The 243,793-nt window shown below is 52.9% G+C and overlaps 3 protein-coding genes across 9 annotated transcripts; all 3 read left to right on the forward strand.

Annotated features, from left to right (window-relative positions):
• The first annotated feature begins 22,716 nt into the window (after nucleotides 1-22,716).
• Nucleotides 22,717-62,969, forward strand: ELMO2 (engulfment and cell motility 2). Of its 4 annotated transcripts, XM_012742974.2 has the most exons (22): nucleotides 22,717-22,798; nucleotides 34,050-34,177; nucleotides 34,481-34,521; nucleotides 35,061-35,133; nucleotides 35,473-35,523; nucleotides 39,075-39,256; nucleotides 40,849-40,948; nucleotides 42,745-42,896; nucleotides 45,292-45,370; nucleotides 47,060-47,095; nucleotides 48,987-49,037; nucleotides 53,566-53,688; nucleotides 54,007-54,141; nucleotides 54,734-54,838; nucleotides 54,934-55,042; nucleotides 55,673-55,809; nucleotides 56,963-57,126; nucleotides 57,223-57,335; nucleotides 57,517-57,624; nucleotides 58,418-58,500; nucleotides 60,066-60,143; nucleotides 61,426-61,760. In XM_012742974.2, the coding sequence occupies exons 2-22, from the start codon at nucleotides 34,100-34,102 to the stop codon at nucleotides 61,624-61,626; spliced, it is 2,199 nt and encodes a 732-aa protein (XP_012598428.1). In that variant the 5' UTR covers nucleotides 22,717-22,798; nucleotides 34,050-34,099; the 3' UTR covers nucleotides 61,627-61,760. The 4 variants fall into 4 exon arrangements, with proteins under 4 accessions (XP_012598428.1, XP_012598429.1, XP_075867013.1 ...); XM_012742975.2 differs by lacking the exon at nucleotides 47,060-47,095 and having other exon boundaries at nucleotides 61,426-62,969; XM_076010898.1 differs by lacking the exons at nucleotides 22,717-22,798; nucleotides 34,050-34,177; nucleotides 34,481-34,521; ... (2 more) ...; nucleotides 40,849-40,948; nucleotides 47,060-47,095 and having other exon boundaries at nucleotides 39,179-39,256.
• Nucleotides 62,970-64,508: 1,539 nt separating this feature from the next.
• SLC35H1 (solute carrier family 35 member H1) lies at nucleotides 64,509-77,214 on the forward strand. Of its 4 annotated transcripts, none has more exons than XM_012742984.2 (10): nucleotides 64,509-64,614; nucleotides 69,232-69,607; nucleotides 70,002-70,152; nucleotides 70,742-70,805; nucleotides 71,501-71,573; nucleotides 72,113-72,281; nucleotides 72,389-72,472; nucleotides 74,869-75,044; nucleotides 76,157-76,286; nucleotides 76,637-77,214. In XM_012742984.2, exons 2-10 carry the CDS (start codon nucleotides 69,488-69,490, stop codon nucleotides 76,765-76,767), a joined length of 1,098 nt encoding a protein of 365 aa, XP_012598438.1. In that variant the 5' UTR covers nucleotides 64,509-64,614; nucleotides 69,232-69,487; the 3' UTR covers nucleotides 76,768-77,214. The 4 variants fall into 4 exon arrangements, with proteins under 4 accessions (XP_012598438.1, XP_075867014.1, XP_075867015.1 ...); XM_076010899.1 differs by lacking the exon at nucleotides 64,509-64,614 and adding an exon at nucleotides 64,819-64,840; XM_076010900.1 differs by lacking the exon at nucleotides 64,509-64,614 and having other exon boundaries at nucleotides 69,475-69,607; nucleotides 70,073-70,152; nucleotides 70,742-70,980.
• Nucleotides 77,215-115,197: 37,983 nt separating this feature from the next.
• Nucleotides 115,198-242,576, forward strand: CDH22 (cadherin 22). Its single transcript, XM_012742986.2, has 12 exons — nucleotides 115,198-115,453; nucleotides 167,957-168,606; nucleotides 177,791-178,085; nucleotides 190,152-190,271; nucleotides 200,031-200,198; nucleotides 203,762-203,955; nucleotides 206,399-206,652; nucleotides 215,512-215,648; nucleotides 226,903-227,024; nucleotides 227,126-227,243; nucleotides 232,660-232,911; nucleotides 235,885-242,576. Exons 2-12 carry the CDS (start codon nucleotides 168,352-168,354, stop codon nucleotides 236,442-236,444), a joined length of 2,475 nt encoding a protein of 824 aa, XP_012598440.2. The 5' UTR covers nucleotides 115,198-115,453; nucleotides 167,957-168,351; the 3' UTR covers nucleotides 236,445-242,576.
• Nucleotides 242,577-243,793: the final 1,217 nt, after the last annotated feature.

Here is a 243,793-nt window from a genome sequence, read left to right on the forward strand (position 1 = left end):
GCACAGGAGTTTGAGATTGCTATGAGCTAGGCTGATGCCACGGCACTCACTCTAGCCTGGGCAACAGAGTGAGACTCTGTCTCAAAAAAAAAAAAAAAAACAACAACAACAAAAAAAGTCAAAATCTTTCACTCAGTTTTCAAACCTGACCGAGTTTTGGGATTTAAACCCGTTTTGGATCCCCAGGAGGACCCTGCAACACCATGGCAGATGACCATATGCTGGGGACGGAGGGACACTCAAACATTTTGGGAACCATTGGCACATGGCCTTGATTGACAATGATACCCAGGGACTCAGAGCATCAGCCTGGCCTCCTCGTTAAATGGGAGCATATGAAGGGCAGGAAGTGAATGGGATCCTGGCCCAAGTCTGACTTACAGTGTGTACACTAGACCATGAGCCAGCCCCGTGGTCATTTCCCCAGTTCTCAGCCGGAACAGACATACTCGCATTCGGTACAGCTCCCACACTGATGCTGTGGCCTGTGGGCTAAGAGCTATCAGAGTGAGGAAGGCAAGGAAGCCTTGAAACAGCTCCCCCTCTGCCCAGCCGAGAGCATAAATCAAAGCAATATTATATCCATCCCAGGAGGAATGTCAGAGATCAGTGCCACCCTTAAAATCCTAGACGACACTGAGGTGGCAGTCTCTTCATATCTTGTTTAATTGGCCAGCCTGGCCTGGCCCCTGCAAAACTCAGACATATCCTGCAGGATACAATGGACTATCACAGCTGGACCAAACAGTAGTGTCAGTGTGGCCACTGTGCCAGGTGCAGTCCCTTTGCTAGAGCAGCTTAGCAAGCCTCAGGTGCTTGGTATGCAGCCTCTCATCTGCCTAATGTGCTCTTTCCCGTCCCTATCAGAAAGCAGGGACAGACACTGGCTGGACATCTGCAGACCATCATACTGGTCCTCTCTATTGATGACATGTGCTAATTGGACTGGATGATGTGGCTAGAATGCAGAGCCTTGGTAAGAAACAGACACTCCAGAGGGCATGAGATGAATACTGCAATGGTGCAGGGCCTGCCAAATAAGTAAAATTGGGGGGGGGGGTTTCCAATGTTCTGAAGCATACTGGAACATTCCCTCCAAAATAAGAGGGAAACTACTACATCTTTCATCTCCTGCCAAAGAGAAGGATGTGCCATGCCTGTAGATTTCTTTGGGTTCTAGAGGTGGCATATTCCAGACATGGGAATATTGCTGTGATTTAAATACCAGGTGAAATGAAAGCGTTGTTTTTTGGAAAGACCCAGAGTGGGAAAGAGCTCTGCAGCAGGTCCCAGCTGCCATGCAAGTGGCCCTCAAGCTGAGGCCATGTGACCTAGCAGGCTCTATGTTAGCCGAGATATCCATGCTTACAAAAGACATTGAGTAGAGTATACGGCAAGTCTCACTGGGAAAAGCACAACTCAGACCCCCAAGGTTCTAGAGTAAGGCTGTGTCACCTGCAGCAGAGAATCACACACCTTTCAGTAAATAGCCTTGTCGTGGCCCATTTGCAGGATGGAGGATGAACACAGCACACAAAAAGGCACACAGACACACACAAAGACGATTACAAGGCACCAGTGCAGAATGCACCAGTTGTTTTATTTATATGCCCCCAAAATCAAAGTTAGTTCCTTGTACATGCCTACCCAGGCATTGCAGCAATGGCCGTAAATTCTGGAACATGTAGCCTAAGGGTACAGATGTCCCTGACTTAAGGTTTCCAGGCAATTGCTTGAGGCGCCAGGCATAGATCACAGACCGAGATTAGCAAAGTTGGGCAAGGCCGCCACAGGGGGCATTTTTTGTCCCCAGTTCCTCTTAGGCCGATTCCCTGCAGCTTTGCATGGCTTAGGTCGCCCCTCCTTCAGGGGTCTTACCTGTCATTGACTAACCAGCCATCTTATGGGGCTAAGCAGCAATCAAAGGAACAATGTGCTTATTGTGTGTCCTCCAGGCCTCCACTTATCTCGGGGCTGGGCAGCTCTTGCCTCCATGCAGAAACTCAGGTCTATTGTTATGCCTCTAGGCAAGCAACGGTGTTTGTCACAAGGGCCTTGTCCAGAACACATTATTTTCAAACACTCTGGGCAGAACATGTACATTACTCACTAAATTTAATTCTTAAACTAGGAAAATATATGTCAGTCCCCTACATAGCCCTGTGTCAGCATTCCCTAGAGAGACAGAACCAATAGAATATATAGAGAGATAGTTATACAAGAGGAGATTTATTGGAGAAATTGGCTCATGCAATTATGGAAGCTGAAAAGCCCCACGACAGGCCACCTGCAAGCTGGAGACCCTGGGATGCTGGTGGCACGGCTCAGTCCAAGTTTGAAAGCCTCAAAACCAGGGAAGCCACGGTGTAATTCTCAATCTGAGGCCCCAGGCCCGAGAACCCTGGGGGTTGCTGGTGTAAGTCTTAGAGTCCACAAGCCAGAGAGCCTGGAGTTCTGATGTCTAAGGACAGGAGCAAAAGAGCATTCCAGCTCCAGGACAGAGAGGAATCACTCTCTGCCTTTTCCATGGTGGGGGTGGGGGACTGGGGAGGAGCTGACTGGGTGGTGCCCGCCCATAGTGAGGGTGGATCTTCCCCTCGCAGTCCACCGACTCACATGCCAATCCTTCTGGAAACAGCCTCACAGGTACACCCAGAAGTCATGCTTTACCAGTTCTCTAGGTATTCCTGAATCCAGTGGAGTCGACACCTAAAATTAACCGTCATGAGCTCCCAAGTCTGCTTGGCTATGGTAGGGGTGGACACCTGACCATGGGAGAGCAAATGGCCACGCAGCCAGAGCTGTCCACGTGAGTGAGACTCTGTCAGATCAAGTCATACGATCAGGTGGGCCCAGCAGCATGCCAGGATGGAAGTGGGACATGGAGGACTGAGCAGAAGGAGGACCAGATGGCACAGGCGAGCTGCAGGAGCAGGTGACCAGAGCCCCGTCGCATCCACCTGTTGCCCTCCCTTGGCTCATACCTATGGCTGCATGGCGTGGGGGGAAGAGTCCCTTGTGAGCAGTCAGCAGAGGAGGAAGAAGCCTGAGCTGGGCATATGGGTCACTTGTCCAATTGTGATGGTGAATGAACAAGTACACCTGTCATGGCCCACACTGAGAATGGCATGGTGACCAGAGAGGGCTCAGAACCTTCAGGAATGCAGGTTGGCTCATACCACCGGGTAAGCCCCCAAGGCCAGCAGGGGTGCTGAGGGTGGGGGAAGCTGGAACAGACAGCAGAGAGTAGAGGTGTTCTGAGCAGCTGCCCTGGCTCTGCACTGCCCACCCTGGGCTCTTGTTACTCGAAGAAAATTCAATTTCTTACACGTGTAAACCACTGTGAATTGGATTTCTGCTACATGCCATTCTGGCTGATACAATATTCCTAACAATAGCACGTGGCTGGGTTTTGTTCTTCAATCCTATTTAGTGGACTTTGGGTTTTAATGGGAGCATTCAGCCCATTTGAGGTTTGTGTAAAAATGGATTTATTTTATTTTATTTCTTCCATTTTAACTTAGGTTCACTCTTTATTTTACTTTATTATGTCTCTCTTTTTCTTGTTTTTGATGGATTGATAACATGGCCACTTATTAGATTTTTTTTCTTGTAGATTTTGGTGTTCTATACTTTTTCATTCCATAACTAGTTATCTTTCCTTTTTCATATTCAGAATAAAATACATAATTGCAATTATATAATATTCCATTCTATGAAAAAATACCATCTATCTCCCCACATCCAGATGACCCCTTTATAATGCTCTCACGTCTTCCTGACCCCAAAAAAGATTTAAACACTTTTATTCTCCATCTTCTTCTGCCCTTTCCCCAAATACTAGGCTGAGAACCTTCAGTACTTCAAGTCTCACGTTACTATTAGGCTTCCCTTAAGATTTCCCGTTTCTCAGAAGTCTATAGATATAATTACATCATCATTTGCCTCCAGGGCTGCAGATGAAAAATCAAATGCAAGTCTTGTTGTTTCTTTGTAAATTACTTATTTTTTCCTCTCTGGAAACTGGTAAGCTTTTGTATTTACACTTGGGATTTCAGCAATTTTTTTCAGGACATGCCTAAAGATGAGTATGATTTTTTTGTATGTTCTGTTGGGGATTCAGTGCGTCCTCCAAATCTACAGATAAAGTCTTTATTGGAAAATGTTCAGGGACTTCCTCCATTATTTGTTCAATTATTGCCCACCTTCCATTTGCTCCATTTTACAAGCTTTCATTACTCCAATAACAATAATTCCAATATTGAATAATACAAATGTACAAGTATTTGGTTGCCTGCCTCCTTCCCTCAAACTGTTTATTTCACCTCAGAACTTCCATCTCTTTGCATTTTTTGATTTGGGTTTTGTTTTGTTTGCATTTGGTATTCTAGGTCAGGTTTCAACAGTGACCATCCTCTCCTTTGATGCATCTCCTGAAATGTGCAGTCTGAAAATGAGATTTTTCTTTAGATCCAGAACATGTGTGTGTGCACGTGTATGCATGCACTCTGTTTGCAGTTTCTGTAGCTCCTTACGTGTTGTTGTCATCCTTTCCAGTTCAGGGTATCCCCTCTCTCCTCTGGTAGGGTTGTAGCTGCTGTTCTCTGGGATATGCCAGGTCTTTCTCTTTCTCACTTCTAGGCCTCCCGGGATGTCTTGGTATTTTCCTTTGTTGGCTCATCAGGGCACAGGCGCAGCTGCTGGGGATCTAGGGAGGGACAGTCTCACGAGTGATGGACGGCCCAGCAGTCTTTGCCTTGCTGGGTGTACAGCACACCCACCAGCAAGCGCCTGGTCCCAGAGGTCTCCCTCTGCCCTCTAGTCTCCTCAGCTGCAAAGGCTGGTGTTTTTCCAGGGAAGAGAGAATTCAGGGTACTTGTTTACCCTCCTCCCCCACCCCCGCCCACACAGCTTTTCATGTGCTGAAGCCATGAGTCCAAAGACTGCTCCTGTGGACAGGTGCAGCCTCTCCCTCAAAAGGTCTTAGGATTTCCACAGGTCAAGTGTTCCCAGACTTGATCTTTCTTCTGAGCCTCACTCCTGTGCTCTGCATCTCTGTCCCTGGACCCCAGAGATGCACTAGGTCTCTCTCTAAACCCCAGAAGATGCCTGGTCCACAAAAGGTCCAGCAGCTGCTTTTAAATAGAAGGATGAGGGCGGCAGCAAGGATATACTCAACAGCCATTCCTTCAGAATTCTCAGGGGCTATTTCACTGTAGCCCAAAAGGCAGAAATACTTTCACAGACCACCATGCAGTAAAACTAGAAATCGCCAACCAAAGAACAGCCAAAGAAACAAAAACCTCACCACCACCAAATCGCCTATAGATATGAATATCAAAACTCACTCTTTTAACTATCGATAGGGTTAGACCAAGTCAACATAGAAATTACAAATTACTTCTAATGAATAACGGTGTGAGCACAAAATGTAAAAATCTATGAGACATGGTCAAAGGAGAATTCAAAGGAAGATACACAGGAACACTTTGGAGATAGTACAAGTGGTTCCAGATCACCACGATATAGCGAATATCACAATAAATGAGTCACACGAATTTGTTTGGTTTCCCCGTGCATATAAAAGCTATGTTTATACCATACTGTGGTCTATTAAGTGTGCAATAATAGCATTATGTCTAAAAAATGTATATGCCATAATTTAAAAAATACTGCTTCTTTCCATGATATTAAATCTTAAAATGCCAGCAGCTATCTGAGCCTTCTTTTAGCTGGGGGAGGGTCTTGCCTCGATGGTGGTGGCTGCTGACTGATCACCATGGTGGTGGCTGAAGGCTGGGGTGGCTATGGCAATTTCTTAAAATAAGATAACCATGAAGTTTGCTACATTGATTGACCCTTCCTTTCATGAAAGATTTCTCTGTAGCATGCAATGCTGTTGGACAGCATTTGACCCACAATAGAACTTTCTTCAAAATTGGGGTCAACCCTCCAAGAAACCTGCTGCCACTTTATCAACTAGGTCTATGTAACATTCTAAATCCTTTGTCGTCATTTCAACAATGCTTGTAACACCTTCACCAGGAATAGACTCCATCTCAAGAAACCACTTTGCTGATCCATAAAAAGCAACTCCTCATCCAAGAAAATTTTATCATGAGATCACAGCAAATTAGTCACATCTTCAGGCTCCACTTCTAATTCTAGTTTTCGTCCTGTTTCCACCACATCTGCAGTGACTTCCTCCACTGAAGTCTTGAAGTCCTGAAAGTCAAAGTCATCCATGAGGTCTGGAATCAACTTCTTCCAAACTCCTGCTAATGCTGCTATTATGACCTCCTGCCATGAATCACCAATGTTCTTAATGGCATCTAGGATGGTGAACCTTTTCCAGAAGGTTTTCAATTTACTTTGCCTGGATCCATCAGAGGAATCATTATCTATGGCAGCTATCGCCTTATGAAATATATTTCTTAAAAAATAAGACTTGAAACTCAAAACTGTTATTTACTCCGTGAGCTGCAATAGATGTTGTGTTGGAAGGCATGAAAATAACATTAATCTTCTCTACGTCCCCATCAGATCTCTTGGGTTACCAGGTGCATTGTCAATGAGCAGTGCTATTTTGTAAGGAATGTTTTTTTCTGAGGAGATCTCAAGAGTGGGCTTAAAATATTTAGAAAACTATACTGTACACAGATGTGCTGTCATCCAGGCTTTGTTGTTTCATTTATAGAGCACAGAATAGATTTAGCATAATTCCTAAGGGCCTAGGACTTGCAGAATAGTCAATGAGCATGACTTCAGCTTAAAGTCCGCAGCCTCACTAGCCCCTAATAAGAGGACCAGCCTGTGCTTTGAAGCTTTGAAGCCAAGCATTGACTTCTCCTCTCTAGCTATGAAAGTACCAGGTGGCATCTTCTTCCAATATAAGGCTGTTTTGTCTACATTGAAAATCTGTTGTTTAGTGTAGCCTCCTTCATCAATTATCTTAGCTAGATCTTCTGGATAACTTGCTGCAGCTTCTACATCTGCACTTGCTGCTTCATCTTGCTCTTTTATTTTATGGAGATGGCTTCTTTCCATGATATTTTAGAAATGGTAGGAACAGGGCGACTTCCGGGGCCCCTGCTCTTGGGGCCCCAGAACCTCGTCCATTTTTTAAAATATAAAAGAAAGAAAGAAAGAAAGAAAGAAAGAAAGAAAGAAAGAAAGAAAGAAAGAAAGAAAGAAAGAAAGAAAGAAAGAAAGAAAGAAAGAAATGGTAGGAACAAATAGCATGACAAAATTAATCCAAAATCCATTTCTTTGAGGAAAAAAATCCCAATACATCAGTTAGGGTTCTGTATGGCAAGGAATAGAAGCTGATCCGGATGATTAAGCAGAAAACTAGCGTATTAAAAACATATTGAGCAACTCATAGTATTGCTGCAAGGGCTGAAAAGTCAGGCCCAGGGTTAAGCAATGCCGTAAACTGTACCCAGTGCTGGCCTGTTGGAGAAACTGCCACTGCTGTCACCACCCCACAATGGCAGGACCTTGACCTTGCAATCTCTCCTGGAACTGCCACCCTCAAAGCTCGTGGTCTGTGCCACCGGGGTCTATGGAAATGGAAACTCCACACAGAACTTGATCCCTCGTGATGCTCACTTCTAGTTCATTCCACAAGAGTCAGATGAGCACCTCTTAACTGTGAGGGAGGCTGGGAATTTGAGGTCTCACTCTCACCCTGGGAGGTAGAACTCAGGTTGCGAATTGCCCCCAATATAAAAGGCCTATTCAGCTGGGCGCTGTGGCTCATGCCCATAATCCTAGCACTCTGGGAGGCCTAGGTGGGAAAATCGCTTGAGCTCAGGAGTTTAAGACCAGCCTGAGCAAGAGTGAGACCCTGGCTCTACTAAAAAATAGAAAAAAAATTAGCCAGGCAACTAAAAATAGAAAAAATTAGCAGGTCGTGGTGGCACATACCTGTAGTCTCAGCTACTCGGGAGGCTGAGGCAGGAGGATCGCTTGAGCCCAGGAGTTTGAGGTTGCTGTGAGCTAGGCTGACACCATAGCACTCTGGCCTTGGCAACATAGCGAGACTGTGTCTCAAAAAAAAAATTAATAATAAAATAAAATAAAAGTCTTATTCAGGCCGGGCGCTGTGGCTCACGCCTGTAATCCTAGCTCTTGGGAGGCCGAGGCGGGCGGATTGCTCAAGGTCAGGAGTTCAAAACCAGCCTGAGCGAGACCCCGTCTCTACTATAAATAGAAAGAAATTAATTGGCCAACTGATATATATATAAAAAAATTAGCCGGGCATGGTGGCGCATGCCTGTAGTCCCAGCTACTCAGGAGGCTGAGGCTGGAGGATCGCTTGAGCCCAGGAGTTTGAGGTTGCTGTGAGCTAGGCTGACGCCAGGGCACTCACTCTAGCCTGGAAAACAAAGCGAGACTCTGTCTCAAAAAAAAAAAAAAAAAAAAGTCTTATTCAAAAGAGGATGGGAAGTGATGAACTAGACAGATGTCTACTATGAGCAATAAAACAGACACACCCCTCATGAGGCAGATAAAGGATAAGTGAAAGAGAACAATGTTTAAGAAATAGTTCTGGCACAACTGATTATCTGGAATAAAGCTGTCCAATAGAACTATAATATAAAGTATGGATGTAATTAAAATTTTTCTGGTAGCACATTAAGAAGTAAAAGGAAATATGTGAAGTTAATTTTAATAACATTTTATTTAATCCAATGCCTCCAAAACATTAACATTTCAACATGTAATCTATGTAAAAGTTATAAATGAGACATTTTACATTATTGCTTATCATGCTAAGTCTTGGGAATCTGGTACGTATTTTAGACTTATAGCCCATTTCAGTTCAGACGGCATCTCAAGTGTTTAACCTGTGGCTACTGTGTTGGACACAGCAGAGATAGAAGAAATAAAACCAGGACTTTGTTTTATGTCATTTAAACAAAAACAGATTCCAGGTGAATCAAAGACTTACATCTAAAAAATAAAACCATTATGATTTTAGTAGAAAGCATAGGATACTATGTCAACTTAGTACTCGATGAGATCTTTCTATCAAATGCAAATCAAATGGCAGATAAAGGGTTAATACCTATATATACAAAGAGCTCTTGCCAATTAGTATCGGAACAAAACTGATCAGAAGCTATCTTAAACAATTCATAGGAGAACACAATCAAATGGCGAACACTTGTAAAAAGATGCTCAGTCTCCCTAGGAGATTAGGGAAATGCAAATTAAACAACAAATGAGATATCACTTTGCTCGCGTCAGACTAGCAAATCGGTTGCATGATAACACCTACGACAGTCTGGGAAGGGATGCTTTTCACCACATCACCAGCAGCTGTGACCTTGTTGGAGAGCAATCTGGCAACATATATCAAAATAAAACAACTCCACATGTTCTTTCACCCGCTAAGCCCACACGTGGCACTCCATCCCATAGAAATAAAAACACTAGAATATATGTGGATGTGGATGTTCACATCGACAGTGCTCATGATTGCAATGGGAGAAAAAATCTTGAAAACAATGTGAATGCTAATAGGTAGAAGAATAGTTGAATAAATTGTGGCTCATTAGTATCATGGCATATTATGTGACCATTAAACAAGAATAACTTAAAGCTCTACCTACTGACTTAAAGGCATTTCCATCTTCCATTTCCGAAAGATACAGAGAAATTTATAAACTATGGTTCTATTTTTATAAGAGATAGGGAGAGAAATCCGCATATATATGTATATATTTAGATATGATTTTATAAGCATGAAGAAAGATATAGAAGGATACAATCACTCTGCTAGCAAGATTACCTGGGAGGAGGAGAGGCAGGTGGTACAAATGGAGAGAAGATGGGGGAAGGGGAGGTTAAGAGAAAAAAACTATTATTTTGGGGAAGGACAATTTTTTAAACGTTATCATGCGTGTTTGAAAAGGGCAAACATTTCTCTCTATATAAATCTATTTGATAAAACTTGTTAATTGTAGTATTCAAATCCTCTATGTTCCTTGCTTGATTTTTTGACTACTTCTATAGATTTCCATAGATATATTAAAGTTCCCCACAAAGCTATGGATTTGTTGTTTTCTCCTTGTAATTCTATCAGTTTCAGTATGAAATTTAGATTTCAATCCTATGTTACTAGGTACAAACAAGCATGAAAATTAAACTTATTGGTAGATTGAACGTTTTATCACTATGAAATATTCTTTTTTTTTTTTTTTCTGAGACAGAGTCTCACTCTGTTGCCCAGGCTAGAGTGCCGTGACGTCAGCCTAGCTCACAGCAACCTCAAACTCCTGGGCTCGAGTGATCCTCCTGCCTCAGCCTCCCGAGTAACTGGGACTACAGGCATGCACCACCATGCCTGGCTATTTTTCTATGTATTTTTAGTTGGCCAATTAATTTCTTTCTATTTTTAGTAGAGACGGTTTCTCGCTCTTGCTCAGGCAGGTTTCAAACTCCTGACCTTGAGCGATCCAGCCACCTTGGCCTTCCAGAGTGCTAGGATTACAGGCGTGAGCCACTGTGCCCAACCTGAAATATTCTTTTTTGTCTTTTCAAATAATAGTGAGTATATTTTGCTTTAAAATCCGTTTTGCCCAATGCTAACATTGCTTGTACCACTTGCTTTCTTTTTCCGGCATTTGCTTGGTATAACTCTTTCCATCTCTGTATTTGCAATCTTTCTGTATTAGCCTGGTTTTGCTGTCTCTTGTACAACAGCATACAGTTTGACATTTTCTTTTTACTCAAGAGTCTCCGTCTTTTAACGTGAATCTAATATATTCACATTTATTATGGTTATTGATACATTTGCACATTTTCTACCAATTTCCCTTGCTGTTCTATATGCTGTTTCCATGTTTCTTTTTCATCCCTGCTTTTTGGTTATTTGATAGCATTCTATTCGTCCCAATTAATTTTTCTTCTAATGACTTGGAAAGCATATGTTTGGCTCCTATTATCTTTATATTTTTGATACACATTATTATTAATCAATATCTAGAGTTAATTAATATCTAATCTTCTCACAAAATAAAGTGAGGCTGTTAGTATGCATTTACTTCTCTCTCCTGTCTCCTTTCCAGACTTCATAACTCTCTATCCCATGTTATCATCTCAGATTTTAGTTCATCATTATAAGGATAGATAGTTATTTAGACTTAAAAATAAACTGTACTGGTCCCCCTGCTCACCTGTGCTTCTTATATGCCACGTTTTATTCCCAGATTCATTTTCTCCTGGCTGGAATATATTTTCTACACCAGTGGTTTCTCAGCCAGAGGTGACACAGCACCCTCTCCCAATGTGGCGTATTTTTGTGCCGTCACCATGAGGAGAGATTCTTCTGGTGTTTAATGGATGATGGCCAAGGACACTAAGCAACCTGCAGTGTGTGGATCAGCCTCTCACAACGAAGACATGCTCCACCCCAAACAGTGATGCCCTGTTGAGAAATGCTATTCTATGTGGACTGTGGCTTATAAAGCTTTTGAATCTGCTCATGTCTTAAAATATCTTTATGATCCTAAAATATCTTTATGATCCCCTCACATTTACTGGATAGTTTGGTTAAAGAATCCTAGATTCACACATTTTTACCAGAATACTTTGAAGATATTATTCTGTTGTCTGATATCCATCATTTTCTTATCTCATTCTGCATAATTTTTTTGGTCCAAAAACACTCAGAGTTACCTCTTTATCTTCAGTGTCCTGAAATTACATCATGATGAACTTACATGTTGGTCTTTTCACATTCTTCCCATACATATTCACTACTTCCTCTCAATAAGAGTATTTCTTAAGTGCTAACAAACTGTCTTAAATTATTGCCTTGTTTAGGAACTCTCCTTCCTCAGTTTTCTTCCCTCTTTCTGTAATTGACATTAAGCAGACAGCAGACCTTTTGCATGTGTCTTTCACATGTCTTAACACTTCGTTCATTCTTTCCACCTATTTAATGTTTTGCACTGCATTCTGGGAGAGCTTGATCTGTTTCATTAATTCAATCCATTTGCTATTTAACGCATCTATTGAGATCTTTATTTCAAGAATCAACTTTTTAATTTGAAAAACTTTTGGATGCTTTAAAAAAAAAAAAAAAAAGGATGCCATCAGCTCTATCATTTGTCCGAGACATACAATGATACTTAATCCCTAGTCTGATTCTATTTGCTCCATGAACTCTATTTCCTCAGGGGTAAGTTCTTCAGCTTGTTGAATTTGATGTCATGGTTTCATGGGTTGGATTTCTCAAGTATTTGGTGACTCTTGGCTATGTTCTTATTTTTAAATTTAAGATTTCCTGCCAGCCCACCTGATTTCCTGCCTGCCCACCCACGCTTTGTCTGCTCACCATGGTCCAACTCCAGGGATAGCGAAGACACAGACTTTTTTTTCTGGATTTGGAGGCTTCTGTTTCTGAACCCACCCACTAAGGGTACAGCTCCTCCTTTCCAGACTCACTGCCACCATCTGGGGGGAGGCACTTATGTCACTTACTGTTTGGGTGAATGGGAAGGGGCTGCTTCTATTAGACCACCCCGGTCTATCACCTGTGCTCCAGGTACCCACCCCCCTAGGCAGGGCCAGGTACTTGGCCTTATTCACTGCTCTCTCTTCAGTGTGCTTGCTTCTCCTTAATCTCATCTTCTATAGTTTCTAAACCACTGGGGGTGTGCCTTCCTGATCTCCCATTTGGTTTCAGAACACACACACACACACACACACACACGCTTTTCTGTTATTTCTAGATATCTGGGGTGGGGCAAGGCTGCTGCCAGCATTCCATCTGCCATCTTGACCCACTCATCCATATGTTAGTACTTTCGTGAGAGAGGAAAAAATCATAATGGCTATCACTTACTGAGACCCTCTTCTGTTTGAGGACAGCTGTGTTCCCGCTGTGAGTTGGTATCCTCACTTCCTTTTCAAAAGAATCTACAACAAAGCCAGGCTGCCGCCCGTGGGGACGGCCGCGGCGGCGGGCAGACCGACCTGGCGTGGAGGGCACGGCGCAGGGGACAGAGCGAGGCTCTGGAGTCAGGCAGACCATTTGCTGGCGGCGGGCCCTGAGCACTGGTTGTGCTGGTGGCAGCAGCACCGGTAATCTTTCAAGTGCCAGGCACGTAGTGAGCATCTGCTATGCCTCAGGTAATAAACTAATTAACTGTAATCCCTCACACATCCTAGAGGATAATTGTTGTCCCTGTTGTACAGATGAGAAAACAGGCCAGAGGGGTGAGCCTCAGCCTTGTCACCTGTTAAACAGGCATGACAATACCTAACACTCGGCTTTGTTGGCAATTAGCATTAACAGACATGATGCTAGGCATGTAATGCATACAAATACCTATTTGCTGAATATGCAAAAGTGAAATAATCTATGTAAAATGCCTGGCACACATATAGTAGGCACTCATTAAGTAGAAGCATATTACCATTATTATCATCACCCTTATTAGTAGTATTCACTGAGATGATGACGTTCAAGGGTTTTACATTCCTGGTTTCAACTATGACTATGTATTAATAAGAGCACCACCACCCCTCCCACCTCCAGATCTATGACACGGACTGACTTATAACTTTGCTAAGGCACGAATTTGAACTGCAAGTTGAAAGGCTGGTGAGTGGGAGTGGAAGTGTGCCCGCATCTGTCTCCCAAAATGGCTTTATGTTTTTATTTAATGTATGAAGCCAGTTAACTCTCAGTACAACCCTGAAAGACAGATGTCATAATCCCAGTTTATAGGATGATAAACCTGAAGAAATGACAAACTATGGTCACAGGGCAGTGGTTTAGGAATCTGGGCCAAGTGGTCGGATGGATGCGATTCTCTCTGATTCCAGAAACAAATTCTTTGAGCCTCAGTTTTCTCTTCTGTAAAATGGACCTCACAGTGCCTTTTTTTGTCAACTCTGTTAGAAGTCTAGTCATCACTCATCCTTCAGTGCCTAGTGCAAATGCATGGTGGCCACCTCCAAGGATTAGAACCATTCAGGCTGAAGTGTCACCACATGCTACCACTTCCTGTGTCCCGTCGCTCCCCACTTTGCAGGGAATCAGCCAGTCGTGTGTGTATCTGCTGCCACCACCAGGTGGCGAGAGACTTAGAAGTCCCTGAAGCAACAATGAGGTGGCTTCCCAACATCTTCGAAATGGGGCTGCCCTCTGATAATTCAATGATTTTAAAAAATGGAATGGAAACAGAGATGTAGAATATCACCTGTGCCTGTTGTTACTGTACTGACTCTCAGCTCCAAACCCACCCTTCTTCCATACTGTGCGTTCTGGTGCTGGAGCTGGGATTCTGCAAACGGCACTTCTTAGTGCAGCTGCCTCCTAGTCTCTGCCGATGGGGGTGCTCCAGGGAGCTACGAGTCTGCAAGAGGAAAAGGACTTGCTCTGTCCATCCTGTTTGCTCTCCGTGGGATTCCTCTGAGCATCACATATCCACCTTGGCAATGGCAGTGTTCTCCTATGACACCAGCTGAGTGCAGTCTGAGGGTTTTTCAACACGTGCAGACCAGTTTCTGAGTCTTAATAATTCCAACATCTTTCCTTTGTTCTTCAGCCCTAGGGGAGGTAGCCACTTTCTGCAGACATGACTCCCACAGAAACTTCAAGTTATTTTGACCCTTTTTCAGGTACCTATTTAACAAGTTTATACCAGTCAGTAATTCTTCATATTGGTGTGCGCCTGTTCAAATAACTGGTGTGGTCTGTCTCCTGACTAGACCCTGACTGACGCATCCCCTTGAAGGGGTTAGAACATGCCCCAGGACAAGATGTGACTATACACCTAAATACAGATGTAAAATCTTCAAAGAAAGAGAGTGCCCTTCCCAAGAGTTGGTCAGCCATAGAAGCATGGACCAGGGAGAGGCAGAAGCATAAATCCCAGCAGGACATCGTCAGCAGTGACAAGAGAACAAACCATCATCGTTTATAGCCTAGATGACTGTAAAGACCTCTGCTGTGTCCTCCAGAAATCTGTACATTGAAACCCAATCAATCCCGAATGTGATTGTAGTAGCAGGTGGGGCCTTTGGGAGGTGGTTAGGTCATGAGGGCTCTGGACTTATGCAAGAGACTCCGGATAGCTCCTTTGCACCTTCTGCCATATGAGGAAAGAGTGAGAAGATGGCCATCTATGAACCAGTAAGGTGGCCCTCACTGGACGCCAAAGCTGATTGCACCTTGATCTTGAACTTTCCAGCCAGTCTATGGTGTTGTGTTATAGCAGCTTGAAAAGACTAAGACAACCTCTATTGGAGAATAAGACTACCATTCAATCTCTGCAACCAGCTGAATTTCTTGTTTCTTTAAGCACAGGAGCACTTTGACAGTAGGCATACTGTGGACGAGCAAAGCAAAGCATTGGTCTTGCATAGGTTTTGAGAATAACTTGTTTGGGGATTAGGAGTGGTTAAGAGAAAGGGTGGACACCAGCTTTAAGAAACATATTCACTGCATGTTTCAATGAATCTGCTGCAGATTGGCTGATTTTCGAAGCATAGACTGTCACTGGTTAGTTTCAGAGAAAGATTTAGTGAGATGAGTTGCCATCATCACCTTAAACCATCAACAGGTTTAAGAGCAATTCTGATGGTTTCTTATTACTAGGGCCATTGAACAATCTGTCTTTTCCTACTAGTGTGGGGGCTTTTTAATATTCACATACTATGTGGACTTCTTGCTTCCATCTTTGAATCCTACTAGCCATTCTCAACACAGCCTGATCACAGCAACCAACCAGAACTTTTTCAAAACACAAATCAGATCATGTCATTCCCCTGTTTGCAATCCTCTAGTGACTTCCCATTAAACAGAGAATAAAACTGAAACTTTTTACAGCAGGACTAACAAGGCTTGTTTTAGCTGGTTTCTCCCTACCCTTCTCTCCTCTTTGCTTCTGTGATCCGACCACCCAGTTCATGATTTTTTTTAACCGTCTCACACATGTGTTCTGTCTACTTGGAAGAACCTTCCCTTCACCCTTTACCTGGAAAAATCCTATTCGTCCATCAGGTCTCAATATAATAATCACTTCCTCAGAGAGGGGTCTCCATGGCTACACTATCCTCCTGCTTTGGTTGCTGGAATCTGGGGAGCCTAGCCCAATCATTCCTCTATAACATTTATCACAGTTTATAATTACATTTATTTGTTTATATGCTGTCTGTCTCCCCAGTGTTGTTATGAATGCCTTGAGGACAGGGGCCATGTTTGTTTTGCTCACTAGCATATAGCCACTGGCTAGCATCCATTGAGTACTCAACAAGTATTTGTGGAAAGAACAGATAAACCATCATGTGTGGAGGTCTTCCTACAAAGACCGGGGCCTCTCCACATGGTCACCTCCCCCAGCCAGCCCCCCACTGCCACCAGGCCTTCTGGCAAGAGTGGGCCTTCATTTCTTCTGTGATGCCTGCACCATTTTTCAAAAAATGGGCAGCTACTCTGGACAAACCAGGCCAGTGCAGTGAAACTCGAGGAGACGTTTACTGGAGTAAAGGAAGCGTAGACCAGTGAAGGCACCCCCAGCACCCCGAGGCTCTGAGCTCCAGGCCCGGCTACAGTTGCAGAGGATGAAGGCCAGGCATGGTGCAACAGAGGGGCCCTGGGTTGGCGAGGCTGTATCGTTCTCCCTGCTGCATCAACCACAAGCCACACTCCTGCACACACACACATGCACATCTGGTCAGGTCACTTTCCCTTTGACTGAATGCTACTTTGAGGTAGATGCAGGACATTTACTCACTTTATCTCACATAACCCCCTCACCAGCCCCATGAGTCAGTTCCTACTATTTCCCCTATTTTACAGGTGAAGATAATGCATTTCAGAGAGGTCAAGCAAATTGCCCCAGGACCCACAGAAAGGACAGCAATATGCAGCCAGCACAGCCATACGGACTGGTAAAAATATGGGAATTCTTCTATATGCATGGTAAGTAGTAGCCACTTGGGACTGCTGAGTGTTGGCCCCATTTCCCCAGCAGCCCTGACCTTTCCCTCCACCTCTAACCCCTTCACCTGCCCACATGCCAGTAACGAAAGGTCTAAGGCCTTGGCCATACTGTGGGGGAGGTGGAGGGCGTGCCTCACCGGTTGCCACATATCTTACATTATTCATCAGGACTGTCTGCTGCTATGGTAAGCCACGGTTTTACTGCTGCACAAGCAGATCCTGGGGCCAAGCCCCGCGCTGGCTGGGGGCTTATCACCTGTTCAGACAGACGCAGTGGGTTCTAAGACCAGTCACCCAGAGGAATCCATAGCCTCCTTGAACTTGCATGCAGAAAAGCAAACTCCCCACCAAGGCCTAGCATGGTTACCATTTTCTAAGAAGTTATTGAGTCACGGCTGACTGGCTGGCTGCTCCGAGCGAAGCTCTTTACAGGAGACTTGCCAGGGGGCGCTCCAGACCGCAAGACTGGCCACGCCGTGGTCCCCAGAGCGCAGACAGGAAAGAAGGTCAGAGTCCGCTCCTTCCAGCCGTGTGAGTTGTGCAACAGATTACTTACACCCCTTGTGCTTCAGCTTCCTCCTGTGAAAAAACGGAAGGAATAACAGCAATTCCTAATTCAGAGGGTTGGAGCGAAGGTTAAATTAGATGCATAAAGTCCCTAGAAGTAAATAAAAGAATGTAAAATCCTTAAAACAACGCCTGCCCCCCACCTCAATGTTATGTTGGTAGGTGATAGCTATTATTTTTATTTACCATGTGTGCTAGAAATGTCTCAAATCTCACTGACTATGCTTCCCCAATGCCTTCTTTTTTGACACCCCCCAATACCTCCCCCCTTCCTTTAGATGTCGGGGTGACCTCCTGCGCCCGCCAGCAGAGGGCGCCAGTCTCCCGCCGGGGCCCACAGGCCGCTGCTCCCCGCCGTCTCCAGCCCCCCGCCCTTCCTCGCCCTTCGCCAGCACAAATACGCGATGACCCCCCAGTTCCTGGAAGAACGATCTTCACAAATTAAGTTTTCGTGAGTTATGTGAACCCCCCGCCCGCAAGGGCTGATGCTAGACTGGCTGTCTGCCTCCTGCCCTTTTCTTCCCGCTTAAAGAACCAAGTCACCATGAATTTTCTTAACGATACTTTATTCGCCTGTTTTAGCCATTTTTCTTGTCTTTCTATCTGAGGCAGGGAGTTGTCTTAAGGGAGACAGCACAGTGTTGCAGAAAGGACAGAGGCCTTGAAATGAGACAGAACTGGGTGTGAATACTGGTTTCACCACTCAGCCATATAACCCTGGGAAACTCCCTGTGCCTCAGTTTCCTCATTTGTAAAATAAGGGTGGTCACAGTATGTGCTTCATAGGAACAGAAGGATCAAATGAGAACTCATGTAAAAACCTTAGCACATAGTCTCGTCTGTATCCAGGCTTCATAAGTGTGAAAAAAGAATGAATTGAAGAATGACATGCCCAGATATGTTGTTTCCACAGGGTAAGATAAAAAGAAAGACATGCACTTTGAAGTCAAACTGACTTGCGTACCACCCAGGCTGTGCAGCCTTAACAAGCTTTTTCACATCTCTAAACCTCAATCTTCCTGATCTGTAAAATGGGCACTCTAGTATACCATAGGAAGTTGACAGTTTTAAGTGTGATAATGTATAAAATAGCCTTCAATATAAATCTTGGCAGATAGTAGACCCACAATAAATGTTAGTTCTATTTCCTTTAGCAGATTAATGCAAGTTTTGATGTTTATGAGCTACCAGATAAAATTCCTTCTGGTGGGGTGGCAGGGATTGTATTTTGATAATAATTGTATGTCAGAAGGGTCATGCTTAACTTATGAGTGTTTAGAAAGATTCAAACATATGTGAAGTTCATGGAGACCTTCCATTTACCCATGATTTATTTTTGTTTATTTAATGATGCAATAAATAAGATATTGACCCCATAATACACTCTAAGTGCCAGGGATACAGCTATGAACAAGACAGTCAACATCCCTTCCATCATGGAGCTTACAACAAATGTGAAAGTCAGAAAACAAAAAGCAATATACTGTGACGTCCAGTGCTAGCAAGAAGATTAGAGCAGGTTAAGGGAACAGAGTGGGGTGGAGGGGCTGGATTATAGGAGATAGAGTGGCCAGGAAAGATTTGTCTAAAGGAAGTATTATAGCATGACCTTAATAAAGTGAAGAAGTAAGCCATGGGATGACCAGGGGAAGAGCATTCCAGGAGAGGGAACACCAAGTGCAAAGGCACGGAGGTTAGAAGGAACTGTGTTCGAAGAATGGGAAATTTGACTGTAAGACTCAAGCGGTGAGCTAGGGGGAGAGTAGAAATAGATTAAGTCAAAGAAGTAAAGTGTCAAATGATTTAAGGTCTTGTAGACCAGCAGTCCCCAACTTTTTTGGCACCAGGGACCAGTTTCATGGAAGACAGTTGTTCCATGGCCCCCCGGGCAGGGAGGTGGGTGAAGGTTTCAGGATGATTCAAGTGCATTACATTTATTGTGCACTTTATTTATTATCACATTGTAATATATAATGAAATAATTATACAACTCACCATAATGCAGAATCTAATGCTGCAGCTGATCTGACAGGAGGCGGAGCTCAGGCAGTGATGCAGGAACAGGGAGCAGCTGTAAATACAGATGAAGCTTCACTTGCTCACCCACTGCTCACCTGCTGTGCAGCCCCAGTTCCTAACAGGCCACAGACCAGTACCAGTCCATGGCCCAGGGTTGGGGACCGCAGTTGTAGAACATGGTAAAGATTTTTGACATTATGCTCCTCACCATTCCAAAGATGTGCCCTATTATAGCACACATGGATGCTGATGAGAAAGACAAAAGCATTGATGTTGCAGGGGATAACTGCAGAAGAAGAGTTTCCGAGGTGAGAGGAAATCTTGGGTACAACTGCAGAGTTTTGCCCTTACACAGGAGCAGGGTGCTGATGGGGTGGATTGGTAGATTTGGAGATGAGAAGATGAGATGATTTTCTCCTTATTCTTTCTGTTTTTCACCTCCAAAGAAATAAGGTCCTCAATTAAAAGTGAAGAGTTGAAGGCAGAAGAGAGAAGATGCAAGATAGCCTCTGGGCAAGTGACAGCGAATTGACAAGGGCAACGGCAGGATTACCCTGCGGTTGCAGAGGACCCACTTGAGCCAGAAAGGTTCTGTATTTTTCTCCAGCCTCTTTCACTAGCTGGGCATAGGTATGGCATGGTGGTGAGTTGGGTTTGAGCAGAGCTGGGACTCTCCAGGTGAATAACTGGAGCGAGAAAGGAGCATGAGAGTTGAGTGTGAACACAAGGGAGTGGTTACAGCGAAGACCAGGGTTCTAAGTTGGGTAAGGAGGGAAGTGAGGCCCCAAAGGGGATGACAGAGTTCACAAGTATGTACGGTCAAGTGGATTAGAGAACTGGGAGGAGTATTTTGATATGTTCCAGTTTCAAATGTGATTTTAGGGGAACTAATTATAGCTAGTTCACTCACACAGTAAATACTTATTGAAAGCCTACTATAATTAAAAAAAATTTTAAATTTACAATTTATTGGGCACTATGTGCCAGGCGCAGTGCTAAGTGTTGTGTATTTACCATAACTCATTCAATTCTCACAACAATCCATTAAGGCTGGTATTGTATTCTCCTCATTGTACAGATGAGGGTACCAAGGCTCAGAGAGAGCTGGTAACTTACCCAGGGACACACAGCTGGTAAGCAGCAGAGAGCTTTATATGATTACAAAGCTGAGGATCTTAACTACTATGCTCTACCATATGTAAGACATTGTGTTGGGTTTGTATAATCATGACATTCAGCTGCAGGTCCTCTTCCTCTTTGATCCCAGCCTGAAAACAGAGTCCCTGATCTCAGTTGCCCAGTAGTAGCAGCTGGGATGTAGGTAGAGTGATCTGGAATTCTTCATTAGTGTCAGTCTTGGTGGAGCAGTCAACCAAGATGCCTGCTTTTCTTAGCTGAAGTATAGACATGTTAACCAGAGCTTGGCCTATTGGACTCTTGCTCAAGGACTTTGATCCAAGAAAGCTCTGATCAAGGAAGTGGAGAAACGCATGGAACTGATTAATTTTGGCTACCTAAGCTCCCAAGCATCTCTGCTCTCCGTCCTTTTCTAAACCTGATTCTCCAACTTCTGTCACCTCTGTGAGTTGGACACTAGCCTGCCAATGAAATCCTTTCCTGATAAAGTTAGCCAGAATTGGTTCCCAAGACTTGCAATCAAAGAACCTGCACTTGCATATTCAAGAAAAAAAAAAAGACCAAATAATTGTAAAGCTAAAGCGAATGATTCATTCCTTGGATAAATGTGCATTATTAAGCAGGGCCAGGACTGGATGAGGCAAGTGAAGCACCCAGGGCACAAAATTTAAGGAGGTTCTCACTCTCGGTGTTGGGTGAGTACAGGGTTGGCTCTAACAAACACCTCCTTTCCCCCCAAGAGTTGGTGACTTAAAGAATAAAGATTATTTCTTTCATATAAAAGCATGAAGTGAGCATCCCAGGTCAGCAGGTAGCTTTCGGCTCCATTGCTCATTTGGCACCTTATATGCTGTGGGTCTGTCTCCCAGCACGTCTTCATCATCACAAGGCCAAGGCTGGGGCCAGCCAGTGAGAAAGTGAAAGAGCAACCTCTGCCAGGGCAGTGGCAGTGTTAGCTCTGACTAAGCCTCAACCTCCCTGAGCATCACTTTACTCACCTGTAAAATAGGACTAATAAAAATCATCTTGATCCCAAGACGTTTTGAGGATCAAACGAAACAACATCTGTAAAACTGCTTCGCAGACTGTGAAGTGCCATGTAAGTGGTAGTCACTATTTAGTCTCTTCGCTGAGTATCCATTTCTTGATCTGTAAAATGGACAATGAAATACCTACCTCCCGGGATTGTTGTCAGGATCTTCTAGACGAATTGATTAAAGGATAAACTTGGGAATCAAGCAGGCGTGGCTTGGCATCTTGTTCTGCCCATCGCCAGTTATAGGGTCTCTGACCCTCTCTGAGCCTCAGTTTCCTCTTCTGTAACAAGGGGATCGGCATACGACCTACATCGCAGGGCTGCTGTGAGCATTAAGAGAAATAGCAGGGGTGAGTCGTTGGCGCGGTGCCCGGCCTTGTTCCGATCCGCAGGTGCAGTGACGAATGCCACCTCCCACGGATCCCTACCAACAGTACAGCTGAGTTGTACCCTTCTGCCTCTGCTCAGCGCCCACGGGCAGCCCTGGGTGCCGGTATAATTAGCTCCATCTCGGTGGTGCCTCTGACACGACTGTCACCTCCCACTCAGTTCCCCAAACCACAGTTATCCCCACTGTTGAGCTGCGTTAAGTGCCCGCTGGGCACAGAAGGGAGTGAAACCAGAGCACAGCTTAGTCCTCACAACCTGATTTGTCACAAGGAGCCAAAGCCTTTTCCTTCACTCTCGGACTGCGGGGGGGGGGGGGGGGGGGGGGGGGGGAAAGTTTGGAGGAAAAAAAAAAAGCTGCCTGTAGGGTCTGCTGGGAAATCACGTTCCTCCAGACCTGAAGCCCGCGGGAAATGGCATCCTGTTTCTTTAAGAGGCCTCTAGTAGGGGGGCGGGGACGGCCGGCGTTTTTCCCTCAACTGGCAGCTGGGCCCGCCCTTTCTTGAGTGACAGATAAACAATCCAATTGAAAAAAGAGAGTTCAACGTGACGGCGAAACGGAGCAATCGAAGCCTGGGCCGGCCTGCGCGGGGCGGGGTCCCAGGAAGGCGGGGCGGGCGGAGGCTGGAGGAGCCGCCGAGGCTAGACCCGGGCGCGGGAGCTGGGCCTAGGTCAGCGCCCTGGTGAGTGAGGGGCGCTCCAGGGGCCGGGGCTCGCCGGGCGGCGGAGAGGGGCCGGGCCCGAGGCACGCAGGGAGGAGAGGCCGGCCCGGGGTTGCGGCCTGCATCTGCCCTGGGGGCTGAGGGACTGGAGAGGGCGGGCCTGGGCTGGACCGCGCCGGCTCGTCCGGCCCTCGAGGGGTCGCGGCCCAGCAGGGTCCGCGGGGCGTGAGGGGAGACCGGGTCCTGGACCCAGAAGGGGCGTCGGGTGGGGGAGGAGGGCGGGCCAGGCGGTGAGGCGCGGGGGCTGGGCCGGGCAGCGGTCGGAGGGAGGAGGAGGTGGGAGGAAGGGGGAGGGAGGGGATGGGAGAGGCTTGGAGGGAGCCGGGGGACCTTCGGGGCGGGGCGGCACGGCTCCAAAGCCCGGGGTCAAGCTTGACCTCGTCCATCGCCGCGCCCCGTGGATCCTGCCGGCGCAGTAGCCGTTCGCTCCCCCGTGCATCTACTTTCTGTCTCGGCCGCTCACCCCTCAGTTCAGGCCTGTCGCTTCCTGCCTGACACTTGCAGTGTCTTAACTGGTCTGCCCACAAGCCCTGGGGCCGCTCTTCTGCCCGCCTCGCACCCTGCCCAGAGAAAGCTTTTCAAAATGCAGATCAGATCTGGACACGCGGGCATGAACCTGGCCGGCTTTCCACTCCTTGCAGGGTCAGCTCTAGATTATCCCCCAGTCCATGGAGGTCCCACCGACCTCTCCCAAGTCTCAGTCCACTAGTCCCACTTGCTCAGTTTTCTCCACACGTTGGCCTCTTTTTGTTCCTTCTACATCCCAGGCTTTTGCCTTCCTCAGTGCCTTTCACTAAGTGTTCTTAGTGTTCTCCCTGGGCTGCTCTTCCTCCCTGGCTAATAAACTTCTCTTCATCCTTAAAATCTTTGCTCTGGTGTCACTTCCACAGGGGAGGCATCCCTGGTTCCTGAGTCCTTGACCAAGTCAGTTCTCCACTTCCATCACCCTGTGTATTAATACCTCTTCACAACACTTGCACAACTGCAGTTTTGCATTTGTTTACGAAAGTATTAATGCCTGTCTATCCATCCCACCAGACAGTAGGATCCACAAGGAAGAAGATAGTGGGTGGCTTTGCCCTTTATTGTGTCTCCAGCATCTTGCACAGGGCCAGACACTACAAATATCTACTAAATAAATGATATTTATTTAGGGGGGGTTGGGTTTGGCAAGAGGAAGGGGATGTGAACTGTGGTCTCTGATGTCCTACCTGTGAAGGAAGGAGACCAACATTTGGAATACTTTCTGTGTGCCAAGCTCTGTGCTAGATGATGTTCAGTAGAAATATAATGTGAGTCATATATGTAATTTAAAATTTTCTAGTAGCCACATTTTTTAAAAGGTGAAATTAATTGTAATATATTTTATTTAACCCCCAAAACATTATTATAACATGTAATCAATATAAAAACCTTACTAATGGGACATTTCACATTTTTTGGTACTAAGTTTTTGAAATCTGGTGTGTATTTTACACTGAGGACAGCCCATCTCACTTCACAGTAGCCACTTTTCAAGTAGCCACATATGGCTAGGGACTGTGGTATGGGGCCATGTAGTGCTAGACACTTTATATACCTGATGGTGTTTAATCTCCTCTAGACTTCTTTTAAGATAACTATTGTTATCTGCTTTTTGCTGATAAAAATAGCGAAGCTCCTTTAAGATGTTACCTGCCAGGGACCATCCTAGAGGTCATGAGCAGAAGAGGCGGGATTAGGACCTCCATCTGTTAAGCTTCAGTCTGGTCTTTCTGTACCTCACTCTTCCTCTAGGAGGTGCCAAGACAGTTTGGGGGTGCAGGAAATGGAGACCAAACTTCTTAAAAACGATGGCAGTGTACGGCACAGTCTAGCATGTCCCAGGCCAAGATAATGTGTCTGGATGTAGCAGTAACATCTGCCGACGTGGCTCAGGAAAAAGCATATTTGATGCTATCAAAGAAAAACCTGCAAGGCAAGTCCTTCTTCGACCCAGTCAACATACCTCAGCCCAGCCTGTGCTAACTCAGCATGGTCCTAGAACCTGGGTAGAAAAACTTAAACACCCTGCAGCATCTCAGAGGTGCTGGGAGTACTGGTCATGGGTTTACAGTCTGGGTTTCAGTTTAACAGTTGCTCACCAAGTGCCTACTGTGAGGCTGGGTGCTGTTCTAGGCCATTTGTGGTGATTGGGGAGTATAAGTCACAGCCTTCATCTTCAGGATACTTATGGTATACTCAGCAAGACAAGACTGGATCACGTAAAATGACTAGATGATGTGATGTGCAACACATCAGTGGCTGTCTTGGCCAAGCTGCGTATGTTATAAAAAATGTTGAATTTGAACTCCACTCCTCTAGGCAGTGTGGTACTTTGCAGTTTGCCCAGTCCCCACATGGAGGGTACTTGGTTTATTTACTTACCTGCCTGGCTACTTAAGGCATTTGAATTTATAACCCCATTAGGCATGCTGATTTAATTTGAGTCACAAGAAAAGATTTGTTGAGCACCTGTTATGTGCCAGACATTGTTGGCTGCTGCTCTGGAACTATCTATAAAAACTTTCCACAGTTCTTCCTCTAGGAAATTGTAATATCAATAATAGTACAACACTAACAAATGCTTTCCCTTTTATATCGACTTTTCTCCCCAAATGCCTTCACATATAATCTCTCATTTTGTAATCAATATACAAAATATATACCTGCTTGACAGGTAGGGCTTTTTATGTTGGGGAAACATGGTTACAGTGTTTTTGTAATTTCTTCAAGTTCACAGTTAGAATTCTGCTATTATGCTTAATGCTTTATTGTCCCACTTAATGTTTACAACGACTTTACAGGACAGGGTTGATTATAATTCCCACTTTACAGAGATGAGAAAATTATTAGATTGAGATCCAGATCCAGGTCTTTCCCACTCTAGAACACAAGCTCCTGTTAAGCTGCGCTGCCTCACTAGAAGATCAAGGTTGGAAGAAACCTCAACGACATCCAGTGCAACCCCCTCATGTAGATCAGGACCTTGGTCCAGAGAGCCTTGTGCTTCCACAGAGCTGTGCTTCAGGGGAAGGACTACGTGAGAAGGGGGGCCAAGGCCTTCTTTTGTCCCAAACTGGTGATGTGGCCTTGCCAGCTTCTCTGGGCCTCAGTTCCCTTTTTTATGTAATGAGAGGGCTTGGCCTGATTTTACACTGAGAACAATGCCATGTTGTTGTGGTCAATGTTGAAGGAGTCAGGCCCACAGCCCAAGATTTCCATCATAACCCAGGACTCTTCACAGAACACTGCACTCCCTTGCTAGCCCAGCTCCGTCTCCCTGGCAGCCACAGTAGTCTCTGGTAGTCTCTTGAGGGCAAACACTTTTCTGAAGTTCATCTGTATTTTCCATCTCAGTTTGTTTCCTCTCATTTTCCAAAACTGAGGCAGATAGTCAGTAAACACTGACCCTTTCTAAATCCATCTCCTCAGTTATTGTAGTTAGGGTTGTGGAATGTTCTAGGCAATTGATAATCCTCTGTCAGGAATTTTTATTCTCTTTTCAAGGCAGTTAGGCCTGGAATCACCCTAGAGAGTACTTTCAATGTAGAATTCTATGGACACAGTTGTGTGCCAGGCACCCTGCTGCAGATGGGTGGAAAGCATGTGGGTGGGGGCGTAGACACAGGCTTCATGAGTCCTTGCCCTCAGGATGCCAACCATCCTTGAGTTGTGGGTCTCCACCACTGCCCATTAAAATCTTCTGAGGGAGCTTTTAAATGGCCTGAGGTGGGCATTGATGATAGGCAACCGAGTTGAGCTCCCAGACCTGAACCACCCTGGGATCTTCTTTGATGGCAGATTCGGATTTGGTAGGTCTGGGTTGGAGGGGCGCTTCCACGTTACTTCTGCAGGCTCCTGGCATGCCGATGCTGCTGGTGTGCAGGTTACACTTTTAGTAGCAGGGAAGAGACTGCACACAGAAAATTGAGTACAAGTGTACAGAGAATTGAGTATGTGCATGAAGGCATGTGTAAAAGACTGGGAGCGCAGATGGGGGTGCAATTAATCTTACCTGAGGTGAGAGGATTAGGAAAGCCACACAGAAGTGTGATTTCCTTAGCTGGCCCCGAAGGTTGAGTAGAAGTTTGACAGCTGGACAAGGAGAAGAGAATAATAGCACAGCGGAAGTACAGACTCAGGAGAGTGGGGTTTTTCAGGGAACAGGTGGTCTGGTGAGAACATAGCATCTGCAAGGGTGAGTCTGAAAGCCAGTTCCACCCAGAAAGCCATGGTAGAATGCTCTACTGAGGAGTTTAAACACTATTCTTTAAGTATAGGAATGCTATAGAAGGTGTCTATGCAGGGTAAAAGGAAACCTAGGCAGTTCTTAGGATAGGAGTTAAGATGAAGAAACCCAAACAGTCACCCTGTCCCCAAACCCTCACTCACCACACTTTTCCTCTATGTAAGATAGTGGCTTTTAGCATGTTTGGGTGTCTGGTGTCCAACACATTTCAACAAAAAGGAATCTCAGTTGCTGTTAGTATGGTGGTCCTTCCCAGGGCTTTGAGCAGTAAATGTAAGAACCTGAATCTCTGCCAACTGAATCCACCCTCTTCTGCACCTCCGAGCCCCATCCTTATTCAGTGGGCTGAACTAAGGGAAGTTGAGTCACTTCTCAGATAAGAAGATCTCAGAGAGGGAAGCCTCTATTGAGATCGTGTTCTTGATTAGAAAGAGAGTGTGACCTGTAGTTACCTTCGTAGTGAGGTTGCATTCTGTTGCAGGAAATCTAAACCAAACTTACCCAGGCATTCCCCACTGAATCAAAAACAAAAGAACAGAACAAAGAGCACATACCATCCTTATCTTAATGGAATGGGGAAAGGGAGGGAAGCTGGAAACCTTCTGGAAATCTTCATCTGAATTCCTTACTAATGGGAGGGGATCATCTTTCACTTCCTTCCTTAAGTTAGGTTCTCCAACCCTGCTGTCAGAATCCAGCTCATGAAGCAGTCACTGCATGGGTGATTGATAAAACTCCATGGGGCCTTTTGTAAGGTACAGATTTTATAAGCTCATCTTCCAGAAGCCACTTAGAGACCAGGCCGCCATTGGAGACACTCATGTTGCTATTTTTCTCTTTTTTAATACCCCAGCTCTGTATTTGAAAAGCTGGGCTTTCATTCTTAGGCCTTATAGTAGAATTATCTTCTTCAGATCATTGTGTGCCTCTCTTGTTTTGTGGCATTTCAAATTTTCCAAATCATCTTTATATCCGTGATGCTTTAAAAGTGGGTGGGAGGAAAAAGGGTGGAGAGGTTTTAATCTGGAAGGGGTCCCCTGGGCCTAGATGAGGAACTATGGCTCCCTTATCCTGGCTGTTTGCTATTGAACTGCAGCACTGCTGAGTGGTGGAGCAAGAGGCTATTTATAACCCTGAGAATTTTGCAATGTTATTGAATTGCTTCGACCTAATTTCCACTTCCTTTTAAAAATGAAAATGAAGAGAGTAAGCAAACACGTGCTAAAAGGGTTCCCTACAAGGAGATCCTTTATCCTGGGAATATTATCTAGAGAATATAATTACTTCTATTCTCCCATCACCTGATATTTCTATAGGGAGAAAAGCAGAGGGATATTTTCCTCTTTCTTTTAACAAGAGTCAGGGGTGCTAAATCTGATTTTTCAGCAAGACTTGTTCTAATGTTAGATACGAAAACAAAGCTTTAAGCAATGGAAATACCATGTAGTTGGCAGATAGTGGGACACAGAGGACCACCAGACAACCTGAACAATTCATGCCAATTCCTGTCTGCTCAGAACCATCCCTGGTTCACGGGAGTGGAAGAAGTTAGAGCTGGTGGATTTAAGCAGACACAGGCACTTACTGAACCTTAACTGTATTTCAGATGTTGTGCTAGGTTATGAGACTACAGGGTTGTACCTGCCCTGGAGGAGGAGCTAAGAAGAGATGTATAATTATATAACTATAATAGAGTAGCTGTAATGGAGTATGACGGGATCCTTATGGTAGTATGAATGGAATGCTGTGGGAACACAGAGGCCCCACCCTATTTAGTTTTGTCAGGGAAAGGTAGAGAAAGCTGAAAATGGTACAGAGAGGAGGTGACATCTGAGCTTGGCTTTGAAGCTTGAATAAGAGCTCTTCTGACAGTCAATGGAAGGAAGAGAGTGTACACTGTATGGAAGAATTGAAAGAACGTGGCCTGCCTCATAGAAATAGCAAGTAGTCCAGGGAAGAATCTGGCTAGATTGTGAAGGACTGAGTACCACACAAGAAAATGTGGACCACCTTTAGATAGTTGGGTACTGTTTTCTGTTACCTTAGTGAGCTCTTGTTATAAAGGTCTCTCAGCTTCATATACACAAGCCCAAAATCTCCACAGAGCATTTGCTATGGGCCAGGTACAGAGCTACTTGCTTTCGCTTGGCTTTCTAACATCAAACAATTGGGATTAAGTTCTGGCTGTGCTATTTACTAGGTATGTGAGATGCTACTTAACTTTTCTGTGCCTCCATTTTCTTATCTGTAAAGTGGGGACAAAAACATACCAGACTGTGTTGCTGTGTGGAGTAAACGAATTAATATATGTAAAGCCCTTAGAATATTGCCTTAGCATTATGTAATTGTTAGCTAATATCATCATTGTTGTCCTCATCATCAAAGTATTATGTAGGGGGAAGAGAACTAACTTTGGAGTCCTAAGGCCTTGAGACGCATTTCTAATTGATTGATTGATTGATCCTCTCCATCTCTGCCTGTCTACCTTCTTTCTTTTGAGAGGGGTATAGAAAAAGGTACATGGAGGACAAGTGTCTCAGTCCATCTGAACTTCAGTTGCCTCACCTGCAAAATGGGAATGTTTTTCAGGGTTCTTATGAGCATCAACTATAATAATGCTATAGAAGTGACTATTCAACTATAAAGAAGCTGTCTATACATTACTATTAGATATAATGTCATTACTACAAAGTCACCATATGACTAGTCTGTTTTAAACAAACTAGACTTACCTGAGTGGGTCTTGCTCTCATTAATTCAGCCATTGTTAATTAAGTGCCTGTTTGATACCATCATCTTATGCCAGTGATGTTATCTGTCCTGACCTCCATTGTAGAGTTCCTCCAGAGCTTGGTGTCAGTTTTGGTACAGGCTTTTTAGTTGCAATGAACAGAAACACAGGATAGCTTAATTTAAAGTAGTTTTATTGACAGGATTCAGGGGAATTTCAGGTACCCCAAGCATAGAAGTATAGCCAGGTAAACTGGAGAGTCATCAAGCAGTGACCTTTTCCATCTCTTTCTGAGATTTTATAGTTTCTGCTCTCAGTTCATCTAAATATTTCTGGATTCTTCCTGCAGAATTGCTTCCTCTGCAAGGTTCCTGTTTTTGCTTCTCCATATCTTTGGTCTGTAAGTAGCTTGCCATGGTACCTACTCTGGGGCTCACTATGACCTTACTGCTCCAGTGCCTCTTCTAGGGCCTAATCCTGGCCCCCTTAGCATCCAACTCTCTTGACTGTGCCTTTCAGTTAAAGAGAAAAAACTGGATTAGTCCAGCTAAACTTGAGTGTCCACTTTGATCCCTTCAGCTATGGCAGAGTTGTGGACAGTGCCATTCAGTACAAATAGTACAAATAGTACAAATAGGCTGACTGGGCTTTGTGGGAAGGGACAGAGTCACTGAGAATGGGGGCTTATTTGTATCTCTTGAATGATCTTGGTGGTTGCAAATCTCCATGCTTTAAAATGGGTGTGAATTTTTGGAACACCTAAGAATCATGCAAGGTTAGCTTTAATAAATAAAGAGACAACCAACCTAGAAAGTGTCACATGCGGTCAAAACAAAGTAATAGCTATAAAGTAATGAGCTTTAGTGTATTTATCTCCAAAGACAGTATTTAGAAAGGAGTTAAAAAATACATGGTTTGCTTTGTTGCCCAATTAGTGAGTGCCGTGGCGTCAGCCTAGATCACAGCAACCTCAAACTCCTGGGCTCAAGCAATCCTACTGCCTCAGCCTCCCAAGTAGCTGGGACTACAGGCATGTGCCACCATGCCTGGCCAATTTTTTCTATATATATATTAGTTGGCCAATTAATTTCTATTTATAGTAGAGACGGGGTCTCGCTCTTGCTCAGAGCTGGTTTCGAACTCCTGACCTCAAGCAATCCGCCCGCCTCGGCCTCCCAAAGTGCTAGGATTACAGGTGTGAGCCACCGCGCCCGGCCTTGGATTTTTTTAAGTTCCACTTAACAATCATGGACTTTTAGACTTAGGAGGCACCTGAGACACTCAACATCTTACAACAGAAGAAAACTGAGATTTGGATTATACATATTGCAGTGTAACTAGGATTGTTTTTATTTATTTTATTATTTTATTTATTTATTTATTTTTCCAGAGTATTACAGGAGTACAGACGCTTTGGTTACATAAATTGCTTTGCACTGTCCAAGTCAGAGCTACAAGCATGACCATCCCTCAGATGGTGCTCACTGCACCTGTTAGGTGCAAGTTTACCTATCCCCTTCTCCCTCCCACCTGCCTGACACCTGATGATTGTGACTTCCATATGTGCGCCTAAGTTTTGATCAGTTAGTACGAATTTAATGGTGAGTACATGTGGTGTTTGTTTTTCCATTCTTGTGATACTTCACTTAGAATGGGCTCCAGCTCCATCTAGGATAATACATGAGGTATTAGTTCACCATTTTTTTATGGCAGAGTAGTACTCCATGGTATACATAGACCACATTTTATTAATCCACTCATGTATTTATGAGTATTTGGGTTATTTCCACATCTTTGCAATTGTGAATTGTGCTGCTATAAACATTCGAATGCAGATGTCTTTTTTATAGAATGTCTTTTTTTCCTTGGAGTAAATACCTAGTAGTGGAATTGCTGGATCAAATGGTAGTTCTACTTTTAGTTCTTTGAGGTATCTCCATATTGCTTTCCACAGAGGTTATACTAGTTTGCAGTCCCGCCAGCAGTGTATGAGTGCTCCTGTCTCTCTGCATCCACGATGGGGCCAGTTTCTTTTCAGAGGTTTGTTGTGTGTCTAGACACAAAAATTACACAGGAAACATTCTGCCTGGAGCTGCAGAAGTTGTGGAAACTTTAGAGGCCATTAGGCCAGCCCACTTCAAGACCTTTGGGTTTGACTTAGTTGCAACGGGTAGAAATTCAGGCTAGCTCAGGGTAGACCACTGGCCAAAGACAGCTCCAGTTTCTGTTCCCTCTTTACTACTTGCTAGGTGGGTGAACTTGGACACTTAATAAAACATGGAGCTTTAGTTTTTTCATCTTCAAATGGATGTGATAATCCTATTCTGCTGGCTTCATGGGGCAGCTGGGAGGACTCAACAAAATAAGTGAAAGCACCTTGAAAACCATGTCTTTTACATTGTCATGTTCTGATATGATTTTTTTTTTCTTTTCTTTTTTTTTTTTTTGAGACAGAGTCTCACTCTGGTGCCCAGGCTAGAGTGCCGTGGCGTCAGCCCAGCTCACAGCAACCTCAAACTCCTGGGCTCAAGCAATCCTTCTGCCTCAGCCTCCTGAGTAGCTGGGACTACAGGCATGCGCCACCATGCCCGGCTAATTTTTTCTGTATATATTAGTTGGCCAATTAATTTATTTTTATTTATAGTAGAGACGGGGTCTCGCTCTTGCTCAGGCTGGTTTTGAATTCCTGACCTTGAGCAGTCCGCCCACTTCGGCCTCCCAGAGTGCTAGGATTACAGGCGTGAGCCACCGGGCCCAACCTGACGTGATATTTTTGACAGTCAACTTCTGGAGCAGCCCACCCTGATTAGGAAATGGTCATGAAAGCTTCCATCTTTCTGAGGCCTATGGTTCTGTAGAGGATGGGAGTTTTACCCCTTTTCACCAAAGAGATTTGTATGTACCAGGCTGTGAGAACTGACATCTGTGTTTGGACTGAAAAATTGATAGCATACATGAATAACAGCTTAGCAACAGCTATGCTGCTATGCCAGGAGAGGCAGGTGGTCCCCATTAGCGAGGCATGGATTGCGGTGAGTGGTTAAACCTGGAGGATGCAGAAAGGTCTTTTTTCATTAAGAGAGAGGCCTCTCCTGAACCTGCAGGCAAGGAATGTAAATATACATTGAAATAATCCATCAGTCGAATGACTTTCCTTTGTCAGACCTTGGAGGGAGAATGCTTTAGCTACTGCTTGGAATACCACTAAGCTATCAAGAGTTGCCTAGGATACCAGTCACATGGGCCCATCTTCCAGACTTGCCCAAAATGATTTATTTTCCTTTATTTTGGAGAGAGGTGGGGGAAGGGGTCAGAGGTATTTGCAAAGCCTTGTTCTCCTATAGAGGAGCCTTTGTTTGAGAATATCTTTGCCTCCCTACTCTTGAGCCCTCAGAAGCACTTGCCCTTGGCAATAGGGACTGAAATAGCATTTCCTGTCCCAGTTCTCTTCCTCGTTTTCTGAACGTCATCCCACACAGAGGAGGCTCGGCATTGTATCCTTTGAGGGGAAAGAAGTGGCAGCAGCAAGTAGAGAGAGGAGGCAAGAGAGTATAGCTAGGCCCTGCTGACACTGGGATCTTCCCACAGAACAGAAGTAGCCTGGCTCCTTCAGCTATCCGCTCAACCATGCAAAGCCTGTCTATTCTTATCTGTCTCAGAGCATATGCTTCTCCCCTCCTGAGGTCTTCAGATGGGAATTTGCAGTGAATATGCACATCTACCACCAAGACCTCTTGACCTTTAAAAGGAAGTGTCACAGTGGCACTTCTTGCTACTGGCTGATCTGTATATGATAGATAGGTTTGTCCTATTTCTACTTGCTGATTTAATCTCAAGAGACAAAAGCCCAAGAAGAGGTTCAGTATGATCTAGAGGAATTCAAACCAAGTATAGTCATCCCTTGGTATACAAGGGGGCTTGGTTCAGGACCCCCATTCATACCAAAATCTGTGCATAGGAAAAGTTGGTCCTCCATGTATGTGGGTTTCACATCCTGCGAATACTGTATTTTTGATCCACTTTTGGTTGAAAAAAAAATCTGTGAGTCAGTGGACCCACACAGTTCAAATGCATGTTGCTTAAGGGTCAACTGTAGTTCCATGTTACTTTAGACAGTATCTGTCTTCAGACTCTCCAAAATATATAGCAAGAAGGAAAAATGAAGGCATACTCTGCAACTTTTTTTCTTTATTCTGATTCTATCTCCCCAGGCAGCTGTGTCTGTGTGTGTGTCTTGGAGAAGTTTGGCCCATTGGGAACGATGCCACCACCATCAGACATTGTCAAAGTGGCCATTGAGTGGCCAGGTGCTAATGCCCAGCTCCTTGAAATCGACCAGGTATGCTGCTGAATTGAGAAGCAGTGATATAAGGAGTGGGGGCTGGGGACTGCATGGCAGGGGATGTCTGGAGGGTTGGGGATCCTTGGCATTGAGAGGAAGAACAAGTAACAGGAAGGCTGAGCTTTGAGCCTGGTCCACCCTAGGGACGGTCAGTCAACATGGTTTGGGAGAGGCTTCCTCTTCAACAAAAGCTATCATGAAAGAAGTCTATTCTCATGCTCCATCTCTTGATCCTGCATGGCAGAACCCTGGCGTGAGCAGGATGTGGTTGCTAGTGAAGATTCTCTCCTTTTCTTTCAGAAACGGCCCCTGGCATCTATCATCAAGGAAGTTTGCGATGGGTAGGTTGAAACAGACCTCATTTTCGACAATGGCAGCTCAGACAGAAGGAGCACTACCAGACTGGAAGGGAATTCTGCGAAGGATTTCCAGTTAGGCAGGACCCCAGTGTGGGGGTCCATTAGTGACCACCTGCTTCTCCTGGGATAGCAGCATAGCTGTTGTTAAGCATGTATGCTATCAGTTTTTCAACCCCAGCCCAGCTCCTGTGGATCACTGTCTTACGAAGGAAATGCAGTTGATAAGGATGCCCCTAAGACCTATAAATGTTAATTTTTTCTTTTTAGTTCAGGAATGTTCTATTTGAGTTCCTGGTGGGATCTGAGGCCACCCTCAATCATATGCAACTCCTTTTATAGTACAAACCTTTACAAAAGGCTGAGCAGGTGATTTTTTTCAACATCTCAACCTAAAGCTTTAGTTTTTTTCTGCTATACTTCAAACAGGCCTTGAGAAACTCTACTGTAAATCATTTATTTACAGCTTCTGGACAGGCTTAGAGGAATGGCCAAACGGGATGTACGGTTTTTCTCTTACACAGGTGGTCGTTGCCAAACCCAGAGTATTACACCCTCCGTTATGCAGACGGTCCCCAGCTCTACATCACTGAACAGGTTGGTACAGGGAGAGGCAAAGTCATGACAGGCCTTGCTTGAAGTGAACCACACAAGTATTTATCTTATTTAATATCTAGGTAGCTTCCATTTGTTGGGTGAAGAGCTGCTTCCTAGGCAGACTGGGGCGTGCCAGTCCTTGTCCTCCTTTAGTGGCTTTTTCCTGAGAGCCCAGGGTGCTCCAAGAGCATCTTAGAAGTCCTTTGCTGAGGGACAAAGAGCCTGACTGAAAAGCCTCAGTTAGAACTACTTTTGAAACGACAAAAGTTCTTCTTCATTGAACTTGCTTATACTATTTTAATATTTTATCTTAGTTGTTTTTTGTTTTTTGCTACCCAGACTCGCAGTGACATTAAGAATGGGACAATCTTACAACTGGCCATCTCTCCGGTAGGTATTTTTCCTTCTTTATTAGTTTATTCATTTAACAAACATATATGAGCACCTACCATGGCCAAGCTGTGTTGTAGAAACTAGGACTATGGAGATGAAAAAGTCAGTCTCGGCTCTCACAGCCTAACTGGGAGTAAAAAAAACAAATACAGGGATCTTGAGAGAAAGTTGCTTAGGGAATTGTGGGAACTCTGAAAGGGACTAACTCAGCCTGGGGATTTCTGGAAAGTCTTCCCAGAAAAGGGGATGCTTAGTTCAGATGTTAAAGGATAAGCAAGAATTAGCCAGAGAAAGAAGAAAATGAAAAGTATTCCAAGCAGAAAAACCCGCATGCGCAAAGGCACAGAGGTGTGCTGTGTTTGGGAAGGCAGGAGTGCTGGGTGGCCGAAGGCCTGTAGCGGTCATTGAGAAGCCAGAGATTAAAGGTTACTGGATTGCCTGCTCGTGAGTTTGAACTTTCTCCAGAAGGAAATTGAAGATGTTGAAAGATTTTAAGCAGAAGGTATATTATGTCTAGATTTAAGTTTTGGAAAGATCACTTTAGTGGCAGTGTGGAAGATGGGCTAAAAGAAGGAAGGTTGATGGTAGGAGGAATTTAAGAGGCTAATGAGCAATGTTAACAGCCCAATGAAGGCAGATGGCCGTAGAGATAAAAGGATGGACATGAAAAGTATTTAGGAGGTGACATCAATGAATATGTGATATGCTGAATGTGAGAGAAAGGGAAAAATTGAGGCTGACCCCCTGATTTCTGCAAGAGCGGGCCTTACAGGTCTCTAAAGAATCAACCAAAGGGCAGAAAGAACACTGGGAGTGTGAAGTGACTTGAGCTGAGAGCAGGGAGCGAGTCAGGATGGAGGGATGTGTGGTCTGTAATTTTTAATGAGCAGAGAGATTTAGTAAACTGAGAATGGAAAATCTGTCTACTGACCTGGGAGGTCAGAGGCCACTGGTTATCTTCACCAAAACAGTTTTGGTGGGCCAGCCACATGGCCAGATTGCAGTGGGTTGAATAGAAGAATGGTAATAAAGTGAGGAACTCGAGTCTATCATGGTATCGAGAAGCTTGGTTTTAAAAAGAAGCACACAGAGAAAGTGGTAATTCAGGAGGGATATGGAGTTAAAAAGATGTGCTTTTTAAAAATAGGTAAAATAGCAATGTGTCTCAAAAATCAGAAAGTTTGATAAAGATACAGTGAAAAGTCTCACCCCACTGCTGCCCCCATGCTCCCAGTCACCCACCTCTCTAACCCTTCACAGTTGTTAACCTCCGCTGCAGTGTTTTAGTGTGTCCTTGAGGATGTGTTAAGATGGCAGAGAGAGGAAGGTTGAAGGTGCAGAGAGAGGAAGGTTGAAGGTAATCACTGAAACAGAACCCTACTGGATCAGGCTGGGATGGACCCAAAGCCCAGGTGGAGGGAATTGTGACTGCTTGGCCCATGAGGAAGACAGTCAACATGGGTGCAGCTTTGGTTACATTTGTAGAGGAAAAGCCAGAAAATTCAGGGTATGATGGCACCTGTTTTCTTGGTGCAGCGAGACTGGCGCATCTGAGAGGAGGGCGGTATGGAGTGATAGCAGCTATCATTTACTGAACACCTGTATTTTGGTAAATACTTTGTGTATATTGTATCATCTAATCCTAACAAACACTCAGTAAGATAAGTACTCTGATAGCCCAATTTTGCAGACAAAGAAACAGAGACTTAGAGAGATTAATTAACTTGCCACTTGTCACACAGCTAAAAAGTGACCAAATCGGCTCTCAAAACCACGAGTGTCTGATGCTAGGCCTGTATGCTTACCAACCTGCTCTTCTGCCGCCCTCTCTTCTCCTGCACTTCTCACCTTAAAGACTTCATACCTCCTAAGCGCTGATAATTTAATATGACAGTCTGGGAGTTAGTCGCTTTTATGGAAGTGCTGAAGCATTTATAGGCCTCTTGCATGGCACAGTTGGCCTTCCCAGAAGCATGTCTCTCTGGAGCGGGAGGCAGCAGCCCAGAAATGCTGTCTCAGGAGTAAAATTGACATTTGGAGTTGGAAGTTTCTAAGTGGGATGCAGACCAGTGCTCTTCAAATTGTTCTATCCTGTGACCTTTTCTCGTGGCGCACATTTCCTCCACCGTAAAGATGGTGGGGGATTTCTGTATCCCAGAGAGCAGTGTGCCGTGAAGGGCCATCTCTGTAATGGGAAAAGGGGAGAGGGCCAGCAGGCCTGACTCCTCTGCCGGCAGCAGGAACTGGGCTCCAGTCACTTGCTTAGTACTGTGAGAAAAGGAAAAGACAACAGGAGTGTTTTTGCTCCTAAGGCTCTTCCTTACAAGCAGAGAACATTAAATTAACACTGAACGTTAACATAGAGGATAATGAAATGGTAAATAGTGAAGTATTGACTATGAAGTTAATAAGTTCAGCAAAAGGAAAGACCAGTGAACACAGAACAGAGATGTTAGACGTGGCTTGCAGAAAAGGAGGCAAGCTTCTTGCTAGGAAAAGTTCATGTGCTGGGTGAAAGTTTTGTCTCCACCAGCTGTCATTTTCATGAAACGATTTTGAAATTAACTATTTCTTTTTTTTTTTTTTTTTTTTTGAGACAGAGTCTCACTTTGTTGCCCAGGCTAGAGTGAGTGCTGTGGCGTCAGCCTAGCTCACAGCAACCTCAAACTCCTGGGCTCAAGCGATCCTCCTGCCTCAGCCTCCTAAGTAACTGGGCCCACATGCATGTGAAACCATGCCTGGCTAATTGTTTATATATATATATATTTTTTTTTTAGTTGGCCAGTTAATTTCTTTCTATTTTAGTAGAGACGGGGTCTCACTCTTGCTCAGGCTGGTTTCGAGCTCCTGACCTCGAGCAATCCGCCTGCCTCGGCCTCCCAGAGTGTTAGGATTATAGGCGTGAGCAACCGCGCCCGGCTGAAATTAAATATTTCTGGCCCTTGATATTTTTAAAGTTTCCCCAGGACTATCACTTGGAGGAACAATGATATGGACTTTGAGAGAAAGTTTTTAAAAAATTGTCAGGTTTATCACATTTTAGGATTAAAAAGGATCTTAAAGGTCATCAGGTTAAATTCTCTACCTAATGCAAAAATCCCTTCTATAGCATCTTTGACAGGTGGTTGTCCAGACTCTCCTTGATTGCTTCCAGTGACAGGGAGCTCAATAACTCAAGAGAAACCTCTTCCACTGTCTGACAGTGATAATTAATAGAAGTTTTTCCTCTATTAAGCCACTGTTTCTCTGTGACTGGCCATAGTTAGTGAGTTTCCCAGATCTCTCTTGTATTCCCTTAGTAGGAATTTTTTTTTAATCCATAGACCAGAGTAGTACAGAAAAGATACTGATAACTTACACATTGGTCGTGGCATACTGGTAACTCCCTGACTGATCCAGTAAACATTTATGTAGCAACTCCTAAGCGGTGTGAAAAACGAGTTCTGCCTCAGGTGTGGATGTCTGCAGAAAGGCCCCTGTGAGCTATCCACAGAGTAGTCACCTGCTGCAAGGAGCAGATGGCACAAAGCTTGTCCCTGGTCTCACAGTCCCGGGCTGCGCGCCAGCTGATGGAGAGGACCCAGTCATCCAGCATGGAGACCCGGCTGGATGCCATGAAAGAGCTGGCCAAGCTCTCCGCTGATGTGACTTTTGCCACTGAGTTCATCAACATGGATGGCATCATTGTGCTGACAAGGCTCGTGGAAAGTGGAACCAAGCTCTTGTCCCAGTGAGTATTACTGAGGTCTTGTCCCAAGGGACTTCAAAGATTTACTGCACTCGGCAGGGCGTCCTAGTCTCATTTCCATTGGGTCCAAATAAGGGATGTATTGAACACCACCTGTATGCAGAGCAGTGTGCCAAGCACTAGAGTCCATACAGAGAGTTCTGATTCACTATCGTGGTCTTAAACCTTGTGCAGTTGGGCTCTCACAAATTAAGTAACAGTATGAAACAGTACTGTGCCAAGTGAGTGGTAAAAATAGAGGATATGGAAGTCAGGAAGAAAGAGGTGAGTCCGTGACAGACCTGCTACTTTATGGAAAATGCTTGGTCTGCTGAGGGTTATGCGCAGACTGCCCACCGTGTCTGTCTCTTCTTAACCTTCCCTGTTCCCTCCCTCTCCAGGCCCCTTCCTTCCCATGCACATACATGCACACGCGCACACCTGCCTTTATGTTCACCACAGGTTACCCCTATTCGCCATCCCCCTGCACATTTGCACAGAGAGGAGGAGATCCAGAACTTGGTGATATATCATGGGCTCTTTATAATACTCCAGAGTTAGGATGAATGTGGTGGGAAGCTATGCCTTGTGATCAGCAGTGAATAAACAGATGCTTGGGTTCTCATCTAAGCCTGTGGAGCTTAAGTTGGCAGAGAGAGAGTCAGAAATCTCTTAGCCGATGGATCAGCTATTAAAAATTTCAGCCAACTTGAGCAACTAATCATAGGTATTTGTTTTAAATGTTGGCCCTTCCAGCTGTAGTGAAGTCCCGAAGCCTTTGGCTGCCATCAGCACTGACCCTGGAGTTCTGCAGTTTTCCAAGAGTGCAGGGTTAGATTGCCCTTAATTTCCTCCTCTTTAACTTGTGGATAATAATACCTACTTTGCAGTATGGTTGTAAGGATTATTGGTAATGAGAATGTATCTGAACATGCTTCATAAATGGGAATATTGTTTGTTAATTCTAGAGTTCTGCACAGATGTATAAAGGATTAAATATATAAGGAAGAGAGACAAAAGAGAGAAAATGTTTTAATCCTTATTCTTGACCAGTCAGGGCTGTGTATATATATCATCATCTTGCCCTCACCACAGCCCTATGAGGTTAATGCCGTGAGACTAACTCGATTTTACAGAGGAAGAAATTGAAGTTTGAAAAGATAAAATTTGCTTGGTTAGTAAAAGGTCGAATAGGAGTTGAACCCATGTCCACACTTGTACTCTCTGCTTCCTTTTGGCCTAAACATTAACATGGGACTTAAGTTCCCTTAGGCTCCTCCAGCATGTGTTGGAGTTTGACAAAGGCCTGATGTCTTCTCAGAACCTGGGAAATAGATAAATGATTCTGTTTCCCTAAGATGAAGCAATATGAAGAAGGAAGGCTAATCATCCAACAGCCTGTTTTTTCAATGACAGATATCTGGGCTGAATCTGTTCTACATCTGGCTAGGTGTGCACACAGGCACTTCCGGTTGCAGCGACTGATTTCCCAAGGGGTGTTCACATTGAAATCCATCCCTTTCATGGCTGCCTTCATATCTGTGTTCCCTGGGTCTGAATCTCTGTATTTTGTGTGTGTGTTGCACATGTCTCAGCTACAGTGAGATGCTGGCATTCACCCTGACTGCCTTCTTAGAGCTCATGGACCATGGCATTGTCTCCTGGGACATGGTTTCAATCACCTTTATTAAGCAGGTGAGGCCTCTAATAATCTGTCTTTCTCTCCTCTCTTGCTTGCCAGTTGTTCTCTGGGATTAAGGGGAAACATGGGCAAGACAGCCATTCTGGGGAGGGTCAGCTCTATTCCCCGGGCCAGATTTTTCTTCCATGAGCTTTGGTCTTCTTGTGGCTCCTGAAAGATTCACGCTTTGTTACACTCTCGGCCCTGCACTGAGGAGGTGGAACTGGGTTCTCAGAACTGAGTATGGTCAAAGTAGAATTGGATTGTCAGTAACACTTGGGATAAAACCAGCCGGTCAACCAGTACTGTCCTTGAGTTTTCTTTCTTTCTTTCTTTCTGTCTTTCTGTCTTTCTGTCTTTTTTTTTTTTTTTTTTTTTTTGAGACAGAGTCTCGCTTTGTTGTCCAGGCTAGAGTGAGTGCCGTGGCGTCAGCCTAGCTCACAGCAACCTCAAACTCCTGGGCTCCAGTGATCCTTCTGCCTCAGGCTCCCAAGTAGCTGGGACTACAGGCATGCGCCACTATGCCCGGCTAATTTTTTATATATATATCAGTTGGCCAATTAATTTCTTTCTATTTATAGTAGAGACGGGGTCTCGCTCTTGCTCAGGCTGGTTTCGAACTCCTGACCTTGAGCAATCCGCCCGCCTCGGCCTCCCAAGAGCTAGGATTACAGGCGTGAGCCACAGCGCCCGGCCTCTTTCTTTCTTTCTTGAGTTTCACTCTGTTGCCCGAGCTAGAGTGCCTTGGCGTCAGCTTAGCTCACAGCAACCTGACACTCTTGCTCAAGCAATCCTTTTGCCTCAGCCTCTCGAGTAGCTGGGACTACAGGCACGTGCCACCATGCCCGGCTAATTTTTTCTATATATTTTTAGTTGGCCAATTAATTTGTTTCTGTTTATAATAAAGATGGGGTCTCGCTCTTGCTCAGGCTGGTTTCAAACTGCTGACCTTGAGCAGTCCACCTGCCTTGGCCTCCCACAGTGCTAGGATTATAAGTGTGAGCTTCCTTGAGTCTTCAGACTGGCTTCCTGAACTCTCCCTTCTCTTTGGATAAAAAATGTGCCCTCCATTTGCAAATCTGCCTTCTGTTTACAAATCTGCAAGGTAGACTGTTTGATTATCAGACTGAACTCAGTAGGTAGGAGGGGACACTTCTGCTTTAGCCCCCCTTTCTTCTGCAAGAGGGGGCAGTGTCAATTCAGAAAATTGAACTAAAACCAATGAATATTATATCTGCTAACCTAGAATTTCACCCCTCATTGGCTTAGGACATTGGGGACATGCCAACACTGGAGATATTTGGGCAAAAGTGAAATTACCATGTGCCAGTAAAATTATAATGGGAATTGAGAAGAGGGATTAGACTAAAAGAATCCTAGGTCTTTTCTGCCTTTCAAACTCTATGATGTTGTCAGTGTGCATAGGGAGAAAGTATATGTTAGAAAAAGAATACATGGAGATAAAATGAGATCCCACTATTGGTAATATCCTTTGCTTTCTATACTCTGCTTTCTCATGCCCTGAACCCTTATTTTGGGGTTAAAAAAAAAGGATTAAGCTTTTAGATTTTGAAGAAACACAGCTGAATGGATACTGTGCTCTGCAATTGAGTTACCCATGCCTAGGGGATTCCTGGCACATTGGCTAGGGTAGCCATAACCCAGATACCACTGTCCGCCTAGCAACAACTGCCCAAATGTGGTCATCATGCCTAAAGGAAAGAGCTTTAAGGGCTAGCATCAGATACCTAAGCTGTCCAGCTTTTTTGGACCCTGAACTTTCTGGCTGATTTACCCTTCTCTGGTGCAGATTGCAGGGTACGTGAGCCAGCCCATGGTGGACGTGTCAATCCTTCAGAGGTCCCTGGCCATCCTGGAGAGCATGGTCTTGAACAGCCAGAGTCTGTACCAGAAGATAGCAGAGGAAATCACCGTGGGCCAGCTCATCTCACACCTCCAGGTGTGAGTAAGAGTCCCTACCCCCTCCCTTCACTTGTCTGTTCTCTTTTCTCCTCTTATTTTGTTTAAGTCTTCCAGTCCTACCTCTGCTTTGCTTATATTCCAAGCTACTGGCCTCTTGTTCATTCATTCATCACCTCTTCCACATTACTGCCAGAATTCCTTTCATAATTGAGACCTGATCATGTCATGCTCCTGCCTAAAATCCTCTGTAACTCCCCTTGCCCCTTCGGCTAAAGTGAAGGTTTTCCCGATCTTCCTATACCACCCTGGTACCAGACAAATTAGATGCTTTCTCCCCTATGGGCCAAATAGTGCTGTCTGTACTACGATAATTATATAAAATACTGTATTTTTATTATCTGTTGCCCATTTTAAACTTTGAATTTCCTGGGAACAGGGACCAACCATTTTTGTATCCCTTGCTTTAAGTAGAAGCTCAATTAGTATTTGCTGAATGAACACTTAACTGAACTAACAATGCACTGTGGAGAATAGTATAATAAGAAGTATTATATAGGGCATGAGTTCAGGATATCAGTTCAAATCCAGGCTCTACCACATACAAGGTCTCTGCCTTTAGCAACTCACCTAGTCTTTTCTGATCTCAATTTCCTCCTCTGTAGATTGGGGTTAATCACCTCACTTCTCAGACTGTGAGGATCAAAGATTAAAAAAACAGTCTAGTAGTAGTAGAGTGGCCAGCACACATTAGATTATTTAATTCAGGATTTTTTTTTTTTTGCTTGTGTTAGTTTTTTAAGAAGCTTATCACATTCTAAAACATTTTACCAGATTAAAAAAAACAGATGACAAATGAACCACTTGGAGTACCATTTCTCTCCTCTCCATTCTTTTTACTTCACTTTCAACTGGTCTATATAATTTAAAGGAACTGGACTTCCCAAAACAAGGGTGGTAATATTGTTGATTCCTTTCTGACTCATGCTCACTTCTGTCATATTGGATATTGCCAGGGTGCTGCCAGAATCCCCTGCCAGTTCCAGGGATTTGAGAGTGGACAGCAGCCCTGTCCTCACAAAACTGTACTCCCACCCTGTTTTTCTCCACTAATCCAAGTAAAAAGAAAGCACAATGATTTCCTTGCAGCTGTAATTTCTTGCTGTCACTTTTAAAGAATTCTTTAGCCACAGCTTTCATATCCAAAGAGCCAACAAGGTTGATTAGAGTGAGAGGGACATGATAAACTCTAGATAGAGTTATGCTTTTCCTGTGACCTCACACCTATCTTTCTGTTGTTCTTTTACAAATTTCTGCACACAGCATTGAACTTCTCTGGTTTTTTTTTTTTTTTTTTTTTACTTTTTGTCTCAGAATTGAGAATGACCCCAGTTGCCTTCCTAAGGATGATAGAGGAACATGGCATTTCTTAAGGGTCACTGGTGAATACTTTAAGTCCACAGCTGTCGCCAGAACTTATGTGCTCTGCTGTTTGGGCTGAGGGACACATAGGCCCTCTATTAGACCAGGGGGCACGTATCCTAGGTGCCCCCTGCCTGACCAGGACCTGAAAGCCCATCTGCCCCTCTGGAAAGAGCCACAGAAGGCACCCACGACATGGCAGGTGGGGACATCTTGTCATGTGCCAGGATTATAAGATTCCAGAGAATGATCGTAGTTATTTTGTTTATTTAAAATAAAGTAAGATAAGTTTGTATTCAAAGACCTAGAAAATACAGAAAAGCATGAAAAGTAAATTATTTTCCCATTATGCCCCCTTCAGACATACCCACTGGTAAACATTAAATTGAATGTCCCTCCAGTACAAAATTGGGATCTTACTATACTATGTGTACCATGATTTTTTCAACTGAATAATATCTTGAACATTGTTCTATGTCAAAGATCCTTCTAAAAGGGTAGTTCTAAACCTTTCTTGCATCCCAGATACCTCTGAAAATCCATTAACAGCTACAAACTCTCACCTCTTTGGAAAAAATATCACATAGTTGACTACATAGAATAATTTCTGTACCATTTCTAGAGTTCACAGATCCTCTAAGTCCATCCCTGAATCCCAGGTTAAGAATCTTTACCCTACAACATGATTTTGAATAATTACTAGGATTCTCATATGTATAAACAGAGTTGCTAAGGTGAACATTTGGATCATTTACCATGCTGTCCTTTTTAAATAGTACTTTAGTGAAACACCTAGTCAATAAATCTTGCACAGCATTCTGATTACTGTCTCAGGATACGTTCCTATTAGCAGAATTGCCAGGTCAAGAGCATGCCCACCGTTAATGCTTTTGAGACTCAGCCTCAGATTACGATTTGATTACAGTCTATTAGTGATTGTTTTAAACCATCTTGAAACATTATCTTGCTGTTCAGTCTTCTAATCTCCCTCTGCCTTCTTTCTCCGTTGACACAGCTCCAACCAGGAAATTCAGACCTACGCCATTGCACTGATTAACGCACTTTTTCTGAAGGCTCCTGAAGACAAGCGACAGGTCTGTGGCTGCCTTTACACACTTTTCATCTGGGCTTTTCTAAGAGAATAATGCTGACCCCACCCACTCTTTGCTGTGTAGAAAGCAGAAATCCAGCCATTTTCCCAAGAGTCCTTTCTCTTAGCCCTCTGTGGCCAGAGCCCAGCAGGGCGGCTTTGCTGGGGAAGACTCAGGAGACAACTACTATGTTTCCCCAAAAATAAGACCTACCCATAAAATAAGCCCTAGCAGGATTTCTAAGCATTTGCGTAATATAAGCCCTACCCTGAAAAAAAGACCAAGTGATGGGCGTGGCTACACAGTGTATCTGTACAACCCATGCATTTTGACGCAAAGCAGTAAAGAAAACGAGCAGTCTTTCTCATCTGCCTCATCGTGACAGCTACTATCCAGAGCTGAACAGAAAGGTGCGGGCAGCCCCACCAACAAGGTTGGCTCCCCCTGTCAGGTCTCGGCCATCCTGTGCGTGCTGCAAGCTGAGGCTTTGAGGGGAAAATAACACATCCCTGAAAATAAGCCCTAGGGTGTCTTCTTGAGGAAAAATAAATATAAGACCCTGTTTTATTTTCGGGGAAACATGGTAGGTGGGGAAACCAGTCGGGTCTTAGGTCAGAGCAGGAGCCTTCAAACTCTTTCCTCTAAAGGGCCAAAGAGTAAATATTCTCTACTTCATGGGCCACATGGTTCATGTGGCAGCTACTCAACCTTGCTGTTGTAGCAGAAGCAGCCTCAGACGATAGGTGAATGAACGAGTATGGCTGTCTCCCAATAAAACCTTATTTACACAAACAGGCAACAAGCCTAATAAGGCCACAGTTTGCTGACTCCTGTGTTAGAGGATCACGAATAAGGAAGAGGAGACCCTGTGGGTACCACTGAGTCCAAGGGGTCCAAAATGAATGGGACTTCGCACTGAGTTTCATAAAGGTCCTCTGTTCCAGATTCTAAACATCCTTCTTCCCCTCTCTGTTAGCTGTATAACATGCAGAGAGCTCTGCCTTTTTGAACCTCAGTTTCCTTACCTATAATGTGGGAACAACATCTGCCCCATTTACCTCACAAGAATGTCATGAGAAAAAGCAAGACCCCTATTTTACCCAGGAGGAAATGGAATCATCTGGGTGGTGGAACAAGCATTGACCTAAGATTTGAGGGGCCTGGGACTAAGTACTTCCCCTGTTGCTGGCTGGACTGGTCGTTTTAACCTCTGGGGGTCTCAGTTTCTCTTTCGGTAAAGTGAAAGGGCTAGATTAAATGATCTCTGAGGACCCTTCCAACACTAACATCCTAGATTTCTCTGAGAAAAACCTTAATGGTTGGGGGGAGGGGGGGAAAGGACATTTATTGAAACCTTAAAATCTGTACCCCCATCATATGCCGAAATAAAAAAAAATAAAAAAAAAATTAAAAAACAAAACAAAACAAAAAAAACCTTAATTGTGTGTACAAAAGTAAGACTTAATTCTGTGTCGATATCATGGGCTCAGTAAGATGACATCCAAGTGGGATCATTTACGGAGCTCTTGGTAGATTTTAGAGGGAAGACCAGGAGCATCTGTGGTTCTGTCTGTCCTTGTCTTTCTGGATGGCTTGGCTCTGTTAATGTCTTCCTTCCCAGTCCTTGTTTGAATGTAAGCTGAAAGCTCATTCCGTCTGCTTCTCTCTGTGCTTTTTGCTTCCTGCCGGCAGGACAAGCACCTTAATCCTCTAGACCTGCCTGTCACTGTAAGTAGCACCACTGTGTGGAGAGGGCCCCGGGCCTTCCAGGTGGGGAGGTCAAAGCTGGGCCAGACTCTCACGGTCTGATCTAGATGTTCAGGGCACGTCAAGACCCAGGGAAAGGTCATGTGTTGTGAATCTCCTTTGTCAGGACTCTTACGGAAGTACTGCAGATTAGAGTCACAAAAAGGATTAAGGGGTAGCTGTCCCGGGGCGTGTGGCCCAAGCTTTCCTTTGTAATTTTCCTTTGCATGGGTCTGTGGTTCAACTAGGGAAGATCAGATTCAGAAACTGCTTGTGACTTTCATCTAGACAATACCACAGATGCGTCGCCATCCAACTTGCCTTAGCAAAAGAGTAAAGGTAAATCCGTGCCTTTTTTGGACTCTTACTAGACTGTAGGACTCTGACAAGGTTAGACAGTTGACAAAAGGGAGTTTGGATGCTCATTTCTTGGTTAGAGGGAGCTTTGGAGAGGTCAGCTTTGCGAGGATGTGAAAGAGGATAAGTGCCTGCCCCCAGCACCACGGAGAAGCTTTTGGTCTAAGACTTTTATATTTGAGCTGTAGACCACTGTCAATTACTCACTTTGTGAGTTGTCCACAGCAAGATTTAATCTCAACCGACCACCTATAGCTACCAGAGAAGTTTCTAGGCCACCTTCCTCCTCTGCCAGCTAGTGTGTGCCCAGGGAATGCAAAATAAAACTTAATGTTCCTGGCAGTGTCAGCCATTTGGAATATAGCTAGAAATCTGGAAGTGAGAGAGAAAGACCTTTTAGCTCCGAGAAAAATGACAGAGCTCATGGATATTACTCCATAGGAGAGGTGTGACAGCTCCCTTAGGCCCATTGATTTAGAATTATCTATAAAATTAAATGAAGGCAGCAGTTTAGAAAGTGAAGTCATACTAATTAACATTAGTAAGAAGTGATGGCTGACATTGGAAGGAGGAGACAGAAGAATTATGAAAAGCTGTCAGAAAAATTAAAAGCATTGTAATCTGGGACCATTTTGTTTAGGGGAAAATAGCTTCACATTTCAATAGCTCCTCAGGGTATTACAGCGTCACAGCACAGAATAATAACTGATGTTCTTTCCGATGAAGCCAAGTCCTTGGCAGTGATTAAATTATAATCTTTGTAGTTGCTTCAGAAATAAAGAAGTGTATATAATATATTTTTAAAATTTACATAAGAATGGTCAAAATAATGGTTCTGAGAGAACCCTTAAAGCTTTGCTCCCTGGAAGATTCATTTATGTAGGATACTTTATTTCCTGGATCTGCTAAATAAATAAAGCATTACTGTCAAAGTCTGAATCAAATAGAATTAAAAAGGTGAATCTATTATGAAAAATTACCCCAAAGCACCCAGCACATTGCTTTCCCTCAGCCAGGCAGAAGTGAAGCACGTACTAACCTAGAGCGTCCGTGCCCCAGCTCATCCACGGGGTGCTGGGGGAAGAGCTGGGGCCAGTGCTTCATTAGAGCCCCTTCCAGCCCTGGTGGCGGGGTCTGTGTAGAACAATGCATGTGGCTTGGAATCCATCACACTGCTCTGTGCTCCACGTGCAATGTCCATTGCCGGCATCCTTGTGACGCAAGTGTCTCTTCCTCAAGCAGTCCACATCTGTCTTTGAAGATGATGCGGTCAATTATGCCATTAAGAAGGGAAAGCCTACTTGAACTAATTTGCACTCAGAAAAGTGAAGAAATTTTTCAGAGTGTAAAATACAACTGATGGTAGATTTTCTTTCATTTACCCACTTTTCATTTGAAAGGAAAAGAATTTAAGAAAGAGAAAAGGCCCCAGAGGTATGATATCACCATCTTCTTGATAGTTGTTACGGGTATGCACCTGCCAGCTTCCCTTATATGTACCTATTTTTCTCCATAGGATATGGCCAATGCATTTGCACAGAAGCACCTTCGGTCTATAATCCTGAATGTAAGTTCCCGGGACACACTGTATTTTGTTACTATTTTGTTGCTGTTAATAGCAATTATTACTATTATTATAGTTATTTTATTATTATTATTAAATTACTTTTATGCTGAGGGCACACAGAGAGAACTTAGCAGTAGGTACCAAACACTTCTTAAGCTGGAAAGCTTTTTCTTGTGATCCCTCTGTGAGCAGAATTGTCTCTAGGAAGTCATCCCACCAGGAACTGCAGTGCCTCCAGGGAGGGACAAGGTCAGTTATACTGCTTGTTGCCCTGCTGCTCCAAAATTTTTATCCAGTGAAAATATGTCAAAATCGGCACAAAAGATGAAAGTAATTTAGCTAATACTGATCATAAATCTGAACTGTGTAGGGTACTGACAGAGATAAATACAGACAGTGTGTTTGCTCTCAAAGACCTTCTGGTCAAGCAGGAAGGACTAGCGATCATAGCACAGTGCGGGCAGTGGTTGTGGTCTGGGAGCAGGGAGCCCTGCCTTGACAGAGAAGGCGTCAGGAAACCTCTGGAGGAATATCTTCAGGTGAGCTGCGCAGGGTAAGCAGGCTTACCGGGAAGAACAGGGATTCCAGGCAGAGGGTGGCTGGAACCTAGGAGTGTGTGATTGGACACAGGGTGGGGCAAGGAGCAGATCTGTGATGAGGCTGGAGAGGTAGAAAACACTGAATCAAGTAAGGCCTTAGTCTAACTCCTAAGGACAACTGAGGGGGTTTAATTAGGATGGTGAAATAACCAGATTTGCACTTGAGAAAGAGCACTCTGAGGGGTGTCTGAGGTGGGGAGAGTAGAGTAGGAGTTGGTGGTAGTGGTGGAGGGTTCTGGAAGGAGGTCTAATTCCCTGTCACCCGGTGGTGATACGGGGTGGAAGAGGGCTGAGGTGGAGCTGGGGAAGAGAGACAAGGATCTAGATTAAAAGGAAGCGATTTTATCAGTTGTTAAAAATGGGAAAACTGGGAGACCACAGTGAAGGGAATAAAATGAGAATCTAGAAGTCAAGTGTAAAAGACTTGATACTGAACGTGGACTTTAGAGTCAGCGAGCCTCCCTGCACTGTCATTTTCCAATCTTTGATCTTGATCAGTTCACTAAACTCCTCTGGGCTTCAATTTGCTCATTTGGATGTGAGGAATAAACGAACTGATGTATATAGAGTGCTCAGCAGGGTGTCTGGCACTTCAGTAAGCACTCTCCTTGTATTGGCAGAACAGGATGCCAAGGTGTTAAATTGAAGAAGTAAGCTCTGAGCACTTGGGAGGTTGAGCAGTCAGCTATGCTCTAAACACACAAGAGTCCACAGACTTCCCCGTGCAGAACTCCTCTCTGCTGGCTGCTTCACCGGTTACATCTGGCTACCAGCCTGGCAGGAGGGGCCCCGAGCAAATGCTAGAACATTGCCTACAAGTAGGGAGGGGAGTACCCAGGTTCCCACGCATGCTATCCACACTCCTGAGCAGCTGTCCCAGGCACTCTCCTCTACACGTGTGGGGGTGAGGGTGCCCTTCTGAGGGAAATTTAATTATGTTTGAGACTTATTATTGACTTAGTGGGGTTAGAAGTTCAACTTAATTTCTGGACAAACCTTGTGAACAAATAAAGATTCCACATAGAAGGTAATTCAGCATCAGGACTCAGGACTTAAATGGTCTGGGAGGAAATGGTGGACGCATGGTCACTGAAGTCCAGGGATTTCACTGAGCCAAGTCAGAGAGCGTAGGCCCCGAGATGCTTGACCTCCAAGTATGACTACATGTAAAAACCCTGAAACTGACGCATCAGACTGGAGCTGTACTTCTTTAAGCCACTGATGGCTATAGTAATTAATGACCTTCCTGCTATGATGTTTCTTAAGTTTGGAAAGGAGATAAAAGTGAACAAAAACCAAGATCACATCAGCTTCTGCTTCTGTGCAAAGCTATTTATAAATTATGCAGGGCAATGAGGAGGAAAGAATAGGGATAGACAGGTAGGGAGAAATCAGGGTGGTGGAGAGAGGGAGCAGGAGAGAAGAAAGGCTCAGAGTGAGGCAGAAGGAAGGGTGTGGAGGGGAAGCAGTGACAAGGAAGAGACCTTGTGCCAGGAGAGAGACAGGGGTGGGTGGGGGGAGATGGAGGGAAGGGAAAGTTCAGGGGAGGCAGGCGCAGAGCAGAGAGCAAGAAAAGAAACTTGGGGAGTTGAGAGGAACCCTGAAACTGAGCAAGGTTGACAGATCTCATGCTTGAGAGACAAGCAGGAGCTGGAGGGCTGGGCACAGTCACCAGCTCAGAGGGAGGGGTGCTGGCTTGAGTGCATTAGCACACGCTGCACTCGAGTTTGGACACACTGCTCTCTGCCCCAAATGGTAGCCATTAGCCATGTGTGGCTCTTGAGCACTTGAAATGAGTCTAGTGTGGCTGGGGAACTGAATTTGTGATTTAATTTCAGTTTAAATTTAAATACACATATGTGGCTTTTGACTACTGTATTGGGCAGTACAGATCTAGAGAAAGAAAGAGACAGAGAAGGGAGAGCTCTGGAGTCATACAACTGGCAAAGAGATCTAGAATAGGGCTGAACAGTGGAAATATAATGCAAGCCCTTTGCATGATTTTTTTTTTTTTTTTTTTTTTTTTTGAGACAGTCTCGCTTTGTTGTCCAGGCTAGAGTGAGTGCCGTGGCGTCAGCCTAGCTCACAGCAACCTCACACTCCTGGGCTCCAGCGATCCTTCTGCCTCAGCCTCCCGAGTAGCTGGGACTACAGGCATGCGCCACCATGCCCGGCTAATTTTTTATATACATATCAGTTGGCCAATTAATTTCTTTCTATTTATAGTAGAGACGGGGTCTCGCTCTTGCTCAGGCTGGTTTTGAACTCCTGACCTTGAGCAATCCGCCCACCTCGGCCTCCCAGAGAGCTAGGATTACAGGCGTGAGCCACCACGCCCGGCCCCTTTGCATGATTTTAAACTCTCTAGTAGCAGCATTAAAAAAATCAAGTTCAATAATATATTTTATTTAACCCAAAATATCCAAAACATTATCATTTCAATATGTAATAATATAAAACATTATTAATGATATATTCAGATTTTCTTTTTTCATACTAAGGCTTCAAGATCCAGTGTGCATTTATGCTCAAAGCACATCTCAGTTTGGACTAACCACATTTCACGGGCCTAGTGGCTACCAAACTGGATTGCGTGGGTCTAAAGAGATTGATCCAGAGCCAGAGGAAGCTCTAGAGTGAGCTGATCTAAAGTTAGAGGAAGCTTTTAAAAAATAGTCTTCTAGAGTTAGCTCTAGAGCAGTGCTATTTGGTAGAACTTTGGGTGCTAATAGAAATGTTCTGTCTCTGCACTATGCAGTGCAGTAGCCACTAGCCACATGTGACTCTTTAGTGCTTAAAATGTGGCTGATGAGTCAGGAAGTAGTATAATCTTGTGAAAAAAAATGTGGCGGATGTGACTGAGGTACCAAATTTTTAACTTTAATTAGTTTTAACTGGTTGAAATGCAAATAACTACATCTGGCTAGTAGCTACCATACTGGACAGCACAGCTCTAGAGACAGAGCTACTGAGTAAGAGAACGTGAAGGACACAAAGGTGGTACATGTGGGAAACTAGGCAGGGGTCTAACTTGGGCAAGAAGGAACCAAGAGTGGCAGGATTCATGATGGTGGGTGAGACAGCGCGGGCGAGAAGTACAAGAGAGCAAGAAGGAAAGCAGGATGTGGTGGGAGTGAGAACAGGACAGCGAGAGACAAGAGCATAACCAAGTGTTGACCAACCAGGACAGATGGAAGATGAGAGAGAATGAGGGGGCCGAAGTAGGGGTGGGCATCAGAGGACAAAAGGGGAGGTGATGAACCGACAGGGGAAGGTAGGGGCACAGAGAATGGGGAGAACAGAGTCAGAGGAGGGAGAGGGACATATGGTGTAGGGGACACAGGGGTTAGGGAGAAGGGAGGGATGGGTGTCGGAGAGGAGTGGGGAAGAGGGCGGTGAGAGGGGAAGAGGGCGGTGTGAGGGGCCGGGTGGGAGAGTTAGATGTTTCTCCTTTGTGTAGGTGTCTCAGTATCATTTAAAGAAAATGACCTTTTCTAAAGCCCCTCCACAGGGCGAAGCCATCCAAAATATTTTATTTTTCTAAGGGAAAAACGACTTTCCCTCCACACACACTACCCATCGTCTTGGGTTTAGCAGTCCTGTGGGGTGGCTGATTGGAGTAGGGCCCAGCTGCCGATGTTCCCTGCCACAGCCTTGGCGGAGTGGCCGGTGCAGCCCTGCTCTTCACCCCACTTCCCCTGCCCAGGGGAGCGCAGAGGAGGGTTGGTGCCATTCAGGCATGCAGTGAATCATCTGCCTGAACCAAGCCTGTTCATGCTTCATCCCTTCTAGAACATGAAGTCCCCTTGTGTGGGAGGAGAGCTCTGTTCCCTGCCTGGCACACTTCCTTTTTCACTAGCACTGATGTTGCTCTTAAGCCAAAGGGACAGTCAGTTCAGTTCCCTGCTCTCTGCCTTTGCTTTTTCTAGCATGTGATCCGAGGGAACCGCCCAATCAAAACTGAGATGGCCCATCAGCTGTATGTCCTTCAAGTCCTGACCTTTAACCTTCTAGAAGAAAGGATGATGACCAAGATGGACCCCAATGACCAGGTAGGTGCTAAGTGGGGCAGAGCTTTCCTGGCTAACATTGTGTGCTATTTTCTCCTGGCTGTGGTATAGTCCCCCTTAGACTACGTGCCAGGCACTGTGCTTGGTCTTTGCAGAAGTGGTTGTATCTGCCCTGGAAAATCTAGCATGATTTGTACCTGTGGAGTGACTCTATATGGGCCAAGGCCATTTCTGTCCTGCTATGGTAGAGGTGATGCCTCCTAAGGTATTGATTGGGCCAGAAAAGCCTGACCTACTGTTCTTTTCCTTTCTTCCCTTAGCTAGCTAATTCACCTGCTGACTGTTTGTTTCACCTTTCAGGCTCAAAGAGACATTATATTTGAACTGAGGAGGATTGCATTTGATGCAGAGTCAGACCCTAGCAATGTCCCTGGGAGTGGGACCGAAAAACGCAAAGCCATGTATACAAAGGACTACAAAATGCTGGGATTTACTGTAAGTACCCCAAAGTGTAGATGGTGGTAGGCCTTCCCCCTGACGGGAAGTCAGAGGGCCGACCCAGATGGAGCCCTGGCAGCCCTTCCTTCTTAATGGTGGCCCTGGAATAGATGGCAGTAAGAAGCTTGAGTGGCCCCAATGCTTGGTTTGCTTTGGTGGTGGCGGGTTTGCGAGTTTATGTGCAGCCTTTGGCCCCATGAAACAAATCCATCTGTAGGAGGGCTAGTGAGGTCAGCTGAGGTGGGTAGAGAGGGGACCTGTTCTCTCACCAAAACAGCTAGGTTCTTTGCAAAGCTACCGTGAATATTTTGTGATGGAGCATGGCTTGTAGATGGGGTTAATTTGGTAAAGTATTTATTGCACACCTCCTCAGTGCCCAGCTGCATGGTAGGCACTAGGATACGCCATGAGCAGCCATGATCCAGTGCTCCGGGGGCTCACAGTCCAGTAGTAGAAATAGGCGTGTGGAAAGAGCTGGGACGGAGGTGGGCACCACATGCTGTGGCTTAAAGAGTAAGGATGAGAGGGCCCCCCCTCATGTCACATCGCACACGGGGATACTACTCAGTCTCAAACTGTGTTTCTCCAGAACCATATCAACCCAGCCATGGACTTCACCCAAACTCCTCCAGGAATGCTGGCCTTGGACAACATGCTGTACTTGGCTAAATTCCACCAGGACACCTACATCCGGGTAAGGGCGGGGGGCTGGCCTTCTCAGTCCTGGTGCCACGTCCCTTGGTTTCCTCCCTCATCTCCCAGATCCTTCCTTTCCTCTTCTCTCCACAGATCGTCTTGGAGAACAGCAGCCGGGAAGACAAACACGAATGCCCCTTTGGCCGCAGTGCCATCGAGCTCACCAAGATGCTTTGTGAAATCCTGCAGGTTGGGGAACTACGTAAGTCTCTGCACTCCCTCTCCTCCTAGTGACACTCGAGATTATAAACAGCCAGTTGTCAGTGGGACTGGACAACCTTGTGTGGGGTTTTTTGGCTTTTTTGAAAAATCACTGCATAAACTGATAATTCACCTTTTTATTTTGTTTTATTTTTGTTAGTTTTGTTTTAAGAGGCAGGGTCTTGCTCTGTGGCCCAGGCTGGAGTGCAGTGGCCTTATCATAGCTCACTGCAGCCTTGAACTCTTGGGCTCAAGCAATCCTCCTGCCTTGGCCTCCCAAAGTGCTAGAATTACAGGAGTGAGCATGGCCCTGATAATTCATCTTATCCTTGTTTATAGGAATCATGGCTGTTGCTTTGAGCTGGCAACTTGAGCTATGTTCAGAAGCTTCCCCACATCTGTGGATAAGGGCTTGCTGAGTCTGTAACAGAGTAGAGAGGGACCAAGAAAAAGCACCCTGGAGAAGAAGGCTAAGGAAGTGGGAGAAAGGCCTAACCCACATTCCTTTTTGCCACAGTCCTTGGTCTGCTTTTGTTCCTCAGCACTGTGGTGCAGAGAATCCAGTTTCTGGACACGAGCTCCCAGGCCCCCGCAGGCAGAGGCTTCACCCTTTCCCTGTTTACTTCCACAGCAAACGAAGGACGCAACGACTACCACCCGATGTTCTTTACCCATGACCGAGCATTTGAAGAGCTCTTTGGAATCTGCATCCAGCTGTTGAACAAGACCTGGAAGGAGATGAGGGCAACAGCAGAGGACTTCAACAAGGTCAGTGTCACTGAGCTGCTCTGAGGCCTGTGGAAGGAGACTGTCACACAGCAGTCTCTTGACAGCTGGCCAGCGCCTAGAGAATCCCTGAGCTGGAAAAGCAGCTCGGTCTGCAGTGCTGAGTCACAGGACTGAGGCATTGGAGAGCTCAGTCCCATCTGGTTGTTACTCCCTTGTAACCTTGAGCAGGTGTCCTTTCCTTTGTACCCTAGGCCCTCATTTGCCCACTGAAGCCAGCACCTGCCCCTCCTGTCCTCCTTAGGGGAAGGAGGGAGCATAGCGAGAGTAGCTGTGGTTGATCGAGCGCTCCCTGTGTGCAGGCGCTGCCGTAGTTCTGCGAACAGGGAATGTTAGGGGGTGGCAGTGGACTGGCAGGGTGTGCACATCATGGGTGCCTAATCGACAGTCGTCCCTCTGTGCTTGCTGAGTACCCAGTCTATGTGGAGCACCGCACCAGGCCCGCAGAAGCTGATAATCTAGGGGTTGAGTGTTTTGAAGTTGATCATCTCATCATAAAAAATTTGGAAAGTATAAAGAAGAAAAAGTCACCTATAATTCCACCACCCAATGACAATCATTTTTGTATCTTCCTCTAGTCGTTTTTCCCTCTGGATTTTTCCTACATTAGTGAGATCATACTGCACATGCAATGTGGTATCCTTTTTTTTTTTTTTTAACAGTTATTGTTTTTGGGGAGCTAACACTTTTTAAACACACCACAGTGTGCCGAGCACTGTGCTTGCCTTCTTTGCAGCATCTCATATTCTTTATGGCAGCACATATCAGAGATGTGTCTTTCTTTCTCTCACTTTAAAGATAAACAGATAGAGGCCTGAGGATATTAAGTGATTTGCTCAAGGAACAGATTAAGGGACAGAGTGAAGATCTGAACCCATTTCTCTCTGACTCCAAAAACCCAGGCTCATTTCCCCACACTGTTGACTAATTGAAATATATGAGAAATAAGGCAAATGTCATTGTCAGTCATTTGATCTGAATAACCACCTGAGAAGGTGTACCTTATCCACCCAGCAGGTGTCCGTGGTGCCTGTCTGCTTAAGACACTGGGGTAGGAGAGAGCTTGGTGCTCCAGAATTGACCTGTCCATTGATCAGAAAAATGGTGTGAGTTGGTTGCCTTTTTTTCCTCTTAGGTTATGCAAGTAGTCCGAGAGCAAATCACCCGAGCTTTGCCCTCCAAACCCAACTCTTTGGATCAGTTCAAGAGCAAACTGCGTAGCCTGAGCTACTCTGAGATTCTGCGACTGCGACAGTCAGAGAGGATGAGTCAGGATGACTTCCAGTCCCCGCCAATTGTGTAAGTCCATCCCAGAGGCAGCCACCAGTTCTGCCTCCCTTGCAGAGTGCCACTGTCCCCATGACCTCCTCTCACCCCGGTGCGTGTGCACTCCAGGGAGCTGAGGGAGAAGATCCAGCCTGAGATCCTCGAGCTGATCAAGCAGCAGCGCCTGAACCGGCTCTGTGAGGGTAGCAGCTTCCGGAAAATTGGGAACCGCCGGAGGCAAGGTGAGAGGAGGTGTGGGGCGGAGGCTGGTCCTGACTGACCACACTTCCTAGTGCCCAGAGGAGCTGCCTGGGTGGCCCTGCAGGGAGCAAGCAGGCCACAGGTGGCCCTTTTGCCCTTTGTGTGCCCTGACCTTTGCCAGTACTGTCCCTGCTCACCTGCTTGGCCTCCCTTGTGTTCCAGAGCGGTTCTGGTATTGCCGCTTGGCACTGAACCACAAGGTCCTGCACTACGGTGACTTGGATGACAACCCTCAAGGGGAGGTGACATTTGAATCCCTTCAGGAGAAAAGTAGGTTCATTTCTCTGCTGATGTGTCATGGTGCCTGGGTCATCTGGAGACCTGGTTCTGGCCCTGCTGTTTCAAACTGATTATCTGGGCTTGTGCTCGTTATCTCTCTGGACCTGTTTCCTTATCTGCCAGAGATCATCTCTTCCTGGCCTGCCTCACAGGGTTGCTGGGAGAATTAATGAGATCACAGCTGTGAGTGTGGTGTGTAGATCATAAGGGGTGGTTCGAGACCAAGTTGAAAGGCAGCAGTTAAGAGCAGAAGCTCTGAAGCCAGACTGGCCGAATTCAAATCCTGACTTTGCCCCAAATTAGTTGTGAATTCTAATTAATTGCGAGATAGTTCTCCCTTCTGCCTTGGTTTCTTCTTCTATAAAAAGGGGATGATGGCCCCACTTCCCTCCTCCTGAGAGGATTGTATGACTGGCATGTTGTGGCTGGCAGGTAGTAAGCATAACTGTCAGCAGCGGCTACTGCTGTTTGCTATAGTGGCATTTTCATCTCCATTATTGTGAAGGGGAAGTGAGATGAGTGTACAAGGCCCCATTCCTTGGGGAGATAAAGTCAAGAGCCCTGAAGTGACCCCCAGTTAGCTTTGACACAGCCTCACCAGGCCATGGTCTACAGGAAGTGACTAGGGAGGAGGGAACAAGTCCAGAGCCACCTTAGACCCTCACCCTGCCTGAGCTGATACAGCCCTTTGAGGCTGTGGGCCCAGGGCCTCCTTCCAGCACTGCCGCAAGCACTGACCAACTTGGGCATGGGCTTCCAGAGACTAATGTCCATCATTTATCAGTTCCTGTTGCAGACATTAAGGCCATTGTCACTGGGAAAGATTGTCCCCACATGAAGGAGAAAAGTGCTCTGAAACAGAACAAGGTAAGTGGAGAGGAGAGTTTGAGTGGCTGCCATAGTGATACCTACAGAGTACATACAATTGGTGCTGGGCTTTTTCAGTGCATGCTTGGTCTCTTTCCCTCTCTTTAAATTATTCCTGAATGTTTTATTAAGAATCTTAAACATACACAGAAATAGATAGAACCCCTGTGTACGCATCACCTACCCTCAGCAACTATGGCAACGTCTGCTTATCTACTCATTCCTCTCCCTATTACTTAGAAGAAAATCCCAAGTGTCGTATCGTAAATATTTAGTGTATATCTCTAAAATATAGGGACTCTTTAACATAATCACAATACCACCATCATGCTTAACAGGAAATAAAAAGTAGTTATTTTAATATTAACTATGACATTGAATTTCTACCAATTGCCTTATAAATATCTATATAAAAATATATAAACATTTATATGTATATACACACACAATCATACCTATCTTGTTTAAACCAGAATCCAAATAAGGTCTACACATTGTGATTAGCCTTTTAAAATACTTAATTCATAAGTTCCCCTCCAACTTTTCCACCTTTTTTTTCTTTGCAGTTTATTAGTTGAAGAAACCAGGTTGCTTGTTTGGTAGTTTCCCAGCGTCTGAATTTTGCTGATTGTCTCCCTGTGGTGTAGTTTAACTTGTTCCTCTGTCCTAGATCTATAAATTGGCAGAGAGATTTGATCCAGTTCAGCTTTGACATCTTTTTGGCAAGACTGTGTCGTAGATGGTGTTATGTTCTATCAAGGGGCACATAACATCTAGCTGGCTCTCTTCTTATGATGTTAGCAGACCGTTGATGCTCAATGCCTCATTCCATTAGTAAACTGAGGTTTGCAAACTAGTGATATTTTAATGTAGACATTCCTTTTCGTTTGTTAGCTGAAGAGAAACTTGCCCTTATCTACTGCTGGTTTCCCAGTGGTACAGTTAATATAAGAAAAGAGGATAAATGCTGATTTTTCCTTTATGTACATACCTTCAAACCAATGGGTTAGTTTCCCAGTATCATTCAGTATGACCAATTTTGTATTTGTTTTGTTTTTTATTTTTATGAACTCAAGGGTTTAAGCAAATTATGTTTGTTTCAGTCCATTAGAGTCACATATTTTGTTGATGCTCAAATTGTCCCATCTTTGTCTGCAATTTTTGTTGTGTTTTTTTAAACTGTTAAGACATTCCTATGCCAATTACAGCTTGATAAAAAGAAGAATCAGTCATCTTGGTAACATAAAATAAAAACTTCTGGGATAACTTACCATGATGAACTCAGACATTCAAGGGTTCTGAGTGTTGAAAACGATCTTTTTCCCCATCTTGAAAGTATCACCACATCTTAGGTGTGACTTGGGTGAGGAGTAGGTAAGTTAAGGTTGTTTATTGCAGGGCCTTGTCTCCAGCCATACTTGTGTGCATGCCTAGGGGCCTGGATGACATCATATCTCAATCACATTTGATAATGATGCCAAGCTACCAGGACTTTGGCCAGGATCTTGGTGTGCAGAGCCCAGGTTGTTCACTGCTCTAAGTAACTGAAACCCTTTCTCCTTCAGGAAGTGCTAGAATTGGCCTTCTCTATCCTGTATGACCCTGATGAGACCTTAAACTTCATTGCACCGAATAAGTATGAGGTGAGCACTATGGCACAGCCTCAGACGGCAGAGTGACTCTCCACCTGGAGGGGAGGTGTGGGCAGAACAGGAATGTCCCAGTCAAGGCAGGTGACCACAGGATATCATGAAGCCTGTGGGATACTGAGGATCTGCCACGTGATGGGCCCTTCAGCCCTGAGCTGGGCTCTCCACACTACTCTTCCAGCAGCAGCCATAGGTTGTCATTAGAAAGACATGGTCCACTAGGGATGACTCATTTGCTTGGGATAAGGAAAATTCTCTCCTTTGCATTTTCTCTGTGGCTACCTACCCCAATTGAACTTGACATATCTTCCTTCCTTGGGGCTCCTGGTCACATGTTATAGTTTATCCAGGCTGGGTTTTGAAGCCAGATGGATCCGGTTCTTCTGACAAGGTGCTTACAGGTCCCTGTGTAGCCCTGGAAGATACTAAATATTAACTGAGTACCTGTAGTTGAGACCCTGTGTGCCCAGTGAGCTCTGAGAGCCATCAGTGGGAACTGGAGGTGGGGCTTCTGGAAGAGAAGACACTTGGGCGGGGCCTGAGCTAGTGGAGTTGCTAGTGGAGTTTTGTTGGAGGAAATGAAGAACAAGCAGGAGGGGAACCAGGTGAGCATAGTCTTGGAACAAAGAAAACAGCAGCAGAGGGTACAGGACTTAGGGACGATGGGTTGAGAACAATTCTCTGTTGTTCCCTCTTAGCACGAGACCCTCCCCATCAGTTTCTTTAGTACTTAGCTTTTAACATTAATTGACTGGGTTTTTTTAAATTTACTGTTTTTTTTTTTTTTTTGAAACAAAAGTGAGATCTCACAGGGATTCTGATTTGTGTCCTGCTTTTTTCACCTAATATATTTATTTCCCCCCTCCCATTTCTAGTTTTGAGGGCAACCTCAGGTGGTTGATACCCCAGTACCCAGATCTCATTTTGCTCTATCATTAATTGCATTTTAGGTCATATTTCTTATTAAGAAATTTTAACGTAACCCCCCTCATAAAAACCAGATCTCTTGAAAAAGCGAATGATCACCTCCTAATTTGTCTTTGTTATTACTCCACATCAATTTTGCCTATACTGAATAGTTCCAAAAGGGACTGTTGGGAGTCCCACCAGAAAGGAGACCTTGTGCATAAAATCTATGCATTTAATATATATATAAATTATACCTTGGTAAACTTGATAAATAAAATGGAATCTGGATTTTAAAAAAAAGAGGGAATTTGGCAGGATCTCCTGATCAGGAGCCACCATGTGACATTTTGCAACTTGGTCCCCACAGTACTGCATCTGGATTGACGGCCTCAGTGCCCTTCTGGGGAAGGACATGTCCAGCGAGCTGACCAAGAGTGACCTGGACACCCTGCTGAGCATGGAGATGAAGCTGCGGCTCCTGGACCTGGAGAACATCCAGATTCCTGAAGCCCCACCGCCAGTCCCCAAGGAGCCCAGTAGCTATGACTTTGTCTATCACTATGGCTGAGCCTGGAACCAGAGACACTGGTACCCAGAAGAAGGGATTTGGGGCCCAGGAGAAACACTCACAGTCTGGTGCCTTGTCTTTTGCTTGTATAAAATCCGTAGTGATTGTGGTGGCCAGTAAATGCCAGCCATTCCTCAAACCCACCTTGGACCACCCAGAGTTTCCTCTTGGTCCCTGTCCACTAAGAGTCATGAAGGCAGGGTGCTCTGCCCTCCCCATCACCGTCAAGCCTGGGATTGGGCCACGAGGAATGAACAGCAGATGCCCTTGCCTTCCAGCCCAAGAAACTGCTTCTTGAAATGGACTTAACAACAGCCAATTACCTTTTCTTCCTAAGCCTGCTCTCTGGTTAGCTGGATTCCCATGTGAGCAAGTGCTGGCCCAGGAAAGGCTACCTGCAGAGGACACATGTGCTGGGCCTGTTGAGAGGCTTGGAGTGACTGACTTGACTGACATAGGATGACATGCCTATGTCTCAGATCTAAGTACAGGCCTTGGGCCTTGGCATAGTGGATACCTTGGGCTTTTGCTTTTGTCTTGTTGATGACAGCTCACTCCAGTCTCATATGGTGCCAGGATGCTGCTGCTACTGAGGTTTGGCTCTAACATCTCTAGTTTCTAGAGCCACCATATCTCTTGCCCTTGCAGATATCAGGGCAGATGGAAATTTCTCCCTACAAGCTCTCAGTCTCTGCTTGACAAGTCAAGGACCTCCAGGCTGAGTCCTGCCCTGTTAGTCTCCAGGAGTGCTGCAGGGAAAGCCCAGCTGAGGCCTGGGCCTAGACTGTGGTAAGGTCACTAGATTCTACTCCCTTCCCCCAACATTTCTATCTTTTCCTTCCTCGGGGAGAAATCTCCCACCTAACCCTCCAGTTTGCTTTCCTTTGGCCTTCCATACCCCAGGAAGTTTGCCTTCCCTTCCTCTCCTTTTTAGTGCTGTGGTTTCTGCCATTGGCCATGATTTCAGGGAACTGGCTGAGGCCACAGCTGTGCCAATGGGGCTTCCCTGGTGCTGCAGCACTTGTAAACCACACACACACAGCCTCTCTCCTTGGATGTACGTTAACACAGTGGCATACAGGACTGGTAGCCTGGCATGGTAGGTACTACCCAATGAAGATTGTACTATATATTTTCTTTACTATAGGCCATACTTATACAGACTTGTATATATATTTATATAAGATCTACCCATACTAGGATGGAATGTTGGGAAAAAATAGAATTTTAGGGGGGGGGGGAAATGTAACACTTCCAGTTGTGAGCCAAGATTGTAACCAGAGAGTAGCCAGGAGCTTCCTGTCAGTAACCATGTTTTCAATAAATACTCTTTCATGTACAAACTGTAGTTCCTATTAGCAGCTGTTTCTATGTACTTCGTCCCTGCCCAAGGGTGAAAAATTCACCTTGGCAAGCCATTTTCAGTGTGTCTGGGAGAGTGGAGAGCTCCAGCTGGAGCCCTTAGCCACCTTCCAAGAGTCTTCCTCCTCATCATTCACCCTCCCTCCGTCACACCCCCCTACACACAGACACACACCTGCTGGTTAAGGATGCTCACAGATTGCTGCACTGGGACAAAGTGTTTTCTGCTTGGCCCTGCTGGGTACAGCAGGGTACGGCATACTGTAAACCCCCATGAACATGTCCTCCCTCTTCTCCCTGCCAGGGACACAGCCAGGGAACAGCTAGAGTACTTGTGCCTTACAAAGAAGACACGGTCTTCACCCTGTGTGTTGCCTGTGCTTAGTGCCCAGCCTTCCAGCTGGTGTTTTAGGCTGTTGCTCCAAACCTTGGCCTTGGTAGCTAGGAGGCTTAAATGAGGGCGGTGGTGAAAATAGATACTTTCTCTTGCCTCTGAGAGAGAAGGGGGTAAAGACAAGCTCTTTCAAAAGGCATAGAAAGTGCATGCAATACAGGCCTCGAGGACTGAATAAAGCCAAGACCTTGGGCAGCGATGGGTACCATTGTAGGTGCTTGGGAAGCACTGAATGAACTAATGCCTGTATGATGCCAGCTGGCGGCAGTGACAGCAGCAGTTTGCACAAAGCACTGCTTACACTCTGGCCTTGAGCCTTCTGTTCAGAGGGGCCAGGAAGCCCAGCTGAATTTTTTGCAAGGATCCACGTTTGCAGGCCATCTTAGTGCCAGAGAGCCCAGGGGGAGGCTGGAGAAGGAAGGCAAACAGCACAAAACTGGGCCCGGATGTGCAACCCTAGCTTGCCCTTGCCTTATGGTCTCTTTGTCCATAAATGCTGCCCCTTTTAATCCATCCTGCAAGATGAAGAAAATCTGAACTCCCTAGCTGGCATTTTGGGGCCACTACAACCTGCCCCTTGACTACTTTAACCACAATCAATCTGGGCTCCAAGCAAGGCTGGATCTTTCTCACCCCCTCCGTTAGGATTCTTCTATTCCTCTACCTGAGGTGCTGTCCCCTTATTCATGCTATTGAAATTGGGATAATTCTTATAAAGTTTCAGGCATACAGAAAATATTTCATGAATATTTATTATTACTTCTGGATCTCTTAAGTCTTAAAGTTTAGTGCTTCTGACATCACTCTCCAGCTGGCTTGAGCTCCCAGAAGAAAAAGCCTATGAGATACTTATCTTCGTGGTTCCTTCCATGGTTGTCCAGCGCTGGACTGGGCATGAGAAAAACGATTCGTCCAGGAAAAAACAACAAGTGACCATTTTTTGGATGCAGAACGCTAGTAGGAACCAGAGCTCCAGAGCAAATCCCTGCTTGAGCAGAGGAGACACAATTACAAAACAGGACTGTGCTCAGCGCCAGCCGGGCTTCCTGGAGGAAGGGAGCCGCGCGAGGTCTCAGCGGAGACCTGGAGAAAGACCCGCCCCGGCCCGGCTCCGCCCCGCCCCGCCCCTCAGTAGCTTCCGGCGGAAGTTGCCTCCCCTCCCATGGCGTGGCGGCTGCGCCGGCCTCGCACTTCCGGCGGGAAAGTCCCTGCCTGGAGCGCCCCAGGTGGAGGTGAGTGGCCTCGCGGCTGGACTCCTGAGCATTCCCTGAGGCCGGGGGCGGGGGGTTGGTGGGGGCTGGAGCCGGGAAGCTGGGTCGCCACCAGGTCTCTGCGCTCTGCGTCGTGGGGCACGCCCGTGCGCCTGCCGCTCCCCAGGCCTGCGTCTCCCGGTCTGTGGGGGGACAGGGGTCTCCAAGCTCCCTCCTGCGGGGCGTGTGCCCCGCACCCGTTCGTCAGGTATTTACTGAGCACCTGCGACGCGCCGGGCCCTGGACCCCAGCGAGAATCTGACGCGGCCCTGCCCTCAGAGGCCGCATCCCGCGGTGGGGGTGGGTCGGGCAGTTAACACGTGAGCAAACAAGGAAACGTCACATGGTGGGAAGCGCCACGAGGATGGTGGGGGGGATAGTTTTCAGCCAAGCTAAGGTATGCGGAAGGATGCTGTAGGCCGAGAGAACAGCAAGTACAAAGGACACAGACTTGATGTGTTAGACAGATAGCGGGAGACCACCGTGGCAGGTGCTGGGGGCAGTGGTAGGCGAATGAGGTGGCAGAGATGGGCAGAGGCTAGATCGTGGGAGAACTTCCTTGTTGGGCTGTGTGGAGGAGTTGGGATTAGCCCTAAAAGGGCATGATGTGCTACTTTGTGTGTTTAAGCCATGTCTCTGGCTGCTTTGTGGATTCCAAGTTGTAGGGAGGAAAGGAAACAGGGAGACCAATTAGGAGACCAGTTGCAGTCAGTAGGTGAAAAGATTATTGTGACTCCGTCTGTGGTGGTGGGAGTGGAGGTGAAGGGAAGTAGATGGTTGAAGAAGTATATTGAAGGAGGAACTGATAGGGCAGGATATGAGGAATGAGGGAAAGATGGTGGTCAAAGATGACTTCATCACTGATTTTTGGGTTTGGCTTAAGTAACTGGCTGTATTTTGGTGATATTTAATAAATGGCTTTGGGTTGGGAGCATGAGGAATAATTAAAAAATCTTAGAACATTTTAAGTTTTAGATATTTTCAGTGGAGCTACCAAATAGGCTGTTAGATATACTAGTTTGGCACTCACAGAGAAGGTTAGGGCTGGTGTGAAGAATTTAGAAACTATTGGCAAGTTGATTCAGTGGGATGAGGTAAGAATTAAGGGTAAGAATTAAGACAGAGAAGAGAAACAAGGGTCCAGGCCTCAGGCACCCGGTTTTTAAAGGTTGAGTTGAAGAGGTGGTGACAGCTAAGACGACCAAGGAATCTAGAAAAGCAGAAGCCAGGAGAGCATGGTGTCGTGCATCTAAGAGAAGGTTGTTCCAAGATGAGGAAGTGGTCAGTTGTATAAGATGAGAACAGAAACCTGACTCTTAAAGGGTCAATGGGGAGGGTGTGGTAACTCATTGGAGCAGGGGAGGCAGGCTGAAGCAAGGACGGGAGGTGAGAGAGTGGGGCTGGCAGTGCAGGGCCCTCTGGGGTAGTTTCACTATCAGGGGACCAGGAGGGGAATAAGCCCCTACCTTGAGCCAACACTTAGTGCTCTACCTGACGCCTCTGACTACCCTTTCCAGGAGACAGATGATTTCATCTTTACAGTCAGACACACTGAATCCAAAGATCAGGTAACTTATGGCAGCGGCACAGTAGTAAGTGGAGGCACCAGGACTTGATCCCAGGTTTCTAACTCCAAAGTCCACACTTAAGCACTAAATTACACTGCCCATGTTACAGTTGAGACTGAGGGGAGCATGTGCTATAGCTATGCACCAGCCTTACCCATCATGCTGTTGCTCTCAGCTAAGCTGCTCCCTGGGGGAAAGTGAGGCAGAATGTGGAATTCTTTTCCTGGCCAAGTGAGATTTCAAAAAGACCATTTATTATTTAAGCCTGGTTTCCCTTATCATAAAATAAGGATGGGGACATTATCAGTTTCATGTCTGTACCTCCAGTGCTAGTCACACGGGGTGCTTAATAAATGCACATTGAGTACGTGGCTAAATGATTTCCAAGGGCCCTTCTGGCTGAGGTTTGGCTTTAATGTTTGTGAATAGCTGACCTTCTGAATGCTGATAAGAAAATGAGTTAACTTTGAAACAGTGCTCCTTGTGGCTAGGGCAGTCATGGGGACTTCATCGAGGTAGGGGACCTGGGCTAGGTCTGCGAAGGAAGGTCAGGAGTTGAACAGTGGAGGGGGGCATTGCAGCGTTGGAGCAGGAACCGCAGCAGAAAGCGCAGGAAGTTGATTCACAGAAGGGTGAACAGACTGCCCTAGCTTGGAAGCCACAGGAAGGACCCATGGGGGGAGAGTGCTAAGAAGAAAACTCTCTTAGTGCCAGCATGCCCTGTGATTACCTGTATAGGGTAGCAGTGGTTCTCAACAGGGAAGAGTTGGGATCCCCAGGTGACATTTGTCAATATCTGGAGACATTCTTGGTTGTCACAGCTTGGGGTGAGGGGATAGGATGCGGCAGGCATCTAGTACATGGAGGCCAGGGATGCTGCTAAACCTTACAGTGCACCGGGCAGATCTTCTGCCCCAAAACAATCATCTGGCCCCAAATATCAGTGACGCCAAGATTGAGGAGCCCTGGTGTAGAGGAAAGAATGTGGGTCTTGAGATCTGTGCCCATGTGCCCCGCTCTCTAGCTATGGGAACAGGAGTCTGACTGCGGGAGTTGCAGGAGAAGCAGAAAGATCCACGTAGGACACTACGCAGTCATTTGGGGAGAGGTTGGTGGCTCCACCATGATAGTAGTGGAGGTTGGGAGATGTGGTCGTATTTGGGCTACTTTTGAAGGTAGAGGTGACAGTGTTTGTTGAATGAATGTGGGCTGAGGGAAAGAGAGGAATCAAGGATGGAGAAGAGGTTTTTTTCCCTAAACAGCTAGGTGTGTGGGGGTGCCGTTTGCTGGAGTGGGAAGTGTGAAGAGGAGCAGGTTCAGATGGAGGGCAGGTGAGGAAAACAGGAGTCAGTTTCCAACACTCTGGGTGTGACATGCCTGATAGTAGACATCCATGGGAAGAGGTCAGGATGGCAGTTGGATATGCTTCTGGGGTTCATGAGGAATCAGCTGGGTATACAGTAGGGACACGTCAGCTTACAGAAGGCATCTCAAGGAGTGAGACTGCATTAGGTCAGGTAGGACAGTGACTTTCAACCCATTGGATTCAACACCCTCTTTTTATTACACATATTTTGTAGCAACTGCCTTTATTATCCTAAAATGACACTTAGAGGTCAGGTGATTCTGGTCTTTTGCCTAGGTAGTATCAAAGTCATGCAGGATGCATGATTCTTAGTCATATGGACTGCCCCTTCATTGTACCTGCTCACTAAATGGCAGGAGCATCCCCCAAAACACCACCATAGGTTTCCACAGCTCCTCTGAAGAGAACTGTGGTCCTAGGGAGACCTTTGGGCAAAGCCTTATGCCAGCTCCCTGTCAACCCTGGAGTACGGGAGATGATAACGCCTGTTCCAGGGTACAGAGCACAATGCAGTCACTCCCCGCAGAAAGGACTGGCGGTGGGGAAGGAGGAGGGTTGTCTGATCAGATGGTTCTAGGAAGGCTTCAAGGAGGTGGCATTTCAACAGAATGGTAACATCTCAAAGAGGGGAAGAGGGGACGCGGCTGCAGCAGGTGTGTAATGCTGGACCCAGTGCCCCTGTAGGCACAGGTGGTCTGCCCAGTCTCCCCGAGCCTGGCATGCTCTGGGCACTCTTAGGGTTGCCTGGATTGGTAGAGAGGCTGGGAGTGGTTTAGTTTCGCAAGACTCTAAGGCAGGCACCCCCTCTGTGGGATAGTTGTTAGAGTTAGGGCAAAACCGGTATTGGTTTCCTAGTCCATTTTTAAGTCGTAAAGTCCAGATCAGTGCCCTGAACATTATGTGCATGCTCTGTCCCTGAGCATTGAACCAAATGGAGAATGTACAATATGCCCAGTGTGCAAAGGCACGTGAACACCTTAGTCCCTGTCTTTGTGGAGCTCATAGCCTCGCAGGGGTCAGACACAGATCAGGCCCTGCACGAGTGCTACGAAGAAGTAGGGGAGCTGCGAGAGCCACCTGTATCTTGTAGGGGACTGATCAGGGGGGATGGGGAGCCCGAGGGAGCGACCCCGAAGCTGACAATGAGGATCAATTAGCAAGGACCGAAGGGTGGGCTTAGCGTTCTTTCAGTTCCTTCAGGCGACAGGAAAGAGCCTGGTGTGTTTGGGGAACTGAGAGGTGGCCGTTGGGGCCAGGGCCCAGAGAGCCTGGAGCTGAGGCTGGAGAAACTGGTAGGGGCCAGGTCAGGGCCTTGAGAGTCCCAGGAGGAGTTTGGGTCCTTATCAGAAAAGTTCTGGAAGTGCCAGAGCGTTTTAAGCAGTGGTCTGACATGAACAGATTTATGTTTTTAAAAGGTCACTTTTAGTGGCAGTTCATGGAGAATAGCTTAAAGTGACAAGAGTGGACATGGCATGGGAATCTGTGAGTGCCTGTGCTGGGTGTGGGCTCCTTGCTGCCCAGGCTGCTCCGACCTGCCCCCTGTGGGCTGGGGACGGCTGGAGGCAGACCCCAGGAGCCTGGAGTCACGTGGCCTTCACTGGCACCTGTGGCTGCGAGGGGCACGTTTCTGTGTGAGCCTCCAGAGCTGAATTTTCTTTTTTGTAGCAGCAGACCTGGAGCCTGTGGGCCTTGCATCCAGTTAACCATGGAAAGGGTCAGCTCAGGCCACCAGCCCCTTAGGTGAGGACTCCGCCTAGGGCTCTGTTGACCATTCTGAATCATGGAGGCGAAGAGAACTCCCCTAGCCAAGAGACGTTCTTGTTGAAAGTCCTGGTCCATCTCAGCGGGCTCTTCCCAGTCTGTCTTCAAGAGAGGTGCCTGCCCCGCTGACCCAGGAGCTAGGGTGTGGCAGCTTCCACGGATGGGGAGGTGGGCCCTGGACGTGGCCTTTGTGTGGAAGGCGGTGTTGACTCTGGGGCTGGTCCTTCTCTACTACTGCTTCTCCATCGGCATCACCTTCTACAACAAATGGCTGACAAAGGTAACTGGAGGCCTTGCCGGTGCAGGGTGCTGGAACGAAGGTGGCTGGAGCCATGGCTGCGATCCCCCTAATGTTTAATAGCAGGAGGACAAAGGCTTCGACTAGCCAAACTAGAGGCCATTCACACCTGGTGGTGGAACAGGGCCCTCCAAGCCTGCTGTCCCTGGGGTTCCATTAAATGTTTGGATTGGGGAAAATCAGAGAGAGGGGGAGGTGCTGAGGGATGAGCTGGGGAAACTTGGGGGCTAAGGCAACAGCTGTTTCCACCTAGAAGTGCTGCAGTACTTTAATCACAGATGCAGCTGTTGGCCCACCGTGGCTCTGTGGGAGGGAGCCGGGTGTGGGGCAGGCCATCGAAACCAAGCCTGGGGTGTCTGCTTTGGGCTCCGTACAGAGCTTCCATTTCCCCCTCTTCATGACGATGCTGCACCTGGCCGTGATCTTCCTCTTCTCTGCCCTGTCCAGGGCGCTGGTTCAGTGCTCCAGCCACAGGGCCCGTGTGGTGCTGAGCTGGACCGACTACCTCAGAAGGGTGGCTCCCACAGGTACGTGCGGAGGCAGGCCTCAGCGGGGCAGGGCAGGAGGGGGGCTGCTGGGGAAGCACAGGAGAGACCCCACACATACACACACACTCTTTGTCTGGCCAGTCCTGCGGGGAGGGGTGCTCGTGGCCCAGGAAGGTTTAGTGCAGCTCATGGAGTCAGAGGGGAAACTGAAGTGTCTGAGGATGCTGAGAAGTCAATGGGGAAAAGGTGGGAGAAGTGAGAAATGAGAGTGTCCACAGGGTCGGGTCCTGGAGGCCCAGGTCTCCTGTTGTGTTTGTGCTCCCTCCTGAGGGAGAAGGGTTTGCAGAGGGTTGTTGACAGGATCAGATTAATACCCCTCACTGGGGAGATAAGCAAAGTATTTAACAAATGAGAATGACAGGCCCCAGCCAATCAGAATGGACTTCAGCCCTTCTGCCTTTCCAGCCAGGTATTAACCTTTTAGTTGCTGGGTGGAAGAGGATTGAGGGCCCCAGAGGAGGAGCCAGGGAGGAACAAAAGTGGGGGACACTCAAGTGCCTCACCACTGGTCTCCTCTGGCTGAGTGCTGACTGCCCACACTGTCTGCTGGGGCCCCTTGTCTCCACAGCACTGGCGACAGCACTTGACGTGGGCTTGTCCAACTGGAGCTTCCTCTACATCACCGTCTCTCTGTGAGTACCGGCCACACCCTGTCACCTCCCTTCAGGCTCGAGCTCTCTGTCTGTTCAGCTGGCTGTCTGCACACCTGGCCGATGGGCCAGCCACTCTCCACTTGTGGGACCAGCCCTTGCTTTCTCAGCTCCTCCCTGCACCCAGCAGCTCTCCTGGAAGTCGCCAGCCTCTTCCGTAAGCCCAGCGCAGAGGGGATGCTGTGCCTGTCTGCCTGGGGGAGCCAGGGAGCTCATGCGGAGCCCCAGCAGTCAGGCAGGGAGAACAAGCAGCAAGCAGCAGGTGGGGGTGGCTGGGCCTCAGCGGAGCCTCATGTGGGCACGAGGTCGTTCTCGCTGATGTTTTGCTTCAGAAACACAGTCCCTGCCTCCTCTTCCTGCCCTCTTCTCCCACCCTCCCTCCCCCGTCCTGCTGTCCACTGGGGGGGAGGTAAAGGACAGAACTCAGCTCGCTTGACGTCAGAGCTGCAGCCTCCTCTCCCTGGTGGTCATCAGAGGCCGCCTAGTCAGAGATTTCTTCTGATTAAAGGTTGCTTATCAGCCCAGACTTCTTAGGCCGGCTCCTTTTGGTCTTTGTACCCAGAGTGCCCTCAGGGAAGTCAGGGAGTGCCCCCTTTTCCAGCCCACTGATTTGTGCTCTGGGCTCCTTTCTCCATGGTGTGCTCCAGCAGTGCATTGTGGGCAATTTTCCCTTCCAGGTACACAATGACCAAATCCTCAGCTGTCCTCTTCATCTTGATCTTCTCTCTGATCTTCAAGCTGGAGGAGCTGGTGAGGCCCCAGCTTCCCTTTTGTCCCTCCTGCCCCCACAGATGCTAAGAATAAAAGAGAGAGTCTGAGCAGTGGCCTGTCACTCTGTGTGACAGAGGAGACAGGCCCAGCCCAGCTGGCAGTAGCTCCCTTTTCTGAAAAGGGACCTAGATGCAGGGCAATATTCAGAAAACTTAGAAACTGGTATGGTGGGGTAATGACTGAGGGTGAAAGCACTCATATTCGAGGGGCTGGGAGCTCCCTGTTGTGTAAGGCAGCGACCCTGTTTGGCAGCTCCAGGGATGAGGGAGGGCCACTGGAGGCCAAGGACAGCCGCCAGAAAGTGCTTCAGTATTGAGAACCAGTGGGGATGTTGGGTATATCTCAGCTGAATGTCAGCCCTGCACACAGCGTGGGCTAGTGCTGTCTGGGATCCGAGGGGTAGAGGGTTTCCTGCCCAGGGACAGCCAAATTGGCTGCTGCCCCCAAACTCCAGATGTGATAAACTCTTGATCTTCAAGACCCCCGAGCTAGCTGCCACTTCTCCCCCATCCTATTAGCGCGCAGCACTGGTCCTGGTGGTCCTCCTCATCGCTGGGGGTCTCTTCATGTTCACCTACAAGTCCACACAGTTCAACATGGAGGGCTTCGCCTTGGTGCTGGGGGCCTCATTCATTGGTGGCATTCGCTGGACCCTCACACAGATACTCCTGCAGAAGGCTGAACTTGGTGAGCACAGGCCACCCAACCCCCAGACAGAGGGGCGTGGGCGTGGGCAGGGTGGAAGCAGGGCAGGGGCAGCCAGATCTGACTGACCCCTTGCCCCCACCCTGCAGGCCTCCAGAACCCCATCGACACCATGTTCCACCTGCAGCCACTCATGTTCCTGGGACTCTTCCCTCTCTTTGCTGTCTTTGAAGGTATGTTGGGCCATCCACCTTGGGGGCACCTCAGTATAGCAGGTCCCAAATCCTTGCTCTGAGCCCAGCATGGTGGTAGCTGCAGAGGTTACTGAGATCCATTTTCCCGACAGCACATAGTTTGGGGACTGGACAGACATGTAAACAAAATGGCTAGAATCCAGCATGGTAAATGTTACATGGAAAGCATGTATAAAACCCAGGGAGCAATAATGACAGTGAATATGTACAGAGCCCTAAAGAACAGCAGGACTATTCTTATCATTTTAAACAGAGTAGCTCATTTAATCTGCCCAAAATCCTGCCTGTGGTCCTCAACCCCCGGTACCGGTCCATGGCCTGTTAGGAAGTGGGCTGTGCATGACCCACAGCACACACCTGTGGCCCCGCCCAATCAGAGGCAAAATTATCTTCCATGAAACCGGTCCCTGGTGCCAAAAAGGTCGGGGACCATTGCCCTGTGTGGCAGTGCTATTATTATCCCCGCTTTGCAGGTGGAAGGAACTGAGGCACAGAGAGGATAACAGGCCCAAGGTCCCATAGCTCATAAAGGAGCCAGGATTGGGAGCCAGCGGCCTGGCTCCGAGTGGTTCACCCTACTCGTAGCTGCTGTGCATGCTGGCTCTAAGAAGAATTGTCGTGAGTTGTTTCAGGATAGTAGTGAGGCAAGTCCGAAAGGCTTCCCAGATGACATATTTTGGAGGAGTGGATTTTGGCAGTCGGAGGGAGGCATGGCGACAGGAAGGGGAACAGGAGGTTCACTGTGTCCAGGCACATAACATTGGGCTAAATGTTCAAGGAGTGCGGGCCGAGCATGGGCTTCCAGGGGCCGGAAGCCAGGGCAGCACGCAGGAGCCTGGGGACGGGAGCCGTCCCCTCCACCGAACTGCTCCACGCCACGTTCCAGAGAAGAGGAGAGGCAGGGAGAATTGTGCAGGCTGGGGGCGCGGTGCCACTTCCTCTCTCTGATGTTTTGGGATTAGTCTTTGTTCCCTGTCTGTTTATCCTTCCTCCCAGAATCCCATCTGCCCTCAGGATTGTTACAGAAAATTCTGTCCCACATCCATTTAAGTTTCAAGCAGTGAAGCGTCTCCAACCTCCCTGAGAAAATTATTCCACAGCCAGTTGTCCAGGAAACTTCCGTTCAGGGCCTGGTTTTTTGGTTTTGTTTTTTTTTTCCTTTTTCAAATCTCCCCATTCCTCCTTTGTACCCCCTCACACCAGACGCTGCACTCTCCCTCCCTTCCTGGGTGTTTACACTGTGCCCCATCTCTGCAAAACCTCATCCGAAAGCCCATGGTAGCCGTCACTTAGCAAAGCTGCATGGATTTAGCTCCTTTAATCTTTTCTGGTAAATTAATCCCCCAAGCACCTTCATTACTTACGTTGCTTTTCCCCGAATTCCCTTCAATTTGCAGTACTGCTGAGCCCAGCTCCAAACAAGATGTCCTGCGTTGTGGGGCTGTTTTGCCTGGGGTGGGAGGACTGTCACTCTGCATTTCTTTGGTCCTTCCCTCCAAAAATCTCAAAGCACACATCCAGCTTCTAGCTACCACGGGTATCTCTGCTGTGCCCAGTTGGGGCCTTTCCTGTGGCAGGGGCCCGGGGAGTCATGCTGTCCGCTGGACACTGTTGGAGGGGCTGTGGCTCCTCTGACAGTCTAAGCAAAATTTGGGGGCTGCGTGCATGTGTGTGTGTTTCTAGAGCCAGGAGCCGTGGCTTCCATCACCTATTTATATGTCTGTGTGTTTCCTTTGGGGGAAATGTTCATCAGATTACACTGCTTGTTTGAGAAACACCAGTCTGGTCCCAGTCCTCTCATTCAAAAGGGAAACTGAGGTCCAGAAAAGGGACATATCTCAGCCCAAGTCCCATAGCTTTGTAATAGCAATTTTAACCCACCTCGATTAAAATGGAGGTTTGTAGGGGTAGAATTCTATCCCTGCTTGTAGGTGGCCCAGCTGAAATTTAGACCAAGGAACTTCCCCAATGGACCAGGCCGTTGTTAGTCCCCAACTTGATGGGCTGCCTTGCCTCTGTTTGTCCCATGGTTGTCCCAGCTGCAAAGGCCAAGTGAAATTACCAACTCCTCCCAAAGACCAGTAGGTAAGAACTGTCTGAAGGAGCAGGGCACTTCCATCCGTGACTTTCCGTGTGGGGCTGTCCCCCTCTACTTCAGCCTGGAGGCTCAGACGAGTCATCACAGGCTTCCCTGGTTTCTCCGAGTCTCAGGCCGTCTCCTGGGAGACTTTGTACCTCCCATCTTTTCTCTCGGCCTCAGACAGTCAGCAGGCGCTCCGTGAGTACTCGCGGTGACAGCGGCAGAGCTCATCCGGCTCACGGGCCAGCCGGGCAGCCCAGGACCCGGCCTCCCGCTCTCTCTCCGTTGCTTTCAGGTCTCCATTTGTCCACATCTGAGAAAATCTTCCGTTTCCAGGACACAGGGCTGCTCCTGCGGGTACTTGGGAGCCTCTTCCTTGGCGGGATTCTCGCCTTTGGTTTGGGCTTCTCTGAGTTCCTCCTGGTCTCCAGAACCTCTAGCCTCACTCTCTCCATTGCTGGTATTTTTAAGGTACAGACTTGGGGGTGACCCTGGTCCTGTCTTAGAGGGGATCCCCCTAAGGGTTTCTTGGCAGCAGCTTCCATCCCTGCACTTGCACCAGGGCCTTGGGGAGGGCCCAGAAGTGCCCCATTAGGTGCCAGCACCGTGCTGAGTGCTGTGCTCCTCTCTCCTACTCCCCGTCACCACAGGCCTGTGAGTGGATGTGATCATGCTTCTCGAATGGGAAGCCCGGCTAGGGCTGGGGTGCATTTATCATTTGCCTTGAATGCCGGCTCTGGTCATTGGCAGTGGCCTGGGCCTGGAGCCATAGGCTGAGAAGCCCTTGTCCACACTCATTAGTAGAGAGTTCCACGATTGATTAGCAGTGTCTGCTGTGGGCATTGTCAGGGACAGTTACATCAGGAATGCCATGGGTAGTCAGTCTTGCTTTGCTGCCACCTGGCAGTTCTCTTCCCCGTCCCCCCTGCTCCCTCCTCTTAGTTCTTCCTCCCCCTCCCCCACTGAGTCTCAACTCCTCCCAGCTCAGGCCTTGGAGGGGGTTTTCTCTTTGACCAGGCAGACACTGATACTGAACATGAGCCTAACCCGGAAACACAGGCCTCCCCACGGGGCTCTGGCTGCCCGCAGAACAAGGAGGCTCAGCTGTGCTGCTCAGAGTGCATTGCCTCGGCAGCCCCATTGCAGTCACTGTTTACCAAGGACCCTGGGACCAGTCTGTGTCCTCAGCCCAGTGTCGCACTGTATTCTCACATGGAAGCCGGGGGGCTGCCCACCTGTAGGGCCTTCTGGAGGGCAGCTCTTCTCCTGTGGGTGTGGCGTGGGCCAGCACCTGCGTCCCCAGCCCTGGATCTGGCCTCTTTATTCCTGACAGAACTCTGTGAGGATCTCCTCGTTAGGTGCATCTCAGTGACACAAAGGGAGGCCGGCAGGGGAGTGTCATGGGCTGGCCTTCGACACTGGCCCTCCTGCCCTGCAGGCAAGCCTGCCCTGCCTGGGCCCAGGGATTCGGGTGGGTCCAGATGGGTCTCACGAGAGTGCCCGGGGCCTTGCCCTGCACCCTCCGTGCACAGGAGCCACATCCTCCTGCTGACCCCTTCCCCCTCCTGCCTCTCTGCCCCCAGGAAGTCTGCACTTTGCTGTTGGCAGCTCATCTTCTGGGCGATCAGATCAGCCTCCTGAACTGGCTGGGCTTTGCCCTCTGCCTCTCGGGAATATCCCTGCATGTTGCCCTCAAAGCCCTGCACTCCAGAGGTAACCCAGAGCCCCTTCCAGGAGCCTGTTTTCTGATGTCATTCCCCCACGACTCTTAGCACTTCTGATTTCCCCTTGACCCAGCCCTAGCCCTGCCAGGAAGAGCCAGGTGGCTCCTGCCCTCCCCAGGGCAGTTCCAGTCTGGTGGCTGTCTCCACGGTTCAGCTGCCTCTGCATCGGCTGTCGCTCTATTCGGGAAGTGCCTGGTGGCTCTGCCACCGCCACTCCTGGGAAGATGTAGGGGTCATCTCCAGAGAGTGGGTGGGCACCTGAATTAGCACACATGCAAATCAGGGCAAACCAAGAAAACCATTGTTGGGTTCATAACTGTGGCCTCTCTCTATCTCAAGGTGATGGTGGCCCTAAGCCCTCGAAGGGGCTGGGCTCCAGCCCCGACCTGGAGCTGCTGCTCCGGAACAGCCAGCAGGAGGAAGATGACAATGAGGAGGACGAGTACTTTGTGGCCCAGGGGCAGCTGTGACCAGCCAGAGGGAGCAGCTTGCAAGCAGACCCCTCCGCATCCCATCCTGTTGCAAACACTTGCCAGCAGCTTAGAGCCCAGGTGGCTCTTCACAGCAGCTGAGAGCAGTGGCCAGGGAGTCACCCGGGTTTGACCACACTCCTAGCTCACCCTTTGGAGCTTGGCCAAACAGGCAGTGAACACCGGGCCAGTCCGGGACCAGGCGGGAGCTGGGACCACGTTATGCTAGAATCGCAGCAGGAGAAGGAAGTGGGCTGGTTCTTCCCAACCATTTGCCTGGCTCTGGCAGCCAAGACTGGTTTCAGAGGCATAGTGGCTTTTCAAGAGGGCTGGGTTTGGCCTACAGAGCAACTGGGAAGGGGACCTGGAGAGGTCAGGGCCTCATCACCTGCGGGCGGCTTTTCTCAGTTGATTTATTTATAGTTTTGAAATAAATGGTTCACGGTTCACTGGCTGCCTTGTGTTGCTGGACGTGTGGGGCCATGAAGCGGGCAGCGTGCGCCTGGCCTCTTCCCTCCTTTCCCTGCCCGGGGCTTTCTTCAAGTGGCTGGTCGTAAGCCAGGCCTCCTGTTCAGCATAGTGCCCCCTCCTTGAGGCCCTGCACACCTGCAGGCAGGAAATAAATGAATATTTACTGAGCACTGTATTCTGGAGACTACACAGTCGGTGAAATGGGGATAATGTCTATCTCAAAGTTACTCGGAAAATCGAGTCAGTATTGGTAACAGTTACATAAGTTTATTTTAATCCTTTTAACAACCAAGAGACCACAGCCTAGTAAAGGTAAAGATCTTCTTAAAATGAGTGGCCAGGCTAGGGTTCGCATCCAGGCCTGTGCCCCTCTGTATGTCCCTGCGCCTGCATCACTGATCCGGCCGTCTCCTGGAAGGGTTTATGGCCCCCTGGGACCTGGGGCTTCCGCTCACCTCCCTTGGACTCTTCTTTGGACTGCAGTCCTCCCTCTGAAATGGGAAGCGGACAAGACCTGGTTCTGACGGGCTTTGCTCTGAACCCTGCCCGGCCTGCTCCCAAAAGGCTGGGGGCCCTGACTTGGGGGCCCAAGGCGGTCCAGGCAGTAGTGCTTTTAGCCACTCACAGCAGGTGGCGCCATTGCACCACACTACAGCCCCCAGAGCCCAGTCCGACCTGCCACCACTATCCAAATCCAGGAGAAAAATGGTCCTTGGAAGAGGACACTGGGTGTCCATGGTGGGGACCAGGATGGGGCTTGTTATAAAATTATTCTAATGAGATTGGAGTCACTAAAGGTCACTTGGTTAAGCCTAGCAGAACATAAATATTTTAGAAACTTTCTGTAAAGGGCCAGATAGTATATATTTTTGGTTTGAGGACCATATGGCATCTGTTGCAACTACTCTGCCGTTGTAGCATGAAATCAGCCATAGATGATACAGAAACAAACGGGCGTGGCTATATTCCAGGGAAACCTTGTTTACAAAAGTAGGATTTGACTTGCCAGCTGTAGTTTGCCAACCTCTGCTGTAGATGAATCCTTAAGAATTACTGAGTGCAACTCCCAGTTTCACAGCCAGAGAGGCCCAGGAGGGGGCAGTGACTAACCCAAGGCCTTCAGATCCTCTGTGTTCCGGAGGAGTTGGAACTAATATCTGCCTCTAATTCAGATTCCCAGCACAGACTCGGCATGTGGAGCGGTAGCACCAGGGTTGCTCCAAAGCGGTGCCTTATCTGGCTCCTGCACCTCTGCCCCCCTTGAGTTCTGCCAGCCCAGAGGCCAGGATTAAAGGCAGCTCTTGCTCCGGCCGGATGACGTGGGGAGAGCGGCCGCCTCTGTCTGAGAGGCTGCTTGGGCCCGCTGGCTCAGGTGGATGAGAGCTTCCTGTGGCTCCCCCACCACCCCTCCCCAGCACAGGGAGCAAGCGCTGCTGTCTGGTGCAGTAATTACAGGGTGCGGAGAGGGGCCCTTACCTCCCACATGTTGGGTTCAATGACAGCCCCTCATTTAGCCGCAATTACCAGCCAGGCCTGGAGGAGGGCTCCCTCTCCTCCCCCACCCGGCCTACCCAATCGCCTGGCCTCCCAGGCCAGACAGCGTCCACCCTCGGCTTTGAGCCCTAGAACCACCCATGCTGTTTGCAGCCATTGCATCTCAGGGCTGCAGCGTCGCCATGGCAACTCGGTGATCGCACAGGTTGAGGGAAGCTGAGGATATGACTTGTCTCTCCAAGGCTGTAGTGTTTGTCCCCACACAGCCTCCAGCTCCAAGGCTTCTGCAGAAGGCGGAGGAGAGGAGGGCTGACCTGCAGGCTCGAGTTCTAAGTGCTTACATGGCCACCACCTCTCTCAGGAGCCTGCAGTGGAAGGAAGGTTAATGCCCCCAATATACGAGGACCACCGTGGCTGGTGGTGGGGATGAGGACGGGCTGGAGATTGCCTGTGGGAGAGACCCGAGCCACCAGGCGGGACCTGGCATACCTTCATCTTCATTCTGGTACCCTCTCCGCCTTGAGGGCTCGAGGGATCGTCTCCATCTGTTTCTGCTCCATTCTGCTGTGAAAAACCTGAAAATCCCAGTGGCTTGAAAGTGGAATTACATGGCGCCGGGAGAATTCTCTTCATGGTGCTTGCCAAAGCTTTCTGCATCATGGACTAGTGATGAACTGAGTTGAGTCCCCGATTTGTAGTCTAGAGGACTGAGGGGAGGGACTCCCAGATCATCCATTTAGGTCACAGCATTCAGTGAGTGCTGGCCACAAAGCAGACACTGCTGGACTTGGGGACAGAGACATTTGTCCTTGGAGCCATCCTTCCAGCCCAGGGAAATGTTGAGGCAGGAGGGTGGGGAGTGGGGAGAAAAGAACACAGTAGACTGTTTACTGGGCAGCTTCTAGGCCCGCCACGTAGGTGATTTAATTCATAACATTCCAGTGGGATCGCTTGAACCTATTTCATAGCTGTGGAAACTCGGCTCATAGCGGCGGAGCATAATAGTGGCTGAGAACACAGCCTCGGGATGCCTAGGCTGAGTGACGCGTCTCCTCTCTGCCTGGTGATTAGCAGTGTGATCTTGGGCGTGGTGCTGGTCGGCTCTGAGCCCGTTTGTTTCCTTGCCTATGAGGAAGGAATAACAACACAAACCTCCCCATGAAGCTGCTATAGAGATAAGATGATGGGAGTGACGCGGTTTGCACAGCACTGGGCACATAGTCGTTACCACTCAGTAAAGGCCAGCGAGGAGATGTCACACAACTTGCCTGAGGACAAAGCAGGTGAGAGGAGGAGCCAGCGTTGGGGCCTCCTGTTGCCCCATGCTTGCTGCAATGCCCGGCACAGAAGAGGTGCTTAATAGATGTTTGTTTTGTGAAGGGATTTCCAACAGTGGAAACAAAACGATTTGCCCTGTGAGAAGAGGCTACTTCCCACCGCCACCACCCGTTCCCGCCAGCCGCCAGCCTGAGGAGCTTCCCCCTAACGCACGGCCCTGCCGCCAGCCAGGCCCCTTCACCCCCACTTTGCAGGAACCGATTAGCTTGATACTTGTCCCACGGTTATTTAAAATTTTGTTGGCAACTAGTACATTTCCCAGAAACAGGTCCGCAGCCCTCAGTCCCACTGGCATCTTGCTGGTGGGGCCATCCTTCCTCCTGGATGTCTGATGAGAATTCTCCTGCTAGAGACAACAGGGGAACAGAACATGGAAACAAAAGAAAATGCATTAAAATGCATTCGGTAAATGTTTCTGGAGCATCTGCCATGTGCCCTGCCCAGCCATAGCTGCTGAAGTTATGGAAGTCATTAAAACTCTGTCCCTGTTCTCAAGGAACTTCTGCAGGGCTTTTAAATCCAGTGGGTTCTCTGGGAAGCAGACGCAGAGATGGAGATTAGAGGGCAGGCTGCTTATTAGAAAGTGGTCTTGGGAAAAACACCTGTGGGAGGGAGGCGAAGACGTGGGTTTTGGCAGAGGGGGAAAGCTGAGCTTCGAGGCAGTCCCAACGCAGGCCTCAGCCAACCCCATCAGGGCTCTAGAGCTGAGATGGCCTCTCGGAGATGTCCCGAGTTGGGGTGAGAGGTTTGGGCCTTTATACATCAATGTTGACCTGCCCCTGGAAAGAGGTGTCATTTTGGGTGATGCCGTTTTCTTTAAATCAAGACAATCCCTAACAAGGACTAACAGCTGAGGACTGTCTTCCAGCCATGCCCCCAGCAGCTGGGGGAGTAAGTCCTTCATTCCCAAAGGGGACAGCATCGCAGCACCTACCACACCCGGGGCCCACAGCCCAGCTTCAGTGACCACCAGGGATCCCTGAAGAGGAAAGCGGTTTCTGACTTGTTTGTACATATGTGCGTTCTGGGAGAGAGTGTCCTTGACCCCTAAAAGATTAAGGACTGCTGGCCTATGGAAGGCCGGACTCATCCATAACTTCAAAACAATGTGATCAGAGGTGCACACTATAGGTGTTCAATAAATATAAAAGGATGGCTAGGTGGATGGATGGGTGGATGGATGAGTAGGTAGATGGGGGGTGGATGTGTGGGTGGATGGATAGATGGATGGGTGGGTGAATGGATAGGTGGATGGGTGGGTGGATGTGTGGATGGGTGGGTGGGTGGGTGGATGGATAGGTGGATGGATAGGTAGATGGGTGGGTGGGTGGGTGGATGGGTGGGTGGATGGATAGGTAGATGGGTGGGTGGATGTGTGGATGGGTGGATGGATAAGTGGATGGGTGGGTGGATGGATGGGTGGGTGGGTGGGTGGATGGATAGGTGGATGGGTGGGTGAATGGATAGGTGGATGGGTGGGTGGATGTGTGGATGGGTGGGTGGGTGGGTGGATGGATAGGTGGATGGATAGGTAGATGGGTGGGTGGGTGGGTGGATGGGTGGGTGGATGGATAGGTAGATGGGTGGGTGGATGTGTGGATAGGTGGATGGATAAGTGGATGGGTGGGTGGATGGATGGGTGGGTGGGTGGGTGGATGGATAGGTGGATGGGTGGGTGGATGGATAGGTAGATGGGTGGGTGGATGAGTGGGTGGATGGGTGGGTGGATGGATGGGTGGGTGGGTGGATGGATAGGTGGATGGGTGGGTGGATGAGTGGGTGGATGGGTGGGTGGATGGATAGGTAGATGGGTGGGTGGATGTGTGGATGGGTGGATGGATAGTGGATGGGTGGATGGATGGGTGGGTGGGTGGGTGGATGGGTGGATGGATATGTGGATGGGTGGGTGGATGGATAGGTGGATGGGTGGGTGGATGGATAGGTGGACGGGTGAGTGGATGGGTGGGTGGATGGATGGGTGGGTGGATGCATGGATGCCATAAGAGACAAATGTATGAGAGCTACTGAAAAGGGAGCAACCAATTCTGTGTTAGGAGAGCAAAGACTTCCGGGAAGAGCTGACCTTTTTGAATTGAGTCTTGAAGACTAGATAGAAGTTTACCAAGCAGATAAGAGAGGAAAGAGGCCGGGCGCTATGGCTCACGCCTGTAATCCTAGCTCTTGGGAGGCCGAGGCGGGCGGATTGCTCAAGGTCAGGAGTTCGAAACCAGCCTGAGCAAGAGTGAGACCCCGTCTCTACTATAAATAGAAAGAAATTAATTGGCCAACTAATATATATAGAAAAAATTAGCCAGGCATGGTGGCGCATGCCTGTAGTCCCAGCTACTCGGGAGGCTGAGGCAGAAGGATCACTCGAGCCCAGGAGTTTGAGGTTGCTGTGAGCTAGGCTGACGCCACGGCACTCACTCTAGCCTGGGCAACAAAGCGAGACTCTGTCTCAAAAAAAAAAAAAAAAAAAAGAGAGGAAAGATGTACCATAGGGGAGAGAAGAAGCAAAGGCACAGAGTGTGAGTGAACTGGAGGGTGGTGTGCTTGGGCACTGTAAGAATCAGTTTGCCATGGTGGCCAGAGGTGTACCTGGGGAGTGAGGAGGGGTAGGGGGCTACTGATTCACCTTCAAAAAGCCCACAAGTCCCCACCCAGGAGGTATCCTGTTGGGGATTCTTCCACCAGTTCTGTTGAACAAGCAGGTGTCCACCAGGAATCAATGACGGCAACAGTGGCCTGCGTCTCTAGGTGGGGGAGGGGAGGAGGGCGGTCCTATCAATAACTCCATACTGAAGAGCAATGGGTCCTTTACCAAGGATGGGGAAATCCTTGGTTTCCTGCCCTGCAGTCCTACCTGAGAGGTGGTTGTTCTTAGCAGCCGGCTTCCCCACTTCCCAGACAAGAGTGCAGAGAGGCTAAGTGACTTGCCTAAGGTCACTCACCTCGTTAGCCACCAAGCAGGGGGCCCTTCCACCCACCTGGGGCTCTCGCCTCTCAGAGCTCTGCTCTCTCCACTTCTCCCAGTTTGGGGCAGCAGTCTTGCTACCCTCCTGCGATTAGGCCCCTCTGGTTAGGGACAGAAAGAATGGCCCGTGCAGGTGCTAGGGTCTGAAGGCATCCTGCTGGCAATATTTTGCTCTGGGAGGAATCCCCCACTGAGCCCCAGCCTCCCATCCTGTTCCTGGGCTGCCCCATGAATTAAACATGCCCCCGTGGTTAACTCAGTAATGCTTTTATTAATAGTTAATTACTCAATGCGCACTGGGGAAATGAGACTCACTCAGGCCTCGTAAATTAAGGCAGTGATCTCGTGAAGGAAGCCAATGGGAGTTCATTACCCCGGCCCCTTCCGTCGCTGTACCTCGGGGCGTGCCATTTAGCGCTGCTAAACGAGACGTGCTGGGGCCTGCCGTGCGGGGACAGGGACCTTCTGCAGGGGGAGATGGCACTGGGGAATAAACGTCCACCGGTTTCCTCAGAGAGAAAGGGCCGAGGAGAGGGGGCAGCAGTGTCAGCTAGGAAATGTTATTCCTGCGCCTTGGCGGCTTGTCATCTGCCCGTGCTCGCTGTCACTGCTGGGGACTCAGCACAGCCTCTGGGGATCCCAGACAGGGCAAGGCCACCTGTCCCAGGAGTGGGACTCCCTCCTTTGGTCCAGGCTTGGGCCTGGAACTGACCCCGCTGCTGCTGGCACCCTCCCCCCACCCCTACAGAGACTCCAGGTGGAGACCAGGGACCCCAGGAGCCCCTCCTCAGCCCAGGGCCCGCTACCCCCCACCTGCCGCCGTTCCCATTTCACATGTGTCGAGATTTCCCCTTCTAGGTTTTCATTGTGTCTGAAGCCAATTTCCCATCCTGATTCTGCTGCTGAGCTGGATAAGGGGCTCGCTCTAACCTGGTTTGGCTTTTCTAAATTTAACTGTCCCCCATGTTTTGTTTCCCAGGAGACAGAAGCCCCTCCATTTATCTTCCTGGGAGAAGCCAGCCAGAGTCTGCTTTGAACCTACTATGTGCCAGGCCCTGTCCCCATGGTTTATATTCATTAGCTTTAATTTCTAGCCGTGTGACTCCATCTCCCTGGGAGTGCCATTCTTCGTCTGAAAATGGTACCTGTGTCTGGAGTCATTGTGATCATTAAATGATGTACCTAGACACTGCTCAAAACAGGGGCGTGCTAAGTGGCAGCTGTTGCTAGTAGCTTCTTCCCAACTGTGCTGCCGGCTGCATATTGTCCCCATTTTACAGATAAGCAAAGTGAGGTTTTAAATATGTTGTTTGACTTGCCTAAGGACACACAACTCAGGACTTCCTTTGCCAAAGCTCATCATTTTCTCTCTATGTCGGCAAAGTGGGAAGCCGATCCCTGCACCAAGAGAGAACACTGGCCAAGCCCCAGGAGCCAGGAAGGTCTGCCCACCTGTCCCCAGCAGAGCCTCACCAATGTGGTGTGGGATGAGACGCGAGGCTGTGCCGTTGGGCTGGCCCAGGTTCAAATTCTGCCATACCCACTAGCTATCACTTTAACTCCTGGAGCCTCAGTTTCCACTTCTGGAAAATGGGCTCATGGTTACACCTACCTCCTTGGACGGTCGTAAGGATTTCCCTTTGAAAGTGCCTGACACCCAGCAGCCTGCTTTTGGAATGCTCTGCTCCTGGGTTCCTTTATATGCACCCCGGGGATAACAAAGCACCACCCTCACTGTCCTTATTCCCACAGGGGTAATGGCCACCACCTGCCTTTTACAAGCAGGAAAATGTAAGCCAGGTGAGCTGCCGGTATGCTCTGTCGGGCCCCTCAAAGGCAGGGCTTTTGGCAGAGCTTCTGGGGTTAAACACTACCTGGGCGGGTGAGGTGACCCCTGGCCTGTTGAGGGTTGTCCTGGGTCCGGCATGCAGAGGGTTGGGGACAGATCGCCGCCCGGCACCCACGCCAGCCACCAGCAGCTTTGCAGGCAGAGGCCAGCCTCTGGGCCGTGACCACCCCCACCCCAGCCAGAGCCACGCACGGGCAGGGATTCTGGGGCGGGAGAGTGAAGCCTTCCAGGGTAGGGAGCGAGAGTCGTGAAGGAGTGCGGCGCGGGGTTCATATATAATACGTAGCGTCAGATTTAAATGTCACTGCTGCAGGCGCTGACCCGGGTCCCACACAATGGGCCGCACGGGGCACCTGTGCCGCCTCTTCATCTTCCTGGCGGTGGCTGACCAAAGGGAGGGAGATTTGGTTTCTTAAAAAACTAAACAGTTGTTGAGCACTCTGGCGTTGCCTGGGCAACAGCGGAGGGGGAGAGAAAAGCATCTTATTGTTTAAAGTTATTCTTGCTCGATTTCAAAGGGCTGCTCTGAAAAGACCACATTCTCCAAGCAGCCCGGCTGGTCCCCTCCGCCGTCCCCACGCTGCAATCCCGGCTCCTGCCCGCCCTCAGCCCCCTCCGCACTGCCCAGCCCGAGGCTGTGGCAGGTCACGGCTGCGCCGGACACCAGGGCGCCGGAGACAGCTTCGGCCCTGACTCTGCGCGTTCACCCCGGGCCCAGAGGGACTGACCCGGGTACACACACAGACAACGCGCTGCGCAGCCCCGGGCCCTGGCTGCCTTCCCAGCCCCCCCTGGCCTGGGCATGTGGGCACCAGGGCACCGTGGTGGCTCAGTGACCGACGGCTCAGCTCAACACAAGTGCTCGAACTTGGGGGCAGAGTGTCTTGACCAGATATGCTCCAGATGTGGGCGCGTTGGTTTTCAAGCCCAGACGGGGGCGAGAAGAAGGTGACCGTGTCGGCTCATTACTCAGGGGCAGTGGCCGAGTGCGGCGCCCGGACCGCTGGAGACCATGTCAGGTGGCCTGGTACCGCGGCCCTGCCTCTCCTGCGGCGCCGTGCTGCGGTTGTTTATTCATCTCTTCCCCGCGAGACTGCCAGCTCCTTGACAGCGCGGCCGCTTCTGCTCGTCTGTGTGTTCTCATAAGCTGCCTCAAATCCTTTCAGGAACAAGACAAATGCTCAAAATCCAAATGAGATGTACATATATTTTTAATTAAAAATCATTTAGCTAGTAAGCGCACATACATGACACAGAATTCGAAACACTCAAAACGAGTAAATACCCATGTCTCTGGGTGCCCGGTTTCCCTCCACAGGGACAGTCATGGTCCCCAGCATCCGGTGTCTCCCTCCAGAGATGTTCAGTTCATACGGGCACAAGTGGGCGTCCAATTAGAGATGTTACTCACACCTCCAGCCCCTGTGAACAGCACGGGCCCAGCACATAGTAGGTGCTCAGGGAAGGCTTGTCAGACGGAGGGATGGACGGGTGCACAGATGAACGGAGAGACGGATGAAGGGTGGACAGATGGGGACGTAGGTGCAGCTTTCGTGCCGCTGCTTCTCTTTTCTCACAGATGTCCGGGTTCCCCGGCAAGGAGTTCCCTGAGAGAGACGACAGAGCCAGCATTAGACATGCCGAGACGGAGGGGCTGTTACTCAGATGCAGATTCCAAAAAGCAGTTGGTTTTGTAGCCGTACCAGGTGGGAATTTTACTCTGCTGCTACTAACAAGCCCCAGCTGCAATGGCTTGAGCTCATAAAGGCTGTTCTCATGGTGAGAAGTCCACGTGGGGGTTCGGCCCCTCCTGGAGTCTGGAATATCAGGGTCAAGGTCACTGGGATTCCCTTAGCCTCTGCCCCATGGTCCCCAAAATGATTTTGGGGGTCGGGGGCTTCAACCATCAAGTCCACGTTCCAGGGAGGAAGAAGAGGGGCAGGCGGAGGCATCGACCTCCCATGGAAAGCCGGTTCCTGGAAGCCCACCCTGTGATTCTGTCTCCAAGGCAACCACAAGCTGCAGAGGGGCTGAGATGCGGGCCCCTGAGCTGGGCACGTCCCCCCAGATAACACCAGGATCCCTCCGAGACGGAGGGAAAGGGGTAAGAGGATGCAGCCGGCAGCCTCCGCCACGTGGGTGAGACGCAGGGTGGACGCAGGGCAGTGTGCCACAGGCACCAGCGCGGGCCACAGCCAGGAGGGCGGCAGCCCGTGGCTCCACCAGTCCCCCACTCCTCCCGTTGGCTCTGCCTCAAGATGCGTCCCGAATGGGGCCACATCTCCTGCTCCCACCCGGGTCCAAGCCTCCGTCCTCCTTCACCGATGGCTACAGCTGCTTCGTGTCTGGTCTGCTCACTTCCCCTCCTACCCACTGCTCAGCGCCCCATGCTCTGCCCCACAGCCAAAGTGACCATCCCCATCTATAAATCTGCACACTGCCCCCCCGTTCAGACCCTCCAGTATCCCCCACCTCGCTGGGTACACACTCCCGAGTCCTTACCCAGGCCTGCGAGGCCTTACGTCATGTCACCGCGGTCCCTGCTCCTCCGTTCCTCCCCTGCTGGTCACTCTGCCCTGGCCGCCTCAGCCGCCCTGGTGGCCCCTTCCCCTGCCAGCGCCCTGTGACTTGCTGTTCCCTCTGCCCGCAATGAACCTGACTCCAGACCTTCACGTGGCGGCTCCTCTGCCTCCTTCCGGTTGCTGATCAAATACCACTTCCCCAGAGAGGCTTCCCTGTCCGTTCCACCTGCAAAGCCACCCTCCTCCCAGCGCCGCACTCCCGGAGTTAATGCATTTGGGGCCACCGACCCCTCGGCATCTGGCGAAGCTTAAGGAGCCCTTCTCAAAATAATGACTTTAAACTCATAGAAGAAAATACATAGATTTACAAAGGCAGCCAATTACATTGAAATAGTTTTCAAAATATTTACAAAACCAATGTGTGATATAGTACTGTGTGTGTCTGTTTATTAACACATTAAACAACAAGATCCAGCAGCGGTTCTATTAACTACCACGGTTTTGAAGCAGTGATGAGTGTCAATGATATTTTGAAATGTATGCGGCGACTGTAATGTGATAGGAAACATCTGATTTCTGTTAGTGACAAAGTCACAGGCACTGCTAATACTACCGTGGGATGTCGCCAACAAGGATAATTGAAGAGAAATGCTATATTTCAGTTACACGTTTTTCTCATCTCACTACATGTATCTTTTTTCCCCATCTAACCACACTGACCCCCTAAATTCTATCTATAGATCCCCTGCGGGGGGTCAGGGGGGTCTGTTTTTTTTTTTTTTTTCTTTTAAGTCCCTTTCACCGCCTGGCATCATACATTTATTTGTTAACTGGCTCACTGTCGGTTGCTCCCAGGAGAGCAGAGATTTTATCTGCTCTGTTCTCTGCCGTATCTTCGGTACCTAGAACACCTGCCAGGCATGTAGGTGATCAACAAATATTTTTTCAAATAAATGAACAAGCAAGAGATGAGGTTGGAAAGGTAGGGAGGCTGGAGGCAGATGCAAGGGGCCTTGAAGGCCACACTCGGGAGTTTGGCTGTGACTGGTGGTGACGGGCTCATCCTGGGAAGGAACAGCAGTGCAGGGGAGGTCACTGTCCCCAGGGCAGCCACGCTAACAGGTGGGGTGATGGGGCGTGAAGCAGACTGGCTGTGCCCGCCTTCCCGAGGGAGAAGAGGCGTAAACGAGTCCCTGTATCGGGAAAGGAGAGGCCCAAAGGCCATGACGCACTGTGGGGACATCTCGACGGCAGTTATTGCAGAGGGACCCGATGCGTCCAACCCTGGAGCCAAGGAAGAGACAGATCACCCCTCCCAGACTGGGGCTGGATATTCGGGGCCATGGATTTCTCAGCTACCTGAGAGCCCGGGGACTTAGCCAGCTTCTGGGATCAGACCCACTTGGGTGGGATTCCAGCTTGGCCGCTTGTTTCTTAATTGCATGCGGTTGAGCAGGTCACGTAACTGCTCCAAACCTCAGTCTCAATCTCTGAAATGAAGGTGGTTCTTCCTACACCACGGGTTTTGAGCGATTCAGTGGGGGAAAATACCCACTGTTATGCAGCAGCCAGCTCAGTGCCAGGTGCGTGGCAGACACCAACTGGGCACCCTTGTCACTGTGAACACAGCAAAACGGCTTGACTGTGAGGCCAACAGTCCTGCTCAAGCTAGCATCCCTTCATAATCCGCCTCACCACCCTGCCCAGAAAGGATGGGGGGAGAACAAGGTGGTAACAGAGGAGCCAATGAGTTGGGAGTGGAGTGAAAGGACATGTCTCGGAGTCAGACAGATCTGGGTTCGAATCCCGGCTCTGTGGATTACAGCTGCGCAGCCTTGGGTAAGCCAGGTTACCTCTCCAAACTCACTTTTCCCATTCACAAGACAAGGATAATCCCTTCTCATAGTGCTGCGAGGACAAGAGTGTCCTAGATGCATGGAAGGCCCATGTCTGCAGTGGCCGTGAACTCCCGACCACAGCCCAGCCGTGCACAGGGAGCAAGGCGGGTAGAGGTCACATAATGACCAAGATTATATAATGACCAATCTGCCACGACTCCTGCTGTAGGAAGCACGCGTTCACATCCACCACTGCATCGGAGCCTCACTTCAGCCCTTCAGGATGGCCGAGGGCGGCAGTGAAGCCAGGTATCTATCTCATCTCTTCACTCAGCAGATAGTCCCTGGGCTTAGCCCTGGAGAAATGGCTGTAAGTAAGGCAGACATAGCGCCTGCCTGCAAGGATCTTGGAGTCCGGTGGGCTGAGGACACGCAGAATTCCTCCCACGCTTCACGGACTGGAAGGAAGTCCACATTTGCTCGTGGGTGACACATCAGGACGTGGCCTGAGTCTAGAGTCATGGTTGGGCACAGAAGCATTCTCTGTCCTTGGGGATGAAATTCACCCGTTAATAACCCCAGATACTAGGATCCCAGCATGAACACGAGTCCTTAAATAAAGGATTCCGTGGCCAAACGCGTTCAGGAAAAGCTACGCCACCTGTGGCCTCTGTGGGAGCCGCACTGCTCTTGAGCAAATACAGACTGCAGAGCCCTGCGTGAGGAAGGGCTCCGTGCTTCCCGGACTTCCCCGACCAGCCCAACCTTCTTTTCAAGCCACCCCCTACTACCTTTGGAATCTGCCAGGCACAGGAAAGAACACGGCGTCCAGGTTCAAGGTCATAAACCATGCAGACATTATAACCCAGAGGGGGGAGGTGACTTGCTCAAGGTCACTCAGCATCAGACCTAGAACGCAGGTCTCTGCGCTGTGGGTGGCATAGGAAGTGTCCCTGAGGCATATCCTGAGTGGTCCTGACTACCTGCTACCTGGGTGTTAGCAGCTACGTGGGGCTGCTACTTCATACCGAGTCTTTGTGCTAATTACAAAAAGACACCACCTTCCCCTGGACCAACAAAACCCCATGTCAGGCCACATGGATTGATACAATGTAGTATGGCCCCTTGGCTAAGCACTCCTGCACAGACTACAACCTGTACAGCTGTACACGGCGACCCTTATTAGCCCCTCTCTCCCCCTTCCTCCGCACTCCTTCCACCCTTGGCCCCTTCGTGTGAGGGGCGCCCTCCCCTCAGGGTGCCGGGCTGAGGCTGGTGTGGGAACAGCCCAGTTGTGGGGCTGCACTTCCCAAGCCCCAGAGCCGTACCAGCCAAAGGTGCTGACTCAGCAAACTTTAATTTATCTCACAGGCCAGGGGTGCGCGTGAAGCAATTAGTGAAATAATGGTTATGTCGCACTAAAAATTATTTATAGAGTCACCGTGCACACAGCTGTGATTAAATTAGACAACCAGGGGGACTTTAACTGCCAGTGGAACCAGCATCCCAGGCCCGGGCTCCAGCTGGCCGGGGATGGGGTGGAGTCACTCTTCTCGCCCCCTCACCCCTTGCCCGGCAGCTGAGCCCACCCTGACCCAGGCGGGGCTGTGCAGGGTCTGCATGGACGGGGCTTTGGGGAGGGGTCCCCGTCCCAGATGGTCTGCGTTGCTGGGACCCCCGGAAACAAACAAGTTAGGAGTTTCCACGCGTTTGAGGCTGGCAGCTGGGACCTAAGTTCAAATCGTCTCCTGTGTGCCCCGAGACAGCGGGCTGGGCGAGCTAGACGGATGGTCCTGGAGCTCCATGGGCTTGGCATTGACCCCAGCCTGACCCCCGAGAACCCAGATCCGAGCCGGAAACCCCAGATCAGTCCCGCCCTCTCAGTCTATAGGTGGCGAAACTGAGGGCCAGAGCTTTCCTCTCCCTTGTTCCCTGGCAGGGGCCAGGAGACCTTGGATCCAGCCCTGGGGCCTGGGTGAGCCCTTCACCCCTCCCTCAACCTCAGTGCACCCCGAGAGTTAAAGTGTGGACAGGCAGCTTCCACAGGAGGGAACAGATACTTATTGAGCACCTATTGCATACCGCATACTGCTCTATATTTGTATTTATTGTCCCTTTCATGTTTGTTTAAATTCTTATTGAGTTTCTCACATGCTCCTGTAAAGTATTATTGTTCCCACTTTACAGTTTGGGAATCTGAGGTTCAGGTTCCCAGGTAGAGATATTTGCCCACAGTCACTCAGCAAGAGAGGGCAGAGCCATTTCCTAAAGGCCCACCAGACTCTAGTGATGGAATGTTGAGGGGCTTTGAGTATTTTGGGGTGACGTTCGTGTGCCCAGCACTGTGCTGTGTTGCTACAAAATGAAAACAGGGCTTCCTTTGCATTGGACGCTGGGCCAGATACTTGTCACGTATCATTTCATTTCATCCTCAGCCCCTTGGGTGTAAATGAGGAAACTGAGTCACAGTGGTTCAGGGCACCTGTGATTGGCAACGTTTGTCTTCATCAGCAAGACTTGAGATAAGGAGCTTTTAGGGGGGTTGCAAGTTCAGCTGCCCACAGGGGCCCAGCAAGTACCAGAAAGGACCTGGACGGCAGCCGGGCCATCTGGACTCATTTGCATGCTCTGCCTTGAACGCCAAAGTTTGGGCCACCCCACTCCCCACCCCTGATGAGAGCCATAGGCCTTTGCCCAAAGGCCAGAGCTACCTGTGTGATTCCAGGATTTTCCCGGGAGCTGGGGGGACTGGCTGCCCGAGGGGTGGTGGCCGGTAGGGAGTGTAAGTGGCAATCAGGAGGCCTAGGTGGCGGGCCAACCCCAGACCCAGGATCCCTGGCACTCCTATCCCTGCTCCTCTGAGCTAAAGATATTTCCAGACCGTTTCACAAGCGTTCCAACTTTGGTCATCTTTCGTAGCCAGGGCGCTTCCTGGACCTCCCTCTCCTCCCTCCAAACGAGCCCTTCGGGGCTCAGAGAAGGGGTGACAGCAGGGCCTCGAGGCTCGTGGCCTCTCCCCGGGCTTCTTCCCCTTCTCTCTTCCAGCACCTTCCCTGTGCCTCCCCGACTGGCTCCTTCTCTCCCTCACACTCAGGCCATGACCACAAGGGCCCCTCCCTCCAATCCCAATCCCGCCGGCAATGAGAGGAAGCGTGCTCGCCACACGTCTCCTGCTCAGGGCATGCTCTCACGGATCTCCGGGACCCCAAGGAGGTGGGCTGGATGGAGAGAGGTCAGAGAGTGGAGAGGAGCTGGCTGCCCTGGTGCCCCATCTCTTGGCAGGTCCTCACCCCCCAGGGAGTAACCTCTGACCCCCAGGACGCACTCCCCCCCTTCCCCCCCCCCAGCAATGCTCTCACCCGCGTGGAGGCAGCCTCTGGGCCCTCCTGGGTGTGCGCAGGCCCCGTCCCCTCTCCCGGGTCTGCCCTGAGCCCTGCTGCTGCCTCCGGCCACTTAGCATGCAGCCCTGGTTGTGCAGGCTGCGGCAACCAAATGAGATTAGCTTGCCTGCTACAGCAAGTCCCCACTCGCCACCACCCACGGCCCTGCGCAGCCGCCAGCTGTTCTGGTGAGCCCCCTCCAGCCAGGCAGGCCCAGCCCCGGGCGGTCACCTCACCCCCATCGCACGCAGTTGGGGCCAGTGAGGGGCAGCTGGGAAGAGGATGGAGGACCCCGGCTGGCTTTGTAGCCACCAGCCCTGCCACCTCTGCCCCGCAGAGCTCCGCAGAGGGGGATGGAGGATGCTGCCAGGCTTTGTGCCCCTGGCCCAGCCCTGGGCCTCCCTGTCCGTCTCCTGGCCAGTGAAGGGAGCTGCCAGGACGAAGGGGCCAGCTCAGCCCTTCAGTCCCTGTTGAGCAGAGGAAGCTTCCAGAACCTGTGCCAGAGACTGGCAGGAAGGAAGTTTTCAGGAAGGCCGAGTTCCCAACAGGCCCCAGGGAAAGGCAAGAGACCCCTTGGACCTTGGGACGGGGGTCTCGTGGAGGGTTCCCGTCGCCTGCTGATGGCTGCGGCCGCCCCCTGACTGTGGCCCAGGCTCCCCTGAGTCTCTGTAGCCGCCTTGTCCCACCTCCCAGTGCTCTATCCCCAGGCCACCTGCCCAGCCAGCAGGAAAATGCCCCCGAGGCCACCCTGGCGGTCCTGAGCCTCCCTGGGGTCCACGCCTGACCGGGCTTAAGGCTAAGCCTGGCGCCTGCCAGCTGAGGATGCCACCCCCACCCCGCCTACCTCCCGCTCCCACGCGGCCAGGCCAGGGCGGGCAGGCTGGAGTGGAAGGGGGCCCAGTGTGAGGGAGGACACCCCACCTCCCTTCCTCCCTGGAAGGCCCCATGGGGCCCCACCCAGCCCCCCCATGCTCCCCACCTGTCTCCCTCCCCTCCGTGCCCCAGCTGCCCCACCCCGCACGTCACACTTCAGCCCTGCACACTCCAACTTGCTCTTCTTCTTCTGTGTAGCCTTAGGCAAATCACCAACCTCTCTGAGCCTCACTTTCCCCACCTTCCAAATGGGGGGGACCCCTGCTTCTCCCAAGGGCTGCTGTACGGCCACCTCAGAGCACAGCTGTGTGCCCATGTGCGTCACAGAGCAGTGCCAGGGATTATTCGTTCTGGTGACGGCTCCTGCTGGGTTTGCACACATCGCCTTGCCCTTGGCCCACAGGCCACGTCCCAGCCACACTGAGGCTCCCCAGCACGGTTCACTCGGGACAGATATGGCCCCTTCTGGGATAGACAACAGGGGTCCCTTCCAGCCTCTGGCCACAGGCGGAGGGAGGACGGAGCCGGGGAGGCAGAGGCAGGAGGGCGGGGATTAGAAGCCCATCACGGGAAATGGCTTTCTTATCACGACACAACCTGAATTGCCAGGACAACTCTGGAAATTGAATTGCTCCCCTCCCCGGCCTCCCCTCTGCTACCCCTTCCCTCTGCTCTGCTCCTTGGTCCCTCCTGGCCCCATCCCTGTCTCTAAAAGCCGTGTGGGGAGAGGTGGGGAGAGAGGGGCTGGGGCGCCGGAGACAGGGCAGAGACTGAGGTGGCCGGAGACAGGAGAAAGGCAGGGCTGGGAGCCAGGTGGGCCCCGTGGGGACTCGGCAGACAGAGGCGCCACTGGCCCCTGCCGCCCGCCGTCAAGTCACAGATTTGGCTAGCCAGGTTGGTGCCCTCTCCTCCCCACTGGCCCCACGCCAGCCCCCACCTTGGCGCCTCTGCAGGGCCCAGGAAGGGCCCTGATGGCCGGGACAGAACCCTGGGCTGCAGCCCACGGGGGCTTGGAAGCAGGCCCAGTGAGTTCCTGGCAGAGCCAGGCTGCAGGTGGTGGGGACAGCCACGGGGGGCCGGGGGCAGTCAGCTGTGTAATCAGGCGGCGCTCATCACATCCAGCCCAGACGGAAGGTGGGCAGGGAGGGGCCAAGGAGGAGGGGGCTGACCTGGAGTCTCCCTGGGGGCCTCAGCGTCCGGGGAGCTCGGGAGGGGCTGTGCAGGCGTTAGGGGTCTGTGGATAGACCTCTGTAGCCCCGGGGCTCGGACCAGCCCAGCCCCTAGGCCCGATGGAAAATCAGAAGCTAAATGTCACTGCCTCCCAGCCTGAGCTGACTGGTTCCCCTTCCCAGCCCGGCGTCTGTGTCTACTCCTCATGTCTCAGAACCTCTCATTAACTGGCCCTGACCTTTAGCCCCTTCCCTCCCCAGCCCCCCTCAGCCCCCAGCTCACCCATCTCCCCTCCACGTGTGCCCTGTGGCTAGTCTGGCACAGATGGTCTGGGGAATGGAGCCCTGCACAGGAAGGACCCCAGCCCCAGGACCACGTGACTCCCTCCTGTATTCAGCCCACCCTCCCCCAATACACACACATGCTCTTTTTGGATCATTCGGACTGTGCTGTTGAATCTCAAGTTCACATATCATCAGCTCCAGAGACCACTAAATCCAACCCCCATTTTACAAGTGGGGAAACTAAGGCCCAAAGAGGAATGGACTTGTCCAGAGTCACATGACAAGGAAACCCCTCTAAGCCCAGCCAGTCCTTTCCCCGACAGGGGGCCTCCCCGGCAGCCCCCGATGGCCTCTAGACTCTTCCTAGACGGGTTCTCCTGGCCTCACACTCACCTGTGCCTCCCAGACCTGGCCAATTGCAGGGCCCCAAAGTTAATAAATCAAGGTGACTTTGGGGACAAGAATCAGCCTCTTTTCTCCCTTGTCCCTCCCATTTGCATAATCCTGGCTGGCAATATGATAATGATGTTTGTTAAAGACAGAGCACAATAAATTAATACCGTTAAGTTGTTGCTGCAAAATGCAAAGCAGGTAATTTACTGCCAGCGAGGAACGGAGCCTTTAAACTGTAATGGATTAACTTTCCCAGCAGCAAATGTGTCCCCCGAGGCAGCGAGTGAGGGAGGCAGGGGCGGGGCTGGGGATGTTAGGGCCCCTCCACCTGCTTCCCAGGGCCAGGCCTGGGGGTCCAGGCCAAGATCTTAGGCCTCCGCCAGATGTCAACCCCTTCATTGTACAGAAGGGGAAACTGAGGCCTGAGCAGGACAGGGAGCTGTGGCAGGCCACTCGAGGCTGTGGAGGAGACCTGGGGGCTCCGTATGACAGCCCACCCTCTCTAGAGGAGGGGGCTGTGGAAGCTGCATTTGCACCCCGACCCGGGGACACTCAGAAGGAGGTCCTCCTCTTCCTTGGGGGGCACTGGAGGGGTCCCCCAGGCCCAGCAGAGGCCTCAGCCCCGGGGTTAGCCCGGCCCAGTCCCTGGCTCCTTGAGGGTCCGCACCATGGCAAGGAGGGAAGGATGCTGGGTTTGGCGAGGGCCAAGGGGAGGGCGTCGGGAAGGGGAAAGCGTGGGCCAGGAAGGACCCTGCAAGCTGCCCCCCAACTCTCACACCCTGGGAGGGGCAGGGGCTGTGGAGGGAGGAGGGGAGAGGTCAATTCTGTCTGCAGATGTCGGATGTCGGGGAGTGGGATGATGGCAGTGGGGAAGGTGGCTGGTGGGGGGGGTGTGAGAGGCTGGCGGGCCAAGGACAAGCGGGGGCGGTGAGCCAGGGCCCCCCATGGGCGGCCCCTCCACGGGGGCTCAGCCAGCCTCCTTGGTGCCGAGGAGAATTGCCGCAGCCCGGCTGAGGGCGGGCCGCAGGCGGGTCTCTGGGACCCCAGCAGAATTCTAATTTCCCACTTATCTCTGCAGCTTCTCCAGGGATATTAAAGGGGCGATGCTCTGCAGTCGGCTCCCAGGCTAATTGGATTTGGGCCTCACTCCCCATGGGGGGTGGCAGCCCTGGGGGAAGGGATGCTCAGGGACCGGGGCTGGGGCTGCAGTCCTCAAGGCCAGACTCCTGGGTCACAGTCCTGACTGCCACATGGCCTTTGGTGAGCCTCTGCCCCTCTCTGCAGCCCGCATTCCTCATCTGAGATGATGATGATGATGATATTAACAGTAATAACAGTGCCCATCACTTCCATAGCATTTCCCAGACACCGGGCACTGTTGAAAGTGCAGGACAGCACCCCTCAATCCTTCAATCCTAACAACAGCCCAGTGCAGTAAGTGCTATTGTGTCCCATTGTGTGGATGAGTAAACTGAGGCATGGAGGGTTAAGTAAGTTGCTCCGGGTCTAAATAGATCCTACAATGAACCTTTCAAATTTGTGATGTGCCTAGAGTCCCAGTTTTAAAAACCCAGTTACACTTGAACAAGCCCTGGAGTTGGGGGTGGGGCACCCTGTGCCCATTTCGCATGTGGGAAAACTGAGGTCTGGACCAGAGATGTTTTTAGCTTTAGGGCTCTGTCACTCCCACCAAGGGCTCCCTTCCTTCTTCCCCATTCCAGGGTCTGGGCATTTCCAGGGTCGAAGCCTGGGGTTTCAGATGGTGCATTCGGTGCGAGTGTTGAGGGGTCAGGGGACCTTCCTCCCAGCACCTACCTTGGCCCACCTCTCTCCTTCCTTGGGCTGAGGCCTCCATCCTACCGTCCTCCAGGCCTGCTGGGGACCCTGGTCCCACACTCCTAGGCTGCAGGGAGGGCCTCGCCTCCTTAGCAGAGAAACCCCAGGTGCCACTCGCACCTCTGCAGGTCCGGAGTAAAGGACGGAAAGGAAACGTTGACCATCTACCGCAGCCTGCTCCCCGGGGACCCTGGAACCAGGCCCTTTGCACGTGTTGCCTCAGGTCATCTTCATGATAGACCTATAGTCGGTGCAGCTGAAACACCCATTTTGCAGGCAAAGGAACTGAGGCTCTGGTGAAGGGCTTCACGCAGCAAGGGCCTGATTGAACTGGATCCAAACCCAGGTGTGTCTGGGTCGAGACCTTGAGCTCTTAACAGCGCACTCCCCTGAGCAAGAGAGAAGCTGAGATTCCAAAGTTGTACTATCGGAGGGCCGGAGGCAGGGCCGGCAGGCAGGGCCCCAGAAGGTGACTGCCGTAGAAGGAGCCCTGCATGGCGGACCAGGGATCTAGGTTTAGATCGCTGCTCGGCCCGAAACTCACTGTGTGGTTCTGGGCGAGTTACTTGACTTCTCTGAGCTCCAGGGCAAAAGGGGGATAATATACAATAGCGCCTACTTCTTAGGGCCATTGTGAGTATTAGAGGGCGTGTAAACGCAGCGCCTAGCCCAGGGCTGCCACGTAGCAGGTGCTCAGGCAACGCTGGCCACCAGACCAGCCCCCCAAGCCAGCCGGGGTAGCACAGGGAGTTCTTCATCGTGGTCTCAGAAATTGTCAGAGCTGGAAGCATCGAGTGCAAGGCCCTCACCCTTCAGATGGGGGAAACTGAGGCCCAGGGTCACAATACACGAGTGGCAGAGCCAGGACTCAGTCTCTCGGTGACCTCCCTATTCCAGCCAGGGTGACAGTTCTCCTCCCAGTCTCCTTTTGCCCTGAGTGTCCGCATCTGGCTGTCCAGGCCTCCCTCCGAGGCCAGCTGGATGGCTGACCCCGGCAGCCCTCTTCCGTCCCCGCCACTGGCAGGAACCAGCCGGAGCAAATGCAAAGAGACCCCCTCTGGAGGCTGCTCTCGCTGAGTGCCCCGTCCAAATGTTAATTTTGCCAGGGCCTTGATAAATCTTCCTGTCGTCTCCATCCGCTCGAGACATAGATTTCATCTTATTGAGAGGTGACACTTCTGCCCTTTGGTACCAGCTATCAATTTCAGGCAGCGACCAGAGTGGAGAGCAATGAAGAACCAGGCCTGCTGACGCCCCGTCGGCCACCCCATCCTCCCCTTAAGCCCCGGGGGGACAGTCGATGGAGATGACTGCTTCCCTTGCTCTTCCACCCAAGTGTGGGGACCCCGCCCTGAGCACCCCTCACCCGCAGCATGTCAGTGCACACCTGGCCGAGTGCCAGCTGCCAGCACCTGCACCTCTTCTCCCGAGACTTCCTCACGCCTCCAGAGCCACTTGGCTGCCCAGGTGGCAGACTGGAAGAGCCAGGAAATTAATGTCCGGCTCTTAATTAATGACTCTTTGGAGCTGGAGTACAAGCACCCCAGTTCCCTCACACTTTGTGGGGGAGTCGGGTGGACAACTCTCGGGCGTGGGGTCTACACTGCCTCCCTGAGGTCCCCAGTGGAGTGAGGCTCCAGCTGCCCACAGTGTGCAGGCTTGAAAAAGCTGCTTCCCCTCCTGTCTGTCTGCCCCACCGCCCCGCGCTGCTCCCCGGGGTCGCCTCCCAAGAAATCACTTGCCCCTGAACCCCTTCCTCAGGGACCCCTCCCGCAGGATCGCAAACTAAGACCCCCACCAAGCCCGTTTCCTAGCCCGCAAGAGGGAATGCACTCCAGTCGGCAATGAAGACGCTGCAAGAGGCCTGGCATTCATTGAGCACCTACTATGTGGCAGGGGCCATGCGTTTCTTGCTTCCAGATCAATTTGTTGTCCAAGCTGCAAGACAGCTCTCGGGGGCTTATCCCAGTGTTGCAGGTGAAGAAACATGCTCAGGTCACACAGCCAGCCACGAGAAATGTCACATCCAAACTCAGGCAGCACAGCATCTCACCCACCCCATCCCTCCCGCTCTCGGCCCGGGCACGAAGTGGAGCCAGGACTCAACTCTAGGTACGATCGACAGTTCAGTCGGGGGACTGTCTCCCGGGGCCTTCCTATGTAGCAGGCTTCTTCAAATGCTAAGGCCACCACACTAAAAAGATGCAGTTCCTATTGTCAAAGGGGCAGGGGACCTGGGGGAGGAGACAGAGCCGTGAAAGACAGTATGACTGGGACCCCTCAAGAGTGCCTACAGCATCTTCCCTACAGTAAAGTCGTCATCTAAGAATCCTGGGACATCGATGCTGGGCAGCAGCTGAGCGTTGTCTATTTCAACACATCATCACATGGATGGGGCCACTGAGGCCCCCAGAGAGATAGGCACTCACCCAAGGTTGCACTCCAGGCCCAGGGCTCAGTGTCTGAACTCTGCTGAACATTCCCCCAAGAGAGCTGGAGGATCCCTCAGGCTCATAAGCAATTCTCAAAACTCAGAAGTCTTAAAGTACAAAAAAAAAGAACGGATTTTACCACATAAAATATTTAAACTTTTGTGCACCCTAAGAAAAAAATAAGTATACAGACTTAGGAAAAAATAGTTTTTTTATAGTAGGTAAAGGGTTAATAACCTTAATATACAAAGAGCTTCTATCAATCAATAAGAGAAAGACAAACAACCAAAAGAAATGGACAAAAGATATAAGCAGAAGATGCCAGTCTCTGGAGTTAATGCCAGAGTTTTGGACTCCTGAGGATCCCAAGGGTGGTAAAACTGTTATTACTTGTTAAATAAATGCTTATTCATTATTAAAAAATCCATTTGTACTGTGGGTCATACATTACTGCTTGTTAAAGGCATTAAAGCTCTGGGAGCCCTCCCAGATGCCTTATTTACAGTTACAATCATAGAGGAAAGTGGCCAAATGCCAGAGCCACTGTCATGGGACCCACTTCTGGTCCCCTTCCCAAGCCCCATGCCTGTGGTCCCTCTAAGTGGCCTTAGAGCCAAATTGCCCCCACAGCCTGGATGAGGCCAACAATGGAGGAGTTTGGCCAGGGAGTCAGAATGCCTAGATTCAGATCCCGGCCCTGCCACTGACTGGCTATGTGACCTCCACCCCATCTCTGGACCTCAGTTCTCTCATCTGTAAAATGGGCGGGTTGGCATGAATGATCTCAGGGGTCACTCCAACACTGCCGAGCTAACCAACCTCCTGGGGTGGGAGCGGTGGTGGGAAGAGATCTGGCACCCGCCCTCTGCCCTACACTCACCTCTGCACGGAAGGGCAGCTGCTGACCTGATGGCCTGGAACTCACGGAGCCCTTTTAAGTGACCTAGGACAAGGATCTCACTTTACAGATGAAAAGTGAGAAGCCCAGAGAAGAGCAGACACTCCCTTAAAGTTGCCCAGCGCCATCAGGACTAGAGCCTGGGGCTCCAGACTCCTCTTCCTCCCTGGGAGGGAAGCAAAGAGGCCAGAGACAAACCCGTAGTTTGCAGCTGCCGGAAGCTTTCTCTGCCTCCTCGCCTGAGCCTCCTGCCCTCCTCTTGGGCCCATGGAGACCCCTGCCCTGGCCCCCAGTGAGCAGCGCCAACGCTCCACCTTGCTGCTAGAGACACCGCCGCCTCCGGGCACAATGTTGCCCTGGTCAGGAAGTCACCAGCAGGGGTGTCACACCCTTTTCCTTTCCACGCCTCTTCCGCTGCTCCCAGCGGGGGTCAGGGTGGGCCTGAGACCGCAGTGAGGAGATCAGGGTTTGGGGTCCTTCTTGCCACTTACTGTGTTACTCCAGGCAAGCCATGTCACCTCTCTGAGCCTCTCAGTCCCCAGGGCTGTTGTAAGGAAAGAATCAGATAATAAATTAAAGGCATTAGCACAGTACCCAGGATTCAGGGAGAAATCAATAACTAGTAGCTACTATTGTTATCTGAAAAATGGGAGTAATACCACCTACCTTAGGATTCTTGTGAGTGATAGTGACATGATGCATCTAAACCATGTGGCAAAATGGCAGGGCTCATTTAGTGACCACACAGGGGCGAGGTGACTCTGAGAAAGTGGCTTTCAGCTCATTCTCGGCAAAGAGGCCCATCCTGGTGGCTCCGGTGCTCAGCAGGGTCATGACCTCCTCGTCCGCTCCCACCTGGGGCTGACCCCAGCCCAGGCCGGCCTTGGGGCATCGTCCAAGCCGGGGCCGTGCCAAGCGTGGGCGGAAGCCTGGAGCCCGGGAAGACGCACCTGATCGATACTAAGCCAATCTCCGACAAGATTACCCTGGCCTCTGGTTTCCACTCGTAAAGAAAATCACTCAGCACGCTGGGGAGATGTGAAAAATGCCACAGATTACAGTTTGGGATGTTCTGAGTGAGAGCGAGTGAGTCCGGGATTGTTTCCTGCAGTAAATAATTCATCCACTTTAAATTTCGCTTTTTCTCACCAGCTCCCTCTCCTCCTCCCGCTCCCTCTCACCTCGCCCTTCCGCTCTCCGCAAGGCTCCCGCCAGCCTCTGTCCAGGGCACCCGCACAGACCAGCAAGGAGCTCACAGTATAAACGTTTTGTGTCTGTTAATGTCACCAATCGTCTTTCCCTGCCGATCAGGGAAGCTGCCAAGGACAACTGCTTTCTTAATGAGGCCAAGGCCCGCCCAGGCAGGACAGCCTAGTTGGGCACATTGGGAAAAGCTGAAGCTCATCTGGGAGCCTGGCATGGGGCGTGGCACCAAAGAGGGCCACTCTGTGGGACCCAGGGCAGTCTGGCCAGGGATAGCTCCTAGTGTGGGAGACCCTGTCCTCTGCCCCGTGTGCTATCTCCCAGAGGTGATGGCTTGAGTGGGGGGCTGGAGCCCGGCCAGGAGGCCAGGGAGGAAGACCTGGCTAGCGGCGGCCCCTTCACCACCACCACTGTCTCCTCCAGGCTCCAGGTCAAAAGCGTGGATCAACTCCAATCTGAGAGTCACTTCAGAGACCAGGGGCTCAAAACTGGCAATGGTGGGCACCTATGTGAGTCTCGAAGCATGCCAGTAGCTGGCTTTCCGGCAGATGCCCACTCAGCAGGCAGACCTCAGGGAGCTGCTGGGCACCCGAAGATGTCAAACTCTGTCTTGATTTCCAGGAACTTACGGGTTGGTGGGAAGATGGACAGGAACAGGCAACATTTATTGAGCAGGTACTGTGTGCCGGGCACTGTGCCAAGGCCTTGGGCACACTGCTCCCTTCATTCCCCCGACTAACCCGTGAGGTAGGCACTGTTTTGGTTTGGGGCTTTTTGATTGTTTTTATCTTTCTGGTAGTTACTCCTTTTATTCCCATTTTACAGATGAGAAACCCAAGGCAAAGAAAGATCAGATAACTAGTCCAAGGGCACAATAAAGTGGGACCAGGATGTGAACTCGGGCAGCCTGGATCTGAAGCCCACCTATTTTAACCACAAACCCGCTATCAGAGGACGAAAGAGACAGTTTTAATTCGGTGTGAGCCATGCTAGAATAGGGGGTGTTTGGGGGCTGTTTGAGCACCAAGGAAGCACGTCACGCAGCCTTGGGTCAGCGAAGCTTCCAGGAGGCGGTGAGGTCTGGGTTTTGAGGAGTGCGTAGGAGTTAGCTGGGGGAAGTAGGAGGGGAGGTGGAGAGGAATCCCAAAAGATGCGGCACTGTGAGCAAAGCACAGAGGTAGGAAGGGCGGAGCTCAGGAGGTCTCGTGCTGTCGGAAGGTAAGGAATGTGGTAGGAACCGAGAGAGACCAAGCCGAGGGGCGGAGAGGAGGAGCTGGGTCCATGTCCACGCTGAGGGCCACAAGGAACTACGCAAGAAGGGCAGCAGAGAAGACCTGGCTTCAGGAAACTCCCTCTGGCTTCAGGATGGAGGGGACTGGGGAGGGGGAGAGACACCACAGGCCATGATAGGTCAGGGAAGGGCTGGCCAGGGCGGGCTCAGCCCATGTGCTGCCGGGATGGGAGAGGAGAAGGCAAATTCAGTAAGTGATTTGCAGGTAAAGGAGGCAGGCCAGGTGGTGGATGGGGAGTGGAGGTAGGATGAGTGAAAGGGAGGGGTCCAGGACAGGAGACCCGCAAGCTCCCAGGCAGATGGGAGGAGGGCACAGGGGAACCAGGCCAGGCCTCTCGGGATGGGGACATAGCCTGAAGTTGCAATCCCAGCTGGGGCTGCTGGAGCCCAGCCGCCAGTACCTGATAAGGCAAGAAGCGCCCAAGCCTGAAAGGCCCTGGCCAACCACATCTCCTCCCTTGGCACCTGCAGCCCCACCATTCCAGTTCATTCCCCTTGGTTAAGCATCGCCTGTTCTCTGGTGGGGAGTTTGTATTCTGCCATGAACTCTTCTAGGCACTAAGACTCAAATTACATATCATCTCTTTTCAGGGACAGCTTTCTGGATTTTCCCTGGCAGAATACATTGTTCCCTCCCCTGTGGTCCCAGAGTACCTGACATGCGTGTCCAACCCTGATGGCGCTGGAGTGAGGTTTTCAGTCTGTCGTCTGCACTGGCCCGGGCGCTTCTGGAGAGGCAAGAGATCCTTGGTCTGCATGAGTCTTGCAAACAGCATGGTTTTGTGTAAATGCATTTTTGTAATGTGTCTCCCCTTCTAGACTCCGAGCCCTCTGGAAGTGGCCTCTTGTCTTATTTTGTCTCATTTTAATTATCGTACAGTAACATCGACTCTTTTCTTGGTGTACAACTCTATAAATTTCAGCTCATGTATAGATTCAGGTACCCGCTGTCTGAACGCGCTTTCAGTTCGCATAAATGGTATTGTGCTTCGGATTCCCAGCGGCTTCTCTCGCCTTTCATTTCGTGTTCTAAAGATCCACCATGACTGTCACGTGCGCTTGTCTCGTCTGTTGCCCTAACAGCTGCCAGGACCGCCACAGTGTGTGTCACCCAAGACTTCCTGTCCGCTCCCCCACAAAGCGGCCCTGGGTTGCCTCCCACTGCCCCCACCCAACATCGGGATGAGTGCCCTCACACCTGTCCCCGTGGGCATGCTGAGAACTTCACTGATATTTAAATCCAGGAGCAGAATCTCAGGGTCGTAGGGTTAGCGTATTAATAATTATCTCTAAATGCCATGTCACCCGCAAGGGTGTCCAGGCCCATCTTGGGGTGACCATAACAGGCCACGTTAGAGCCGGCGTGTACCAGTAGGGCTGTGCCAGCTGTTCAGATGCTGACATCTTTCCATTGGGGGGGGGGATAGTTGTTGCCCCGTCGCTCCCCTGACTCTTCCCAGGATCCAGCAACTAAAGGGTTACACATGGCCCAGCAGGCCCTCCAGGGTCCCACTGGAATGGCCATTGCCACCTGTGCCATATTTTGAATATCGCCCATGCCCACAAGCCTGTGCAGGGGAACGAGCCAGAGAGGGGCTGGTTGGTTAAGGTTCAAGGGCTCCTCGGCCAGTCTTTGGCAAGCCCCCTCCCCTCGCTGGGTCCCCACTACACGAGATGGACACTGCAGGGCTTGCCGTGCCTTCCCGGGACACGCCTGCGTGATCCTCAGGGCCACCTGAGAGCTAGGAAGTGGCTCCTCATTTGACATATGAAGAAACTGAGGCCCGGAGAGTAGGAGTGATGTGTCCGAGGTCCCACAGTGAGTGACGAGCAGAGCTGTGACCCGAGAGAGTTTAAAGACCAAGGTAAGCCCCAGAGCACTCCTGCTTTGAGGGTCCCCACCCCACCCCACACTGCACTGCAGGCAGGAACATGCGCCACCCCCGCCTCGGGCATCTTTTATGCATGAGTGTAGCAGAGGTGAGTCGAATTGCCATTGACTAGTTGGCACAATGCTAGGTTTTGTAGACATTTAATTAAACCCTCATTAATTTCGATTTTGCTGTTTTCTTTTTGTATTTCAGAGCTAATCTTTTCTCTGTTTTTTGCCTTTCACATTAGAACTTTCTATAGCTTCTTGACAACTGCTTGAAAACTACATGCTCACCAGTGATGGGGCCCAAGTCCGTCTCTGTCTCAATGACAGTCCCTTTGTAGACACCCAGGCTGTGGGGAGAAGGGGACACAGAGGTCAATCAGCTGAGGTCCTGCCTTCAAGGGCTGTGGGTCTGCCTCTGAGCTCAGCATTCCTAAAGGCAAAGGTTCTCCTGTCCCAGGTGGGCTTCCTGGGAAGCTCAGCACGGAAAGATCCGCTGGCCCAGCAGTTGGGGTGGGGATGGGCCATTCCTGGGGGAGACTGGAAGTTACTAGAACATCTTTTCAAAAGGTGCCGGTCAGGGAAGAGTGGGGACCCAGAACAGCAGGACTCCAGGCTTACAGCCCTGATCCAAATTAATCATGGTGTCAACTAATACCTACATGCATTTAAGCACCTACTGAATGCCAGGCACCATACTCCTATCATCTTATTTAATCTTCATGAGATCTGTGGGACGCAGGCAGGACAGACAAACAAAATATTTAACACTCGGTACAGCGTGCGTGCATCAATGAGAACATTCACTGTTAAAGATAGTGCAGGGCCTCAAGACCCAGAGGAGCTGACCTTTTGTTTTTGGATCATGGGGGAGGAGAGGTGTTTCCAGTGGAACTAGGGTAGTAGCAGGGAGGAGCATTTGCTCCATGGGCTGTTTACCTGAGTACGGAAATGTTGCAATACATTAACAAGACCAGCTGAATGCCAGTTCAGGTCATAGGTAATATTATCATCATTTCCATGTTACAGTCAAGGAAACTGAGGCTCAGAGAGGTGCCACCACTACTTGGGAGGTGCTCCCTGAATTCAGACCTAGGTCGGGCTCACTCAAGGGCCCAAACCTTTGATCCGTAGGCCACTAATGTTTAGCTACCTGTCCCAGCCCTGGGGACTCACGTTCTGGCAGCTTTCTCTTCCCCCAAAGGCCTCCAGATTCGAAGAGCTGGCCGCGGCTCCGGCAGGGGGAAGGGAAGGGTTAACTGGGCCACAGCCCAGGGCACGCATGGCACTGCTCTTAGGCCTGGCAGTCTCTGGCACCTGCCCTGGCCTTTCATCTCCGCAGGCTCCAGGTGAGAGAAGCCAGGTTCAAGCCCACTGGGGACCCAGCAGCGTGGCTTCCCTTTGATCCCCGTGGAGACTGCCTGCGCTGAGCCCGAATCAAACACAGGCAGCAGCAGCCAGTGCCCCAGGGTCCCCAGAGTGGCAACCTCATGCTGCCCTGCCCCTCCACACCCTCCCCTGCCTGGCCTGAGCCTCTGCGTGGGGCGAGGAGGGCCTCGTGCCAGATTCTCAGGGACAGGCCAGAGCTAGGGAGGGCTGAGGGAGGCTCTGGGCCACAGAGGCAGAAGGGACAACTGCGTACGGCCAGGGCAGCAGGCGCTGAGACCCAGACGGGTTGTGGGGGGTGGGGCGAGTTCCAGGGGGCTGGAAGGGGAAGAGGAGAGTGGGCCCCGAAAAGCACAGCCCCTGAACGCAGCCTTTCCCTGAGGCGTTGCCAACCTCGAGGGGTTCAGGTCTCAAGGTGAAAGCTGCGGGGGGCCAGTGAGGAAAAAGCAACGAATTTAAAAGGAATTAGTCAGGAGGAGGTGACAGGCCCATTCTGAAGCAAGATGAATGGGTTTCAGTTGGCGAAAATGATTCTAATTTATAATCTGCTTCTTGCTGCCGCTCGCCAATTAATTCTCTATAGATACATAAATAGGCCGCATGTTTGCTTTGCTTCAAACGTAATAAACATTACACTCTGTCCCCTTCTTTTGTGCTGGTTCCTGTCACGGCATTAGTCCCCACAGCTAATTCCTCACACCTGTCTCTGCCGCTCAGGGGCGCGGGGCTGAGCGGGGAGGAAGTGCCCGGCTCCAGGAAACGCACGGCATGGGAGATAAATTACTGATCCGAAAGCTGCCAACACCCGCCAGGAGCCCGGGCTCCCCGCTCAGGAGAGGCCCCGGCAGGGAGGCAGGGAGGGAGGCAGGGGGCGCAGGGGACTCCCTCTGCTCCTTTCGAGACTCCTGTGTCACAGACTTTGGGACCTGCTTCCTAATGAGGGCGGGCGGGGGAGGCCGAGAACTGTCATCCTGCTTCCCCTGTCACTGGCCCCAGCTCACTGGGCTGCGGACACACCAGGCCCACCCCTGCTTCTCTGGCTTCTGTACTTGCTATTCGCCCTCCACCTGGAGAGCCACCGCCTTTGTGTCAGTCTTCACATATCGGCTTCGCAGTGAGACACTTTCCTGACCCCCTTCCTGAAACGGACACCTCCTCTTCAAACCTCTCTGTGCTTCCCTGCATTTAATTTCTCCTTAGCATGATCACCAGGACATTCTTTTTATTTTACTAATTTATCTTATTCATTGTCTCCCCAACTGGGATGTATGTCCATGAGAGAATCCCTATGTTCGGTGCTATAGCCTCAGTGCTTGGCACATAGTAGATGCTCATTAAATATTTATTGGATGAATGAATGAATGAATGAGGTGGGGATGGGGTGGGAGGGAATGGCAGATGGGGCCCTAAGATTGAAATGACCTCCCTCTGGCTTGTCATCTCACCTGTCCCCTGAGAGGTAGGCAAAACCAAGGCCAGGGGGAGGGGTGACTTGCCCAAGGTGACACAGTGAGTTAGGGGCAGAGCTGGGACTAGAATCCCAGTCCTGGGCCCTCCTCTAAGGCAGCTCAGGTCAGGAATATGCACCTCACACTAATTCTTCCAGGTTGGGTGTTGAGGAAGCTGAAATTCAGGGAGGTGGCATGACTTGCCCAAGATCACACAACCATTTGCTCGGTGAAACGACTGAGTACCTCCTTTGCTCCAGGAGAGGAGGGCGTAGCAGCAAACAGGATAGAAAAGACCCCTGCCCTCAAAGAGATCACGTTCTAGACAGAGAAATGGGCGCTGGATGAGTTAACACATAAATGTAAATGCCAGGAAGTGGTAAGAGCTCAGAAGACAGACAAAGCAGGGTGAAAAGATGTAGTGGTGTCAGGGGCAAGGCAGGATGGGGGGACGCCAGGTGACTTGGGGTGGCCAGAGAAGTCCTCTGTAAGAAGGTAACAGCTGAGCAGGAGCCGTGCTGATGAGGACACAGCCTTGCACGCGTGGAGCAGGGCCGGGATTTCCACGCAGATCTCTGCTCCAGAGCGTGTACTCTTCCCCAGTCGAACTGTGTTGCCACGAAAAATGAGCATTCTAGACAGTGAGGAGCACTGTATGGTGAGGCAAGGAGCACTCGACTCTGAGTGGGTCATGTACAAGTCGGAGCCTGAAGCCTGGGTGAGAGACAGCAGGCAGCGAGGGACAGAGTGGAGGCCTCTCAAGTGGAGGCCGCAGAGGCAAAGGCCCGCAGGTGGGCACGAGACACTCAGTCATGGGTAGAGTGGCTTTAGGGGAAGACGGGAGCAAGCTCTGATTTGTGTTGTTCATCTCCATGGTATAAATACTTTCCGCGTGGCCAATTTCAAGGGCTGCCAAAACTGGCTTGCAAAATTCCTGAAAATAAACCGAACCACTGGCTTTAATAAGCCAGTACAAACCGGCTGCAGCACACCACTGCTTCGGGGTCAACAGGGCGCTGGTCAGGCAGTGGCCATACAAGGGAGAAGCCAGAGATGGTTTGAAAAAGTGTGTGTGGAGCAGAGAATCCTGCATCCTAATTACTGGAAGGGCCCTTGACCATCATGAAGCATCTGCTGCTGTTCCTCCTCTATGTCACCTAATAGCAAGCCCAGGCCAAGAGGGAACGAGGGCCTCACCCCCAAACACATAGAGAGCTGGAGCCAGGGCAAGAACTGGGAGGTCTTAGACATCTCAGGTAACTAGCATCCTCTCCACTGCTTCCAACCACCTGTTCTCAATTGGTCCTGACCTGTGATGGCCTGACAGTCAAGGACTCCATTACCCATGAGAGGAGGGGTAGGAAGTGGGGGGCAGGGACATGTGTTCCAGGTCCAGTGGAGGGCAGAGGTGGGAGAGCTTCATGTCATCTGCTGGAGTAATGCTTAAGCTGGATTTTGAGAGATAAATAAGGAGTTTTTCAGCAAGACAAAGGAGGAAAGGGGAAAGAACATTGTAAAAGCTCAGTTTGGCATTACCAGGATATATGGTGGAAGGGCACAGCAAGAGATGAGGGCAGAAAAGCAATGCCCTGTTTCTCACGCTGAAGCCACAATGGTGGGCTTTCCAGTGACTGCAGAGAAGCTGTTTTTAAGTGGGATCACCTGTCCTACCAGAACCAGGGGGACGAGGTAGCACAGCAAAGTCCACTTGCTCATGGCTGAGAACCTGCAGGTGAGGGAAGGCCCAGGTCCTCCAGCATCCTGGCCCGGCCCTACTGGTGCCCAGCAAGTCACTCACCCCATGGTGGGTCTCTCCCCCTCACTCCCTTGTTGATCCCCTCTCTCCTCCTGCAGCCTCTTCTCCAGGCCAGGAATAGAACCTCACATCTGACAATCCTCAGCGGTGTTTAAATTTAATGGGCCTTCCTGCTTTTTCCTGCTCAGCACCTGGGCTGGGCGCTCTGCAGCAGCCCTGGGGAGAGGCAGGTGAATAATTCAGGCAGAGGCAGTGTTTGAAGTATGTGTGTTGCGGGGAGGCTGGGAGGGCTGTCTTACCCTGCCACCCCAGGGAAGGGGGTTCAGGAGGGAGGGTTTAGGTTCTCAGGCCCTGCTGTTCTGCTCTGCTATGGCTTTAGGGCATTTCGGGAAGCCTGTATGGCCATCTCCACACAGCCACCTGCAGAGTCAGGCCTCAGGACTGCAGAAGCTGTCTAGGGCAGGAGGAAGGGAGAGGAAAATGAGGAGGCATGCCTTCCCCAGTGGCTTTGGATCTGGGTCCAGAGAGAGAGAGAGGAGGTCCAAAGTGTGTATAGGATGTGGTAGGCTGGGGCCTAGCTCCAGACCGAGTTAGAGGAGCAGGGTTAGGAAGCAGGAATGTGGGCTGGGATGTACATGGCCAGATGGAGGGCAGGGCCAACTAGGCAGCTGGACAGCTCCTGGTGGAAAGCTGGCACCTGGCCCGGGCCATGGCTGCTGTCCATGGTGCTAACCCTGCTTAGGCCCTGGACGGGAGTCCTGGATGTGCACAAGCTCCTTCACCCAGCACTTCCCTAGGTGCTGAGCTCCTCCTTTTCCATCCTCACCCCACTGAACCCCTGCAAACAAAGTAGTAGCCTTTCCATTTTCTAGCATTGGTACCTTTCCGGCATTTTCATTCATTTATTCACTCATATGTTCAGCAAACACTTACTGAGCATCTGCTATGGAGGCTACAGCAGTGAACAAAACAGACTCACTCCATAAACTTCTGGAACTTGTGTTTCATCCTGTGCCCTCTCCCTTGAGGAGAAAAGGGGACGGGGGAGGGAGGGAGCCGAGCTTTAGCTCTTTTCTTCCCCTGGCCTGTGGTAAGTCCTCCAGCAAGGCACTTTCTCCCTTTAAACCTTAGTGCCCCCATCTGTAGCTTGGGGCTGATAATCTCATTTTGCAGAGCTGTTGTGGCTATTCTTATTGTTAATTATAGCAAACACCTATCCTAAGTGGCTTTCATGGATTTACTCATTTAATCTTCGCCATCCGTGTTTTACCTGTGAGGAAACTGAGACGTGGAGAGGTGAAGTCGCTTGCCCAGGGTGACACGGTAATTGTTGGTGATGGGATTTGAACCCAGACAGTCTGGCTCCAGCTCCGTGAGGATGAACACGATGAGGTGTTTAAGGGCGCAGCAGGCCTCTGCCAGTGGCTCCCGCCCGCTCTCGGCCCCTCCCTCTCCCACCCCCCGCTGAGCTGGGTCTTTTCCAAGGCGGATGGCCACCCAGCCAGCGCCCCCTCCCTGGAGCCGCTCCGCCCCACCCCGCCTGACCCCAGCCCTGGCGGCTTCGCGCTCCGCAGAGGCTCAGGGCGCTGGGGGGGCCCTCGTGGGGTGCCCTCCGTCCCTGTCCAGGTCCAGTCCCCTCCCAGGAGGGGTTGGGGTGCGTCCTGACGGCTCCCCCACTGCCCCCCGGCGGGCTGGCGGCCGGTCCCCGCGCTGACATTTCTTTGGTTGTTCATGTCACGGCCCTTCAGTCTGCGCAGTTTTACAAATGTGCTGGAGAGATGAAAGGCGCCGGAACAGCGACTGGAGAGCAAGTTCGGAAAAGCTTTTAACTTCCAGCTCCCACAGACAAAGCGGGAGGAGGGGGAGGAAGGGAGGGAGGGGACGCAGGAGCAGAGGGAGGAGAGTGGAAGAAGAGATTGGGGGGAAGGAAGGAAGGAAAGAAGGAGGGAGGGAGGAAGAAGGATCTGGGGGAAGATGAAAGCAAACCCTGATTTGTGTTGTTTGTCAAGGGAAGAAAGGAGGGAGGGAGGAAGGGAGCAGGGAGGGAGGAGGAAGAGGTAGAAGGAAGTGTGGGGAGAAGAAGAGAGAAAGGGAAAAGGCAGGGAGGAGAGGGATGGGGAGAGAGTGCCAGAGTAGGACAGAGTGAGACTGGGGCGGGGTGACAAACAGAGGTAGGATGAGACAGAGAAAGACAGAGAGAGCGAGATAGAGAGGACAAGACAGGAGGACAGAGACAGAGAGGACAGGACAGGAGGAAGAGGAAATAGAAAGAGAAAGACAGCAGGGATACAGCCAGGAGACAAGCAGACAGGTGAGGACAGGGGGCAAGAGGGCTGGAGAAGAATATAGGACAGGAAGGAGGAGACAAATAAGGAGAAAGACACCCAGAGAGACCCAGCAACACTGACGGGGAGAAGACAAGGACAGGGATGGAGGGAGTCAGAGAGGGAGGACAGATGGACAGTGCATGAGAAAGCAAAGACAGACACAGAGATGCCAGAGAGAAGTGAGGCCCTGTGGGATGTGGCCGTGGCGGGAGCAGATGTAGGGAAGGAGAGAAGAGCCAGGGACAATGGCAGAGCCTGGAGCTAAGTGTAGCTCCCCCCCACACACACACATGCCCTTTGCTGACACCTGCTCAAACTCGCAGGGCTCCCTGGAGCAGCCCCTGCTGTTAAGGCACTCAGATTAGAGCCGTAGCTCTCAACTGGCGGTGATTTTGCCCTTCAGGAGACATTTGGCAATGTCTGGACACATTTTTAGTTGTCACAACTGGGGCAGGGGGTGTGCTACTGGCATCTAGTGGGTAGAGGCTAGAGATGCTGCTAAACTTGTAGGACAGCCTCCACAACAAGGAATTACCTGGCTCAAATGTCAACAGGATCAAAGTAGAGTAACTGTGGGCTAGAGAGAGAGAAATACTCAAGGACCCAGATGACTGCTCCCAAGGGAGTACAAGCTCAGGGTGGCAAGACGGGGCTGGACACCTTTCTGATGGAAGAGGAAGGAGGCATCTCACAAGCTCCTCCTCCTGGAATCGTTCCCTAGCCATGCCCCACCCCACGATCCTTCCTCACCCCATCCCAAGCCCTGGAAGAGTAGAGTCTCCCTTATTTGTATACTCACCAAGCTATGATGTTAACACACACACACAGGTTCAAACCCCCATGTACAGAGTGCTTGGCATCACACTTGGCCAGAAGCAATCTTGCACACCAGCTCAGCGCACAGGCTTTGGCCCCACCCAGCCTGCCTCAGTTTGAATCCCAGCTCTGCCACAAACTGTTTGACCTTGGCCATGCTTCATAGTTTCTCTGTGCCTTAGTTACCCCTTTTACTAATGTATAAGTTGGTTGTCATGAAGGTCAAATGAAATAATCCATGTAAAGCAGTTAGCACAGGGCTGGACACATGGCACAGGCTCCATAAATGCTATTATTATTATCATCATCTTATCTGCACACCAATGCTGGGGGAAGTGGCTTGTCCAGCGTGTCCTACATTCTGCACGGGGCACAGCTGCCTTCAGAGTCCAGGTCTGACCAGTTCGTCCTCTATCACACCACACTGCCTCTTGCTGCACCTGCCACACCGCAGCAGAAATCCCTGCCTACCTTCTCCCAGACTAGAGTGCACGGTGAGACCCAGGTGTGATGCATCAGTCTGATCTCGCCACTTGCCAACTGTGTGATCTTGATATTTCAACACCATGTGCCTCGGTTTCCTCACTTGTAAATGGGGCTGGTGCTAGTATCTGATTATCATGAGGACTTAAAAGCAAAATCATGTTACACAACAAATGCTCAATTTGTTCTCAGAGCGTAGCATAGTCCCTGGCCCAGAGCGGATGCTCAGAGCAAGTTTGCTGAAGGAAGGAAGTCACAGATAACGCTGGCGAGCCCAAAAAGAGGAGGCATTCGGACAGAAAAAGCCAGGAGGTCTAATAGAGAGAAGAGAGAGAGAGACTAGAACAAAATAGATATGAGAGCAGTTCATGCTATAGTATTTGTTGGGCACCTACTGTGTCCCTGCAGAAGTGACAGCAACAACGTCCCAGGTCCAACAACCTGTGGGCGATTAAGTAGGTCTGACTCCCAAGACAAACAGCCCACACCAGGGCCTGGAGGGAGGAAGTGGCAGCAAACAGCAAAAGTGAGTCGGAGGGGAGGGAGAGAAGAGAAAGCGAAGAGATGCATCTGGAAGGCTGGCCTCTGGCCTCTGAAAGCATGAAAGAGTGGAGGCTAAGAATAGAGAGGAGAGGGGAGGAGAGGGATGGAGAGAAGGACTACGGTACAAAGGCAAGGCTGGGAGAGATCAATGAAGGGGAATAAACTGGGGGAAGGACCTAGGGGAGGGAACAGGCTGGCACGATGGAGAATAAATCTCAAAATAAGTGTATGAGTGATGGAGTTTACAGGAGGGGCTGGAGGGGGAGCCAGTGGGAGAGGTGATTCTAATCACCAGGGAGAGTAAGAGAAGGACCAGGGTGTAGGGGCGGAGATGGAAATTAAGGAGAGAGGCAAGGGGAAGAGCAGGATAGGGGTGAGGTGGAGCCTGGGTCCTTGAAAACCCACAGGAGTCTGGGGGTCCTGGAGGGCCCTGCCCCTCTTTGCCATGAACTTCAGAGGCTGACTACAGGTCACTATGTGTCTGCTCAGTGACAGCATGGCAGGACAGAGGCACACGGCTGTCCTGTCTCCTGTTATCCTACACCCCCTATCTGACAGCCACAGGGAATGGGAGGTCCCAAGGGGATCCCCAACCTAAGGCAAAGGGAGTCACTGGTCCTATCCCGCCACCAACAACCTCATATTGAGAACTAAGGAGTGGGGGGAATGTCCTCAGTTAGGCCTCATCCCAGAGAGGAGGCCGTAGGGAAGGCCAGGCAGCCACGGGAACACACCAGCAGATAAGACTCAGGCAGCAGGCTGGCTGGGTTTTAAAAAGAATGAAAACTCCAGCCTGCAACGGGTTTCTGGGCAGTGGGAGGATTTTATTGGGAGACTCACCAGGCCACGGTGGCGCTAAGTTTAGCACAGGGCCGTCTTGTGTCGCCTGCTTACTTTGTCCATTGCAAGGATGTCCAGCGTGGCCCTCCAGAGGAGGAGAAGCCCACATGTTTCTCCTGCCGGGACACCCGACTTCCCACCTGCCCGGGGACTCGCGGCCCTGGGCACCAGACTCCGGCCGCTTCAGTGCGCAGTATTGTTGCTGAAGCTGGCCGGTCGTGCAAGGGGCCTTTCCGGGCAGCTAGCCAGGGCGGCCACTGGAGAAGTCTGCCCCTGCCCTCGCTTGTGCCCCCTCTCCTCTGAAGCCGGGCTCCCATGGTAGCCGGTAGCCGAGGGAATGGGAAGCCCTAGACGCAGGAAAATCAGGTGGAGGAACAGGGCCAGGGCTCAAACTGCGGCCACCGGGGGAGCTGCCAGGCGGGGATGTGGATGGTCCCCTCCTGGGGGCGCTCCCTTCGCGCGGATCTCGGGTTGGAGGAGGGAGGGGCACCGCCCCCCGGGGGTTTCCTGGGACTGGACCGCCCGACAGCTGAAGAGCCCCCCCTCCCGGCGAGGGAGGGGCGCGATCCGGGGGGCGGGGGCCGGGGCTCCCCGGCCGGGGTCCGGCCCGCGGCCGCCTGCGGCTGGGCGCTGCGCGGCGCTCCTGCCCGGCGGGCGCTGCATTCTCCGAGTCTCCACCAGAGGCTGCGGGAGGAAGGAAGGGATCCGTCCCTTGCACACTTCCCCCCTAGTCAGACACGCACACTCCCTCGCTCCCGCTCGCTCACTCCCTCGCTCCCTCGCTCTCTCGCTCACACACACGCGCGCACACGCCGCCGCGGCTCCCCCTCTCGCTCCCGCTCTCCCTCCGGCTCCTCCGGGCGGCCGCCGGGCTCCGGACTCGCCCGCCACCCGCGCCGGGGCTCCCGCCCCACGCAGCGTCCCGAGGCGGCAGGACTGGGGGGAGCCCCGGGCCGCTCCCCGAGGTAAGAGCGCGGGGTGCCGCGGGAGGGGCGGCCGGATCGCCGCCGAGGGGAGCTGCCCAGCCCGGAGGGAGCCCCCGGCCGGCGGGAGCGGCCGGGCGGGCGGCGCGGGGGGCGAGCCTCCCGCCGCAGGGGGAGCCCGGTGCCCGCACCCGGCCCCCGCGTGCCCCCTCCTCTCGGCGGGGCGGGCGGGCAGGAAGGGAGTTTCCCACGTCCAAACTTTCCCCGGCGCGGAGCCCAGCCGCCTCTCGGCCCGAAGCCGGTGGCCCCCACCGGTCCCCCGCCTCGCCCACCGCGCGCCAGAGCCTCCGGGACCCCCGCGGGCCGAGGGGAGGCAGCGCCTTGGGCCGAGCCCGTGCGCCTAAAGGGGCTGGGAAGGGGGCACAGCTGTAGCGCGGGGGCAGGGACCCAGGCGTTCCGGGTCCCCCCACCTAGCTAGCGGGGCTCAGCTCCCGGCCCCTCCCAGAGGCGGGGTCCGGGGCCGGGAAATACCGCACGGCGTGAGCGTGTGCGCGCGGGTGTGTGTGTGCGAGGTCTTGCCGCGTCCAGGGGCACCCAGAGGCAGACTCCAGCCGCCGCGACACGCACGGCTGCGGCCACCTCAGGGGGATGGGGAGCCCGCCCACAGGGACCCCTGCCGGCCTTGCCGGCGCGCCCCAGCTGCCCTCTGGCCGTCGGGCGGACAGGCGCTGAGCGAGGGCCAGCTCTGCCCTCTTCCCTGGGACCCGACTCCCGGGACATTGTCCCTGCCACGGAAGAAGGACGGGGTCCCCGGCAGCCTCACGTCCAAAGGGAGCGCCACTCAGGGCTGACCCTCGGGCTGGGGCGCGTCAGGGGGCACAGTGGACTCTGAGCGCGCAGGTGCAGGCGGCCCTCGGTGGGCACAGTCCGGCCCGCCTCGCTCACGCCTCGCGACCTGATCTCTCCACCCCCTCTGCTCTGGCACTGCTCGGCCCTTGCCCCAGCTGGGCGCCGCCAGAGACCCCTGTGCCCGGGAGGGGCCCACCCCGCGTCCTCCGAGGGCTCCCCGAGCTGCAGGGGCACCCCCTTGTGGCGGGCAGACAAGCCGCTGCTTGAAGCCGGCCAGGGCTTCCCACCCTCGCGCTCCTGGGAACCTCTGTCTTCTCTCCCACCCTTTCAGCCGTCGCGGGGGGTTGCAGTGTTCAACTCTGTTTTCCGTGGGCCCGATTCCAGCACTCTCGGGGCCCTGGAGCTGGCCTAGGTGCCCCCGGCACAGGCTGCGGCTCATTTGAAGGCTTGCGCTGCTGCCGGCCTTTGCGGGCCCTTCCAGCGCGGTTCTGGATCTCATCTTCTTCCCGCTAGTCCGCGCCACTGCCCCATGTCAGCAGCACCACCTGAAGGCTCCTCTCTAACCGTCATGACCCTCTGTCCCTCATTAGTGTCCCCTAAGCTTGTGCATCAATGCCCTCTCTGTACCCTTTAATGACCCCTACTCTACAGCCCTTTTTGGAATTTGGCCTCCATAACCATAATGACATCCTTTGGTCATTGCCCATCTATAAGCATTTCTTCCCCCACTCATCTTCCATCCTGCCTGCCTCAGTTTCTCTCTGCAGCAGACCCCTCTCCCCTGTCCCCCTCCGTGCCCCAGCCACTTCTCCACCTCACTGCACCCTTACTCCTCTCCTTTTCCCAGCGTCTGGGACGCTCCTCTTTCATTCCTCCTGGAAGGGAGGGCTATTGTGGACACTTAAACATTGCTCCCTGGTCATGCCTGTGTGCCCCTCTGGGACCACTGACGCCAATGTCTCTGGGGCAGGTGCTTTGCAAAGCCAGCCAGGTCTCTCAACTAAGAGGCACCTGCCCCTCCTGGGTGGCCCAGTCAGCTGGCTCCCGGAGATGAGAACCCTCTCCCCTGTTCCTAATTGTGAGCACATTGGAGACCCCCTGGGCCACCCTCTTTCCCATTATAACGTAGTGGAAACAGAGGCCTGAGGTCATGTGGTCAGCTATGTCCAGAGCCAGAATGGGAAGCCAGGTGTCCCGATGTCCAGACCTCACCAACTCTCCTTATATATTGGGCAGGTCTGGGGTGAAACAGCGCAGTTTCTTGGTGTCATGTTGCAGACAGAACAGGAAGACACTTGCTTAAATGAAGCACGAGGAGTTTAAATTAGACTCCCCAAGGCTCGCAGGCCAGTGCCTGGGGAAAGCTGTTAAATGCCTTTGGCAGAGAAGCCTAAGTAACAGACACTGAGGAAGAAGCTCGTGCCTAGAAGTGTGTTGTGACCCCAGGCAAGCCGCAGCCCTTCTGTAGAAAGTGTGGCTGTGATCTCAGGATGTCGCTGCTGGTGGTCTGGAATAGCTGTGCCTGGAGGCTGGCCCCCAGTCCCCCTGCAGCAGGCCAGGCCCTGGCTTTTCCGGGGGCTTTGCAGGAGAGCTGCCTGGTGAAGCCCTCTGAGAGGGGCCAGGCCGGAGCTGGGGCAGGGCCCCCGAGAGGGCCTGTCTCCTCCTGAGTTAGCAAAGTTTGGAGCAGCCAGTTTATTAACCACATGGGCAGCGGGAGCCAGCCAATTAAATCTCCTCTCCTCCCTCTCTGTTCTCCCCCCACCCTTTTCTTCCATCAGGAAGCTCCATTCGGAAATGCAGCCTCAGGTAGAGAGAAAGAGAGGAAGAGAAAATGATTCCTGTTTATATAACTCGGGCAGCAGCTGGCGCTGCACGGCCTGGGAGGGGTAGGGGGAGAGAAGCCCCCCAGGAGGTGGCTGGGCTGGGGCCTCCTCATCCCTCCCCAGAGCTGAGCAGGGAGGGTGCTAGGTGCTGGGGACAAGGTGGGAGCCCCACCCTCATCAGACTGAGGGAAACCCAGCCTCACATGAGGCTCAGGGAGAGAAGCCTCCTGCCCGAGCAAGGGTGGGCATTCCCTCCCTCCTGGGCTCCTCAGAGCACCCCGAAGATGCAGCTCTTGACTGGAGGCCTCTGCTTCCTAGAACCGTGTATTTTGAGTCCGACCTCTCTAGAGAAAGCCTAGATACTTCACCATCAGGACAGGCCCTGACCTCAACTTTTTCATCAGGGCAGTGGGCATAATAGGACTTTGTCTTTTCTCCTACGGAGGAGGCAAGGCCTAACCAGGAAGTCGTCTGTGGAATGGTTGGAGCTCCGTGTATCTGGCAGGGGGGACATTTTCTCATGGCATATGATACAGAGTGGCTGCTGAGAACAGGGGTGCAGGACAGCAAGGCTGGAGGCATGGCTGTTATACGCAGTCGGGTAGGTTAACTATCAAAGGGCACTCAGTTCCGGGGAGAGTTGGGGCTGAAATCCATTTTAAGCTCCATTCAACAAGTCAGGTGGCCTAAAGGCAGACTATTGCACCTGGAGGAAGGGACACCTTTCTCTAATTTGCAAAAAGCCTTCCTATACTCACCGGCTGCGGGCCTGCGGGGCCCCCAGAGGAGGATGCCTTTCTTTAATTACTGCAAAGGTGGCCCAGGCGGGGCTTAAGGATATCCACACTACTGACCCCCTAGCCCAGTTCCCTTATAGTGGGGACACACCTTTCTGAATATGCGAGTCTGAGTTTGAATGCACGGGTGCAGGAACCTGGAGGAATTCCCTCACTCCCTCGCCTTTTCCTCCACGTTCCATCAGCAGGCTCCTTCCTGCGGTCACACTGGGTTTCAGCTGGGAACTTCCTGTTTTCTCATCAGCCCACAAGCCTTCAGCCGTGGCTTGCTATCGGTTCCTTCCTTTGTATAATATAAACAGCTGATTAAGAGCATAAGCATTGCAGTCAGACCAGCCTGGGCTTGTGACTTGCTGGCTGTGTGGTGTAGGGCGAGTTACTTTACCTCTCTGAGCCTCAGTTTCTTCCTCTGTGAAATGGAGAATGTAACACCTACCTCACTGTTGTTGTGAAGAACAGATGATATGTGCATGAGTAGGTGTGGTGCTTAGCACAGAGCCTGGACATGGGGAACTCCGTAAACGAAGCGGTATCGTTATTGTGAATATCCCTCTGTTTGTATCCCTCAGTTCCCATGGAGCTAAAGGCAGCAGTTCCTCTCTGGTTTTGCACATGACCTTGGCTGCAGGAGGGGAGTTGAGTCAGGACTACCAGGATTCGTCTCTGACCTCAGGATCTTTTGTGGGACTTTCTTTGCCAAGATTGGGGTGGAAACTGCCCAGTCCCTGCATGCAGCCAGTCGCATAGGAACGTGTTCTAGATTCCCACCAATTCATTCCATTCTAGTCTCTACTTCTTCTTCCCTCCCACCCATCCCAGGATCCCTGCTCTGGCTCAGTCCTCACTGGCTCCTGCTTAACCCTCCGTGGCAGCCTCCTCCCTGGCCTCCCAGCCTCTGATCCCCTCCCACTGCAATCCCTGCGGCAACCAGAGCGATCTTTCTCTAACGCAGGTGGGATCGTGTCACTTGCTTGATTAAAGCCCTTCCATGGCTCCCCATTGCCTCCTGAATTAAGTCCAGACTCGGCACCATGACATTCAAGGTCCTTGCAATCCGTCTGCATCCTCCTTTATCTCCCACTGTGCCTCCAATCTGACACTCCTGCATCCAGCCCCACCTGCCCTTCCACCCAAATGCCATCCCCTGCAGATATTCCAAAGCATTAAGGACCCACCCCAAAGAGTACCTCTTCCTTGCATCCACCCATCCACCCATCTGACCGCCTGTCCATTCATGACCCAGTTTAACAGACATATTTTCATATATAGTAAGCGTTTACTGCTGGCTGAGCACTGTGCTAAATGGTAGGGGGTGGGCAGCAGACTGAGTCCCAGCTGAGGGGAGTCTGGCGGTCCAGGAAAGAGACAGGCAATTAAACAACTCGTACTGGGAGAGCCAGGGGCCGGGGCAGCAGAGGCTCCGGGAGGAAGGCTGTTTGACACACCTGCAGGTGGAGGGGTGTCACTAAGGGCTGAGGGAAGGGGGGAGCCGGGAAAGCAGCCTCCAGGCCACTCGAGGGGGAGCATACTGGAGGAGCGTGGGACCCACTGGCTGATGTGGCACACATAGAGGCTGGGGTTCAGGGAGTGGGAGTCACAGGAAATGAGGCCAGCAGGGCGGGCAGAAGCCAGGTCTGGTGGGTCTTGAAAACCACAGAAAGAGCTTGGACTTCGCCCTGAGAGCAGCGGGAGCCACTAGGTTTTCAGCAGGGGCGTGTCATTGTCGTCCTAGCAGTGGGACCTGTCTTTAGAAGCCTCGCTCTGTTGGGGGTGGAGAGTGGATTGGCGGGGGAAGACCAGGTCCCAGGCTGGGTCTGGGGCGTGGAGGGGGACTTGTGAGGGTTGTGAGAATGGACAGGGCTGGGTGACTGCGTGGGCATGGAGGATGGCAGGAGTCCCCATTTCTGACTCAGGAAGCCGTGTGGGTCGTGGAAATGGTAAATACGAGAGGAGAAGAGGTGGAGGCCAGCTGTGGACGGGTCACTTGTGAGATCCTGGCGGCACATGCAAGTGGGGATGCCCCATGGATAGTCAAGCAAAATGTATGGGCCTGCTCCAGAGCCATGAGAAGGGAGGACATCACCATCCAGGACAAGTCTGTAGAGAGGAACCTCAAGGGACCCTCAAATTCTGGGGACAGGTGCATCCCAGGGAGCTCTTGCATCTAGCCGGGCGCACGTGACTCCCATCTGTATTGCACCTCCCTAGCAATTAGTTTAGACTTTTCTTCACTGCCTCCCTTGTATCATCTGCAACACATGGGATCAGTGTTTCTCAACTGGGGCAATTTGGCCCCCCTAGGGGGCACTTGGTAATGTCTAGGGACATTTTTGGCTGTCACAACGGGGCAGAGACTGCTGCTGGCATCTAGTGGGTAGGAGGCCAGGGATCTACTGAACAATCTGCAATGCACAGGACAGCCCTCCCCACCGCACTACAGAGAATTCTGCAGCCCAAACGCTGAGGGTGCGGAGGCTGGGGAGCCTGGCCCCGGGTGAGAAGGTGTTGAAGGCAGGCTCTGGGCTTCTTCATTTTGGCCTCGCCAGTGTCTAGAACGGCACGTGGTGCAAAGCCAGCACTCACTGCCTTCCCTGGGAAAGGGGCTCAGGGCACGAGCACTGAAGCCTGCAAGACCAAGGCCCAGCCTAACCAGAGGTGCCTGCCCTGCCCCCCCTGCCACCACAGGGGGCCGGACCATCCTAATATATACGTCCTTGGAGAGGAGGGAACATGCTCTGGTGCAGGAGACCTGCCCGAGAGCCCAGAGGTGGAGGGCTTATTGCTGTGGATAGTTTTCCAGCCTCTTCTTTCCGTGTCTTGTTAATGTCTGTCGTTTCTTTATCACCCAGGTAAATATATGCTATTTTTTTAAAAATAGGCAAGTTGAAGATAAACAAAATGAGAAACATGACAACCTACTGATTAGGTGCACAGATCTGGAGTCAGGCAGCACTGAGTTTAAATCCTAGCTCTGCCACTTACTAGCTGAGTGAGCCTCTGTTTCCTCATCTAGAAAATGGCTTTAATAAAACCTATCTGCGGGGATCGTATGGAAGAGTAAATGAGGTGATGTAGACTAAGGGCTTAGTGCAGTGCTGGGCTCATAGGAAGTGTTCGAGACAGTGACTATATATGTGTGCATGTGTGTAAATTTATATATATGTATACGTATATCTTTTTATATATGAAAGCATTTTTAATTAGCCATAATTCCATCACCAGTTGGCTACCATTTCAGTGCATATCCTTCTTGACATATATAGATTTTTAAAAAATAAAAATGGCATCTTGCTTTATACATATGCCTCTGTAACCTGCTTTTTTTTTCCTCTCTATAATATATTGTGAATGTCTTGCCATTTCGATAAATATACATCTACATCATCATTTTTTAAGAGCTGCATGGTTCTCCATTGTGCAGCGGGTCCATAATTCATTCAACCAGCCCCCACTGTTGGACATTTGGGTTGTTTCCAATCCTTCGCTATTACAAACAATTCTGCAATGAACATCCTTGTACACACATCTTCACGCTCATGTCCGATGATTTCTTTGGGGACCACTTGGATGGTTTTGGCAGGAGGCACATGGCCCTGACCAGATTCCTCAAGTAGAAGCCCTTGGGCCCAGTGAGGAGGGAGCTGGGGGTCTCCGGAAGAAGGAGAGCATGCGGGGCGGCTGAGAACTGTTTTGGTTCCTGGAAAGGAGGCACTAATGTTAAGACGAGGGACCCCTCTGTGAGTGAAGAAGCAGAAGGCCCCACTCCATCTTTGTTGTCACCGTGGTGCTTGCAGAGTAGGGGACAGCGGTAGGGAGGCGGACTGTGTGTATGCGTGTGTATGATGGGCAAAGTGACAGACACCAGGCAGATGGGGACACAAGGTGGACGGGCCCAGGCAGGCTGATGGATGGGTAGCAGAAGCGGGTGGATCCAGGTCAGCGGGCAGACAAGATGATGGGCGGGTGACGAGCCAGACAGATTCAGGTGACCAAACATAGGACGGTGGCCTTGCAGCGTGGTATGCAGGGATGAGGGGCTGAAATTGTCTATTCAGGGACAACAGAGAGTTCCTGGGAGATGCAGCCAGGCTCCGAGCCCAGAGGCTGCCAAGGCCTGCGTCTTCTATGCTCCTAGAAGCTGTGTTCAGGATTCCGTACTTCTGAGTTGAAAGGCCTTTAGGGATTGACGAGTCCAGCCCATTATAGAGATGGGGAACTGAGGCCCAGGGAGAGATGGGAACTTGCCCAGGGCCCTACAGTGTCCCAGAACAGACTGAGTCCCTTGCCCCTAGTCAAGTCTAATGTCATTTCCATTTATTCAGATGAGTTCTAAGGGAAGGGGAATCGGTGGCAGAAGGGGAGAGGACTGGGAGGTTGGGATGAGCTCTGTCATGAATTCTCTCTGTCCCACTCCCATGATGCTGTATACACCACACTACTGTGTGCTGTTAGGGCCTGGGAGACACACTGCCAGGGTTCCCATCCCTGCTCTGCAACTTGCTAGCCAAGTGACCTTAGATAAGTTGCCCAACTTTCTGCCTCAGTTTCCTCATCTGTACCTACCTCATAAGATTATTGGGAGGATTAAATGAGTTGATAGAAATGCCTAGACAATGTCTGACCCATAGTGAGTACTCTATAAGTGCTAGCTGCTAATACCACACTATTTTGCCCGCATTTTTTCCCTTGAGTTCTGTATACATTTGTGTGTACATGTGTGTTTGCACACACACCGCTGCATGAGCAGGCTGTGTCCCCTTGAAGGCAAAGATTGTGTCTTTCCCACCCTGTATCCGACCCCTTCCAGCCTCAGGGCCCAATTAGCCAGGTGGGCACATGGTAGGTACGCCATAGTGTGTCTTGATGGAGTGGCTCATTTGGCCATATCTGGTTGAGGGGATTGGGGGAGGCTTCCTGGGGAGGCAGTGTTTGAAGTGTGTGTTGAAGCTGGGATGGCACAGCTGCAGGTGGAGGTGACAGGGAGGGCTTTCAGCAGATGGGAAGAGCAAAGCAGAGGAGGCTTGGTGAAGGTTTGGGTGACAGCCAGTTGCCCAGGTGACCAGAGCACAGAGCACATGAAAGGGAGGCTGAGAGAGAGGACGAGAAATGGGAGGCGCAGCCGAATCCGGAAGTGTGGCACTCCAGGCTGAGGCACGTAGGCAGTAGGGAACTACTGAAGGTTGCTGGCTAGAGTTGAGTTGTAGAAAGATTATGCTGCTGGGAATGTTTTAAGGTGGACTTGAAGGAAAGAGAAATGAGGCAGGGGGAAGGGGCAGCTGAAATTGTCCAGGAGACAAGTCAAGGCTTGAATGAAGTGGTGGAGAGCAGCGGCCAGAGGGAAAAGGCACCAAGGATATAGGATCAACAGGATTTGGAGCTGCTTGGTTGTGGGAGATGAGGGAGAGGGAGGAACAAAATATGACAAGGTCTCATGCCTGGGTGTCTGGGAGAACTGGGGTCCATCGACTAAATTAAAGGAGTCTATACTTGGGAGACATGGGGGAAAGCTGAGATGCTGGCTGAGATTATTCACCCATCCAGCATCCAGTCTAAGCCATCCATATGTCCATTCATCCATCCATCCGTCTGTCTGCCCATCCATCCATCCATCTATCCATCCATCCATCCATCCATCTATCCATCCATCCATCCATCCATTCATCCATCTATCCATCCATTAATCCATCCATCCATCCATCCATCCATCATCCATCCACACATGTACCACCACCTTTATTTTCATCTTCTCACTACCCATCTGTCCACTCTCATTCATCCATGCATCTACCAACTTGTCTATCTCTAATATACATTTCTTGTGAGCCTACTATGTGCCAGGCTCTGGTAAAAGCTTGACACAGCATTTGGAGATGCCTGATAATAAAGATGGTGCTCAGAAAAGCCAGTGGAAGGGACTGGAATTACTTTACCTCGAAGAGAGACATTTGAGAAGACTTTATGTCTCCAAAGCTATGAAGGACATACTGATGGACAGTCACCTAATGATCAGCTCTTTTCTATTCCCAGGACAGAACAGAGGAAATCGCTGCACTTGCAGCCGGAGGGACTGAGGTTAGCTGTGAGGGAGGATAACCTTATTGGTCATTACAGGTGTCTGAGTGCCTACCTGATAATGATTTTGAACTGTAGGGGGATAACAAAGTCTATAGGAGTGACTTAGAGGAAATGGGTGAGGAGAGGGGCATTGATGGAGGGGTTAGTGGAGGAGGACTCAGGACCTGGCCTTGAGGAAAGTGGCCTTGGGTGAGTGGAGGAGCAGAGGACCAATGTGAGGGGACCTGCAGGCGCAAGGGGTGGGTGGGCCGTAGAGACAGTGGTGGCTGGGATGGGCCAGGCCAGAGTAGGCCACCTGGTGGGGAGGAGATGGCCACATTTGGTCCTCCAAACAACCCTTAGAGGAAGGGCCCTCCTCACTCAGCCCCATCCCTTCAGAGGCCGACATTTCTCTCCAAACGCCCATCCTCTTGCATAGCCCCGACCCCCTCCCGGAGCCTCTGTCCCTTCTGGACCCTGCGCTGGGTCCACATTCTCTATTTTTGAGCCTCTGTCCTCACAAATCCCGGGCCCCAGCTGAGCCCCTGGCCAGGATCCCCGCTTCTCCCAGGGCGCCCGTCTGTGTCCCTGTCTCCTTGTGGAGGCTCGGTCTTGCCGTGGCACAGAGCGCCATTCTGCAGAGTCCCCAGCAAAGCACTTGTGCCCACTATGGAAACCCCAATCCTCTGCAGAGCTCCACCCATCCTGGGCCCCAGGTCTGTCACTGAGCACCTGGCCACTTCACTTAGCTCCTGGCCACTCTCTGGCATGTCCTTCCTTTCCCTAGTCCCTGTTATGTCACAGCATTTCTGTGCCCTCTCTGAACCCCCATTTCCTCCCGGAGCCCCGCTCTGTCCTGAGGCCCTCCTCCCCTCTTAGAGCTCTTGGCCTCCTCCAGCCCCTGCCCCTAGAGCCCCGGGAGCCCTCGAGAAGCCCCTGGCCTCCTCCCAGAGCCCTCGTGTCCACCTCCCTCCAGGGTGCCAGCCCTGCTGTCCTTTGGGCACAATCAGCCAGCGGGTGGTGGCTCCTGCTCTAAAGCCTTTCCCCGGTCTCTGTGTCAGCTCGGTCAGCTTCAGGCTGGGAAAGAAGCCCTTGGATTTGGGCCGTAAGACCCTTCCTGGCCCGGCACGTGCCCTGGGGGGCTCTGGGGACAGAGAGACTTGCAGGTCCCCAAGTGGGCGGGACTGGGGGTGGAGACCGGCAGCTTTGGCAGCTCAGCTCTGCTGGGCTCGTGGGCTGAGAGAAGCTGGAGACTCTCGCTGCTTCTGGGTTAGAAAAACAATCACAAATTAGAGAAAATGCTTTGGGAAATTGCTCCATTGCGCAAGAGGGAGGCCGCCTCGGGAGGGAGGGAAAGAGGCTCCTAAGACAGCAATGGCTCCCTGTGGCTTCGCCCATCAGTGCCAAACCATCTGCTTGGCATTCAAATCCCCATCTCACTGTCTGACAGGGTCACCTGATGATCCCTGACACACACCTACGGCAGCTAGGTCACTGCCCCAAGGCGCATTCCCACCCGCAGACCTTCGCCCACCTGGGCTGGGCCCTTACATCCATTCGCTCTGAGGGCCCCCATATCAGCCCCTCAAGAACCAGTGCTACTCATCTTGTCTCTCACTGACAGGAGTCAGTGGCAGTCAGAGACAGACAGATCCAGCAATGATCCTCACCTGCTACATATTGGCTGGATGGCCCTGAGCAGGTTTCTGTGACTTCCTGAGCCTCAGTTTTCTTACCTGTATAATGGGAGGTGTAAGACCTCCCTAGCTATAATGAAGGAGGTACTGGGCACACAGTGCCCTGCTCATAGCAGGTACCACATCAATGGAGATGTCCCTCCCTGCAATTGGGATGCTCCCGACATAAGAAGACGAGGCAATGAAAGGTGAATCTCATGAGTCTTTTGACCATCAGGCAAGACTCAAGCCAGGTCATCTTCTGTCAGGAGGAATTAGGATAGCAGCCCAGAGACTGGACTCTGGGGCCAGACTGCTAGGTTCTAGTCCCTGTGCTGCTCCTCCCCAGCCTCCTGACTTTGCACAAGTTACTTAACCACCTTGACTTCCCTATCTGTAAAATGGGGATGATAACTGCAATACTTGCTTCACGGGGTATGGTGAGGATAAAATTAGCTTATATTTGTAAAGTGCTTAGGACAGTGTCTCGCATCTCATAAGTCCTATGTAAGGATTTGGTAAGTAAAATTGGTGAGGGACTTGGGGACAGCAGGGAGTGCAAGTGGTGGTGGTGGGGGGAGATGGGCTTTCAGAATTGGGTTTTTGCAGTGCTGCAGAGTCCAGCCAGCTTCCCGTCAAATTGGCCTCTTTCTGAAAGGAGAGCACGAGGTATTCACAAAGTAAAAAGGCTTTTACTGGAGACCACCAGGGTGCCTCATTTGGAGAAGGTTGGGCCAAGGGACATTGCACACAGAGGCAGCCTTTGCAGAGGGCAGCTGAGAAAGATACCCGGGGCTCTCAGAGACACCTTGGAATCCTCGCAGGCCTCCCCTGCCCCTTCTCCGGCCCATGGAGGCTCCTGGCACGCCACTCTCTTCCTGGCAGTGAGCCCAGTGGCTGTGTGTTCTTGGTGGACCCCTCCTCAGCTACAGCTGGGTCTAGAACTAGCCTGTTCCTGTCTGCTGTGTGCCAGGCCTGTGCTGGCACCAGGAGGGTACCGTGGGCCAAACGTGTCCTTGCCCCTGAAGAATTTGGGATGAACAGCTAATTCCAGGAGTCCTGCTTTTCCTTGGGCCTCAGTTTCCTCACTCGTCCTCTTCCTTTCTCCAGAGTGGCACTTCCCTAGCCCCTTCCTTTCCCTCTTCATTCTCTTCCCCAAGCAGAGGATGGGAGGGGCCCCTGGGAAGAGAGTTTGTACAAACTGGGGCTGTGGTTGGAACTTCTGATTGGCTGGTTGGGGCCATTCTTTTCCCTGGTTGCCATAGCAGCCACTTCCCAGGGTTGTCAGTGATGAAACTCATAACATTGTTTTCAAATAATCCGTGTAATTGAAATAACAATTGAGCTGTTAACTCGTCTCTCACACCCAGGCTAGGACAGATCCTCTTCTCTCCACACCCTCCTCCCCACCCCTGGAAGCTCCGGTCTGTCCCCCTCTCCTTTCTGAGGCTCCAGCCCCTTCCTCGGGTTGGAGGAAGAAAGAGGAGGTAGGATGGCCTCCCAGCATCAGAATAGAACCCTGAAACTCAGGACCCCAGAGCTGAACCAGAACTTAGAGACCAGAAACCCCTTCCTTTTGCAGCCAGCGGCCCAAGGGAGGGAAGGGGCCAAGGTCACGCAGGAAGGAAGCATGGAACAAGAATGCACAGTCCTGTTTTTTCCTGAAAGCTGGAAGCTGGAATTGATGTGTTGTATTGAGGGTCAAAATAAAACCATGAAGCTGACCCCTTTTAAAGACTTGATCTTGTGTGCATCCCTACCCCTCTGCAGCCCCATTTTACAAGTGAGTAAGTTGAGGCCCTGAGAAGTTGCGTGCAATACAAGTGTCTTTGTAACTTCTCAGAAAATACCTGTTGAATGCATGGAACTCAAAGATCACAGACCACTTCTCTCCTCCCCACCCCACAAAACCAGGAACTGAAACCTGGGTTCTTTATCAGAGGACCTCCTAGAAGAGGGAGTTGAAGGCAATTTGGGGACATGTGGATCAGAGGAAGTGAAGGAGGGACTCCTGGAGGAACCAGAGAGGGAAGGAATTCCGAAGTACCCCCCCCCCATCCACTGCTAGCTTGGGTCGGAGGGTGCACACTCAGAGGCATAAATGTGAAGAACACGGGGCCCTGCCTGGTCCTCAGAAGGGCCTGGGAGGGACGGTGAGGCTGCTTCTATGAGCACCTATCTCCACGCACAAGCAGGAATGCAGGTCTGCCCAACAGCTTCCTGCAGTGGCAGCTCCACGGAGGATGAAACCATTTTTTACAAGTGTCTGGTCACTGTCCAAGGTACTCTCTGAGTCCTCAGAATGTGTGGGTGGCTGGGGCGACAGGGACTTGCTGAGATCGGGGGTGGGGGCAGCCCTCAGACTGGGTGACAGCAAGAGGTTGGCTTCCTTTCCTGGATTCTAGAGGGTTGTAACCGCTAAGGGTCTTGGCAATCTTCTCCTCCCCCATTCGTTCATCCTTCCTCCCTGGACATTCACTGAGCACACACTCTCTGCCAGGCACTGTGTGGGCCACAGGGACATTAGGATGGGGGGGGCAGTCTCTGTCTTCAAGGACTTTTTCAGTCCAGTGGGGAAGACACCCCCCCCATAGCCCCTCACCCACCACAGAGGCTCTATCCGTCTAGAGGGTGGGAGGTACCAAGCGAGCACAGAACAAGGGGCGATTAACTGCCTGCAGGAATAAGAAAGAGCCCCCTGGAGCAAATGACTTGGGCTCAGTCTTAAAGGATGAATAGGAGTTCTGTAGGTAGACAGCGGGAAGAAGAGCATTTCATAGGGTAGAGCATGAACCACGACAGGGAAGAGTTCCTGCATTCATTAGAGAGCAGTGAGAAGTTCCATGCCACTGACGTGTTGGCTGCTTGAAGGTGGATGGTGGATTGAGGAGACTGGGTTCTGGAGCAGGGCAGTGACTTGCCCAAGGTGCCACCTTGAGTTGGGACGCAGCCAGGACGAGACACTAGATACCTTACTTTGGCAGGAAATCAGAACATCAGAGCTAGTTGGGTCTTTGAGATGCTCTCGTCCAAACTGCCCATTTTTCAGACGGGGAGACAGAGAGCGAGAGTTGTTCAGTGCTAGGCCTGGGGTCCCACAGGAAGGATGTAGCAGAGCTGGGGGTCCCAATCTGGTCTGCCTGAGCTAGTAGTGTCACTGCACTGCAGCTGGGAGCAGGGTGAGTCCCACCTCAGCTTGGCTGGAGAACAGAGGGCCCTGGCAAGGGCAGGCTGGCCCCTGGGACCTGCGTGTAGCTGGGACAGGGCACAGTCTTGGCACCCAGCATGCACTGGGGGAGCACGGCTCCGGCAGGGAAGCTTGGCAGCAACGCCTTCCCTTGGCTGCAGTGGACCTGAGTCCCACCACTGACCCTCTGAGTGACCTTGGCTACCTTGGGTAAGGCCAACCCTCTCTGAGCCTCAGTTCCATGATCTGCTAGAGCCCAGGAGCGTCCTCCTCACCCTCCCTCGGGGGCGGTCATTCTCACTGGAGCGGGCAGTTGATTTTGGCTCCCAGGGAACACTTAGGAATGTCTAGACACAATTTTGGCTGTCACAACTGAGGACAAAGAGTGCTCCTGGCATCTATTAATAGTGGGCGGAGGCCGGGGACGCTGCTGAACATCCTGCATGGCACAGGACGGCCCTGCACGACAAAGAATTAGCCAGCCAAAATGTCACTGCTGCCAAGGTTGAGAAGCCCTGAAGTCGGAGGCCATCGGTGAAGATCAAATGCTGCCGCCGGAGTGGGTGCTGGCGGCTGTGCAGAGGCGCCCCCAGGCGGGAAGCACAGAAGCAGAAGGGGCCTCGATGCCCGGCAGACTGGCTGTGAGGAGAGGCGCGTCACCTCCCTGCGCCTTGGTTGCTTCATCGTGGCGGCAGGGCCAGTGACGGGGCACGCCACTGGGCTCCCCAGAGGGCGTGATGAGATCATGAATGCTGGTGGCAGAGGAAGGCAAGCAGCACGGGAGGCTGGGGCACCCCCACCGTGAGCCCCCACCACCACCGCTGCGGTGTGCAGACGCCGGGGCCAGCTGCGCCACTCGGAGTATAGGATCTTAGGCATACTTAACTTCTTAAGTTAACTTCTCTGCCTCAGTTTCTCATCTAGACAATGGGGATTATGATAGTATTCCCCTCACAGGCTTGGCAGGATGATTAAAAACAAGTGAACAGCTGGAAAGCACTTACCGTAGGTAGTGAGTGCGACCCGGGTGTTAGCTACTAGTATTATTTGGATTCTCTCTTGAGCGGGGCACTCACACAAGTTGCAGAGGGTGACTCAGACACTGCCCCCCCAGATGCCATCTGTGTACAGCGATCTGACCTTCCACGCTGCCCCCACACCGCACGCTTCCCACGGACCCCGCTCGGGCCCTCTGCGACACGCCAAGGATGTTGGCCTCTCTCTCTCTCTCTCTGTCTCTGTCTCTGTCTCTCTCTCACCAGCTCCCATGAGTCCCCTGACACGTTGGGCTGGCCCTCTTCCCCTTCTCCCTTCCTATCTCCACTCTCTCCGTCCTCATCTCCCTAGAGCCTGCGGGAGCCGGAGACAGCTGTAAGAAGCTGAATCAATGGCGGGGGTTGGGGGGATGTGGACACCCGCCCCTCATTCTGTGTCTCAGGCCCCCATTGCCCCAGCCCTCACTCCCCACACACTAAATCCTGACCCCCGGCCCACTTGGATTAGGCCTTGGCTAACCCCTCCTGGAATGGATAAGTTCTCCAGCACGGGGTTTCTCAGCCTCAGCACTGTGGACATTTGGGTGGGACAGTTCCTTGTCACCCGGGGGGGGGGCTGTCCTGTGCACGGGAGGATGTTTAGCAGCACCCCTGGCCTCCACCCACTAGGTACCAGGAGCAGCCTCTTACCCAGTTGTGACAATCAGAAATGTCTCTAGTCATTGCCAAATGTCCCCTGGGGGGCAAAATTGCTCCTGGTGGAGAACTGCTGACCTAGTACTTTGCTATAAAATGTGAGCCTCTGTCTTGTAGCGTCCTGGCAGAGAAGCTTTAAAATCCTAACAATGTTCTCAGGTTGAGCCCCCGATGACCCTCGCAACTTTATTGACCCATTCACAAAATCAGTTGACCACGGGCATCAGGCTCCACTCCCAGTCCTAACCAGAAACTCCCAGTCCTAACTAGAAACCCTGAATCTTCACTTTAAATCCAAAACCTCAACCTGGTTCCCAAACCCCAGACTTTAATTCAAACCCTAACCCTAAACCCTTGACCTGTTCAAAAACTTCGGTTTCCTTAACCTCTAACAGAATTCTAGATCCAAAGCTTGGTCCCCAATGTGACACCCGATAGGAAACCTACACTTGCAGATCCCATCAGCACCGACTCTTTTTTTTTTTTTTTTTTTTTGAGACAGAGTCTCGCTTGTTGCCCAGGCTAGAGTGAGTGCCGTGGCATCAGCCTAGCTCACAGCAACCTCAAACTCCTGGGCTCAAGCAATCCTTCTGCCTCAGCCTCCCGAGTAGCTGGGACTACAGGCATGCGCCACCATGCCCGGCTAATTTTATATATATATATATTAATTGGCCAATTAATTTGTTTCTATTTATAGTAGAGACGGGGTCTCGCTCTTGCTCAGGCTGGTTTCGAACTCCTGACCTCGAGCAATCCGCCCGCCTCGGCCTCCCAAGAGCTAGGATTACAGGCTTGAGCCACCGCGCCCGGCCAGCACCGACTCTTAAACCCCAATCCCTGTCCCTTCTGGCCTCTGGAGAGTCCTTGGCTCTAGTTTACGGCTTCCTCTCCTCCCGGGGGACCCCAGGCCCTGGAGGAGAGGCAGGAAGGACTCCAGGGGGCAAGTCTGTCCAGCCATAACCCCACCCTCACACACCCCAGGCCATCCTTCTGGAAATCTATTCTTATCCGTTTGTTTACTCAAACGTGTGTGGAGCACCCACTCTGCAGGCTCCGTGTTGGACTCGAGACAAACAGTGGAGAATTGGACCCAGTTGCTGCCCACTGTCTACCAGGGGAGACAGATAAGCAGACAAACAAGGAGACAGATAGTTAAAGATGATTCCAGAGTCTTCCAAGAAATCCCCACTGAGCACAGATGATATACCAAGCACTGTTCTAATGCTGGGGATATGCCGTCAAGCAAAACAGACAAAGCCCTTGTACTCATGGAGCTCAGTTACAGAGTAAGGAGGCAGTGCATTCGTCATGTGTCAGATGGCGGTAAGGTAGTGATAGGTTCTATGACGGGGAAGAAGGGTGAGGGGGTAGGAATGGCCTGGGGACCTGGGGGGCTGTTTCATCTCAGGTTAGCAGGAAAAGCCGCATGGGGTCAGCATTGGAGCAGAGCCTGCACCCCCACCCCACCCCACCCCCCGCCCAAGGGAGAGTGAGCCTGGCAGACTTCAGGGTCAAGGGCGTTCCCAGTAAGAGGACCAGCAAGTGCAAAGGCCTGGAGGTGGGCTCATACCTGTTCTATTCAGGGAACAGCCAAAACGCCAGTGTGGCAGGAATAGAGGCAGAAGGGTAGTAGGAAAAGGTCAGAGAAGTAACAAGAGGCCAAACCATGTTGGGTCTTTTGAGCCGTTTTACTCTGAGAAAGACAAGAAGCCAAAGGAATGTCGAGCGAAGGAGTGTTATGACCTGATGTCTGTTTTAACACCGTGACTGAGAGCAGTCTGCAGGGGGCCAGGGCAGAAGCAGGGAGACCAGTTAGGAGGCCGTTCCAATAACCCAGGTGAGAGACGATGGTAGCTCAGACCAGGCTGTTGACAATGAAGGTGGTGAGCTGGGTCAGATTCTGGGTCTATTTTAAGGTAGAGCTGGCAGGGTTTGCTGATGGATTGGATGTGGGGTGTGAAGTCAAGGATGTCTTCAAGGCATTTGGTGGAAGCAGCTGGAAGAATGAAGTTGCCAGTCACTGAAATGCAGAAAGCTGGAAGAGGAACTATTTTAAAATTTATTTTATCATTGTGTGTGTGTGTGTGTGTGTGTGTGTGTGTGTGTGTATGTGTGTGTGTGTGTGTGTGTGTGTGTTGGGGGTGGGACCCAGGAGTTTGGGTTTGGACATGAGAAGTTTGAAGTGCCTTTTTTTTAGGCATCCGTGTGGAACAGGCAAGTGGCTATAGAAGTTGAGGTTGGGGGAGAGATCTGGGTTGGACACACGCATTTGGGTGTCTTTAGCCAATTGGGGTTTCGGTCCACAGGACTGCACATGGTCCACCTGAGGAGTGGCGCAGACTCAAAAGAGGAGTGGCCCACGGGCTAAGCTCAGGGGCTTTCTACAATTTGGAGGAAGATGAGGCGGAAACAGCAAAGGACTGTGAGAAGGAGCCGTGAGCTCAACGAGGTGCAGGGTGCTGGGAGGGGGTGGATACGAAGAAGGAGAGACCAGATCTGGGGCAGCCAGCAAGGGCTTCACATATCGGAGGGGATGTCAGAGCCTGGATTTGAGTGATTAATGAAAAATCTCCCACCAGACAGGATTGGGGAAAGGTGTTTCCCCTGGAACAGTATATGCAAAGGCTCAGAGGCCTATAGGCATCAGGGCATGGCAAACTAGGGTCATAGCACCTGACCTCCAGACTTGCTACTCCTCCTCTGTCCCCAAATCAGCAGATGGGTCCACCTTAGAGTCCTCCCCGACAGGTCCTTTTCTCTCGCCCGTCCCCTCGTGCTACGTCCTGAGGGTCCTGCCTTCTGTGTGGCTCTAGAAATGGCCCACTCCTCTCCACCCGCACTGCCCCGCCTGCCCAGCCCTGCGTCATCACTCAGCTGGACAGCAACAGCCTCCTCTCCCCGTTTCCTTCTCCGCCACCCCCTGAGGACCCCAGCAGGTGAGGGGGTGGGGGCCCGTCTGCCGCACACACGGTGGCCCGGTTGAGTTTAAAAGCAGAATAAGGCTCATGCCAATCTTCTGCTTCTGACGCTTCCACCAGCTCCCCATTGCTCTCAGGATGAAATCTAAAATTTAACGAGACCCGCGAGAAGCTGCGAGGTGTGGCCCCCTGCCTGCTTCTGCCGTCTCATCTCAGCCCTCCTTCCCGATCGCTGCTGACGCGCCAGCCTTCCCGCTGCCTCTCGGGGCTCTCGGCTGGCAGAACCCATGCAGCCTCGGGGCCTTTCCCTGTGATGTCCCCTCTGACTGCCCGCGCCCGCCGCCCCGCACCCGCCGGCCCGAGAGCCTGTCGCTTCCCCGGGGGGCCCTTCCCCAGACGCACCCAGCCCCTGTGTCCGATGCCCTCCTTGCTCCCGCGTCCTTTCTTTCATGCTCCTTCTCGTACATCTTAATGAAGTCGTGAGTTAATAATGATAATAATAGCTACCGCTTATCGAGTACTCCGTGCTCAGTAGTAAATGATAGTAAGTGTATTAAGTGTTTTACATATATTTTTAGCTATTTAATTCCTCACACAAGCGTATGGAGTAGCTACTATTATCATTCCCATTCTACAGAGGGGGAAACTGAGGCCCGGAAGAGGTGATGTGTGCAAGGTCACACAGATAGGAAAGAGCTACACGGCAATACGGACCCAGGCAGCCTGGCTCCGAAGCCCACACGAACCTGTCTTTTCTGCTTGGTATTGTACTCCATTAGCCAAGGGGCCATGTCCATCTTGTTCACAGCTTCATTCTCTGCATCCCTCAGAGGGCTTAGTAAATGTTTGTTGAATGAATGAATGATTGATTGAATAAATGAATAAATGAACAGGAGTTGGAGCAGTGTAGCTTTCCTGGTGTCAGAATGCAAGCAAGGAGGCTGGAGCCACAGACAGGATGACACAAGGGCCCTGAATGGCAGACGGATGAGTCTGGACTTGGGTGTGGGCGGCGGGAGCCCTAGGGCCTTCTTGAGCAGAGTAGGGCAGAGCTCAGATAAGTACTTTAGGCAGATCCCGCTTCTGGCTGCCGTGGGGGAGGATTAGAGGTGGGGTCCTTCCCTGCCCAGCAACCAGGAAGACTGGCATCTGCCCCCTCCCACTTGGCCCTATTAGCATTCTGCGTGTGGCTGGGGCTCCACAATTAACACAAAGGTACAGTCATTCATTCTGACTGGCGGACTCGGGGGACCGGTGGATCGGGGACTGGCTGCGCGGGGCTTCTGCTGGGAAGGCATGTCACAGCACAGCGGCCACCGAAATGAAAAGCTATTAATAATGATCCTGGAACTTCACTCCCATCAGCTGTTTGTTTAAAGGTGTTCCATACTCGGAGCCGCCTGATTTATGTGGGCAATAACGCACCCTGGTCGCTCCGCACTTTTTAAAGCAGCGCTAATGGGGTGAAACCGAGATCCCTGGGACGCTGGGGAATAAGCTTGAGGGCCAGGCCTGGTCGGGCTCAGACCCTGACCCCCTGCCCAGCGTCATCTTAAAAGGCCCTGGGGATGGCAAGAAGGGGAGAGCTGAAAGAGCCAGGGGAGCTGAGTTCAAATCCAGTTTGAGCATGTCTTTTTCCCCTCTCTGAGCCTCAGTTTCCTTATCTGCTCTTTGAGCAAGAGAACACCTGCAATGCAGTGTTGATAGGAGGATCCCGTGAGAAGCATACAGTAAGTGCTCAAGAATGTCTTAGTTTTCTCCCCATTCTCTTTTCCTAGTAGAAAAACTGTCCCTACCACCTGCCCAGCCCTCTCCAGGAAGAAGCATTCAATCCACTCACATGTTTATCAAGAATCTACAATTGTATTTGACATTTAAATTACTGGTGGCTTCACACCAAAGCTGGGAGAGATGGCATATCTGTCATGCCCATTTTAGAGATGAGGAAATTGAGGCTCAGAGGAGGAGGCAACATGCCTAAGGTCACCCAGCTCAAAGTCCACTACACAGGAGTCTCAAATGGGCAGAGATGGGATATATTTTGTCCGTGACTGAGTACCCAGCAACTCAGGAGCAAAATGTATATTTGTTCAATTGCAAACAAAAGGTGTCTGAACCCTGAGTCTTTGCCCAGAGGCCCAATTCCCTTTCTATTGTTTAATCCCAGTGGGAGACACAGTCAGGAGACCTGGATCCTATTCTCTGCTCTAAGGTGAGTTATATAATGGGGACATTGGCTCAGGTGACAGTGGGGCAGAGTTTCTCAACCTTGGCACTACTGACCTCTTAGGTTCGATAATTCTTTTTCTAGGGGGGCGCTGTTCTGTGTCCTTTGGAATGGATAGCCACATGCCCGCCTCCACCCACTAGATGCCAGTAGCAGCTCCCAGGTGTGACAAGCAAAGATGTCCCCAGACATTTCGAATGTCCTGAGGGTGGCCGAGTCACCCCTGATTGAGAACCATCGCACTAGGGGCTTTCTCCAAATAAGGCACAGATTCTGCACAGCAGAGGTTTCCATTGTGCTTGGGGGCATGAGGGAGACAAGATTTGAATGCACAACCTTGCCCGTGACCCAAGAAAAAATGTCATGTTGACATTTTCACAGAGTCACATTTTCCCACTTGGCTTGTTAGCGAACAATCCCTCTCCTTTGCTGGAGCCAATCAGCAGGCAGTTCTGCTGATGACAATGACCTGGTCCACAGATGGGTTGGTCATGGGACAAGCAAAGGTAAGCTTCCCAGAATGCACTGCAGCTGAAAATGGGGACCACCGAGTTCCTGCTCAGTGCAGAGATGAGGGAGAAGTCGGAGGCTGCTGGAGAGGAAGGCCAGCAGTGATCAGGGCTGGGCACGTTGGCCGATTGGGGCACAGCCTAAGCAAGGAGGGGAGGCAGGGACGAGAGCTGGTCAGGAGTGAGGGCAAAACAGCCTGTGCCCATCCCAGGGTAGACACCTTATTGGCTAGACCCTCCGTCCCATTTCCCCACCCCGAGAAGCCACCTCATCTCTGCAGGGGACACTCAGTTTCCCCTGGGTCCAAGTCATCCCCTCCAAGCCTCCTTCCTACTGGGACTCCTCACACAGAGGTAGCCTGGAGGGACAGAACTGGAGTAAGCTGTGGTGCCAGACGCATGGGCTCCAGTTCCAGATTGGAACCTACAGCCCCACGGCCTTGGCCACGTCAATGACCAAGGGCGACACTCAAAATACTGAACAACTGGACCAGCATAGGCACTGACCAGTCAGAACAATGACGCTTGAAGACAACCGGCAGGGCTGGCTGCACGCTGGCCCTGCCTCTGCGTCTGCACCTCCGCCTCTGTGACATGGCGACACACACATCTGCCCCGTGGGTGAAATGGAGGAGGGTAAAGCACCCAGCACAGCAACGTGCATACAGCAGGCGTTCCATAAACGTCCCTTGGCTTCCCCCGAGGATCCAGAAGGTGGTGAGGTCTGAATTCCCTGCACTGGGCCCTGGATCCCGGCAAAGACATCACTGTGTGTGTTGAGGAAAGTTCTGGCCAGAGCTTGGGAGCAGGGAGGCTGAGGAGGAAGGTCTGGGTTCAAATCACAGCAGCAGCAGCCAGTGTTCATGGAGCACCCGCTCTGCAGAGGCCTCACGCTGAGGCTGTGGGCGCTGGACCCTCGACGCCCACCCCTCGGGTCTTCGTCCTGCCCAAGGGCCCTGGAACGCGTGCCTGTCACCCACCCCAGGAAGACCTGGGTCTGTCCCTTTGTCCTGGCCCAGCCAGCCCCCTCTGAGTGTGTTTAGGCAGGTTGTCACTACGAAATCCATTTTCTTATCTCCTGCCATATCTATTTTTCTAATTCTTACTTAACGAGCTCCCCTGAAAATAAGAAAATCATTGGAACAATTTCCTTAAGTGTGAAAGATTAGTTTGAAATCGGCATTAAGGGGACTAATTACCTTCATTCTCCCACCTTTCCGACAGCCGTTTGTTAGCTGTGAGGACTCATTCATCTGCTGCTCAGGGATCGGCAACATGTGGCTGCGGGGGGCGGGCAGTCCTCTGCTCCTGCTTCGGCTCACGGGGTGCATGTGTGTGTGCGTGTGCATGTGCATGTATGTGTAAGAGACACAGAAATGGGGGCGGGGAGATAAGATGAGAACAGAACGGCCCATGACTTGGTGTGAGGCTGCTCCTTGGGACTCTTTGGTGGGGGGATCCCGTTCAGAATTGGGGTGGGGGTGGGTACCTGGGGAGGTGCGAGCATGAGCAGCACATGGTCTGATGAGCTTCTAGAGACTTGGATTCCCTGCCACTGAACGGCCATGGGGAAGTCCCTTTGTCTCTCTGGGCCTCAGTTTCCTCCTCTGTAAAATGAGGGTCCTTTCTTGTAGCTACAATAATAACAGCAATGTCTAGCTCCCACGGAGGGCAGGCAGTGCACGCATGACTACGCCACCTCTTAATCCTCACCGTAGCCCCGGGGTAGCGCTTACCATTAGCGCAGTGTACCGTGGAGAAAGTGGAGGACCAGAGAGGTCAGGTAACATGCCCAGGTCATGCAGGGAGTGAGTTCAGAGCCTGTCTGATTCCAGAGCTCATGCCCTGGCCGCTCTACCCAGACTCCAGGCCTCTCTCTGCTCCCAGGTGAGCTTCCAGGGCTCTTGGAGTCTAGAGACGTGGATTCCAACCCCTACTCAAGCTTGTACCCTGTGTGAACAGCGGCACATCTAGGCATCTTTCTGAGCCTCTGTTTTCTCATCTGTAAAATGGAGACGATTTGCTTCCTGCCATAGCTGGACGTGGTGCTACCACATGCTGTGTTGTACTCTGTCAGTTGAAACGAAAGGATGTGGGGAGTAAAGGAGGGAGATGCGGGAGAACCAGGGAGGGGACAGACACGGGGTCTGTCCCCTGTCCCCGCAGGGGAGCAGCACGGGGTCTGCGCAAGCCCAGGGGCCAGGACCCGGGTCTCTGGACTCCTGGCTCCCCTACATCTGGCCAGCTGCCCCCTCTCTTCACGCCAGCGTGGAGGGAGCCTCCTTCCTGACAAGGCTCTGGCAGCGAAGTAGGCTTGTGACAGGGGAGCAAGTTGACAAATGGCGATGCCCAGAACTAGGCGGAGATTACCGTCCAGCCTGGCACCTGGTGCGGGGGAGGGGCGATCGCCCACCTTCCCTCCCCTGGGGAGAACTCACCGGGGGAGGCGGATAAGCTCCGAGAAGACGACGGGAACATCTTCCATTTTCCATTTAACCACCCGATATTGAATTATAAATAATTCATACACCTGCCAAACATTTGATTAAAAGAACCCAATTCGCACTGCATTTGTCAAGGGGTAAGAATTGCATTTGGTGTTTTTATTTTAATCTGTCCTTTAACTCTTTTACGAATATTTATTTATACTTGGCTGTCAGGTTTTATTCTATTTGCCCTGATTTCATTCCGGCTGTAGCTGGCATTTTTTCCTTTCCCTTTTTATTTTGTCACTTCTGCCTGGTAGTCATGCATTGGAGAGCCCAGAGGTAATAAATAAGGAAGCGAGATTCCTTCCTGTGCTCTCGGCAGCACTCCTGCCCCGCCCCCACCTCCACCCACTGTTTACAGATCCCCCCCAACTCCTCAGCGCTGCTCCCCACCCACCCAGGCTCTTCTACTCCCGGATCTAACCCAGCAAGTCCAGGGGATCTTGGACACGTTGGACCCATTTCTCTGGACCTCTGCCTGTGCCGTCCGCTGCCACTCTCCTTCCTCTTTGCCAAGCATAGAGCAGGCACTCAATAATAATTTTTTGAATGAATAAATGGAGCAACATCATCAAACTCATTAGTATTGGTGTCTTTGGGGACTAAAAGGCAGGTATTGGTATTCATCAAGTCTGGCGATGGGAGGAAGCTGTCACGGTGGACCTTCGAGCCAGCTCCTGCTCTGCCACTTACCAGCTGTGTGAATTTCAGGAAGATACTTCAATTCCCCAAGGTCTGCCTTCCCTCATCTGTAAAAGGCATATGTAATAACAGCACCCGCATCGGAGATTGATGCAAGAATTCATGCACGTGCCCCGCACATAGTAAGCATTCGAAAGCCGGTGGCTGCTATTTTTATGACGAGCCGTAACCTCCCTCTCTCGCCCTGTCCGTATTCCACCTGCCCTCCCTGCCTCCCCCTTGGATCGGAAGGTTTGGGCATGTGTGACATTATCCTGAATGCCAGGCATGGCTCCACGGATGTGTCTGTGACAAACGAGAAAGAGAAAAGCTGACCATTTCCCTTTGTTGGCGACCAGCCTTCGCAATAATGTGCTCCGTGTTTGTCGGAGGGCTTACATGGGTCGGTTTGTGAGTTGACATAAAAACTTGTTTCTGCCAAGTGATTCAGGTGAGCTGGGAATTTCCTTGAGACCTGTGTCAATGCTCCCTGAATGCAAAGGCGAATGTTGTATGCCCGAGAAAGGCTGAGACGGAGACAAGAGAGTATCAGGGTAGGTGTACGTGATTTTTGTGGCTTACAAAACATATTCTCAATTTACACACACACACACACACACACACACACGCGTGTGCGCACATGTCACAGGTTTTCTCTCTATACTATAAAATTCTAGCATCTTTCAGGATCCAGTCACTGCACCTCCAGTCCCCCAGGTGTCTCGTGGGAATACAGGGGCTCTCAGGGCCCCATCTGTCACTTGGGACGTTCACCACAGCCTCCTCGTGGGTTGTTTGCCTCCTGTCTCGTCCCTTCCAAAGCTATCCTCCACACAGCATGTCCTTTCTGAAATCTACTTAACCGCGTCTCTCCCTTGATTAAACCTTCAATGGCTCCCCACTGCCCTCAAGGTAGAATTCGGGATGGCCCCAGGGACCTGACCCTAGCAATCGGTTGCAATTGGGAGGGCCCTTGCTTGTGAGCAGGTCTGACACCCCAGTTAGACTGTGGTGACTTTTCCTCTTGTCACTGATAATTGAACCCCACCAACTTTCTGAAGCCAAATCACAAACTTCCCTGAGCACCTACTTTGTGTCGGGCGCTGTGGCTGGCACAGGGTTTGGGGTGAGTCAGACACTGACAGGAGCTATCCAGGCCCCTGCTCAGAGTTGGGGAAGCTGTTGGGAGAGGATGAGAGAGCAGGAAATAACATTCATTGAGCACTTACTGTGTACGCTTTGCCCACGGCGAGCTGCAAACTAGGTATTATTTTGCAGAGCGAGGAAGTGGCTCACTCACTGTCACCTGCTGGTAGGTGACAGAGCTCGGATTCAAATCCAGGTCTCTCTGAGCCCGATATCCAAGGTCTATCCTTAGCACCATACTGCCTCCCAGAGAATAGTGGGTGAGGGTCTCGAGAGAGGGCACCCCCGGGACCGCATGGCTGAGGGCTTTGGGGCCAGCTCAGATGGGACTTCTGCCTGGAGACTGCAGCCCCTTGAGAAGGAGCCAAGAGGACGGTCCCTCCACCATCGTTATGCTAATGACAGCATTAGCCAGTAGACAGCTTAAAAGGCATTTTTAACCCCATAGCCTGCAGCAGTGGGAAGAGAGGCCCAGGCTATGGACCCGTGTGAATGGTAGCTCCACCCCACCACACAAGTGTGACCTGGGCACAAATCACTTCACCTCTCTGCACCCCAGTTACCTCCTCAGTAGAGCAGAAATCACAATCCATCCCTCAAAGTCTCGTTGAGAGGATGGAGTCCGGTCACGTGGGTAAGAAAATGCTCTGTCAACTAGAAAATGAATTACATATTCTCTATGCACATATAATTTGGTCTCCCAAACAATTTAGTGAAATAGGCAGGGCAGGAATTTTTTTAAGTTGTTAATTTCTTTTAAAAAAAGTAATTTTGATTTTATAAGAAATACATGGATCTATTCTCTTAGAAATCGGGACACTGCGCCAGGGACGGAGACCAAGTCCCTTCCCCGCCGCCTCCCATCCGGGCCCCTCCCACTTCCTGGGAGCTAACTCCTGGGATGAGTTTCGCATGTGTCACTGCAGACCGTTTTTAGACTTTTGCATATATTATGTGTACCCACAGAAAATAACTAGCATTGTTTTGTATTTTTTTTAATGTAAATGGATTCATACTGATGTATCACTCTGCAATTTGCTTTTTTCTTTCCAACGTTTCTGAAAGCTATCAATGTTGACATATATAGCTCCGGTTCATTCCATTTAAGTGGCTGTATTCCATCATCTGAATATGTTCCATTTTGTCTGTCCACTCCCTTACCAACAGACACGTAGGATGTTTTCCCTCTTCCCCTTATTATCAGGAGGGCCGCGGTGACTATCTACGTACACGTCTCCCGGCACACGTACTGATGTTTCTCTAGCGCAGACTCCTGAGTCATGGGTTTTATACATCTCCAGTTTTAGCAGCCCAGGTCGGGCTTATTGATAATGGTAATAGTTACACCACGTGGAGCTTTTGCTGTGTTCTAGGAGCGTCACGTGCATTATCTCATTTAGCCCCCACGGCACGGCCACGCGGGATCAATGGTTGTCTCCAGCTTTGAGATGGGAACGCAGGTCCAGAGAGAGGCAGGATTTCCTCAGAGCCACGTGGCTGGGTTGGGACAGTGTCTGGACCAGAACTTGGCTTTCCTGAGCCCAGCCCAGCCCAGCGCCCAGCAGTGATCTCTCCCTCTGCTCATGAGGGTTTCGGGCAAGGATCTCTGGGAAAATGAACTGGGCCCAGAGCTATGAAATTGCAGGTGGCAGGTGTCTTCTGGTGTTTGGAAAGGTATCTGTGCGGGTTCTCTCTGGGCCAGGTGAGTTTTCTTTAATCCAGAACTGGGAGGGGCACTGAACCATGGAATCTAGTCTCCTGGAGGTGGGTGGGCCTTTGAGGGGAAACTGAGGCCCAGGGACCAGCGTGGAGAGGACTCACTGAAGTCCACATAAGTCAGAGATGAGCAGGAGTGGAGGCTGCCTGTGCCCAGCGGCCTGGGCAGTTGATTGAAGGGCCTGGGAGCCTGGGCCGGGTCGGTTGCCAGTATGAGGTGCAAACCAGCCACTGTCCCCAGAAGGCCACTGCCAAAGAGGAGGGAGCTGAAGGGTGGTTCCGCAGGGAGCACCCAGGAGCCCAGGGAGTGAGGCCTGGCTTCTGCTCTTAGCTCCTTGCCCCCGCGCCTTGGTCCACAGGTCACCTGTCAGCACCGTGGAGCCGTCCTTCCTCTTGACTGGCCTTGCCTCCCGCCTCCTCAATCTTCTGCACTTTCTCGCCCTCCCATCAGCACTGAGCACACTGAGCTCTCTCTCCTTTAAGAAAACCCTCCCTCGGCCCTACCTTCCTCTCCAGCTACCGCCCCCTCCCTCCTTCCTTTGCTGCCGACTTACCAAGTTGTCTCCCTTCCCTCTCTCCCACTCACTGTTCACCCACTCCAATCTGGTGTCCGCCCGCCCCCTCCCCGTGGCAACTGATTCAAGGTCACCTGCGGCCTCCGGGGTGACACCCCATCCTGGCCTCGGATCCCTTCGCCCCCAACTGCCCCTTGGCCTGTCATCAGCACCGGATGCTGGGGGACCAGGCCCTCCTCCAACCTCTCCCCTCTCCTCTCCCTGGGTCCGCCTCCTGCCTCCCTGGCCACTCCTGCTCACTTACCTCCTCACCTGCCCCTTAATTTGTTTAAACACATTGATTAATTCAAACAGATACAAACAAGTATAGAAAAAAATGACTTTAAATCTCACCCACCAGTTATTTCCCCAATAATATCTTTTTAAAAATAGATGCGATGGCTGGGCGTAGTGGCTCAAGTCTGCAATTCTAGCACTCCGGGAGGCCGAGGCGGGCGGATCACTCAAGGTCAGGAGTTCAAAACCAGCCTGAACAAGAGTCTCTACTAAAAATAGAAAGAAATTAATTGGCCAACTAAAAATATATAGAAAAAATTAGCCAGGGATGGTGGCACGTGCCTGTAGTCCAGCTACTCGGGAGGCTGAGGCAGGAGGATTGCTTCAGCACAGGAGTTTGAGGTTGCTGTGAGCTAGGCTGATGCCACAGCACTCTAGCCGAGGCAACAGAATGAGACTCTGTCTCAAAAAAAAAAACCAAAAAAAAAAAAACAAAAAAGATGTGGTGTGTTGCCACACACGCGAGCCGTGCTCTGTACACAGAGGACACGGTGAGGCCACCCTCCCCACCCACCGCCTGCTCTCTGGAGGTAAACTTACCAACACTGTCTCATAACACCTTCTAGAGAAATGTTGTGTTCATATCCCAGCATGCATGTCCTGATATTATTTTTATTTACCTCAAAGAGGTCATTCTAACAGCCTGCTTTGCTCTTCTGCTGCCCTTTACATCTTGGGGCTATCCTGGGCCTTTTCCCACTCCTCGTACTGTCTGGAGCCAACTCAGCCACCATGAGGCGGAGTGTTTGTGGCGATAAGGGCCAAATCACTTCTTGCCGGCTCTCATGTCTTCTCTGGGTTCCAGACTCACACATTCAACCGTGCACTGGGTGTCTTGACTTGGGTAGAGAAACTCGTGCATTTGTGGATCTCCCATCTTCCCTGGAAAACTGAACACTGGCTCCTCCTCTCACTTTCCCTGGCCCCCTTCTCCCCAGATCGCTCCATGGTTCACTCAAGCCGTCAACCCAGGAGTCACCCCTGAAGCCCAGCATCGCTGTCAGCCTGTGTCTGAACCATGGACACACCGCTTATGTGCGTGGAGCCACCCCGTGTCTATTCCTCGTCTGTACAATGGAGGTGACAACAGTCCCTCTCGCGGTGTTGTGGTTGACATGTGGATTAAAGGCGAGAGGACTGTAAGGCGCTCGGAGCAGCCCTCCCTGGCGCTCAGGATCTGCTCGGTAGCTGCCGGCCGAGCTCGTTAGCATCCACCCGCCCTCCCTCTTCCGACCACCTACGTCCTGCCAATCGCCCACGACTGTCAATTCTCCCCGCCGGACTGGCGTAACTGCCTCCCACCCTGCCTCCCCGAATCAACTCCAGCCCCTCCAATCTGTTCTGCTCCTGACAGCTGGAATGGTCCTTTAAAAGGTAAATCTAATCACTGTCACTCCCCTGCTTAAACCCTTCAGGGTTCACCAGCGCGTCTCAAGTCCAGGGTCTCGCCTATGGCTTAGGGCGCCGCAGAGCCGCAGCCGGAGAGTCCCAGCTGTGTGCGGCCAGTGTCTTCTCTGATTGGTGAGTGCCCTGCTGAGCTGACTGTGACATATTTGGCTGTGCCCGAGGTTCTCTGCAGCCTGGCACCAGCCACCTCACCAGCTACGTCTCTCCTTTGTCCCCCTAGCAGTTCACGTTTCAGCTGCAACAGACATCTCTCCCAGCCCCAAACAGGACGATGCACTTTCTGTCTGACCTCTGGGTCATCGTACATGCTGTCCCCTGGGCCTGAACGCCTCTTTCTCCCTCTCCACCCGGCCAATTCCCGCCTATCCAGTAGGCCACTCTCCAAAATGACCCTCGCTCATCCTGCTCCCAGACCAGCCTTTTGCAAAGTTTTCCCACTCTTGATTTCTTTGTGATGGGGATGGGGGAGGGGGTCCCCTCTATGATTGATTGGAAATTTTTTCTTGCCCAGGTCTCTCTACACTAAAATGCAAGCCACCCAGGGGCCAGAGACTTGCTTGTCCGATGCACTGCTATACGCTCAGCTCCTGGCACAGAGAGGGTGTCCAGACAACGTTTGTTGAATCACTTATTAATTCATCCACTCGACAAATATTTGTTGGGCACCTTTCTGTGCCAGATACTATTCTCTGCCCTAAGGGTACATCAGTGAATCCAAGCAACAAAAACTCTTATCCCAGTGAAGTGCATACGTGCTGGCGAGGAAAGAGGGAGACAGAAAAAAGCACCATAAATAAATGAACCGCATCATATGTTAGAAGGTGGCGAAAGCATAGGAAATAAGGAGGAGAGACAGGGGAGCTGGCAGAGCCTTGGAGAGGGGCTGTGATTTGAGGTGGCGTGGTCGGGTTACTGTTCACGGACAAGATGATTGACATTTGGACAAAGATATTGGGGGTAGGGGGAGGCCTGCAGAGACTGGGAGAAGAGCATCCAGGCAGAGGGAACAGCCACTGCAAAGCCTGTCTGCTGTGATTGAGGAAATCCCAGCAGGCTAGCAGGGCCGGGGCAGAGCGAGTGGGGCGAGAGCAGGCGGACATGCGTTCAGAGCGGCCACAGGGCAGATCTCCTAGCACCTTGTAGGAACCCTGGCTAAGTTCTAGTCTGAGAGAAATGAGGGCCGCTCTGTCCCCAGGAGTTTTATTGAGGTATAATTTACATACTATAAAATCCACCCCGTGTCAGCACAATCCAATGAGCTTTAGCGAATGACGGAGTTGTGCAACTATTAATTAGCACCACCATCCAGTTTTAGAACATTTCTTTTACTCCAGAAAGATCGGTTGTGGCCATCTGTGGTCTGTCCCCAAGCCCATCACGGGTCCCCGGCACCCACGAATCTGCTTTCTGCCTGTAGATGTGTCTTTTCCAGACACTTCCTATAAACAACTCATACGAAGTGTGTTTTGTCTTCGCGTCTGGCTTCTTTGGTTGAGCGTAATGTTCCCGAGGCGCAGCCGCGGAACGGCGACGTCGGCAGTTGTCCCTCTTTATCGGCTAATAGTACTCCTCCGCGTGCGCCGCGTCCGCTCACCCGTTCGCCGGTTGAGAGGCTTCGGGGCTGTTTCTACTTTTTGGCTATGTTGAATCATGCTGCTATGAACATTTGCATACAAGTCTTCCCGTGGACATATGTTTTCATTTCTCTTGGATAGATACCTAGGAGTGGAATTGTTGGATCGTATCATAAATTTATGTTTAACTTTATAAGAAACTACCAAACTGTCTTCCAAATGGGCTGCCATGTGGAGAATGGTCTCGAGTAGAACAAGGATAGAAGCTGAGAGATCGGTTTTCTTAACATCATTTGTTAAAGAAACCCACTGGGTTCAAGGAGAATGGAGTTAGAACTGTCACCAGTAACCCGGGCGCCTGGTGTCCAGGTTTGCAGCAGGGACCCCTGTTGAGGGCCCAGGCCTGGGAACCCCTGGCTGCACACCCAGCCTTCTCAGCCCCAGAAAGGAGCAGGGAGGCGTATCACAAGCCTACCCTCCCTCCACGCTGCCCAATCCCCTGACAGCTTCCACGTAGCCAAAGCGTGAAAATCCCCAGTTTGGAGAAGAATCAGCATCAAGCATGACTGTTCGAAGCTGCAGAGCCTTCTCCCCCCGGGGAGATGACAAAATTTTCTTTGCAATTAAAATTCCTTTGAAACTGGGACCAAGGAAAATGCAGAGGAGAAAGCTTTTTAAACTAAGGGAAATACTCTTCTGTAGCAATTACCATGTGTGCATTTCAACAAAAGCTGTTTCCTCCTCTCTCCTCCCTCCTCCCTTCTCCTGCCTCCCTCCTCCCTCTTCCCGGTGGCTGCTGGGAACTTCTCCTTCCTGGGCTCTGCTTTCTGCATTCACACTGGGCCCGTGGCCTCCCTTGGCCCCTTTCCACTGCTGATCCCTGCTTCTCTGCCCACTCCTAGCTCTTGGATTCCTCATATGCTCCAGCCTCCAGCTCAGGCCTTTACTGACAACGTCCACTTCCTGTGAGTCCTCCTTTTACAGCCCAATGGCTCATCTGCCAAGATGCAGTTCCATCTTCGTGCTCACCCCGGTCGTATCTATTACCCTCTGCCATTTTCCCTCCCCGTCCCACGCGGGTCTTTCCCTCCTCTGAGCTTACGGCCCTGCTTCTCTGCACAGCTCACTGAGCTCTGACCACAATGCTCTGTTAGCGTCTTGTCCTGTGAGTGTGATGTTCAATGCATTAGACAGCAGGGACATTGGACACCTGGGTTCACCTCACTCATTCAATCAACAAACATGTACTGAGCCACTCTGATGCACTGTGCTAAAGTCCTAGGGATGTCTGTGTTTAGAACAGGAGGCGAGGCTTTTTTGGTCTAACCCTTTGGCTAAAAAGAGCTAAGAATGCTGGATAAAACATAAAAAGCATCTTATTAAAGCATCAAAGAGCTGACAAGTAAGCTCTTTGTAAGGAATTACCAAGAATTATTAGGTCAAAACTGAAGGAAAAATAGAAACCCGGGGAAGTGAGAGAGCACAGAAACTGCTTCTGTCCTGAGGGCATTTGCTGATCCCAGAAAATTGGAATTTGTTTTTTGATGATCTCACAGCATAAGGGGAACTGAAATCAAAGTTCATGGCCTGAATGAGGTGAGAAATCAAGTGTGCGACCCTCACCAAAATAAACTGGGACTCAAGAGGGCTTTACCTTGGGGTAAGGATGAGCCAGAGATAATCCAGCCTCGAATCACAGACTGAGCGCCTCATCCACGCAACTCCAGTAAGCCAGGGATCCTCAAGATTTTAATTTTATTTAAAGTAATCCCAGAATGGTGGCACCCACAGCCAAATGGAAATCCTTTTTAGAAGAAAATACCTTCATCCTGGGCTTTAAATCCTTTCTAAAAATAAAATTCCAAGTACAATGGCCAACATGCAGTCAAAGATAACCAGACACACCAGAAAACAATGCACGGCGGGTTAAGCACTAGAAGCACAATGCGGGTGAACAAGTGACTCCCTTGCCGCCGGCAGGGGCGACAGGTGTCGTGGTTGTACCAAGGGCACTAACAACCTCTGCATTGCCTGCTAGAGTCAATTCTCTGTCCTCGGTTTCCTTTTTCCTCTCAGCAGCTTCCAGCATGCTGACCTCTCGTTCTGCTCTTGTTTCCCGTGACGCACAGTCTCTCGAGTGGCCTCCAACCTCCCCGTGGCTCCTCCTCAATCATGCCCGTCCTTCTCCTCCCCTGTTTCCTCGCCCCAGGGTTCACACCTGGGTCATCTCTCCCCAGGCGATCTCATTCATTTCCTTAGCGTTAAATATCTACATACTGATGAATCTCAGATTTATATCTCCAGCTTGGACCTCTCCTTGGAGTTCCAGACTGTTCCATCCAACTGTCTGCCACACATCTCCACATGCACATCTCAGGAACATCTCAAACATAGTGTAGCCAAAAAGGAACCCTGGCTTCCTTCCCCACCTTGCCTCTCCAAATTTGCTCCACCATGGGAAGTGTCACCACCACGCAGCGTTAAGCCAAAACCTAAGTGTCATCCTGAATCCCTGAATCCCTGGTTTGAATCAGGGTGGAGATGGAGAGCATGCAAAGCGATGAATTTGGAGAGTTATTTAGAAGGCAAAGTGGGCCAGACTTAATAGGTAGCCCACTGGGGTGCAGGGATGAGAGAGGGCAGCCCGACCTCTAGCCTCTGACTTGGACCACTTGACAGATAAGGGCGCCATTCCCTAAGGTGGAAATCCCTGGAGAGGAGCCAGCTTTAAGGAAGAGGAATGTATCTTTGGCTTTGGATATGTTGAGTTGGAGGTTTCCTTGCAGCAGTGTTGAGAGGACATTTGCATATTTATCCTAACATCTGTCTTCAGAGCAGAGGTTCGGACAGGGAATAGTAAGGTTGGGGTCATCATAGCATTGGGTGGTAATTGATGAGACTGGGCATGGATGAGATTGCCCAGGGAAGGAGTAAGGAGTTTGCAGGTGGGAGGGAAGAGGTTGAACCCACGAAGAGATACAGGAGGAGTTATTATAGAGACAGGAGGGAGCCTGGTTGTTTAGTTTTATATTCTAAATGCTGCTGATGGTCAAGTAAGAAGACGACTAGAGAATTTCCATTGGATTTAGCAACATGGCGGTCAAGGTGACCTTAGTGAGCCCTCTTGGTGCCTGTTAGGAGTGAAAGGCAGACGGCAGTGGGCTGGGAAGAGGGGGCAGGTGAGGAAGGGAGGTAGAGAGTATGACCAGACTTTTGAGAAGTTTTGCTATTAAGGGAAGGGGTTGATGGGTATAGGGAGGTGTATGTGCACTTGCTTTTTGTCTTTTAGAGAATAGAATGTACCTGAGCGTGCTTAAATGCTAATGTCCAGGAGCTCATGAGAGGGGGTTGACGGTAAGGCAGGGGCGGGCAGAATCCACAGTATAAGTCTTCTCAGATTCCAGGAGGTTTGTGTAGGTTTGCACAAGAGGAGGGGCATTTCCTCTGTTGCAAAAAGGAATAATAGAGGCTGGACATAGATGTGTTTCCTCATCTGTAAAATGGGTCAATGACAGTGGCTACCTCGGAGGGCTGTGGTGGGGCTCTCATGAGTGGAAGCTTCCAGTGGGCTCAGCCCAGGGTGGCAGGTGGCAAAAGCCCCCCCAGGCCACAGCTGCGATCACTACCTTTCCCTCTCGTGACTCTGATCCACTCCGGCTTGCGGATGATAATAAGCAAACTTCACTTGGTTACAGCTCCTGACTCTTTCTAGAGTATACTTTTGTAGTCATCATTTCCTCGAGCTTCACAACAAACCTGGGAGGATTCATTTTCCCTGTTGCACAGAAGACGACACTGAGGCTCAGAGAGGTGAGTGACCTGCCCAAGGGCTGAGAGCAGCAAACCTGGGAGTCCAGCCGGGTCCGGCTGCCAAGGCCCCTTCCCTGACCCTAGCTCGTGCGCTCTCTGGAAAGATGAACGCGGATTTAGGGTCTTACCACTTTCCGTTATGTAGCCAGTACAGCGTAGCCTGTATCTGAGCTCTGTGTCCTTCAATACTCGCAGTGTCCCTGGAGAAAGGACGGAGAATCCCCGACTAGAATCCACAGCTTTGCAGTCAGGAAGGAAAGGATTAAGGTTTGAGCAAGGCGCCCGTCTCCACTTGCTTTCTCCTGCTCACCTGAGAGCGGAGATTAGGGAAGATGACACGTCTGCCAGCTCCACCGCTAGTCAGAGGGAAGAAAGTCAGCCTCCCTCAGGCCTGGCTCGGTGCTGCCTAGCTGTCACCCCTCATGGTCTGGGGGTGACTTGGCCACGCAGGATGGCAGCCTGCAGCGCCACCACCCCAGCCTGGGGAGGCAGGACCCAGGGGAAGAAACACTCTCCCCCAGTGTTCTTCCCCATCTGTTCCAGGCACAACCAGGTCGGGATGAGTGCTCCCACCTCCAAGTGCAGACCCAGCCCCTTGGCAAGGTGCTCAGCCTGGCTGCACCTCACCTTTCTACCTGCCCCCAGACACCCCGCACATCCCTTCCAAGGCTTTGCTCGAGCTTTGCCCTCTGCCTGGAGTTTCCTTCCCCTTTGCGCTGTATGGTGAACTCTTTCTTACCCGCCAAGGATCAGTGTCTCCTGCTGCAGGAAGCCAACCTGACTCCCTTAGATAAAAGCAAGCATTTATTGAGCACCTACTGCGTACTGGTGCCTGGGTTAGCCTCTGGGGTATGGAGATGAATCAGACTCCAAGCCCCGCCTCCTGAGGTCCAGGGTTGTAGTCCAATAAGAAGAAGTCACAAGGCTGGAAGTCCCTGAGGATGTGGATTGTCCCTAGGAAGTGACAATCCTAGGGGTCAGGCTCAGGCCAGGGGGAATGCTGCCCTCAGGACCTAGGCCCAAGAATGAAAGTGACAGGCCAGTGTCCTTGGTGGAGTGGGCACCTATACCTCTCTCTGGCATATTGGCTCCTCTTGGCGTCTCTTGTCTTCGTGCTCATCCACGAACAGGCCCTGGGGGGTGGACAGAGGCAGCACGGAGCCAGGGAGCCCCTGGTTGGGGGCGTGGCTCCGCCCTCAGACTGCCCGTGTGATCTTGGGCAAGTCACCTGACCTCTCTGTGCTTCATCTCCATGGCAACATGGCAACAGCAACAGGACCTGCCTCATAGGGTTGTGTGAGAATTAATTAGATGCTTAGAGTGGGGGTACCAAGCACTCGATGAACATTAGTTATTCTTATTACAATTCATTATTTTATTGGGAGGAGATTTGGGACCCACCATCAACTCAGCCTGCACACTAAAGAAATGCATCCCCTCTCTGGGCCTCTGTCCATCAGGAAAATGAGGAAAGTTGTGGATGTCCAGATTTGATGTTCTGGCACAGTCATTGCAGGGGGAGGGGAGTGGATGAGAAAGACCCAGGGGCGGAGCCAGGCCCTGAGCAGGGAGGACGCCCCGGAAGCCTAGTGTTGGTGAGCCTTGAGAGAGAAGTTTGCAGAGGGCGTTAGCGCCAGATCCCAGAGGTCCTTTTGTGCCAAAACAATTCTTCCGAGGAGCGACAGGGCCCGATCATTATTTGGTGACTATGTCTAATCATAGGTGAGACAACGGCCCTCCGGAGAGGAGTGATCTCCCCGTCACCAGGAGAATGCAGGCAGGGGCTGAGATCTAAAAGAGAATTCAAACATCAGATGGACGGACCAAGGCCTGAAACTCCCCGGAAGCAGTAGCTGGGGGCAGAGGTGGGCAGGCCAGAGTGCTTTAGCTCCTCAGCCCCAGGGTTCACTGCTTCCTTGGTGTATGACCCTGGCAGTGACCTCATGCTCCCGGCCCGCCCGCAGTTTGCCCATCTATAAAATGGGGTAATGATAGTGTCTGCGCGATGTTATTGGGAGGGTTAGATGTGATAGCGCTCAAGTGCTGGTGATTGCTGGGGTTGCTATTATCCCTCTGCCTCGGCCAACAAGCCCAGTCTGCGTCTCCGGCCTCTCCTCCCCCGGGCCTGGGAGGGAGCCGCGGCCACGCCGGAGTCTGGGGCTGCGAGGCCCCAGCCGAGCCTCCCTGAGGAGCTCGCCATGGTTACCAGCTGCTGCAAGGAGAGGCCATAAATCGCGAGCAGGGGTGGTGGGAGGGAGGGAACCCGCGTGTGGGGCGGAATGGGGGCAGCTAAGTGGAATTGAATCTTGTTTAAGGAGGAGGCCCACGCCTCCCCGGGCCTGTAATTTACTGCGAGGTTGACAAGATGAAAGCGGAATTTTCAGTGGCGTAATCGCAGGGACCTCAGGGAGCTGCGGGAGATGAGCTGTGAGGCAGGCGGTGGCCGCCAGGCTGTAAGTGAGATCCGGGGTGCTGATCCCGCTGTGATCACCGCGGCGGCCAACCCCGGCTCCCAGGAGGGCTCCGAGCCACCAGGGCCGGCTGGATAAGCCCAGGCGCAGGCCACATCTTGCCTGCTGTCGTCTCCAGAGCGGAGGTCATTCCTGAGCTTGCAACAGATTTTACGTGGTGGAACATTCCACCCAGGACGGCTGTGACCCCAGGTGGCTACAGCCGTGAGGCTGCTGACAGCTCTCAGCTGAGTCTCCCCGAGGGGGCCCTTGGCCAGAGTGAGCTGTCTCGCCCCTGGTCACGCCCCCGGAGTGAAGGGGACCCACGTCCAGTGTCTGATGGATGCATGCACTGGCAGGCCTGCCCCCTTCCTCACCGTGGAGCAGCCCAGCTCCTCGGTCCCCCGTGGGACCACTGTGGCCTCTGCGGAGACAGCAGTGCAGTTCAGCTCCTCCCCCTTGTGGGCCCGCTTCCCTCGCCCCTTCCATGGTGCCCGCAGAGCTCCGCCCAGTAAACCTCCGGCAGGCACAGCTCTGCCTCAGAGCCCGTTTCCAGGGAGTCAGACCTAAGGCCTTCCTTCCCTCACCGTCACTTGGAGGCTTGTTTTAAAGCAGCATTTGTATGCAGTGTTGGGGTGAGATAATGGAAACCTCTTTTACAGGTGGGGAGACTGAGGCCCATACAGGGAAGAACCCATTCGAGGTCACACATGATGTTAGGGCAGAAGCTGCACTCCAGACTCCCAGCTCACTGGTGCAACTCCTCCATTTTACAGATGGGAAGACTGAGGCCCAGAGAGTTAGCGGATACAATTCAGCTGCAGGGCAGAGTCTGGGAATGGAGGTAGTATGCTGGATGACAGCTCACCCCTTGGGAGTAGGACCCTCGCCACACCGTCCTGAGCAAGCCACCTCCCCTTGTTTATCAGTGACTAGAGAGACTAAAGCCATCTCAGGAGGACAGTGGGAGGATTGCCCAAAATAATAACAGTAAGAGATAGTGCTGGTGGTGTGGGAATGAGCCCTTCACACATAGCTTGTTGAATCGCTATGAAAATGTGTAGCACTTAGTTCAAGGTTGGGCATACAGTAGGTGCACAATACTTGCTGTCTATTCCACAACTTGCTGACTACCTGCTCCAGGGGCTCACAGGTCAGCATCAGAACTGCTGGGGGGCTGTCCCAGACCGAGGACAGGCTCTGGTGCCGACTTCCCTCGTTCCAGTCCTAGCTTCCCCCCTTCCTGGCTATAACCATGGACAAGTGGCTTCACCTCTCTGTGCCCCAGTTTGTTCACCTGTAAATAACAATAATAATAAAACAGATCATGACACCGATGACGCCAGGTGACCCCAGTTCTCACACAGCTGTGCATCACACAGATGGCTGCAGGGCCACTGGAGGCCGCCGCAATTGTTATTGCAGTCCAGAGGGTAGTGTGTCACCAAGTCAGGTGCTTAGCACAGGGGGCGATAAGCACAGCCTCTTCTTTTTAGCTCGTCAAATGCGTAAGTCCCTGGCACACAGAAAGCACCTATAGACATCACCTGTTAGTATTACAGTCATTGTCACCGGATCAGAGGCACCAGGGGCCTGGAATGTGCATTTTGAACAAGCTTCCCCTTGTTATGCCACCAGCATGGCCCTGGTTCTCTGATGAACCCTGGGAACCACACTTTGACCTTCCGTTGTCCAGAGGCCCAGAGAGGGCTGGGACTTGCCCAAGGACACCCAGCATGGTGGGATCAAAGCCAAGTTCCAACCTAGCCCACTTGCCTGCCAGCCTAGAGAACTTTCTCCTGTACCACCAAGGGACAGATTCCTTAATGTCATCTTCTCGGGTTGCAATAAAAATTAACTGCCCCGAATATGCGCATTATCAATGCAGCTCCAAGATAGACAAGGGGCTGAGAGAGGCTAGAAGGAAATGTGTCGCACGTGCCCCTGGGATATCCGGGCAGGCTCCGCAGTGGCTCTGAGGAGGGTCCCACCCGCCTGCAGGTCTCCTCTGCCTTGGTAGTCACGACACGGGCACGGGGAAGGTGCGCCAGGAGACCTTGGGCGAGCAGTGCTGAGGTTGGGGCTGGGCCGCTGCCCACCCAGCCCCAGTGTCCTGCCCACACAGCTGTGCATCCCCGACGGCCGCAGGGCCACTCGGCGCCGCCTCAGTCCTCACCCAGCCCAGAGGGTGGTGTTCTACCATCCGGGCGAGAGGGGAGGTAAGTCCTTCTCCCCGCCGGGAGCCCGAGTAGCTCCCAGGTGCAGCAGGCTGAACGATGGGAGACAGACAGCCGTGGGGGTGGCACGGGGGGAGACGAAAGAAGCAGAAGAGAAGCGGATAGCAGGGAAGGGAGAGGCCCGCTAGAAGGAAGAGCAGGAGAAAGCAGAGAAGTAGGAGAACGATGGGATGGATTTATAAACCATGGCGTGGGGCATCGGGCATGGTGCGGTGGAGTACTACGCAGCAGGGAAAAGGAACTCAAGCCGGCACAGAGACAAAGCCGTGAGCGAAAGATGCAAAAACGCATATACACTGTGATTCCAGCTGAAAACCAGCTCAAAACCAAGCAAAGTGAGACTGAGATGTTTGGAAAAGCAAGTTAGGTAGTAAACGATGAAGAAACGCAAGGAACTGGTTTTCCTAAAAGCCAGGATGGGGGAACCTGTGGGTTACGGTCGAGAAGAGACATAACGGGGGGCTTCTGAGGAGGGGCCAATTTTCAGCATTTTGATGAAAAGGTGGACTCATGGGTTCATTTTATAATTCTTAGCTAACCTGTGCATTTATGATTTGTGCAGATTGGGGTATCGAAAGGCTGAATTTTACCATTTTAACTGATTATGAAAAGTAAAGAAAGAGGAGGGGGAGGAGGAGGGAGAAAGAATGAGGAGGAGGAGGAGGAGGAGGCGGTGGCGGTTTGGAGGGAGAAAGGCCTCCTGGGGCTCTGCTTGGCTGGCACCACCGCAGGGCCCTGCCCCCCATCCGGCCGCGTTTGTAAAATGGAATAAATATTGACACGGCCAGGATGGTATTCAATTTGTCCTGATCACTGGGCTGCGGTGAGTTCTGACAGGGCGCGGTGTAAAACAGCAGCTCGGGATGTAATTTCTACTGTCAACATGATGTACAGCGCGGCTCTGCCCGCGGCACCGGCACGGGTGGGGCGGGGGCGGGGCGGGAGACAGGTGCTGGCCGGGGGCACCTGGGCTGGAGGGTCCAAAAGGCTGCGCCCGGGCAGGTGAGCAGTGCCGGCCACGGGGCGCGTGTGCGTGTGCATCCTCGTGCACGTGTGTAACTGGCATGGGAGGGCAGGTCTTGAGGAGGGACCCAGGCCTGGGGTAGGTCACGCCAAGCAAGGTGGGTGGAGGACATGGTTCACGCTCAAAGCCAAAGGTAGGCCTGCCCTTCCCAGGCCACTGAGCACCTCCCTGCCCATCCTCCCTTCCCTCCCCCAGCCAGAGCTTGCTGGAATTCTGGACCCACCACCAACTAGCTGTGTGACCTTGGGCAAGTCCCTCAACCTCTCTGAGCTGCTGTCCCTTCTTCTGTAATACAAATTTTAAAGAGAGCTATTGTAAGAACTCAGTCAGGTCACTGATATAAAGTGCCCTGCATGGAACTGTGTTACCTCTTATTATTAGCTAATTGCATGGCACTGTGCCTGGCACATAGCAAAAGCACCATAAATGTTATCCGTCATCATTCTCACCCACTCGGAGTCAGCTCGGTGCCTGCAACCTGCCTCCCTCCCGCCCTCTCCAGGCCTTCCATCTGCCAAGGCTGTTCCCCAAAGGAACGGAGCTTGGGACAAATCCCACTGTGTCCCATTGCCCCAGCGTTCCTATTGGAGTGAAATGAGGTTGCGAAGGGGATAATGGTAACTTGCTTTATGGGGTTATTGTGAGGAATAAACAAGGTAATGCACATAAAGTGCTAGAACAGTGCCCGGCTCTGAGTAGGTGATCAATAAATGTCAGCTAACACAAAAATAAAAACCAGGAAGTCATTCTCGATGTCCCTCCCTCCCTCTTCCCCTACGTCCGATCCATCACCAAGTCTGGTCCATTTAGCTTCCTAAATATTTCAGATCTGTCACCTTGTCTCCATCCCATGCTGGCCTCCCCGGTCCGAGCCACTGTCGCTCCCTCCCAGGCCCTGCCTCCGCCTCCGCCCTGCCCCTGCCTCCAGCCTTGCACGTCAAGCAACAAGCACAGCGATCGCTGCATAAGAGCACAACTTTGAACACATCTCCTCTGCGGAAAAACTCTCCAGTGCCCTACCGTTGCTGCTGAGCCAAAATCGGAGCTCCCCCAGCCCCGTCCTCTGCTCTTCCTCCCCCTCACACTCTCCTCTGCCCACGACCTTTCAGAGCCCGGAGCGCAGCTTCGCACATCCTCTTACCTGTGCCAGAGTGCGAATCACTCATCCTCCAGGTTTCGGCTCAAAAGCCCCTTTCTCAGGGGACAGTTCCCTGACTGGCTCACTCACCCCTAGCAAGGTGGGGTCCTCTATGCAGGGGTTCCCCGTGCTTTCTCTTTGTAGAACTTGACCCAGTGGGCACTTGTGCATTTATTCGTGAGGTTGTTGGATTAATGAACACATCTCCCCTTACACATGTGTGTGCATGTGCGAGCATGTACACGCACACACACACACACACACACACACACACACACACACACAATGGAAGGCCAGGGAGCAGGGGCTTAGTCTGACTTGCTCACTGCGGCATCCTTAGCCTCCAGCACAGCGCCTGGCTCATAGTAGATGCTCAATAAATACCTGATGAATCATTGGGTGGAACAGGAGGAAACAATACAAACATAGAGGACAGTCTGGGGGAGGGGGAGTCAGTCTCCAGGCAACCCTACCGTGCGTCCATCCCATCCATCCACCCATCCACGCATGCCCTCATCCATTCACTCACTCATTCAGTAGCGCCGGCTCCGAGCACAGCGCTCCAGTGTGAGTTGAAGCGCAGAGGACAATAATGGAGACGCCACAGCCAGCAGGCAGAGTGCTGAGACTGAGACAAAGGAGAGCTGGGGCTGAACCCATGGGTGTGAGCTCGCCGGGCTTGGGGACAAGGCAGGGAGCCCGCATGGGGGAGAGGGCAGTGCGGCTGATGCCCTGGAAGGCAGACCAGGGTTGGCCGTGGGCAGCGGGGGCTCCCGGCAGAGGGAACAGCAGGACCTGGCTCGGAGGCCTGAGCGAAGGAAACAGCAGGTGGTTCCGTCTGCCCGGGGAGAGGGGCACGTGAAGAGAGGTGGTGACAATGACATAGAGCAGGCAGATCCAGACCACACAGGGCCTCGAGTGGCTACGTGTGTAGTGGCTAAAGGGACAGACTTCAGAGCTGACAGATCAGGGTTCAGAGCCAGGCCCACAACATGCCAGTTGTGTGACCACGTGCAAGTCACGTAAACTCTTTGTGCCTCAGTTTCCTCATCTGAAAAATGAAAGGCAAGTAACAGTACCCACCTCAAAAGGTTGTGCGTGGCGTCATTGAGCATGAGAACGCTTTTGTTGCTCTAACTGGTAACTGACAAAGGCAGGCCTGAGTCTGGGATCCATCGCGAAGGTGGGAGGGAGCGGGGAGGTTTGGAGCAGGAGAACCGCCAGACTGAGCTGGGCCCCGTGGAAGCACAGACTGGGGGTGTGCGTACTGCGGCCCCCGGAACAGCCCTTGCAGATGAGGTGACTGTGTACGCAGAGCGCGGAAGACCCCAGCTCTGATCATCCCTCTCCTGACCCCCACCTTGCCTACCGTCCAGCTGCCAAGCCCAGAAGCTTTGCCATCTCCTGTCCCCCCAGACACTGAGAGCCGTACACACCCTGCACAGTTCCCGTGCACCCCCTCGCCCCAGTTACAGCTCTTGCGCTCGGCCCACACAGAGCGGGCCCCCAGCCACTCGCTGGCTCCACACTTACTGCGCCCCTACTGTGTGCAGAGAGTCGCCCTAGGTGCTGGGGTGCGGGGCACACATGTGCTGCCCCTGCACATGGCAGTGGCACAGATGCACACACGTGCTCATGCATGTCGCAGGCACACCGAGGCAGTAACCGGCTGCCTCCCTCATTTGTGGCTCTTCCGCGTCTGCAATGCAAGGCGGGCAGAGACAAGGTGGCTCTGCCCAGCACCCCCCTCCCTGCCGCGACAGCCCCTGCGTTACACCAGGGTCCATTCTGGCCCAGAGGGAGAGCACTGAGCTGGCAGAAACCATTTTCCCCCGGGGAGAAGGCGGCAGCCAAGCACACAGAGCTCTGGGCTCGGGATCCAGCGGGCACGGTGCCCTTGGGACTCGGAGGGGGCAGACAGGAGCCAGACTGCCAGGCGCAGCTCCCGCTGGCAGACCCGGGAGCCAGGCAGGCACGGAGACGGGACACGTACAAGCCAGGTGTGCCAGGTGGAGTGAGCGAGTGAGTGGACGAGCAGATGAATGAGCGGCCCCTCCCCGCAGGCACGGGCTAGCACCGGAGCAGCAGGCACTGCCCTCGGCCCGCACTCCTCTTGGAATGGGCTGCACTTATGGGCCTGATTAGCAGTTGTTAAAGAAATGCATGAGTGAATAAATAAATGACTGAGTGGACGAATATCTCTGAACTCCCCTTACCCGGCCAGGACTCTTTGTACGTAATAACGGTCCAGTCATATCTGTCAAGTGAGCAGAAACAATAATGCGGCGCTAGTCATCATCACATTGGCTAACAGTTACTGCCAAACACCGTGGCCCACTTCACATGCATCGGCTCATTTATTCCTTATGTCAGCCCTAGGAGGCAGCGCCATTGTCCCCACTTCTCGGATGAGAACACTGAGGCTCAGAGAAATGGAGCAAATTGCCAACAAGGTCACACATATAGTAAAATAATGAAACTAGAACTCAAACCCTGCTCTGGCTTTGGCCCTGGTGGTCTTAGGTCCCCTGAATGTTCCATCCTGTCCCAGAGATAGAGCCTAGAAGGGCTGGCGGGAACTGTGAGAAGAGGTGGGGTGGCCAGCCCCAGGCTGTACCAGGAAGACACTTCTGCTTTGTCCTGCCTAGGGGATCACTGTGTCCAGCCCTTCTTCTTGGTGTTGGCAGGGTGAGAGGCCAGGAAACCAATTTGGGATGGGCAGGATAAGAAACCCGTCCCCTGTCCCCAGGGAGACAGCCAGATGACAAAGGAGAGCTTGGAGCCACTGAGCTGGCATTCATACCGCCTTGGCAGCGATGGTGCCAGGGCACTGAGAAATCAAGAAAGGACACGCTGGCCACCCAGCCCAGACTCCGGAAGGACACGGTGTGGGCAGCAGAGCACAGACGGAGCCGCAGCAAATCAGCAGAGCTGGCAGCTCCTCGGTGAGAGGGAAAGCCAGGTTGCCCAAGCAGCCTCTGAAGTCCGCCTGGAGCAAGCCTGTCCTGAGTCCCTCCCACGTCCCACTTCTGTGCTTGGCTCTGCCAGGTGTGTGTTGGGGAGTGAGGGAGGGGATGGAAGAAGGAGTAGGCATGGTCTTTGTCCTTGGGAAGCTTGCCCTCACAGATGATGGTGAATCCTAGAGGCAGCCCCAGCCAGACAGGCCTGAGGGAGTTCAGAGAAGAGAGAATGAGAGTCTGGAGGATGTGGGGGCTGGGACAGGATTCAAGACCCAGAGTGTGTTAATTCAGTGGTCCAACAACACCTTCAAAGACATAGATGGTTCCCTCTTTTCTTACTAGGTCTCTTTGGCCTCTTGGAGTAGCTCCCTTCATCATCCCAAAATGGCTGCTGTTGCTCCAGCTATCACCTTCCCACACGTGCAGAAAACAGAAAGTTTCTCCTTCAGGCATCTCTTTTCTAAGAATAAAAAAAAATTTTCCCTGAAGCTGCCCAGAAGATATACCTTTATACTTTATTGACCAGATTGGTATCACATGATTGTACCAATTACTGGTGGGGAGAGGGAAATGATTGGTTTAGACTAATCACTGTCCACAGAGAAGGGGCTGAACACATGGCCACGCTGAGGGTGAATATTAAAATGAAGCTGAAACAAGAAAGAAGGACGAGGGATGAACTGGCTGTTTGCAGCCAGCCATGTCGTTTGTATTTCCCATCACTCTTTTCATACACCATAAACCCCACCCGACTACACCATTGACTATTCCCTGTTCGTGCCCTGAGGTTTCCTCTGCTCGTGCTCTTTCTCCCTGCCATTTCCAACTCCATCTCCCTGTGTCCAAATCCTCCTCATTGTATGAGGTTTGGCTCCAATGCCCCCTCCTCCAGGCAGGCCTCCATGGTCACCCAGGTAGATGTGACCTCCTCTTCTGAGCCTTCACCTCTATGCATGAGTTTCCTGTGCTTTCCATTTTCCATGTTCTGTTTTACTTATTGGGCTCTTTGTTTTATTTAGTGTTGGTCTCTCCTACTCATCTTGCGGGTATATGCGTTTAACTCGCAGGACCTGGCACACGGTCGTTCTCGCGAGGTGCTGGTTCACTGACAAACGAGCAGCTGCCAGAGCTTTCTCTCGCTTGAATCTGGTGACTGGGCCGCAAGCCCGTTAAGACTCATTTGTCAAATTTGCCAAGGACCCAGCACAGGGCTTGGCACGCAGTAGGAGCTCAATAAGTGTTCATTGAACAGATAAATGAGTAAATGGTACACATGAGGTGCTCTGTAAATGCTGAATGTTGCCCCCCCCTAGATGTGAACTCTTGAGGGAAGGATTGTGTCTGCACGTCTCCATCATCCCAAGAGTCCCAACACCCTGTCCTGCTCACTAGGGGATGTTCTGTAGGAGTCGTGGGCTGAATGAATGAATGAATGAATGAATGTCTCTGCCCTAGGCTGTGGGTATTGAGAGCAGGGATCACATCCGGCCTCCTCCCAGGGCTGATGGTCAGCACGTACGCGTGGCAAGGCTGGAATGTGGGAGAAAGTGTTTCATCGCGACTGGTAAATGCTGCCGTCCCACACCCCCTGAAGGCCACGCAGCCCTGGTCGCCCTAGCCCCTGCCCCAGGGACCCCCCATGTTCCAGCGTCCAAAGGGGTGACCCCTGGCCCCGCGCCTGCAGTTGCAGTGGGTGACGTCTATGCTATATCAAGTTGTTAAATATTTCCCGTCTCGTCCCTGCCTGCTCTGAGTACCCAACAGGGTGACACGCCTCGATGGGACCCAGAGCACAGCAGGAACTAGATGACTGCGGCAGACTGGAGCTGTAGGGCCTCTCCCTGCGGCTTGTGGGGGCGGGGAGGCAGGTGGCCACAGCCCAGGGCTAGGGGCTGCCCCCTTCATCCACTAGAGAACCCGGCAGTCCCAGCAGAGCAGCGAGGCTCTGCCAGGTCATGGGAGCCTGGTGGGGGGCGAAGAGCCTCACCTGTCCTGCTTGGGGACTCCTGGCCCACAGGGGCCCAGGCAGATGAATGGTGGTGGCTCTGTCAGGGTCCAGGCAAAGGTGGGTGAGTCTGGCCGGGCCCCAGGGCAGGAGAGGTGGGGAGGGAGGGGGAAGGGTGCAGGGTCGCGGTGTGCTGGGCTCTCTCAGGCAGCCTCACTGGGGTGAGGCTGAGGGGAGGGGGCAAACAAACTTTCACAAACCCCTAGAGGGGCCGTCACCCACCCATCCATCCACATCCCTCTTCCCCGGGTCTCTGCAACCCACTCGGGCCACGCTTGTGCACCTAACACTCCAGCAGGTGGCTCTGATCAAGGTCACTAGTGACTAACCCCAATGGTCAGTTCAAGGTCCACATCTGACTTGGCCCGTCAGTGGGATAACCATTTCCTTTATCCTTCAAGCTGGGAGCAAAAGGGGAGGGGCCACTATTAAGAGTTAAGCCGTGGAACTGTCCCAGGCAACGCGGGACAGCCAGGCCCTGCTAATAGCTGAGCGCCCTCCTCGCAGCGCTTCCTCGGCTGGCTTCCGCGGCATGCCACCCCTCCCTGCCTGGTCTCACCGCAGCTGTGGTCCCCAGAGATCAGCCCCGGACCTCTTCTCCATCCACGCTCACTCCTCAGCGACCTCAACCAGTCTCGACTTCAAATGCCACCCAAATTCCCACGCTGATACCCGCAGCACGCAGGTCCTGCTCCCGGTCCGACAGGCACTTTGATCGGAACGTGTCACAATGTGTCCCGATCTCCTCCCCACATCTGCTCTTCCCGCAGCCATCTTCAGCTCAGTGAAACTCCACGGCGGCGGCTTAGGCTGAAGGCACAGTGGCGCCCAGCTCCCCTCTTCCTCTCTTCCTGCCCATTTCTGGCCCCTCAACACACCCTGCAAATCAGGCTCGCCTCCCAGCACCTCCACTGCTCCGTCCAAGCCACCGTCACTGCTCTACTGACCGCGCTGTTCAAATACTGCCCCGTGTCCCTCCCAGCCCCAGCTTCCCTCTCTTTTAACACAATAGCCAGAGAGATCTTTTAAAACATAAATCAGATCACGTCACTCCTCTGCTGAAACCCTCCTTGGGGTCCCATCTCTCAATAAAAACCCAAAATAGCCCCTGCAGGCTCTGACTGCTTCCCCTCCGCGCCTCTCTGGCCTCATCCCCTGCTGCCCCCTACACTCGCTCCGATCCAGCAGCTCTGGGCTCCTCGGCGTTCCTCCCTCACACTCATGCACTGACCTCAGGGCCTTTGCACTTGCTGTTGCCTCAGCCTAGAGCTCTCTTCTCCCAGCTGTGTGCACAGCCTCCCTCACTTCAGATCAATGTCATCTTGACGACAAGGCCTTCCCTGACCACCCTGTGTAAATTGTCATTTATAATACCGTGGTGATGATGATAGATAGATAGATAGACAGACAGACAGCTAATCCCACCCCTGCCAGAACTTCTTGTGCCCTTACCCTGCTTTGTTTTTCTCATAGCAGTTGCCCTCACCTGACATGTTACGTGTTTGTGGTCTGTGTCCCCCACCTTGCGAGAGGAAGGACTCTGCTTGGGATTTTTTTTATGTGCCTAGAACAACAGAGAGGAAACTCACAAATGTCTGTGGAATGAACGAGTGTGCACCGATACTCATGCACGCTCACATATGTGACTGCAGACACGTGTCCGCACACTTGTAGAAACCACGCGTGTGTACGTAGACCCATGGGCAGACAGATGGATTGTAGGATGTGACATTGAAGGGTAGACGGGGCGAAGCCAGCATTCACCGAGCCAGGCCAGGGCTCGGTTTTTAACCTCGTTTTGGATTAAAGAGCTCTGTGCAGTGGGTTGAGGCCTGCAGCCAGGGAAGGCCACCGGCGTGCCCGGGGTCTCACAGGGAGTCCCAGGAGAGCTGAATGCAGCCCCGGGACTGCACGGCTGCCTCCCCAGACAGACGCCGGATGCCAGGGCGGGGTCCTGTAGTTGACGCCCACTCAGGAAAGGCAGCTGGAGCAGGAAAGGGAGGAAGGGTGGGAGAGGAGGCCCAAGCGCCCGCGGCAGCCCTGGCAGGGCCGTGCGGAGCGCGAGCAGCTGGCAGGCAGCCCGGGAACCTGGCCAACAGCGGGCCGGGAGGGCCTGGGCTGAGGTATGAAGGTCCAGGTGTGGGAGGGAGGGGGAGAGGGTGAGGGCCGCGGCCCCACCCCTCCATCGGCAGTGCAGGCTTCCCTGCCCAAGGGAGCAGCTCTGTCCTGCCAACTGCCCCAGCACTGGCTGCATCCATCCCGAAGGGCACCTTGTCCCGTTCCCCAAAGGTGCCCTCTGCCAAGGCGAATCCAGGTCTTGGGTTCGACGTATTGCTCCATCACCAACTACTACGCTTGGTAGAATCCTCTTGGAATCTACTTTCCCCTCTCTAAAGTGGGGATTTGATTCCAGGCCTTTGCCTCGGGCAGCCCGGCCACCAAAAGCACCTTCTCCTCCCAACACCCCCCACTCCACGTGTCCAGATCCTTCCTGTGCTGCAACCTCAAGTGCCACCTCAGCTCCTTCCAGCCTCTGGACCTTTGCACATGCTGTTCCCTCTGTGTGGAATTGCTTTGTGTCCAACTCCTTCTCACCCTTCCAGCCTCAGCCAAATGTCCCTCCTCTGAGAAGCCCTCCCTGACACCCTATCTAGAACAGCACACTCCATCCCTTCCACCATCCTCTCTCCATCCTTCCTGCTCTGCTGTTCTCCGGAATGCTCAGCACTCCTGAAATCATTCCATGGATTCTTCCTTCATTGCGTCGCCCCCACCAGAAGGTCAGTCCCACGAGGGCTGGGACTTTATTTTGTTTATTGCTGTGTCCCCAGTGCCCAGCACAGGGACTGGCGTCAGGGACATGCTGGTAAATGTTTGTGGAAGGGACAGATGAATAACCAGAAGGAATGCCTCTCCCCTGACACGCAGCTGAGTAACTGAGTGTGTCTTGCTGTCTGTCTCACGCAGAGAAATGACTTGTAAAGTATGTTGAATGAATGGAATGAATAGATGAAATGCATTTCTAGCTTCCCCCCTCGTAGTAGACACTAATGTTTGATGAATGAATGAATGATTGAATGTCAGTGTGCCCCTCCTTGTAAAAGGTGTTATAAAGAAAGAAATAAAGGACAGGAGGGAGGGAGGGGGCCGGGAGGGCAACAGCTGGGTGCCTGCAAACACTGGGGATCTCTGCCGGCCACCCCTCCCTCGCCCACACACCTGTCTCCAGAGGTGGCCCCAGCCCCCTCCAAATCTCCCTCCCTCCAGCCCTCCCTTCTGCAGCCCTGCAGGGCTGCGATGGGCCCCAGAGCTGCCTGGCAGAGTCAGGGGGACAGTCCCTGCCGTGCATGCAGGGAAGTCAGTCGTAAGCTCCAGGAAATGAAGGCTCCGGAGCGGCACCTCCTCCTCACCCATCACTCCAGCCTCTTTACGACCAGCCCAGGTCATAATGCGGGGAGGCGGCAGCACAGATGAGGATGGCGTGGTGGGGCCACCAGGGTTGGGGAGCGTCACACCCAGGCCCACAGAATGGAGCTGGGCTGGGGGACCAAGGGGGTGCTGGGATGCCTCCTCACGCCCGTTAGTTCAGGGTCTGGCCTCAAGGGACAGAGGGGGCAGCACGTGCCGGACCCTCCTCTCCATCCCTCCCTGTGGACTGTTGGTGTTCCCCCATTCTCGTTGCCCGGAAATGCAGTGGAGACCCCTCCCCACCAGCCTCGCCTCCAGACAGGTGACCCCCTGCCCTGAAACCCCTTCCACAAAGCGTTTCCTGAGCCAATTGTGGGAAGGAGCACCGGGGAGTCAGGCATCTGCAAAATGGGTATGAAACACCGACTTTCAGAGTCACAACTCACGTGAGTTCATGGGAGTTGCCCGCTGGGCTGCTGAGCCAGAGGCGTCTGAGTCTGCATGTCTCCTGCCTAGAGAGCTGGGCCACTCCCGCTGTCCTCAGGAAGATCTGGCGAAGGCCAGGGCGGTCCCCTCCCCGTACCCTCTACCCAGCCACACACCTCATGCTCCCAAACTACCTCCTTGAGCCAGCCAGTCCACTCCCTGCCACACCCTCCTCTGCCTGGAGCGCCACCCCTTCCTTCCGCCTGCTCAGATGCCCCCTCCTCCAAGAAGCAGCCCGGATTGTCTCCCACTTCCCTGCCCCTTGGAAACACCTGTGTCCACTTTCTCCCTGAACTCCACGTGTCTCAGGTTGTGCCCCCACGCACACACAATTATAGCCCTGATCACATGCAAGCGGTATCTAGGTTGTTACGGGGAGGGGTCTCATCTCCCAGCCAGCTAAACTGCACGCTTATATACCTTTGTTCCCCACGCCCAGGCGGGGCCTGGCGCGGAGCCGGAGTTTGGCGGGATTGAGTTGTTGAACTGAGCGGAGTTGGGCCTGGGGGGAGGCGGAGGGGGGACCGAGCCCCTCACCTCCACTCACTCATCTCTGTGCCTAAAACTCCTCCATTAAAGCAGCCCGGCCGCCCCTGTAAACACCCACATTAAGCCATTATTCATCATTATGCTTGAGTAGGCGTTAGTCCCTCAGACCCTTTCTTGCTGAGAGCAGGATCTGATGGAGGCGGGGGAGAGACGGATTGATCTGGGGACCAGCGCTGGGCCAGGAACGGGGAGGAGGGGCGTCGCTCAGTCTCTGGGTAGGACAGGCTTTGGGGGGGGATGGATATGGAGACACCAAAGGCAAGCCCAGAGGGACGGTGACCCTGCCCAAAGTCACACAGGGTGTGGCTCCAAGCAAGGCACTCTGGGACTCAGGTGCTCCATCCCCGGAAGGAGGTGTGGGGGCGATGGCAGGCCACAGGGCCTTCCCTGGCTCCTGTTAGGAGTGGAGTGGCCCCCTGTGCTGCTCCGGGAGGGCAGGAGTGTGGGCGGCGGCCTGGGTGCTGGAGTCTGTGCACCAGGCCCGGGTCTCAGCAGCTCTTGAACCCCTTCTAGAAGCAGCTGGGATGGGCGGTTTCTGGGGTCTGGGCTGGATAGACTGTCAGCCAGGGGCAGGGTGACAGCTAAGGTGCCTGCTCTGTGGGCCTGGGGGCTAGTGAAGGACCACGAAGCTGGAGCTGGGTGAGGGGCTATGACAAGGGGCAGGAGGGGCTGGCCGGGTGGGAGCGGGTGTGGTGAGAGAAGAAAGGATCCCTGGCAGGGGGTGGGGGAGAAGGGCGCCTGCTAGACTGTGGGCTCCAAGAAGACAGGGACCACTGGGCACTACAGTGCCGGGCACACAGTAGGTGTTTAATTAGTAGCTACAGGACTGAACTTGCCTCCCCCCACACAGAGCCCCTCTGAAGTTTTCCTGTCTCTCTTGCAGGCTCCTGATGGATGAGGAAGGCCCCTAGTCCTCAAGGATCGGCCGGCCCCAACCCGCACCCTCTCTGCGCGGGGACCATGGCGCACAGCCCACTCCCGAGCTGCGGAGGCGCCGCCTGGTGATCTGCACGCGACGCGGCGAGGGGGGCGCGGGCGGGGACCCCGGGGGCTGTCCATGCCCCGGGTGCGGCCGCGCCCCCTCCCCCTCCAGCCGGGCGCGCCCGCCGGACGGCGTTCTGGGCCACGGGCCTGTCCGGGTGCCCCGTCGGGGGCGGCGTCCCGGCGGCCGCGCTGAGGCCACCATGTGACACCGCGTCGCTTCGTTGTGCGACCGAGCGGCGGCGCCCTGGTGCCTCCCGTCCATGCTCCCCGGCCCCGGCCCCGCGCAGGCCAAGCATGAGGCCGCGGCCCGACGGTAGGGGGCTCCTAGCGGGAGCCGCGCTGTCGCCCGCGCTGCTGCTGCTGCTGCTGCTGCCGCCGCCGCCGCCACTGCTGGGGCGCCTGTGGGCAGCCGGCACGCCCGCGCCCACGCCGCCCGGGGCCCGGCAGGACGGCCCGCTGGGCGCGGGCCGCGTGAAGCGCGGCTGGGTGTGGAACCAGTTCTTCGTGGTGGAGGAGTACACGGGCACCGAGCCCCTGTACGTGGGCAAGGTAAAGTGGGGCCCCACGCCCGCCCCCAGGACCCCGGGGACGCGTACTGGTAGATGCAAGGGACCCTAGTTCCCCAGCCGTCTAAATCCCTGGTCCCGCTTCCCCGCCTGCCTCCTTCCAGCAGCTCCCTGGCCAGGGGCAGACAACTGCGTCCTGACCCCAGCCCCCTCCTCCACCCCACGCCCTTCTCTCCTCCACCTCCCTCTTGCCTCTTACAGAGGAGAGGCGAGTAGGTAAAGCCAGTCCCTCTTGCAGGGAGATGCAAGTGGAATTTAGAACAAGTCTGCAAATCTGATCATCTCACACACATGCTCTACTTAAAATTCTTCAACGGCTTCCCCTGCACTTGGGGTCAAGCCCAAATTCCATCCCATTGACTACAGAAGTCTGGCTCCTCCTCCAGCCCCCTCTCCTGCCCTTCTCTCTGAGTTCCAGCCACCCCACCCTTCTGAAGGGCGCCTTTCTGAGGTCCTCCAATGCCCCATGCACTCTCCTGCCACCGCCTCTTTGCCCAGGCTGTTTCCTCCCCCTGGACTGCCCTTTCCTGCCCCTCCACACTGCAGGTCTCAGCCCAAATGCCACGTCCTTAGAGAAGCCCTTCCCAGCCACGCCAGGCCAGGACAGATCCCCCGTTACGTGCCTCCTGAGGCCCCTGCATCTGTCCTTCATAACACTTTAATTATGCATGTGTTTGTTTGATTATGCAATTAATATGTGTCTTTCCTATTAGACCGTGTTTGTTTTGCTCACCATTAAATCCCTAGTGCCTAGCACAGACATGGCTCGCAAACTGCTCATTAAATCAATGAATGAATGAATGAAAGCTACTTTCTCAAACTCTCTGAATAAATGCTAGTGAGTCTGGCTGAAGAGCTGTGCCCTGGGAGTATAAAGAGCTGAGAAGGACTTTTATTCATCCATTCAGTCCCTGAGCCCCGTGGGGCCCGGGTGTGATGCTGGGGAAACCAGGGCAAGATCCAGCCTCTGCCATTTGGGGCTCCCCAGATTGGCAGAGACACCCTGGTACGTGAAAAGCGTCACAAGTCAGCACCTGGCACTGATTAAATGGGACCTGTTGGCTGGCTTCGGGGATGAGAAAACACCTGGACTGGCCTTTGACGTATAAGTAGGAGTTCGTCAGGCTGATGGGGAGAGGGCCTGAAGGTGCCTGGTTTGTTCAGAGCCTCGTCAGCAGTTGAGGGCTTCAAGTGGAGGATGATCGTAGGGCATGAAAGTGGAGCGGTGCTCAGGGACCGTCCTCTGGCTCTTGCTAAGGCCAATCGGCTTTCCAGGGAGTTTTGGCTGGCAGCAGGGCCGAGGCAGACCCGCTCCAGAGCGCCCTGTGTGCTTGCACGAGTGGAGGCTGGGGAGGCTGAGCAGTGCTGAGGCGCGGGGATCGGGACGCTGGACAGGGAAAGGAGGAAAGTCTAGATGCAAACCTCCGGGCTGGCTTGCAGGAAGCCCAGATTTTCTCTGATCTAGACAGAGTAATCCCTCGTCCTTCGCTACTTTCCCCTCCGTACCTGTGGCTGAGGGTGATCCCCCCACAACTGAGCAAAGCAGGGACTTGACAAGATAGAGCTCAAGTAGCTTCGGTCAGCAACCCAGTGGCAGAGCCTAGCACGGCTGACTCCCGGCCCGGGCTGTGAGATGGCCGGGCTGGGGACCAGGCGAGGGTGCAGAAGGAGGGACTATGCCAGTTACGTGCCGGCTGTCGCTAACGGAGTAGCCAAGAACGCAGGCTTTGGAGAAAGACACACCCAAGGCCTGTCCACCCATTCACCATGTGACTTTGAATGAGTCACTCCCCCTACCCCAGACTCAGTCTGTTCATCCATAAACACAGCCCTCCAAGTGCCCACTTCCTAAGGTCCTTGAAGATTAAGGAAGAAACTGAGCGCATGAAGTGTTCAGCCTGTGGCTTATTCACTTTATTTTCCCATATAAGGTACTTAACCCTTAAGCTGCAAGGTAGAAATCGTCATTCCCTTTTGTAGGTGAGGAAACTGAGGCCAGAAGGGGCAAAGCTGAAGAGTGGGCAAGTAGCTTAGCCAGGATTTGAACCCGTGTGAGTTGGGGTTTTTAAGCCCCCAACAAAGAAAAAGGAGAGACCAGCCCCAGCCTGGTTCTCCAGCCCTCTCTGAGACCTGCAGGCCTGGGAAAAGGCCTTTGGTGCAGGAGAACTTCAGAGAGACAGGGAAGAGCTGTGATACATCTGCCCAAATGTCCAATGAGATGGCTGTCTAAGGCCCCTCAGCCCTGTCTCCACCCAGCAGGGGGGCTCTGCACAGGCCTCCCCGCCCCCCACATCCTGAAAAGATGAGCAAAGCCAGCTGCTGATTCACCGCTTCCAGCTGCATCCACCAAGCCTTCATCCTCTTGACAGTGTGAGCCAAACCCCACCCCCATCTCCTGGGTCCACAGTCTGTCCTCGATGGGAGGGCCGACTGAGTAAGTCCCTATATGATAAGAAGGGGAAACGGAGGCCCAGAGGCAGAGAGGATCATGACAAGGCCACACAGCAACACAGTGACAGAACCAACCCACGAAACCAGGTCTCCTGACACCAGTTCCATGCTCACGTCCAGAGTCCTGTATGCAGTGGAGCCAAGCATTGCACCAGGCCTGGGGACCTTCCCTTTCCTCATAGCAACCTCTCAGTGTTCCCACTGCTGTCCTGACTTCCTGTATTCCTCCTCCATCACCTGCACCCAGAGCTCCCACCCTCGTACTCTCAAGGCCACCTCCAGAAAGGAACGAGGAAGAAGTTTCCACCTCTTTGCAAACGTTTGTCCAATGCATACTTTCCTTTGAGAGGTGGTGCCATGTGTGGTTAAGGAGGTAATTGGAGCCAGACTGCCTGGGCCCCAGCCCAGCCCTGCTGCTATGAGCTCTCTGACCTTGGCACATTGCAGCTGTCCTTGGTACCCCTCGGTGGGGGGTTGATTCTAGGACCTCCCCGGGATACCAAAATCCAAGGCTGCTCAAGTCCCTGATATGCAATGACATAATATTAGCATATAACCTACTCATATCGCCCTGAATACTTTACATCATCTGTAGATGACTTATCAAACCTAATACAGTGTAATGCTGTGTAAATAGTTGTTATACTGTATTGTTTAGGGAATAGTGACAAGAAAAAAACCCGTACATGTTCAGTACAGACACGGTTTTTTTCAAATATTTTTAATCCTTGGTTGGTTGAATCCATGGAGACGGAACCTGTGGATAGGGAAGGCTGACAGTATTTACCCTCTCTGTGCCTCAGTTTCCTTATCTGTTGAGTGAGGTTATTACCAGGACCTGACTCAAAGGGTTGTGGTGACGATTTGATGAGTTAGCATGTGTCAAGCCCCTAGAATAGCACTCCTCTCCCGGCACGTGCTTGACTTTTATTATAAGTCTCTGATATTTCCACCACCTCGAGTATACCTTCTACACAGATACTACGAGCCCCTGCCCCGAACCCCAGAAGACTTCTTGGCAACCTGACATCCTAGTTTATCACCCCGTAGTCGGGGGCGAGGGGGTTGTCATTAGCCCACCTCCTACCCTAGGAATATGAGCTTGGGCTTTTAAAAACCACCTGTCCCCTTTCCAGCCGAGTCCCGCCCGGGTGTACGTGCCGTGTGTGCGTCCATACGCACACGCTCGTGCCACGCTCTCCCGCTCTTCGGGGAGAAGGGACTCCACCACGGTTTCAGTTAATTCACTTCTTCCCGGTCCCCCCCGCCCCAGGGAGCCGCTCGGAGCATCCGTCCTTGTCGGATTCCAAAGGTAGCTTAGCAACAGCACCATCCGAGGCCTGAACCCCAGGCGCCCAGCGGTAACCTATTTTACAGCCGCCTCCTCCATCACACCCGCCAGGCTCCTGTCGGCACCCACAGGAACCACAGGGCCCCGAGGTTGTCCCCGAGGCCCCAGACAGCTCCCGCCTCAGTCCTGCCCCCGACAGCAGCCCCAGCCCACCTCTCCCCTGCACCTTCTCACAACACCCACCCTCAAAGCAACCTCCCAGCATTTCCATAAAATCTGGGTACTTTGACTAATCCCTTTTCCGAACTATAATTTCCCCCGAGGCTTCTGTCAGCTGGATGTGGATTTTGTAGGATTTTTAATTTTTTTTTTTTAAAAAAAGATAGAATTATGGGGTCAGCACTTATGACCAACTCCTGTGGGCGGTGAGATCTATTTTAGATATACGGCAGGATTAAAGTGGGGAGGAGAGCACATTTAATTAAGTTGCTAATATTTAAAGAAAATTGATGAACTCCTGGTTTACGAGTAGCACAGGCGTGAACAGACCCCTCATTCCGGGGGAGGCCTTTTATTTGATTTGCTTCCCGTTTAAATCCTGGACTCATTTTATTTGCGTAGCCGCACTGTCCGTTTAATTGTCTTTAATAAGGGAAACGTAACTCTGCTCGAATTTAATTTTGATTTAATTAGGAGGAAGTAATTAATGGCCTCGTAAATCCCATTTTTCAGCCCCCTGGGATGAGAAACCATCACTCTTGTGTTTTTCATGTTGTTTATGATCAAGGGATGGGGCTTGTGGGGAGGATTTCTCCTCCGGGGCTGGCCACACTTGATGTGGCAGTAAGAACCCCGGATGTTGTGTCAGCCGGGCCTCGGGGCTGCCTCCCGCTAGCCGTGTGGCTGGCTCCAGGTAGGGTTAGGGCCGTCTCCACATGCAGCTCTCGGATCTGAGTAACCTCTGACGCGCAGGGTCTTGGCGAGGCATGGCTGAGATGGCAGTAAGGGGTCCGGAACCGTGCCTGGTGCGTTATAGGCCCTGGCAACTGCCGTCCCCAGACTAGCTCGTGTGTACCTGGGATTTAGCAGAGTGGCTGGATCCTCCAGAATCCCAGAGGACAGTGGGGGATTCCGATGACAGTTGCGAATCTCATCATCCCTGTATTCAGGATGCTTGGGGCCGTGCCCTGTGCTGGGTGCTGGGGATGTGGGCACAAACAGCCCGGGGCTCCGCCCGCGGGGCGCTTGCGGTCTCGCTGCCTCGAGTGCGTGCACGTGCGCGCTCACACCCACGTTCAACGCTCCCACGCCCTGTGCTCTCTCTGCAGGCGTTGTCAGGGTGCCAGGTGTGGGGCGTTCAAGTTTAGTCCACGCCCTGAGGCCCACAACAGCCGGGGACACATAGGTGGGCAGCACTAGGTGTTACGGGGCTCGTGGAATCGACGGGCATGCGCAGGGCGCAGGGACAGAGCGGGTGAGGGCTCTTCAGCCAAATGGGAGGGCATCTGAGAGTGCTGCCTGGAGGAGGAAACAAGCCGAATCTAAAAGAACAGGAAGGTGTCGGATGATGTCCCTTGCACCGCCAGTGGGTCAGGATTTGAGTCTTTGGTTCTCACGTCAGGACGTGAAGGGGCGAACTATGTGACTCCTCAACCCCTCCTGAGACCAGGGCTGGGAAAGGGAGGAATCTACATTGAGCACCTGCTATGTGACAGGAGCTTCCATGTATTATCTTATGAATATTCAGCATCTATGGGGAAGCAGCCCCATTTACAGGTGAGAAAACTGAGGATCAGAGAAGGATAGCCACTTTCCCAGGGCTGTGCAGAGGCGAAGCTGGCACCCAGCTGCACCTGACCCCAGGCCCATCACCTGTCCTGATTTGCGGTTTGAGGTTCTTTTCCGAGTGATAACACGGAGGCTCAGAGAGGAGAGGCCTGCTGGGTGCGGGGCGAAGACTGGTGTCAAGGCTGCTCCCCCAGCATCGCAACCCCGCGACGGCCCCGCACTCACCCAGTCCTTCCCCTCTTCTCCTCCTCCTCCGCCAGAGCGTTGTTAGCAGGGTAACCACATCTCCAGAGGCTGCAGGAGGACCAGCCTGCACTGCGGAGTCCAACAGAGCTGGGCCCGTCTCAGCCTCTCCACCTGGAAAACCGGGAGACATCAACACACTCCACAAAGTCGAGTTAGATTTCGGCAGACAGCCTGCAACACGAGTCTGGCACACAGTAGGTCTCCATAAGTGAGAGCATCGTCCTCCAGCCTCCACTCACAGCTGAGTGCCTTGAGAAATACCTTGCCAGGGCAGAGCCAGAGATGCTCCCTCTCCACTCCGGAGCCAGGGCCCAGGCGGGCAGGCAGACTGCCCCGGCCCAGGAGCTGCGTCTGTAGCTCCCAGCTCTTCCCGCCCGCCCCGGCCGATTGGCCCTGTCGGACTCCACAGTCCCCGGAGACCAGCCACCGGGCCCCAGCATGAGCTGTGTGTCATCCTTCACAGCAGAACGTCGATGACATCACCGCTGGGTTCCACTCCCTCCTCCGCACTCCCCACTCGTCAGTGATCCCTGTCTGGGGTCTGAATTAAAATGTCAAGGGCTGTGGGGACAGGACGGAGACCCGGGAGACAGGGAGGGAAACGGCCATTTACAGAGTGCTTAGGTCATTACAAACATGCTCTCATCTAATCCTCACCACACCTGCTCCAGGTAAGGCTGGATCTGATTTCTCAGGTGGGAAAACAGGTGCTCAGAGAGGTAAGATTAATAAGCCCGTGGTCACAACATTAGTGAGTATTAGAGTGAGGAGCTTGGCTTCCCACCCTTAGCTGAGTGACACAGTAAATGACTTCCCCACTCTGTGCCTCAGTTTTGTCATCTGAGAAGTGGGAATAATGATGCTTCCTAGGACAACAACAAAGACTAATGAGAATAGTGACTATTTTACCACACTGCTCAGAAATGTTTGCTCATTAAATGATCAGACAACAGATCTGATTGGGGAGTAGATAGAAACACCCAAGAGAGAATAAATTCACCCTCTGCCATCCCATCTCCCTTGGGCAAAGGTGGGAGAAAAGCATAAACAGCAAACAGGAGAGACAGGTCCCCTCATCCCCACCACAGCCAGTGATTCAGGGCTGACGTCCTGAGATAATTTTATTGGGGGCATTAAACTGAGTTATGAGGTTTTTACAATCCAGCCACTTATGAGAAATCTATTAACAGTAACTGGACAGGAAGAAGGCTTCTCAGTGGAGCCCAGGACGGGCATTAATTGGGGCAATCTATAACAGGACGGGGACCCGGAAAGGTTCCACCAGACGCCTCCATTTACTCCCCGCAATTTCTGCTGAGAATCAGCAGACTCGCCAAAAAGAGAGAGATGCCCATTAATCGGCTAATGAAATATGAAAATGTTTATGGGCCATTCAATCTTCCAAATGGCACTTCTATAATCCACCTTTCAGACACAAAGTTCCACCAGCAGAATTTATACCCGGGCTCCTCCTGCGTGGCAGGGGGTGGGCTTTCCTCCCCCTGCCTGACAGCTTCATTGGCACCTGTTCTCCTGCTGGGTGGGCCGGGCCCTCAGCGCCCCGCCCCGAAGCGAACTCCAGGGATTCTCTCGTTCATATCCCATCTCCGCGGAAGCTTAGAGAGACACTCAGAGTCACTGGCCTCATCGGGATGGATTTTCCTCTGCTCAGGGCTGCCTTGGAGATTTGGGCATCGAAGGCTAAGGACTTAGGTGTTTCTGTTTGCAAGAAAACAGGCTTATTGCTGCTTCCTCGCCCAAGAGATCTCAAGGCAGTGAAAACAGCCCGGGATCCAGAGCCTAATGGTGCCGGAATTGAATCCCAGTTATATATAGGTAACATTTAGTAATAATATAATAATAACGATAGCTACCATTTATTGGACACTTATTATGTCTCAGGCAGGGCTGATTTTCAGCTAGTACAAATGGGGGTAGTTGAGCCGGTTGTAAAATAGTAGAAAACCTCCATATACCTGCAGTAAATAGTCCCTCTCCCGCACCCCAGCGCTCAGCCCCTCGGACCTCTCTGTAATCCAGCAACTAGAGGATTCCTGCCAGGCCCGGTGGGGCCCTGCTGCGCCACCATTCTGTGGGCAGTCCCCTGCCACGCTGGCTGGGAAATATAAATGTCCCACGGTGCCCGGCAGCTGCTGAGGGCCTTATGCAGTGTCTCGGTTCAGTAGCTCCAGGAGGGAGGCGCCGTTAGGATTCCCATGTTACAGGTGAAGCAACCAAGGCCCAGAGAGGTGCAGTGACTTGGGGAAGGACACACAGGGAGTTGATGTCAGAGCCAAGGCCAGGCAAGGCCGCACTGCCTGTCCCTCCCCACGGGCTCCTGTCCAGAGGCCTTAGGATGGGGCGAGGAAGACCAGGCTGTGGGCCAGGCCAGCTCCTCCAGCGCTCTGACCTTGAGGAAATCACCCTACTTCTCTGATCATCAGTAAGAAAATTAAGAAAAAAAAAAATCCCTAAAATGAGGATAGCAAAACCTACTCCAGTAGGTTTTTTGAAAACGAATCCTGAACTGGATGCGCCTATAAATTGCTTAGCACCGCGCCTGGTGCATGCAGGTGCTTCTTCAGTCTGCGTCCCTCTCCTCCTCTGTCCTGCGCTCCCTGTCCTCGCCATGCGCCATGTCTTGAGCCTGGCTCTCCATAAGCCTAGATGTGTCAGGTGCCACCCCTAACCTCCTGGGGCTTGGAGTCTGGGGAGAGGCGGACCTGGAAGTTTGTTAGAAATGCAAACTCTGAGGCCGCCTCCCAGGAGTCAGAGTCTGTACTTGAACAAGCTCCCGGGCGATGCACGCGCACAGGAGGTTGGAGAAACGCTGGCTACAGCCCTCCTGCACGGGGGGAGGCTTGATCGTGGTGGCGTGATATTCTGAGAGATCTTGGAGGGGAATTGGGAGGCGGTAGTGGCAGGATCCAGGAAAGCTTTCTGGGCAAGGTGGCATTGGGGCCGAGCCTTGCGGGACGAGTAGGCAGAGAAAGGAGGTGAGGGGCTCAAACCAGGAGCCCAGGGCTCTGCGTGCTGAGGGCCAGAGAGGTGTGGTGGTGGCTCTGGACTTCTTTGTAAAGGCAATGGGAGCCCTGGAAGGGCTGCAAGCAGGAGAGGCAAAGCTCAGATCTGCCCCCGAGGCTGGTAGCTCTGGGTGCAGAGGGGAAGGTAGATTACAGGGGTGGGGCTGGAGCAGGGAGAGCCATGGAGGGCTGGGGAAAAACTCGGGGCCAGAGACAGCCAGACCCGGTGTGCAGTGAGCACAGCTGCCCTGGCCTCCATGTGCTGCAGAAGCGATGTGCTTAGGGACAGACCCCTAGTGGGACTGCAGGGGGAAGGCGGGAAGGAGCTTCCTCCCCAGCCTCCCCCCACCTCCTTCCTGCCTCCCCAGATCCATTCGGACTCAGACGAGGGTGACGGGGCCATCAAGTACACCATCTCAGGCGAGGGCGCGGGGACCATCTTCCTGATCGACGAGCTGACCGGTGACATCCATGCCATGGAGCGCCTGGACCGGGAGCAGAAAACCTTCTACACGCTGCGGGCCCAGGCTCGGGATCGCGCTACCAACCGCCTGCTGGAGCCCGAGTCGGAGTTCATCATCAAGGTGCAGGACATCAACGACAGCGAGCCCCGCTTCCTGCACGGCCCCTATATCGGCAGCGTGGCCGAGCTGTCGCCCACAGGTGGGCTGCGGGCTCTGGGGGCAGGGCAGGGTGACGTGCCCGCAAGGGAGGGGGGCTGCCAGGTCCCAAGTGGAGCCTGCAGGGAGCGGGAGTGACCGATCCTCTAGGGAGGGGTAGGCAGACAGGTGCAGCTGGCCCAGGGCACAGGGTACAGACATGAGCCCAGTGCCCTCTGGGGCCAACTGTGGTGCTAGACAAAGCCACACACGTGACCTCAGCCACATCCATGGACACAGCCCCTACAAGGACATGGTCGGACATGGTCACGGTGGTTTATGTACTCAGTCATGGTCGTACACCCACACACAGTCACACATGCAGACACAGCCACGGATAGAGACACACCACACACCCAGGCTCACCTCTGCACCTGCGGCCCCCACTCAGGTGACATCTGGACACGACCACACACACAGGCACAGGTGGACACCTTGACATAGCCCTTCAGGAAAGTTCAACTACACACAGACAGACACAGTCCCATCTTCAGGCACGGCTGCTGCCAGGAACAACCATGCTGGGGCACAGCTTAAACAAGGCCCAGGCACAGATCCCGACATGACCTCACACCCCAACGTGGCCACACACGACCCCTCACACAGGTGAAGATTCTGCACAGATTGGCCATGTGCAAAAGCCACCACCGGGCATTCCCATCGTGGGGCCCAGCCCACCAGAGAGCAACTGCAGACAGGCATGGCCACAGCCAGATGAACAACCTCTAGACAGCTGCGTCCACCGGCTGCAAGGAAGCCACAACTCGCCAAGACCCGGCCACCTGGGAACAGACTCGCACAGAGGTGGCTGAGCCCCCAGACACAGATTCGGTTGCACGTACCCGAGTATGGCTGCATACGCTGGGGGGCTGCACACACGCAGGGGGCTGCGCACGTCCCCAACACACATCTGCACGAAGACAGCTGACACAGCCGTACTCGGAAACCCACTCACACAGCAACAGGACACTGAGACTAAAGGGCGGGTGACTCTGCCTTCTCTCACTGTGGGACCCCAGACAGCTGCCTAACTGTCAAAGCCCCGCCTAGCCTGGGCTCCTGAGGCTCTGGTAGAAACCGGAGCCATGGGGTGAGGGGCACGAGCCAGTGGCTGCCATCTCCGTCCCGCTGTGTTACCCGAAGCCATGGGCAAGCCAGGCCACACAGGGAGCAGCCGCCATAGGCCGCCAGCCACGCTCCGTGGCTGACTCGCGGTGGCCGAGGGCTGGCACTGCCTCTCCCCGGCCCTCCCAGCTCCGTGGGCGGGAGGGGCACTTACTGTGGCTCTTGGCGGGGAGTACAGTCAGCCCCAGCTTCCCAGGTTGGCCCAAATCTGGCAGACTGGCGGGTAACAAACAGGCAGCCAGCCGTGGAGGAGGGGGCATGGCCCAGGGAGAAGGTGGGCACAATGGGATGGCGGGAGAACGGGGAACGGCAGGGTGTGAATATGGGCGCAGGCTGGCGTCCATGTGTGCCTGCTGTACATGTGCATGCCACATGTGTGCAGACGTGCACACACGGCTAGCCGAGGGGTGCTTTATAAGACCTGTGCATGCATGTGACATGCTACGTGTGTATTTGAGTGTATTCATTCATTCGCTGAACAAATATTTTTGAGTATCTACTATGTGCGAGGCCCTGGGGACACAGCAGTGAAAAAGCAGACAAGACTCCCTGCTCTCATGGAGGGGACATTCTGGCCATGGAAGATGGGCAATAAGCAAGTAAACAAATAGATCACTGGCCCAGTGAGGCCCCTCTGAGGAGGTGACATTAAGCAAAGACCTGAAGGAAGCGAGAGCATGGCCCTGGGCAGAGGGAATGGCACATGCAAAGGCCCTGGGGTTGAATCCCCCCAGGAGAAGAAGCGACCAGATCTTGCAGACTCAGGGCTTTGCCTCTTATGCTGAGCAAGCTAAGTCAGTGGAGGGTCTTGTTCAGAAGAATGACATGATATGACTTAGTTCGAACAGGACCCCTTGGCTGTGTCATGAAGAATAGCTGGGCGGGAAAGGGCAAGGGCAGAAGCAGGGTGCCCCTGAGGAGGATATTGCAATTAGCCAGGTAGGACATGGTGGTGGCTTGGAACAAGGTGGTACGTGGAGGTGTTAAAGGAGGCCAACTTTGGGATCTGTTGTGCAAGTGGAGCTGCAAGCATTTGCTAATGGATCCGATGCGGGGTGTGAGAGGAAGAAAATCAAGGATGACTGTGAGGGTTTTCAGCTGAGCAGTTGAATAGATGGAATTTCTATTTACTGAGAGGGGAGGAGCAGGTTTGGGGGATGGAGGGAAATCGGGACGTTGCTTTCAGGCATGCTAAGTTGGAAGTACTGGCTTGTCCAGCACCACTGCACTCTCACTGCGACTCTGGGAGGCCGCAGGACTGGTGTTAGAATCCCCATTGAACAGATGGGGACACGGAGGCTCAGGGAGAAGAGAAGATGTAGCTACAGTCACACAGCGAGTCGGTGTTGGCGCAAGCTGCTGGGCGTGGCCCCCAGGCTGGTGGTGTGAAAAGGGTCCTTGTTTCACAGGTGGGGAAACTGAGACCAAGAGAAGACCTCACCCAAGGTCACATAGGGAGTAGGAGGCAGAGCCAGCCCCCAGTCCGGCACCGGCCCAAGAGACACAGCCCCGCCCCGTCTCCCACCCCCGGGCCACCAAGGCTCACATCCTGCTCAGGAAGGAGTCAGAGGCAGCGAGACTCCATTTGGACAAGCTGGGGAACCCACAGAGGGGGAGGGGAGAAGCGGAAATTAAATTAGTTTATTTCATTTGAGCAACTTTTTGAAGGGGAAGCGAATCTGACACCAGGGTGCTTGCGGAGATTCCAGGCGGCTTTGAAAATCAGTCACAATTACGCAGCCTCCTGATCTGGGCTGCGGAGGGCGGGGCGGACAAGCGGCACCGGGGTCCCAGCAGCTTCGGAGATCAGAGGGAGCAGGGACGCAGCTTAGGACATGAAAGGCAGCAGCGCTCGCAAATTAAACCACTCACAGCTTAAAAGGGAAGGGAAGTGTGCCGGGGGCCTCCACCGCGCCTCGCTTCTGAGCAGGGGCACGCCAGCCACACGGAGCCCGCGCCGCGGAGCGGGTCTGCGCTGGCAGTCGGGAGGCCTGGCTCCTCCGGTGACCTTGGGCAGGTCCCCACCCCCTGTGGACCCCAGGTACCCTGCTAAGCACTGAGGGGGTCCATTCTAGCAACAGACGTTTATTGAGTGCCTACTGTATGCCCGGCACTGTCCCAGGCACTGGGGATGCTTAGTAGGCCTGCGCACTACAGCAGGGAGAGAGACAGGAAGGAAACAAACAAGCACATGTGCAATATGCCCGGTGGCCTGAAAGCTGTGCAGAATAAGGGAACTGGGAGTGATTTGAGGGCAGCACTACTGTAAATAGAGGGGCCGGGGGAGGCCTCTCTTTCTATAAGAGGACGTTTGAACAAAGATCCGAAGGAAGGGAACCAAGGAGCTATGGGAAACGATGGCTTTCAAACTTTATTGTGCACCCAAATTACCTGGATGTGCTGCCTCCCTCCCCCAAGGGTTTCTGGTTCAGCAGGTCTGGGCTGTCAGAAATGTTTGCATTTGTAACAAATTCCCAGGTGATGCTGATGCCAGTCTGGGACCACACTCGGAGAACTACTAAGCTAGAGGAAGCATGTTCAGGCAGGGGGAAGAGCAAGGGCAAAGGTCCTGGGGCACAGTGTATCTGTCATGATTGAGGAATAGCAGGAAGGTCGGTGTAGCTAAGGGGGGTGAGGGGGAGAGTGTCCAGGGAGCTCAGAAGAGGTACCGTACAGAAGCTGCATCAGGGAGGTTTCAATAGCCATTGAAAGGTTTTCAGCTGCACTCTCAGTGGGATGGGGAGCAGAGGAGTGACATGATTATAAACGAATGACTTTTTGGCTGCCACGTTGAATACAGACTCTAGGGTCGAGGTTGGAAGTCGGGAGATCAGGGAGGAGGTGACTGGACCAGTGCCGGTGGTGAGGAGGGATGGGATTCTGGATGTGCGTTGAAGGTGGAGCCAACAGGGTCTGTGAGCGACTGACGTGGGAGGGAGGGACAGAGGACACAGGGACGGTACTGAAGGTTTGGGCCTGAGCAACGGGATGGATGCAGTTCCCGTGGCTGAGACGGGGACTGCTCTAAGAAGAGCGAGTTTGCAGAATAAACTAAGAATCCATCCTTGGGTGTGTTAAGGTGGAGAGCTCTACTGGAAGCCCAAGGGGGGATGTCAAGGCATAGGCAGTTGGGCCTATGAGTCTGGACGTCCGGAGAGGGACGAGGCTGGAGATACAGCTCTGAAAGCCATCAGCAGAGAGAGGGAATTTACAGTGTGAGGCTGGATGAAATCAACAAGAGAGTGAGCACTGATGCAGAAGAGTTGGTCTAGATAATCTTTCGATGTGGGGGAGCCAGACCCCTTCCCCAGCGTGTCACCGCCTGACCAGTGGACAGGATTTCACGGGTCTCCCCCAACCAGGTCAACTTGCCAACTATGAGTGAGACACTATGTATGGAACTATTGAAGATACAGAAACGAGAAATTCAATACAATGCACATTTATTAACCACCACTTTATCCTGGGCACTGCAGGGGATGTATAGCCAAGTAATTGAATGAAATCCACAAATGTTTATTTGCACCCGTTATATCCAAGGCTTCCAATGGACTTGGCTCTGTAGGGCTTGCAGAGATGAGTCACCCAGCTTAGCAAATATTTATTAGCACCTCCTTTCTACATAGCCCCACAGAGGATAGAGAAATAAGCAGTTGCTTTTAATTCGATGAGCACATATAAGTGCCTGGAATGCACATAGCACTTTGCTAGGTATGTAGGGACGCAAGACACTTCCCCTGCCTTCAACATGGTGGCAGATCAGGTTCACTTCTGTGTCCACTCTGACTAATTGGTAGTGACTATAAGGTGGTGTTGAGAAGCAGTCTAAGGTCTCCTTCAGGCTCAGCATAAAAGCATGCCACAATGGTGGCATTAGTGATGTCTGCCACAAGCAAAGGAAGGAGAATGTGGTGGCCTATAAGCCATAGAATTGACACTGCTGGACCATGCGATTGGGGTTCAGTGGACCGTGGAAATGTGCAGGGGCCCTGCCGCAGCCTCTTTTCCATGTATTCCAATTCCTCTGTGAGCAGCATCTTTAATAGGTGGGAAGAGACTGTTTGGTAGTACAGTCTGCACTTCTTGGGACATTCACTAAATAACAGCTATCAGCCAACACCGCTTTCACAGAGCTATTTCCCTTTATTCTCACAATCCTGGGGAATAAGCAGGGCAGGTATTAGTGTCCTCATTTTACCAATGCAGAAATAAATGCAAAAGAGATAAAGTGATTTGTCTGAGGCTCCACAGTAAGAGCTGAAGCCGGACCTAGTCCCAGAACCTGGAGCCAGAACCCAAGTTACTTAACTCGGCACCCTCATGGCTTCCTTTGGTGAAATAGCCATTTTTTGCACATCCTTTTGCACTAATCGTTTTCACATCCTTAATCTCATTTCATCCTCCCAGGACTCTCTTGGGTTAAGTGTTGACACCCCCATTTTATAGCTAAGGAAACTGAGGCTCAAGAGGGGAAGGAAAATAAAGTGGGGTGGGAGAGCCCACTGTCTGATTCCTAAATCCAGTGCTTGGGGGGATGGGGACAGAGAGGAAAGGAAGAAGGCAGGAGGCAGCGCGTTCCCCAAGGGGCTCATTTGGGGAGGGCAGCAGCAGGCTGGGAGCCTGCGATTGTCCCGTCTGCAGCAGGAGAGAGTGTGGCTCAGCAGCCCTCGGGCCCAAGCCAGGAATCAATCGCTGGCCTCTGCAGAGACAACTTCTAAAGATGTTTTTAATTAAAGTCCAGGAAGATCTATATGTGCAATATCTCCTTGCCTAGCAACGGCACTGGCGCTCACCACCCGGGTTGGGGGAACGGGACAGGAGGTTTCTGCTGGGGAGAGGCGGCAAAGAGGAGCAAAAGCCTTGGCCCTCAGGAGTTGGCCCCATGGCCCAGGTGATCTGGGCAGGGAGGTGTGTATCCATGTCTCTCTTTGTCTTTTCCATCAACAAATCATTCAACAGACATGAGCACCCTTTCTACGCTGGGCCCTGTGCCCCCATGGCACTGGGGTGCCAAGGTGATACAGCCACCAACCTGCCCTCCAAGGGTGTAGCACATAGCAGGTGCTCTGTAGATGTTGGGGGAATGAATGGAACTGAATCATGAGCAAAAAATATTTACTTTCTGCCAGTGGCAGAAGGATGCTATTGAAGATACGTAAAATGTTGCTGTCCCAAACAAACAAGGTCACTAGACTACGTAACAGCGGGCCCCGTGTCAATGTGGAAAGGACGGAAGAACTTGCGTGTCTCAATTTGGGACAGCAGGAGAGTGTTCTTTCTCAGGGGACGTATCAGATGCAGACACACTCAAGGGCTGTCTGGAGGGTCAAGTCCATGGCTGGGACCCACAAGGAAAGAAAGAATGAAGGAGGGTGTCCGGGAGTTCCCCGGCCCCCTGGAGAAGGGCGTTTGCAGCAAAGGGGGTCCCTCACCTCATAGGCCAAACCTCACCTTTCTGCTCCTTGTCCCATTTGCCCCACCCCCATTCCATGTGTCACTGTCTCTGCTCCATTTCCTCCATCTCTGTTTCTGTATAACTCTGGTTTCCTACTTAACCTCTGTGTTTCTACCTCTTCCTGTCAAACTCTCTGTCCCACTGTCCATCCTTCTGCATCTCTGTCCCCCTGACCCTCGATTCTCCATCTCTGACCCGCTTCCTTGCCCCCTCTCTCTGTGCCACCTTCTCTGTCACTTGTCTCTGGACCCGCTCCTCCCGTGCAGCCACTTGCCTGCGTCTCCTGTGCACCATCCGTCTGCATTAGGCTGCGCTGGCCGGGCGGCTGCAAGCAGGGTCAAAGCCCGCCCAGCCGGCCAGCGCTGGAAGCGATGATGGAAGAGGGAGCTGGGAGGAGGGCGGCGAGGGGGGGAGTTTGAGAAGGGGCTTGTTTCCTGTGTAATCTGAGCGTTCCCAGGGACTCGACAAGTGGTTTTTAATTTTTAATAGAAAGCATTCCGCGCAGCGCTGGCAGCAGCAGGGGGTGGGACTCATTTTTTATAAATGTTTGAGAAGCTAAATGTGAGCCTAGGGTTTCCCCAGGCCCAGCAGGGCGGCAAAGGGAGGTAGGGAAGAGGCAGGATGATAATAATTACAAACGTCTTCATAATAATGACACTTGGTCACCTCAGTTGAGCACTCTATTCTTTTCCAAAGTGCTTCATCTCTTTCTCTCATTAAGGGGTCTCCCACATCCAGGGAGGCAGACGTGGTAAAGTGTTATCTCCATTTTACAGAAGGGGAACTGAGGCCCGATCAGATCAAGTAGTTTTCCACAGCCGCACAAAGCGCGGACAGGGTTGGAATGAGAATTTGTCTGCAGTCCTGAGCTCCGCTCCACGAGGGACCGTCGCCTCCTAGAGCTGGCGGGGGCTCTTCCTGGGGGCTGTGGAGCCCGAGTCTGCAGCCTCAGCTGCATCTGACAGACAGCAAGGGTTAGGGGATAAGAAAGGAAAGAACTCTGGCCTGGGAGCCAGGACACGGGTTCCATGTCTAGCTCCATGACAAACCGTGTCAGAGCCACCAGATAAACCAGAGAGTGGGCAAGCCCCCTCTTCCTGACGCTGGAGCCCAGGGGTCTCCTAGTCAGGGCCAAGGACACGGCCCCAGGTGCCTCCTGGCTCTACAGAGAGAGGGGGAAGGAATGAACTCCTAGTGAGCACCCTCTACACACACGACTTCATCAGCCACTTAAACCCGTCGTCTCTAATCCTCATAGCATCTCAGAGACTCAGAGTGGGCTCCTCTAATATTACAGGCGAGGAAACAGGACAGACAGGGGAAAAGATTCAGCTGAGGGAGGGCACAGAGTGAGGACATCATGGGATTTGAACCCAGGACTCTGTGACACCAAAGCCCACCCAGTCTCCACAGAGATGTGAGGGGCGTCCCCTCTCAGGAGTGTCCAACGTCTCTACCTGGCTTCAGTGGGAAGAGTTCTGATGACCAGGTGGCATGTGTCATCCTGGCTGCTTCCTTCTGGGTGTGAGTCTCAGTACGGGCTCAGCCACTCAGGGAGGGCAGCATGCTGGCCAGACAGACCTGGGTTCGACTCTTTCCTGCTTACTAATGATATGGACTTGGGAAAGCCATTGGGCTCCCCTGTGACTCAGTTTCCTCATCCGTTCCATCAAGGGCTGGGTCTAGGGCATCTCTTAAACTGGGAGGCACCTTAGAATCACTCTGGAGCTTCTAAAACTACCTTTTCCTGGGCTACACCCCCAAGAGTCCTATTTAATTGGCTGGGGACGGGGCTCAGCATCTGTTTTATTTTAAAGCTCCCTAGAGATTCTGTTGTGCTGCCAAGTGGAGAACCACTGGTTTCTGTGCTCTCCAAGGGCCAGCCTTTCTGCATCTAACATTCCACGTGGTTCCCTGGGCCCTGAGATGCTGTTTGCCCAAGAGTCAGTTGGGCAACCCTTGCTGTTCCAGCCTGGAGCGAAAGGGCTGGGGGCAGTACCATGGACAGCGAACCTCACATCCCAGCCAGCCCAGCCCTCCTTCTGGAAGTTAAGGGAGGAGAATCTGAACTCAACTTCCTGCTCTTCACCTCCTGATTCTCTCCCTCCCTCTGCCTCTGAGTCTTCCCACTCACTTGCCTCTCCACTTCTACTCCAGCCAACCCCTTCTCCTACCTTTAAGGCAGGATGCATGTGGGTTTTGACATCAGATCCACCAGGGTTTGAATCTTGCTTCTACTTCCTTGCCCAGTGAACTTGGCCAGCCACTGTCCTCGGTGCTGAACACGGAAATCTGTTTGAGTTCTCACAATGATCTGAGAGTTTGGTAGTGCTGTTACCCCCGTTTTACAAATGAGGAAAGTTGAGGTTCAATCTTTAACTTCACTCAGCCTCCATTTACTCATCTGTAATGGAAACCTTAATAGAGCCCATCTCAAGGCTTTATTTTGTAAATTCCATGTAATAATGTACATCAGAACTTATAGTATCTAACACAAAGTAGTTATTCAATAAATAGAATCTATCATTATCATTGTTATTGAATAAGGATATATAGTTAATAATAGGTTGCAATATTAATTCACGTTTGCACCCTTTGCTGTGCATAGTGGTCTCCTCAGCTGTAGGGTGGGAACAACTCAGGGTGTGCTCAAGTCGGCTGTACCAGCTCACGGAAGCCACATATTGGTTTTGTGGGCCAGTTGATACCACATTGGTAGCTTGAAATTGGGTCATGACTGGAGTATTTACACATGGAAATCAGCAAACTCCGTAAAGCAGGGCATTCCCCCTACCCCTCCACCCCCCAGGAGCCGATGGTTACACATTCAGCAGCACACCACTGCATCTGCATGTATCACAGAGTCGATGGGAGGTCTAACAGTGGACATGACAGAGCACTGTAAAATGTAAATTGCCGAACGTCTGGGGGATGACCCCGAGGTGGTCCACAGCAGCCACGAGCCTGGCTCCCTTTTGTCTGCCAATTCTGGAGAGCTGCTGACTTGTGAAGGAGGTGGGAGAGGTTGTGTGGCCTGAGGAAGCCATTCCCACGGGGCCTGTGGAACCAGTGGTGAATCACTGACCCTTCACCATCCCCACGTGTCGGCATTAACTGTAATGGCTGCAATAAAGAATCCCGGATTGGGGAAACGATTCCATCATCCCCTCGGGAGTTCCTGGGATGCAGCCACGGACAGAGCGAGCGAGCTCAGCCGTGTCTCTGGGGAGTCGCTCAGCCCGGCATTGTGCCCTGCTCGGGGGCGGGGGGCCTGCCGAGGGAAGTCACAGGGAGACCCTCTCACATAACAGTTACAACAGCCACTATTTACTGCACAGTCACCATGTCCCTGATGCTTTATGTGTCTTCTGCCATTTCAATGCCTCCGTGCGGGGGAGGCATAATTGTGCCATTGAATCCGGCATGCCATGCCTCCCGAGACAACAATAACCACTGGGTTCTTGACATGGGCCAGGTACTGTCCTCGGTGCTGAACATGGAACTGTTATGTATTTGAATTCTCAAGATGATCTTAGGAGATTTGTAATACTGTCATCCTCATTTCACAAATGAGGTGATTGAGGCACAAAGGGATTCGTGACATGTCCAAGGTCAAACTTCTACTAAGTAGCAGCTCCATCACTGACTGTGACTCAGTACACCAAGCCACCAGCTCCAAAGTCAATGTGCTTGTGCTAACATTGGTTTCTAGAAGGGCTTTGGCATCACAGAGTCCTGGATTCAAATCCCACCACCACTTCCTCACTCTGTGCCCATGATCAAATCTTTTCCTCCATTATCTGACCTGTTTGCTCACCTGCATTATTAGAGGGTCCCACTGTGAGTCTCTGAGATGCTATGAGGATTAGAGGTGTCGGGTTTAAGTGGCTGATATAGACAAGTATGCAGAGGGTGCTCACTAGGAGTTCATTCCTGTTCTTCTCTCTGTATGGTCAGGAGGCACCTGGGGCCGGGTTCTTGTCCATGACTAGGAGACCCCTGGACTCCAGTGTCAGGAGGGAGGCGGCTTGCCCACTCTCCTTCCCCAGCCTCCCCAGGCAACTCTGATGTGGTTGACATGGAGCTGGAGTGGCCAAAGAGAGAGGCGCATTGCAGGGCCAGTTTAGGAGGCTCTGGCTGGGAGGGGGAACTGGAGAGGGAAATGAGAAATGCAAAAGAGTGAAAAATAAATACATGTGTCTGTCTGGAATGATCGAGGGCCCCAGGCTGGAGGTGGGAGAGGCAGGCGGCGGGCTGGGCTTAGCAGAATTGCTGCAGTAGCACTTCCAGAGTCTTACTCATTAGCCAGGCGGTGAACTGGCCTCACCTCCCAGCATGCCGCCCTGCTGGCCCAGAGCGCCCACCCCGCCCCAGGAGGGCCCCACCTGCCCCACCAGCAGGGCACCCGGCAGAGGGCCTCTCCCTGAAGTGGGGTCTCAGTCTCCTCCCCTTTGGGTCATATCCTGAGCCCCCAAGACTTCCTCTCGGGTCTTGCATCTCATTCCCTTCCTTCTGGAAAGGTTTGGATGGCCTAGACGGCTTTGCTGCCCCCCCATCTGACCCTCCCCTCCCCTTACCCTCACCCCCACCTGGTCCACCCTCACGTCCCAAGCCTGCTTTCGTCAAATTGAACATGATGTCAAATTAGAGCCATCTCTGGGACAGGCCGAAAGAAGCTCCCAGTTTAATGAGGCAGCGTCGAAAATCAATAACTTAATTGCCGCTCTTTGATGGACTTTTATCCAATTTATACTCTCCCCAGCAGCCTACGTGCAGAGCATGAGGAGAAGCGTGCGTGCGGCTGGGGGTGGGCTGCCTGGGCACCCGGGGGAGGGGCGAGGAGGGCACCAGGGCTCACAGCAGCTACTCTCCAAAGGGAAAGCTGGTGCTGCCACTCTCCTGCCCACGGGCCAAGAGACACTGGCCCCTGAGCCCCAGTGAACTTAGTTGGCCCTCTGGGCTGCCCCCTACTGCCGTGGTGGGAGCGAGGACGCAGAAGTCCCTTGAAGAATTAGGAGGGGCTGGAGTGGGTTGAACGACGTCTGGGCTAGGAGTCGGGCCCTGGTTTCCAGTCCTGGCTCTGGCTCTGACTGTGATGACCTTAACTGGTGACAACGATTGCTGCCACCATCCTTGAGAGGCTGCTCTGAGCTGCCCTGTGCTTGGAGTTTAGAATCCATTCCCCTACCCTGGTGAACCAAGGACTGGGATTATCCCCATTTTGCTGAAAAGGGAACTGAGATTCAGAGAGGCTGTCCTTCCTCGCCAGGGCCCCACCGCTGGCAGCCACCCACGGGGGATCTGAGCCCGGGGCTGACTCCACGGCGGTGCTTGAGCCAGGAGGAAGGCCCCGGGCCAAGAAGCGGGCTGGGACTCAGAGTGAGCATGGGGATGTCTCCAGCGTGTCCTCTTCCAGGTCCCTGGGGTGGGGAGGGGTGAGGGGACAGCAGCCCCAGATGACGCCCATCTCGCTTGGTCCCCCGGGCCTAGGCACGTCGGTGATGCAGGTGATGGCCTCGGATGCGGATGACCCCACCTACGGCAGCAGCGCTCGGCTGGTGTACAGCCTGCTGGACGGCGAGCACCACTTCACCGTGGACCCCAAGACCGGTGAGGGGCGGGGCCAGGCCAAAGGGAGCCACGGGGGGTGGGATGAGGGTGGGGGTGAGGCCGAAGCTGCCAAGGACACCCCCAGACATCTGGCTGGCCTTCTGACCTGTCAACAGCTCTGAGGGTAGCACAGAGGACAGGAGGCATCTGGGGCTACCGAGACTCCAGGGTCACAGAGAGGGGAGGGTTAGGGTTAGCCAGGCAGGGAGAGGGAAGGGCCGAGGAGAGGAAAGGAATGGGGGGGAGGGTGTCCTGCAGAACTGTCGGAGAAGCAAAAAGACAAGAGACTGTGGGCGTCCTGAAAGGACCTCAAAGGTCTAAACTAAGCGGCTCCACTTGTCCTTGGAGCTCAATTGCAGCAAGTTTGTCCTCAGCCCTTCCCAGTCACAGTGCAGGTTGGGGCAGCGGGTGGCTGGGGAAGTGCTCCGTTGCAGCTGTTTTGGGAGCTCTGTTCACATGGCAGTAGTTACGGTCTGATGGAAAGACGGGGACACTTAGGGACCGTTATGGAAGGGCGGCTTCATTTTTGCTTATCCTTCCCCCCTCCAACACCACCGCCAAGCAACGCTGCTCACCTCCTCCATGGTTCCCCACTGCACTCACTGCAGGGTTAGAGCTTGACTAGTCTTCTGAGGGTCCTTGGGGGGAAAGGGCTGGGAGGACAGAGTGAGGAGACTGAGGCCCAGAGAGGTAAAGTGACTCACCCGAGGTCACACAGCTAGGGTGGCTGCTGCTTCCAACAGGGGACTCTCACTGCTCCTGGGATAGGAGGGGCAGGGCAGGGGTGGAGTTGGGGATAAGATATCTCAGATGACACAGAGCATTTGTCCAATGTCCTCATGGGGCTCGAAGCCCTGCAGGGCAGGATGACAGGCATATGGGTGGGCAATTAGGGCTTTTTGGAAGCAGCAGCAGCAGCAGTCTCCAAAGGGGAAGGAGCTATGCCAGACTGAGGTTGCAGAGAAGGGCATGCCAGGCAGAGGGCATGGCTCAGGCAAAAGCTGAGGGGAAGAGAACAACCGAGGCTTGAGGGAAATCGTGAGCAACTCAGGCCGAGGTGATCAGGCGTGTTGGGAGGTGATGTCGGGAGGCTGGCCAGGGCCCGACTGTTGCTGGTATCCCCAGGCTAGGCGCTTGGATTTTATTCTAAGGGCAAAGGGCCAGGCTAGGGGGTGGGTCAGAGAGGGGGGCAGCTGATGGATTTGGGTTTTGGATTTTGTGTGTGTGTGTGTTTCTGTTTCGTTTAGCGGGGACGGGGTAAGATTCCATTCTCCAAGCACTGTTATAATTGTATTCTCTCACACATAATATCTTCATTATTTTTTCTCCTTACAAAAAGTAATGCATTTTAGAAAATATTCAAACATTAAAGAAATGTTAAAAACAAAAGAAAAAAGTGCTTCCCACTCCCTATCCCCAGTAATGACAGCCCCAAAGGTAGCCACTTGGCATATATATCCTACGAGATCTTAGACTCATTCACTTGAAAATATTGTCATTTTTTTAATAGATACACATTTCAAGGTTTAAAATTCAAAAAGTCCAAACAGGTATTTAGTGGCAATTCTTCACCCCATCCAGTCCCCCAGCCACCCAGTCTGTGTCCCCGAGGCAACCAACACAATTTTCTTGTATATCTTTCCAGAGCTATTCTATACATGTACAAGAAAATAAGGTACATGTATTATATTTGTTTTATTTTTTTACACGAATGGTAGCTATAAACACATGCTATACACAGGGCTTGCCTTTTCTGCTTAACAATACATCTTGAAGATTATTCCATATCGGTACATAAAGAGCTTCCTCGTTCTTTTATTTAATGCGTGTTAGGGATACACTGAAATTTATCTAGCCAGTCCCCTCCTGATGGACACTTATGCTGTTTCCAATCTTTCTGCTACAACGAACGGTGCTACAGTGAATAACCTCATACATACATCATCTGTGCTTGTGTGAGTGTATCTGCAGGATAATTTTCGGGAAGTGCAAAAGCTGGGTCAAAGAACACATGCATTTGGAATCTCGGTAGATAATGCCGAAATGGACCAGATGACACTCTCGAGCTTGTGTGAGAGTGCTTGTTTCTCCTCCCCCCACCAACATTGAGGGTTCATTGACGACTTCTAAGCAATGAAGTGACAAGCTCAGGTTTTCATTTTAACAAGGTCCCTCGGGCTGTGCTGCAGAGCTTGGCTCAGAGGCAGGAAGTGGAGACAGGAAGGCCCCAGAGCCTGGGATGCCCAGTGTAGAGCCCTGAAGGACAGAAACCAAAAGCTACATCCTTTCTCGACACCTACTCAGACTCCTTAACCTGCCTGTTGAGTTCAGAGGCCAGAGGTGATGAAGGGTTGGTTGTGAGGGTTAGTTGGGACGTTGCAGAAAGACAAGGGGGGTTGGCAGAGGTGGCAGTGAGACCCTGCAAAGGGTAAACCTTGGGGACCTAGATGAATCCACAGGACTAGGTTGAGGGAGGAATTGGGAGTATCTCTCTAGCCAGTTGGGTGAATTCATCTAGGCAGGGCCACCAAAACAGAAACAGGAGGAATGTGACTTAGGAAAACCATCTAGGAGCAGAGGAATTAGCCAATGTGCTGGCATCTGATGCAGAGCTAAATGATTCCACTCGAATCATGTCGGCTCTAAGATGAGAGAAGGAGGGAAGGAAACACATGTAACCTCTAGCCGCCCTCTGAAAGATGGCGTGGAGCTCCTTGGGGGTCTTTAAGCATCAGTTTCCCTTGGGGATAACAATACCCACCCCACATAGGTGTGGTGAGGACCCCATGGGAGGGTTCATTCACTCAGCAACTATTTATTGAGTGCCTACTGCGTGCCAGCCTCTGTTCCAGGCACGAGGACTGCAGCAGCCGGCACATCTAAGGCTCTGCCCTCGTGGAGCTTGTAGTGAGGTAGAGAATACAGAAAACGAGCACATAGCATTTCACATAACGCCAGGTAGCGATGAGTGTGAGGAAGAGACGGAAGGCAGAGTGAGGAGGTAGACTCAGACTAAGGCGACCTTGGGGCAGAGACTGAATGAAGCGAGGGTGTGAGCCACGTGGGTTTCTGGGAGGAGCACTGGAAGGAGGCCCAGGAGACATCGAGTCTGTGACGTGCTCAGCCCAGCACCTGGTACCGGGGATGATGATGGTGGTGAGAAGCCTTCATCCATTGAGCCTGAGTAGGAGGGAGCAGACCTTAAGGTTGTAAAGCCTTTGCGAGGGAGGAAGGGACAAACACAGACATGATGGAAGGGCCAGGACTGAGTCTTGGGGGTGGCCAGGGCGGGCAGATGTCCACAAGGGTGAGGAAGGCAGCCAGTGTCTACTGAAGAGCATCCTGCAGTGCACAGGGTCGGGAGGAAGGTGGCAAGTGGAGGCCATAGTGCCCGGGGGCGCAGGACCAGTTCCCAAGGAGCCAGAGAGCGAGCAGCAGGTGCGGCAGGCTGAAGGGGTTGAAATGGGGTCCTCCTTCCAGGGTCCCCCAACTTCTCAGTCTGAAAGGGTCCTTCTTGCCATTTCCCAAGAAGAACCAGCTCCCCCGCCCTTGCCCGCAGCCCCACGGCGAGAGCCGCCCCGTGCCATTCCCAGCCCCAGCTCTATTTCCCCAGCCAGGAATATTCCGCCGATGCGGGGCTATATTTAGCAGCTGCTGCGAGGTACAGTCTGTTCTCGCTGTGCAGATAGCAGGGAGCAGAGCCGGAACGGGCCTGCGAGGAAGGTGTGAGCGGAGGGAGGAGGCGGGGCAGCGCCAGGCCCCTGTGCCTGAGGAGGAATTAACTTGTGTGTTTTAAAGGCCAGGCCTGCCAGCAAACCCCCCACAGGGGCGACAGGGATGGCATTTGCAGGCTAATGAGGCGTCACACGGGCTCCAGGCCCCTTCTGCAGCATTTGGAGGGGACAGCGGGGGCGGTGAGGACAACAGCCGGAGCCGGGACGCTGGGTGAAGACAGGGCTGTGGGAGCCGAGGCCGGGTTATAATTACCAGCCCCCGCCCACCACCACCCCCTCGGGAACAGAAAGACTCTGAGACTCCAGCGTCTCTGCTGAAAATCCTCCGCCGTGCCCGAGACGGCCGTTTTACCGGGAGGGAATGAAGCTAACATTTGTGGAGCACCTTCTGAGTGCCAGATCCCGAGGTCTGGATAACGAACTAGACCTGGTTTCTGCCCTCACGGAGCTTTGGTTCCAACAGAGAAGCCCAAAGCACAGACACAGCAGCAGCCGGGCTGGGAGAGGGGTGGCTGAGGTCCGGGGGAGTTGGTCAGTCAAAATGCTGTCTGAGCGCCTGCTGTGTGCCAAGCCCTGTAGATACCATGATAAGCAAAGCCAGCATGGATCCCTGCCCCTGTGGACCTTATCCATGGGGTCCCCAACCCGGGACTTGAGGAAAAGCATCAGCGAGGCATCTCCAAAGTGTAAGTCCCGCTGCTAGAAGCTTCGTCTCATTTAACCCTCTCCATAGCCCTCCTGGGAAGGTATCTCCGTTTTACAGAACAGCAGACAGAGGCTCAGAGAGACTCCAGAACTTGCCCAAGGTGCAGGGTGGGAAGACTGGAACCCATACCTGCCTGCAGGGTCCCGCCTTTTCACCCCGCCTGCCGTCTGGCGCTGTGTGGCCCTGGCACCGCCGGCACCGCAGTGAGAGTCTAATGAATGAATGAGTGGACGTGCAGAGGCAGAAAGTTTCAAGAACAACTTCATGGACTGACTTGGGATTTTTGTACCCTAGACACCCTCCCCCAGGAGTGTAACAGCTTCCATGGTGCTTCCCCCAGTACCAGGAGGGAGAGTCCCTGGAGAGTGGAACCTAGTAGCTAGGAAAATACGCCATGGGTTCCTCCCAGCCCTGTGCACAGCTCTTAGGAATGCGACTTTACCGCTGCTGCCACTGAGGGGTGGAGTCTCTGCACCCCTTGAGTCTGGGCGGGCCTGGGACTTGCTTTGTCTAATAGAGTGCAGCAGAATGGATGCTATGCAGATTAACAGATTAGGCCTTAAGGGACCTCTCAGCATTCACTTTTGCTCTCCTGGAACACAGTCCTGAGATTGCCATGTGAGGATGCCAGTCCACTGGAGGATGAAAGAACCAACCTGTCCCAGCCACAGCCAGGACCAACTGCCAGGTGTATGAATGAGCCATCTCAGACCTTCCGCCAGCTGCTCCTCCAGTGAGGCGCAGCTGTGTGAGTGGCCCAGACAGAACTGGCAGGGGAACAGCCCAGCCAACCAGACTTCTCTATCAGTTATTTGGGGCTATGGAGCAAACTACCCCAAAACTTCATGGCTTACAACAATTTATTATTTGTCACACCTCTGAGGGCTGGCAGGGCAGTTCTTTTGCTGGGGTCACTCCTGTGGCAATGGTCAGCTGTCAGTTGCCAGGGGCTGACTCAGCTGGGACAGCTGACACGACTGGGGCTGTCTCTGAGTGGCCTTTCATCCCGGGCGTCTTCCCAGCACGGTGGTCTCAGGATTCCAAGAGGACAGGCCTATGCACACACAAGGGCTTATCAGACCTCTACTTTTGTCACGCTTGCTGATGTCCCATTGTCCAGAGCAAGGCACACAGCCAAGGCCAGGGTCAGTGTGGGAGGGGACAACCTAAGAGTGTGCATACAGGACAGTGTGGTTCATTGGGCACTATCACCGTAGCAACCTATCTGCAGCGTGTGACCTTGGGAACGGAGTCCAGGGGTAGCATGACCTCTGGGCACCCACTTCATACACACCCAGAGATGGCACTTGAATCGCACATTGTATATGCCTTCATGGCCAGCTTCCAAATGAGAAGAGTTTAGTGCCCCTAGTTTCTCTGGAGCTGGAAGTGACAGGGACAGCAAGGAGGGCAGCCATGTGGGGTGTCAGCCGAGGGGCTTGCTGCACCATAAAAACATGGCTTGCCTGGTCAGGACCAAGAAGAACAAGGAAGATGTTCCAGGGGCTAAGCAGGACCACCCCCTTGGACCTCGGGTGGCTGAGGCAGGGGACATGGGGTGGACTGGGAAGGGACCTTCGTCCTTACAGCAGTCTAGCAGAGCAGCTAAGAATATGCACTCAGTTGCCAGAGTGCCTGCGTGAATCCCAGCTGCGCACTTTCTACACGCGTGACTTTGAGCAAGGTACTTAGTCTCTCTCTGCCTCTGTCTCCTCATCTATAAAATGGGCATAATCGCAGCACCTTCCTCTGGATATTGAGAGGATTAAAGGAGGCAACTCACTAAGTCAATGCACATAAATGTTAGTTATTCTTATTTTTACATAATTCTCATGAGATGAAATCCTACACTGGTTGTTTTCAGTGGTTCTCAACTGATTTTGCTCCAGGGTCCAATTGACAATGGCTGGAGACACTTTGGGAACTGAGGTGGAGGGTTGCTGCAGCTGGCATCTAGTGGGTCAAGGTCAAGGATGCCACTAAATACCCTACAATATACAGGACACACACATACACACTCTACAAAGACTTTCCTGCCCAAAATATCAATAGTGCCAAGTTTGAGAAATTCTGTTCTCAGGTAGGTATAATGGTTGTCCCCATTTTACAGATAAGGAAACTGAGGTTCAGAGAGGTAAAGGGATTTGCTCAAAATCGCATGGCCAAAAAAAAAAAAAAAAAAAGGCCAATCTGGGGTTTATCCCAAGGCAATCTGCTCCCAAGACTCCCCTGTTCTTTGGAAAACCAGCTGTGGCAGAGGAGGAGTTTGGGGGCCTGTTCGGGAGTCTTGAGGGCCACCGATAGAGCGTCTATGTGACCCTCAATTAGACAGAATGCCCATTCCATATCTCCATGTGATCCCACAAAAGCAGGACCACCCCCTAGGCGCCCCTCCTCTGGCTACCCCAGCCTCACACAGAAATACACATGCAGACACACATACGCGCACACGCTACGGCCTCTCCTTCCATTCCACTGTCTTTACTGGAGGCTGGGGACCGCGTGGGGACATCAGGTGTCGGAGCTTGGGTTTTATGGGGCACATCATGGGGCTGCTGGTGCATGACTCCACCTGGCGCACAGGCCCTGGGCACCACCTGTCACCACCTGGTGCTCGGCAGGTTGGAGAGGGTGGCGGGAGAGGCTCTGAATGCCTCATCAACTCCCCTCCCAGACCCAGTCTCTTCTGCTGCCAGGTGACCAGAGCCCAGCCTTCCCTCAGCAGAATGAACCTTGCAGCCACCCCTCTCCTGCTGCCCCCTCCCCACTTCCATCCACAGCTCAGAGGATTGTCAGCGGTTAGCTGCTGGCTGGACAGAGGGCCCAGGAGGGGGAGGGACGGAGGCCCCCAGGGCTGGGGAGAATTTAGTTGTGGGGGGAGGGTGTGGATAAGAATGTGAGAAAGTGGCTGTGAGTGTGCACTGTGTGTGCATGGCCCATAGGTGTGTGCGCAGGTGAGCACAACGGCACGCTGAGCGTGCGTGCACTGTGTGTGCGTGGCCCATAGGTGTGTGCGTAGGTGAGAACGGCGGCTCGCTGAGCGTGTGTGCACTGTGTGTGCATGGCCCATAGGCGTGTGCACAGGTGAGCACAACGGCACGCTGAGCGTGCGTGCACTGTGTGTGCGTGGCCCATAGGCGTGTGCGCAGGTGAGCACGGCGGCACGCTGAGCGTGTGTGCACTGTGTGTGCATGGCCCATAGGCGTGTGCGCAGGTGAGCACGGCGGCTCGCTGAGCGTGCGTGCACTGTGTGTGCGTGGCCCATAGGCGTGTGCGCAGGTGAGCACGGCGGCACGCTGAGCGTGCGTGCACTGTGTGTGCATGGCCCATAGGCGTGTGCACAGGTGAGCACGGCGGCACGCTGAGCGTGTGTGCACTGTGTGTGCATGGCCCATAGGCGTGTGCGCAGGTGAGCACGGCGGCACGCTGAGCGTGTGTGCACTGTGTGTGCGTGGCGCATAGGCGTGTGCGCAGGTGAGCATGGCGGCACGCTGAGCGTGCGTGCACTGTGTGTGCGTGGCGCATAGGCGTGTGCGCAGGTGAGCATGGCGGCACGCTGAGCGTGCGTGCACTGTGTGTGCGTGTCCCATAGGCGTGTGCGCAGGTGAGCACAACGGCACGCTGAGCGTGCGTGCACTGTGTGTGCGTGGCCCATAGGTGTGTGCGTGGCCCATAGGCGTGTGCGCAGGTGAGCACGGCGGCTCACTGAGCGTGTGTGCACTGTGTGTGCGTGGCCCATAGGCGTGTGCGCAGGTGAGCACGGTGGCTCGCTGAGCGTGCGTGCACTGTGTGTGCGTGGCCCATAGGCATGTGCGCAGGTGAGCACGGCGGCTCGCTGAGCGTGCGTGCACTGTGTGTGCGTGGCCCATAGGCATGTGCGCAGGTGAGCACGGCGGCTCGCTGAGCGTGCGTGCACTGTGTGTGCATGGCCCATAGGTGTGTGCGCAGGTGAGCACGGCGGCTTGCTGAGCGTGCGTGCACTGTGTGTGCGTGGCCCATAGGCGTGTGCGCAGGTGAGCACGGCGGCTCGCTGAGTGTGCGTGCACTGTGTGCGTGTGCACTGTGTGTGTGTGGCCCATAGGCGTGTGCGCAGGTGAGCACGGCGGCTCGCTGAGCGTGCGTGCACTGTGTGCGTGTGCACTGTGTGTGCGTGGCCCATAGGTGTGTGCGTGGCCCATAGGCGTGTGCGCAGGTGAGCACGGCGGCTCGCTGAGTGTGCGTGCACTGTGTGCGTGTGCACTGTGTGCGTGTGCACTGTGTGTGCGTGGCCCATAGGCGTGTGCGCAGGTGAGCACGGCGGCTCGCTGAGCGTGCGTGCACTGTGTGCGTGTGCACTGTGTGTGCGTGGCCCATAGGTGTGTGCGTGGCCCATAGGCGTGTGCGCAGGTGAGCACGGCGGCTCGCTGAGCGTGCGTGGTGTGGATGTGAGTCCCGTCCACTGCTACACGCCCACCCTTCCGTTCCGCGCCTGCCTCTGGGCTGAGTGTCGCTCCCAGAGACGAATCAGGCACAGGCCTGGCTCATGCATAGAATATCAGGTGGGGAAACTGAGGCCCCAAAAGTGGGACCGGTTCCCAGGGGCAAGGTGGGGCTCACACAGTGGCAGGTTCTAGTCTGCTGTAGGCCTTTTCTTTTCGTTTCGTTTCTTTTCTTTTTTTTAGCAAACAAAGTAGTCCATTCTGTTGCTTTTACGTTGTCTGTGTGTGTGAGAAAGAGCGCGTGTTTGAAAGTGCATGTATGTGAGTGTGTATGACAGTGTGCGGGGCAGGAACCTGCAGCCTCAAGGCCACACGTGGCCTCCAGACCCCCCAGCGCAGCCTGTCGACGGCACTCAGGGATCCAGAGGCGTGTGAGGACACTCCCTCACGCACGCAGACGCAACGCGAGAGCAACGCAGCTGTGCGTGTTGGCTAGCACGTCTGCGTGGAAATGTGTGTGTGTGTGTGCAACAGTCGTGCATGTGGATATATGTAAGAGTGTGTGTGTATTATTGGGTGTATGTGAGTGTGTGTATTTGAGAGTATATCAGTGTGTCATGAATATGTTCGTGTGTATGTGTGGTGTGTATGTGAGTCATTTGTGCAAGCACGTCTGTATGAGCCTGTGTGCGTGTGTGTGGGTGTGTCCGTGTGAGCCTGCGTGTGGGTGTCTCTCTGTGAGTGTGTGTGTTTTCCAAGTCATCCGCTCTCCCCCTGAACTTGAACTAACCCGGAGCTCACCGGGCCCCGGTGCCCGGTGCCGCAGCCTGTGCAGGGGTCTCCGCGTCAGCCGGCAGCTGGTGGCGGGCGTGTCCCTGTCCTCACCCTCGCTCGCCCGCAGGCGTGATCCGGACGGCTGTGCCTGACCTCGACCGAGAGAGCCAGGAGCGCTACGAGGTGGTGATCCAGGCCACAGACATGGCGGGTCAGCTGGGTGGCCTCTCGGGCTCCACTACCGTCACCATCGTGGTCACCGACGTCAACGACAACCCACCTCGTTTCCCGCAGAGTGAGTGAGGCCTTCCCAAAGGAAGGTGCATCTGTGTCTGTCTCAGCCCATCCGAGCCAGCCACTGAGCCGGCTTCCTTATAGGCTTCCCACCCAAGGGGACGCCCACCTGTCTGTCAGCCCACCCCAGTCACCCGCCGGCCCCAGCCCCGCTCCAGCCACACTTCCGGCAGAGGAAGGCTCCAGCGATGTCTGGTCTTCTGCACAGCCGAGGATCGCCGTTGCCTTCCCAGCCCTCCTGCAGCCTCCCGCAGACGGGGCCACCTGTGCACCCCGCTGTCCACTGTCCCAGCCCCACGGGCCCGTGCCCGCAGCCCTAGCAGCTTACTGCACAGACACGGCTGCTGAGCTGGGCTTGCGAAGGGAAGGTGTTGGCAGGGCACATGGGGACGGAGGCAGCCGCAGCCGCCACGCCGGGCAGAGGGACGCCCGCAGCTGTGCGTGGAAGGTCTGGGTCTGAGTGACGGTTGTCTCCCTCCCGCTCTGAGCCTGGACAGCAGGAGCCTGCACTGCTGAAACAGGAGACCCTTCCCCCTGCCTCTCTCTGGCCCAGTCCCCCACCTCCCTGTCAGCCCAGCCAGCCCCTCTGTCCCAGGATCAGGCCGAGCAGAGACAGGGAAGCCACTGGAGCTGGCAGAGACTAAATGCCGCGGGGAGCTGGGCTGATTCCTATCGGGCGAGTCATTACTTGAGGTCTGCTGCTCTCACATTAGGCCCCGCCACAGGGGACTGACCCCCGGGAGATAAGGGAATCCAATCCCTTAGCTGAGAGCGCAGCAGCAGCTCGGCCCAGCGCCTCGGCCCAGACACAGAGCGGGGTGGGCGAGCCCGCCAGCCGGCTTCCCGTCACCAGGGAGCCCGGCACAGCCAGCAGCCAGCCGCCTGCTCGGCCCCCCTCTCAGCCCAGCCCCCCACGGAGGGCACGCTGCAAGCACCCTGCAGAGGGCGGGACCCACGCAGTCTGTCCGGCCTGCCCCTGCCAGGCTCTGTGCTGGCTCTGAGCTGGAAGGGGCGGCCGAGCAGCGACAAGCCAGGGCCCCAGGAAGGCTGGTTTTCCTTTCCTTCCTTTTTCTTTCTTCCTTTCTGTCCTTCCCATTTCTTTATTATGGAATACAGCACATAAACAGAAGGGCATAAAATATGAATGTCCATTTCAACACAGAATCACAAAGCGGATGCTTTTGTGACCGCCAGGACCCAGAAGCCCAACGTGTCCTTCCCTGGTCATATCATCCCCCCCTCCTCCAGGATGAGCTGCCGCCTGCTGTGTGACCGCCACCTCCCTGCTTTTTCTTTAGCATCTGTTCCCCCGCATGTGTGTCACCAAACACTCTAAATTCACCCATTTTTGAGCCTTGTATAAATGGGATCATACAATACAAATTGGTTTTTGTCTTCCTTTTATCCCTCAAAGTTATGTTTTTGAAATCGTGCTGGTGCTTCTAGCCATAGGTATTCGTTTTCATCGCTGTATAGTATTCCATGATCTGTCTATGCTGCTGTTGATGGGCATTTGGGCTGTTTCCAGTTCGGGGCTACTGGGAAGGACACTGTTTAGACCTCGTTGCATGTCTCTCAGTGCCAACTTGCACACATTCTCGAGTGTATATACAGACAAGAAGAATTGCTGGGTCACGGCATGCTCATCTTCAACCTCGCTGGGTGAAGCCAGACTGTTCACCTCCGTGAGAAAATGCATGTGTCCGTTGCACCACATCCTCGCCGACACTTGGTGTTGTCAGACTTTGCTTTGTGCCTGTCTGGGGAGTGTCTGCTGGTCACCCTTGCTGGTGTTCACTCACACACTCTCTCGTCCCCCACACGTTTCATTTATGCAACAGCCTGGCATCGTGCCGGGCCCTGGGAAGGCCTGACGAATAGGAGACGAGGTCTCTGTCTTCCAGGAGCTCGTGCCCGAGAGGGAACAAATAGAGAATGAGACTCAAATGCAGTCATCCCCACCATGGGATAAGCAAGGGGGGGCGGGGGGGGCACAGGGCACAGGAGCAGAGCGTGGAGGTCTGGGAAGGTCCCTGGAGTAGGTGACATTCAGTGAGGAGTAGGAGCTGGGGGGCAAAGGCAGAGGGTAGGGAGAAGAATTGCCTGGAGGGGGGAGAGAGCGAGTCGCAGTTACAGGATCACCGGGACCTCAGCCAGGGTGCAGCTGGAGTCGGGGTGGCGAGTGGAGGATGCCCCTGGAGAAGTCAGCAGGGGCCAGGCAGCAAGCGTTTCGTAGGGCAGGCCAGGGGGCTTGCACGGCTCCATCCAAGGGCAGCAGGGAGCTATGGAAGAGGTTAAAGCAGGGGAGTGGCATGTTTAGTTTGTGTTTTAAAAAGCACCCTCCTAGCTGCTGTATGAAAATGAATCAGGGGCAGCTACTCCACACATGGATTTACCAGACCTGTGGGGACCCCAAGAGACATATCCCCAAAGCCCCCGCTTCTCCCAGGCTAGCCCACCATTTAGCAAGTCACCGTCACCTCGATCTCAGCTCTAGTTGGAATGCAGGGTGCTCTCTGTGTCCCGTCTGACCTCGTTCCTTCTGGTTTCCCCTCTGCTTCTCCCCTCCAGCCACGAGGGCCATCTTGCCATTCTTCAACCATGCCAGGCATTGCGCCCACCCCAGGGCCTTTGCACCTGTTGTCCCCTCTGTCTAGAATGCTCTTTCCCAAATATCTGCTTGGCTGGCTCCCTTCCCTCCCTCAGACTTTTGCAGAAATGTCATCTTCTCAGAAGGCCTTTGTTGATCAGCCTACTTAAAACCACAACGACACCCTCACTGGCAGTCCCATACCTTCCCTGCTTTATGTTTCTCCTAAGCACCTGTCACCACTGGACACACTGTATGTTTTACTGATGTGACTGATAAGTATCTTTCTCTTTCCATTAATAAGAAAGCACCAGGAGAGCTGGGATTTTGGTGCGTTTTATGTGTTGCCGTAACCCCAGTGCCTAGAACTATGAAGTCTGGGCCATCGTAGGTGCTCAATATACATATTGAAATGAAGGACTACAGGCCATTAACAGCAACAGCAAAATCAGCCTGAAGCCCCACCATTCTAACACAATTTGTTGCATTTATTGAGTAGCTACCATGTGCTGGGCACTGTACTAAGCATTTTACGTGTGTCATCATCTATGGTGATTGCCATAACAGCACTGCTGTTAGGAATGCACCATTATTATTTCCATTCTACAGATGAGGAAACTGAGGCTCAGGGTTAGATAGCTGGGACTGACTCCAGAGCCTTGGCCTTTAGCACTGTGCTCCTCTGCCCCCCTTGCTGGGCAGATGGGGAAACTGAGGCCCAAAGAACTGCAGGCATTTTCCAGAGTTGATCAGGGAATAAACCCAAGGGTCAGAATTAGCACCCCTCCCTTTGCACTGTCACCCAAACTTCTGCAGAGGACACGCCTCTCCCAGTCCCCATCCGAGCCGCGCGGGGAGCCCCTTGCGGACACTGCCCTCCCTAGGGGCTCATCTGGGCCCTTCTCCCCTCCCCCGGAGCTGGCGGAGGCTGGGGCGGGGCTGCCTCCAGCCCACTCATGGCCGTGTCCCCGCAGAGATGTACCAGTTCAGCGTCCAGGAGTCAGCCCCCGTCGGCACGGCCGTGGGACGAGTGAAGGCCGAGGACTCGGACGTGGGCGAGAACACAGACATGACTTACCACCTTAAGGAGGAGAGCGGCAGCGGCGGCGATGTGTTCAAGGTCACCACGGACAGCGACACTCAGGAGGCCATCATCGTAGTGCAGAAGGTGCGGCTGCTTCAGGGGGGCGGGGCGGGCAGGTCCCCGGGGTGGCGGGACCAGGGGGCCTCTGGGCAGTCAGATCCCCCCAGCCCACCTTACTCCAGGGATTAGGTCTCTCTAGAGACCCAGCACCAACCTGGAAAAAGCCTGATGGTATCAGTCCCATTTTACAAATGAGAAAGCCAGGCACAGAGAGGTGAAGTGACTTGTCTAAAGTTGCACAGCTATTTGTCAGCGCCAGGATTCATTCCAGATTTGAAGCCGTGCCCTTAAACACTATGATGTGCTACTTCAAGTCCTTGCCAGCCCCTCCACAGTCACCGTTTCCTCTAATCCTCACGTTTCCCTCTGAAGTTGAGATCATTATCCCCATTTTTACAGGGGAGAAACCAGAGGCTCGGAGAGGTCAAGAGTTTGCCAGGATTGCACCTGTAAGGCACGGGGTAGGGACAGTGACCCCAGAACTCGTTCCCTCCTGAGTCTAACAGCCTTCCTCGCCCACTGGCTGGCCAGGAGCTGACACTGCAAACTCGGCAGGGGAGGGGACAGAGGTCAAATGAAGAAGCAAAAATCCATCTTCCAGGATTTGGTCACAGGCTTGGCAACTCAGGGATGTATAGGCTGTTAAGACTGTCTACTCCAACTCTCCATGGGAGGCCTAAATCCCCTGCACTGGCCCACAACGGGTCCTAGGCCTTTGTATACCTCCAGGGACGGGATGCTCACTCCATGCCATTGTCCAGCTCTTCTTCCTGTCACTCAGCCAGCATGTGTCTCCTAAACTCTGCTCCTATCAGCCTGAGCTATGTCTTCTAGGACCCACAGACACGTCTGCCCCCAACAGCCCTTCATTCACTCAGCAAGCACATAATGACCCGCTCTTTGCCTGTCTTTGAGGGTTTGAGGATGGAGAAAACTCCCAGTTCTTTCAGCTACTTCCCAGAGGATAATAATATAACAGCTAATACTTGTAATAAAGTGCTTACCACGTGCCAGGTGCCCTCCAGTTTCTTTCCATGTATTAACTCATCGATCTCTCCATCGACCCTCCGAGGTACAGTCTTCGTCCATTTCATGGATGAGAAACTGAGGCCCTGAGAAGTTCAGTAACTTTCCCAAGGTCAGGCGTCTAGCAGGGCCTGGCAGGGATGCAGGCCCCGATGGTCTAGCTCCAGAATCCACCCTTTTAAGCTGTCTTGGTAGAGATGGAAAATCTGAAACTGGGGTTTTCAGTCTTTTGATCTCCCTTTTTGTCCTTACCGCTAGGTGAGCCCATTTCACAGATGGTGCAGTGAAGGCCCGGAGAGGCCCAGCAGCACAGAGCAGCAGAATCAGGCCCCAGACCCGCCTCGGAGCCCCAGCACCACGGCATTTGCTTTCATCCCTAGGGCTGTCCTATGCCCCCCCCACCCCTGCTGCCCGACCCCGCTCCCGGGCCCCCTCCCGCCAGTGGCGCCTGAGGTGTCCCTGTGGAGTCAGTGACAGCTCAGGGAGCAGAGCCCCCGCCTGATTGATGACCTGGCTCCAGAGTCCATCGCTCACTCCCAGGCCAGGCCAGCGCCTGCCTCCTGCATCCTGATTTCCCAGGCAACAGGATGGAGGAAGGAGGAGGCTGTTTGGCTGCCGAGGAGGGTGGGGGCGGGGTTCTGGCAGGGGTGGAGGGACCCCATGCAACAGGGCAGGCACCTGCCCGAGGGTCTCTAGGAAGGTCACCCTTGCCAATCCAATCCCACCCCCAGGCAACCGAGGTCCTTGCAGCCCCCCGCCATTGCTATTTCTCTCTGCCACAAGGCACTGTCTTTCGAAGCCCCGAGCTGGCACACAGCCGTGGAGCTCATTCATGGCAGGGTCACCCTCCAGCACCCCTGATGAGAAGCGCAGGCTCAGCGTGGATTTAGTGGGATCTCTGGGGACAGCTCTAAGGCCGCCCAGCTTATCGGGCTCAGCCCACGCCAGTGCCGGCTCCTGTGCGCCGGGCAGTCCTGGCTCGGCTAGCCACTCACCTGCTCCGCGACCTCGGGCAAGTTACTGAGCCTTTCTGAGCCTCGATTTCCTCATGTGTAAAATGTGACAATAATAACACTGCTCTCTCAGGGTGGTTGTAGAAATGAGTTCATATATTGAAAGCACTGGCACATAGTAAGCGCTTCGTGTTTGTGAAATAAGCTAATGAAATAATCCCAGCACGCTGTGCGGGGAGGCGGGAGGTTCGGCTGGGCCTGGAGTGGCTGTGTGTCCCTAGGCAGGCCCGTCCCCAGGGACCCTGGGTTTCTCCGCGTGCCACCCTCAAGCGTCGTCTGGGCCTCTGACAGCCAGTTGCATGGAGCATGCTAAGGTCCCCGCGGCCCTGCTGAGTCAACTTGCGACCCTGGGCCAGCCCCGCCCCCTCTGGGAAAGTCAGCGACCACCCACCCCAGCCCACTAACCAGCCCCCCGCTGCCTCCCCCAGCGCCTGGACTTCGAGTCCCAGCCCGTGCACACCGTGGTCCTGGAGGCCCTCAACAAGTTCGTGGACCCGCGCTTCGCCGACCTGGGCACGTTCCGCGACCAGGCGATCGTGCGTGTGGCCGTGACCGACGTGGACGAGCCCCCCGAGTTCCGGCCGCCCTCCGGCCTCCTGGAGGTGCAGGAGGACGCGCAGGTGGGCTCCCTGGTCGGCGTGGTGACGGCGCGGGACCCCGACGCCGCCAACCGGCCCGTCCGGTGAGACCCCCGCCCGGGGCCACGCCTGCTGCCTGCTATCCCGCCATCGCCCCACAGACTGCGGGCAGGGGGGAGGGGAAGACTGCGGGGGGGGGGGGATGAGAGAGGTACCCAGAGGTGGGAGGAAATAGGGAGCTGTAGAGCCAGGGAAGCGGGTGTGCAAACAGTCAGAGAGAGACAGGGAGTCGGGACAAGGAGGGAGAGCCAGGTGACAAAGGCACAGCGCTGCACTCCGGCCACACTGGCTCCCACTGCTCTCGGCCAGCCCATCCCTGTGCCACGACTCCCCGGCTCTTCTCCCCACCCCACCTCCCCCTCTCATCATCTCCACCGCTATCTGCTCTAGACATCTCAAACTTATGTTCAGAACTGAGCTCTTAATCTCTCCACCAAAATAAAAGAAACCAAAGCACCAATTCGTCTGGAGCCATCCCCATCTCCAGAACGACAACGCCATCCTTCTAGTTGTTCAGGTGGAAAGCACTGGGGACAGGCTGGGAGTGGTGGCTCACACCTGTAATCCGAGCACCTGGAGAGGCCAAGGCAGGAGGACAGCTTGAGGCCAGGAGTTTGAAGCCAGCCTGAGCAAGATAGCAAGACCCCATCTCTACAAAGAATTTTTAAAAATTAGCAGGGCATGGTTGCATGTGCCTGTAGTCCCAGCTTCTCAGGAGGCTGAGCCAGAGCCAGGAGGGTCACTTGAGCCTGGGAGGTGGAGGTTGCAGTGAGCTGTGATTGTGCCACTGTATCCAGTCTGGGTGACAGAGCAAGACCCTGTCTCTAAAGAGAAAATTGTTGGAGACATCCTCAGCTCCTCTCTTTCTCTCACACCTTCCTCCAATCCATCAGCAAATGCTATCGTCTCTATGTACAAAGTAGATCCAGAATCTGACCACCTCTCATCACCTGCATTGCTATGCCCTGGGCCAGGCTGCCGCGTCCTCGTGCCTGGATCCTTGCAGAATCGTTGCAGGAGCCAGCCTGATCCTGCTCAAACATAACCCGGAGTCTGACCCTGCTCTGCTCAGCACTCTCCAAAGGCGCCTGTTGGGCTCAGAATAAAAGGCCAAGCCCTGACAATGACCCATGACCCTACGTGCTCCGCCCTCCTTGCATCCTCTCCGACCCCCCCTGCCCACTACGGTCCTTTCCCGAGTCCTCTCTGCGGCAGCCACGCTGGCCCCTCACAGCCTTGCAAACACACCCAGCCCACCGCCACCCCAGGGCCCGTGCCACAGCTGATCCCTCAGCCTAGAACGTTCTCACCCTAGGATCCCCATGGTTTGCCCTCTTGCTTCCTCCAGCTCTTTGCTCAAAAGTCACCTCCTCAGTGAGGCCTTCCCTGACTGCTCTCCCTAAAATTTCGACCCCACCCCAACCCCAGTCCCTTTCCTCTGTTCACTATTTCCTCGTTAGCCTTCAGCATCATCTAACGTGCTCCCTGTTTTTCTGATTACTTTGTCTCTCCCACTAATATCCACAAGGGTAGGGATTTACATCTATTCGTTCTCCGCTGTGTCCCTGGGGCCATCCCAGGGCTCAGCACTCAGGGGACACTCACTGAATATACAGTGAATGGATGAAATGTAAAAATAAAAGAAAGACTAGGAAAAGAGACAGAGAAACAGACTCACAGAGATGCAGAGAGACGAGGAGGAAGAGGAAGAGATTGGAGAGAGAGAAGGGGACAAGAGTAACTAAGAGAGGCAGAGCCCCACCTGGCAATGTGGAAACAGGGAGAGGAGACAGAGGCAGAGCAGGGAGGGAGGCAGTGGGGTCCCTGGAAGGTTTGGGGGCTGCAGGGGCTGAAGAGACCCTGACTATAGCCCACATTGGAAGAAGGGCAGACAGAAGAGGAGAAAAGAAAGGTTGTAGCAGAAACTGATCCAGAGGAGGAAGTCAGGGGTAGGGAGAGAGTGGCCAGTGTTGGATGGATGGGGAAGAGGCTTTGGGGCCCCCTGCTACCTCCCTAAAATCCCTGTACCTAGTCAATGAGTAATTCCTGAGCCACCTCTGTGCCTAGTTCTATGCTGGGCTTTGAGGAGGGAGGGAGGGGAAGTTAATTTGAGGACCTCTGCATCATACAGTTCCAGAGGATAACATTCCCATCATCCTCTGTCTGTATCACTCTCTTGCGGTTGTGCAGTGCACAGCCTGTGCAACTTTACATGGCAACCTTAGGTGAGGAGACATACACAGATGTCACCCTGCTTGACTGCCCATGGGCTCTCAGACTGGGAAATATCCCCTAGCTGTACCTGGAGAAGAGCAGATCGTGATGGCCATTGTGGGCTGGGGGGATGAGGCACGAAAGTGAAGTCCAGGGGGCCCTGACTGGCAGGCTGAGGAGCTCAGACCGCCCAGAAGCCCAGAACGCCCGTGCTGCTTCCCCCACTCACTGCCAAAGCCATCCTGCCACTGCCTCTGAACCACCGCACCTCCCTTCCACCCGGGCTGGCGGCACGGTCTTGGATACACCACCCCCTGGCCTCGGGCCTGACCCGAGACCTCTCCAGGGAGAGAGAGCGCTGTCACCGTTTGTCAGGAAGCTGGGGCCCCGCAACGGCAGAGGCTTCCGCAGCCTCTCCCAGGGAGTTAGGAAGCAGGAGTGGGAGTCCCTGGGCTCCAGGTCAGTGCCCGTCCGCCACTCCCCTCCTTTCCGACACCACTTTCTGCGCCCCCGGTCTGCTCCCGCCCCCTCCTTTGGCTTCCCTTCCCTCCCGCTTTTATCTGCACGGAAAGGGCCAACTTTGAAACCTGCTTCTCACCTGCTTTCATCTCTCTGCGCCGCCCTCCCCTGGGCTCCTCAGACTCAGAGGCGGCGAGGAGCTTGACGCAGGTCCAACTGAACACCAGACATTCACCCCACTCCTCCTCTGTGCCAGGCCCGGGCCAGGCTGGGGACACAAGATGACTCAGCGAAGGACAGGCTGGGGTGGGGCTCCCAGACTGCGGGGTAGGAACATGGAAATGGGAGGCCCGGGCAGGGCTGTGGGGGACAGACAAGGGTCATCACAGGCCACACGTGCTGCCCAGAGCCCGGCTTGTTCCAAGGGTTCTGTCCTGGCAGCTCCCGGGTTCCAAGGCTCGTTAACTGAGGCGTCAACCCTGCGTTGAGTCTGCCCGGCACTGTTCTGTGCAGGAGAGAAACAGGTGGTGGGACAAGGTCCCTGCCCACGTGGCATGGCCTCCTCCTGCGGGGAGAGTCAGCAAATGGTTAAGCATTTGCTGCTACGAGTCAAGTGGCTAAATGGGCTAACTGCTGTCAGAGCAATGAGGAAAATAAGAGAGGAACAGGACAAGGAGGGATTGGAGCCACCGAGGGCCACTTTTTTTTAAGATAGGGTCTCACTATATTGTTACCCAGGCTGGTCTTAAACTCCTGGCCTCCACTTTGAATTGAGTGGTCAGGGATGTGACAAACGAGCTGAGATAAGAATGACAGAGAGCCTTCCATGAGTAGCTATGGGGAACAGCATTCCAGATAGAGGGAACAGCAAGTACAACAGTCCTGGGGCAGGGACAAGCTTGCTGTGTCCCTGAAATGAAGAAATGAAGTGGTACCCTGGGAGACTTGCCTAGCGCAGTTTGCAAGGCACATCGGCACCTGGGAAATACAGAAATGCAGGCAGGACAGAGACATTTTTCTGAGCCTCTGTACTGGGGAGAGTGGAAGGTGCCTCGTATTGCCACTTTTACCCCTCAGGAGGCATTACATTCGTATTACAGATGTAGAAACTGAGGGTCAGAGAGGGGAAGTGACTTGCCCAAGGCCACCCAGCTCAAAAGGGAAAGGACTGGGATTTGACCCATGGCTGACTGCTTCCTCAATCCTGCTTCCTAATCCTTGTGATTAGTGCAGTCCCTAAGCTGGTGCCATGCCCTGCCATGCACAGGCCACAGGGATGAGTCAGACTCATGGCCCACGGATGAACGAATCCAGTGACAGATCCAGGTCTGAGTGGCTGAGGAGCCTTAAGGAGGGGCAGGTACTCCGTGCACCAGGGAGGCGAGTGAGCACAGGCGTCCCCCAGGTGGCCCCTGAAGGAGGTTGCAGAGTGTGAGGCCTGGGAGGGGACAGCATGGGCCCAGTTGGAGTGACGGTGAAGGGCAGGTGCTGGGAACAGACTCAGAGCCCGGAGGTGAAGTTCAGGAGCAGGATGATCAGCTAGATGAGCTGACGTCAGAGTGGAGGGAGACAGAGACAGAGGGGCACTTGGAGACAAGCTGTGAAGACCTTGAATGTCAGGTGAACAAGTGGGACTTCATAGGCCCACCTCTGGCCGGGGCAGCCTTGCTGACACATGGGCCGTTTATCAGCCCAGCCACGTTCCCGCCAGCCCTAGCCTCATTGCGAGTCTCCTTCGAACATTGGAAACAGGAACGTCCACCCGGGACCAGAGGAAGTGAGCACTTTATTTCCACCCAGCACGCCACAGTAGAGTGCAGTAGGACAAGCACAGGCTTTGGAACCAGAGAAGCCTCAGCTTCCAATCCCAGCTCAGTTGCAGAGTTTTGAGCAAGTCACTGCACCCCCTTCTGAGCCTCAGTTTCCCTATCTCAAAAATGGGCGTCATGCTAGTGCTTGCCTCATTCATATTCAATGTCCCCCATGTACCAAGTTCTGCTCTTGGTGCTCCCAGGGTTGGAGGGAGGGCTAAGTGCTTGGTGCATAGCAGGCCCTCAGGAAATGGTCATTGCCGTTTTTCTTGATGTTCTGTGGCCTGTTCATTCTGCAGACACAATTTTCTGCACACAATTTTCTAGGCATTGAGTGCGGCCTTTGAGTATGGGCCTTCAACAGGGTGGGGGGAAGAGTGAGAGATAGGGCAGATGAGCAGGGAGAAATCCCTCGGGTGGGGCAGGGGCAGCTGCTTTGTCCTCGAAGGGCTTCCCCGCACTAGTGGCCTGGGCCATCCAGCCTGCCGCCTGTGCGTTCGGAGCCGCACACAGGAACTCCGGAAAGCCTTATGCAAATGAGCCTGCGGCCCTTGCTGTGTGCGTTACGTAAGCACATATTTATGTAGAGAACAACCACATGCGCACGCCAGCCAGGAAGCAGGACCTACCCCATTCTCCACCCTGACCTTGACAGCGCAGGTTTGTGCTGCCCCTAGCGCATGGGAATGCCAGCAGGTGTGACTGGCCGGCTCCTTAGGAAGTGGTCTCAGACCTGGGGCTGTGGACAGACACGGGATGGGAACTTAGCTCCGCCACTAACCCGCCCTTTGCGACTCAGGACAAGGTAAGGGCTTCTCTGAGCCTCAGTTTCCTCATCTGGAAAATGGGAGGATTTGAGGAGCTCATGTAGGTAAAGCCCTCACAAAGGCCTGGCCCAAAGTCTTGTTCAGCAATTAAAAATAAAAGCACATCTATATGTCACGTGGCAGGTGCCCAATACCATTGTAAGTGCATTATTGGTAGTCACTTGTCCAAACCTCACAAGCAGCCTGTGAGGCAGGTATTATTATCTCCATTTTTAAGAAGAGGAAACTGAGGAACAGAGAGATTAGGTGACTTGCCCGAGCTCACACAGCTAGGTCTCCAACCCAGGCAGATGGGCATCAGATCCGCACGTACCACCACACCTGTCTCTCGAACGTGTGCGCATACACACACACACATACACACACGCTCAAATTCTCTCCCTGTGCTCCCACCCACACCCCTCTGGTTCCTCTGGCAGCCTCAGGCCCTGGCTAACCGAGGGAGAAGCAGAACTGCAAAATATAAGCAGAAACTTCTGGACACACAGCTGCCTCCTGTCCTTCTCAGCCCACTGGCAATGCTCCGATGCCCATGGAGGTGCCCCTGTGCCCAGGCACGAAAGCCACACTCCGGGCTGGGGGGACTCCTGAGTACTCTTGTGAGACATTTCTGAATAATAATTAGAATAACAATAGCTCCCATTCATGGAGTAATTTTCCTGGAAGTCAGCTAAACACCTTACATGCATTTCCTCCTCCTCACAAGGCAGGATCATCAGCTCTATTTTGCGGAAATTTAAGGCTCAAAGATGGAAGTGACTTGCCTGGGGGCAGTGGGGACCTGGCTCCAGACCCAGGGCTGAGCAGCTGTCTCTTGAACCTTTGCTCTTCAACCGCAACACACTGTCTCACACACACACATCACTCACACGTGCACGCCACAAGCACACTTTCCACCCTCAGCACAGACCAGGCACACAGCTCATGCATGCGTCTACACGTGAGGGGCACAACTGCACCCCCACACGTTTGCCAGGCCACAGTCCTTGCCCCGCACCACGTCCCCCCCCCCACTCAGTCTCTGGCTCCCCGAGCTGGAACAAAAACCCCGGCTCAGCTTGCTGCATTGACCCACAGCCCAGGTCTTTAGCTGGTTAATGGCGGGTCCCCACTGCCCCCACCCACGGCCTTGGGAACAGCTGCCTCCACTTAGATTCCCGCCCCTCCCTTCCCCTCTAGGAGGGAACAAAGGACAAAAACAGGGATGAGGAGGCGGAGGAAGGAGAGAGGAGAGAGATCCGAGCATAGAGTGGAGGAGAAGCAACAAGAAGGCAGTTGGTGGCCTCCCACAGCCCTGCCCCACGCGCAGCCTGATGGGGCTCAGGAGCCCAGGCTGTGTCATGTCTGTGTTTCTCCTGGACTCTGTCCTCCCACCTGTAGAATGGGAGGAGGTCTCCAAGGTTCCTTCCAGCCCAGCTGACACTCAGAGTCTTTTTCTACCTCCTTTGGAGCCAAGCATCTGACAGGGCCAGGCTGGGGGCAGAGGGGACCTGAGGCTCCATGCATTGAGGCTTTGGATGGTGCAGCAAGCTAGAAAGAAGTCTGGGTACAGAATCCCAAGTTTGGGTGCCAATTCCAATTCTGTGGCAGGCTTGCTCTACAACCTTTGGCAGGGTCTTCGCTAGGCCATACGGCACTTTTGTGTAAACAAGAAAAAGGGCCCCTCTGAGAAGATACATGTGGGCGAGGGTACGTGGCTCGCCATGAAGACCACTCGGGGGAATTCGCCCCCGCTTCCCCTCTTCAGCACAACCTGCGCAGCCATACTCGGCAGCCCTGAGCTTGGCAAGTTTCCTCTCTGAGCCTTGGTGTCTTCATCTGCAAAATAGGGGGATGACATCAGCCTCCCGGGATGCCTGGCAGGGACCTCGCCTGTGTCACCTGCCTCATCCCTGGGCCCGGCACAGAGAAGGCTCTCAGCTAGTGTTTAGGGCATAAAGGGATGGATGGAGGGGTAGCTGGGGGAAAGCAAGAGACACACTGCTAAGTGCACGCTATTCATAGGAGGAGGAATTGTCATCTTGGGTCCGAACCTCCCCACTCACTTTCACCCAGGTCAGTGGGACCCAAGCTGGTCAGGGGCAAGAAGGATGTGGGCTTAGCAGCCCAAGGACAGGACAGAGCACTAAACCGGAGACTCAGGGGACCGGCTTCATGCCCACTACACCCACATGCACAGCGCTTAACAGTGTGACACATGCCTTCACCTCCACAGCAGCAGCAAAAATGAAAAGGATAAGGGCTGTCACATAGGCCCAGTCCCTCCTCTAACCCCCACCACAGTGTGAGATGAGTGTGAATCACCCCCTTTTCCAGATGAGCAGAGGCCAGGGAGGTCGGGTGGGTTGCCCGAGGTCACACAGGTAGCCTAAGTGGCAGAGGAGTCAAAGCCGGCTCTGACTGCTCTCAGACTTGCAGTCCCACTGGGTGCCATTATCCCCATTTCATAGATGGAGAAGCTGAGGCTGGGAGAGGTCTGGCAGTGCAGCCAAGGCCCCACTGAAGGGCATCTCAGAGCTTTGGGCCCCAACAGGTGATGTTTCTGGTGTCCTGCCTCCCTGGGCCTCAGTTTACTACTCTGAGAGACGTGCAAAGGGCCCCTTTCCTCCTGCCTGTAGGAGGGACCAGGTGGCTCGGGCAGAGCCCCTCCCTCCCGGGCTGCTTTGTCCTGGCTGTACAATGAGCCCTTGCTTGGCATTCGAGGCCTTTGTCGGCCGCGCAGCCTCGCCGCGCCCCCACCCGCGTTATCAGCGCCGGGAAGCGGCGGCCGCGCTGGCGGGGCCTCTCCGGGCCGCCGCCGCCCGAGACATGTGTTGGACACGGGCCTTTAAGGCCTGGAGCCGCCACACAAAGGCCGGGGAAGAAGGCGGAACAAAGGGCTTTTTCACGCAGCATCTGAAAAGCTGCAGATTAGCTGTGCGCTGCGCAGGCGGGGAGGAGCCCCCGGCCCTGCCCCCAGACCCCTCCTCCCCGGGCGCTCGCTCAGCCGTGCCCGGTCTGGGCCTTCTCGCCATGACCTCCGGAGAAGCCTCCTAAGGCGGCAAGTGACGCCCTCTCTCCTGCTCAGAACCACCATCGGCTCCCAGTGCGCGTCCGTGTCCTGAACGCCGCGCCTGGCTCTCCTCCCGCGCCTTCTGGCCGGCCGCTCCATCGGCTGCGCCCTGGATAAGTCCCAGCCGCCCGCCTTTGCACCTTCCATTCCACCTGCCCAGAATGCCATTCCAGTCCCCTTCTCAAGTTCAACCCCAGGGGCACGTCTTATGGAAAGACAAGAACCTACATTAGTGGTGCTAGCCCCGTGCCAGGCACTTTGCCCCCTCCAGCCCTCGCAGCAGCCACGGGGAGCAAAGCGTTAGGTGGGCTGCCCGGCCGGGGCAGCGGAGGCCGGGAAGGCTGAGGGCGCGTGTGGGCACACAGCAGTCCCCGCGCCACCTGCGAGCTCAGACGCCTCGCGCTCCCGCTCTGTGGGAAAGCGTTTCTCCCGTGAGTCCCAGGCAGGCAGTCCCTCTCCTGGGGGGGTGGGAGGGGACATGGGCGCGGGCTGCACCTGGCCCTGGGGCACCTTCAATCAGCCCCGCCCTGCCCCCCGCAGGTACGCCATTGACCGCGAATCGGACTTGGACCAGATCTTCGATATCGACGCGGACACGGGCGCCATCGTGACGGGCAAGGGGCTGGACCGCGAGACGGCCGGCTGGCACAACATCACGGTGCTGGCCATGGAGGCGGGTGAGCTGGGCGCCCCATCCCTGCCGGCCTGGGGAAACGGGGAGAGGAGCTGAGGCTGCGCTGTCAGTCAAAGCTCATGGGGGAGGGGCCAAAGGTGGGGGCGGGGCAAAGAGTAAGAAACCGGAGGAAGATCCGAAGGTCGAAGGTCGGGGCAAAAGCTGGTGGGCGAGAACAAAGGTCCAGGAGGGGTCCCAAGCCAAGGGCATAGGGCTGGTCTTGAGGCCGGCTTTCTTCTTTCATCATTTATTGAGCACCTACTATATGCCAAGCCCTGTTCTAGGGGCTGGGGATACAGCCTGGAAGAAGACAGAAAGGATCCTGTCCTCAGGGGAGGACTAGAGTATCAGCACGCTAAGAGACCGGGCGTACATGATGTGTCAGAGCTAAAAAGCACCAGGGAGGGGGATTGGAAGGGAGGGGACATTTTTCTCTTACGGAAAGGCTGCTCTGGGAGGAAGACATTCCAACAAAGACCTCACTGAAGTGGGGGAGTCACGCTGACATCTGGGGGAAGAGCATTCCAGGCAGAGGGAACAGCCACTGCAAAGGCCCTGAGGTGGTAGTTCGTGAGCATGGAGGCCAGTGTGGTTGGTGACAGGCAGAGCGGTCAACCATGGTAGGGTCTTTGGATTTGACTCCAAATGAAACTGGGGTCACAGGAGGAGCTTGAGCAGAGGAGGGGTTTGAGCCTGACAGGGTGCCTCTGGCTGCTGCACTGAGAATAGACGGGGGCCGGGGGCAAGCAAGGCTTAGCTAGAAGCTAAAGGCAATAGTGCCAGGGAGCGAGGACAGCGGCCTGGCCCAGGGCCCTCGCAGCAGCAGAGGGGAGGCGGGGTGGGCTTTGGGACACAGGCTGGAGATTGAGTTGATAGCCAGTAGCCGCCTGCTGATGGGCTGAAGTGCTGATGAGAGATGGAGAGGGGTCAAGGACGACTCCAAGGAGCTTGGCCTGAGTTTCTGGAAGAATCCGTGTGTGTGTGTGTGTGTGTGTGTGTGTGTCACAGGCAGTTTGGTGTAGCTGGGCTGGAGGTGAGGGGCTGAGACTCACGGAGCACTGGGAGAGGGGAGGGCGAGTGCCCTCCAGTCCTCCTCCATACCCGGGAGCAATGCTGCCACACCACTGCCACCACCAGCCCGCCCAGCTCCCCCACCTGTCAACTCTCAAGGTCTGGGGAGTCAAGGGAGCCGCCATTAAGCAATCATGACAACAGGACAACTGTTGAGTCTCTGAGCTGGGAAGAACAGTTAACATTTAAACTCGCCTCTGCCCCGCCGTAGCCCCAGGCCCCTCCTGCCAGCCCTCCTCCGCCTCCCTCCCCGTGCTGGCCGCCCCCACCTCCCAGGCCCCACCGGCCTGCTGTGGGCTGAGGAAGTCCCTAGGCTGAAGTTCCCTTAGTCTCTTTCAACTACAGTTTAAAAGAAAATACAAAGCTGGCTCAAACCTCAGTGCCTGCTGTTCCCGAGCCTTTGAATCCAGTCCTCTGCCGCATGAAAGGGAGATAACAAAGGTGGCTGGAGAGGAAGTGGGGCTGCACTGGGGGGAAGAGAGCTCCCCCTCCTGCCTCCGCAGACCTGCTCCCGGGGTAGCAACTGAGGCTCCTGGCTGCAGATGAAGCCAGAGACGACTGGCCCGGCTGCTGAGCAGAGATGTCGCCTCTCCCTGCCCACAAACACAGCCCCTTCCCACCTGCCTGTCGTCCACCGCTAGCAAGTCCCCTCTCGGGTTAAGCATTGAGCTTCTGCCCAGTGGGTCGCTGTCAGAAAGCAGCTAGCACAGCATACGAAGGCACTAATGCTGCCATTTCACAGGACAGAGAATGGGGGGCGGACACCTCTCCCCAAACATCTTACAATTTTTACCTAATACGTATTCTGGGCTATGTGCTTTCTAGAACGTACTTTATCGAATCCTAACCAATAGCATGATCAGCACCCATTTTACTGATAGCAAAAGGAAGGCTCAGAGAGTTAGGACATTTGCCCAAGGGCATGCACTGGCAGAGCTGGGATTCGTGCGGGGTCTACTCGGTCCCCACCAAGGCACTGCTGCGTGGCCTCCCTTTTCCTGACACTCTGCTCTCTGAGCTCTTCTCTGATCCCACCTACCAACCCCACCAGCTGACGTGGGGGAGGAGACGGATCTCTGCAAGGAGCAGACTGGCCACTGGGCTGCAGACCCCCTCTCTGAACTGCACCCCCAACCCCTGCCCACTCTTCACCCGGGACATTCGTCAACAGGAAAAGGAGTGGTTCCACTTCACAGTGCTCATGGGAGGATTAAACAGGATAACGCACGGGAAGCACTTAGCCTAGTGGGTGGTACTTAATAAGTGCTCAATTAATGCTGTCTGTTGGTCTTGACCCTGTGCCAGGCCTGTGCGGTGGTGAGCTCATGGAATCTTCACCCCTCAGTGGTGTCGATTCTACTGTTATCTTCAATGTGTGGCTGAGGAAACTGAAACTCAGGCAAGTGAAGTCATTTGTCCAGATTCCCAGCCCCAGCCTGCCTGACTCCAGAGCCCATCCCTCCCCGCTGCCCCTGCAGTCATCGTTCCTTGGTGTTGGCACAAAGTCAGAAGCTGTCACAAGCACCCCACCCACCATACCTTCTCACATCTCCATGAGACAAGGGCAAAATTATTGTCCCCGTTTTACAGATGAGAAAACAGAGGCTCAGGGAGGCCCAGCGATAGCCCCAAGATCACAGAGCAAGTCCACGCAGGGCCAGGCTTGCCCCAGCCCCCCGGGGAGCCAGCCCGGGCCCCAGGTGCAGTGCCAACAGGTGTGCCCGCCTGGCACCATGCCCTCCCGCGGAAGCATACGTTTGGCTTCCTCAGAAGCAGAGGGGATGCTTAGGGGTTCGCGGTGGCCCCCCCTGCTCCCGGGCGTAAAAACCATGAGGTGACAAGAATCAGAGGGGAAATATTTATACACGGTGGCGCAGCTTTGCGAGCGCCTCGGAGAGCGTGTCGCTCAGCCGGGGGCCGCCGCCTGTCATGCTGGATTACCTCAAAGACTCCCTGGCCACTTAGTATGCCGGCCCCCCTCTCCCCGAACTTCTGAGTCATCCATTCTGCCCAGGCAGACGCTCCTTCCACTGACATTATCTTTAACGTTTTGTAATCATGAAATATTAATGACCGATATTGAATTTAAAATACAATTTGTGCCTGAATACTTTGGTGGAAAGGGCGGTTGTAAAGGGACAGTCTTCAAAGAGTTGGGGGGGGGCTTGGAAAGCCAGGGCTGGGGGTGGTGGGGGTGCCAGGGGGCTCCATCCAGCCACCTCCTCCAAGGTCATCGAGCCCCAAGCTGATCTGGAGGGGTAATGTCTAGCTGTCCCGGGCCACAAAGGGTTAACCAGATCCGCCAGAAGCTTCCCCATCTGGGTCACCCCAGGCCAAGTCACGTCTCGCAGCACCCTGCATCTCCCTTCCTACGACAGAACACGCGGTGTGATTTATACGTGCATCTGTGAGCGCTCGGTGAATGTTCCTCTGCCCCGAGAACTGTGCCTTCCACGCGGGCAGGGCCTGCTCTGTGTCTGCCGCACTCACGCGGGTGGCGTGGGGCAAGCTTCACCCAACGGACGGACAGAGGGGCCTTGCTGCCCGGTGAGGAAGGCGATGTCGTGTGATGGAGAAGAACTGCTCCTCGTTGCACGGCTCCCAGTTGTGTGGGCTGAGACGGGTCACTGCCCCTCTTGTTGCCTCAGTTTTCTCATCTGTAAAATGGGGACAACCTTGCCTACTTTATTGGATGGTGTAGGGATAATAGCTATTAACCATAGCAGCTTCTGTTTATTTAAAGCTCACCATAGGCCAGACATGGTACTAAATGCTTTATGTAAAGCATAAGCCCCCTGGCGATTAGGAATAACAGACATCGAGGGCCTGGCACGGTGCCTGACGCACAGTAGGTGCTATTAATAGTGAGAGGAAGAAGCTGAGAGGACAGGGACTGTCAGAGACGATGGAGCCTGTTTCAGAGACGGGGAGACTGAGGCCGAGGAAGGGAACAACTTGCCCCAGTGCCCCATGCGGCTCTCTGACCCTCAGAAGGATGCTAGGGGAAGGGGGGTACGGGGAGTGAGGGGTCGCGGCGGGCTTTGAGCAGCAGAGCTCCAGGCTTTTCTGAGGGCCTCTTGTCACCCACCCCAGGCGGGGCTGGGCGCTGGGATTTGCTGGCGAACAAGGCCTGGCCACTGCCTGGGGCTCACAGGGGAGCAGGGGAGGGACATATCAACAGCAGTCAGTGGTGACAGAGGGGAAGTAAGGGGACGGCGGGGAGCCCCGAGGAGCAGGGAGAGACTTGCCCACACGGTGAGGGGCAGAAAACCCTTCCAGAGGAGGGGACATCTGCTTGGGTCTCCAAGGCAGAAAGGGGCTCAGGAGCTCCCGGCAGATAGCCCCTTGCGTGCAAAGGCCTGGAGGCTGGGCGGTCCACTGCCTGTTCTGGGGACAGAGAGACGGTGTGTGGCCAGAGGCTGGGGCTGGAGGATGGCTGGAGCAGGTGAGGCGAGGTGAGGGTGACGACCCTCCCTGGGCCTGCACAGAAAGGGCTTTAGATGTCCTGTGAGGAACCAGACGTCCCGGAGGCGACAGGGAGCCAGCACAGGTCTTTGAGCAGAGGAGTGGCACGATCAGTTGGTTGGTCTCCGATGTTCCCTGGGTTCCAGGGAAGGTGGGTTGCAAGGAGTGAACCTGGAGTGGCGGGAACAGATGGGCAGGGCCAGAACAGGTGGCAGCGCGTGCCGGGGAGGCCGGGCGTCTGGGGAAGAGCATGTCACAGCTCGGCTGGAAGGGGCTGCTTCGAGAGGCAGTGAACTCCCTGTCACCAGAGGTGTGTAAATCAGGCCTGGGCTCCTCTTGGACAGGATCCTGAGATCCTTCCCAGCCACCTTAAGTACCTAACAGATGCCGACAGGAATAAAGATCTTTTGACATCCACGGAGTCTCAGCAGGACTGCCCAGAGCGTTAGGAACCAGCTCAGCCCCTAGGGAAGGACATGTTCTCCCACCTCCACTCTGCTCCTTGAATTACAAGGACATTACGATTTCAGGGTCCCCACTTCCCCCAGAAGTCCCCCACTACTCCTTGGAGTAATAAACTTCCCCCCAACAAGGTCAAAGCTTCCAATCTCCCTGTGGGAGCCAAACATAATCAAAGTCCCCGAGAGAGACAGAGAAGGACCCCCGAGCCTCCTGCTCCCACTGGAGGGACATGGGGACAGGGCAGGGAGTACAAGGAGCCCACACCTGGCTGCCCTGACACCCGCTTCCCTGGAGCACCCCCACCTGCTCGCCCAGCACTGCGCGCTGTCCTGCCTGCTGGTCTTGGCGGGCTTGTAATTGGGATGATAAATCTTCCTGCCCAGCTGGCCAGCTCTAATCAGAGCCTGGCGTTGGGATGCAATTTAATTCCCCTGGGGAGGAGGGGGGCTGGGGGACGGTGGAGAAGAGGGTCCAAGCTCTGCTCCCTCCCCCCAGTGCAGGCCAGTGGGAGGAGGTTCCTTCAAGCGGGTCTCTCCCCCTCCCCCTTCCCACTCCCACTCTCACAACCTCACTGCTCTCTTTCTTTCTGGGCTTCAGTCTTTCTCTGTGACAGCCGAGGAGAGCCACAGAATCCAACTCCATTTGTTTTACTGATGAGAAAACCGTAGTCCATAGCGAGCCCCAGTCTCTAAAAAAATTAAAAATTAGCCTGGTATAGTGGTATGCTCTTGTAGTCTCAGCTACTTGGGAGGCTGAGGCAGGAGGATCGCTGGAGCCCAGGGGTTGGAGGCTGCAGTGAGCTATGATCATGCCACTGCACTCCAGCCTGGGGGACAGGGAGCAATCCTGACTTCAAAAGAAAAAAAGAAAAAAAGTTTGTCCAGAGAGAGGCAGGAAGAGGGTCACGCACTAGACTGCTTCTTAGATGGACAGGTCCTGGAGGGGACATGGTCGCCACAGAATCAGTCCATTCAAGAAGGTCTGAGTCTCTCTGTCACCTCCCCAGTGTCCCTCTGGAGTGAGGGGCATGGTCAGGGATGCCATGGACAGTGAAATCCATTCATTCGACAAATCTTTATTATGCACCTGCTACACGCCCTGCACATAGGTGCTGGGGATATGGCAGCATGGAAAACAGACGAAAATTCTGCGTTCGTTCTAGGGGGGAGGGACGTAAGCGAAAACACTGAGGGTGTTGGATAAATGCTATGAAGAGAAACAGGGCAGGGAAGTGGTGTCTGGTGGCAAAGGAGCGGAGTGAAAGAGGGAGGTTGGGCGAGGGACGAGGTGGGGTCCCGATGCAAGACCATCACTTGGGGCCTCGTGGGCACGAAGGACTTGGGCTCATCCTCCGATTGCCCCGGACTGAGGGCAGTCAGGGAATGCTTCCTGGAGGAGGCAGGGACATTTATGTGTGGCCTTGAAGACAAGCAGTGTTCTGATAGCAAAAGAAGTTAAGAAAGGCAGTACTAGCCGGTGGTTTAAAACACCCTCTTTGGACCCGGGCCCAGGTTCGAGTCCCAGGTCCATCCATTGTTCCCTGTGAGACCTTAGGCAAGTTGCTTCACCTCTCTGTGCCCATTCTGTCTTCTGCAAAATAGCAGCGGTACTAAAACCTACCTCCCACAGGGGCTGACAGGATGAAATGAGACAGCCCAGACCCGGTCCATGGCAGGCGCTCGATATGTGCTCATTGCCATACTTCTGGCAAGGCCAGGGCCCGTCACCTCTTCCCTTCTCACTGGCCCCCAGCCCCCTCCCCAGTCCCACTCAGATTGGTCCAGATGCCAGGCTGGTAACTCTGCTAGGGGCTGGGCTCCTCCTTGGGAGAGATCTAGAGTGTCATTAACCACAGCTGACTCTGCGACCCCAGGGCATTTGCACATGCTGACCCCACTCCCTGAGACAGTCTTTCCCTCTCCATCCCCTTCACCTGATTACTACCTAGTCAGGTCTCAGCAGAAATGTCACTGACTCCGGGGACAACATCCCTCCACCCCACCAGGCAGGACGCCCTGCTCACATAGCTCCTGTGCTGTTTTCTCTCAGCTCTTATCAGTTGGGAGTAATGTCTGTCCCTGCCGCTAGACTGAGAAACCGTGTTGGTCGTGTTCACTGCTGTGTCCTTGGTACAAAGGAGGTGCTCAATCCATAATTGTCAGCAAAATCCACAAGCCTCAGTTCCAAGTCACCCAGTCCAATCCCCTGTCCTTTACACGTAAGGAACTCGGAGGCCCAGGGCAGGTAGGAGACCTGCCACGCTGCACAACGGTCCTCCTGCTTCCAGGGGCCCCCACCCGCTGAGCTGCCTGGCCTCCTCAGCCCTCGGACCCCCAGGGCTTCACCTGCCACCTCCCCGGATTAATGGTGAGCCGGCTCACGGAGGAAGCACCCGGCCAAAGCACGTTTAATTTTAATTTAGGAATCGGTTAAGGCCGCAGGCCTGCTCAGCTCCGGGCTGTCAATCAGCCTTCCTCAAGGCTGCATCAATTAGTTTAAAAATATTGAATGTAATTTTGCCTGACACAACATATTGCAGCTACTGCAAAATATAATTTATTTTAGAAGAAGAAATAATTAAACTAATTTGCATGTCAGTCAGCTGAACTGAGATGCCGAGAGGGGAGGGCCATGGGGGACCCAGGCCCTGGTGGAGCACCTGCCTCCAGCCACTGGGTGCGGGTAGCTTGGGCCTGGGTCCAGGCAGCAGCTGCCAGTGGGTGGGCAAATACCCAGGCAGCAGGGGAGCCCACCGACGTTGGATCTGGACCAAGCATTAGACTTAAAATCAGGAGACTAAGGCCTCAGCCCCAGCCCTGCCACGGACTGACTATGGCTTTGGGAAAAGTCCTGCCCTACTCTGGGCCTCAGTTTCCTCATCCACAAGATGTATCTAAGAATACCTCCTTCACAAGCTGTTTTGAGAATTAAATGAGGTCTAGATAAGAAAGGGTGTTATGAATTGGAAAGTTCTGTGCAGAGAGGTCAAGATTAATCAACTGATGGATTCCTTGTTTGATACCAGAAATATTTAAGGTGGTCAAAATATCATGATGATCAATTGTTATTAATGATACTAATCGTGATCAGGAGAGGTTTGGAGAAAGCTGATCGGACTCGAGACATCAGGTTGGACTCCCCCACCCGAGAGCAGTGGTTTGCAAACCTTGCTACAGGTTTGATTCCCCTGAGGAGCTGTTAAAAAATATATCAATGATCAAGACTTGAGCATTGGTGCCTTTTAAAGACTTCCCAGGTGATTCTAATGTACAGCAGGCTGGAGTACCACTGCCCCAATGTCAACGTCAATGGCACTGGATGCTAACCCAGGACTGGCCCATGAGCTCTGGGATTCCAGGCCAGCCCCAAATCCAGGGTTTCCTAGGATAAGCTCTGCAGGTGGCACCTTTGGCAATTTAGAGGCACGCCTCTTCAGTGCTCACTCAGCTGCCCCACCTCTTAAATCTGAGACCCTCACTCATGCCAAAAGGGTCAGGCTGCCCCAATAGATGACCTGTGATATTTTAAAAGATGAGGTAGGAGAGGCCCAGCCTAACCCAAAGCAAAAGTGTAATAATGGGGGTCTCGTCAGCACTGCGACCAGCACTGCAGGAGGGTGACTGCCCACTCAGCTGTCCAGCTGCTCGGAGGTCTCCCTTCTACGTGGCCTGTGGGATCCCGTCTCTCCCTGCAGCCCCTGCACCCGCCACCCTCCGCCGCAGGAGAGGGGCCCTGCCCCCACCAACTTCCCTCTGCCTCTGCTGGGAGGCCCGCCTGTTCCTGGCTGTGGGCCTCGCCCTCCCCTCCCCCGAAAGCACCCACCATCTGTCTGTTGACGTTTTTTCGGCAACGCACTCTTAAAAATAACGGTTCACCAGGCATCCCCAGTCACGACTCCCATCTCTCGCCCCCAGAAAAGCCCCCTCTAATCACTGGTGCGGCAGATCAGGGTGAGCCGAGGAGATAAAACGCCCCCAGCTAAGGGGAGCTCCAGAGGGGGGCTAGGGTCTGAGTTAATTAAGGACTCGCCGCCCTCGTTTCCCTGACCCCTCGGAGGTGGGTCTCCTAGCGCCCTCACCTGCCTTCCTATCTGCATTTCTCTCTTTATCAACGTGCAGGCAGCTGCAGTCGGCATCCGGGGGGTCTTGAGTTCAGGGAGGGAGGCAGCCGACCAGTCTCACTCCCCCCAAAACTCACGGGGTGCCTGGCTGTCTGGAAGCTTCCAGGCTGCCCCTAAAATAGCTCCCTGCCAGCTCAGCCAGAGAGTTTTGTTCATCCAAGTCACCGCTTGGAAGCAGGGTGTGATTTCCTGCCCAGGGCATGTTCCTGATGTCGCTGGCAGGTCCTGGAACCTGCCGGTGATGAACACGGGGCTGAGATAGCTGAGGGTGGGGTGCCAAAGAGCACCCAGATGTCCAGGTCAGGGTGAGGCTAGAAAGGGCCAATGTTCAGGGTGCTGCTCAGAGAGGACAGGCTGGGATGAGCTACTCCACATCCTAAGAAGTCATTTAATGTCATTGCTGAAAGGAGCCTTTGAGGATGTCTGTTTATTTATAAATACTTATACAGCACTTGCTATGCATTGTATACACGGTTTTGTTGTTGTTGTTGTTGTTGTTGTTTGAGACAAAGTTTCACTTTGTTGCCCAGGCTAGAGTGAGTGCCCTGGCATCAGCCTAGCTCACAGCAACCTCAAACTCCTGGGCTCAAGCAATCCTCCTGCCTTAGCCTCCCGAGTAGCTGGGACTACAGGCATGCGCCACCATGCCCGGCTAATGTTTTCTATATATATTAGTTGGCCAATTAATTTATTTCTCTTTATAGTAGAGCCGGGGTCTCGCTCTTGCTCAGGCTGGTTTCAAACTCCTGACCTCGAGCAATCCGCCCAGAGTGCTAGGATTACAGGCGTGAGCCACCTCGCCCGGCCCTGTATACACGGTTTTAAGTGCTTAACAGATATTAACTCAATTGATCTCTTAACCAATCTATTACAATTAGACCCATTTTGCAGGTGAGAAACTGAAGCCTGGAGAGTTCAAGTGATACCACTTAGATCACACAGATATAAATTGGTAGAGTTGGGACCAGAACTCTGATTCCAGAAAATGCTCTGCTCATTTTCTGCGTGTAGAAACTGATACCAGAGAGGTCAGGGTCTCAGCCAAGTTCAAACATTGGGTCAAGGACACAGCCATACCTAGACTCCAAGCCTCCTGCAGATGATCCTTCTGGGCTCCATTCATTTGTTCAACAAATATATTAGAACCTATGCTGGGGACCCAGAGATAAATAAGACAGGGACCTTGACCTCAAAGGCATCCCCGTTGGAGGGATGGGGCCATCATGGTCTTGCTGGCCAACACCCACCTCCTTGGATTTGTCTGGCCCTTTCAGAATCAGCAGAGTTCAGTTGCCAGGTGGCCAATTCTTTAAACTTTCCCATGTTTTAGTTTCTCCCTTGCAATAAATGGATGTAAATTCTACCAAACCACAGGGTTTCTGCAAGGATACCTGAAATAATGGATTTGGGTGCTCCAGATGCAATCTCTGCACTCTCTGGGGAGGGTGTGGGGATGGCAATGGTGATGACAGTGTTGTCCGTGGTGGGGGCGGGGGTGTGATGGTGATTTGGTGATGGTGGTGGGGTTGGTGGCGGTGGTGAGGATGGTGATAGTGATGGTCTCGGTACTCATGATGGCGGTAGAGATGGTGAGGGTAGTACCAGTGGATACGATGGTGGTGCCGGTGCTAATGCTGATGGTGACGGTGTAATGGCGGTGATGGTTGCAGCAATGGTGATGGCAACAGTGTGGGGATGGTGACAGTAGTGAGGGTGGTGATGGTGGTACTGGCAGTTATGTTGGTAACATAAAGCAGTGATGATATACCAGTGGTGGTGGTGATGGTTTAATGGTGGTAATGGCAATGGCAATAGTGATGGTGACACTAATGGTGGTGCTGGTGTTGGGCTGGTGGGGGGATTGGTGGTGGGGATGGGGCTGGTGGGGGTGGTACTGGTGAGGAAGGTGGGGGTTGTGGTGGTGAGGCCAGTGGTGCCAGCACTAACGGTCATGGTGGCGATGGTGATAGTGATGTTTACCCACATACGCCCAGATGTCCCCAGTCCTGGTCTTCCTGCCGGCTTTGTTCTCCCCACAAATCTCAGTGTGTCCCCACTGCCTAACCTTGACCTGGTAACAGATGGGGTGTCTAGATCTCGCACGTGGCGCCTCTCCCCTACTCCTGTGCTCTTGTTACAGACAATCATGCCCAGCTGTCCCGGGCGTCCCTCAGGATCCGAATCCTGGACGTGAATGACAATCCCCCAGAGCTGGCCACACCCTACGAGGCGGCTGTGTGTGAGGACGCCAAGCCAGGCCAGGTACCACTGCAGGGCTGGAGACTGGAGGTGCTTCCAGGGCTGGCCAGGGGCCAGAGTGGTCGCAGCCTCACCGCCAGCTCCCTGCCCCTGTCGCCCCTCAGCTCATCCAGACCATCAGCGTGGTGGACCGGGACGAGCCCCAGGGCGGGCACCGCTTCTACTTCCGCCTGGTGCCCGAGGCTCCCAGCAACCCTCACTTCTCTCTGCTCGACATCCAAGGTGAGCCTAGAACCCTAGAAGCATGGAGTGGGGGGGCCCAGCCCCCTGCCCTCTCCACATGGCGCAGACGGAGGGACAGAGGCCGCCGGGGCAGGTGTCGGCAAGACCTCACAGAAGTCTGGGCCGGGCTGGAACTGGCCCCGCCCATGGCCACGCCAAGAAGAACAAGCAGGGCAGGGGCTGGCGGGGTTGGGGGACATCCCCAGGGCGGGGAATGGTGGACGGATAGGTGCAGTAAGGGAAGAGCTGGGCATAGCTGGCCCAGAGTCGGGGCGGAAAGAGCCCTTGCTCAGCGTGAGGACTGCAGTGAGCCACGTGCACACTCCACACCTGCCATTTAGAAAGTGCTTTATTTCTTTTTGCCACCCTGGGAGGTGGTTTTTTTGACCCCTCTTCCCATTTCACAGATGATGAAACTGAGACTCTAAGAGCCAAGGGACCTGCCTGGGGTCATATAGGGAGTCAGTGGTGGGGCCAGGATTCAAACCCACACCTCTCTCCAACCCAGTGCACCTCTGCCTTAGCTCCCTACCTAGAAAGCAACCCTTCCCTCCCGGCCTGAGCTGAGTCTGTTGTGACAGTCCCCACCCCCACCCCCCACAAGTGCTCCATGAAGTTGAAGTTTGTACCTTTAAGGAATGACTGACAGGGAGGGGCGGTCAGGACTGAGAGTGAGGGGTCCAGACTCAGAGGATGGTTCTCTGTGAAGCCCTGGCAGGTGTCTGCCCCTCTCTAAGCCTCAGTTTTACCATCTGTAAAATGGGGCTGATAAGGCCTACCACTTTGGGTGGCCGGGTGACCCCAGGAGATGACGGCTACCAAGTCACACTGTTAGTACCTAGCACGTGTCAATCCCTACATTTGGCGATTATTTACGGAGCACATTATTGAGCATTTCTGGAGGCGCAATGCCTATGTGTCAGGCTCTGCCCCAGGCCCTGGAAATGCAACGGCAAACAAGGCAAAACCCCCACCCTCATGGAATTTATACTCTAGTAAGGGGGAGGCAGAAAATAAATAAATAAAAAATACGTTAGGGATGCTAAGTGGCTGGGGTGGGGGGATGGTGCAGTCTGCACAAGAGTCTGGACTTGATTTTGTTTGACCTTGGGTGCCTAGAGCAGTGCCTGGCACACAGGAGATGTTTGATAAAATGTGTTCAATGAAACAATGAAAAATAAAGCAGGGTAAGAGGAGAAGCTGTTTGAAATAGGGTTGCCTGAGGGAATCCAGAGCGAGAAGGGATCTAAAGGAAATGAAGGAGTGAGCCACACAAGTAACTGAACAAAGAAACAGCCAGGTGGAAAGTGCAGGTGCAAAGGCCCTGCGGTGAGATGTTCGAGGAACAGGAGACCTACGTGGTTGGAGCTAGTGAGAGACAAGGCTAGGAGGAGACGTAGTCAGAAAGGCATGAGGGACCGGATCGTGCTGGTTCCTTCTGGCTCTGGAACAGGCCTGGGATCACCCCAGGACTTTACACACCTGAATGGGAGAGACTTTAGTGACCTCTGAAGCCAGACCCATCTGTATTCCTGGGCGTCATATTAAAAACATTTAGCATCCAGTGCAACTGAGATGTCCAATCAGAAGGATGCCCGCCATAACGTGGAGCAGGACCCCAGAGCCCCCGAGTGCCAGGCATTAACCCCTTAGTGGCTTGATTGAGTCAAAGTTGGAAGGATGCCGGGGGAAAGGCGGAGGCAGCGGGGGTGGTGGGGGGAGAGCTTAGAGTCACAGCTATTTAAACCTTTTGGGAAGTATTTCAATATTTTAACAACCAGGACAATGCTGCCTACTCATTATTCCAACGGTATCCTGAGCTGGCCGCAGGAAACACAGATAGCTTGGCTCAACCCCACCAAGCTCAGGAGTCTTTCCAACCCCGGGGCCTGAGGTTCTGCCCCAACTGCTTCTATTGGGCCAGGAGCCACCAGGGCTGCCATCGGGCGTGGCCCCTGCTATAACCTCCAGGGACAGGGTGGCAGCAGCGTGCTGAGGTCAGGGTAGCTGTGGAAGGCCTCCTCCTCCAGTCCCTCAGCCCCTGCCCGCAACGTGCCAAGCCCCCTCCTCCTCGCTGTATAAATATCCTAGGTGACAAACGGCTACCCCAACCCATCTGTTTCTTTGTATAAATGTGTAGCCAGTTTGGAAACGTGATTTATAAATATTGCTTTTGCAGCCAGGGATTGACACTGATGTATGTCAGGCCAGATGGATGGATGCGGCGCTGGGCACAGGTCCACCTAGAAGGGTGGGGCAGGGGGGTGGGGTGGCCACAGCTTCCCCGGACGAAGCCAGCTGCTGCCCAGGAGGGCAGCCTGCTGGGTTCGGGGATGATGCCCGGGGATTCCCTTCCATGGGGTGGAGGAGAGGCAGGGCCCAGCACGCTCAGAACATATGGTTCCACGGCTAAAGACAGCAACCCTGAGAGATAAACATCTCTGTTCTCGCTTGGCAATTTGAGGCTGAGCCAGAGCTAGCCACTCGTGCCTCAGATCTGCCTGCCTCCCTGCGCCTCCGCTGCTCCCGCTATCTCGCGCCTCAAACACACAGCAGCTTCCGAACTGTTCTTCCACGTCACTCTTGTGTTGTAGATTACAAGTCCCCTTAGCCAGAATGTGGGCTCGGCAAGGACAGGGACTGTGTCTATCTTGTTCATTGCTGTCTCCCCAGGGTCCAGAATAGCCCTGACACACAGAGGTTGCTCAAGTCACATTTGCTGTTGAAGGAACAGAGGATGTGTCGCCAGGTCACCTCTTTGCTTTAAACCCACCCATCAACAGCCTCCCATTGCTTTTAAGAAAATGACCCCAATTCCTTACCATGGCCTCCAAGGCTTCCACCAGGGGCCTCTGCCTGCCCCGTCCACCTCATCTTGACTCGCTCTAGCTGTCACCGCCATCCCTCCAGCCATAGAGGACTGCTTTCCGTGCCGCAAGCGTGTCAGGCTCCGTCCAACCCCAAGGCCTTTGCATGAGCCGTTCAGGGCTCAGGGACAATATCGCTTCTTCCGAGAAGCTTCTCCCGACCTCCCAGGCCGGGTCAGGCCCTCTCTGTGTCCCTCCAGTGCTTCTCCTTCACCAGGGCTTGCAACTGCGCACTCAGGTGCGGGTGTACCTGATTAACATTTGTCTTGCACGCTGGGACGTGAGCTCCGATCCAGAGCTGGGGTCGCTTGAGCTCTTGTTTTCCCCCAGCAACTAGCGTGGTGCCCGGCACACAGTACTTAATGAAGATTTTGGGGATGGACAGAAAGAAGGAAGGAAGGACAGGCGGATGATTTTACTGGACAAAGTCAGACACGTCACTTCTGTCTGAGCCACAGTTTCCACATACATAAAAGAGGGATGATGCCACAGCTCTCGGTGGTTGTGAAGATTAAACATTACAATGTATTTAAAGTGCCCACAAAGTCCTTATGCACAGAAAGCATCCGGTCTGTGCACCTGAGTCCCACACCGTCCCCTCTTTCCCCCAGCCTGCCCTCAGCCCTCTCCCTCCCCCCGTGGAAGGCAGATGTGTTCACGGCTGGGGTTGACCCACCCTGCGACAGGAGGGCCTGAGGCCCAGCAAGAGCGTGAGGAGCTGACCCAGGACCCCCCCCCCCCCCGTTAGCCCGAAAGTTGTGGTTCATTCAAGCATCGTTCTTCAGGCCTGGCTCAGTGCCAGCCCCGCTGGCCGTGCAGTGGGGGGACAGGCACACACGGACTTAACACGACGTGACAAGTGCTGTAGCAGAACTTGCGCATGGCACCTGCGTCGTCAGAGCAGGGAGCCATAAATCCTTCCTTCCCAGAGAAGCAGAGAAAGGAGGCCACAGAAAGGAGGTGACATTTAGCTGGAGCATGACAGATGAGGAATTTGCCCGGGAAAGAAGGTGAAGAAGGTGTTCCAGATAACGGGAACTTTATGAGCAAAGGCAGGGCAACCTGGACAGGAAGCCGGGACAGGGTGCGGCAGAGGGAAAATGGGGGCAGAGTCCAAAAAAGACATTAACTAGCATTTATGGAGAATTTCTATGTGCTGAGCAATATTCTAAGGGTTACGCATGAATTATACCGTTTAACTCTCACGCCTGCATGATACTCTTTTTCTCAGTCAAGGAAACTGAGGTCCAAAGAAGCTCGGCGGGTTTCCCAAGCGCTGTTTTTACACTCAGCATTATTTTTTAACATTACTATGGGAATTTTCAAATGTGTGTAAAAGTAGACAGGCTAATGTGATGAGCCCTCCTGTGCCCGCCCCTCACGGGCAGTCTGCAACTCACGGCCCATCTCGGTTCATGTCCACTTTGTAGATGCGCCAAGGTCACAAGTCAGTCCTCCCAAGGGGTTTTCTCCTGCATTTGTCCATGACAACAAAGGCCGGACCTGAGGCGCTGAATTGGAGGCTGCTGGGGAAGGGACCCAGGCTGCTGGAGTCTCAGATCAGAAAGACCAGCCTGGAGGCTTCCACGGCAGGGAGAAGGACTGAGGGGCAGGAAGGCAGGGCCACCTTTTGCAGAGTTGGCTGCCAAGCGTGGGGCTCTGAGTGCTTTCCACCAACGGGCTGCACAGGGCCGAGAGGAGCCGTCACAACGACGGGGGCCGGGGGTGGGGGGAGCCTGACTCAAACGGGCCGATGTGGAGGAGGCAGGAAGGGCAGAAGAAGTGGGTGCCACCTGTCACCTGTGCTCCAAGGCCAGCCACCATTGCCCTGCGTCCCATCTGACTTTCCCAGCGACAGGCTGAATAGTGCAACGAGTTCCATTTGTGCTAATTCACTGTTCTCCCTGGCTGCCTGCATGAATAGGAGAATGTGGGTGAGACACCCCGCCGCTCCCAGGCCCCATCATCGGGCCCCAGAGGCCATGCCCCCAGGGCCTCTAGCCTCAGCCTCTCATCGAGAGACTCCTGGGCTGGCTCCAGGACTCTTGACTGGCCTGGGGGTATGAAGGACAGAAAGATCCCTCAGCCAAGGCAGATGTCCAGTCCCCTCTGATGACCCAGGACTTGTCAGGGCCCAGCAAACTGCAATCCAAGGACCATGGGGACTCCCAGGGTCAGAATACACTAGGCGGCTGGGGTGGAATCTAGAACAAAAGCGGGCCAAAAAAAATGACACAGCCAGGGACAGGGCCCTGGCCTAGCTGGGGACAGAATCTTGGAATAGCTGGGGACAGGACTCTGGCACAGCTGAGGACAAAATCTTACAATAGCTGAAAACAGGATCTTGGGACAGCTGAGGACAGAATTATGGGCTACATGGCTGGGGACAGGACCTCTGGGCAGCTAAGGACAGGATCTTGGGGACAGCCGCTAACAGACTTTGGGGAGATGAGCCAGCCGGGAGGCAGTAGCTTGGGGCATAGAGGTGGCTGGGATGGGGGGCTGACCCTGGGCCCCGAGTCCCATGCCTCCCCCTTCTTCCGGAGCAGACAACACGGCCGCAGTGCACACGCAGCACGTGGGCTTCAACCGGCAGGAGCAGGACGTGTTCTTCCTGCCCATCCTGGTGGTGGACAGCGGGCCGCCCACGCTGAGCAGCACGGGCACCCTCACCATCCGCATCTGCGGCTGCGACAGCTCCGGTGCCATCCAGTCCTGCAACACCACCGCCTTCGTCATGGCCACCTCCCTCAGCCCCGGCGCCCTCATCGCCCTCTTGGTCTGCGTCCTCATCCTGGTCGGTGAGTCCACCGGGAACCACCCACCCCTGCCCGACTGACCCCAGCCTGGGGCCCTGGGTTTCCATCCCAGCTAGCCCCCGCAGGGCCTCGGTTTCCCTCCACAAGGATGAGCCGTTCTGAGCAATCTCCACACTCTAACCTGCACTTCCTAAGAGAAGTCTCAGTGCAGAGCACGACCACCCACTGCAGACGGACTGCGTTCACGCTGGCCTCCCTCTCCCCAGCCCAAAGCTCCCCCTAATTCTTAGACACCAAGCATAGTTTTCTAAATTCTCTCATGTCTATTGTCCTTTCTCATACTCCATGTAAGACTTTTCTCTTGTGAACCTCACAACCACATGGCCAGGTATATCATCCCATTTTTCAGCTGACGAAACTGAGGCTCACAGAGGTTAAGCAGGTGATGTAAGGGTACACAGCTAGTCTTCTGGCTTGAAATGAGGTCTTCTCACCCTGTGTCCCTTGCTCCTCTAACTAAACCATTTGCTATGACTCTAAGTAGGGGAAAAACCTTGGAGCACCAAGGGCAAAGTCTTAAGACTTGGGGGTGAGGGGCAATCCACACGGGTACCAGTCCCACTGGCAGCCATCTGAACCCCAGTGTCCCCAGTGAAGGGGTTAATTTTCAGGAACTAACTGGATTCAAGTGGCCAAATGCCACCATCAGAGCTGCAGCCACTCAAGGCACGGATGACTCAGTTCTGCTACTGGGCTTCGGGGTGCAGCCAGAGCTAGAGCAACTCCAAGGAGGTCCAGACTGCAGACGCCAGCTTTGCCCCGTTCCCTGGGAGACGTCAGCTCCTCCCGACCCTCGCGCTGCTGCCTAGCACAGGCGTGGCCATTGCCTGCCCTCTGAGGCCCTGCCTGTGGCAGCTGTCCCTCTGGGGACCCCGCAGAGGCCCTGGGCAGGCCCCTCCTAGCTGGGAGGCCAGGCCCCCCCCTCCCTCCCCGCCCCAGCCCGTGGCTCAGAAGCCCTTTTTCCAGAGGGTGCACTTTACAGCGGTTTCATTTTCCGAGGCAGTGCAAACAAATTTCTGCCTAATTGCCCACAAACGAAGAAAGTGCACATCAGTGCTCTAAAGGTGACGGGCGGAATGGCTGATCAGGCCTGGCACATCTGTCGCCCGCCGCTCGCGATCCCCACCATCTGCTCCCACGGGCATCCCCCTCCGCAGCTCCTGGCCTCAGCTCCAGACACCATCCATCCATCTCTCCCACGTCTCTCCTGACACCTCCTTCCCCGTCCAAACCTGACCTGTCCCCAGCCCTTAACCCCTTCCCTTCCATAAGCCGCCTCATGAGATGGCGAGCTAGTACTCTGCCTCGTGGCTCAGCAGCTGGCTCTAGCCACTGGCCTGGCTGGAGCTGTTTGGAGCAGCAAGAAGAGCCCAGTGCCCAGCAGTGCACCCGGCACGTGTCTGTGTGTCCATCCATCTGTCCACACACCCATCATCGTTTGCTTATAAATCCATCCAGTGAGTCCCTCCTATGTGCTAGACAGTTCTAGGCACTGGGATTCATCAGTGAACAGAAGAGATTTTCAAAGCCCTGAGTAACTGAAATGTTGGGGTTGCCATTGCTGAGATGGGGGAGACCAAGGCTGGGGAAGGAGCAAAGATTATTATTTCAGCTTTGGACATGGTACGTTTGAGATTCTCTTGGTCAACCAAGAGGACATGTTGAGTAGGGAATTGGACATGCAGTCTAGATTTCAAGGGAGAGGTCCAGGCTGGAGGCCGAGATATGGGAACTGTCAGCTTATCGGCCCCTAAGTGGAGCTTAAGACCATGAGACTGAAGGAGAGCTCCAAAAGTGTGGATAGAAGATCAAGCTCTGAGTGCTGGGACATCTGTGAGTCCTGGGACATCAGAGCTAAGAAGTCAGATGAGGAGAAGTCTATCTAGAAGATTGAGAATGGGTGATCAGTGAGGTGGGAGGAGGAGGAGAAAGAGAATGTAGAGTCCTGGAAGTCAAGTGAAGAAAGCCAAGAGGGGACAATTCATTCATTCACTCACTCTTTCACTCATCCAGGTCTCCATCCAACTCTTCATTCATTCATTCATTCAACAGGCCTGTTTCAACTGCTGATCACATGCCAGGCACCAAGCCAGGGGAACCTGGTTCCAGGTCCCAGGTCCTCAAGGGTAGTTCAGGGTGTGTATTTTGGGATGGTGGAGACAGACATGACAACACAGCAGGGTCTGGTCCATGATACAGCTGTGGCTGTCAAACTTGAGCTGCCTCTTCATCACCTGGAGGCCTTGTTAAAACACAGGCTGCTGGGTAGCACCCGGTGGACTGCAGCAAAACCTGAGGCTTTACATTTCTGACAAGGTCCCAGGGGATGCTGCTGCTGGTGGCCCAGGGACCGCACTTGGAGAACCAGTGTGATAGCAGAACCCTTCCCAGGGGATCTTGGGGGTGAAGGCATTGAATCTGGCCCGGAGCTCTCAGGGAAGGGTTCTTGCAGGTCTCGACCTGGGAGCCGAAGGACTAGGCAGAAGCTCAGGACTTCTGGGGTGGACAGAGGAGGACCAGAGTGAAAGAGAGGTCAGCGTCAAGGACATCTTTCACTCCCTCAGCTCCATTTGTCTCTCAGCTGCCCCCGTCACACCCCTAGCACCCAGAGTCCTCAGGAAGTGTATCTTTTCACCGAGTTGAGAATGGAGACCTCGGAGGCTGGATGCAGCCCTTAATACCCACGAAAACCCTTAACACTGCTTTCCACCACCTCCACCCCAGTGGTGATCTAGCCTCGATTTGCACACCTCCCGAGATGAGTAGCTCACTACCGCTCCAGACCGCTCAGTTCTGACTGTGAGAAAGGCGTTTCGGAGCAGAAATCTGGGAAATCCTCACGAAAGTTAAGGCCGGGCCCACTCGGCGAGGGCAGGCGGGGTCGTGGGAGGGGGCGTTCCTGGCTGCCTGCCCGGCGAGGCCCGGCCTGCAGTCGCCCCTCTGTCTCCCGCGCAGTGCTGGTGCTGCTGATCCTCACCCTCAGGCGCCACCACAAGAGCCACCTGAGCTCGGACGAGGACGAGGACATGCGGGACAACGTCATCAAGTACAACGACGAGGGCGGCGGCGAGCAGGACACCGAAGCCTACGACATGTCGGCGCTGCGGAGCCTCTACGACTTCGGCGAGCTCAAGGGCGGCGACGGCGGCGGGGGCGCGGGCGGGGGCGCGGGCGCGGGCGCGGGGAGCCCCCCGCAGGCCCACCTGCCCTCGGAGCGCCACTCGCTCCCGCAGGGGCCGCCGAGCCCCGAGCCGGACTTCTCGGTGTTCAGGGACTTCATCAGCCGCAAGGTGGCGCTGGCGGACGGGGACCTGTCGGTGCCGCCCTACGACGCCTTCCAGACCTACGCCTTCGAGGGCGCGGACTCGCCCGCCGCCTCGCTCAGCTCGCTGCACAGCGGCTCGTCGGGCTCCGAGCAGGACTTCGCCTATCTCGGCGGCTGGGGCCCGCGCTTCCGGGCCCTGGCCGCGCTCTACGCCGGCCACCGCGGGGACGACGAGGCGCAGGCCTCCTAGCCCCACCCTGCCGTCGGGGGCCGCCGCCCGGACCAGGGACCTGGCATTTCCCGCCCGCCCCTTCCCCAGCCCCTCGCCCTCCCTGGCGGCCGGACGCGAGGGGCCTTGCTAGCGGCGGACTCTTCGACCCCTCCCCTGGGGTGCAGCTTCGGGGCCCAGAGGTGCAGTTACCACCAACGTCATTAAAACTGAGGCCAGACCCGGCACTGCGTGGCTCTGGGGTTGGAGGGCAGATGCGGTGGGTGGCTGCGTCGGAGGGGCGGTCGCTCCACCCGCGCTGCGGGGAGGATGCCGCGAGCTGCCCCCACCCCAGGCTTCCCCCCATCCGAGCTAAGTGGAAGGAAGGGCTGTGCATTTACTGAGTGCCTACTGTGTGCTGGGACGCTGAACGGAGACCATCATCTTAGTCGTCATAGAAACCAGGAGGTGGGGTCCTGCACGGAACAGATGGGGAAAGCCCCCCCCACCGCCCAGAATTGGCTGTGACCTGTCCAAGGACAGCTGGTGCATGGTGGCGCCTCAGGCACGGACCAGCTGCGTGGCCTTGGGCAAGTCACCTCACTTCTCTGGGCCTCAGTTTCCTCATCTGTCAAATGCGGTTAATAACAGAACCTACCTCGAAGAGTTGTGAGGATAAAAAGGGTTCATCTGTGTCAAGTGGTTAGGACAGTGCCTGGCACATAGTAGGTGTTCAATAAATGTTAGCCTTTGTTGCTGTTCTTATCTTTGCTGCTCTTAGAAGCCCAGCGTGTCAGCCTCTCGGGTCTGAGCCCTCTCCCTTGCCCCAGCTGTCCGCCCCTCTTCCCAGCATCTCCAAGGGAGGGGGAAGTGGTCACAACTGTCAGCTCCTGGTCCTTCCCTGAGTGGGGGACAGGGATGAGGGATGTCCCCAGCCACTGTGCAGCCTCCCAGAGTCTTAGGCCATGCCAAAATAGCAGTGCTGCCAAGATGGGACAAGCTGGGAGGCTCCAGGACTTGGGGTAGGGAGACGGGTTGATGGGAGATGGAAGGCCACTGGGCATGGTGGGGACCTTATCTGTCTCGTCTGGGAACCCATCAGTCTCCCCAACCATGGACCCCAAATTAAGAACCCCTGGACTAAGTTATCTCGAAGAGCTTCCAGCTCTAAAACCACATGATTACGAGGTAGAGGCTATTTGTCCTCCCATCCCACCCCCATCCCCAAGTAATTCATTCATTCCACGTTGATCTGATACGAATTCCGGCTCCCCCTAGCTAAGCATCCTTCATCAAGGTCCTCAACAGCTGAAGCCTCAGTTTCCTTATCTGTAAAATGGAGATGATAATAGTCTTTCCCTTAAAAGGCTTAAAAGGAGGTAATGAAAGTTAACTTCTGAACTCAGTGCCTTCCTGACACATGAAAAGTGCTCAATAGATGCTCATTAGCTTTATTTTTTTACCCTCCCAGAGAGCTCTCATTCATACCCTCCACATTTGCCCAGGTCCACGGTGATAGATCGAGAGACAGCCAGTATGTCCTGAGTGACTTACCTGCATTATTTCCTCTAAGTTGGGTGCTGTTGGCCCCAGTTCACAGGTGAGGAAACTGAGGCTCCGGGAGCAGTAACCTGCCCGGGGTTAAATGGATTATGAGTACTTCCTGCCTTCCAGTAGCTCAAGACCTAATGAGGGGGAAGGAGGAAGGTCGGGGAATAGAAACAGCCAATAATAATGCATTTGGTAAGAGTCGTAGCAGAATTAACAGAACAAGGTCCTAGAAACACTGAGGAAAGATTGAATAGTTCCTGGAGGACTTCCCAGAGGAAGAGGCCTCAGCTGAGTCTCGAAGAATGAGTACGAGATGTGAAGTGGCCAAGCCAGGGCTTGGGACTGCAAAGGCTGGGGGCTGGGGGGACAGGCAAGAAACATGCCGCAGCTTTAGGAAGGGTGTGTGGGCCCAGGGGCTGGACCTCAGGGTGCAGAAATGGTGAGGCTAGAAAAGCTGGACACAGTTGTAAAAAGAGCTTGACGGCCAGGCTAAGGAACTCGATGATTTGCTCAACTTGAACATGTATGTTTTCTGAAGTCCACTGAGGGTGGCTAATGGCAGGGATGTGGGATTAGTGTGGTAGCCTCAAGTAGGGGGATATTTGGGAACCTCAGTTTGCCCCGCATGGGACCCTTAAGCCATGGTTCCTGTGGCCCGAGCTACAAATGGGCTTGGTAACTTGGGGACCACTGAGGAAACCTGTGATCACCTATCTTACCCACATGTACTCAACTCTCACGTACTGAATCCCAACGATTCTGAGGTTGGTTATGGCCATCCCCATTGTAGAGGGGGCAAAGTGAGAGCCAGAGGAATAAAGTGACTGATTCGAGGTCTCCCAGCGGATATGGGACAGAGCTGGGACAACACAGGTCTCCTGACTCCAAGTCTGTTCCTTCCACATACACTGGTTGCCTTGGCAGACTCTGACCCTGCCAAGAAGGTTACAGGCAGGTTACATGTCTGGAGGGATACATGGACATGTAGTCACAGGCCACTTAAACATCTTGTCAAACCCCACGCATGGGGAGTGACTTACCCAAGCTCACACAGAATCAAAGATCTTGCTGGAAATAACATTATTCCTCCAGAATCACCCTCTGAGCCTTTGGCTCTATCGTTTACCTGCTGTGTGACTTTGGACAAGTTATTTACCCTCTCTGTGCTTCCGTTTTCTTATCCATAAAGTGTACACACACAGAACATCTACTCCATAGCATCTCAGTGAGGACAAGGCAGTGACAGCAGCTGACACCTACTAAGCGCCTCCCACGGGCTCTAAGCACTTCACATGAATTAACTCTTGATCCCACAGCAACCCAGCGAGGTAGCCCCCATTTTATAGGTGGGAAAACTGAGGCACAAAGAGGTTGAGTAGCTTGCCCAAGATCAAAGAACTGATAAGGAGAGATGCCAACATTCAAACCTGAGTGCTCAGGCCCCCAGAACGTGCCCCGCCAGCAGCACACCGCAATGCCTGAACACATGTCCTGGGCGTATACCAAAGTCGCCATCTGTGCTCTCGGGGAGCTCGTTCCTCTCCTCGCCACTGCGTTCCGCAGCCTGTGGAAGTCCTCGAGCCTCCCCGTGACTTCTGCCAGTTCCGGGGTGTGAACTGGAAGGAAAGGTAAGGTCCCCTCAGTCTGCATCTGTGCTTGGTGACTCTGCTGCTCACTGAGAGTGACAGTGACATCTCCAGTGAGTCCAGCCCCTTCACTGGGTGGCACAAGGTGGCCATTCACACCAAGCATTTCGTGAGCACACAGCTTTGGGCCCTCTGTGTCTTTGGTTCCTAATAGGTCCCCCAAGAGTTCCAAATGCTCTCCCTGTGTCAGGCAGAGAATACGGCCACCCCAGCCCCAGGCTCCAAACGGGCAAACCCAACTCTACCAAGAAGCTCGGAGAAGGAAGAGCCTTCCCTCCACGATATCTGCTCTCTTTACAAGACATCTAGGAAAATGAAAAGAAAAAAATCCCTTTTTATTATCATTGTCATCATCATTGTCATTGTTATGGGATAAAAGAGTATTCAGGGTCTTGAGCAAGAATTGATGTATAATTGGCCAAAAATTTCAGAAGCAGGGATATCAATGGGAATGACAATGACGATAATAATGACGGTGCCAGCACTTACATAGCACTTGCTGCATGCCAGGCAGTGTTCTAAGCACCGTGCATAATTCATGTTAATGTAGGTAACATTCATGGAGAGTGGGCCCTATGTTTGCTCTATGCTCTTCACATAACTTGCCTTGTTTAATTTCAAGCAGGTATTTTCATTAGTCCTATTTTATGAGGGTGGGACGTGGAAGCAGTGCTCACAGGAGAAGAGGGCCTTGCCCATTTTACACTTACCCCCCAGGGCTCTGCACAAGACCCGGCCTGAGTGGTTGCTGGGGACGGGGGTGGAAGAGAAAGAAGCAGGTTAGTGAGAGGGGAGACATTCTAGATGGATGGCAGGGCTGGGGAGCAAGGTGGAGGTGGGGCCTAGGTGAGAGCCACCATCCAAGCTGGGTCTGTGTCTCTGGTGTGTACCAATGTATGTGTGTCCACATGTGGCTGTGGGCACACACCAGGGACACGGGAAGCCAGCATTGAGCACCACAGGTCAAGAACTAACCTCCCACCTCCTGATTCAGGCGGCTCAGAGAGCCAGCTGCTGTCATAGGGGCGGCTAAGCGCCTGCATCCGTCAGCCAGCCGTCATCACGGCCCACCCCCGGGTCACGAATCAGCAGCTCCACTTACCTCCTGCCAGCATGCGCTCTCAGGCCAGCTCTGCCACTGGCTGCTGAGCCTTTGGAAAATGTAGCCCTGTCAGCCCTCACTTTGAGCCAAGAGGGCTCACGCTTCAGTGCGCGCACATGGATGCACGAGCATGCCAGCACATGATGCATGCACACGTATGCACAGACATGTTCCCATCTGCGTGCACAATGCAGACACATGCACATTCACAGCCATGCACACAGAGTATATCCCTGCAGATCTGCAAGTGTGGCCACATGCCAGTGCACTATGCATGTACTAGAGGGGAGCTCTCGTGCGCACACTCATGTTTGTACTCAGTGTGTGTCCACTGGCGCTCTTCAATGAGCAAACATATTTTCCCATTCAGGCATGCACTCATACACATGCACTCCCAAATTCTCATGTTGAAATCCTTACCCCCAATGTGATGGGACTTGGAGGTGGTGTAGATTGGGTTGGCCCTCATCATTGGGGTCGGTGACCTTATGAAAGTGACCCCAGAGAGCTCTCGAGCCCCCTTCTGCTGTGAGGATACTGCCACCTGGAAGAGGTTGTGTGTCCCCAGAAACTGCCATTCAAGTACATTGTACATGTATGTGTATACCCTCAGATGTGCTTGTACACACGAACATAGCTCTAGGCACTCATCCTTAATGCATATGCACGTTTTCATGCATGCACAGGAAAGCATGTGTAACCTCACGAACAGATCTTTTTGAAGTCTAAATTCAAGGGCATCATGCTCATAGATGTGTTTATACATGTGATCACACAAGTCTGTGTGTATTAACGTAATATGCACGATCACCAACAAGCATCTAAACAAACAGGCATCCTCCAACAAATGCTCAGATCTACAGCAAGCACACGCACCCACGCACAATGATATTTACCCCCATGCATCTGCCTGTCTACATGTAGGTACCTTCACTTCCAGACCATGTGTCCTCAGGCACCTAGCCACCTCTGTCCACTTGCACCTTCAGGCAGATCCGCCATGGGTCACCCACAGCTATGCCACATGTACCTAACTCCGTAGGCAAGCATGCACACAAACAGACACATGCCTCCAAAGCCCGTCTCCCACGTGTGTGGAGTCAGGTCCTTAGCACGTGGATGTACACACACCCCCTCTTGAGTGCAGCCTGCCCCGGCCCCAGATTGTCAGGTGTGCTGGGGACAACAAGAATGGTGCCCACACACAGAAATCACCACTCGCGCAAAATTGCATCTGCGGCAAACTTCTCATCTGCTGTGCAAATGATGATTAAATGTTATTGTTCAAGAGAAAACGGCAAGGAGGGATTCATTAGCTTTATTGTCAGGAAGGACTCCATGGGCTCCAGCTCCAAGGCTGGCTTAACCCCCTGTGTGCTGGCGGATGCCATGCTCAGACAGGGGCTTATGGAGAATGAAGGCCCAGGAGACAGAGATCCCAGCACCTGGCCCACGTGAGCCAACCTGGCTGCAGAGAGCACTGTAGAGAGAGTCATGAAGCCCAGGTGGCTGCTCCAACCTCGCCCCTCATTTGCTGTGTTGTCTTGGGCTGATCATTTCATTCATCAAATAATCACTCACCCCTACCGTGTCCCCAGGAATATAGAGCTACAGATGCCATGGTCCCTCTGGACACTCGGGGCTTCTCAGGTGGAAAACGGCAGGCCAGGCCGAGGAAAGCACTTAAACAAAGGTCTGGGGGCTTGATGGCAGCAGGGGATAGTGCGGGGGCTTCTTCAGGTCGGCTGGCCAGGTCAGATTATAAAGGGCCCAGCAAACCCTTCCACAGAGTGTGGGCCTTTTCCTGCCAACAGTGGGAACCATGAAAGGTGCACAGCTCCAGGGGCCAGACAAAATACAGGGCACCCTGTCAAATATGAATTTCAGGTAAATAACAAATAATTTTTCTGGTATTAGTATCCTAAATATTAGAACATACTTATGTTAAAACACTTATGCATAGAACATACTTATGCTAAAATACTTACTACCTTGTTTACCTGAAATTCACATTTAACTGGGAATCCTGTATTTTTTTCTTACTAAATCTGGCACCCTTATGTACAGATTTGCAGTTTAGAAAAATTCCCCTGGCTGCTATGTGCAGGGTAGATTAGAAGGTGAGAGAAACGAGAGGGAGACCAGTGAGGAACAGAGGAGGTCAAACCGTCTCACTTCCTTCCTTATTCAGAGAACCTCCCACTTCCGGCCGAGCACGTGGCCTTCTCTTACAAGGACCACGCGTCCCAGCCTCCATCGCAGCTGCGCATTGCATAAACCGAGTCCCAGGCAATACGATCTAAGCAGAACTGTCCTGTGGCAGCTTCTGGGACACCTCTTTAGAAGACTGCTTACCCATGCCTTTGCCTCTTCTTTCTGCTCCTTTCTCCTGGCTGAACACAGCTAAGATGGCTGGCGCTCAAGCAGCTACACGAGGATAAATGTACCCTATGCATGGCCTGACAGGGAACTAGAAGGAAACTTGGTTCCTTTCAACCACACGCAGCCACCGTACCAGTCCTGAACGTCCCATCCCCGGACTTGGTTTACATGAGCGGCAAATACACTTCCAACTTGTGGAAGTCGCTGTGACTTTGGTCTTCTGTCTCAAGCAGCCAGCCCTAATTCTAGCTGATATGAAAGGCTGACACGGGATCTCAGAGAGAGACATCGAGGCTTAAACTGGGTCAGCAACAGTGGATTTGAGAAATATTTAGAAGGAAGACCCAGCAGGAGTTGGGAATTCACTGGATGTGGGGATGGCGGGTGGAAGAAGTCAAAGGCTCCAGGCTTGAGTGACAAGGGCAGCAAAGCTGGTAATGAGCCAGAGAACCCAGGAGAAGTCGCGGATCTGGGGTCAGGCAAGGGCAGTTTGATTTTCGACATGTTGAGTTTTGAGGGGCCTGCAGGCCGTGTGCACGAGATGGGAAAAACCAGGGCCAGGGCTCAGGGTTGGGGGGGGGGACTAAAGACATATTTGCGGGTCACCCGTGAACACAGGATAGCTACCGTTGTAAGCAAGGGAAGCCCAAGAAGAGTGTGTACAAGGACAGGATCAGAGGGTCAAGGGTGAACTCTGAGGTGCACTGGCA

The sequence above is a fragment of the Microcebus murinus genome, chromosome 16, assembly GCF_040939455.1.
Source record: "Microcebus murinus isolate Inina chromosome 16, M.murinus_Inina_mat1.0, whole genome shotgun sequence".
Taxonomy (NCBI): domain Eukaryota; kingdom Metazoa; phylum Chordata; class Mammalia; order Primates; family Cheirogaleidae; genus Microcebus; species Microcebus murinus.

Coding starts and splice junctions, on each gene's coding strand:
- ELMO2 (XM_012742974.2), top strand. CDS start 34,100: ATGCCACCACCATCAGACATTGTCAAAGTGGCCATTGAGTGGCCAGGT. Junction 40,949..42,744: donor CAATCACCTTTATTAAGCAG/GTGAGGCCTCTA, acceptor TCTCTGGTGCAG/ATTGCAGGGTACGTGAGCCA. Junction 45,371..47,059: donor CTCCTGAAGACAAGCGACAG/GTCTGTGGCTGC, acceptor TCCTGCCGGCAG/GACAAGCACCTTAATCCTCT.
- SLC35H1 (XM_012742984.2), top strand. CDS start 69,488: ATGGGGAGGTGGGCCCTGGACGTGGCCTTTGTGTGGAAGGCGGTGTTG. Junction 72,473..74,868: donor TCTCTTTGCTGTCTTTGAAG/GTATGTTGGGCC, acceptor CGTTGCTTTCAG/GTCTCCATTTGTCCACATCT. Junction 75,045..76,156: donor CCATTGCTGGTATTTTTAAG/GTACAGACTTGG, acceptor CTCTGCCCCCAG/GAAGTCTGCACTTTGCTGTT.
- CDH22 (XM_012742986.2), top strand. CDS start 168,352: ATGAGGCCGCGGCCCGACGGTAGGGGGCTCCTAGCGGGAGCCGCGCTG. Junction 190,272..200,030: donor CACCGTGGACCCCAAGACCG/GTGAGGGGCGGG, acceptor GCTCGCCCGCAG/GCGTGATCCGGACGGCTGTG. Junction 200,199..203,761: donor CCCACCTCGTTTCCCGCAGA/GTGAGTGAGGCC, acceptor GTGTCCCCGCAG/AGATGTACCAGTTCAGCGTC.